Raw genomic sequence first — 264,361 nt, forward strand, 5'->3', positions numbered from 1 at the left:
AGGTGTTGTAGTAGTGGCCTAATTACTACAGTCCCCTTGATTGCTTGGTTGTGTCCCTGACTTGGAGACCCGCAGGGTCACGGAGTCCTGCCAGAGCCTCACCCAGATCAGAGGCCTGCACCTCCTGTTCCTGCAGCACCTTCTCCACCTGTCGTTCATCCAGAGCCCGGCCAAGAATCCACACACTGCCCGGATAAAGAGGGAGTGTGTGCGTGTGTGTGTGTGCATTTGACCCACAAAGTGAACAGGGATGAGAGGAAGGTGCCAGATCAGAGCACTCCAAGAAGGGATAAGCCGTACTTATGCTGCCTTGGGGAGTGCCATGTGTGTGTGTGTGTGTGTGTGTCTGGTGTGTGTGTGTGTGTGTGTTTGTGTGTGTGTGGTTGTTGTGGTGAGCAGTCACAACATGTGTATACGGTTTTAGTTATAATGAGCAAGATGCGTCTTTGACCCCCTGCATGTAGTAGCTGCAGTGAGGTTACTGTGTACTTACAACTCATGGGCCAGTGAACTACTGGGCTGTTTCAAATAAGTATAAGTCTTGAGGCTCTGGCCAGGTTTTATATGAACGGGGTGATGAGAGGCAATGGTGCACACTCTCTTTCTTACCTGGAAGGATTCGGCTGAAGATGTGAGAAGTGACAGAGACAGTTGTGTAAAGAATGAAATGAGGAGGAGAGACAGAAGGGTAAGGGGTTAGTTAAGCTAAGACAAACTGACCAGTTTCAACAAAAGTTTCAAACAACTTCATGGGTACAATGAAGTGCAACACTTTTTTTTTTGTTCAAGATTGGAAAGTGTGTGTACCGTTATCCCAGTTGGTGAAATTTAAGTCAACAAGGACTTGCAGATGACACATTTCTTTTAGAAAGAAAGCTTTAGCAACTTGCCTTGTACGCAAGTGTGGCCATGTGAATCACTTGGTCTTAAGATCCGGCTAGACAACACACGGTACGACTTGGTTGGAGGGTACTAACGCTCCAAACTGACCTGTTTACCATGGCCTTGCTTAGAGGTTGTGGTTTGTCGTGTCTCTTAAAGAGCTTGGGAACAGTGCGAGGTATAAAGGGTTCGCTTGGCCGACCCTAATCTTGCCTAATGCCCTTCTGGTGGTGCCAACGCCAGTATTAGCATAGCTTCAGCTCCACAATGCAGCCGAGCTGGGCTAATCAGCTAAGACACACCCTCTAACCCCTTTAAGTTACAAGATTATCACAGTTGAAGGGATGTGGGCTACTTCGCATGGAAGGACGGATAATGTTTACAGTTCGTTCGGAGGCTGCAACGAGCCCGCAGGTGCCACATGACTCGTTTCTCTATGGATCCAATTGGAAAAATAATGAATTGTAATTGCAAACAGACTCTCCCTGCTTCTCGATGCATTTTGGTATTGACCCGTCTAAAGTGAGCCGGAGCATGAACACCTCACATTCCATATTGATTGGGCTTTTACAAGGAGAACCAGCGGTGTGACGATTTTTTTCTGCACAGTTTTCTGTCATCAAAATATATAATTACACCCAGAGAAGAGTAATTGTACATGAATGAATAAATGCTCAACAACACACACACACACACACACACACACACACACACACACACAGAGCTAATCGCAACAATTCTTTCTGACCCCCGCCACCGGACTCTAACTGCTAGAGACAACAGGTTACTGAGAGGCACAGAGTGCAGAGAAAGATAAAGCGAGTGAGTGCGCGTGTGGGGGGGGAAAGATCAGGAAAAGAGAGATTAAGACTACCTGCTGGAAAGCCTGTCCTCATTTCCACAGGCTCCCGGACACATCTGCTAGCATTGTTTAACATCCTCATTGTAAAAAGAGACGGATTATTGCTCCCCTTGGCCTCTGAGTGGAGGGGGGACTATGTAACAACACGTTATCCCAGATAAATCTGTTATCCAGGGTTTGAACTGGGATATCTCTGCAAGGGGATTAAAGACAGAGAGAGAGTATGGCAATATGGGAGTAATCCCATCCAGTTTCCTGTTTCGACATTTATAAAACCTGCTCTCATTTTAAAACAATGACCCGGTCCTCACGAAATAGTATCCGCGGGGGTGCGTTTGTGAAATTTACACGGTCATCTTAAGGTTCACAGACATTCTCCACACCTTATAGACGTATAAATGGAGCCGACGCTGTTTGTTTTTCTCATTCCACGGTTAACAATAGAGAAAAATGAATCCTACACAGCGCTCATATGGATTTGTTGAAATGATTATGCACTCTCTCTCTCTTCTCTCTCTCTCTCTCTCTCTCTCTCTGTCTCCGGGCTTTCGTTTGATTACAATAAAAACAGACTCGTTATGGGTATGAATTGATTTACCATTTTTGATTGTTTGGATTTATCATATTTAAACAATGGGCCTTTTGTTCAAATTCATTATCATTCATTTATTTGCTTCAAGTGACCCATTAGTTTTCCATCTGACATTGTTTTTTTTTCAGCAAGAGCAAAGCACACAAAGCAAATCAGGCTGAATATTAGCCCATAATAATGTGTCAGATTACGGAAGTAGGGTAAGTTTAATCAAAATTTCTCATGCAAGGCTTCATGACAGTAGGGATTAAGTTTTTCCTCTGTAACTCCCTACACTAGATTAGGAAACCTTTGACCCCAAGTCTCAAACAGGATTACAACCCTAATGTCTTTACCTACCTTTCATCAAATTTAGACACCAGGAGCCCTACGACAACGAGTGAGTCCCCTCACATTACATTCGAGATCCACTAATGCCACAATATTGGATGATTCATTCCATGACAAAGCAGGATTTTGTGCATGCTGCCGAAAACATTGCCTCAAATCTGGACCACGTAGCTTCCTAAACACATTGTTCTACATCTCCGAGATGTGATTCAGTTGACCGTAGTGCCTATTCAATGTCATCCCATGTTCACAGTTCAACCCAATTCTGTCCACAACACCCCCAAACACCAAAGTCTCCATCCCCTCTCTTCATTTCACCCTGACTGGTCCTGATGGCAGCAAGTAGAGACTGATGACCCTTTTCATTAGCTGGTTCCTTGCACCTCCGGCGCATTGGCCCTTAAAAGGAGACACACATATGGTGACATAAAAGTACCCACAAGGGAGCATACAAAGGGAACACCATGTGGATGTGTGTCATTCAGTAGTTAGTGTTTGCATGATATGGCCATCTATTCACTGTGTGTAAAATCCACTTCTACTAAAGTGTACTTTGGTTTATCATCAATAAAGTTTTAAGGTCTGGTCTTAAACCATCCGAATATCTATTGGGCTTTAAAAACTTATCGCCAAAAGCTCTCTTGACATCTTCATCTGTGTCTTCTACAGGTATGGTATCACTTCTGCTTTGTGAGATATTTGAATTCTCTCCCTCTGTATTCTTACATGGGCTCATTTGGACATTCTCCAGAGTTTCTACAAAGGGGTTGACTGGAGAAATTGGATTATGTCAGGAGAATGTCCTTGCTATCTGTTAGCAAGCTTGTTAGCGCAGTTGTAAATGACACTAATTGAAGTCCACTGATTCTGATTGATATTCTAATAGAGCCACACAGCTAATGAGGTATATCTTATTTCTTTCTGGACATGCTGTTCCCCAAAAGGTAAGCACTGTCAATATGGCTTCAATAGGTAATGGCGCTAAATTGCTATTCTTACAATTCAAGTGGATTTGTCAACACAGGTAAATTAGTGTTTTTTATTTGGTCTGCAAAGTAGAATGAGTAGAATGAGTGTAACAAATGTACAATATATTTGACATTGCTGATGTAAGTAATCATTTAGCCTCTCTTTCAATTCCTTGGTTGGTGTGAATATGAAGCCTATAAATGAAGGTTGCAATAATGAGGACAACAAACAATGATCCTTTTAACTATTTTCGTTGTTGTTAAGTGTCCCCAATTCCACACTGCACCACATGACGCCTCATTATAAAGTGAAATATAACATAATCCTATTTTCTAAAAGGGTTAAAAATGAAGGACAGCTTTTTACATAAATCTTTTACTTGTGGTTCCTGTGTGTGTGTGTGTGTGTGTTTGTGTGTGTGTGTGTGTGTGTGTGTGTTCCCCTGTGAATGCCAGCTCTAGGGGGAGTGTATTCCCACTGAGACAGAGGTTGACTGAGCTGTGACATATGCTGCTCCCACCTAATGGACACGGACAGTGAGATGCTGCTCTTGTGTTCACAATAAACAGACTCACAAACACACACACACATACAAAGTGTAATCAGTGGGGGACCATTTAAACACTCTGTCTATAAAGAATCACTTTTAATCAATGACAGAAGGTTTCTGGGGTCAGCTGACTTTATTGCTAGTTAACTGCAGGTAAAATGGGAGAGATTAACTGTACCTAATACAATGACACTCAACTTGTACTATTATCCAGTTTCTCATTGTTGCACTATCCACAAATTGCTTAACATTTGTGGTAGTAAATACAGTACTTCTAAATATAGGAATTCTGATTAAACCAATCATTAACTCTTCATCGACAATTGACTTGTTTTATTGTGTTGCACTTTCGTCTTTTAGTTTTTTGGGGGGTAAAATAATCCTGGCTGGGACCCAAACATTTCTGTTGGTGATTTCAATTCCTATGAGCGGATCCAAAGGCCCCTCAAGCTCCTTTCAGAGTATCACTGCATTATTTTGGAGGGCTTGCAGGATTTTGGGAGAAGTGTGGCTAAATGAAAACTGTGTGTGAACTCAAGCATTAAAAAAAGATTCCTGTCTCCAAAGCAGCTTTGCCTCAGAGAAATGTTTGCATAGCTAAAGTCCCAACCTGCCAATATTTGCTCTCTTCTCCGTTGAGAAAAAGAGTAAACAAAGTCATGAATAAAGTAAATGAAAGATATTTTTCATATACATAAAAACAAAGTTATCTTATTGTAGACACAGTGTTGTCGTACGTTTTCTGTATGATTTTCTATGAAAGTGGTCAAGATCTTAAGGGATATCTTAGCTACTCAAAACCGGCCCTGCCATTATCTACATACTCTAATACTCCCACAGAGACCAGGGCAGTTTGCCATTATTTCAGCTGAGCAGAGGAGATCACAGCCTGCAGTTCCTCCATTGATCCCCGAGTCCCCTGAGTCCAGCACAGCTTCTACCAGCGTCCCTGAGGTGACTGCTATGGCCCTTCCTCCTTCAGGACTGATAACAATCCTGAATACATCAAATGGAAATAGGCTGATGCATCACATTTTAAATATATGCTACCCCATATGAAACCAAAACACAGTAAAATGCTTGTTTGTTAAATTGCTTATTTGTTAAATTGCTTATGTGTTAAATTGCTTATGCCCTATGGCTGTCAGTGGGGGTTGGACAGTGCGCCTTAAGTCTGCGTATCCAGTTAACAATGTTTTATTCTACATCCTTAGATAAGCTTCAGCAGCAATCATCAACAATGGGTTAAAATTGCTGCAAAGTCATTTCAAAGATTACATTTTTTTATTTCAGCAAATCTGAGACATTCAAAGACATTCACGGGAGACGCTGGTGCTGATCTCTGTCGTGGCAACAACATTCATAGACTCACTTCTTCCTTGGTTCATTTGTTTTGTCCCTGCAATGCTTTTATATTGAGCTGAACTACATATCTTTCATTTTGAAAAGTTGTGAACTTGAACCTAGAAAATGTGTGGGTTGAACTCTGAAATAGCTGAAAAATAAGTAAATCATTCAAACTTGCATCAAAGTCACATACATACACACTCATAAGGATTAAGAATTTTCACTTTCATTTTATGAAAAGCATTGACCACAAAATCTTAATTGAAGATAAACCGGGTAGGATGCACACAAAGTTTTCTAACTTCATTCTTCACCATATAGGCCAAAAAAGCTCTGCACACAATGTCCAGAACACAAACAATAATTATTTCTGAAGTTAAGCATAACCAGCAACCATAAGGCAGTAGTGACATTAAGTAACGCTGGAAAAAAATAAACCTCTGTAAACACTAAACAGGGTTAGATGTTTTTTGTAGAGGTCTTTAGAAGCACTGCTCAATGGGAAGTCTGAGAAAATGCCATTTGAAACCTATTTAGAGATTCTCTCAAGCCATGAAGAAACCCGCTGAATACCAGCTTGGTGAATGGGAGCACATGCACACAGCAGAGGCCACGTTCTGTGCTCCATTATACGGTCGGGTCCAAGCAACTCTTAACAAAGATTACCCAACAGCCCACTTGGCCTTCATTCACAAATCCAAACAACCCATCCCGCCTGCAGCACAACTCCAGCCAGCCAATCAAAGGGCAGAGTTCCCTCAGCATAAACACAACGGTTACCAGCCGCTCTTTTCATAACCAGTGATCCAGGACCTGTTAGCGTCCATGTAAAAGACACACACACACACACAAACGCACACACACACAAAGACAACAGACTGGAGCTGTAAGCGTGTAGATAAAGAAACATGCTGTCAGTCCTGTGCAACAGAACAAAAGTCTTCTTAACAGGCAATTAGGATTCCTTCTTCTGTCCTTGTCTATATCCATGCATGCCCTCCTCTTTCTCCCATATCACTCCCTCCGTTCCATCCATAAACTCCTCTGCACCTCCTAAACTCTCTAATCTGTTTACACTGTCAGTTTTCACTGGCTGTGCCCACCTATACTATACTTGCGTCCTTTTCAGTTCGACGGGTGTAGTCTTTCTGTTTGAATGGAGAAAATGAATGAAGTGGTTCATTTTGTTAATTTCCCAACCACAGCAATATCATTATGGTTTTACTACCAGTACAGTAATCTGCAAGCTACAACTTCTTCCACTTCTTTTTCTTCTTCTATTGTTTAATGCTGTCTCAACTTCTCTGCTTTGCATTGGTTGCATTGGTCTGAAAGTCAGAACTATTGAAAACAAAAATGTTTTCGCACTGAAAACAAACCTAAACACGATTCAGTTTGATCTGGATCAGGATCTTTTGAAAAAATGTCTGTTGGTCTGGCACCTTTCACACCTGCTATTTTTGTTGCGACTCAAATCCGAAGGTCCTGCCCAAATGATGTAGCTGTGAAATCACCCTTAATCTTTCCCCTGTGTGTTTTTAAACCTTCACGTTGAGGCCTGAGTGGAGCACCCATTCAGAGAGCCTACAGGGTGACTAGCAGCTAGTTAGCATGGCTAGCCTTGTTAGCATATCCAGACAAATTCCGCTTGGGTGCACTGTTGAACGTTCTGTACATTTTCATAGTTGTGTTTCATCATTTTGTGCTTTGGAAGCACCCTCTTGTTCTAACGATGTTATGATTTTATGCAGCACATTTTAAAATCAATATTTAACAAAAATACATGTACAAATATAAAAACAGTGACTGAGAGTAAAGCAGTTCGAAAATGTGTGACTGCGCATCACATATGTAAATTGAAGTGAGCATGTGTGTGTGCATTAATTTGTCCTGTCTTCAAACACAGCTTAAGGTTATCCAGGCCATCCAGAGGATGTGATCCTTTGGAGGAGATATCCATGCTGGAGGACACATTCAAGCTTCTTCTTTATTGTGAAGCAAAGAACTGAGAGGCACGTTCCTCGTGAGAGAAAAATCCAATCAAATCCTGTGAAAAGCTTCTGGCTCTCCTGAATCCTTGCTGGGTCATGATATGGTGGCCTGAGGAGACCAAGAAGGTGAGGAGCTGAGCCGGGGTCAAGGCTTTGACTGCAGGCTTCAGAAATCCCTGCTCGCTCGGTGCCCCTTCTGTTTCATTAGAAACCCCCTCCTCCCATTATGACCCCCCTCTAATTTAGATGAGGAGCAGAGAGGGGGGGTGGGGGGGGACGTGTGTGTGTGTGTTTGTGTGTGTTTGAGTTTTATTCGCTTGTGTGTGTTTTCCACCTCCCGGCCAAGCAGGATTCTGGTGATGCAACTCCTTTTCTCCTCATCTAAAATAGCGGCAGACCTAGTGACCCCACTCTAATTGCACCGTGTCAATATTGTTGCATTAAGATTCCCATAGCTCTCATATAATATGCACAAAGTGGGATGGCTCGTCAGAACTCAATACACTGGAGCTTAGCAACTTGGTCAGGGCTCATAAACCCTGATATCATGTTGCAGACTGTCACAGTTTGTATTATTCTGCAATTCAGTTGAAAGCTGTGAACATGCAATGTGTCGGAAGTAATTTCTTCCTCCCTTTCTCTGCTTTTTATTTTACTGCTCTTGAGTTTGGTCATTATTTCTATTTAAACATATATTAAATGCAGCCATAAATAATATGAGATAAAGAGCAGTCTGTTGAACAAAATTAAAAGCTTTTAATTTACTCTGTTTATTTTATGATCACATCAAGATATGTGATGAAGTTTGTACAGACAAAATAAACCACGTTGACCGCATGCTCAACCCATGACATTATATATTTTCATACAGGCTATTTCTAATCACATATCCCATATTCACAGGATACTGGATCCTTTATGAAAAAACATAGCATCGGTCCCTGTGAGAAACTGTAAGTTTACATCCCCTCCTTTCCAAAAGGAGGCACAAAGTGATGAAGCGGTAAATACCCTGCTCCTTCTTATAAATGGAGGTCATCAGGAAGCCTTTTTCCTCTTTGTTTCCACATACTGGATTGAGTGTAAATTGGTGTCTGCCATTTGTCTTTTGAATAACCCTATTATAAAAATTGGCTAATTATTATTTGAAATACTTGTGCTATGTGGATGTGCAAATATTTATGGTTTAAAGGCAGAATAGATATTTTAAAGTGTTTCTGTGAGAATCATGGCAATCAACATTTGCAAGTAAACCTTCATTTCCTGGTGGTTCGTGTCTCCAGTCATGATTATAAAGCCGAAATTGTCCCTGGTTCTTTCTTTGTCTTTGTCTATGGATTTAAATAATACTTTCCTTGTGTGCAATCGAAAGCAAGACATGGTTATTTACAAGGGTAGCAATGAAGCCCCACACATCAGCCCAGCGCCTGACATTGAACATTGACTTACCACCCGATACATTGACCGATAATAACAGACAATCCATACGGTGACTCGAACTTTATTAACACCTCCAGTTAGTCCCAGTCCGATCAATAAGGACTGTGACACACTGAAGCTTCAACAAAGAGCTGATACTAATGGTCGGAATCAAACTCCCAAAAAGAACCGATAAACTCTGCCATTATCAGAATAATCCAAATCTAATTCAGTGCAAAGGCTAGGGATTCCCGCTTTTGTTTCATTTGCACAGAAAGGATTTCACCAACTGTATAATGCCTATTCCCTGTAGTTTGCACTGGTTTAAATCTCTCTCCAACATCCGCTCGTAACATAATTATATGTGTGGTCCCTCTTGATTTGAGGGTCATGAGAAACATTATAATGCTTTTCTGTGCGATAGAAAGAAAATTAAGGGATTAAATATTCGAAGTCTCTCATTTGTGACAGCGCAGTCTTATCCGTGCGGTGACTGTTGTGTGCCTGTGAGAAAGTGCAGGGATATGAGAAGCAGTGCACCATGGGATTTATGGGAGATTAAGGCAAACTTTCTCTTTAAGATTAAATATGTATGTAATCTTTAAACCAAACAAGACCGAGGGATTAGGAAGACTTCTACGACTAAAAAAGAATCCCCTCCCAAGATGACATGTGATGCTAAGATTATGCCTTAAAAGCGTAGTTTAATCCTGTACAGTGTTCTGAGGCGGACAGGTCCACATACATTCAGCGTTTGTAGTTCATGCAGTTTCAATTGGCTCTTTGTTCAGCATGCCATATTTGAGTGAATCATTTTGTGTTTTTTGATCAATCTACTAATTCCACAAAAGTCTCTCTGTGTGTCTGTATGTGGAACCCATATCTCACAAGTTATGTGTATTGTGTGTTGTGACCATTACAGAAATAACTAACATATTATGAATGAAAAATAACAGCAGATCAGTGAAGTATTCAAACTTAGATATAAGCCACACGTGCTGTTCCATTTTATGAAAAGCATTTACTAAAAGATCTTCATTTCAGGTAAACCAGGCACAATAGATTGTTTAAAAAAAGCTATATCCAATATTTACAATCTTTTAAATTACATATTACAAAGGGTGAATGACTCAATAAATAACAGTATCACACTGACATTAAATATAAATGAACAAATATGCACAGAGAGCAAATCACCCATTTTCCTGTTTTGTGTGCGACCCCTGACACAGCCTGAACCAGCCATTAATTCTACTTGTGCCTCAGGCCGACCGTGTTTACATGGCCAATGTATTAACTAATCACTGAATAAATAGATTACACACAAAATGTTGAAAGAAGATAGAATTGCGTTTGTTTTTATAGATATTTTTGTTGTTGCTCTTTTCAATTTTATATGTTATTGGATTTAATAAAAGACTGCACCAGGATTGTGCTGAGTCATACGTTTTCTGACAGCTTTCAATAAGAGTCATTTTAGGACACTTATTTTTTCCTACTTTAAAGTTACACAATGGGCCAGTGTATACACTGTATAAGAAGAACACAACCATCCAGGGAAATGACAGATGGACAAAAAGTGCGTACATTACTGTAATACTCATTGGAGCCATGACATAATCCATCAACCTATATATTAAAATAAGAGCCAGTCCCTCTGGTGTTGTGTGTGAAAGCTTAGGGAATCATTACCATGGCCTCTGCATAACCTCCATAAGTCAGGTTAGTGTCAATAACCTGGGCTTTAAAAATTGATAAGGGTGAGCACCTCGCTCATGGAAAGAACTTTCCTGAGCGGCAGGCGTCCCTGTGAGGGGATTCTCATCATGCCTCGCATTCAAGGATGCATCGCTCTGAAAATGGCTTCAGGACAGTCATCTCCCCATCGTCCGGGCCTTATCAACATATTGCTCACCCAGACAGATGATTGAGAGAAACTATTAGGCGTAGATCATTCACAGACATTACTGAACACCTCCACGCATCTCTGCTTGATTTACCTTTAAGCAGAACTACATCTGACAATTTCATGGCTGGTAAGATACAACATGCTGATCGTGGAATCTCGGCGAGATCTCCTTAAACAATTATTCATGTGGAAGTTAACCTCCATCCTACGCGCTGAAACATACATGATCTGGCAGATCTGGGTGACATATGTAAATCTGTCCGATCAAAATGCCAATTTGGAGCGTCCAGCTGAGTGCGCCGAAGAAATCCTTCCAGTTTGACATGTGGAAATGTCACAGAGCTGCATTTATTCATGTGAACATTAGAGGCACATGCATTCCTGTCCAGAGGCCCCGGAGACAAAAGATGTTGAACTCCCCAGAGGAGAGTGACCTGGAGGACAGACTCACGCATACCAGCTGGACTTGACGGCCGTGTTCTCACACACCCACCCACACACACACACACACACACACACACACACACACACACACACACACACACACACAAACACACACACACACACACATACACACATACACAAACAATGCTTGGACCAGCCAATGAATTTATTTCTCGTTTACATAACAGTCGTCACAAAAAGCACTCCTGTCACAGAGCTGGTCTGGATTAGACTTTATTTTTCATACAATGCGCCAAATGTGTTGTTTGATACACGGTTCGTTCACCCACTCGGATACACTGTGCATCATGTTCAGAGCATTGATCCCACCAGAGTAATCCTCACAAGATAATACCAGGCAGGCAGAGGCTCCTGCCCTCCAGCCCTGAAGTGATGAGAGCAATAAATCTATGAGTGACATGGAACTGGATGGATTGCATCTGTGTAAACATCAAAGCTCAGGGAATGGGCAGCATTTGTAGTGGTGAAAGGAACTGTTTCAAGAAAGAATTGCTTAGCTATAGATGAATATATACCAAGTATATGAATATGAATATGTCTATAATTGCTATAAATAAATATAATTGCACATTTTTCAAAGAAAATCAATCTTCATCATCACACATTTATTTTTCACTAATTAGAAGAGTGAAATCATATTTTAACAAATACCGGGACATTTTGCAACACATAAACAGATCAGTGAGAAAAAATTCATCAGCATCATAAACCAGTCATTAATAGCTATATAGTGCTGCCATCTAGAGGGTAAATAGAGAGCTACACTCTGGTCTGCACTGACACGTGAAATTAATCCTATTAGACCCTCTGCTGTGGCTGGTGTTAAAATTCAAAATCAACCTCTATTTTTCCTTTTAACAGTTTCTTTTTCATATCAGTGTGATAAAAAATACTTGAGTAATTCCAAATTTTAGATAAGTCTGAATACTTACATGATGTTTGGCACTTTCATTTATAACAATATATCTTAATTTATGATGTCAGAAATTCACCGGTCTAATTTTATTTTACGTGTACATTCAATGGTGGACTATTTTATGAACCCTGAAACGCGTTTTTCAAAACAATCAACTCAAATTTTAACTATACGTAATATAATGTATCAATATTTAAAAATGTTAATTAAATAATTCAGTGGTGGTTTAACTTATTCAATACCTCCATGAATTAGCACACAATAGAAATCCTCAAGTATAGTACAACACTTACAATCAGATCCTGTTCTCTTCTTTTACAATAAATGAGCTTCATCACAGGCATCATTACAGGTTCCCATTAATTTAATCAGTAACTTTACATTGACTCTCATTAAATACACTAAAGAGCGGCAGAAATAACATCAATCAATTAGGTTGTGTAGTTCCATTACATTTGTTGCTGTTTGAACAAACACTCAAGTGTTTCTGTTTTCATAAGGTACACGGTTGTAATCCAATGGAGCACAAAACAGCAGTCATGAATTCACCCTCTATGGCCTTTATTTTATTTTTGATGAATTTTTGTTAAAGTATACATTTCAGTTAACATTTAAAGACATTAGAGATATACAGTAGGTAGTTTTAGGCCATGCTGTGGGGAATACCAAAACAAGAATATTGTACTTTAATTCATCAGGTGGACAGAAACATCACTCCAAATGAATGCGCAAGCTACACACTCATAGTGAGGTTGTGTGAATTGTTGTGCAGTGTTTAATCATCGAAATTCTACGAACTGCTGTTTTCTTTAACCTTGAATGGGACCTTTAAATCGGGAGCAGGGCCTCTCTATGGAGGCCGCCATGTTTGTTTACAAGACCCAGACGAGACATACTAGACATCTTATGTGTTTTTAGGACAACTGAACAAGGCTGCCACACGTTCGCTGTCACATTTGTAAGGGGAGGGTGAGGTGAGGGGAATTCAGATGCAATACGCAGCTTCACCACTAGATATCACTAAGTTCTACACACTGAGCCTTTAATAGGCAACTGTTTGCTAATATGCTCATCAGTGTTGTGAGTTTTTTTTATACAAAATTACTTAGTAAACAGGTTTAAGGCCCCAGTCATTTGGCTTATCATGCTTTAGTGGCCATTATTTAGTATTGACAAATATATATTCAGCTATTAATTGAATTGCAATAAACAAATTGAATCTGGAGTCTTCAGTCCCAGAGAGAATAGCATCCCAGGGCAGCTGCCTACTTTGCCCTGTTAGTCGTCCAGCTTAGTGTCAACTACATGCTATAACACATCTACAATTTCCAAAAAACAACTCATGCTTCGTTCCACATCTCTGATTCCATTTATCCTTTCAGGCTCTCTCCTGAATCTACCCATCCAACACAGAGTCCTTCACTCCAGACGCCAGCACAGCAAAGAGGAAAGGGGGAAAAAGGGAGCGGAGGTAGAGGGCCACCCTGGGGATGGGGTGGGCCAGCACAACCTCCTTCCTCTTTCTGTTTACCGTTTGCATAACCTCATTGGCCAGGACTGATGGGCGCAAACCATGGGTCATCTGTCTAGCAATAACTGTGGAGGAGCAGATAGATTTAGATGTTATAGATTTCATAATACAAAAAAGGAGCATTCCAAACATTTAAACAAGATTGTGCAGCCATTTCCTTTGCACAACAAGCAATCTGCTCATCATCAGCTAAGAAACTTTCACCTCTATTCATATTTAATCATCAAAAACACAATAGTAACGACTTATATCATGACCTATTCAGTAACGTCAGCTGATTTACTCACATGCTGCCAGGGCGTTTCGCTTGGGGGCCGGTTCCCCCACAGGGTCGGAGGCGTTGATAAAGGTATGACTTATGGTGCTGACAATTATGCCATACTCCTCCACTTCAGCCCGCAGGCAGTCAAAGAAGGCCTGTGCAGCATGCTTAGATGCGGCATCTGACAAAGACACACACATAGTCATTATGTGCGCAAACACAAAAGAGGTGGGACTTGGTTGTAAAGCAGCCACATTCCAAACATTGCAGAGGACATTATACTTTGTCTAATGGTTTTTTTCTCAAAACACTGAAACACAATACTGTCGGTTACATCATACTGTGAGAACACATCACCATATCTGAAACATTGGTGAGTTGGTATATATATATATATATATATATATATATATATATATATATATATATATATCACATCTGGTTTTCACATAAGCCATAACTGGTTTTTACACACCCCACACATATTTCTAACATTTCATTCATGTATTTTGTATTTATTTTGTTGAAATAAACTAAACTAAATAGTTGTTTTGATCACTACTTTTGAAAAATAAATAGAAATAGAATATGGATTGTTACCATGAAGTCACTTCTTCTGCTAAAGCACAGTTTTAGCAGCTATACCTACGTCTACATTGCATTCCATAAGGGAAGAGTTTCAAATATGGATGTTTTCATTATTCAGGAGAATCCACATCCTAAATATGCTAGAGACAAGCTCTAAGAAACTTTTGGTGACGACTCACATGAACTTCTGAATGGGATGGCCAGTCTGCCTTGGATGCTATTCACCAGCAAAATGTGCCCCGATCGTCTGGAGATCATTGTTGGAAGAACACCTGCCACATTATGACATGAGAGAGCAGTCAAAACAGAACAGAAGGTATAGTCGTAGTCTGATCCCGGGAATGCTCAGCTCACCTTTGGCCAGAGTGCTGGGGCCAAAATAATTGATGTCCATGATGTTTCTGTCCATTTCCAGGGAGGTGCTCTGTACGGGGGCCTTCAGCTTCACGCTGCTGTTACAGACCAGCACGTCCAGACAGCCGTAACACTCCAACACCTCGGCCACCACATCCTCAATGCTGTCCATGTCACTAAAGTCCAAGATCACCAGTTTGGGGGCAAACGTCTTGAGCGACACAAGACTGTATTAGTTTAATATGTGTGGTGTGGACAATCTGGGCTGTTCAAAAAACATCAATTCGACTACAGCAGTGTGTCATTACAACTCTAACAAAAACATGTGCACAGTTTTCACAAACTTAATTATTATAAATTCAAGTTCACATTATGATGATATTCAAAATGTGGACACTAAATAAGCCAGCAGGTGATTAGCTTAACTTAACCCAACAATTGACTAAGAACTTCTAATTTGCCTTCTCTCGGAATAACTGTTCTTCTTGGTTTCCTCCGATGTTAAATTTGGGATCTTAAAGCGAAGGAGCGGCAGTCCATGCATCAACAAATCCTTGCAATGTGTGTTCCCTATGGAGACGCCAATCACAATTGGTTTTTGATCCAGCAACTAACCCCCTGAACATGAGCGGAGCAAGGTTTGAGAGAGCCAGGCCGATTATATCTAATGAGTATGTACTGTATGTAGCCGTAATGTTACCTGTAAATGGCAAGTGGTCTGTATTTAAATAGCACTTTCAAGTCTGAACACTTGAAGTGCTTGACAGTACTTTTTGTTTTGATTTTTGGGTGTATGCCAAATGGGGCCTCATCTGCCATTAAACCCAAAGAAGAAGAGCAAGGTTAATGGAATATGACAAAGTTAAATACTAATTTAGTTGCTTATGGTCTTTTTCTCTGTACAACAAATCTCTTTGCTATTAATATCTTGCAGACGAGTTAGATTAATTTTATGTGTTCTTGCCCTGGAACGTGGCTGCAACAATAGAATTATAAACTATGGGTGGAAATGCACATTAATCAGGACTAGTCAAGACTAACGGATTAGATAATAGCATATGTTTTACTTGTTTGATTAGTAATAAGGCAATTGTGTCTTAATCACAAATATGTTTTTTCCAGATGAAAAACTAAATGTAAAACTAGATATGTGTACAATTTTGATAACCTGTAGATTAACATGCCTGAGGTTAATCTTTGCCCTCTTTTTTCCTGTAATCTCTCAAATAAAGTATTTCTAAATAAAAGATATTGAATCAATAAGATTTGTAAGTATAATATATTCAGTATTCAAGAGCAGTATTCAAGTGTAATATTTTTGTAGCGTAAACCAAAACAAAAACCATCTAGCACATGTTTCATATTTTTTTTTATCCTGTTTGTTTTTTTAATTGACCACTAAGATGTCTCTTACATCTGCAACCTGTGCTCACTGCTGGTGGCCTCTGGCGTTCAGCTATATCTGGCACAATAACTGTATTGTGCATTGTCTCTAAATAAATCTGTTAAATGATCACCTGGAAACAGCAAAGGTACGTGACCTCCAGTTAATGATGATCACAGGAAAAACACCCCCGAAGGTAAAGAAAAAATCAATGTGATTTGTGTAAATGATTGCAGAATATAATTAGGAGCGAGTCCACATCCATACAAACTGGATGACATTGTTATCTACTGTAGGAGCGTGTGCTTTTCTCAGATAGTCACATCTGCTGTGTCCTGTATGCAGAAGAGTCAGAGAGGACAGTGTTTTGTCAGCGAGGATATCCTGCTATTGTGCTGCCTAGAGGAGGAAGTGCTGATGTTGGAGGAGGCAACAGAGCATCGGGGGTTATGATGAATACATTCTCTTGCTTAAAGTTTAAACCTACCACATAATGTCTGTATCATGTTTTTGTTCTTAATGGCTATTTGAAAGAGTTTTGGGGATATGGCTATTTCCGCCTTTGTAAAAACAGTTTCTGAACTGTGCAGCTTTCAGTGTGTGTTAGAAGATCTGACATTTACTTATTGAAAGATTTTTTTCCCTGCATGGTGATTTGCCAAAAATATGATTTACCACCATAAGACTAATGGTTTTAGTTGGAAAGGTTTTTCCAGAGTCCGTCGTGTTTATGATGAATCGAATGCTGGCAGTCGCTGTTTTGATTGATTGGATTTTCTCACCTCTCTTGGGTCAGCGTCAGTAGTTAGAGAATCAAACAGAGACTCCAGTTTATCCCAGCTCATCCCACACAGGACAAGTCTGGCGCCGGCTTTATGGAAGAGCTGGGCACACTCTGAACAGACAGAATAAAAACAGAAAGGAAAATATTTATGTGCAACGACAGCTTCTTCGCTATTAACAGAGGGGCTGGTCTGTAGATTTTTCCAAACATAGCGAGTTTAACTACTTCCAAGTTTCCATGGGAAGAACCATTCCCCCAAATATCAAACAGATACTTATAAAATGAAGCTCCCCCCTACAAGAGACAATTCTCTAAGATTAGCATACAGACTAAAAGCTTTTGGAAACATCTGGACTGGCTTTGACCAAAGTCTATGTTCCATACAGCATCTCTGAAACAGCAGTTGATCAATTTGGCCTAGGAAATCCTGACATTTAGAGAGCAGGGCAGCCAATCATTTATACTAATATTACCTGGCTTAGTAAGACAGGATCAAATACCCCAATTTAATCATTACGACAAATGTAACACAAAACTCAAGCACAGAAAAAGATATATTTTTTAGTAATCTGATTTATTTTTATTTGAGTAAGTAAATCTGCACTCTACCTATTCCAAATCATAAATAAATGTCCTTATATAATTTGGGACATGTAAACAAAGTTTGATATTAACTTAATGTGTACAGATTTGGTTCTGTCAATTGTCTGTCAAATGAATTGTCAATCATCTAAAAAAGCTGGATGTGGGACTGATCAATTCGACGAACAATAAATTGATTTATGAATACTCTAATTCTAGTTGAAGACTCAATCAAATAATTTTCGGGGCATATTGTTATTTTTCACATTTCCTGATTTGTTTGTTTACGTTTTCCAGCGATAGAGGGGCCTACCTTTCTTTAGCATAAAGACTAGGGAGGAAACAGCTAGCCTGTCAGTCTCCGCAGCAAAAATGAACGACTACCCTGAAACAGCAGCTCTAAAATATCACAAATATATTTTATATTAATTAGTAACAATTTACATTTGGACTGAGCTAGCCTCTACTGTATGTCTTTATTGCAACAACCTATTTTCCTTGGATTCATATTATGGTATCATCTTCTCTTCTAGCAAAGTTTTTTCAAGTCTAAAACATGTTAAATCAAAATGCTCTTAGAATTCTTAATCTTGTTTGTGGTCTTTTGATTCCGGTCATCACTTTTATACAATAATCACTAAATGGCACAGATTCATATCAGAATCTCCACCTCAGTCAAGTTTGGTGAAATATCATGGAATCTCCTGTACAGATAATTCTGCTGACAGACAGAAAGCCATGTTAGGTATTGTAAACACATGTCGGATCATTTACCGGTCCCCACCCCGGACACAGCATCCGTGATCACCACCACTTTGTTTCGCACTAAGGACTTGGACATGTAGTGCGTGACCTCATTGTAGATGTAGTACACCCCGGCTGCCACGATGATCAGCAAGGGCAACACCATCACAAAGGGCAGGGCCATGTTCTGTAGAGACAACAGAGAGCAAAGAATCAGTATGGGGAACAGCAACATACCTACTGACCTGCATTAGTGGAGCCAGCGGTCTGTGCTGACAGGACAGCTCAGATCAGGTTCTAGGTCTCCCTAAGCTGTGGCTCAGTGGTGTAAACTAATACAGTGACAGCAACAAAAACTATGTGGACTGAAGGCAAATCCAGAACTCATCTCAGGTACTTGAATGTATCTATAAATCCTTTGTACTTACTATTGAATAAATCCAGGACAATCAATGGGTGGTGGTGGACTTTAACAGGATTGACCTAAAACATGTGAGAGTCCTTAATGTTGTGTGGATATCAGCATTATCTGTCAGAAGCAATCATGTGTGTAAGAAAGTACCTTCCTGAGAGGACGCCTCAGGCTATGAAACAACACAGTTACCTGTACAATGTCCCTCTACCTGTTCACACAAGAGACAAATCAGATAAACATTTATGTGGTGAACTTTCAACCTCTGGACTGACCGATTTTGTGTCTTAAAGTCACGGTTTGACATCTTGTGGAATATGCTCATGTAATTTGTCCCCAAGTGTTAGATGAGATGATTGATAACGTGCACTCTTACATTTGCACAGTAAATACAAAGCATAGCTTAAGATAGCTTAGTAAAGGTTGGCCAGCAAAAACAGATAGTCCAGCTGATAGTGTCCAAAGGTGCTTTTTCACACACAATTGTGTTTCTCCAATCAAATGGAATAGGACCTGTTTATTTGTGAGCTTTAACACCTTGGAATAATCTTGGACAGAGCCAAGCGTCTTTAATGCTTACAGTTGTTGTACAATGCTAAGTTACTACTTCCTTTTTCATGCTATATGTTTACTCAAGAAGAGGATTGTTTTCCTCTGGGTGTTTGTGTTTCCAATACGTTGATATATACATAGACAATGTATTTCTGTTTCTGGCTGTTTAACCTTCATGATTGTGTCTAATAGGCTTGTCAGCCTTCACAAGAGTGTCGACCCCAGCAACAATGACCATTGTCCATTATGTATATGTATGTGTGTGTGTGTGTGTGTGTGTGTGTGTGTCGGCTTAAAACAAGGGTAAAGCCAGTAAGTGCATATTAAAAGATACTTGCAGGCCACCATATAGAAAAATACCTGTATGATCATTGACTGTGGCAAACACTAGATTTATGTTGTTAACGTCCAAACGGTATGAATTTGTACCATGTACCACTTTACTTACCATGTAAAGTGAGTTTGAGGAGAGCTAAATATGTTTTGGCCATTCGCCGCCACAGGATGCCTTGCACTGCGTCACCTCCAGGATATTGTCATAGGATACCCCAAGGGGGTCAAATGGGGGAGGCTCATATTTATAAGCAATCGGTGACCCTACTTGTCCTACTTTACTTGAGAATCCCCATTGAGATAGCTCTCTATTCCACATTAAAACTTATATTTGTTATGACACATGGGGCCCAACCCACCAAGCTTAGGCCTGTGTTTGGACTGACATGATCGGATTGCAGCGAGTTAGTCAACTTGTACTTGCGAGATCTATAGCAGCCACACAGACACACACATCGGTAATCTGGGTTATTCTTGGTTCACTTACGGCACCGACAAGGAGCTAATCCTTCAGCAGGACTGGCTTTTGTTCTCTTTGGCTTTAGTGAGGTAACAGGGGCTCTTCACCTCCCTCTATGTCCCTCGTCCATACATGCAGCTCTCTTCCTCTGTCTGTCAGTGTGTCTGACCTGCTGGTGTCCACTGGAACTTGTTGCTTTTAATAGCCTCTGCTTGGGTCAGACATTTATACACTCATATGTGATGAATAGCATCTGAGTGCTAAATTGCCAGCATAAATGGATGGAGGATACATCTATATATAGTTTATTTTTCTTAAAACATATGATTAATCAATAGATTATTGTTGTATAGATGTATAAACATGCCAATATTACTCCAGCAAAACCAACTGCAGCTCTTCACATATTAATACAACAGTATATGATTTATTAATAAGTATGATAAACTTTTATTATTTCCCTTTTACTCTCTGACACTTTACTCCTGCTCGACCAGCCAGAATGCGCAAATGGCATTATCAATTATAGACAATGACGCAGCTTATACCCCAATTTAACAGAATGAAATTCAAAATTCACTTATACCGATGTAGTAGTTTAAATGCAATTTTTTTTTCGTAATGAAAGTTATTGTGGTGTGTTTTACTTTGCCCTCTGTATTTTAGGGAAGTAAAATCAGAATGATTTCTGACTTCTTCAAACATTTAGGTGTTAAATATCTAAACATCTATATCAATATAATATCTAATATAAAATGAGTACTTCTGCAAATTCTTGTTTTTTAATCAGTTATTTTGAGAATTTATTTTAAAGTGAGTTTCATTACACCTTTTATTTTCTGAAACTTGAACAACTCAGTCATACTCATATAATATACTTAATAACTTGTGAACATATTACTCATATCAAGAACACACAATAGATATGGTATCGCATATATTGGAAAAACTAGAAAATGTATTATTAATATCATTTAGATCTTTAAACATATTTTAGTCAAGACATTTAACTCAAAAAGGATCATTTATCGTTCATATACATCAATTCCAACACTTAATAAATGTATTCATTACTTTTGAATCATCATTATCAATCAAACGGATCTCTCCTCTCTCTCTCTCTCTTTATATACAAATGTATACACTCAAACTGATTAATAATGATAATAATAACAGCAAACGATATCAAATTCAGACATGTGTCTTTAACATGTATAAAACAGCTCAGTAACTGTGCTCTGCCTGTGGGTGGCGACAGTGAGCAGTTATCGCGAGAAGCCAGTGGAATTCCAGGATCTGGTGAGATCTGTGTCCGCCTCCCTCGCTCCGATGGGAGAGAAGAAAATAAACCTACCGCTGCTAACCAGGCTAGTTATGGAACCAGACCCTAAACACTGCCTGTGCCGACCTTAAGTGGAGCAGAGTGGCCCTCCCTGCACGCAGCGACTCTCTTTGGGGAGAATAGCCCGGGGACCGCTGGGGATTTTTCGGACGGTTTCTCCTCATTGTGTTGGAGTCAAGTTGTAGACGCCTGCCAGGAGACGCTTTCATTAGCTAGCTAGCCGAGCTAACCGTAGCTTAGCAAAGGAGCAGCGGGTGAACTTCGCATGGACCGAGCGCTGCGGACGGGAGAATAGCCTGCCGTCCCACCGCCAGGTTTCTGTCGGCTCCGGTGCTTCACATGGGAGTCTGTCGCTGCTCCATGGACACTACCGCCCCGGGGCGCGAAGGCGACCACTGTGTGCAAATGTTGTTTTTGGGGCTGACGCCATCACGTTATTGATCTGGAAAGCTAACAGGATATTAGCCAGCTTTCTCGCCTCTCCGCTTTGTGGTCGCAGGCCACGGACTGAGAAGCATTCATCCCTGGCTGAGTGATGAGGAGGCTGGCTTGATGGCAGCTAATCATTTAACGGGAAGCAGCAATTCGATACAACTAAACGGACAAAAGGAGGGTTTGCTTTGAACGTAGTCTCCGAGCACCGCTGCCCCACTTTGGTATTTTTCTGTTAGAACTTGAAATGCACCGCAGGGCTGGAGCTTATTCGAAGTTGGGATAAAAGAGACGCACAGGAACACGTCGGGATTACAGCTCCACCTCCAGAGAAACTGCTGCCGAGAAGGGGAGCCGAAGTTTGTATAATGTCTACCGCAAAAGAAAACCCCTGTAGGAAGTTCCAGGCGAACTTCTTCAACAAGAGTAAATGTCAGAACTGCTTCAAGCCTCGAGAGCTGCATCTGCTGACGGACCAGGATCTGACCCAGGTGAGCAAACAAACCATGACTAACATTACGTCTTTGAATCCTCTCTAGGTTTCTTACGGAGTGTACAAGTGTACACTGGCAACAGGACTGACTGTAACACAAACAAGTCCATAATATATACTTGGACCACTCCTGAAGATTACTAACATTAAGATCAGTGTCTTTAGTAGCTCAGGGTCGTCTTTAAAAATAAATATATTGCTTCAGCAAAACTTATGAACGTGTAAATGCTCACTGGCTGGCAGATCTGTGACCAGCTGCCTGACTGACATTAGCCTCACTTCTATTTTATAGCTACGATATCAGACTTTTACAGCACAGTTACCGCCTCCCTAATCGAAAAGATATCAAAGTTGAGTTGTAAAGACCAGCAGCATATCCCTTAGATAATTACTTTTTAAGCACTTGTTGAGCAACAGTGTAATTACAGCTATGAAGGAGTGAAAGTGGGGTGTGTTTATTTTGGCTGGAACACAACACAACACAACCTGTCTACATCCATGTGAATGTGAAAGCGGATTCCTGTGGATTTCCTCTACCTACAGTGATCACATTCGCTTGCCAGCTTGGTCCCTGTGATGGATTGTGCAACCGTCAGCTGTTGTTTATCTGCAGTTGTTTGTTTTTTTGCTGTGTACTACTGGGAGTTGGGGGGCATATGGGAACCTGACTGGAGAGCAGCATAGATGAGCGGAGATGAGGAATAAAAGTGCGGCTCAGCTGTGGGGATCATGTCAGAGGCATGTCTGTCTGAGTCACTCTTTTCTCTCTCTCAGATCTCTAGTTTAGACTCTGTTGTATCCGGTAATTGATCCCAGACGATGAGGCCCAGATGCGCCCTTGTACATGGCTTAAGAGCCAAACAGCAACGTCAGCATCCTCTTCTCATCTGGGAGTGTGCGGGGGCACACGCTGGGCTTGCTTTTTATTCATGTGCGTATCACTTGCTGCCTTGAGTTTATGGCAGGTTAACCCTTCAGATGCAAGACTCCTGAGTCAGGATAGAGAGCTTATGGTTACATCACTTCCTCTAATCTCCCTGTGACCCGGCGAAAACTCTCTCACACAGCCCGAGTGACGACAGCCAGAACCAGAGAGGCTTACTGTACTGGCCTTTGAGAGCGATTCGCCATCAGTCCTCGCTCATCACTGTTGTTCCAGTCGCCCACAGGCTTTTGAAAACGCCTGCAGTCTGTCAGCTATCCAAACAGTTAGCAGGGAGCTCAGTTGCACAAGCAGGTTTTGTGAGGATTCTGGACAGCCCTTAAACTGGTTCGGACTACTCACCAGTCCATTGCGTGTCTAACTCTGTGTGTAATACCACATAAACGGTGTTAAACTTCTGAGCCCTGACCCACAGTCGAGGTAAAGCTTTGTAAAATGTCCCAAGTGTTCAGAAACTGATGCAGGCCGACTAAGAGGAGATAAACCCCCTAACCCAGTAAAAATAAAGCTCTATAATGCTGTTAAAACACTATGAATAGGTTATTTACCTTAATGAATTTGAGCCTTAAATTCAATGAAGGTTATTCAGAACTTAAAAGGAGTTTGAGAATGCAACTTTGGAACAAATAGCCCACATGGAAAAGTTATGCAAAAGGAACAGAGCTGAATGTCAGACAGACAGTATCCAATATAAACAATCTCTTTGTTCAACGCTGCCAGTATAAAAGGTGGGGGGGCTGCTGCTGGAGCCTGGGGAAAATCTTTTATTTCAGTCAATGTGGTCCAAAAGGAGTTTTCATTTCCCCCACGAGTTCCAGCATCGGCGTCACGGTTTCACCCATGAATTGTTCGTCCCCAGAGAGTTAAGATTTTCGTCTAGGCCCGGCTCTCCCTCCCTGCTGGAGAAGAGCGATCATACTATCTGGTAGAGGTGGTGGGAGGCAGGACATTGATGGAGGACACAGGCAGGCTGAGGTTTACACGTACGTGGGAGGGACTGTGAGAGACAGGCAGGGATGCGATGGGACATGAGGAGTGGGAGCAGGAGTCACAGGGAGAGAAAGGAAGTTTGTGGTTGGGAAATCAAGAGTAGAGGTTCCCAGAGGCTGCGGCTCCACCACACACTGAAAAAGATTCTGACTAAAATGTACAGAGTGGAGTCAAAACTTTCAGAGCCTATAACGGTCACACAGATGTTCCAGTGCATTACCTGATTTGACCGCAGGCTGTTCTCTCAGTTGTTTTTATCATGTCACACCAAATAGAGTACAACTCCCATATCAATGGCTCTGTGCCAGCCTGTCCAATGTTTGTGGGAGGGCCTTGTATTTAGGATCACTGTTGATGGCATTTATTCCTTTTTGAGGACGCTGACTTACTGCCAATGGTTGGGTAGTTTCTGTAGCGGCAGAGTAGAGAAGCCAACTTTCTGTCTTTATGATAACTAATTTCAGATGGCACCCTGTAGTAATTGATATAATTATGCTTATTGCTGTCATTTGCTGACATGATTAGAGAGCTCATTGAAGGTTTGCCCAGGACTTGCTGGCTTTGTTGGACACAGTGCTAATGTGTGCAAATTAGTAATATTTTTGCACAAATGTGGCAACAGGAAGAAATATTAATGACAATACCTATGTTATGTGTCGAAACATCTGTTGGCATTTTAGTTATAGCCAATTGAGTAATTTGTCAAACACCATGCCTACACGGAAGGTTTAGCATGAGCAGCATGTCAGCAGACCGTCTGCAGCAGTTCCGGTGATCTGTACATGTCTTAACAGGCATTATTCAGTCACATTATTGTGACCAGCGTTTAGCAGAACCCAATACACAACACAGGAAAATAGACATGGGGTCACACTTTGGGTAATGTTTACGGGCCTACACTAAGAATATAATGTGAGTTGTTGCATGGCCTGTGACGGCTGGTTTGATTGATATAGGAGCATGCATGTTCGGGCTGACGTTTTGTTAAAAACAAGTGGGTGCAGGTAGGTTAGTGAGGGGATGTTCAGTTTGTGTTCTATTTGTGTTGAAACTGGTTATTAAGGTGGATATCCGTTGACTCCTTAAGCCTGAAACATGCTTCTGCGTTTTCACGGGCCCGTAAGCGCAAGAGCCCTTCCGGGTCCCTTACGTGCTTATGTATCCCTCCTTACGTGCTGACGGGTGTCGACCCCCTTTTCTAAAATTTACGGCAAAGCTCCGCAAGCTCACTCAGCCTGCAAGGCTGTGATTGGTCTGCTCTACATCCCTTCTGGAGCTGCATTTCCGGTTTCATGCCCCATAATACCGGCAGAAATCACGGAAGATTTAGAAGAACGAATATGGACCAAATAGAAGAGCACTTGGCAGAAGATATCCGACAGTATGATCACTTGTATAACCCGTCACTGACTGGCGGATTTGTCCGCCAGAAAAAGGCTACGAGGAGCCGCAGTGGCTATGTAAATAAACAATCGACGAAGAAGAAAGAAGGCGTCTCTAAGGTTGTCTCGACAAAAAGCATTACTCCGCCTAGTGTTCTGGCGCGGAATTGCTTTGTAAGACGCGCAACGGTTGGGGAAGCATGAATGAAAACGAGTCTTGCGCCACAGCGGCGTGAAAAGACGCAGACACAGTCGCAGAAGCATGTTTCAGGCTTTAGTTAAGGCATCTGTTAGTGACATTCCACAACTGTAAAGGAAAACACTTACTTAATTTGCATAAAAGATGTTGATGGTTGAACCCTCTGTTGACCTAATGGTTAATGCATATACCATTTAACTTTACGTCTATGGTTGCTCTACAAACAAAGGCAAAAATGATCCAAAACATCTTAAAAGCATATACATGGTTTGGATGTTGGACAGCCACAATGTTGAGCCAATATTGCGATGCCCCATCCTCATCAATACTGACAGAGGGTTGCTGCCTGCCGCACACAGACTACAATTTCAGTTACTGTCTACTATATCTTTGATAAATACAGTGGAAACTGGATAAAGTGATCAACAATTTATGGATCAAAAAGCTTGGGACATAATCGCTCCTATATAAATGCTGTAATAGTTTGGCTATATGATCAAGTAGTCCACCCACAGTGTTCTTTTATGGTCTTTTAATAATTGTTTAAACCCAAAAAAAAGTTATACCATTTTTTTAAATGCCTCTTATCAGCTCAGTTGACAAATCTGTTTTTTTTACCCAGTCAGAAATTTGTACAATGGCACTGTTTGTCTGTGTGTCAGCTCAAGAGAGAGGAAGTGAGCTAGCGCAGTCGGGATAGGCTGAATTAATTAATTAATGAGCGCAGCTATGAAGAAAGATTTTACTCATTTAAAAAGAGTGTTGAACATCATGTGATGATCAGTGTTGATATTGCGTCCTACCCAGCGACTCTTTGCATTACAGTGAGATAATTTAGTGATTTGCGTGTGTATCAGTCTGAATTAAGGAATAATTCTTTTTTTTTGTTAAATTAATAAAGTAACAAAAGCTCAATAGACACTACAGCACCTGTAGGGTGGCAATGAGTTGGTGTTGGGGTGTCACGGTTACATTGTTTTTATTACGGAAAATCAGTATATCCCCCGGTTGGAGGGGGTAGTGGGGGGGATGTTATTTGCAGGATCAGTGTACAGGAAGTTTGCTCCATTGTGTGTTATTGTAAGCGTGTGAGCAGGGATCTGTTTCTAAAGGTTTCTGAAACAGCTGCTTCTTGTTTTCCTCCTCATGGTTGTCTCTCTAGAGTTTGTACTTTTTTCAGGCTGTCTGTCTCAGTGCAGGACATTAAGTCACCAGTAAGAATCATCTTTGTTCAAATTACTACACCAATTTGAGTTATCTGGGCATAATACCTTTAATAGGCACGTCCATACAGGTTCAAGGAAGGAACATGTAGATTTATGACAGGCATGCAGTGACATGGAGCAGTTACAAGTCTTGTATAAGAGTAGCAGAATAATCATCATATCCTTCTACCTTGCAGCAGAAATTCAAGGGACAGGTTTATGGAAGAGGAGAGGGAATGATTGCTGGTTTGAGAACCGCTCGCTAATGGTTAACACTTGGCTGTCCTTGTTAATGGAGAGCAAAGAGCAGCAGGTTTACAGAGCCTACCGACTCCCCCGTAGGAGCAACCATTCAGACATGACCCTCCGGATAAAGTCCAGAGAATTGGCTACGGAGTTTGCCCAGAGTCTACCTTTCACACATGCACAACACATCGGGAGGTTTTCTGAACAGACGTGTTCACAACAGCATCAAATACCCTGAATTATTCATGCGAGAGGTTGGAGCAGCCGGACGCAGCCGAAAGAGACTGGGAAGTGTCATATTAACTCCGCTGCGTGGTCCACATGATTTTGTTTACCGCATCCCGACGCCTTAGCCTGCTCGTATCTCCAAAGCTCTCTTGACATCTTCATTGGTGTCACCCACGTGTCCAGGGTATGTCTGAAAGCAGCTTGGGTTTAAATGTTTCCATGACTTTAGAACTGTTGTGCCTCTGATGGGCTGCGGTAGCCCAGACGATGAACTCTGATAATGGGTTTAGATACATTTTCTGAGTTTTAAGAATGCAACTAGCCAGTCGTCATCTTTGTCTTTTGGTCTCATCTGCTGTGGGGGAACAAAGAAAAAAAGGTCATCAGAGCTGATGCACCAGAAGGATCACCAAGAGGTTTTGTGTGGCTGCAAAATGTACCTCGAAAGCAGTGGCAACATCTGGACCCCAAAAGGCTTCGCTTCCTCTTATTAACAGCATCTCTCTCTCCCTCCCATCCCCCCTCAGCTAACACTCTCTTCCAGTTTTAATGATTACCTAAATTGCTCTTTTTCCCTCCCCCCTCTCTCTTTTACAGGCTAAACCTATTTATGGTGGATGGCTTTGCTTGGCCCCGGAGGGAACGGACTTTGACAATCCTATGCAAAGATCCAGGGTAAGAACATGTTCTGTATATAGGGCTGCTTTTTTCTGTGGTCGGGGGATGTATACACATTTACAGTGTATATATATATATATATATATATATGCTTTACTCCCCTTAATGTAAATGTACTGGGCTGGAATTCATCATAAGCTATTTTCACTGTAATCTACAACCTTATCCTTGAAAGATAAATTGTGAAGCTTAACAGTCAAACTTTGCATTGTTGTTCTTTTCTGGAAAAATAATAATATAGCATTTTTTTCTTCGGTGCAAAATTTTATGTAAAAGCAGCATCTCAGTGATGTCACCCATAAAAACACCTACAGTGCTTCACAGTCAAGCTTTTCTGATCACAAGTATTTCTTCAAACAGAAATGGCAACGAAGATTCTTTGTGCTGTACGAACATGGCTGTTTACGGTTTGCCCTGGACGAGTCGGTAAGTTGTGCATCTTATCCATTACTCCCTTCTCTCTCTTCTTTTGTGCAATCAGGGTGTGAACTGAACCTAAAGGCTAGAGAAGTGTTGCATTTGAGGATGATAAGCGCTGAATTCAGTCTCCTCGATACAGTTCTTAGAGGTTAAGAAGAAGTTAATTTACAAAAGTCTGAATTACACGTTAGTATTTTAATCTTGGTTGCTGTAGGCAGTAATGTTATGTATACATACATAACTGCTTTAAGACATTCACTGACCTCCGAATAATCTCCTGAAAGTATCAGGAGGGGCTGTATGTCAGCATGCAAATGTCTGAGACAGTTGTTGTGGGCTGAGTTTCTCCTGCCGGCCCCGTAGGGAAAACAGATAATATCTGAATGAGAATAAATAGATATCTCAGAAAAGATGAACCATACACGTAGAAGACAGTGTCTTCAGATGTCAAGAGGGTTTTTTGGTTATGAGGGCAGACAGTGGTCTTGAAATTTCCTACATGAACCATCTTTCGCAGCGCCTTTCCCGCAGTAACCTTTTGTCGTGTGTCATATGTAATATAAAAAGTGTTCTTGTGCTGTTAGAGTGTAGCAATATATATCTATTTAAATATAATAATAATATAAGCAATGCAGTGAAGAGGTTTGGAGAAGCACAGAGTAAAAGGCTGTGAAGTCACCTGTTGCTGCCCACTGTAATCCTGTGTTTGTGGTGGCAGAGTGTCGCCCAGGGAATGTGACACGGGTGACCAAGCCCATACCTGCTAATCAGGCTGGAGATTGGACTGCTTGTGTGTAAACACTGGGGGGGTGCACACACACATACTCTACCCGGCAGCCTGCAGGACAACACACAGACACTGACTTTTAGTTTAACTTGACCCCATGTTTGTCTTTTAAACATAAAAGAGACATTTTCTGCAGGTGTGTCTCTGTTTGTGTGAGGAGCACCAACTGTGAGGGGAAAGGAGATGAGCTGACTTTGGAACAGCTCGACTGGGCCGCTGTGTATAAGCTAGACGTTTGAAGTCACATTTGGTAAATCTCTTTGTGTTGCCAGTGATGACAATGTGAGGAAACGTGGTTGTGCTTGTGCGAGTGCTTGTGCGAGTGCGTGTGCATGTTTCCACTGTGTAATGTGTTTCCAGTGACTACCAGGCGGCTGTGCAGTTGTGTTTTCCTCTCATTGTAACAGCGATTCCAAAACTGTCTGCCTTATTGTCCTGTGGTCTTTTCATCTGCTCAACAAGGCAGGAAAAGTGGGTCAGGGAAATGGCTGCTTTGTACTCAGGACTCTGAGGATCGGCGCTCTTTTAGGGTTAGGGTTAGGAACTGATAATAACACGTTAACTCTCTTGATCGCATCACGCTCATCGTTGTTTACACAGTATCCCGGGCCACTAGTGGAGGTTGGACATGATTTGTTTGAGGTCTGGGTTGAAGGCCATTCCCGTCCTGTGGCTTTATATGAATGCAGAGATTTACACAAGCAACACCCACCCACCCTTTGTCTTATGGCTCCTTTGATCACATTATCTCCACTCTTATTGCTGTTCATCAACAGACCGGCCCTGCTAATCCTCTCATAACAAGGAGGTCCGTGCCTGACAGTACAAAGTATTTTCTGCTTTATCTTGAATTGTAACCACGTCAAGACATCAGGGTTCAGGCGTAAGGTCAAGGACGTCAGGTCTCCTCCTTCGTGCTAATGTTTTGTGCTGAACAAGAGTAAAGCAAATCATTTGAATTTGATTGTGGTCCAAGACATTTTCATGATGTTCCAAGAAAGAAAATGTTATGCTGAAATTTAGATAGTATGTGCTTCGTAATTAATGTTAGTTGATTACTTATGCTTAGTTAAAAAGTACTTGTCATGGCTAGCTTTAGCAAAGGAAGGTCCTACTCTGATGTGTGTGGGCCATATTTCAGCCGTTGTTGATATTCCTACTTCTTGTATCAATACGAAATACTGCTTTTGTCATCCTTTTCCCTCTTTTCTCTTTCTGTTCTGGGCGAGCATTACACTCTTTATATGTCCTTATCATCAACTTTGTGCTTCATTCAAAATAACATTGGTAAAACAAGACTTGGTAAATGGATTTCATCTGCAATTTTCTCAACCTCTCATAACCATCTGACCCAGGGACAACATTTGGCACGCTGACCAATTTCTTTGTCTGACTGGACGTCTGTAGACATCTCACTGTCCCAGTGGCCGCTTGTCAGCTGACTGAGTTACTGTAGTGATTCCTCTCCCTTTCATTCCTCTCACATAATTAATTTGTCGGACCGTTAACATTTTTCAGACTTGAGTCTTTTTGACAGATCTGTAACGTAATTCTTGGCTGTCTGACAGGTTTTCTACCTGGTTCATTTGTACAAGAACTTGTTTTCACTCGCCATTTATTTATTTCCACTGTGGCCATAGAACATTGTGCACCAGCCTTCAGAATCTACCCAAACACTTAAGGCGGATTAACTCTGAAAGACCCAGTATGGGCAAACTCAAAAACACTCACTAATAAAAGAGTGTAGCTACACTGGTACTCACTCCTTTTATTAAGAGTATCTTTTAACTAGAATGGCACTCAAAAGAGCACATACCTCAAACAAGGCCCAACAGCCCCCTTAGAATCAATCAAGCCGCACCAAATTACAAACATTTGTCAGTCCTCTAAATATGCCCTGTTTCATCAAGATCAATGAATAATTTCTTGGGGAAATTGATGACAAAGTAAAAAAAAAAAAGCCCTGTCTCTCAATATTGATGCGTTTTCTGGATCCGTGCGAAAATATAATGGGTTCGTATTTGACTTATGTCCCATCCCTCTACCAAGTTTGGTAGAAATCTGTTTACTATATTTAACATAGTTCTGCTGCAGACAAAAAACACACAGATATGAGTGAAAAGCATAACTCACTTGGTGTAGATAATAAATTAACATTTAACTGTCCTGCAGAATAATATTAAGTATTGCCTCATATTAGGGACAGTATGGTATCTTTTCCTTCAGGAGCAGTATAGAACTCTATTTTTCTACTTATTTGCTATGACCCTCCTAATTTTCATTAGGTCACAGTCCCTTCATCACTAAATTATAAAGGAAAATGTGGTTGAGTGGAGCTGTTTTTCTAACATTGATTTTCCAAACATCTTGATTCCTCTTGGAGAACAAGGTCCAGGCCATGATGACATAGGATTTCTATTTTTCGCTCGGTAGACAGCAGGGTGCTATCTGAAGCAGTGGACTCTTTAAGCTGAACTATTTCCACCGCAAGCAGAGGGAAAGATGCTCTCCCCATCTGAAGCAGCATTCCTCCTCCAATGCCCTTATTTGGTGAACTGCAGTGAGCTTGCCGCCCCGGGGACCACAGAGAGCAGGAGAAAGGGAGCTCTAGCCCCTAAAATTCACAGAGGAAACGTCAGATATGCCCCAGACCCAGACATTCCACACACGGCCTGCCACAGCAAGCACCCAACTTGATAGTTAAACAGCCAGAGGAATAGTTTAGCAGGTACATCACTGCTACATACATGACTGATCAAATTGAGATGAAGATTGGATATGGACATACAGTGAGACAGGCAGTCTGAGAGAAATCTTCTAAAAAAGCAATAATATCATGAGACCACCCTGAAAGCTTCAGGGGCAAAAGGTCAACGACCATGAGAACAAGGCAGCTGAAGGAGGCGCAGAGGACAACTTCACTTCAGATCTGCTTCTGTCCCACATCATGTTGAAAGGGAAGAACAGTTCTGTCAATCTTATGTGACAGTGTAATAAAGTGGGGCATACACTGTACGACTTAAGAAATGTTGTTGAATTCCATATCATGCTGTACAGGTTATTTGTATGAGATGGAATCTCAAAGCTCACCATATATGTGCTCACTCTGTACAGTCTGATTGTCTGACCTGACTGCACACTGTATGTTGCTGTCAGCTCCTTCAGCCCAGCTCCAGCTCAGTATTGTTGTCAAAGAAGAGATCAAAGTTTGTTTGTGGTGTCCACAAACACACAAATGGCTTCCAAAATATGGACACTTGGTGATCTAAATTTCCTACTTAGAGTGTTTTGCCATTTCACAGTGAAGAAAAAAGTTGAATTTGGACTATTGCTTCCTGATAATGCTTTGACTATGCAGGAGCCTGACGACGAAAATTGAAGACATATCAGAAACTAATCCGGCCATCTGCGGTCATGAGTTTTTAATTGCTCCACGTACCCCTCTGTCCACTGCACAAGAAATGATGCTCACGAAAGCTGAAATTTAGTCACTCTAAAATGAGATGTGCTCAGAAATCAGTTTAAATGTGCTCAAATTGCAGTGTATGCTTGGTTTAAACCACTTTACTACATCACTGTTCTCAATTCTGTGCTGTTTGATTTCTGGAAAGATTTGCATCACAGTTGACACAGCATCAACAGTATTTGGAGGAACCATACTGGCGGCTTCTGTCTGTTGAGTGTGTTGATGGAGGGCACTGTGTCGAGTAACATGTACCATAGAAAGCAGCGGTCTCCTCTCCACAGGCTGCTGTGGCGAACTTGCCTTTGGCTCATCCTATAAAAGCCTCCTGGAGGGTTTATCATTTATGGAGTGCGTGTTTTCCACTTAATTCCACAGCTGGCTCCGTTGTTTCTTTTCTCCCTTTCTTACATTTTTTTTGAGAAAGTTTACAGCTGGGCCTGGACTCCAATAAAAAGTAAAAATTTGAGCACAGGGCAATTACCCTATAGACCCATCCCTTTTTGGTTTGAAGCATTTTTACTCATCAATCTCCTGTGGGTTGTTTTGTCTCTGGTTCTGTCTCATAGTGTGTTTTATAGCACCTCATGTCATGTCAGCCAGAGTGGATGAGGTCTCAAGAGGAGTATTTAGCTTTTAATAATATCTCACAGCAAAGCTAAAAATACTCAGTCTCATGGTTGAGATACACAATTGGAGGATATGGAAATTGGCCAAGTTGTGTAGAAATCCAACCCACAGCAATTTGTTTGCCTTTTGAATGGTAGCCCTGGCAGATACATCTCCTTTGTTTTGCTGCTAGTGGCAGTTTCCAAGCAACAAGTGGCTTTTCTAGTCTCAGCACCAAGGATTAGCTGGACTTTAGAAATCCAGGCTCCACATAAGACAACACATAACACACAAAATTCACCTTCAGGCAATGTGGGCGTCTCCTTCGCCTGCGCTTGATGTCATCCACTTACTTTGTGGATGGACAGTGGGAATTTTCCAATGTTAGGTATTAATTGGATCAAACTGAACTACATTTATATAGTATAAGAAATGCAGTTAAAATATGTTTTGATAAAGGTACCCTAGCTGCTAACAATAAAAAGATTTATGCTGTCTAAGTCTTCGATTGTTATAGCCCCTATTCACTGCTGGAACTTTAGCACTTTAGTTCCAGGTGCCTAAAGAATTTGGTGAGGAAAATCCCTGGAGAAGCAACACATGGTCATCTTGCATTAATGACCCTATTCTCACACTGTATTGTAGTGCTTTGTCTGTATGGAACGAAGGGGTCTCTTCAAGGAATGTCTCAGATTGAATGGAAGCTTCCACTGGTGTACTGTTCAGTGATGTTGAGGTTTTCATCATCCACGGTCTCAAACAAAAAAAGGTCGACACTGCTCTTGACCTGCTCATCAAACACACACAGGTCTATAGACCACTGGTCAAAGCAGAATTTGCAGTTATCAAGATAAGTTAAGCTTGCTCACCTCTCACTGACATAAATCACCATCGCAAACCATGGTAAAGTTCTGACCAATCAGGTCACTGGCGAACCAGATTTATTGATCTAAAGATTTCCAGCAGGGAAAAAAGAGTTTAGGAGTAATGAATGTCAATGATGTAAATTACACAAGTGTGTATTTGCATAGATATCCAATCATAAGTTTATAAGTGGTCACTGGAGATGCATTCTACAATCAGGTGTGAACTGATGCACAAAGAGCTGTTGAATTGGGATAAGATCACTCAAGTCGAATGATTATACTAGGGCTACACAGGGCCCAGATTTTGTACATTCACATTACAGTAGAGTGGGTTTTTCCCTCTGTCTGTGAAACTTGTCATGACGGCTGCAGCTAAGGTTGCCTACTTTGTGTTGATGCCATGGTGTCTTTATGTTTCTTTGGTCAAAAGTCTCTGAATCACAATTGCATTAGGAATCACATCCTCTCTCTCTCTCTTTCTCTCTCTCTCTCTCTCTCTCTCAGAGAGAGAGAGAGAGTCTTTTCCACAAGTGTCCACTTGTGAGCGGTGTGATTGTCGGGGAGCTCATATTTTTACCTGGATCAAATATTCAAAGAAACCACTCTTGCTCAATGAGACACTGCAGCATGTAGAATGGACTTCCCAAGTCAGTCTTGTGGGTGCCTTTCGGTGTTTTTTGTTTTTATATCTCTTTTGCACCAAAATGTGTGGGTATGCGCAGGTTTTTTAAACATGGCGATTGACTCCTTCTCTATTCTCGGTAGAGGCATTGACCTTTCTGTGTTTGTGCTGGTGAGTCATTCAACATCATGGATGTGCCAGATATTGTGGAGCTCTCTCACCTCATTGTCTAGCCAGTGTTGAAACTTGCATGTTTGAAATTACATATTGCTGTTGCACAACAAAAACAACAATTTGTACACAAACATTCAGGGCTATTTACACGCCAATACCCACATGCGTGTCATACCATCACACCAGGGTGTGATGGTATGACAAAGGTGCAGGCTCGGTGTCTACACTGTCAAAACATAGAAGAAGAAATAATCATGCTCAATCATATGTCATTTTTTTATCATTTGACCTGAGAGTGAATGCCCATTGAGTCCGATTCATTGCAGGCACAAGCCTGATGTCAGTGTGTTTTTCACCAGTGGAAAAGGGCCTTAGCAGCTGTTTGAGCTGCACCTGAATGTCATGCTTCCCCTGCAGTTTCTGCAAAGTTGTTTAGTGCTACATGCTACTGCTAGATTCGGCAAACTCTTTGAACTCTGTTGTTAATTCTTTGGATGTTTCATCAAATAGCTAGCGTTAGAGGAGCCATTCGTCACCCCTCCTCTTGATAGATTTTATCAATAAAATGTCGATGTGACCTAGGTTGAGCACAGTGCAGGGTTCACCATCACTTTGGCAGTCATTTACCACGGCTACTTAATCTCAAACGTCTTTTTTTTTTCCGTCTTGAGGAAATTCTTCCACAGCGCCCAAAGTGCGACGCAGTTTGCCATATTTGGCAGCCCACAGGGGTTTAAAGGCAGATCTTAATAAAGCTGGATCTGTGTGCAGTGGCCTTAAAAGGAGCTGGAAAAGAGACCAAGCACCTGTTTTACATCTGTAGGAAGGCACAAACCTCAGCAAAGCCGGATAACAGAGCCACAGGATTCAGAGCAGACAAAGAACAGGTTAGAGGAAAGGAAGTTTATGGAATTTTTTTCCCACTCTGATGTTAATGAGACAATACGTTATTGAATTAATTTGACATCTATTCACATAAAACACAAAGAAAAAGTAACATTGGTGATTTGGCTGTGGCCAGAGTTACAAATGTCATTGCTGGTTTATAAAGCAGACAAAGCTCTAAGTTCTTCACTGATCACACACACAAAGCCGCTTTAGTCTGGCATCCCATTGCTGTCATCTCCCCTTTCCACTCACCCTGCGCTGCAACTGAAAGGATTTAACTAGTTACCATGGTGAGCTGGTGATTACACACAAGTGTCTATACAGTACAGGCATGATGTGCCCTGAAGTCTGCCTGTGAAATAGAGAGGCAGGTGGGATTGGATGAGAGATACGGTAAAAACCCACAAAGCCAAGTCTTTGAGACCCTGATGGAACACCCATCATATATGGAATCAAACCAGTGACTCAAGCATCCTGTTTACATTTTCTCCACATTTGTTCATTTTAAGATCCACTCTTGCACTTCCTTTTAAATGTCCCTGGTGTTGTAATACTTTATTTATTTGTGTTTAAGCAAACTTCACCTTTGCTGTTATTTAATTATCTGTATTCAGTTATACATTCAAAGGGTAAAGTAATAGACTATAATGTACAATAAACAGTATTGTCATGTTTCTCCTGTAGCCAAGCACACTGCCTCAGGGAACCGTGAATATGAACCTCTGTGCAGACGTCATCGATGCTGAGCCCAAGACCGGCCAGAAGAACTCCCTGTGCATCATCACGCCAGACCAGGAGTTCTTCATCAGAGGAGAGAATAAAGAGATCATCAATGGGTGAGTTGTCTGGCTGTGGCTGTTACTGGCTTTGGCGGGGTTCAGATGTTCATGCGCAGCTGTCAGAAACACACTGTGTGTCTGTTTCAGGTGGAGTGAGCAGCTGGTGGTTTACCCCCGCACCAACAAACAGAACCAGAAGAAGAAACGCAAGGTGGAGCCTGCGACCTCCCAGGTAATCTCTTTCACATCATACAAAAAGGATGCGTGTCATAGCTTGATAACACACACCCCCATTTATTGTTCCTTTACATTACCTTTTATATTCTTTTTAATTCTATATACTGTACTTGTATATGCTCATCACCAGGAGCCAGGTCCAGCCAAGGTAGCATTGACTGGCTCCGGTATCCCTGAGGCAGAGAAGGTTCCAGACTCCAGCTCCATAATCTGGCAGGAGGAGCTGAACCAGAGGGAGGCTGAGGCAGCTGTAGTCTGGGCCACTGCTGACGTGCCCCCAGGATCACCACTGCCCTCCACAGGTAAGGAGGAAAAACTGCTTTTTACACAGGTATCCTGTATAGTGTGTACAAAGTGTTTGAACTGAACAAACATTGTAAATGTTCTGTAAGTAACAGACACAAATCAGCTAACGTGAAGATATTGACAGACAGAACAGTACAAATTGTTAAGACGCTCTGTGACACCCTCTGTTATTGTCAAGGTGAATGTGCGTCTGTGGGCCATGGCTCAGATGCAGGCTCAGTCAATGGCGACGAGGTGGACCGGGGAAGCTTGCCAATGCTCAGCTCTGTTCCGCAGCCACCCAGCGACGTTCTCTCCCCCTCTGGCTCCTGCTCCAGCCTGGGAGGAGTCCCACGCTGCCTCTCCCCAGCCCCCAGCGACCCGTTTCCCTCTGGCAGCTCCCTGCTCTCCAATGGCTCGCACATCAGCGGCTCGATCAGCTCTTTGGACTCGGATGCCAGCGGCAGCACAGTGACCAGCACAGACAGCCACCCCACCTCCCAGAGGGGCAGCCATCCCTACAGCCACCACGACACGCCGCGGTCCAGACGGCTGGAGGCTGAGGCCAGAAAGGCAGAGAAGAGGAGTCGGTATAGGAGCCCTGACAGGCAGGAGCGGGAGGCCGTCCTCAGCCCCGAGAGGAGGTCAGCATCTGTTTTTGAATTCACCCATAATGGTGTCCCCAAATGTCCCTTTTTTATAGTTTCTCTCATACCTGACTTTAACTCAGTGGTTCCCAGCTTTTCGACTTGTCCCACAACACCTAAGGTGCCAAATACACACACACACTGTAAAAACCCTATTCATTGTTTAGAAACAAACAGCTAATATAATTACCTGAAGCAAATGGCGATGTGAAATACAAAAAAAACATTTGATGGCTTTACCATTTGGCTTCCTTTACATTTCCCCTAAAGTTTATGAACATTAAAAAAAAAAAAAAAACGGCAAACTCAGAAGAAGCCAAGATATCATGATTTTGAATTAAAGACAATTGATATAATATTTAAATACAAATATACCAGATACTGATTTTAGGCAGTAAAACATTTCTGATACTGATGTATATTTAAATATAAAAACAGCCTCACTTTGACTGATGCAGTAATTATTATTTTTTACTGAAAGAGGCCTGTATGACAGAAAAACACACACTTACATGGGGGTGAGACTATAGAGGAAGTGATATAGTTAGTCTGATAACACCTCTCTCTCCTCACTGACAAGTGAACAGTTGAATCCGTCTGTTATTTAACCTGATGAACCGGCTTAGTAGACTGCCTTCTTCGAATCTCAGCTCTGTGCTACAGACACCAGGCTCTGGAAATACTTGTGCCGCAGGCTTATCCTTTTAAAGGCATGTATACACACACGCAGACACACACATGCTCAGAGTCTAGTGACGCGCAACGCTTTTGATGTGCACTCCCACAACTGTGGTTTTAATGGAAGAGAGGGAAATGCTGTATTTGGTGAAATTGGGACGTATGGAGATTCGTCATGTGCTCAGAATAACCCTTATGTTTGAGTCTCTGAGAAAATCTTGTTCTTACAAGTCAATCCTCCCCTGCACTGTTCTTTTATTTATTCCCCCCGCCCTGGTAACATCTGTGGCAGAAGACATTATGAATGATTTCATTCTCATGAACATACATCCCCTTCTTGTGAACACCGTATCTCAGGAACGTCTCAAGGAAAATGTTTCCAGTATGATCTGATAAGATCAGTGGTTTTAAAGGTGACCACAAAATATGTTCTTGGCCATGACTCCCTAATTAATTCACCAAGTTTGACAAATTTGCCTATAATGATTAAGTGATGGTCCAAAAGGCCAAAGGTCAGTCCCACTCTGACATCATGATGTTACCTATCTGGCCATTGTTCAACACTATATGTAAGGAAAAGAAGGGGAAATTGTGACCATATTCCAAGAAACTTGATTAGTTGGTGGGGGCATCAAACCGTGATGTGTCCATGTTAGTATCAGCTCTCACAGTCTTTCCATTCAGTAATCTGCCTCTTGACCCCTGTGCCGTTCATGGAGAGGTCACAGGTCTCACACAAACAGACCAGTCGAGTTGAGGTGGGGGCATCTTTTTCCTCCAGGCCTGCTTCCTTTTCCATTCAGTTGCTCCATCCATACCAGGCATGAAAGGAAAGGGAGGAGTGCCCACATACTCACTCTTGAGCACATTACTCAAGTGGACCACTTGAGCCAGTTTGGGGTTTGAGCAGACGTGCCTCGGACTTAAGCTCCTTCTAAGACACGAACTTTGCCACATACGTGTGATGGCAGTTTCACATCAGCTTCCTGAATAAGTGTCCCTTTTATGTAAATGTCAGTACAATAGACACACTCCTGGAAGGTCATATTTCTACAATCTTGCCTTTTATTTTATTCTGTTTTATTTTAGTCTTACATTTTTATCTATTTTAAATTCTTTCCTTTATTTTAAATTCTTTCCTAAGTCTTTGTTTATTGATAGAACGTTCTTATTGATCTCTTATTTCATGTCTTTTGATTTTATTGTTAAGCATTTTGAGCTGCATTTTATGTATGAAAGGTGCTGTGTAAATAAATGTATTATTATTAATAGCCAGGAATCGTGTTTGACAAATATTATTAAGATCGATTGCAATCAGGACAGTTTAACGCAACCTTCCCACATCAGATTTTTGATTGTAACAAATTTACAAAAGCTTTCCTGGAATCAGGCCTGGAACACATTAAGGTCATATGGTGGATGTTTGGCCTCACACTGTCCTTATCCCTTCTCCCTCATTCCCTTTTAAGGACTGCAGCTTTGGCTGGAGAGTCCCCAAATAAGGGCAGAATTTAGACAAAAGAGTAATATAATTTCCCACTCACTCTCATCCTCTTTCTCTCTCTAATGCAGATTCTTCCCTCATTTAACAAAGATCCTGTGTGGGAGTGTGTCAGAGTTGGTAGCGTACTATGTCACAGTTTGAGGAAGGTTGCAGATGAACACTAATGAGTGTAGGCTGTTACCTCTTTCCCTCAGTTCTTCAGATGCAGTTTTTCACAAATGACCTAATGTAGGATAGCTCTTTAGGACCAGGTGGCTGTACTCCTTAGCCTCCTTAAGTCTCTTCGATCTTCACCTTGACTTGTTAGGCACTTATCTGGCTCAGCTAGCAAAGCCGTGTTAGTCGAAGCTTTGATTCGTCCATGGTGACCTGCCTGAAATGTATTCCTAGATTACACCTAACATTGTCGTGCTGTTTGCTATTTATACAGTAGCATTGACAAGGTCTTAACAATGACTAAATATATATTGTCTTCCAGTGGCATGGGTGTGTTTGCACTGAGCTAGGCTGCAGGCAACCATAGAATGGCTACAAGCTGCTTTAAAATAAAGAATCCGTTTTGGTTTGCCATTTTAAGTCTTTCTTTAAGTAATGTGCAAAAGTTATAAAGCTAGAAAAAAGAGTTATCAGGCCCGGCATGGATGTACAGTAAACAAAAACACGTGATCTCCACAGTGTAATTTAATGTTTCGTCCAGTCTCTGCCTGCTGTGCCAGCCCTGACCTGAACACTCTTTGTTGTTAGCAGAGAATCACCTTCCCTAAAAAAAAAAGATTTTAATCAATGTTACCTAACTCTTTTTGTCTGCATATGTTTTGGTTTGCAGTCGCTCTGGCGTTATTGAGAAGCTGGAGGCCTTGGAGCTGGAGAATCAAGAGAAAATGGAGGTGGAAGAGCTGGGGAGGACCGGAGAAAGACAGGGCCGAAGTGAGCACAGGCGCTTCAACAGAGAGGTAATGTCAGTGTCTGTGTTTGTGTGTTTGTGCACTTGGACAGTGGTTTACAATAGATATGGCAAGACTTGTAAACTGTGTTTTTTAAACAACATCACATGACAGAGCAGATGTGAACTCAGCTCTGGACCCGCCAGCCTGGCTTCTGCCTTTTTTTAATTCTTCTATCAAAGCACCTCCCCCCACTCCTCCTCCATCTTTCCCCTTCACCCTCTTCCCTCAAACTCTCCCTCTCGCTGTCCTGTCTTTGTTTTGTTTGTAGGTCAGAGGTCAGCCGCGTGTGCTGTATTCATTTCCAGTTTCCATTCTGCGGTGGGATTCCCCTGGCGATTATGCTTCCCTTTCCCACCCTGGCCCTCAGTGCACAGATAAAATGACTTTCGAAACACAGAGACCAAACAACACTGATGCGCTCAGTCACAGTCAGACACTGTTAAACATGTGGGCTGTTTTGTCTTGGCCCTATTTCTTTGTCAGTCTTGTGAAAATATCACTTACGTGTACAGTTAAAGATGCCAAGACTGCTTGTGTGCGTCATTCCGCGCACACACACACACACATACACACACACACATAGAAACTGAGATGTTTGGAACTAATGATGAAGACACTTAAAACTGCTTCATTATCAGGTCTTTACGATCATGATGTCACCCTCACTGATTACACTGCCTCGTGTATTCCCAGTGTAAGTGAGTGGTCAATTGATATACGTTTTCCAGCATGTTAGTTTGGACACCGATCAAAACTCATATGGAGCCAATACGCTTGTGTGGGCAGAAAGAGTTTTAATTTGAAAACGCCATTTTTCAGACAAAAATGCAGTATGGCTGTAGCCTATAGGGGAATTGTGATATTTGTTTTTCAAATATTGACTCTTGATTTATTAACATTGTGTTACATGTCCAAGTTGCTTTTTTATCTTCTATATCATCATCTATATTCTCATGTCTTTCATGATTAATTCACATTATGTGTCTGTAAAATAAACAAAAACTTAACGGTGTGTTCCGCAGGAGCAGAGGCATGATGTTGGTCAGGGTCGCAACTTCCCCTCCACCCTGCCCCCTCTGAGGAGAGCCAAGTCCCTGGACCGAAGGACCACTGAGTCAGTCATGACTGTGAGTGTTTCATCTCATCTCTTTTGTAAAACGCCATCCTCTCAAGGTGCAACCCTGGCAAGATGTGATGCATGAAAACATGCGTCATCCAAATATTTTGGTAGAGTAAATGACGCGTTATTGAGACCAGGGGGTTGTGTTTATTAGAAGAGGATGAAATGCATCATGTTTATAAATGAAAGGACTCCTGGAAGCTGCTTTAGGCAAGTTATCTGAGAAGGTGTTATAGAAAACGCAGAATCAGCCATCGATGCTTACAGAAGTGCGTGTTTTTGACATTAGGTTTAGACATTAATGTCAGTAGTACATTTCTTGTCAGGCTCACTAACAGTCAAAAAACCCACAGCAGTCAGTTTGTTTTCATTCAAAACTAAAAGTGTAAATAACCAGACTGTACAGCATGCCATTGATTATATTCTAATTTTCTACTGGAAAAAATTACAGAAAAATCCAAATTTAATTAACTGATCATTTCACTGACAGTGAAAGGAAGCGTCTAAATCTGCACTAGCTGCTTGAATCGTCCCAGAATGCTCCTGAAAATCCTGTCGATTTGCTACTGACAAACTATTGCACTTTTGGAGGGGTTTAGTGATAGAGACTAGTCCTTAGAGCTCAGGCGCGGGGAATTCAGTCAGCAGACGATAAGGTTTAAGTTTGGATTTTGCACTGATTGTGTTTGACATTAACTAACGCACAACCGGCAAATTTTCCCTCAGAAGGCCGGTGTGTTTCAGTGAGTCTGTACTCTTCTAGACAAAGCCTCTCCTGTTCCCGCTAAGCTGTAGGATCCAGGGTCAGCTTCAGTGCCAGATCTTCAGCTGAGCGGAGCGAAGTCGCTGGGTTGTTGTTGAGGCTGGGAAGCTAGAATCGGTTAGGTAACAGCGTTAGGAGAATTAAATATTGAGAAAGGTCTGTGTGGACATTCTCCGACAGTGTGCCACTGGGTTTACTTGGCAGCTTTTAAAAACAGCCTTTCTCAGAGTTTGATGGGGGGGTTGTGATACACACATAATATTAGTATTTTGAGATGCCGTCAGTCACTAAACAAGATTTCCTTTTTCAACCCAACCAGATATTTTTGTGATTTTAAACCTCCAGCCTTGACCTTTGACTTTCTCCAGTAGGTTGAGACAAAGAAAATTAGCATTTATCCAAACTCACAACTGTTATCCTATTTAACATTGTGTGAAAACACCTGACATAAGTGTGTAGTTGAGTTGTTATGTGTAGTAAGCTGCATTTTTCCCTAATAATTCTCTGGCCTTGATGTGGTGGTGCGTAGGTGTGGGTGTTGTAGGCCAAACCTCCCTGCTGCAGGGGGCAGTGCAGCCCCCTCCCCTCCAGGTTATATGCCTTATTCTGCTCCCCTTGTGTGCAGATTGTGCCCACTGCGTGCACCCATTTTTGTGCCATGAGTGCTCTGATACGCGTGTGTGATTGTCACAACTTACCACTGCTTCCTCAGGCCATTTTCACATTTATGAGTGTTGGGTCACGGTCACACATATGCGAATGCAGGTTAATGTCGTGGGTCAATGTTCAACAAAGTCTAGCCCCACGCAAAGCCACGCTGGATTTGCTTTGTCACAGGAAGCGGCTGTTATTCTCGCACCCTCACTGAGATTAGAAGTGAGCAGCAGGCCGTAGGTTTGCTGTTCTCATATGTGTGACTTTACCCTTAGTGTTTCTCCCACTGTGTGGAATAACAGCAGACTACAACAGTGACTGAGCACTGGAGCTGGAGTTGCACAGAACAGCAGCTAAGTCTGGCAGAAGTTGCCCCTGTCCAGTGGATCACATTTAGACCATCTCTCATCCACCGCTTTTAATTAGTCTCATCCATTGGTTGGGTCAACTTCTACCCCCAGCATGTGTTTCTGCTTCTTACAGTCACATCAGTCAGAATCATTTATGAATGGTTGTATGGGCGAATTGTTTTAGTTTGTGTTATGTTGCTGTATTTTAAGGTAAGTGCTGGTCATCCATTGCAGCACTTTTTTAATGAAAAAGTCACATGATGTGCATGTTGACCGTTTGTACACTTTTCAACTCTATTTCACATATTTTCAATATTCTTTCTTACTTCTCTTTTTTTCAGCCGGATTTACTGAACTTCAAGAAAGGTTGGATGGTGAAGCTGGATGAGCAAGGCCAGGTACCATTAAGTACTAATTTCTCAAGTCATAACCTACGATCGTCATTTAACTGGTGAAGTAAAATCAGCTTTAAGGACCAACGTCAGTCTCAAGAGTATATACAATTTATAAAAAAACAACAGAAAGACCGACACAGGGCCGTAAATGACCATATGTCACTGGCATTTATATTAAAAAGAGTGTTGTAGTCAAAAGCGAGTTCAAACAGCATCTGAACTGTCCACCTACTGAATGTCTGTAGCCATCTGTGACATGTGATGCCAGACTTTGAAGCCGTTTCTTCAATCAACCTAAAAGACAAAAAGAAAGACATTAAAAACCTGAAGGCTTTAAAGTAGATATTTGTAAGATGTGATTGACATGCCAACTCTGCTGCCACGAAGAGCAGTTTTTATCGACAAACAGGATGTTTAATATGAGATGTCTTCTCTAACATGCTGTCCAGAACTCTGTCTTCAGCTTTTCTCTTATTTTCCTCTCCACATTGTAGTGGAAGAAATACTGGTTTGTGTTGACGGATCACAGCCTGAGATACTACAAGGATTCAATAGCAGAGGAGGTGAGCTAATAAATTTTAATTTCAGTATCATTTCAAACTTTTCTTAGTTCAGACCTGGTATTTAAATGCATTCTGAGAGATCCGATCACAACTGGTAAGCACTAAGTTCATCTGTTCATACCTGGCATAACATTTTTGAATGTGTCTCCTGTGAACACTTCTAATCAGATGTCACTTCCCAGCTCTTTATGCAAATACACAAATGCATAATATCTGTTTGGGAAGACCAAATTATGTCTTGACCCATTGAGTTTACAGATGTGACTGTTGTCACTGCGTGCGTGCAAGTGAGAGAGTGAGAGATGGTTCAAGTGGAGCTCTGATTTTTAAGAATGAATTTAGGCATTAAAAAAAATTGTTGTTATGTAGTGTGGTTAGTGTGGATGTTGTGAAGGTGGCCACAAACAAATCAACCTGAGGGCACTTAAACTGTAAAATCCTTCTGATCTTGGCTGGTCAGAGATGTTAGCTGAGTGGGTGGTCCTTCACATGTTGCCCAGGATGCATTTGCATTCACACAGCTAAAAGAATGTGGTCACTCGCGTCCTATGGACACATTTGGTTCAGAAACTGAATTTACAACTAACCACTTGTGATCTGATCATTCAGTTCGTAAGTTAATACCAAGCTTGAATCAATGTTTCACGTTGGGCATGTCTTATCTTTCCTCACCTCAGGCCGCTGATCTGGATGGGGAGATTGACCTGTCCACTTGCTACAGTGTAACTGAGTACCAGGCTCAACGCAACTATGGTTTCCAAATACATGTAAGATGCTTTGTACGACTATGAATGTTTGTTTATTCAGGCATTTTTTTTAACTGTATAGGGTTTTTGCCTCTGTTTGCTGTACTTTTTTTGTTGCATTATAGAGGTATGTCTTTTGTTATGGTAATTCAATATATAATTCATGGTGCTTTAAAACGTTTAGACGCGGGAGGGAGTGCACACTCTGTCCGCCATGACGGCAGGTATACGCAGGAACTGGATCCAGGCGGTCATGAAGAACGTCAGGCCCTCCACTGCCCCTGACGTGGCGAGGTCAGCACACTCATGTCAACTGTATCACACATTTCAACCATAATGATGATAAATGATGCATGAAAATGGTATTTGATTTGTAAGATTCTGTATAGTTTTTCTAATACAACATGGTGTCATTCTTTTCATTTAAAACAAGTGACTGTAAGTCTTCTGCATTCTGTGTATAAAGGCATAAAGTAATGAAGGCAAGATGAAATATTACATTTAGATCGCCTGTTAATAAATGTTGGTGTTAATGTACATTGAAATAACTTTCCCACCTCAGAGTAACAAGCTCCCAATAAACACAAATCTCAGCTGATTGCGACACAGTGGAAACTGGGCTTCAGGTTTGGGTCCATCACTTTGTGGCTGAAACTTACCTTTCTTTCACTTCATTCCAGCTCGACTGAGGATCATGGCTCCTTCTCTGCCTTGGAAGGTCTGGTTAGACCAGACGTCACTCAGGACTCCCCTTCATCAGAGGCCTCTGTAGAGAGAGAATCCGCTCCGGGCGTCACAAAGAGCCGGGCGCGTGAGCGACGAAGAGAAGGCCGCTCGAAGACCTTCGACTGGGCAGAATTCAGACCCATCGCTCAGGCTCTGGCTCAGCAGAGGGCACAAGAGGCTGAGTGCCTTCAGGCAGACTTGGGAGAGCTTGAGCGGAGCCGGAGGCGGGAAGAGAGGCGGAAAAGGTATGAGTCTGTGACCAGCTCATCGACAGAACCCACATCCCCTAAAGAGGCAGTGAGGACAGACTATGAGAGTGGAGAGGGAGTTGGACAGTCGGATTCATTAGGTCCCACGACTTTGGAAAGGCAACAGAGGGTGGAGGAGGTGATAGAACAACACTGGCAACAGGTGGAGAAGACACCCATACGGGACGAGAGAAGGGTGGCCCTGCCCACCACAGCACAAACCAGAGAGACGGCAGAATTGGAGAAGCTGTTGGAGAATTACAAGCAAGGGGTACATTTCCTTTTTTAAGTTCTTTCTATTCTATTGCATAAGTTTAAAATTGAGTAAATAAAAGCAAACTGGACTTATTTCATAATGCTGAGATAAACTCAATCGGTGATTTACGTAAACATTGGCCCTGCAAGGTCCAGGGCGGTTTGAAAATCTAGATTACATTATTAGCCATTTCAACACATAAATGCAGAGTTTATATATAGATTTGGTCATAAATGTCATTTTAAAATCACTATTAATGTGTTTTATCAAAGAACGGTTGTATAATTTATTAGTTTCACATGATTTCTTTAACTAATCAATCACCAACTACTTGTTTGAGCTATAATTGTCATGTTTTGCTACATTTCTCTCCTCATGTGGTACAGTGCAGTTGTCCTATTCAATTGATTTGAATAATTGGTCATGTAACTTTCCAATGTGAACTACTGAATCAACGTAATTTAATACCACATCTTTGAAGAACCTGTTAGCTCAAATTGAGACTCCTGCTTCTGCAGATTGAGGACCTAAAGTTACACTTGCAGAGCTGTCACCAGCAGCTCATCGACTCCAACAATCACAAACAGTTACTGGAGCAGCAGCTGAGAACAGCTCTGGAGCGAGAGCAGGACATCCGCACTGGTTACATCTCTCCGGTGAGTGACGACTCTCTGTGTCTTCAGTATGCAGCTGCATTAGACTTTATGTGGCTCTGCTATGAAGGGAAGTCCTGGAGCAGATTTTGTGCGTCATATATTTACAGTCAAGCTGTATTTCTCCCTTCATTTTGTAACATTCTCTGCATGTTGTATTTTACTATAAGAAAACATCAAACTGACATTGAAACAACAAAGTGGCTACAGATATGTGCCTTTGCATGAGTTCATTGCATGTGAAAAAACATTGAGGTCTTAATACAAAATTGGCTTCTACTAGTTAATCTCCTCTCTTTGTAGTTGGTCTGTTACGATGCCTGAACTCAAGACCGCAGTTACTTGGGTATTCCATTGATTATGGACTAGGGATGTCACGAGAACCGATACTTACGATACCTTTCGATACTAAAATAACAAAACACAGACGATACCCATTTAGAACCGTGAGCGCCGATGCCAGCTGTTAGCATCGGTGCTGCGCCTCTTCTGGAGCTGCGGCGCTGATCTCTGAGCAGCTGAGACCAGAGAAACTCTGTGTTTTCACTGTTTCCACTGATAAGAAGCAGCCGGTCAGTCAGTGAGCGACTGCTTCACGTGAACGAGCTGTGATCTCACTGTGTGCTCCGCTCCCCGCCCCGCTCACTCGCTCAGAGACACAGTCTCTATCTCGGAGAGCGTGCACACACACACACATGCACACATCGCCCGCTCCTGGTATTTCATGACGGCCTGATACGATGATGATTTAAAAAATGAACGCAAAGAATGACTTTCACTCACGTTCAACATATGAAAGCTGATTCGTTAAGTTCGCGAAAAATATGCGCAACATGCACAACACTGCACAGGGAGCCACTGCAGAGGGGCTGAAGAGTCGCATACGGCTCCGGAGCTGCAGGTTGCTGACCCCTGCTCTGGAGGATGACATGAAGCGTTTTTTTTACCGTGGCCTCGAGAATTGTGTGATTTTACTGGTATTGGCACCGACTACTGAATTTTTGGTATCGTGACACCCCTATTATGGACCGAAGAACAGCAGTTCTTAGGCTGCAAATTGATGTTGAAAGGACAACGAGAAAAAGAGGAAATGAATTTGAAATAGAGATAGGTGATATCCCAAATATCAATAATTTTCACAATCTTAATAATATATTTGTATTATTCAAGCATTATTATTATTTTAGTTATATCCCCCAGCCTGTATTTAATATGCTGTTTTTGCTTCCTTACTTATATTAAAATGTAGCCTGATTCATCCAAGTAGTTCACTAAAGTAGTTCACTAAAGTAGTTATTTACCTTCACCTTACATTCTTTAGAGTCATTGCTGCTGCATAATAGTTGTTGAAATGTTTGACTCAACATGTATGAATAATAACCTCTCGGCTTGTTTTCTAATTATTTGCATGGACATCAGATTCCCATCTTCTATTAACTGCTATGAAGATCATCCATGTGTTATTCTGTTAACAAGTATTGTTTGTAGCTGTACAATGACACAAAGGTATGATGTTGAATATGTTGCTGTGTTTGTGTGTCGATGTATGGATTTTTTACAGAGTGAGACAGAGTGAATACTTTTTAGATGATTTGATTTGTTTACAACTGAGTTCAAATTAGACTTTTCTGTGATTATTAGGATACAGTGTGTGCATTGTTTTGGGCTGCCTCTTGTAAACATAACATTCAGGTGACTTGCAATGAATTAAAAAGAACATTTGAAAATATATAAGTCTATATTAGACTTATGTTGAATAATACGATTCACTATCTCCATTCAGAAAAGAATTGCTCTGGTACAAAACATGAGCTTGGACCAGAAAACATCAGAAATGTGTGTAGGACCTGGTATTCCTTCCATTCTTGAGTAAACCTTCCAGCTGAAACTAATATTGCATAACTTACAACTTTAAGTAACTTTTAACCATTTAATGTGCATGCTCTGATATGATTAACTAACCCCAGCCATTAAACCTCTTTCCTTTACTTTTTATTTCCACATTCAAACTCAGGGGATTTTGAATTTCCTTTGAATTGCTGTTCATGTATCATAATTTGGGATCATCATGTGGGAATGCTAATTGTAATATCCCTGTCTAATAGAAATTTGAGAGAAATGATTGATAGATAACGCTGAAAATGATTAGCAAGCTTAATGTCTCCCCTGCTTTGTGTTAACCAACTGTCTGGTCCCCTTTTCCAAGCTGGAGCACCCTTTGGGTCTGGAGGCTGATGTGACGCCTCAGACGAAGAGGCCCGAACTGGTTAGTTCTCAAGCACAGAGTTTAACAAAGAAGTATCAGGAGACCAAAGAGCTCCTGAAGCAGCAAGAACTGAAAAAGCGCAATATGCAGGCACAGCTTGGCCTCTCGCTTTCTCACCTCCCCATCAAGGAACCTTACTTTTCTGATCCATCGATTCTGGAAAGCCCTCCCCCTGAAACTGTTCAAAAAACTGTTAGCATCTTGCTCCAGGACAGCTCAGAGGCAATTCAGGACCTAGAAGACTTGATAAGTGGTAATACACTCACTCTAACAGAGCTGGGGAAAGTGATGAAATCCTATACTTATCAAGCCACAACAGAGACGCATCAACTTCAGAAGCTCTTGGAGACATGGAAGTACCAGCAGGAGATAGACAATGAAACAATAAAAAACAGTTTAGCCAAGGCAGGTGAAATCATCCGTGAATATGAAGCCCGTCTTCTTACGACGGAGGATTTGGTGGGGAAAGTTCAGAAGCAAGATTTGGAACGTCTACAAAGCCCCTACGGCCCCCTATCAACAATTGAAAACCATTCAGAGACAAATGAGATGACAGTCGGAAGGCTCTCTCAGAGGGTTGAACTTTTAACAAATGAAAATGGAGCTCTGAAACAACGCTGTCAGGAGATAGTAAACCAACTGACTGAGGCCGACAGAGAAATAGACAGACTGAAAGCTGAGCTGATCAGCCAGCAGGGCGGCAAACAGCATCATCTAGTAATGGAAGAGTTGAAAAGACTAAAAGCCGAACTGGCTGAAAACCAAGCTAACGCCATAGACAGGGAGTATTATGAGAGGGAGCTGAATGAGAAATCCTTGAGGTTCCATGAAGCTCTTGTCACGTTGGAGGAGCTTGGCAACACCCTTAAAGACACAGAGAAGAAGCTGCAGTTGAAAGATGCCACATTGAAAGGTCTGGGCTTCCCGACAGAATATGAGGATGAGGAGTTGCAGCCAGAAAAAGAGCAACTCAACGAGCTGCTGGAAGCCTCACAAACAAAGCTATTTGAAATGGAGGCAAACCTGCAGTCCACAGAGCAGCGCTGTATTGAACTGGATGCTAGGAACATCGAACTAATGGCACTAAACCAGGAATATCAGAAAGTCAGTGGAGAGAAACTAGAAGAAGCAGAAAATGAAATAAGAATGCTTAAAGAGAAGTTAGAAATCGAGAAAAGAAGAGCTGAAATGAACGTTGGTGAGTGTGTTGCAGCAGAAAAAAAGCAGGTCGATGATAAAGAACTTATAAAGCAAGTAGTGGAAAAGGTTGAGATGAGATCCGAGGCAATTAATCAAGTTGTAGAGATGTTAGGAAAAGTAGATGTTAATGTAGAGAGAATGCTTAGCGATTTAAAAAGCACTTTATTTGGTTCTTTGAACGAAGAGTCATTCCATGTGAGTCCAAAAGATGTGAGGTTGGTAGTGGAGGGAGAGTTCTGGAGTCAGCTGTTGGGCACTGAAGTACTTCAAGAGGAAACTCATTGCAGCAGTGGGAGAAGTGTGGCAGAACAGATGATGGCACAGAAGAGGCTGATGATCTTGACGAGAGGGATTTGTTCAGAAGCAAATGTTTACAGTGAAGTAGTGACTAAGCCAGATTTTGAATCCATGTACAGTTGGCTTGACAATGAAAAGAATGCTATGATTCTTAAAGAGTTAACTGAGACATTGGAGGCACAGTCAAATAGTTTGAAGCAGCTTGCGTCGAAGGTAAAGCTTGATAAAGATGACCTGCTCCTGTCCATGGCTCAATCGAGCTTTGGTTGTGAGCAAAAACAGCCCTGTGACTATTTGCTTGAAGCTTTCAAAGAAGCCTGCACGTCTTATGTGATCATTAGGTTGAACGTCCAGCATGAGAAAGAGCTAAAGCATAAACAGACAGAAGGTCAAACTTGTGGCTTGGACTGTCCCAATTGTCCCAAATTAAGAGAAGTTGTCAGAGATCTCCAGTCCAAACTAACCGATCTCCAGGGTCGGCTATCTGAGGGATTTCTAAAAACCACTATGGGGCCCAAAACGATGATTCAGATTGAAGGAGAGCCCATTGATTCATTGGATAAAACCATTGAGTTACAAGACATGATAGCAAGTCATAGAAAGGAGCTTCAAGAAGTCAAAGATGGCTATGAGGAGGAAGCTGAAAAGATGAGGCAGGAAATAGCTACAGCAAGCGAAACACTGCATCTCCGGTCAGAGGAAAACGTGAAAGAGATTGACTCATTGACTAGCTGCATGGAGAACCTCAAGAAGAAGCACGAATTGGAAAGGTCAAACCTAATGGAGAGGTTTGATGGGGAGATGGAAGAGCTGAGGAGCATGATGAGTCCAGTCAACCCAGAGAGGAACTCAACAGATCACGCTTCGGCCCAAACTCCAACCCTGAAGCAGCGTATTCAAGAGCTGGTGACCCAAGTTTCAGTCATGACGGAAGAGATGAAGCGACGCAAAGAGCAGGGCGACGTTTCAACTCAACGGCTGAAATACGAGAAAGACCTGGAAAAACTGAAGGTGGAAGCGCTCGTTGTCCTTGCCGTCCTCCATCTGTGATGCCTTGTGTCCCTTTGTGGCATTCCCAGATCCCTCTTCTTCCCCCGTCCCCTACTGCCTTTTCCTAACCTTCCTAACACTGTCGCTCTTGTTCCTTAAACCACTTTTTCCCTGTCTTGCATGAAAACTAACCTCCTTTAAGTTTATGTGATCATTGATGCAACAGTAGTTGTTTACCGAGGAACCCATTTTGTTCAAGCTTCATCGGCATCACTCACTGAATTTTAAGTAACTGATCAATTATGATATATGAAAACAATCAAACAAACACGTTTGTTTTATTTGATTATTGAAGGCTACCATGTTAGCCTTGTCTGCTCAGAAATGAGTTCCTCAGTAAGTCTGCTTATTAATCGAACCCTTTGATTCAGCTATTCCTTGTTATTGTGTTAAAGGCAAAGAGTTGACCCTCACATTCTTTTTAAATATTTCAAAATCACCAGATATCATTAGGCCTGTAAGATTAATTTGTGAGGGTCTTATCTCTTTTTCTTTGGCTGTTGTTTACTAACAAATTAAATGAAATCCCCCTTTTCTCCCAATAACCTTTGATGACATAACATTTCAATTCTTCGGCGAAGTGATCTTGGCTCAATTTGTTAGCTTTTTCTAGAGCTCCACTGCAACTCACAGTCTTAAGAAGCAAATAAAGTTGTTGGCTCAGGCTAGTCCCATTCGAATACCTTTTTGATTCTCAAACAGCGTATAAAATAAAATAAAAGATTGCTTAGATTTGCATTAGTAATCCCTTTCTATGCTAGCACACCTTAAAGGGGTTATTGTGCGTTCCAGTGTAAATAGAAAGCAGGTTATCATCTCTGCAGTTGCACAAAACATACTAGATACAATGATGAAAATCTCCTTTTTGGGTGTAACGTAGCAGTAGCCATGCCTTTTAAAACCTATTAGTATGGATGTAGTCTCAATTGTGATGATGTCACCCCAGTATGGAACTTTTGTTACACAATGAGAAGTTATACAGTCCTTGAGATCTTATCCAATAACTTAATTTGCTGTTCAAATCAGGAATGTGTGGTTGAAAGCTCTAGAAAAGGCTAGCAAGGATACCTTCACTCCGACTATTTTATCAAACTACTATTCTGATACCACATCTTTTCTCACTTGTCTTTGGCCCTGCAGGTAGTTTTGTTTTGTGTTGGATTGGTTTGGAGATGAAGGGAATACTGCCTTTGTACCATAATAATGGTATTTCATAAAAACTCGACAGGTCCAGTACATAATTTATTTATCAATGCTCAGCAACAATGCTGTAAGCTATGGAGTTTGCATCCTGAACCATACAATTTTTATATATAGTACATGATAAAAGAAAAAGAAGAAAAAACTGTTCTCAGCATCACACCATTCCACAAATGGAAAATTGTAATGGTCTCTGTAAAACAAATTAAACGTTTCCATGGCAGGTTTCTGACATCCTCTGAAAATCTAACTGACACTATCTGCATGGCTGGACACAACAAAGGGTTGCAGTATAGGGGGAAATATTTGATCTTTTAGGATTTGGTCAGATCTTACAATTTAATAGACTGTCTGTTTCCAACTTGTTTGAGTCTTTTCATGGCATTTGATGTAAGAAATACAAAGTATTCTAACTTGCATGGTTTATTCAAACTTTAAAAAAATGATAGGATGCTGTATACAGGGACTGAACAACTTTCTTAGGGAAAGACTGAAGACCTAATGTATCTACCTGTAGTATTTGAGATACCTTAGTATTTTTATGGTTATTCTGTTCTATTCACCTTAACTTCAGTAATGGTGTTGGTAATTCTGGTTCTATATTTCATTCATTGTGGTCTCTATCTAACTTTTTAAACCAGCAGAATCTAACAAATATTGTAAAAACAATAATAATAATAATAATAGTAGATGCAAAGCAACTGAGGCTAACTGTCAGTTTTCAGTTTGCTATGGTGAACCACATGGGTGACGTTCTGACTTATGTTGAAAAGTAAGATTTACTTATGTTGATGCATTTAAAAGTGTGTTGGATGTTGAGATGCTCAGACAGTATATATGCCCCTGCCATGACTTAGGATATACTGTATTTACACACAGGCATAGCCTGACATGGCTCTAATTAAAGCTGCTGCTTGGTCTGATGTTGGGCAGGAAGTTTACATTTGCTCTGTGGGGGAGACGTTTCATCGTCTCACAGTTGTTTCCTGGGTCTGAGCTCTCAGGGGGTTTTATCCCTGTGAAAACACACTGGACCTCCATTTCCTCTGTTTGGCAGAGAGAGGGAAGGGGGCACAGCCCTTGACTGAGTCCTCAGATTAGAGGCAGTGAATAGAGAACGGAAGCAAGGTCAGCTTTTGGGTTGGGCTAGAGCAAAGGCCATTGAAATCCCCTCTTGTGGAAAGTTGCACTATAGTTATATTAGCAGTGTAATGTAATATTTCTCTGTCCTATCCTGCACATCACGTAGAGATGCTAGTTTTACAAGCTGATCTCATAAAGGCCAAATAATTAAGATATGCAGACGGTCTGTTCAACAGTTTGGAAGATGGATGTGATTATTTTATTTAAAGTTTGGCACTCTCCTCTCATTGTCTCTTCATTCCTTACTGTATTGTGTATCATGTCCTTCCTCTTAACCCTTTTGTGCTCACACAGGCTCTACTTGCTCGTGGCTAACAGGCTGTTGCTTGCAAGTTATTTGCTGGAGATAAATGGATGATCTGCTCTGGCTTATACTTTAGGACCCAGGGTTTATTTTCTCCTGCCCAGCTCATATGAGTCAAGGGGAACCTTTCGCTCCGTATCCAAACGAGCCCTGAACTTAACAGTTGCACCCTGTTCTCCTTTGTCACAGGCCACCTGTGAGAGGGGCTTCACTGCCATGGAGGAGTCCCATCAGAAGGTTATAGATGAGCTGCAGAGGAAACACCAGAGAGAGCTGGAGAATCTGCATGAGGAGAAAGAGAGGCTGCTGGCAGAGGAGACGGCAGCCACCATCTCGGGTAAACACTGCAGAAAAAGCTCTTTTGACATTTTCATTGCCAATGCATTTTCCTCCTGAGATATTTGTGTTCTTTTAGTTTTTATTCATCTTTGCCTTTGTTGCCTGTTAGAAACGCTATCAAAGCATATGTTGCGCTCTAGTTATTAAATGTCTTTGTGTCTGTCATAGCAATTGAAGCGATGAAGAACGCCCACCGTTCAGAGCTGGAGAAGGAGCTGGACAGGGCTCGCAAGGCCAACAACAACGCAGAGAACGCAGACATGGACGAGATGGCCAGACAGCATGAGTACGTTCTCTTAACTGCGACATTAACATTTACTTCATACTGTACTTATCAAGGCACTGAAGGACGACGTTTGTCATTCAGCCAACTTTTTTTTTTATTGAAGAGTAAAGTAAAATGACAGAAAATCGGAGTAAAGTGGAGGGTTTGTTTTCTTACTCGCTGATCCTAAAGCTGTGTCCTTAGGGATAGAGAAGACAGAGAACCCCTGGTGGTTTAAGGCTGCAGTAGCAAAGGAGACACAGTTTTACTGACACAGATCATTATGAAACCAAAACAAACTTTAATCTGGCTTCAGGTTTTAATGTATAGTAAAAACCTAGCATCTCACCAAACCAACTGAACACGTTGCTGCATTTGCTGGCTGCTTTCTCGTGGACTCTCACTGGTGGTGTTTTTTAATCCCTGTGTGGTTTTTTAATGTGCTTCAGGGAGGAGCTGTGTTCCTACCATCGAGAGATTGAGGTGCTGTCGGAGCAGTACTCCCAGAAGTGCCTGGAAAACGCCCACTTGGCCCAGGCACTGGAGGCCGAGAGGCAGGCCCTTAGGCAGTGTCAGAGGGAGAACCAGGAGCTCAACGCACACAACCAGGTGCAGACACGCACTGTAACACATGATCATGACGCTCATTAATATACACAACACATTCCTCCATCCATTAGCTATACCTCTTATTCTTATTATCACGGGATGCATTGTGTGATACAGTGAGTATGAAAACACTTCACCTGCTCTAATCTTGTTCTTTGGTGGCTTTTGTAGGAGCTGAACAACCGTCTGGCAGCAGAGATCACAAAGATGCGCTCCATGGCATCTGAGGACGGAGTCGGAGACGCACACACCACGATACAGGGGAAAGAGCTCTATGAGTTAGAAGTAAGGTTCAATAGACAAAACCACTTAACGCAATTAAATGTAAAAATGTGCGTTTTTGTCCCCTCTCTGTTAAATAAAAGGTCATAAAAACGCACCTGTACTAAGTCTGAGGCTTCAAGAAGCAGCTCATTCTCCTCAGGCAAATTCTTTCAAAGAGTCTGTTACTTCTTGTTTTCAACATCATCTTTCATACTTTTGTTTTCCAGGTGATGCTGAGGGTGAAGGAGTCTGAGGTCCAGTACCTGAAGCAGGAAATCAATTCCTTAAGGGACGAACTCCAATCTGCCCAAAGAGTACGTGTTTCTTTTTTTTAATTAGTTCTGTTTTTGGGACATGGGGAATTCCTAGCTGAGAGTCGACTCTAGTGCGCTTTATCTAAACTGCCAAACAATGTGTTTTCAGGACAAGAAATATGCAACCGATAAGTACAAGGACATCTACACAGAGCTGAGCATCGTCAAGGCCAAAGGGGAGCGGGATCTGGGGCGGCTCAGAGACCAGCTGCAGCTGGCCCACGATGCTCTTGGGGAGCCGTCGCTGGAGGAGATGGAGCGAGTGGGATACGGTACAGAGCACAAACTGGTCCTTCACACTGAGCCCTTCATACTATTAACATTTTCAAACGAGAGGCACATTAAGTTCGAACTCTAAAATGCTCATTGAAACTCAGATTTCAACATTACCATCATCCACGGCCCCCCTGTTCTGCTCCATTGGGCTACATCCATACTACTACATTTTCATTTTAATCAATCATCTACTGTTCTGCGGATACACCTGGCATCCACACTACTCCAGAGTTTTAGAGCTGCTAAAGCGGAGAAGTTTGTAAATGCTGCTGGCCATGTTTTAGCCTGGACAGGGAGAAAGTGAGACGTTTGGAAACGATGACGTAGTCACTCACAATCACTTGCTGATTGGGTCTTTTCTGTCATGATGTAGCCTTTGTTGATTCGTCAGGTTCCTTGCACATGACCCGGGTTGTAACCTCAGTCGCCAAGGTTGATTCACACAATTGTCAAAGAAAAAGGGATTTGACTGGAGGCAGGTTCCTGTTGACTGAAGATGTAAACGTGACTAATTCAACTGGGAATCACAATCAAACATGAAAGCAGCATATCACCATGAAAGAAATGAATTGACATGAGGTGACAGACTAACAACAGCCTTCTTGAAGAAACAGTGGTCCATGGCTGTTGCTATGAAGCTGTATAGAGAATATGAGGAGTAAGGAGAGCATAAAGGTGATGATATAAGGCTGCTTCTCCTTTATAAATACCCTAAGAGAATTTCACCAGCAACCACAAACTGTAAATATGAACATACTTAAATTATTCATGCATATAAAATCATAATATCGAAATGAGATTGATTAACTTTCAACATTTTATTTGTATGTTCACCTAAGTTGATTTTGATCTGCAACATATTTAAACTTCAAATGTGTTAAAGTTGAAGTGTGTAGAATATAGGGACATCAAGTGGTGAAGTTGCATGTTGCAGCTGAACACCCCACCTTCTTCCAAAAATGAAAGAGAGCCTCTGGTAATCTTGAGTTTTCATAAAAACTCAAAGGGTGTTTAGTTTGTCCAGTTTGGGCTACTACAAGAAACATGATGTACATATATAGTATTTCAATATAAAGGGCTCTTTCTAAGGTAAATAAAACAATGATTTGTATTATTTAGATGAAACACACTTCACTTCAAAAAATCAAATTTCTGTCAATAAATCCCTTTCACCTAAATCTAACACAATGGACATTTAAGATTATGGTATTGTTAAGCTTTTTATCTCTTTTAATGAAATGTATGGCCTTCCTAGCTTCATAAAGTAAATCGAAAAACACATTTTTGTCCAATCAAAGTGGGACTGTTGACAATGTAACCTGCAAACTGTTTGGCCACCTCCAAACATTCTAATTGATAAGTCAGACACATGGTGAAAGGGATTCTCTAGATGACTCATCGCCTATGGTTACAAACTAAACCGTTCGTACAAGTGGTTGTTGTGTAAGGACCTGTGAGTCAACTAAAATAGCATTCGCTACCCCTCGGGACTAGATCCTGTCTCTATTTCCTTATTTTACTCTGTCATGATTTCCCTTCTAGATATCATGAAATCCAAAAGCAACCCCGACATCCTCAAGATGGCAGCTGCTGCAGCCAAGCGCTCAGAACGCACCCTGAGATCGAAGGTGGGTTTCTGGTCAAGTGTAATATTGATTAATTAATCCAGGATATCCACAGGACTGTATCACCCATTGTGTCATTTCACAGCAGACAGGGCCATCCTGTTGAGACATTCGCACTTTCCCACCAAACAAAGGCAGGGAATCGGCTTTTAGTGACTTGCTGCCATCTTGAGGTCCTGTGCAAAACTGCATGCAGCGTCACAAGCCCACTGTTCCTTCTGGGCTACATTTTATCTATCCACTTTGGGACTCCATCAAAGTACCAGTCTTGGGTTTATGACGCTGAATTAATGTCATGGTAGTCTAACGCTCTCTTCTGTCCTCAGTCTGTGAGTCAAGACACTCCCTAGGACAGACAGGGCTGCTGAGGATGTGTAGGCCTCCCTCCCCTTCTCCCTTAGGTAAACCAAACCAGACGCACCCACTGGTGGTTTGAGAGCCTCCTCCTGTCCTCCTAAATTTCTTAATACACTGCTCAAAAAGGTTAACGGAACACACCATGCTGTAAGATTTGTTGAGAACAAAATGACCTAACAACGGTGAATGGAAACCATAATCACTAACCCTTTGAGGGCTGGATTCGAAACCAAACTGAAAATCAAAGTAAAATATTAAAATCACAGGCTGATCTGTCTTGCCTGAATTTCACCATAGTAACTGAAAACTTGCCAATTCTGGTGTTCTCTAACGAATGCCAGTTGAGCCGCACAGTGCTGGGCTGTGAGCATAGGTCCCACTAGAGGTCGTTGGGCCCTCACCGAGTCTGTTTCTGACAGTTTGGTCAGAAACATGCACGCCTGTAGCCTGCTGGAGGTCATTTTGTTGGGCTCTGTCAGTGCTCCTCCTGATCATCCTTGCACGAAAGAGCAGGTACCGGTCCTGCTGCTGGGTTGATGCCCTTCTACGGGCCTGACCAGCTCTCCTCATGTAGCAGCCGGTCTCGTATCTCTTTTTCCTCTCCATTGTCACTTTCATTTGCACCAAAACAAGGGAAACTGATTCACATTCACTCGTGCTTCCTAAATGGACAGATCGATGTCCCTGATGTCTTACTGACTTGGTGTTATACTGTGACGATTAAGTGTTCCCTTAATTGTTTTGAGCAGCGTAGAACTGAGTCACCACTTCACTACATTGTGATGACCTATCGCTGGGTTTATAGTAATAATATATACTAATGTGTCTGGTGTATTTTGTGAATGAGTCACTATAGTCTTGGTGCTATAATATGGATCAGATGAGTCCAATATGTAACTGAATATGTCAATAAATCTACTTTTAGATAGATAATTCAAACTGATTGAAAATGCAAGTTTTTATACTTTTTTCAATTCATAAAATAAATAACAAACAAAAAAAAATCAGTACATCTGTCATACATCAATCACACACTGTCAGATAGCCATGTCTGAGCAGAGAATCTCCTGCTGCGTTGTTCATATGGGAAAGGCAATCTCAGATGAAAGTGGAAGCTGTGGCAGAGGGGACAGAGCGGCCATTCTATAACCAGAAGGTCTGTGGTTCTATCCTATGCCGAAGTGTCCTCGGGCAAAATACTGAAACCCCAAACCTCTCATAGATAAAATGCTGCATTTACGTGCGTGTGTATGTGAACTGTCATCAAGAACAGAAAAGCTCTATATAAATGCAGACTGTGTATGTTAGTGTGTTGAGTTACATGTTTGACTCATCTAATAATCTTAAAGGGATGATCCACCAAAACTTAATAGTCACACGCGTTTCAGGGGTTAAACATTGTTTAATCACTGGCTGACAACAGGTTTACACGGACACTTCCTGCTCAGAGCGACACGTCTGTCCAGAGAAGAAAGTCCTGGTTGATCCTGATTATCACTGACCTGTGCTTCTCCCCTCTTCCTCCCCGCAGAGTCTAAAGGAAGGGCTAACAGCTGAGCAGAGACTTCACCTGTTTGAAAATAAAGACACAAAGGAGTTCTGACGCATCATGTCCACCCACCCCGGTGCATGTTTAGAAGCCCACTATATTTTAGCTCTGTTATTTCTTATTTAGTAACACTACACACTGGTCACAAACACAGATCATATATTATTAAAAAAACATGGTATGAAGTTTGAATTTCATGTCTAGAGTTTGCATTCCATGCACTTCAGTTAACTGTGACTTTTGTATTGTTTATTATATGTGCTGCCATGTCTTACTGTAAATACTGTTTTTAATTGAGCATTTGTCTTGCGTACACTAAATCTATGACTGTGTAAGCTACTGTTTTAACTCCCTAGACTGTTGCTAGCCAAAGGCTTAACTGTGATGTTTAATGGCTGAAACACAACCACATACTGACGAGTGAGTATTACTTGCATAGCGAAAGCATAGGAATGAGTCTGGCGTTCAGGCCTGCACGTTAACGCTCCATCACTCCGTTATTAGGTTGCTTCATCAAAGCCTGATATTAAAATGACATCAGACACGTCCTCTGTTCTCCTCGGGTCAATCTGAGATGTCTGTTTTAAAGGGGACAGCTGAATGTGTACGACGGGATTCACTAACTATAATTTAAATATATATATGAAATTTATTTAGAGTTTTTGTTTTTTCTCTCTCTCACTGCAATCATCCAGCTGTATAGGAGTTGTTGGAGTTGGTTTCTGTTTGTAGACTTGTTCAGTGGCAGTCCCATTGTATTTATTTAAATGGTTGGGAGTTTTTTTTTCTTTCACATTCCCATTCCTCTGTACTCTATTATTGTAAATATAAAGCAAATATACACCAACTGACTACAGGTTTATTAGCAATAAATATTTTTGCACCCTTTGGTTTGAGCGACTGTTGTGTAGTTTTTACTTTATTTTACACATTAAACAAAAACTTTTATGGACTCAACCTCAGTCTCACTGTTTTTCACACTTGGAGTTTAGTGGGTTGTGTTTTCATTTGTCAAATAAAAAAAACATGTATATCAACATCGATCAATAGTCAAGTCCAAACAAAATTGTTTACAATAAGATTGACTATGAATGAAATGTGTGAGGCAATTAACTAATGCTGATCCAAAGTGGCAGTAAGAACTCATGATAATAGGGAATATTACACATATTTTTCATAATTGATGAAAAAAACTATATGTTTTATACCATTTGTTTTTATTTAAAGAGAAGAAGCTTAGGTTTTTCTTGCCGTGTTAAAGAAAGTGAAGAAAAACAAACCGGATCCGCCCACTGATCTGGACCCTCAACTAAATGTAATGTGTTCTTTCCTTATCTATACAGCATCCTTCCACCAAGTTTCTTGGTAATCAACCCAGAAGGTTTTGTGTAACCTTGCTTACAAACAAACAGACCGGGACGAAGACATGTGAGCAGCAGACTGATCTTAAAAAAAAGTATGATCTCATCAGCGTTTTGGTGACTTCATGTCACATTGAGTCATTGAAAGTGAAAGATTATATTAATATATAGATTTTGTTTCATAACAGTTTTAAGTAGTGGACTTTTTTGTCCACAGAGGTGCTGAAGGGACTTTTTGTTTAACTCAGCCTGCAGGGTAAATCTCTTAATACTTGCAGTCATCTGTAATTGTGTATTTACTGTTATTCAATGATTTTATCAATCAGCAACTACTGATAAATCAATGACCAATATTTACAAATCACTCACATACATGGCATTTTAGAAACCACAGAATAAAGTGGCACCATATATTCTTAGTGTCAATCATTTGGTTCGTCAAAGGTCCTACCGCTAACATAATGCCTTTCTGCTCCAGAGCATCAACTGTTCGGCTACTGCCCAGTTGACTTGTCCAGCCACGTGCAGTGAGATAGCACACAGATTACGGCAATGTCAAGACAACTCATCGTTGCTGCCTGACTTCTGCTTTTGAGATGACTGAGGCTTGACAGCAGGGGTGAGTCTAGGGACAGGAGCAGGGGGGCACTGGCCCCACCGCTGAAATCTGCATTCACAACAACATCAAATCCTCTTCATTATTCAGGCTAGAGGTGGAGCAGCAAGGTGCAGCGCACAGAAAAAGGAAGTGAGGTTCTTTGCATCTGTTGCGCATTAAAAGCATCATCAAACCCCACTCCATCCTAGCTTGTGGTGAATCCAGTGAGGGATCCCCCGCTGTGTTCACACATCTACTTCTCCTGGTTTTCTACGGAAGTTATACTCGGATGCCAGGCGGATAAACTCTGAAGAAACTACAGAGCCTCTCACTCGGACATTTGCGTTCACAAGTGCACTTCCTCTTGAGAAAATACGTAGCGTGTGTGGAGTTCAGTAAACTTCTGAAAGCAGCTTTTGTAAACTGTGGCCCCTTTATGGCCCGTGGTATAGAAAAAATACTGGATCCACCCCTGCTTGAAAGCCCATCGGCAACAGCTGGATCACGGACAAATGATTCACCATTGGGTCTAAACAGCAACAGGTTTGTGTTCAACAGCTTCCACTGTTATATAATGTGTTATTCAATTCTACTTTAATAATAATTTGAAAAATTGTCTGAATGCCAGCGCTGAAACGAGCCAGTAGTCGTTTTATTGTGAAAGGCCTATCCGGAAGCTGGACCTTGTACAGTGAAGTGGACGCGGCTGCTCTCAGAGAAGTGTGCCTCTGAAAGTGTGTGAGGGTCTTCAGTCAATGTGGGGCTTTCTCCCCGTGTGGTCGCCGGTAGTCAGAGTAGGTGGGCCGCTGGAGGAGATGCCGGGGGGTACGGATTGTTAACGGGACGTTTAGTAACGCTGCGGTCTCTCCGGTCCCGGTAAGTTTGGATGAGCGGCGCATTACCTCCTCTTTGTCTCATCCACCGGGCCTTCCCCGGTCAGCTCCGCTCTGGTTACTGCAGAGAACGTGTCGCCAAACCCCATGACAAGTTATCTGCACTTTAATAAAACCTCTCTCCCCGTCGAGTTGTTGCATCAAGTTTCGAACTATGTTTGCTTTTTTTAGCGCCGCCAAGATCCAGTCTTCAAATCGGAATTCACGGAATATTAAAAGAACGCGTATTCTGAAATGAGAGTTAACATTTTAAAATTGGTTCCGCTGCAACAAAGTTACAAAGAGTCGCGGGGAGCAGTAACTAACAATGCGGTCCACTAAACTATAAAAGTTGCCGTTTTATCGAAATGACGTTTTTCTAGTGAATAAAAACCGTGCCGAATTAAAAAGTGCGTTTTACCGACCTGTGGAAGTTTCATAGATCTTTCCATGTGTGTGGCTTTCTGTCGCAACAGAGAAAGAAATAAAAGTTAGGTGATATCTGATGGGAGTTCGCTATTAGGGTAACGTCACCGGAGCTAAGCCTGGCCTAGGAAGCTAACGTTAGCTGCGGCTAAAATAAGCTAACTGCGCTAGCGTGTGTGACCTGTCAATGTTGGAGGTAAAGAGTGAGAGTGAGACAGTGTCCGGAAACACTTTGTTCACTGAATAAAGTGTTTCCGGAAACAACAACTTAATACCAACAACATCCATTAATGCTAAGATAAACTAGGAACAATTTATAACGTGAACTGTCAGTTAATCCCTCAAATGTTAATGAAATACAAGCACACGCCAGTTTTCCAGCTAAAGTCAACGTTATGACTTGAGATGTGAGGGCTTGTTTCTTAAAAACACAGTCAAACAACCACCTACCAGTGTATGAAACGTGTAGCTCAGAACTTTACTGGGACTTTAAGAAAGAAGATGTCAGTAAATCGTATCTAGATAGTCAATGACAACTAGAAGATAAACCGCCAACATCAGAAATGGATTATTCTTGTCTCTGCTACACAATCACGAGTTTCTCTCCCTCTCTCCGTCCATTTCAGTTGTTATGGAGCAGCTACCTGGGAGCATAGATGATCTACAGCCTCAGGACCTCTCCACTGCCAGCGTCCCCTCTGTGATCGACCTGACAGGCGAGGAATGTGTCCTCAACGCCGCGTCCCTCAAGACCCAAGGCTGGTATGCGAATTCTGCAGACAGCAACCAAGGATTGCCCTTCTCAGCGACCGGCTCCCCGGACGTTGCGCTCCAGTCAGGGGAACACATTCAACCAGACGATGCCTTCTCTCGCACTACAGTCACCCTCTCCTACGTGAGCAGGTCTCACGTATTCTCCAGTCAAGACTCTCTGTCTCGTCTGCCCATTGGCAGCTTCTCCCACCACCCGTCATGTGACTCGGATAAAGGGCCCGGGGAGACAGGATTTTCACTGGCCCAGCATTACTTGGAACAGGATGAGGGGCCAGTGGACCTCGGCATTCAGCCAGAACTTTTGCAGTCGTTATCTCAGGCTCCGACAGGACCAGAGAAGGATGGGGGAGCATGTCTGACACAGGAGCCTAGTGAGTTTAACGGTGGAGTGGTTTCCAGTGATGGGAACGTGGATGAGCTGTTGAAAAGGAGGCAAGAAGAAGTGGAACACAGTAGGGGTTTGGACAATGGTCAAGATAATAGTTCAGTAGCCTGTGCAGAATCCTCACCAGAGACTCTCACCCCTGCAACAGTAGATGATCCGGAGAAGGGCACGTCTGAGTTAATCTTACTCATGACTAAAAACCAGGACCCGGTGGTTGTCCTGAAAAGCGTGGCTGCTAGAGACCTGTGTTCCCTGAGCAGGGAGTACATCAGTCCTCTGGAGGACCCTGTCTCCCCCTCCGCTACCTCACTGGACGATGTGGAGGATGTCTTCATCCTTCCTCAGGCCTCCAACTCGCCCAGCGGTGACAACTCCAATCTAGAGGCAGCAGAGGAGGTTGCATGGGATGTCTCTAGAACAGAAAGGGCCATTCAGGAAGGCTCTGATATCACAAGGTTGGATTCAATCGATGAAAATAAGCATCCAGTCCACGGACTAAAGTCAGCGATAGAGCCTATTATTGACTTGACAGATGATGTTTGTGTGGCCAGTGTTTTAGAGGACAAACCCAAGACTGTTATTCCCCACATGAATGGGAATGCAAAGCCCCAAGAGAGAACTTTAACAGAAAAAAAACTGCCGTGGCGTTCCAGCAGAGGGACACGACTGGATGCTATAGTTATGAACATCAATTCAAGCAGGTATAAAGTATCAGGATGCATTCGCACCAATAAGAAAGCCCGTGCTTCCCAACCAACAGCTAGTGTTTCTAACTTAGCAGAGACTAAAAGTAAAAACACCCTGCCAGTAGGAAAAAGGAAAAGCAGAGCGAAGTCATCTTTCTCTGTGAAAACAGTAAAACAAAAAGCCGAAACTCCAGTGAAAAGGCTTCAAACTAATAACATTAAAGCTGACTCTACCTCTGACTCTAAATTGCTCAGCATTTCTAAAAAGTCACATAGCAGCACACCTCAAAAAAGTCCTCAGCTTGCTGTGCACAAGAGGTCAAGGGAAGAGCCAAAGGATGTTTCACTCCCTGTATGTTCTCCACAGACCAGCCCCAAGCAGGCAAGGAGGAGACGTTCATCACAGTCCACTCCTCAGTCTGCTGCTCACAAGAACTCTAAGAAGGAGACAGAGCCTCTGTCTCGCCCCAACCCCTCAGTGGAAATTCAGGTGGCAAGAATTTCCCCACCACCATCGACGTCTCCAAAGAAAAGTCCAGGCAAAGCCAAAGCCAAGGCTGCAGGTAGCAAATCTCCTCCCACTGCCAAGACGAAGGCCAAGAGGAGGCGAAAGAAACTCATGAGCAGTCAGTCTTTGTCCATGTTCTCCCCCAAGGAGCCGGAGATCAAGTTGAAGTACGTCAACTTCAAGGAGGAGAAAAGGGAGCTGAGGTCCGACAGTTTCTCTCCGTTCATCCGCACGGACCGTCGGCAGCCATCGCCTTCACTGTGTTCTGTAATCAACTACCAGGAGGAGGTGAGGGCACAATGCAAGAAGGGTCAGCAGCAGCAGGCTCGGGACCCCGGTGACTTCCTCTCTGCAGTTGTACCCAGTACGTCTTGTCTCCAGCTGGGCCGGGTCGCCACACACAGCCAGCACCAGCGCTCTCTTGTGTGCTGCCTGTGTGGGAAAGCAGCCAACGCCATGGACCTGGGGGACCTCCACGGCCCTTACTACCCCGAGGGGTACCAGCCGAGCACCAAAAGACCAGCCAGCATATCGCAGCTCAAAGAGGAGGAGGACGGTTTCAGCGATTCAGACTCCTCAACCTGCAGTGGCAGAGGCAGGAGGAGGAAGTGTGCTGTTCCGCCCACACAGTGGTCCTTCAGGCCGGGAGGTCAGCCCCAACAGAAGGGCCTCCTGGAGAGCCGCCGGTGGACCAATAACGGCACGGACAGCCCCGCAGCTAAGCGGGCTCGCTCAGACGCCAGCACTGCAGAGGTGGAGGACTGGTACAGCCCCCCTGTGCTGCCCCTGGAGCCCTGTGAGTACTGGCTCCATGAAGACTGCGGCATCTGGTCAGCAGGCGTGTTCCTCGTGAAGGGCAAAATCTACGGACTGGAGGAGGCTGTCAAGACGGCACAAGAGATGGTAAAAGTGCACTTTAAGCCTGTAATTTGAATTCTCTGTTACACAATGCATATCTTTGTTTTCTCTATCTGAAATGATACAATTCATTCTAAAGTTCTAGATTCTCAAACTTTGGGTATATTTTAAAGTTTATTTTAAGTGTGGTGCCAAACTTGCATACAAGTAAATAATATCCATTCTGTGCTTATGAAATGCCAAATTAATTGTGGTTTCTTACGAGGTAGCAGTCTACAGCCCTGCGGTTGCAAAAATGATTTTACAGTCATTTAGGACTAAAAAGACAGTAAGTGTTCAAAAATTATTGGCCAAAGATGAGACAATTATATGAAATTGTTGCAGTTGAACTTTGTTCAGCTATTTGTTTATTCAACTGTTTCAGCTCTAAAGCCACAAGGTTAAGCAACACCCTCAGACTCAAACCTCAGCTTTGCCCACAAAATATTTAATGATCTGGTATCTTAGTAAAAATGCCACGACATGTCATTCATGATACCAAGATAATAATTCCTGTGTGAGTTATGAATACTTCAGCCTCTAATTCATGGTTTCCCTTATTGTAGTCATCAGCATGTCAGAGTTTCTTAAGCTGTTTTTAGACATGAACTCTAGCAAATGTCTGGAAAGTTGGGTCAGGATTTTTTCTGGAGTTTATCCGGACGCAGTAGATTATTATCTGAGATATTTGTATTCTTCTAGTTTCCGTTGTGTTTAAAAAAACATTTGACACACCCACTCACTCACTGTGTGTTTATTCTGCTGTATTGTCATGTGGACTGTCTCAGACGTTTCACCAGGGGCTGTCAGGAAAAGTTCCAGGAAAAAATGTGAAGCAACCGACTCGGACATTGCTCACATACACCCTCTAATCTTTGGACTTGAGTGCATATGTGATAGCAGCTTCAGTCTGCTGACAGAAATGTGATCCAAGCTCAGTTTCAGTATCTTAAGACTTTTCCTGTTGACACCACAGACTTCATCTTTGACCCAGAATCATGTTTGGTGACCCTTCTAACACGAGACGGATACAAAAACAAAAGGAAAACAAATATCTCCAGGTGGAAAAGCGGTGACACACACGTAGAAGACGCTGACGAAGATGTCAAGAGGTTTGTGGTGATAAGAGACAGGTGCTGTAACCATGATCATGAGATCTCGGCAGCGAAGCTTATGCGTCCACATCCTGCTGCACCCAACTGTAATGTAGTCTCTTGAGTCTAGTACTGCGGAGGATTGGATGCTGTTGTGAACGGGTCTGTGCAGCAAACCTCCCGCTCTGCTGTGCATGTGTGAAAGGCAAACTCTGGGTAAACTCTGTAGCCAATTCTCCATATTTCTCCCCATTGGCCACGTTGTCATATTGAAACTTTAGAAGGTCTTGAAGGAGCTGGTTTACACCTTTTGATTATGAGTCAGGGATTCTAAAAGAGACATCTTTTAATTAGTATTGCCAGCAGAATTGTAATGAGACGATAAATGATAATCAAACTAATACTATCTGATGTTCAGTGTTATTGTGATTGAAGGGTTTCCACAGACTCTTAAAGAAGTCTTAAATTCAACCTGATGCTCTGTGTTTTCAGATGTGCTCAGCGTGTGCTGATCAAGGTGCGACTCTGGGCTGCTTCTTCAAAGGTTGTCCCAACAAGTACCACTACAGATGTGCTCTGGAGTCAGGTACGTTCCGCTCTGTGCCACCTGCCTTTTCACAGCAAACAAGAACAAAGTACTGAGATTAAATTACAAACTGTAACTGCTAAAACCTACATTCTACTGATGGTTTCATTACATTTGCAGTGACAAACATTTAGCCAATGCTATGGGAGAGAAACAGAGACAAATGGATACGTCTCAAAAATATTAAAAAAACAATTACACAGTTTAGATAACTTCTGGATTGTTAAGAATGTTTTAATTTAGCTAGATTTGGAGCAAAGGCATTTTTAATTTGAACAAAATACTTTTTCAATGTATTGACTCACAAGCCTCAGTACTGGGTATGTGTTCACATACAAAACAATTCTTGACAAAATTCCCACCAAGTCATAATCTTCCTACTATGGACATTTTGTGATTTGTTTTTACCAAAGTCAGGACTGAATAGGAAAAGAAACCTTTTGGGGTTTAGCACCTACTAATGCACAGAATCAGTTAACTGATTGTCATCTTTAAAAAAAAGTTTGTGTGTGTCTGCAAGTTCTCTTTTTTTTATGTTCAGTTTTTTTTTTTTTTCTTTTTGTTTACTTTTAATGTTGAAATTGTTCTGCTCTGATTATTGAACAGATCTGTGTTGTAAAACAGATTTGATAGCTTTTACAGAGTTTAGTGATATGACCAATTTGTGGATAGTCCAAGAAATAACACATAATAATCGCACGAAGCCAATGTTTACTCTAATTCAAAGGTTGTAAGATAAACTTCAGTTTGTTTCTGAGATCTCTGCTTCCACCACAATCCAATCCAGGTGAACAGATGATCTCAAACCCTGGTCAAATAAAACCAAAACTGACTCTGCATGACTAGTGTTACTGAAGAACATATTTGCTTTTAGGGAACTGGCCCTTTAAATGTAGATAGTTTTGCATTGATATGAATGAGATTATTGAGTTATTTTGGTCTGCTAGAGGACCTTTACTTTTTTCCTGAAAAAAACCTGATGTCTGAAATAAACACTGATCCTGTTAAAACACAAAGTGGAATTAACCCACGGCTGGCGGAGTGTGTGAGTGTGTTTGAGTTCATGTGGGCGTGTCGGTCTGGAAGTAGCTGCTTTGTGAGGTGCCGCTTCCGACAATGCTGAACTTGTATGTGTGGGCAGTTGAACCTTTCGTATGAATCAGTGCAGCATCTCGAGACTCCTGTTCTGTTCTTGTTCCTTGTGCAGAGTGTGTACTCCTTGAAGAAAACTTCTCCATGAAGTGTAAGAAGCACAAGGTGAGCAGAAATAACTTCACTTTAAACTGGACAAGTTGTTCCAGAGACACTTGGCGAGTTTCTATCATTATCACAAGCTGTGTGAGGGATGTTGAGGGGAAATTGTGCAGCTCTCTCATTGACTCAGCTTTTTGTTCCTCGTCTTCTTCAGGACAAGACGTTCAAAGGTCCTGCAGGGAACAGACGCAACAACAGGTGACGACGTTGGTGTGAAACTCATGAGGTTAGTAAAGACTTGCTCTGCTCTCGTGGTATCTGTGGCTCAGGAGCAAGTACTGTCAAGTCTGAGAAAATCACTTCTCAATCTCCAAATTCAAATTGAGTTGTGACCTAGTTTTCTTTTCTTTTTCTTTCACCTCTCTCCAAAGTTCCCCAACATTCTGGCAAGGCTGCTTTGTTAAATCCTCTTAACCTGATAGTCTGAACAAATTGATTTTGTTTAAATTTGAATTGTTTTAGCCGGGTTACATTAGTGCAGGAGGAACTGTGTAGGAGCCACAGCCCATTTTTCACAGTGCCAGAGATGAAGTAATGGTACTCTTAGCTACTAGTTGTCAATGCGAGGAGTTAAAGGAATAGTTCAAAGAAAAATGGAAGCTCACTCATTATCTACTTAACACAATGCCGGTGGAAGGGTGGGTGAAGAATTTGACTCCGCAAAAGTGTCCTCTTCCTCCTATGTAATAAAATAACAGAAAAACAGACTCGGACCAAGGTAATTTGCTTTGTGTTTTTAGCCACCGTATTTTCAACCACCCCCCCATTGGCATAGTGGTGAGCAGATGGAGTGAATTTTCATTTGTCAGTGAACTATCCCTCTCATAGGGGACAATGAAGCGGATAGGATGGTAATGCGGTTCAAAATAAAGATAAAAACGTACTGTACACTGAAAAAAACAAGGACTTGTGGATCAACAGAAAACATTTGCAGGGTGAATTACAAACTTAATAACTGCACAGCAGGTTGAGAATGTGTCCTTGTCAGTGATCAAGACTAAACCTCATGAGCAGAACCTCAGAGGATTCATTACATTACATTACATTTAGCTGACGCTTTTATCTAAAGCGACTTTTGCTTTGTGTATTCAACCCCGAGGGTACAAACCCAGGACGACAAGAATCAAGGAAGTACAATTTCTTCAAAATAAAGCAAAACTACAAAGTGCTATAAATAAGTGCCATTTAAGTGCTACTAAAGTGTTAGTTTCAAAAAGTTGTTAGTATATATATATTTATATATACTATTTTTTTTTTTTTTTTATTCAAGGTATAGTCGGAAGAGGTATGTTTTTAGTTTTCTGCGGAAGATGTGTAAACTTGCTGATGTCCGGATGTCAATGGGGAGCTCAATCCACCATTTAGGAGCCAGGATGGCAAACAGTCGTGATTTTGATGAATGTTTAGTTTGCAGTGAGGGAGCAACGAGCCGATTAGCCGAAGCAGAGCAGAGTGAGCGTGCTGGGGTGTAACGTTTGACCATGTCCTGGATTTAGACTGGACCTGATCCTTTGACAGCATGGTACGCAAGTACTAGTGTTTTGAACCGGATGCGAGCAGCCACTGGTAGCCAGTGAAGGGAGCGAAGGAGCGGAATAGTATGACTGCATTTAGGTTGGTTAAAAACCAGAGCTGCTGCATTCTGGATGAGCTGCAAAGGTCTGATGGCAGCAGCAGGTAGACCTGCCAGGACGGAGTTACAGTAGTCTTGGCGTGAGCTGACCAGAGCCTGGAAAGAACCTGCACCGCCTTTTGAGTGAGAAGGGGGCGTATTCTCCTGATGTTGTACAGCATGAATCTACAGGACCGTGTTGTTGCAGTAATGTTGGCAGTAAGGGAGAGTTGGCTATTGAGTGTTACGCCCAGGTTCCTAGCAGTCTGGGTGGGGGTTAACAGGGAGTTGTCAAAGTTAGGTCGTGGGTGGGAGAGTCTTTCTCTGGAAGGAAAAGTAGTTCAGTCTTGTCAAGGTAAATCTTTAGTTGGTGTGCAGACATCCACTGAGAGATGTTGGTCAGAAAGTGAGAGATTCGTGCTGCTACCTGTGTTTCAGATCGGGAAAAAGACAGGATTAGTTGGGTGTCATCAGCATAGCTATGGTAGAAAAAGCCATGTGAGTGAATGACAGAGCCGAGAGAGTTGGTGTACAAAGAGAAGACGAAAGGACCCAGGACGGAACCTTGTCCTTGAGAGGACAAGGTTCAGACACAGATCCTCTCCAAGTTACCCTATAAGTGCGTTTATTGAGGTAGGAAGAGAGCAGGGAGAGTAAAGAGCCTGAGACACCCAGATCCTAAAGGGAGGAAATAAGGATCTGGTGGTTCACTGTGTCAAATGTAGCAGAGATGTCTAGAAGGATGAGGACAGAGGTGAGAGAGGCTGCCCTAGCAGTGTGAAGCTGCTCAGAGACAGCAAGGAGGGCAGTCTCAGTTGAGGGACCTGCCTTGAAACCTGACTGGTTAAGTTTTTAAGATCCATTTATTCATCGCAAACACATGCACAGACATGAAAAGGCACACTCATGCAGGTAGGGAAATTTAATCTCTGCTTTTTACCCATCTGGTGCAGGGCACACAGAGCAGTGAGCGACCATGTACGGTGCTCGGGGAGCAGATGTTGGGGGAGTAAGGTGCCTTGCTCAGGGGCACTAGACAGGGTAGCGAGACTCTTGGATTTTTGGACGGATCAATCCAGGTTCGTCTTTTGTTGTCTCTCCGTGGAGTCGAACCAGAGACGAACCAGAGACCTTCTCTGCCCATAGTCCAAGTTTCTGCCACTAGACCACTGCCTCTCACGAAGGTGAGGTGAGGGTCAAGAAGATTATTGTGGTTAAAATAGGAGGAGAGTTGATTTAAGATAGCATGCTCAAGAGTTTTGGAAACAAAGGGAAGACGAGAGACAAGTCTGCAGGTATTTACTTCAGACGGGTCGAGGGTGGGTATCTTCTGGAGAGGATTTACTCTTGCCTCCTTGACAGGGAAGTGTTGATAAAATGGGTAAGAAAAGGAAGAAGGTCAGGAGCAATAGACTGGAGAATGTGAGAAGGGATGGGGTCAAGGGGGCAGGTGGTCGGGGTAGAAGTGTGGTTATAGAAGGAAGATCCAAAAATGAAGAGTGTATGCCATCTATCTTTTTTGTAGATGGCATACACTCTTCATTTTTAGTTGAAAATGAAGAGTAGTTGACAAGTGGCTTGGTAGAAGGGAGGAAGGAGGAGGCGGACTGGGGGGGTTGAGGAGGTTGGAAAAGATGAAGAAGAGTTTTTTGGGGTTAGAAAATTAGGATTGAATTGCAGCTTGGTAAAAAGTGCTTTTGGCTGCGGAAATAGAGGCCGAAAAAGAGGAGAGAAGAAACTGATAAGCTAGCAGGTCGTCCAGGTGTTTAGATTTCCGCCATTTCCTTTCTGATGCTCGCATAGTGGCTCTGTCAGCACGCATCGAGTCAGACAACCACGGAGCTGGGGAGGACTTGCGGACCTGTCGTGACGTTAGAGGACAGAGAGAGTCAAGAGAGGAGGACAGAGTAGAAAGGAGAATGTCTGTGGTAGAGTTAAGATGCATGAGTGAGAGAGTCAGTGGAAGGGAACGCTGATGAAACAGTGGAGGCTAGAGAGGCAGGAGAGAGGGAATGAATGTTGCGACAGACAGGTACAGACTCCAGGGATGTGGTAGGGTTGTCAGTTTGAGATAGTGGGAGAGAGTAAGAGATAAAGAAGTGGTCAGAGACATGAAGTGGGGTTACAGTGAGGTTAGATGTTGAGCAGTTTCTGGTGAAAATATAGTCCAGGTGGTTACCGGCTTTGTGATTAGGAGGGGAAGGACTGAGTGAGAGAGCAAAAGAAGACAGTAAAAGTAATAGGTCAGATGACTTCTCTGTCTGGATGTTAAAGTCACCCAGAAGGATAAGTGCAGGGCCATTTTCTGGGAAGTTTGACAGGAGGACGTCTAATTCCTCCAAAAAATGTCCCAAAGAACCTGGTGGACGGTAGAGAACAACAATAGTTAATTGTACCGGATGAGTAACTGTCACAGCTTGAAATTCAAAAGACGTTGGGGTAAAAAGTAAAAGCGAGTAGAGAGAAAAACTCCATTTGTGGTGGATGTGTTGTCCGGTGTAATCCAGGTCCCAGTAAGAACAAGGAAGTCAAGTGATTGCTGTGTAGCAAAGCCAGAGATGAAGTCTGCCTTGCGGGTAGCTGACTGGCAGTTCCATAGGCCCCCTGTGACAAGGTGTTGGGTTTGTGAGGAACAGGTTGGATAGATAAGAGAGGAAAGGTTACGGTATTGGTGTTCCCCACAAGATACAAATGATGAAAACCTAAAAGAACCTATAGAAAGAAAGGAGCAGCTCATGACCCAAATCCTCCACCCCATCTGTCAGAGTGATGGCTCTGTCATGACTCGGCCATATGAGGTTCACAGTGTATACTGATGATGTCACTGCAGACAGGAACAACAAGAGGAGACACTGACCAACATTCCTATGCATTAGGAGAAAGCAGCAAAGCTTCTTAAGGAGACCGAGAGATCGTCTGATGTGAATGTGACTTTGTAGTCACATTTACCACCAGTAAAGTGGTAAAAACGGAGATCTAACAACGAGCTGCCAAGCTGAGAGAGGTTGACAGGGGTTGAAATACTTCAAAATCCGCTTGATGTTACGGTTTCTGCCGTTGCCATTTGCAATTACTACTTACAACATCTTCAAATGGTGCAAACTCAGAATCCATTGTGACCTTTTCAATGGAACGGGGTTTGTCACTGCTGATGTGGCAAAACCCCTGACACACACAGCAAATGACAGAAAAAGCCTGTTTCAAACGTAGCTCAGTGCTTCAAGCTAAAACAACAGCTTGTAACCGACGGGGAAACATTGCAAAACACTAAGTCTTATCGTGTCCCGGGTGTTTTGGTTTATTTACTGGATCACCACTGAGTGTCAAAAGTGATTTATCTCCCACACTGTTCTTTTGTTCTTGACATAAACTTACTCTAATAAAAGCTGAGACATGGCACTTTAATGTATTAACAAGAAAACTTGTGAACACTTGCAGTATGGACTGTTTATTGTGGATTTTTTATTTGATTTCAATTGATTATTCTAAGTCATTTGCAGACATGAACTTGTCCGCAAAAATTATGTCTGGACTTTCTTTGGAGCTGGAGATTCTCCACTCAAGTGTGTGCACAACAGCAGAGAACTCTCCAGCGTTTTTTAGTGAGAGGTGGCTCATAATGCACCAGGTAGCTTATAACTTATACATGCCATTGTAGAGATCATGGGTGTTTGTGTACAAACCATTCTTTATATCTTCATCTGTGTGCTCTACATGTGTGCCATCACTTTTTCACCCTGAGATATTAACATATCATTTTTTATTTTTCTTTGTTTCCTTTTCTTTTCCGGTGTTGCGTCTGTCGTCTGTTAGAAAAGCCACCAACGTGCTAAATCGCTTGCAGTGAATCCTCCGGATAGTTCTGCGCAGTCTTTACTGGGGGGCTCCCAGAGAAATATCCACAGCTACTGACTCGGACATCTGCGTTCTCACATAAATCTCCACATTTGGATAATTTCTCGGAGATAATCCGGAGTTTAGTCTGTGTCTGATAGCAGCCCTAGAGAAAGCAGTGCTTTGAGGGAATGGGCTCCAATGAATAACTGAAGCATGTTTTTTCTCTTCCAGACGTTTCCCTGCAGCGTCGGCTGGTAACCGCGGCAACAGTGGACCAGGCTTCTTCTGAACGACAGCTAGTACCCATAAACCTTAACTTCCCCCTGTGCCCCTCATCCAGCTGTTCAACCTGACATCAGCGACTGGAGGAGCTCAGTCACAGAGCGGCCTCAACACCTGACAACAGAAAAATCCTCCTCGCTTCATTTAAAGTAACAGGCTGAATTTGTGGAGTTATTTATTGAGGGTTTTTTTTTCATTTTTCATGGATTAAATGGAAAATAATCAGATATTTAATTTTTTTAAAGATTTTCTAAGTATTTGACTATATTTGGTTTATTTATTCCTGAAGTTTCTTATTGGCTTCTTTAGCAGTTGTCAAGAATGTTTGACTGTTTCTTTATCTTTTCGTAAGTTATTGATGAAACTGTTCAATATTGAAATGTCAATCTAGTCAAGGAGACACAGGTTTTATGAACCGATGGGACAGAAAAAAGGGCTGGACGGTCCATTCTAAGGACCCTCTCCCAGAACTAAGGTACCTGAACGGACGCTGTTTTTTTGGGACTCACACATGGCATTACTTTTTGTTTCGCAAAGTCCAGTTCGCTCAGATGACACATGGCAATTAACAATGAGCCCAGTTGATGTTGCGGAGGAAAGGGAGCAGTGTATGTTTGAATGTATTCTCTCGGTGTGGGGGCTTTCTGCAGGATGCACTTTGGAAGAGGCACTTGGTCCTCTGCTCCGGCTGCAGGGTTTCTCTCTTGGCCTGACACACAAACACACACACACACACGTTGATAAGCAGAGCAGTAAAATTGGATTAATTAAAAGCAGATTGGATTGAATCAGTATGATATAAACTGCAACGTGTTAAAATTTCCCCCGCTGTGCATTTTTACAAGTCACAATTAATAACCTGATTAATAAATAAAACACAGTTCATACATTTGATCAAATCCATTTTTGTAAACATGTATCACCACCTGTGAATACGTGATGCTCTTGTTATCGTATCTATTTGAATCAAATCTGCTTTAAAATAATCAAATCACTTTATTTGTCAATATTCCTTTCGATTCATGTCAATTTTCTTCTCCATTTTTGGTTCCTCCCCCTCCCAGATGACATGTGATTTTATATAAATATATATGTTTTGGCCTAAAGCACTTTGGCTTCTCATGTCACACTGAGGGCAATGAAATGTTCCCGTGATCAGTTCATCTGGGCCGTCCTGACAACAGTACTTCATTTTGAATCATATAACGGGACAATAAATATGTTTTTCACCTTCCCGTGATGAGACGCCCTTTGCTGTCGTTCATCGGCTGTTTTATTTGGGTTTGTCCTCTGTCGGATCTGCAATCTTTTTTTCAATACGTTTGATTTTCATTACTGTTCTGTTCTCGGCTTCACTAGTGTCCCTGAGGTTTAAAGCAGATGTATGTTCGCAGATGTATCACTGGCATGGAGAATTCTTGGTTTACATCAATGTTAATTTCTGTAGCAGTGGCCATGCTGGTGATTTCAGCTCTGATGTGTGATTTTCTTTTTTTCTGGACCTGCAAGACCTGACTGGTGCGTTTCCTGCAGAACCTATCTGAAAAAAGCCTTATCTGATGTGCAAGAGTTGGTCTTTCCTTCTTCTCGCTCTCTTTTTGTGCAAAGACAAATCAGGGGATGTACGTCCCCTTCCTTAAAACATCCTGATAAAGGCAGCTGTCAATCATTTATGTGCTGCAGACTTTGTTATTGTTGTAAGTGCATGTCAGGCAAATTCCTGATGAACCCACAGGTACGCACGGACTCTCTGGGACGGGTGTGAACATTGGACTGGATCAGTTCCAGGCATATTGTTCAGGTCATGGCTTTGGCTGCTCAGTGTGTATTTAGAGAAAAGTCTGTGTGATCAGTGTTGGTGTAAAGTCTCTGTTGTACTCTTCAATACTGCCACTTGGGGCAGCGTTGTGTATGAGATCACTACAGTGTCCCACCAGCAGTAGCAGGTCACACTCAAACCTTCATCTCTGTCCTGGAACCCCTTCTCTCCCATGTGTGCCATTATCAATTCATTATTATTAATTTATGTTCCTTTTGTTTTGTTTTTTTTGTCGAGAGCCTGACATTTTCTCTGCATTTGTTGATTGTTCCAAATGGTTGTTTGCTTCATACCAAATACAGATTTTGGAATATGTATTGTTGTTATGATCTGTTTGTGATATTTTGTCCATGTTTTAATCTCAGGGCTGATTGTCAGATATTCTATTCTTTCTGTTTCTGTGTCGACTCCACATTGACTGGAGCGGTGATACATGCAGCAGGATGTGGTTCATCTCCTCCAATGCAGGCGTCTCTGTCCTGGCACACACCACCCATCACATTCCAACACCTCCATGTGTCTGTCAGTGCTGCCAAGATTTTAGGCGTTCCCTTGGGACTAGTTTGCCAACTCGTGTCACTTTTGTTTTTTTTATTATTTTACGGTAACTTTTTGTACTGTCTCATTCACCTCTTGGAGTATCAGAGGTCATGTAATTGTCAAAAATAAATATTTTGCTCAATATTGTGTTTTTCTGCAACAAATTTGTCTAGTGACTAGACAAACTAGACCATCCTACAAGAGGGAAGTAGCTGACTGTTCTTATTCAAAGTTGTGTGTCAAAATGTCTTCAAGGCTTTTTATCACCCAATTCTGCAGCTTTACAGATCAATGGATTTGCCTCATTCAAGCTCATTTCCACCAACAGTAAACTCAGTGTTCTCTACTTTACTTCTTGTTACCAGCTAATACAGAGATGGAAATTTCCCTTAGTAGTTGGATGGAACCAAATAGTCAGTCAGATTTTTCTGCCTTTTATTAAAGATTTTACACACGTTTAGGTTGGTTTTAATTAAATGCTGAATTAATGCTATACTGCAAAATTAATGTTAAGAGATTGTTTGGAATGCATAGTTTGTCTCCCGTTTCTGATGTTTCTCAAGCATGCAGATATTAGCAAGCTGTGATAAAACAGCAAACAAGACCAATGAGGAGCTGGAAACCACAAAGCACTCTGGTCAGAATGGATCTCAATACACTCATTTTGCCTATGGGACTGATTTGATACCTTCAGTTTCTATCCGTAGTTTTGAGTTTTAGTTTTAATTCAAATGCCCTGTCTGTCTGTATTAACACTTTCACTCTGGCACATTCAATTTATATTGTTTTTAATGACGGAGCTCTTACGCCTGCCAAGGAGGATATGTTTTCACCTGCAGGTTTTTTTTCCTGTTAGTCAGCAGGATTACGCATTAACGACTTTACATCTTATAGTTGCCATATTGTGTAAAATACATTTTCTGGGCTTTCACTATATGTAATTTCAGGAGTCAGTAGGTACCCTCAAAGTACACTTTGAGGACTTTTTCACTCTGTCCAGTCGAAGTAATGTTATTGAAACGTCTCGCTTCGTACTTCCTCTCCGTATGGTGTCATTCGGGATCGCACTCGTCTCACAGCTCCACCCAGCCGGTTCCAGTCCAGCCCCTCAACCCTCCAGCACCACCAGCACCACTCCTCCCCTCCACACCGAACGTGACGCGAAGCAGATATGTTGCTGAGCTAGCACCTATTTAGCTACCACAGGCTTACCACAACAAACAACACTGAAGAAACACTGCAGCTTGGAGGGATGCAAGGAAGAGAATGTGTCACTCCATTGTGAAACTCTGTACTGTAACTCGGGATGTTACTCCTACATAGGCCGACCGTCATGCTAAAACTTGAGGACGGTTACACCGTTCAGAAACGTCCTTTTGTAACCGACTGTAAGTATGTTGCTGGCTGCAAACACATTCATACTGAGCATACACAATGACCTGTCCATCAACCCTCCTGTTTCACCATTCATAGAGAAAGAGAAAAAAAAAAAGTCACAAAACCATTATACCCAACAAGAAATCTCATTTTATTGACTAAACCTCAGCGTACAGGAAGACATTTGTAATGCAGCGACAGAACTGGGTACGAGTTTGAGTGCTGTGGTCCTCTACTCACTGAAACACCACTGAAGTCGCAATGCTTTGAAACATGCCGCTGGAGAGAGAGACACTGACTCCATTACAACACGTGACATTATGAATGAGCGGAGGAGGCCTCAGGCGTTGGGAGGAAGAGAGATGGAGGAACTTGAGGGAGTCGATCAGTCAATGGAATGTAATATTCCTCGTTTTCATTTGTGTATACAGTGTTTGTGTTACATCGATTTGGATCTTTTAAACTTTAGAGATTATATAAATGTTGCATTACAATGTTAAACTAATTTGGACGAAATTATGCCAAAAATGTTTACTGAAAGTCGATTTGTTTCTCGCGCTTTAAGGATCATCTTGGTTTTGCTCTCAACTTTACCGCGTTCCCGAAAGAACATTTTATTATTACAGACAACTTAGTGGCGACCCTGTGGTCACCGCTGTCCACCCTTGGCTCTGCCACTGCCAGATCTGCAGAGCTTCTCGCTGGACAAAATGTAAAATGAGGCTTGTTAGGATGGATGACTGAGACGCTGTGGAGAGGTAGAATGGTGGTTTGTGGGAGAAGAGTTAACGCAGGGAAAGAACAGGCCTTTACATGATGAGGTCATGTACAGGCCTGTGCACCCTCCGATGGAGAGGCTGCAGCGAACAGCAGTGACTGTATCAGCTCTGTCCGTTGTTCCGAGTCAGAGGGCTGATGCAGACGATGAGGTCAGAGATTATCACAAGATGTAGTCATTTGCATACTCGCTGGCTGATCCGGGAGCAGCTCTGAGGGAAGCGAACGGAGCAGGTTGACGTGAGAGCCGTCGAGCCGATCCTCAGTCGGACAGATCCGAGCCGAGGCCGACGACTCTCACGGGATAAAGAGACATGTTGTTTGCAGCTGCACGACATCTACAGAGAACAACAGCTGGTGACGGGAGCAACACTGAGCAGGTTTTCACAATAGACAAATTCATGCAGATTTATGTCTGGAAAACAACACACGACACGTCCATTCATATACATGACCTGATGTGTTTTTTGTTTTTCTTTCGATTATCCATGTAATATTCATGATGAGTCAAAGAAAGGATTGGATTACTTTTTTGCTGTTAATTTTAAATTAAAAAACATCCAAGCCACACTACCTCACTAAAGGTGGCCGTTTAGAATCTCTTCTAAAAATGCATCAATTAATTCCTAACCTATAATTTTTAATTCAAGCCTCTCGCTCCACGTCCTCATGCTTTGCTTTTTTTTTCTGTTCCTGAATGTGGTGAGATGAGTACACAACATTAATAGCAATACAAATACAACACACTGAATAGAAACTAAATATTGATCCAATTTTTAGCCCTAAGATATTCCCACTTCGACATGATGCGAGGAATTGTGCTACGGCAAAAGCTCTACATCACAATGTTTTACGATTCTTTTTAAACAATTTTTTTCGTAAAGCCGGTTTGAATTTTCTTGAAAGTTAAGTTTTAGCTACTTGTCATGCAAAGTGATAGTTTTTCTTTTCAGACGATACTCAAAAGAAACCCGAAGTCGTACAAACAGAATTTCAAGAGAGAGTAGAAAATAATGTTTCACCGGTGAAGATGATATGTTTGTCATGAAGAACAGAGGCGGCGGCATCCTTCTCTCAATCCAGTCTCACACTCACATTGGTTTATGTCCTGCAGAGGGGAAATATTACATCTGGAAACCACTGGTCACAACTCAAACATAATGTACTGACACCAATATGTACAACAGCCAACCACGTGTTGTAGAGAGAAGTGGGTGTGGCACAGCTGCGCCGATACACCAAATCATGATGTCAAGTCCAGAAAGAAAAGAGAAGAAAGAGAGCTACTTTACAAAAGAAAAACAATAGAAAAAATAGTGTTAAGTCTTTTTAGATTCCAATAAATAAGAAAATCCTCAAAGCAAAAATAAATCCACTTATTTTAGATTCATACAGTGATACACTCACACGTTCACATTACACGTGACACATTTAAAACAAACGTTCACTCGTTTCTTTTTCTTTTTTTATCTTACAGGGTGATTCCTTGAACTCTGCATCTTCAAACGTCTTTAAGATGTCCCACAGTGTTCTGCTGCATTTTCGGGTCCTTATTTCATTTCATTTTTTGCTGGAAGTATTGCTTTAAGAAATACATTTTGGTCTTTTTCTCCGATGTGACAGAATCTCTAATGGAAGCAATTTCTCATTTCTTCCTCTGGGTTTCACAAAAACTGCACTCGGGCTCGTCATTGAACCCAAAGTGGGGTTTTTAAACCTCGGAGCGATGTACGTACTCGACCAAGACTTTCTGTGCTGTGCCGCTCTCAGGGTGTTTGCAACGGGACACGTGTACGTCTGATTGTTTCGTCTTGCTGGCATGCACATCTATGTGATTGGGTGGGAGGTATAAACGTGTGGTGTGGTGAGTCTGTGACGGCAACATCCGGACACACTCACACGCAGATCTCTATGGGCGTGGCCACCAGCATGCGGCTGCCCGGTGAACTGCTCTCTCGCGGCATTCGATCGTAGCTGTTGGTGGACGACACTGAACTGTTGGTAGAGACGGGCACGAAATGGTGGCCGCTGACCTGTTCCATCAACCCGCCCTTGGCCCCGCTGCCACTCCCCCGCTCCACCGACACAGGAGACATGGGAGAGAGAGGGGACAGAGTCTGCTGCTTCATCCGCTCCACCAGCAGCTCCTCGTCCTCCTCCCCAGAAGACGACGATGAGATGGTGCCATTCACATCACCTTGCACGATTCCTCCTCCTCCTCCTCCTCCTCCTCCTCCACCGCCAACCCTCTCTCCACCTCCTCCGCCTCCTGTATTGCTGTTGCCGTTGTTGTTGTTATTCTCCGTATCCAGCATCCAGGAGTGGCTGAAGTAGCCGAACACCTCCTTGACAGAGCAGCGGCGGTCCTGCTCCACGGAGAGCAGCCGGCGGAACATACGGAGCGCCTGCTCAGTGAAGCGCCTCCACTGGGACGGCACCGTGTTCGTCCTCCTCCTCTGCCAGCGGATGAACTCCTGGTAGAAGGAGTCGGAGGGCAGCGCCTTCTCCCAGGGGAAGTTGCCGGTCAGCATGCAGAAGAGCAGCACGCCGAAAGCCCAGACGTCAGTGCTGTAGTCCACGCAGAAGCCCTCGTGGCGGGACACATCGCAGAGTTCCGGGGCCGTGTAGGGGATGGTACCGCTCACCTAGAGGAGAAGGTCAGCAGGTTAAAGCTGCAACAAGATGCTTAATAATAGAATAGTCTCAAAATAAACCTGATACTTACTCTTTTCACGGGCGAGCCAGCTCGGCGGGTCATGCCAAAGTCGGACAGCTTGACCTTGCGGCACTCTCTGTCAAAAATGAGGATGTTTTCGGGCTTGATGTCCCTGTGGACCAGCTTCTTACAGTGCAGGTAGTCCAGAGCGATGGCTACTTGGTGCACGCAGCGCTTTGCCACTGCCTCTGGAAGACCAACCTGAGAGAGGGAACAGGGGAAGATCTGAGTGGAGTCCATCCATTATCTGTACCGTTTGTACAATACTGTGCGGGGGGAACTGGAGCCAATCCCAGCTGACATGGGCCGAGGTAACCAGCGTATCATTGGGCCAACATATAGAGATAAACTACCACTCCCAACTACTGTCAATTTAGAGTCTCCAATTAACCTTACCCCAGGTCAACCCAGAGTAAGCCCCGGCAGATACGAGGATAACCTGCGAACTCCACACAGGAAGACCCCATCCGAACAGGAATCTGTATCAGGAACCATCTTGCTGTGAGCGACAGTGCTAACCACTGCACTGCACCACTTCCCAAGGTGTGTAGAGAATATGCATACACTGAACTGGGCACGTTTTTTGCAAATGAACATTTTTAACATTATGTTCTTCTGCCTTGTACTGCATTGGAACTTCTGTTGTGGCAACGTGTGTCGGGTAACACCTAGCAAAGCAGCAGCAAAAGTTGAGACAGAAGAAGACCCCAAGCCAACATTAGGTGGTTAGGAGTGAGAAAGTGCTGCACATTGTGAACCCATACTGTAAAGCCCTTCGAGTTGCCTCAAGAGTAATGCATGAGGAGTTTATACCTGTGGAGGAATGATATCGAAGAGGTCTCCTGCCAGAGCGTACTCCTGCGCGAACACAAAGTATTCCTCGGTTTCAAAGGCAATGCCGAACATGTTGATGATGAAGGGGCAGGGAGACAGGTAGAGCGAGATGCTGTACTCCCGAAGAAACGACTTCAGCTTGGTGGTTTTCTTCTTCAGGAACTTCAGAGCCATTTTCGTGCCTTTGGGGGAAAACAGAACAGATACAGTTTGGTTCTTCGAAGCCAAGTTCTTTTTTTTTATATTAAAGCAGCATATTCTTTTGTCCATGTGTGTTTGCCCCCTTACCTCTGATCTTGTGGATGACGAGGTCCACCTTGCCATAGGTGCCTTTGCCCAGCTCCCTGATCACCTCATAGTACTTGTTGACCTCGAGCCTCTCCAGGTTCTGGGCTGCGATAAGCTGCAGCTCATCCAGGATGTCCATGTTAGCTCGGGACACCAGTGGAGAAGAGCTCATGCTGGGGACAGTCTCAGGGGATGGAGCCGGACGGAAAAACTGGGGAATAGACGCTCACGCAGAACAAGAGCCGCAGCAGCTAGAGACTGGTGTCACTGTGAAGAAACAAGGCGAGATACATTTTTAATTGGTGTACGATAATATTTGTTCTTTTTTGAAATGCTGTTGTGTTGTGAAATGTCTCTGTGTTGTGTTCCGACCCTCTGTTCCGACACCATGTGGTATTTCTGTTGATTTCAAGGTTGGAGCTCACAGTCTGCTGCTCTGATCTGCAGTGTGATAGTCATTGAAAATGCTAATTATCTGCAGTGAAGGCTAAAGTAATTCTAGATGCTGTTTGCCAGGGGGATGCCTGAGCTGAGTCTCACACACACACACACACACACACACACACACACACACACACACAGAAAACCAATAACAGCTCTTTCTGGCAAATCCATTCCCTGCTGCAGTGTGATTATTCTTAGTGATTGTTTCTATTTGCTTTCCTCCTGAGAAGTGGGACCTGACAAATCCCAACCCTCACTCTATAGATCCTGGAACGTTTCCACATGTTCACACACACACACACACACACACACACACTCACAAACACGTCCACATATAAACACACATCCACACGCTCATTACATAACCTGGAGTGCCGGAGAGCCGCTTGAGCAGACGCTTGTGAATCTGCCGCTCAGTCACTGCTCACAGTGAAACACTTGGACTTCTGTCATGCTCATACCAGCATGTAGCCTCGTCTGTCGGTACACACAGTCCACTCATCTGATATTTACTCCATGAACAGAATCTTTGCAGCGTAGAGTTTGAGGTGCAGAAAATAACACTTTCTGAAGAAGACTGAGCAGCTGCAAGTCAACAGAGCCTGCTTCATCACCTTAGTTAGAATACACACACACACAGCAACGCACGGTTTTAAAGTACCTCGTCAGCCCATCCACAGGCCTCTGTGTCGCTCTGTGGGGGAGTAATCTTTTTTGTATGAGCAGCGGACGGAAAGAGCAGTTGACCCCAGCAGGAGAGGAGGGATGAGTCAGTCCGGCTGATAAACGGCCGCGTGGAGAGGATGTACTGAAGCGCTCTCGCTGCTTTAAATAAAAGGCTCTTGGACACGTGATGAATGCACACGTACGCAGCGAGCTGTGAAAGAGAAGGCCATGCGGTTGTGTGGAGCAGAAGTGCTTACTGTAGCACTGCAGGACACATGCAGCGCCACGCGTGTCGCTCTGTGTTGGGACAACAGAGGGGGTTTGGTTCAAATAACAAAGGCTGGTTTGAGATCATGATCTTGCTGTTACGGCAGGATTAATTGGTGCATGTAGAATCATTTCCCCCGAATTGGTTAATTTTAGCCCATACTATACCATTTCCCATCTGACAATACTAGGCCCCATCCTCAGGAACACAATATCCAGGTCTTTAAATCCATGTGTTTGCAGATGCGTTGAGTCACCTAGTTGCTATGGTATCAAAAAACAACTTTTAAAAAGGAACATCCAATGATGTTAACCTACAGCCTGGTCTCATTTGGTGTGATGAAAGGTATGTGTGTGCCTGATAGACAATGAACTGCAAACAGAGTGGGAGCCAATCAATGATCAGTCAGGGCACATCATGGATCTATCACAGGCCGACATATAGAGATTTACAACTATTCACACCATGTCTTTGGGTGAAGGCACCATGTAGGCACATCCATCCATATATCCCACTTATCCTTTTGAGGGTAGCGGGGGGAGCTGGAGCAAAGGCTGAACCACAGACTGTATAAAAATATGGATGACAGATAATCGTGATTGTGCCCTGGCGGCTGGCTACAGAATAGGTCACAAACCCCGCCTCCTCCAAGTTACTGGATGGGACATGGACCAAACTAAAAAGGGAAATATACATGAGATGAATTTTCTCAAGCTGGTTTCTTTCATTGTAGTAACATGTAGTTCATATCAAACACATGTTTGCTCAAGTGCTCAGGTGACAGGAAAGTCTGGTATTAACTAGTTATTTGATTGTATAAAAGCTTAAAGAAACATCATGAATGACAGCTGAGAATATAGAGTTTGTGGTTCCATTGTTGAGGAAGTTGAAATGCGTCGTCCATCTTTATGTACATCTATGGTGGAAAAGAAAACTCTGCACAGAAAGGCCCTGGTTGGCCAAAAGGTTCAAACCCAGCTGTGAGGCGATGGTGCTAACCCCTGCACCACTATGTCCACTACAGTACCCCAGCAAAATACACTGTCTGGTGAATCACAGTAGCCGGTGTGCAGACACTTATGTCATCGATGAAAATGAATATGATGATAAAGTGTTTCAAATACCATCAACAGGCGGTGATGGTTTAGTCAACTGATTACACTGACCATTTACAGAGTACAAATACCTTTAGTATTAAGTCGACCAGGCGTTTGACATGAAAATCACAATATTTAAGAGATTTTGCATCATTAACTGTCGGGCTCTCATGCGTGTGTGTGTGTTCTGACATCTGTGTGTGTGCACCTGTCTGTGTGTGTTTGTGTTTGCGACTGAGAGAACTGATTCTGTATTTATATAGAAGCAGCATTACAGCCGAATGAGTCATCGGGTTAGGAGAGGAAGTCTGCTGCTATCCCACTGTGTGTGTGTGTGTGTGAGAGTGTGTGAGTGTGTGTGTGTGTGTGTGTGTGTGTGTGCGCGTGTGTGTGTGCATGCCTGTGTGTACGTGTCTGTGTGTGTGTCACATTGACTGATTGTTAACTATAGATGTAACTCAATGCACAACCAGCTGCATTAAGCATTTCACATCTTTGGTTGAAACAACTGCAGAGCCAATGATTGGGCAGCATCATCATGAAATTCAAGAGATATGAGGCTTTCACAGTCATATTTGCTCAGTTATGTTTTACCCATATGTGTAGTGGTACTGGTACATTTACTTTTTTAGTACATTTTTTATCTAGATGATGATGAAGATGATGAAGCACTGGGGAATCAGTTCCACTTAGCAAGTACTTTTGAGTTTAATACTTAAATTCTATCTAAAAGCAGCTTTGGTTGAGTAATTCCTCCACCATTGCAAATGTACCAATATGAAAATGTTACCTTACAAAATAAACAATACAAATATGAATATATCTCATTTTTCTTGATAAGGTTTATGGTTGAAATGTAAAAATATTGACCCTAAATTATATTTCTTTGTCATAAGGGTTTAATAACAACATCTTAGGAATCCAAAAGATATGGATATCAGGGTTAGGGTTACTTCAGCATCATACAATGTGGGAACTTTGAGCAAGCACACCAAGGCTTCAAACAAATCATTTCCCACTTGCTTCTATTTACCAAAATCAGATGTGTTTTATTTTTCATTAAGAGATGATCACGTTTGTATTTAATACTATAATGTAATAATGTTTATTTTGAGTGGTTACAGTGCGCAGTTTGTTCCAATACAGGCAGACTTCCGCAGAGAGGGAAAGAGCTGAGGGAGGCAGCTGAAGGGAGCTGGGTTCACACAAGCAGGTGAAGCTTTAAGACAGACAGCATTTTCTGCACAGTGAATCATGCAGGCTATCAGTGTGCCATCAGAACATATTTAGACTTCGATTTGTTTCTGATTAAAGACTAAAATCATAAATAAAAATGTCCCCCATCAATTTGGACTCTATACCCCACAGCCGATATATTTATGACGGCAAATTTGATTCAGCTTGGTTGGATTTAAGAGGACTGAGTGACATTCTAATCCTCATTTGTCGGTTGGACGTGATTTGCAAAGACACCACAACCTGCCTCTCTAAGATTTCCCAGCAAAAATGAGCATCAAGGTAAACACCGAGCTGCGAGGTTGAAGGGACTCGGATCTCAGACAGGACTGTAAGGCACAGATCCAAAGAAAGTGACCTTCGTGATTTAAGAAGTGTGGAACAAGCAGGACTCCTCCTCGAGCCGGCTGTCCGACTAAGAGGTAACCGAGGAAACTGATGGTCAGTTCGGCAGAGCTCCAGGGATCGTGTGTGGAGACGGGAGCATCGTCCATGAGGCCAGTATTGTTTTTCACATGCGAGACGGGAATGCGTCAGTCTCAGCGGTCATTTGTGCGAAATGCAAACAGCATTTGCATCTCAGGACTGCACCTGTACACTCCCACAGGCCTTAACACCCCCCCCCCCATCACTGACATTCTGTGCCACCAGGTTTCGCACTCCGAGGAGCAACTGACTAAATCCCAGACTGCTTATCTAACCGGCGGGCAGAGCCGATGACACGAGCACATTCAACGAGCCAAGGCGATGATCGCAGCCACGAGCACTCCAGCTGACGCAGCCCCTGGACCAATTACAGAGATGCCTTCTTCATCCTTTTTTCCATTTCAACAACCTTTCTGCTCTCCTGACACTCAATACGAAAATACACACATTCCGGTTTCCCGTGAGAGAAGCCACAGCTAAAAAACACTTAGCCATTCAATTAGGGTTGGTCTTTCGTTTACAAGAAACATTTCTGACCGACTGTTGTGCACACACAAACACACACACGCACACACACAAACGCATTGACAGGGAGTTGTGTATGGTAGCGAAAATGACATGAGCGAGAAGAGAGGGAGACAGTAAACAATGACAGGGGCCGTTGAGTAGCCAAGTACCAGCGTGTGTGTGTGTGTGTGTGTGTGTGTGGACATAGATAAAGCGTGTGGTGACCAGCATCTCTGCACCAACAGCCAACAGCATCTCCCTTTAAATCCCTGGTGCAGCAGCTCAGGGTAAGGTACGGACTCGCTGTGATCCTTCACACCTCTGACGTGTTGTTCTTTCTATAATGGGGGCGTTCCGCAGATTTTACATATAGAGATCAGCTTGTGAAAACAGTTCACTGCAATTTACTGTTGCACTTCCATAAAAATAGATTTAAAATATAATCATCACACTCAAAGCAGCAGAGTCATTTTCACTCTAGTGTGGCATAAGACATCCTACACTTCCCATGATGCACCTTGACTGTGCCCTCTGTTGGACACTCCCTGCCTGGTAAACACTCACATCTTCTAAACGACAACGCTAGATGTTACTCCCTCAGTCAACACGACATTACCCTATCCAAAATCTCAAGCTATGATATGATTTACAGAAGAATTACATTTCTATTATGTGTAACAGCGAGATCTAGTGTTACATCCTAGCTCCATAGATCTAATATGTATGTGACATCTCCATATTCACTTGTGCATTGTCACCAGAGTTAAAATAAAGACATTCACTAAACACAGTTGGACATTTTAGTAAAAAAGTCTCTTTGCTCTCTTGTGGAGAAGAAGATTGATTAAATGTAAAGCTGGAGCTGGCAGCCACTTAGTTGGACTAAAGACTGGACACAGGAGGAAAGCTTTTAGAGTTACACATACATCACAGAGACATCTATCTAACACGAGACTCCCAGGTAACTTGCAGCATGAACTGTTTCAACGCTCCCCGTGAAACCACCAATTTGCGTAGTCCTCATCTTAAGCTTGAATTTCTTGATGTCTATAAAATGTGTACCATCTTAGCAGAGAGGTATATGTAAGTCAATCTACCATAATAAATTATAAAACTCAGAAATATGTGAATGCATTTAAAAAAAAAATGTAATCCCAAATAAAAGCAAACATTAGCAAGAACACTCCCCCCACTCTCTGGCCCATAAGGACTGAGGCCTCGGCTCCCTGCTACAACAACACAATTTAGATTTTGTTTTTTGTTGTTTTTATTTTACCTCGATTTAAACACGATGCTGCAGAAAACCGTCTCTTGTGGACGTTCCCTTTTCAGAGGGTTAATAAGTGAAACTCAGACGAGCTAGTGGAGCTAGTTTTCTTTAGATGGACCAAAGCTAGTTGTTTCATTTTGCTTATAGTCTTTATACTAAGCTAGGCTAAGATCCACTGCACTAAGTTAAGATAAAATAAGCCGAAGTAAGCTAAACTATGATGAACTAAAGTCAGTTAAACTAGGCTAAGCTAACCTATTAGAATTTTAGCTAAGTGTCTCCTGTCTCGTGCTTCATACATTTTCGCATCAGTTGATTTCAATAATTATCAGTGAAGGTCGTGCTTTTCATCTATGAGCAGAGAATGACAAACTCTATTCAACGGCAAAACAACAAAAATCCGTTATACCTCAGCACAATCCATACGCAATATATTCATACATATTGAACCTTTTGCTATCGAGGAAAATGATATCATAATTATTTAAATTGTTTCATATTCTGTGTTCAAACGTTAGTCTGATTATCCTGTCATTTTGCATACATTTGCTTTATTGTCATATACTGCATATAAAAGTGAAAACGGAGCCTGCGCCTGATTCAAATCGGTGTTTATCAATGAACAAGTGCACAAGCAGCATCCAGGACGTCTCCCATGTCCCACCGGCTGCATCCTGATGTGACGAGGAGGAGCCTGCAGCCACAGCCTCCACCGCTGCCAGCGAGACGCCCGGTGCCGAGGGTTTGTTGAGCACCGGACCGTCTATGTGACCTACATTGAGATCTGTGACTCATCATACCGGGTATTTTGTGCGTCCTTGTAATTTTATCTTTGTGAGCAGCATTTTGAGCATTGACGTCACGGAGTGAGGACAATTTGGGGAAATGAGGACATTTAGGCCAGTCCAGAGTTTGACAAGGGCCAGTTTGAAGGTTAAGACTTGCTTTTAGGGTTAGGGTTAGAATTAGGGAGGGTAAGGTGTGTTTGTTTGTGTGTGTGTGTGTGTGTGTGTGTTGTGTCTTGGGCCCAATACACAAACACAGGTTTGTGCAGCATTCCTTAGTAGGACTTTGCATTGTCTTCCATTCATTGTGGATAGTCTCAATGAAACCTAACCGTAACCTAAACCAGGACCAATTCATGACTAGCCTAAATCTTTACCAGACCACAACTGGTCATGTTGGATCCTACCTGCAGTGTGTCCTCAGATTGTACTGACCCTAAGGAAAACAACTGACAGACTAACAGGGACGCACACACACACATACACACACACACACAAACACACATCCACACACACACAAATACTCTACACCCAAATATTGGAAACAATATTAAAAAAAATATGCAAACAGTGATGTTTCCTGGAGGTAACAACAAACACAGCATTGTTTTCAGTGTGTTCTGCTGCTGCTGCTGCTGCTGCACAGAATGGGCCCAATCCATCATGCACCTCAGGCCAAGAGGACACAAATACACACACACACACACACACAGTGGTGGATGCTGCATCACAGTGGGAGTCAGGTGCAGGCTGCTCCGGGTGAGGAGCAGAGGACTACTCACCCCCTCAGTGTGCTCCCGTATGGGGTCCGCGCTGTGAGCCCGGGCTGCAGCTGAACACACGGGCCGGTGGGGGCGCATACTAGGGCCAGGTGAGCCGGGGGGGTCGCCTGCTCTCCGTGTCCGCCGAGAAGCCTCCGAGCAGCGGTGCGTGCGCGGATGTGGCGCCGGGCATCGCTCACAGTCTCCTCCGGGCTCTGCGTCCTATTGTCTCCGCATCGCTCTGTCCTCTAGGATGGGAGAAGAGGAGGGGAGGGGAGGGGGGGGAGGGTAGAAAAGCCCTCCCCCTCCTCACCGCTCTGGCCAATCACAGCGCTGCTCCGCCGGGAGCCGCCGCTGCACGCTGTCTCCGTACAGAATACGCCGCCTTCAAGGGCCGTCGGAAATATCTAAAGAGAAGGGCGTGTAGGGGTGTGTGTTGTTGACCTGCCGGGTGCTGTAACATTCACTGCCTGGGGCTGGGTGTCTGGGCACAGGATCAAAATCCCTACTGAGTTTTAATTTAAAGACAGAGCCTAGGTTTGATTCGATTTGCATTGCGTTCGGCGGCCGAGAGAACTCAACACCTGCAAATACAGAAACACGCTGCAAACAAACAGAAACCCCAAAAAGGGATGAACCTGGTTCTAGTTCAATGCTTGCTACAACTAGGTTCATCACTTTGTTTTGGTGTGGTTTCAGCTATTGGCAGCACGTGTCTGTACTGGCACCTGTTGCAGTGAGTTGGGCTTTCTCGACCTCCGTCATCGCGTCCAATCACAACATTAATTTCATCAAGGTACTTAACATAGTGATGTTGAGACCTTGCCATTTTACAGAGAAACCATACAGTTCCTAAACACGAGCAAAGAAACCAATTTAAAAGGAGGAAACCTCTGGCAGCTACAAAACCTTTTAAAGGTAGGGTTGTGTCGTGGCAATGTCTACAATCCCACCTTAACAACAAGGAATGAGACACAATTCTCTCACAGTATTGCCACACTTTAATGCTCAGAGCATGATGCATACGACAAATGTTAGATTGTAATATGCGCCCCGATGGGAAACACTTATTTGTCTTTATACATTTGGCTCACCCCTCCCATTCTGGTTGGGGTTGTTACAAAATCAAAGGTTGGGCTCTTCTGATGACATGGAAACAACAATGCCTAGTTAAAACAATCAGGCCAAGATTCATTCAGATGCATGATCAAGGTTACATTGTATGAGATTCAATCATGATCAATTAAAGGGGAACTAAACATGATCATGTTACAATTCCCTTACAGTTGGTAATTTATTTTTTTATCAATTTTATAATTATAAATTAATAAAGTTGTCTGCAAATAATAATAAAAAAAAACACACAAAAATAATGCTGACTGTTGCACTCGTAGGACTATGATACATATTTAAAATGGTTCGCTAGCATACCTGCCTGTTACTAACTGACCCACCTGGCTTCAGCCTGAGAGAGATTTACCACTGAGGAGGAGACGAAAGCAAGAAGTTAGCGAGCGAGCCACGGAAAAGTCGTCTTTCAGCAGTTGTCAGTAAGGGCACCTGCATGTGGTTTGGCGGTGTAGTTTTGATGAGTGGGCTGATGGGAGGTGCGCTGATGTATCTGTTGCAAGCGTAGCCTGTTGACTTTTCCAATGTGAAACACAATGGAAGTTGTTGGCCATTTCAATATCCAGTTATCTGCCCTGAGCAACATGTCCGAAACCTTTTGAAGACAGAAATAAAGGCTTTATTTTGAAGTCTTGTTCATCTATTGATGCTGTTCACTCATGTGGCCTACTCTCTCCCTTATCTTATTTTTAGAAGAATACCCTCAGGTCTTTACATTATCAATGACTTGAAGTTGAGATTTACAAGGCAGTTTGAATGCCTCATGAATCCAACAGAGGAGGCATCTATGTCTCACCTCGTATATAAAGAAGAAAAAACAAACATCACCAGCTGCTAATCTCTGCTCTGCCACATGACTGCGGCTCCACATCACTTATCTGTATCTCTACGGAACATCGGCACGATATTAAATCTGTGGTCCTCGACACTGCAGTGACCGGATCTGACATGATGCTGTTTGTTTATCTTCTCTGTGAGGACATTCTAGTTTTCTAGTTCTACGAAATGCCCTGTAAGATACTGCAGTGCATTTTGTTGCAGGTTTCCACTGAAGAGCCGCTGCTCCCATTAGAAACAAGCTGTTATTTGCTCATTCAGTGTTTTCTGTGTCTCCGTGACTGTGTCTCCCCTCATGACCGATCCTTTGCAGAAAGCAGCCCTGTGGTTGCGAAGACGTTGCATCACAGGGTGGAAATAGGGAGGTGCTTTCCCTGGAGGTTGTTTTTAATGTCTCCACCAGCAACCATCACATGGCAGTAATATGGCCTGATTTGCAAAGATAACCATCTTATAAGGTCTACACTGAACTCTCACAGTGAGGCCCAGGGAGCACCAGGGGTCCTTAGTGATGAAAAGAAAAACAAATAATCATTTATGTTTTGGTATATTCCCCTCTTTGGAATATGCTTTGGTTTGTCTTGTAAGTAAAGTTCAAAGAGAAAGTAAAAAGGAAATACAACCTGAATTACCCCACTGTGGTCATATGCCCTTGCCGACCAGTGCAGTTTAAAGGTCACTGTGACCTTTGACCACTGAAATAATAATCAGTTAATGTTTGAGTCCAAGTGACAACTGGTCAAAATATTAAAACATTTTTGAGAATTGAGATGATCTCCTCTAGAGGCCAAAAACAAATTTTCTGAGGCTATCGTGACCTTGACCTTTCACAAGACAATTGAATCAGTTAATCTGTGAGTCTAAGTGAACATTTGTGCCAAATTTGAAAGGATGTATTTGTATACCCCTTTTACAACAACATGTTACAAACAGCAGGTTTTTTAGATGCTGGAAGACCCGAATATAAAAAGAGATTGACTCCTTTCCTATTGCCAGAATAGGCAATTCTGTTTTTGTCCCCCGGTTTGTTATGTTTGACGTCACAACTGTGAACAACTGAGGACCTATCTCACCAGGCCGGCTTGCCAAATTAGTGCACTCAGATGTCATGTTCATTGAAACCCATGTCTACAGCAGCGTCATTTGACCTGGGAGCAATGCAGACAAGAGCCAGATTCTTAAGATAATGCTTACAAAAGGCAAAAAAGGCTTTTGTAAGGTCACAGTGACCTTGACCTTTGAACTTCAAAATCTATTAGATCATATTTTAGTCCAAGTGAACAGTCGACTAAGTTTGAAGAAATACCCTCAAAGTCCTGAGATGCTGCGTTCACAAAAATCTAAAAACATGCTTTGTCAGGTCACGGTCACCTTGACCTTTGAACTCCAAATTCAAATCAGATCCTCCTAAGTGAATTTTTTGGCCGGATTTAATAAAACTTATTACGGGTGTTCCTGATAGGTTCACAAGAACATGCGGTCACAGTGACCCATGACCACCAAATTCTTCTCAAACTGAATATTTCTATCAAATTTGAATAAATTCCTTAAAGGAGTTCTTGCGATATTGTGGTCACAAAATGAAACGTCAGTGGCTGTCTGCGTGACAGCATAACATGTTGAGTAGGTTTGAATTGCATTTCTGTGGTTCACTTCCTTTTCTTTGTAGAGTGATACTTGTATCGCAAGTGGACTAAAGTGTGGCCTGTTCACAGTGACAGTGCAATTACCAGGAATGATGGCAGCCTGTAAGGGACCTTTCCAGTCTACTCTGCTTCTGTTTGACTCAACTGAAGCCACAGTTATAATTGCTTCATCTGTCAGTGGTTCAGGTGACAGAGTCAGAGTCGCACAACACTAAAGATGTGTCTGTAAACTTATTGAAGACCGTGTCTGTTCATATCCAGTGTTCAGAGCCAAATACATTCGGAGTCACTGAGATAACAAGAAATTGTTTATTTCAAAGGAATGCTAGAGTACAAGTGAGGTAATAAAAGACGGTTAAAACACTCAGAATTTCTACTGAACACTGACTAGAAAACACAAACGCGTGTGCAGTTTGCTGGCATAACAACATCATTGTGGACAGAGAGGAAAAAGGAATGTGCAAATTTTGGCTCACGAGCAGCATAATAAAGGAATCCATAGCTTGCATCGTGGCCACACTTAAAAAAAACTAAAGTCAGTGCAGTTATGGTAATGTTTAAAAGGCATATTTAACTTATCACTTACAATTTATGGTGTGTGTTATAGTGCCGAAACTGAAACTTATACAAACAGATAAAGTGCCAGATCTTTGGTGTGAAGATGCTGCGCAAGGTTCCGAATGCGACAGAGTCGAGTGTTGGAGGCATCTCCTGCGCTGTAAACCCGATAGATGTGGTAGCGCTCTTTTTCTTTCAGTGCAAAGTCCAGCTCGTTGGCGGACAGGTGGATGAACGACTTCTCTTTCTTTATCGTGGACTTCACCTCCACGTACACCACCCTCGCCTCTCCTGCGGCTCCGAAGCTCAGTTTGAAGTCGTAGGGCTGGCCGCTCTCTCCGCTCTGATTGCACCACACGATGTCCGTGGGGCAACTGGGGTCGCTGCTGTCCTTCCAGTGGCACAGGAAGGAGTTGACCAGCTGCTCTCCCCACTCACCGATCTCCGCCATGTCGATGGCTTCGTCTGATATAACCACCTGGAGAAGAAGAGCGGTTTAGAAAAAGCTAGCTAACACTCAAAACCCACTGGGAAACCGTCCAGTGGAGTGAGGGTACTGACCGTGGTCGGTTTCTGGCAGGTGAGCGTCATGTCCTCCAGAGGCTGGCCTTTGTTCCACTGGGGGAAGTCCAGGTGCAGAGGAGGACGATGAATGTCTGCCGTCCCCTGGAACACACTCGGAAGCACCACAGCGTCAGGGACGACCCTGACAGACAAAGGATGGATCAGTGTGGAGAGTAGAGGAGTTGGGGGGTAAGCAGGTGGGATTACAAAGTGTATTTAGTAAAAAATCAACATTAGTTTTCTGCATGCATATTTCAGATAGTGTGAGATGAGGAGGAGAGGCCTACAGGCTGTTTGGAGCGTTGTGGTCGCCGGCTGTCTCAGCGGGCTGTGCAGATGGAGGACTCTGCTGTGCTGCGGCGCTGCTCTCGCCATTCTCAGCTCTGTCAGACTCAGTCGTCTCTGTCTGCTGACGATGCTCTGTTCCTAACACACAAGACAAAGTAAGAGAATTAAGCATTTACAGGAGGCGCTGCACATGTAGAATTTGACGATAACGCCACTTGATATAATCATTATGTTTTCATGATAAATGTGAACGGATTAAACGCTGCCACCCCAACTATCAAATAAAAATCGAAAAATGATAACTATTAAGATTAATTTGGTTGTACAAGCATTTGCCCATTAGCTTCCATTGGGTATTTGTTGAACATTCACTCACCATGTTGATAGAATTACAAAATGTCTGCATACAGACATGTCTACAGTAAATCTCTGTAGACATGAAGTTTTTTTTTTATATAAACAGTGTTTAGTTCTTATTTTTATAATTTGAGTGCCACCTGAAAGGTCACGGTGAAAATTTTTTGAGGATTACTTTTGCATACTTTTGTCTGTTTTCGGTAGTTAACCAAGTTACAGATGTTCCTTAAATGCACCGCCAGAAAGGGATAGTTCACCCAAAAATGAAAATGCACTCATTATCTACTTTACCACTCATGAGAGTTCGAGAGTATCGCTAAGACTGATCTACTTTCGTGAGAACTGCTGGAGTAATTAGGAGGATAACAGCAGACATTTAGATTAAAAACTTGGTGTACATGATTCAATTTCTAAAGTCAGGGTTTTACAGACACATCGGACGAGCAGTATAGAGGCATTTTATATTTTTTTACTGTTGTTTTTATTATGTTTGAAGATGTGGTCGCCTGTTACTTCAATTGTAATGGATTTAGCTGCAACGCTGTTTACCCCTTAGACTCTAGAAGTGTTTTGTGGATATCGGCAAAGTGGTGAGTCGATAACAAGTGAATTTTCATTTTCAAGTGAACTATCTCTATAAACCATTGGTAGTTACTCAGCTTCCCTACGTTCCTTAAACGCATCACCTGCAAACTATGGTGATGCTCAGTGGTTACACACACACACACAGCTACACACACTCCATGTGTTCTTCTGAATGAAGAGGATTATCCAGGTGAGTTGGCTGCTCAATTGAGCCCAGCAGCATGAATCATGCATTTTCATTGATTTCAGGAATTGAAGTTGAGATGAGAATATACTCTCAGTAATGTTTGCCCATGAGTTAATCAGTGTGATGCAGACTTGAAGATAAACAAAGCTAAGGTGCTACATGTAGATGCTGCTATTCCTCAGGTAAGGACTCAAGGTGATATGTGTTTGAAGGGATTTGAACCAAGTAAATTAACTCAACCTGGTTAATAAATTGGTTGTAATTTCTTTGATGGTATGTTTAAGTCGTGAATTGGTTTACTTTTAAAAGGAAATTAGCATGAAGCAAATGTGCACTTGGAATATAATATTTCCCAAACATTTATCTTTTTCGTACTCTTCTCGTAGCTCTGTGTTTGGTATGTGTTGTGTCCTGTGTCCAAATATTTTCAAGAACCTCCAGATATCCAGATATTGATCTTTATGACACTAACCCAGGATCAGAGGCACAGATTCAGTCGACCGTGGTAGTGAGTGAAATGTTATTGAAGATTACATTTCAAATTGAATGACATGTTTGCAGATGTTATACTATTCAGTAAAATTACGTTCTCTGCATAAGCACCATCCAAACTCCAAGCTCTGGAATCTTGTCAACTCCGCCCTGCTGCTCAGGAGGCATGGTTATGTAATTAGTGAGAGGAGACTTAGTAATTCTAAGACCAAGAGGTCTCTCCAGAAGAACACAGTACAGTGACCTGCAGGCGGATTCATTCAGAACCTGTACTGTACTCTGGACAACAGCGCGGATGGAGATGACCGCACACTTTGCATGATGGGAACAGAAAAATATTTCAGTATAACTCAAAACATATTGCCAGGGAGCACAAAAGTTATCCTCTAATAGTTCTCATTGTGACCCTTTGGAGGCTCTGTTCATTTAAACATTTAATTTTTTTTATGTTCAATATTTTGGTAATCAAGTGTTTAAACATTATTGTTATTAAATAAATCTAACCTCTGTAATTTTGTGTAGCAATCTGTTGCCTGTTTACATGTCCAGCAGTCATGGAGAAACATGAACATTCATTTAGAGTCATGTCTCTGGAAGTGTATCTCTGGCTTGGTCTTCACTTAGGGAAATTAACTGGCCGCAAGCAGTTCAACTTTCTTTTCCAGCTAGACCCTAACCTAGTCTGTCATTTGTCCTGGGGTTTGTCTGTCATTTGTTATTTCACCCTAAACCATAACAAACAACCAAAGGCAGCAGGAGACAGGAGATGGTTGAATGTGTAACCTGGTGGTCGTGGCCCGGTGCTGATGTTGGTGGTCCCGGCAGCCGGGTAAGGTTGGTCTGGATGGCCGAGGACTCTCTGAAACGCGGGCTGGTCTGGTGGTCTGGAGCTGCTCCTGAGTGGCTGGTGTCCCTCGCTGCTGGGACTCTGGGGGACGACGTGGCCTCCTTCTCTGAGCACTCCTTCTCTCTCCGGGCCTCTGTCTTTAGGGCCAGGAGGAGGGGGCCACATCTTCATGATGGCATCTACTACGCCTCCATCTGTCTGACCTGCTGGCACACAGAAATCATGAGAAAAGGGATTTGGGGTTTTTATGTGTCGGGACATTAAAACGTAAACGTGTTTACTGGAATAGCTGGACAAAGTACCTGTGCGACTGCTTCCACTACTCTGTAAGGATGCTCGAGGAGGCCAGCAGACTAGTGTGTCTTCCCCGTCCTGTTGTGCATGCCGTGGTGGCTCCTCTAGAGAGCTGATGTTGGAGTGACTCCTTGATAGGACTGAAGTTCAACATTTTCAAGAGTTAAAACCAACAAGGAGAAACAGAGGATAATGTAAAAGCTGTGAAACTGCCAACACATGCAGTATAGGCCTGCTTCAGTGCTGTTATGTCATAGAAGCAGATTTTGTAATGGAAAAGTCTTTTGATCATATTATTCCTTGCAGACGTATGAATGTGTGCGCACGCTGCACTGAGATATCTGCTCCTCTCGCTCTTTGAGCCCTGGCAACAGCTGTTCTTTTATGTTGCCACACACAACCGTGAACAAACCCAAATTAGAATATGCGAGAAACCCACTAGTTATCTTTTTGTGTGTGTGTGTGTGGAAGGAGTGTATGTATGCAGGGTTGAGACTGAGAAGAAATACACTTTGAATATTATGAAATGATAATGGAAATCAGGCCGAATGTCACAGAGAATTGGAGAAACTGCAGATGGAATATGTCACTTTGACAGAGACTCAGAAAAAGCCGCACTATCTTGTTAGAATTCATCTCAGGCTCCAGTTAGAGCAGCGAGTTACTGCTGATGTTCTGCATCAAACTGTGACTATTTCACACATTAACACTGGACGTTTTTTTCCTTTCAATCTTTACACTTTTAACTATCGTGTGAACATCTGACTTCTCTCCCTTGCCGGTGGCTCCTTACCCAAGATCTCCGTCTTATAGAACTCAAAAATACAAAGTTTCATTTTAAAAAGGCTAAATGCATACCTAACTACCGATGCAAAGTATGAATGTGTGAATATAATGTGACTTTGAATTTCAAGTACTCTGATTGGTCATTACAACTAGAGTTACTCGTGCTATTATAAATGCAGTCCATTGAATATTTTTAGTACTGTCTAACATGTTTCTAAACATTAAAATGAATCTATTGAGTCCCACACTGATCTGTTGATGGAAATATTCACTACAGTTCCACGTATGGATTAATCCACCACCGGATATAATCCCCATAACATACGCTGTTCCCTCTTCTCTGTCAGTAACGTTAGTTTAAACTATTAGGACCTGCCCCAGTACAAGACTTCTGACTCTCAGGTTTCCATGTTGTCATGTTCTTCTGGTTCTTATGTTTGGCTCCTCTTTTTCATCCAGAGATACTTCTATAGATTTTTAAATTGTCTTTCGTTGCGTTTCAGAAACATCGACACGCCTGATCGAGTCCTTTCCTGTTTTGTTTCCTGTTTTGATCTCACATGTGCTTACTTGGATATTATCTGGACTAAAAACTAAGGTGCTTGCAGGGGAAACTCCAGAAAAACATCCACAGCAACTGACTCTGACATTTTCATCTCACATAGAGCCCCTCCGGATAAAGATCTGGTGTTCTGTGAATGTTTGAGCTTTATTTTCTTTTTAGAAGTCCTATATTCTCTTGAGTCTGTTTATTTAAACATTAACAGACCTCATCAGGTTGTAATTCTGATAACCTCACTTCTTTCTAACTTTACTTTTTTAATTTGCGACATAACTTCAGTCGGTTTATCAGATTTTACATGGCTCTCTTTGGAGTAATTGAAGGCTTGTTATAAAGTTTTGAAATATGCAGTTGTACTCCCCAACACCATAATCATGCTCTGATGTGTACAATCAGTGGTTTGTCTTTAAGTGCAGTGATGCCTAGTTATTTTGGATCGTTGATGATGGATGTGTTAACAGTGTATGTGTCCTGCGCACCTCTCTCCAGTTGAATCTCTGGTTTGGGAGGTTCTGGGACCTCCCACTGCTCCTGGTCACTGGGCAGCTCTCTGATGTCCTCTTTATCCAACAGTCTCTTCAGAGCTCTTGGGTCCTGCAGACACAAACAGAGGTAATGAGTGTGGTACCGATAGTCTGCACAGTTACAGCAATCATATTGTTTTATATGGTTTTCTCAAATGTATTTACATAACAGACACATCACTGATGCATCGCATCCAGTGTCTAAAATGCTTATTTACAAAAAGAGTTGCATAACAACACTTGAGCTGCGTAGGCTTTAGATTTCATCTCTCAGATTCTCTCGCTAACTTTGGCAGACATTCTTATTAAAATGCCTATGACCTAATTAACATGTGCTGCCAGTGAGTGATCAGTTCCCTGGCATCATATAAAAGTCAAAGTATTAAGTTGATGCAATGAGAGAAGAGCCGGATCTGTAAGAAGCTCCCTCAGATCCTCTCGCCTCTGTCTGACTCCAGTGTATTAAGTGGCTGTTATGCTGCAGAATCTCTTCATTAAAACTCTTAATCAAACAATCGCAAATTCCATTTTATTGACTTAAGCAAAACCAGACATAGGACTCAAATCAAACAGTCAGTTGCGTCTTATATCCTAAATTCAGTATTGATTATATAATGCGGCCTAATTCTGCTGCATGTCTCAACACAGCTTCTGCACACAAAAAAAGCAAGATCACATATTCAATAGAGATCAAAGTTGAGGCCTTAGGGAAAATCAGCTTGGTAACCTCTGACTTCAGAATTCGTTGCAGCTGCACTTGCTGGAGAGATGAGAGCGAGTTGCCATGTAATGCAAACGTGACTCCCTCCAGGGAAACAGCCTATTAGTTCAAGCTACAGTCAGCTCCATGGTGGTAGCAGTGTATCCGTGTGTGTTTGAGTGTGTGATGGCAAAGACAAGAGGATGGGATGAAAGCCCACGAGTATGCAATGACCCCTCTCACTTGATATGGATTAGTGATCAATGCTTGAAGGGATCGTATATCACTTACATCGAGTGAGGTTATGAGGGCGCTCAGGAAATGCATCAGCTCTTTCCTGTGGCTGCTCTCTGTGCAGAACAGTTTCACCAGCTCCCTGAAATACACAGACACACACACACACACACACACACACACACACACACACACACACACACACAGGAATACAAGGTGTTGTAAGATAACTTTCAAGACACATGGTAGTAGCCATTTCATAATTTGACACAATTGTCCGTGTGTATACCTGCAGATGTCCAGGTTGGCTGAGAGATGATCCTTCTGGATGTAGAACTCCTTCTCGTCCTTCAGCAGACAGATGACGTCCTGCATCTCCACTTCAGGTTCATCGCTGCCGGCCACATCCAGCTGGTAGCGGATGTACAGCTTACCCACCTGGACACAAACAACAAACGTCACTTTGAATTGTACATACTCTAGGTTCCAGGTGACACTGTGTCCAGACACATTGCTGTTTTCTACTCGTACGAAGGTGTGTGTTACATGGTGTGTACACAATATTTCTTTGTAAAGTTGTATGAATCGGTCAAATATTCCAATCTTCCAAAAAACATCCAAACAAGAAACTTCCAAGTCCCAAACGATGTTAAAGTTGAAGTTGTGATCTGCTGACCTGACAAAAGGTTAGACGTTTGATTTTCCCTCCGATGTTCTTTTCGACCAGGTCTGAATAGAGATCACCTAGGTCCTCGTGGTGGTAGAGGAACCTCTGGATGTAGGGCATGACGGAGTGCACCATGGTCTGCATGGATGGACTTGGCCTCAGGCTCTCAGTCTGAGGCTCAGTCTTGACGCACAGGGACAGGGGACGGACACGGCAGATCTCCATGAACAAAGACCGGTCCTGCTCGTTGAAGGTAGGCACGCTCTTGACTCGCTCTCCTGGGATTTCAAACAGGATTATATCAGCGTAGGTTTGGCAAAAACTCCAATTGGGTATAAAAACACGTATTTATGGAAACAAATATAGCAGTGCTATACCAAAGTTCCCAGTATGGTTCCTGGGAGCAGCCTTCTTCTCTGCTGGTGGCAGGTTGAGCAGGCAGACCTCATTGTGTGTTTTAAAGATCTTCTCCAGCTCTTTGTTGTCAGCAATCATAGGTTTGCGTGCCAGACTCACCCAGGTGTTATCCTTGGTGGGGAAGACCCTCTTATCAGACACCATACCTGGACACAAGGGAGAAATGAAAACCATCAGGTGGTTGTGCACATTCACTTTTTACAGGACATATTGGTTACACATCTTTAAATGACTAAGTAGAACCTTATTGAATTTGAAAATGTTTAATGATCAATACTGGGATTGGCTTGAAAAAATAAATACCAGTCAGATGGTACATCATATTTATTCATGGTGGCCTACAGTTTTAGCCCAATTTTATTTAAGCACATATATACAGTATGAATGTATACATAAGTGTTTCAAATCAGCAGTTCCTGTTTACAAAATACCCAGTAATGTGTAAACATTATTGTCCTTTGGAATAGTGTAAGTCACATTGAATCTAAAAATATGTCTGACTGTAGTATGATCCAAATTGCAGCAACTGGGTGCCTTACTAATTTCTTTCATGATCTCTCTGTCACAGCAAGTGCTGCAGCATCTGCTGACAGTGTGGGGTAATGGGCCGAATCAGTGAGCTAAACCACAACAACAAAGTTCCTATTGCTCTTAGAACATCCGCATGCAACTGTGCCTTTCGCCCCATGCAGAATCTTTGTCTCACAATTCTCCCCAAGCCTTCCCTCCGGCTCGTCCATTAGAATTCATTTCAAAAAGAACTAAACTATCTTTACGAGTACACACATTCAGGATGTGTGTGTTCTAAGATTCCTGATCACATTAGAACTGTAAATAACTGCCCTGCTGCCACAACTCCAAACACGTGCACTGCAGACAGTACAGTAAGCTATGGGACTCTTCTCAGTCTCCAGTGTGGAGCAGCTCCAGTCTGCAACAACACATTTGCCCCTGCTGCTTTCAAAACATGTGTCATCCTGACAGGTGGTGGATGACGCTCATCTGCAATAAATAGATGAGGCGAGCAGAGAGCCTGACACACAGACACAGATTGAAGAGGTAGTGACGAGTGGATTTTGTTCATATCGGTGTGAAAGGTGTGAACTTTACTCACCCTTCAAAGTGGAGCAGTAGCTGGAATTAAGCTCGAACTGAGGGCTGTGCTCCTGTTCGCCAGACACTCGAATTTTGCACTTTTGAGCTGATGAAGATACAGAGATCATCTGACATTATAACTTGTAAAGCTAGTCAAAAGGGAAATAGAACAGTTGTCGAGCAGAGAGATGGAGATCCAGGCAGATGGGACATGAAGAATAAGGAAAATTGTGTGACTGAAAAGTGAGAAACATTTGGCCCGCTTGAGACCAAATGCTTATCTAGATTTTATTTGCAGAATGTCTGTACAGCTTTAAAAAAACATCTGATCTTTACAGATTTGTACAGTATGGATGCTCTGGCTGCTCCAATAGGATAACACACTGTGCTCTGATCCCTTACGGATAACAGTCTGAACAAAGTCTATGAAACAAAAGAATGGCAATCTGATTGTCCTCACCTAGTCTGGCGTAGAGCACTGACACATCCTGTAGCACTTCAGCAGTTGGCATGGGAGCTGAAGAACAGATCAGTTCCAACAAACCGACATACTGCTTCATATTGGGGCTGGATTCCACATTCAGCAGCTGTACATAAGATAGTATAGTAAGTGTAATCAGACATCATGTGTGGTGTCAGCAATGGGGTACTTTGGGCTGAATATGGGCTTCTATCAGTACTCATCTTAATTTCCAAAACTTGTAATTATTGTCTTGATATGTGAATATTATATATGGCCTTTGAGATGGTGTAACATTAAGGCCAAGATGTGAATAGAATGTTAATGTTTTCGTAACTTTAAAGGGTATAAGCAACAGATTCTTTATCATGCCACTGCTGACCGCAACACATGAACAATGCTGTTTCTTTACTTGCATGTCTTTGAAATGGATCATGTGGTGAAGATGCTGACTTTTGGCCTGGGACATGCAGCTTTAGCCTCAGCATGATGCTACTGTACATAACCATCATCTGCATATTTACCCCTTTTCCGGATTGCAAATTCAAATGAAAACTAGAGAAGTGAAGTGTTTCAGGTGAACGGTAACAAAGCAGCATACTCTGGTGAAGAAGTCTTCCATGCCTTCCAGCGGATGGTAGAACGGAGCCAGGACTTTTGGCTCCTGAACACAGCTGTCAGGTTGGCGAGTCAGCAGTTTGTAGCGCAGGAACATTGTTGTTGTGTCACTCCAGCACACCTCCTTCAGGTGGTAGAAGCGTCCTGAACACCAGTCATCATTGTGCCTGGGGAAGCAAATTTTACTTGTGACCTCTGGGGTTTAAATCTTGAAATAAACATGAGAAATTATGCGCACACAGCTATGTACCTTTTGTACTCGATGAACACAGCAGGGGTATGCTGGAACAGCTCCTTCAGGCTGCTCTGGGGACAGTTCGTATGCAGATAGGTGTACACGTTATGGATGTGCTGAACTGTGGATGTGAAACTGGCTCCCTCTGACTCGTCTTCAGGCGGTCTCTGCTCCTGGTCGTCCGCCACTGGTTTGACACACCACTCCTTCAAGTAGTTTATCAGAGCCTCCACTGTGATACTCTGTCTCATTCCTGAAGGAGTGAAAGAAAGTGTGACGACGGACCATTATGTGAAAGACTTAAAACAACCTGGTGTAAATACATGATAACCGGTAGGGCGCTGTGAGAGCTCAAACCTCTGCTAAGGCTAAAAGCAGTGTTGCCCATTAATAATCCAGACTGTGGAGTTCTCGTCCCATCACAGTTTTTTAAAGGAATCAAAAATATTTTCTCATAATAAAATAACAGATCTGTAATTTGTGTTTTGCTCCCTTGATGCATTGAAGAGCTATTTGCAGCACTAATTGAAATTTAGCCATGTCTCTCTATCATCCGTAAAGTTTAAACCATCCACAGAGACAGTCGGACCTCATAGTTTTAGCTGCAGTTGTGGCATCCATTGCAGTTCTCGTTCTCACACCAGAACTTCTCTTTTATTCTTAAGTCTGTAATCTGCACCCCTGCTACATTCCATACATTTAATTAATTCTGTGGGAAACACTGCAAAAAAAAAAAAGGAAAAATGAAATTCTGACCTCCAAAATTTAAATGGTTCTTCCTAGGGCCATATATCGGTCCTACACAACATTTAAGGGATATTGGCTCAGTGGTTTTTGCGTAATTCTTCTAACTAACAAACAAACGCAGTTGAAAACATAACATCCTCGGTAATATCTCAAACTAATAAGAGATCCCCACCATAGAAAGAAGACATATCTTTACCTAGAGCTCTGGTGAACTCGCTGGCGTCTATGTCCAGATAATAGACATGAGTCCCCAGCAGTTTGCTGACCTCAGGTGAGGTCAGGTAGACTGAGCTGGGACAGAGGTACTTTCTCTCTTGCTCTCCTCCTTCCAGCGGGCGATGGGCTGGCACCCATTCAAGACGACACAAGGAGTAATAGAAGGAGGAATTGGTATTTTTGATTGTTCGTCCATCACTGTCAACCAGCTGGGCTGTGAGGTACTGAGAGTACTTGTGTCTGAAAGAATGAAAGGGGTTGAAGTCAGAAATGGTTGAGAGATTTCCAACGGTCCCTACAGTCAAGGAATAGGCAATACCACACTATGACCACTTCTTTGACAAGATACACTCAATATACACTATCATATAACTTCACAGATGATTATTGTGCATCTTCAGTTGGAGCTCAGTGATCTTGATGTCATTCATGACAACTCAACAAACTCGACAGCACTGTGTGACCTACATTCCAACTGCACTCAGCATCACTGCATGCTAAATGTTCAACGTTAAATGCACTGAGAGGTTCTGATCCACGCTCTGAAGAAAAATCTACTCATGTCCAATAAATAACTGTAATAGATGACAGTTATGCTCCACGTTTGACTTAGGACCTCAGAAAAAATACTGCCATCATACTTTCCCTGTGATAGACACACAACCCAATTCAGTCTTTCTCTGGCTTTAATATCTCCTTATGATTTCCTGCCATTTTTAAGGGTACTTGAAGCAATGCACTTGTAGAAGCTAACCGCTACTTGTAGACCATAAAATGTAAAAGTGACCAGGTCATTACAGTTCGATTGTTATCTCTACCCAGATTCAAGTTTAGAAATAAAATTTAGAATAAAAAGTGATATCTTATATTAACCAGTCAGTTTCGTTCTCAGTGGATGCTGGTCTCCGCCAGGGCTGCGCCTTGTCACCAATCCTGTTTGTGATATACATGGACAGGATATCGAGGCGTAGTCGTGGTGGGGAGGGGTTGCAGTTCGGTGGTCTGAGGATCTCGTCACTGCTTTTTGCAGATGACGTGGTCCTCATTGGATCATCGGCCTGTGACCTTCAGCACTCACTGGATCGGCTGGCGGCCCAGTGTGAAGCGGCTGGGATGAGGATCAGCACCGCTAAATCTGAGGCCATGACTCTTAGCAGGAAACCGATGGATTGCTTACTCCGGGTAGGAAATGAGTCCTTAGCCCAAGTGAAGGAGTTCAAGTACCTTGGGGTCTTGTTCGCGAGTGAGGGTACTATGGAGGGTGAGATTGGCCGGAGAATCGGAGCAGCGGGGGCGGTATTGCGTTCGCTTTACCGCACCGTTGTAACGAAAAGAGAGCTGAGCCGCAAGGCAAAGCTCTCGATCTACCGGTCGATCTTCGTTCCTATCCTCACCTATGGTCATGAGGTCTGGGTGATGACCGAAAGGACGAGATCGCGGGTACAAGCGGCCGAGATGAGTTTTCTCAGAAGGGTGGCTGGCGTCTCCCTTAGGGATAGGGTGAGAAGCTCAGCCATCCGTGAGGAACTCGGATTAGAGCCGCTGCTCCTTTACTTAGAAAGGAGTCAGCTGAGGTGGTTCGGGCATCTGGTAAGGATGCCCACTGGGCGCCTTCCTTGGGAGCTGTTCAGGCACGTCCAGTGGGGAGGAGACCTCGGGGAAGACCCAGGACTAGTTGGAGAGATTATATCTCAACACTGGCCTGGGAACGCCTTGGGATCCCCCCGTCAGAGTTGGTCAATGTGGCCCGGGAAAGGGAAGTCTGGGGCCCCCTGCTTGAGCTGCTCCCCCCGCGACCCGACCCCGGATAAGCGGACGAAAATGAGATGAGATGAGATCTTATATTAAATGATATTAATCATATCTGTCAAAGCAAAGTTATAGATCTTGACCTTCTCAAGAGTTTGTCTTCGCATATAACCAATGCAACATGAGAATCCGCAGTCAGACGCCTGCACAACAAAACAGAAATCTCCGGATTGTTCAGGGGAGGGGTGGTGCAGCATACAGGAGCCAGGCCATAACGTATTCATTCAGCTGCAGAGATAACATGTTTTTGTTTACAGCACATCAACGCTGATGTCGGCCCTTATCACTAAAAGCAGTGTCTTCTACGTTTATGGCTCGTTTTTATTATGTTTTTCTATATTGTAAGATCTATATTTATTTATTTTTTCTTTTAGTCTTTTTACAGTTTTACATCTGTCGAGCGTTTCAAACGTCACCCTGCCGTTATCTCATGAGGACATTTTCCAGAGTTTTTACTAGGGGGGCTGGCTGGAAAAACTGGAGAAAGTCCAGATCCTCTCACTTTGACATTTGCATACCCACATACAGCCCCTCTGGATAATTTCCAGATTTTGGAGTTCAGTTCATGTCTGAAAGCAGCTTTCCTTAGCCAGTGGTCAGCACTTACAATGGTAACTTTTCTCTGTTCACCCCAACAGATCGGGGTAGATGGCCGCCCACGTTGAGTCAAGTTCTCTCAACAGTTGCAAGTGCTGCTCGTTGTGGGAACTGTTTCTCTATAAGTTTTAAGGTCCTGACCTATCTAAAGTGCCTTGAGATAATGTATGTTGTGATCTGGCGCTATACAAATAAAATGGAATTGAATAACTCCAAAGGAATATGTAGAAAGACTCCCAAGGTCCTGAGGTTTTCATTGACCGACGCATGAGGTCATCGGAAAAATATGATAATAGCAGAAAACAGTTGGTATGAGTTTGTGAGCTTGACTGACATTCTTAGCTGAGCAGCTGTGCTCTAATTTAAAATAAAGGTAACTCACCAAATGAGGCAGCTCAAAAAGCACCTAAATCCAGATTATTAATCTCCAGACAGATGACTCTGGCAACATCAAACACAAACAGAAGTCTAGTGTGCCACGTCCTTTGATTTAAATGTCGAACAATAATTCCACTTTACTTCCTGTCATCATAGAACAGGAATTAGTACCCGACCCTGACTAACATCAACATCAATCCCATTAACATAACCATTCAATTTCCAAAAATAACAGACACCCAGTGAATGCACCTTGTCCTTGAATGGAACAGTACCCACTGCACAGAGCATGACAGAGGAGGAGAAATATGAAAGTGAATTTGTGACAATGAATGTGCTTGTTACCCGGTGTCCCAGTTGGTCGCCAACAGCTTCAGCAAGGCCACTCTCTGCTGCAGGAGGAGGGAGCCAGGCATCTGGGCTGTGGCCAGGGCATGGAACTCCTTGCAGGGGTAGTCAACGAGCACAAAGTCCTCCCCAGGCCTCTGGTGCCACATTTCACTTTCAGCTGACCAGGGGCTGGAGGCCTGGAGGAGGGCCAAATGACAGAGAAGAGTCAGGATTAAACAAAACGCACACTGTTAATGAAGTGGAGTCTCTCTCTCCGACCAGAACTAAGGGATTTGATCACAACACAATGACCCTGATTCTCTGCCAGGCTCCCCATACACACCAGAGGCAGCTTCAAAGTACTTACTGTGACCTATTTAGCTAGCACCTGGATGCCGATCAGATTCTATTTCACTATTCATACCGGCACATTTCTATATGGTCTAGATTTTGTCTTAGTTTTCCATCCCCTGAATTCAAAAATTCAAAAAAAGAATCTACATTTCATCCTACTTACTGCAACCCCCCTCATAGGTTCAATCACTGCTCTTCAGTGCTTTAATTATGCTTTAACTGTTTCTCTGCAAAGATTATGTTGGATGACTTTTCCTTCTTCAAAACTGCAGCTCTCTTTTGAAAGTTTCCCCAATCTATTTCCAAATGTCACTGTTCCGGTGCATCATTGTTTTCCAGATTTGACACCTTGTAAATGGTGAACTGAAATCCAGTGCACGTACATTGGATTAGACCTTTTGAAGGGGCAATTCTTTATTTTTAATCTTTGTAGACCTAAACCTACACTAGATTCTAGAAGCCCCCTGATCTGGATCCGTCTCAAAATTGAATGGGTTCCTACTTGACACATTCCACACCCTTCGACTCTCTTGTGTTAATCTCCTGTGTTCTTTGTATAATCATACATACAAACCCACAAACAACCAGACTAGGGTGAAAACATGACAATATGAGCAATAATTAACAATGGCTTCAGTAATTTATCTGTTTATTTACATCCCCTGCTTTTCCTGCTGGGCCGAAATGGTGGCTGCGAGAAAGGTCTGTTACATGAGGGCAGCACAAGTTATAAAATGAATCAACAAATCCACATACTGTCCCTCGTAGCTTTAGCTCAGGCTAAAACAGGCATCAGGAATGTCTGACCTGTGCAGCCTCAGCTCTGTCTGTGACATTTTCCACTACTCACCTGCTTTTTCTGCTCATGCTGAAAGCAGCTATTCATCTCTCTAGTCCTTTTTAATCTTTAGTGTCTTCATCCCTTAATCACGACCTGATTCATCATGATGAGGCAGTTACTTTGTAATGCCACGGGTGTCCACGCAACCAGTAAATATTGTGTCCTAACACAACAAACCCGTACCCTTTGAGCATCTGTGCTCACAAGTGGGGTTGTCGCTGCCAAAGATCTAGTCTTTTGTGCCTTTCCTAAAAAGCTGAAGTAACGGTGGAGCGATGTTCTCCTCACCAGTTCTCTGGAAGTGAGTGTTTGTGTCTCTTTACGGATGATGAGACCATCTCTGACTCCCAGTCTGCTGAACAGCTCCCTCCATCCTTCCACATCGTTGTCAGTCTCCACATAGCAGGGACTCAGCAGGACCCAATCATAGCCTAGTGGAGGGAAAAGTAGCACTAGGTTACATTTTTAAGATTAGTGTCACATAAAGAGAAAAGAGTCTTTACAACAATGAAGATATAATATGAGAATAACGTCATATTTTTCTGCTGTGTCAGAAATATTGGGGGATACAATTGCAAGTCCACTTAAGCATAGTTTTCAGGTGATTTGTGATGCATGGAAGTTATTCCAGAAAAGTTAGAGAAGTTGTAACTTGCAAGTCTAATGTTGTTTCTGAGAGTAATTCATAATTTACAGTATATAATATAGAATTTTTAACAAACATCATCATCTCCCAAAAATGTCGCCAATGCCATTTGTTTGAACAATAGTTTGTATAGTTTTAGTGTGCTTTAGTATTATTTTTGTAGTTGTCTTTGTGTTTACAGAAAATCTGTATGTATTGGACAAGAATAGATTGGGCGGTAACTCAACAGCAAGACAAAGACCGTATCAGTCTCTCCTTAAAATAACTAGAGCACAAAGTATCAAAATATCCACAATGATGAAAAAGTACTAGGTTTAAATTTTCTATCTATAAATTATATAAGGGATTTTTTTGAACACATTAAAACTTGTTTGTGAATTGAGCTCCTCTTCAGGCCAAGTGTCCTGATCCACTACCACTTAAATTACAAACACACACACACACACACACACACCTATGTTCAATACTCTTAGGAATGTCATGCTTTCTTTAACCATAACAATGGAGGAAAAAACCCTAACATAATCACAAAGCGTTTTCCCCACAGAGGAAAAACATGTACATACAGCTGAAAAAATGTTTCCATAAGAAAAGGCAAATACAGTAGCAGCAGGGCGTTTGTGTTGGTGTGTTTGTACCAGGCAGTGTCTTTGGCAGATTGATGTTGCCGTACTCCTCAGAGAAGTGCACTTTGTCCTGCCCTGGGCACAGCAGCCCCCCGCTGGTGAGGACAGGAACTGCAACATCCAAGTGCTCGTGGCTGGAGGCGGAGTGCTGCTTGATGAAAACAAGGTAGCTCACCACCACTGCCTCTGGCTTTGACTGATGATGAATCAGTCAAAAGGGTCAGAGAAGGAAAGAAAGACATTTGAGTAAACTACAAGGGGAGAGATACAAAACCTGATATGTACAATTAGCATAATGTCGTTTTTGAATGATATAATGAAGATGCAGATGGTAAAACTAGATTTATCCATTTAGCACACTACCTTCCATTTGTTGTTCCGTATTGTGGGGTAGATGTGCTGCTCCAGTAGCTCTTGGGGCTCCAGATCATGAACTCCGAGTCGTTTCAGCAGCTCTCGAACCTGCTGACTCTCCAGGGGCTCCACACAGCTCAGCAGAGAGGGATGCACCACCTTTACATCCTTGTATAGTGCAGACAGAGGTCCTGTGGAAAGACAGTATGTTAAAAGAAAGCTAGTTCACAACCATGAATCTGTATCTACTGCCCCCCCCCCCAAAATTACCATGTCACTTCCAAGACACAGAGACACAAAACTTTTTGAACTACAATGGCTCTCGATTTAGAGTCAATACATCTGCTAAGACCCAAATGTCCCCTTGTTAAACCAAATTTAAATCAGAAGGACGCTGCGTTTCAGTTGTCTATCGAGTTTAAACGCATGAGACATTAGTTTCACTTGCTCAAACCGAGCCACATTCACTGACACAAAAACCTGCCCGTGTCAAGACCTCCATCAAACTCGTCAACTGTTTAAATCATGCTTTGTTCTTTGTTCACTTTCCACCTAAACAGTCTGTGAATAGTGTTGTCAATCACATGTAACTGCTGTAACATATGTATTTGCACTAAAAGTCAGGCACCTTACGTAAGACAGTCTTCCTGACTATTTGTCTTCAGTACTGGTTTGGTGCCAAAATGCATAAACCTACCTCTGGGTAGACATGCACATAAAAAAAAAAAAATGTGGAGCTACAACTAGCTGAACACATGAATCTTTTTTAGAGGCTACTTTGTGTTTTTAGTTGCAGTGTTAGCTTGATTTTTGATAAGAAGACATGTTAAACCTGGTCCACAGCCTGAAGGCACACTACCCCGCCCCACTGACTGCTACAGAGCGCTGATTACCTGTTTATTATAGTTTCATTAATATTGAACGTATCATGTGTCCAGATTTGATACTGCGACTCCCTGGGACAAGTGGAAGACCTGATCACAAATATGCAATCCACAGACAGACTGACTGAAAATCCTGCATATCATGACAAGTTATCACCTTGAATATTTAATGGCTATGTTTCGACACTACCTAGACCAACCGATTCACTGATTAATACAGTAATAACAACTTTGGCAGAAAACCGAACATGTTGGCTAACATTTAGTTCACGCTTATCACTCCCTCCCATCTGAACTCTAAAAGAAAGTTAATGAAGCTTAACAAGCTTATTTGTCAGATCTGATCTGTCACTTGACCTGAGTTTTAGGAATTTAAGACATGAATGTGCTTGTGTGAAGCACTAATAAACTGGGATAAACAGTGTGTACCTAGAGCAAGGTATGAAGGTGAAGCAGAACCAAATCCGAGTCCTACGTTAGAATTCTGAGTCGCTTACGAAGACACCAGACAGGATTATTAGAGCCAGCAAAGTGCAGTGGCAGGATGCTTACATCAGAGTGTGAAAATCAATTATTCATGTCTGTCATTCTAAACCTCTGCTCTGGGTACTGTCTGCGAATGTGATGACGCACCTAACCAGTGGCGTTCGTCCACTTTTGTGTGTGTGTGTGTTTGTGTGCTGTGATGTGAGGGAGTGTGTCGGCATATCGTTAGAGAGAGATCAAGTTTGTCGTAAACCTACTTCTCTGCTCTCATTGTCTGTGAATGTGCTGAATTCTAACAGAACAGAACCTTGGCACATACTCTGTTTCTGTAACCGCTATAAATAAAGTTTTAGTCTCAGTTACCACGTCTGTTTACCAGAGTATCTTGCTTCAGATGAATCAGAATTCAATGCTGTTTTTATTTAGCACATTCAGTTCCACAATCATTTCCAGTTTCAGTGCCGAGGTTTCTGGGCACACATTGTCAGAGGGGCACCTCTCATCACTGAGTTGATGCATATTTATCTGTTTTTATTTTTTAGCTTGTTCCATCAAAGTAAGATTTTTCTCCTTTAGTAATAGCTCTGTTTAATCAGGAGGCACATGGATCTTGGTAAATTCTACATTTCTATAAAATTATCTCACATGATGAGTGAGATCTCGACAAGTCTTGTTTTAAATGTGTCCACTGAAATTTGTTTTCATTTCAGAAAATCGTCTGGAACCAGGCCGACCAACTAAGAGATACATTTTGACCACAAAATATTTGATTCAGAGCAAAACAAATATTGGAAAACAGACTAAAAGGCAAAGGTATAAGAATGTGTGCATAAATTATTTTAGTGTGAAGGAACTATTCAGCCCATAAATCATTGCGAATGATCCCTGTTTTGATTTTCACCTCCTTTTTCCCCCTTTTACAAATTTCCCAACATTCATGGTGTGTTTAGAGTAGGAAATCATGGTTGTAACACAGGACGATTCAATCTGAGCAGATTTACGCGGTAATGGTAAACATTTCCAGGGTAACCGCAAGCTCCACCATTACAAACTGGAGGACTTTCAGAAGATGATTCTTCTCTGTGAATAAAACGCAGTTGATATCATACAGACCTGTGCCTTCTAGCATTTATCATCGTTTCAAAAACCTCGTAGCTTGGGCTCAGTCTACCTTGGAAGGTTGCAATATTATGACTGAAAATCAAAATCTCTATTCAGAAAACAAATGGGATTTTTACTTCTTTTCCATCAGTGAATAACTAATAATTAATGCGAGAGTGTGATGTAAGTGAGCTGTTGTATATGTTAACATGAAATTACCTGGCTGAGCTGGAGATTTCTTTTTCTTAGTCTTGGTTTCTTCCATTGGAAAGAAAACTCCCGCTCCATTTAATGCCACCACACTTCCATCAGCCAGGGGGATTATGGGTAGATCCCTCAGGTTCTGCAAGATGGCGTCTGCCTCTCCGTAGCCATACTCCAGAGCTCGGAAGTTGCAAACCAGCAGCTTGGCCAGCTGTCGCAGACCGCCGTCTAAGAAAAGGACAAAGGCACAATTTCTAAAACTGACTGAGATAAGCAACAGTTGCTAATAACCTTGAGTGGCTGAGTAAGTTAAGTTAAAATTCTGAGTTGCAACAAAATATTAATAATAATGATAATAAAATAATATATTTAGCTCCATTTCTTCAGGCTTTGTCAAACCCTTGCATGGCCGAAGGCACGCAGAGAGGACCCGTAAAGGGACATACTGGGACAGGAAAAATTCTGTGGATAATTTTACAGTCCATCGGCTCACTGATGAGGCTGGACTTTTGTCAGTCCAACAACGGCAAACCGAACCTTGACAATGTGTTTGTGTGTTTGTAAGATAGACAGAGAGAGATGGAGAAATAGTGGAGTTTTTTTTAGATTTGTATCTATTTATGTGTGGTCAATATTGATAATATGGCAGTCCAACAACAAATATATGGAAAACACTGAGGATGTAAAAAAGGTTTTGGTCATTATAAAATATTAATGGTATAACACTGTGTGGTATATGGACGTTCAGTACTGTGATGCAATTAACTTTGGTTCTCTTAACTTTAGCCGTATTGTGTTGCTGTTTAACCTTGTGACATACCAGCATATATGTAATATCAGCATTCTAGTAATGACTGTAAACTGCACATTACACAGTGCACATGTACTGTGCCAGCAGCTGTAGTTATTTGTGCGATGACATAATCTGCCAAGTCCTTCTCTTTCTCTCTTCACACACACTCTTAAGTGCACACACCTGAATGGATGCCTTCCTCCCTCATCAGCTCCTTGGCCATGGCTGTGGTTACCGTGGTAACATCTGATCCCCGCAGGTTTCGCACTCCCAGGTGAGTGAGCAGGGAAGTGGGTGGGGCTGGGCTCAAACCCATATGGAGATAGGAAAGAGACAGATGTCTCTCAAGCTCGTCTCCGCCAATCACCTCGCGGATCACGGCGTCCCGACAGACGGCCACTTGGGACGGCAGCTTGTACACAACGTTACCCTCTATGACAGAAAGCAAGGAGAGGAACATTCAAAGGCTTAAAAAAAAACAACGATGATCTCTGTATTTATTACTCTTGTCAATGCTGTTTTTGTTTTTTTGTTTCATTTGTAAGTAACACCTGAGCTGAGTGTCGGCAGGAAGGCCTTTCCCTTGAGCAGTTGGATAATCTGCCCAGCAACAGGCTTGAAGAAGTCCATCACTTCATCAGGCAGGGGGATGAACTGTAGGAACTGGCAGAGGCCATTCAGGCCTCTGAACTCTGGGTGTTTCTGGAGAGAGGGATAAACGGGACACTGGTTAAAAGACAAATCATACTCAAAGGTTAATGACTACTAAGTACTAATGGGTATTATCCCTGCATCATGTTTTAGACATCCTGTTATCCTTTTATTTATTTTATTTAAAACAAAATTTCTCAGGTAGTAGAGTTTTCGTGGACCGAAACTGTCGAGAGTCTCAGGTCTGTATATTTGTAACAGTGATTCTAACACTGTCAGGTAACAACCTAGATCCAGATCAGGGGACAGGTCCAGTGTAAATAATGGATCTTGATAAGAATATTCAGACAAATTTAAAGGACTGATATTTATGTGTGTGTCTGAGTGACATTCAAGTTACTTAGGAGAGGTGTATGAAACTGAATTTACAAAGTAACTAATTTTTCACAATGTCTTCGGTTTTATACTAACAGACAAATCTGTTTGTATTATATGATAAAATTTCTTTGAGGGGATTGTCAGAGTAAGATCTTCTCTTATTTTAAATTTCAGTGAATTAATCCCTAGATACAATTCTGTCTTACAGTGAAGACGTCCATGGCCTGTAGGAAAAGTTGAGGTATCTCAGATCGAAGCCACTGGTTCCAGAAGCTGTCTCTGTCCACGTCTTCACGAGAGGAAGGGATGTCAAAGTCACCTGGAGAGCAAAGTCAAGTCAGTGTAAAATTCCTTCTTACATAACTGGATTGTTCTAAAAAATTACTTAAAAAAATTCTTCTCACCTTGGACAATGAAACGGAAGCCGAAACTGCGAAGCGGCAGATAGGCAAACACAGGCTGTTTCTGAGGCTGACACACAATGCCGTCTCCTGTGTTGTCACTTCCAAGCTGGAACGCCAGGGCAAGTTCGGTCGCCTCAACGTCCTCTTTGATCTGAAGGGGAAACAGATCAGTATCAACATAGATGCATAACCTCAAAATAGACAGACTCACAAAAAACAGGTTTAGGTGCCTGTTAAATGAGAGCAAAAGTCTCAACATATGTTTTCTTAGTCAGATTCACATCTTCTCCTACAGAACCTAACTACAGGTAACAGGTAACTGCCACTGGGAAACTGGGGAGGGAAAATATTTTTTGAAGAGTAAAGTCACAGGGATTCCATTGAGAAATTATTATGCCAGTTGTTGTAGCCAAGACCTAATTTGTGAGCTTTCACTGAGGCTGGCAAAAAGAAGAAAGCCGGCTTTTGTGAAGCAGGACAAAGAACATTTATGAGGAATAAACACAGGAGCATGTCAGCGAAACTACGGTGAATTTTACTGCTCAGGACTGATGAGAATGTAAAAACTAAAATCTACATTGACCATGAGGCTTGCGTGTTTATTACCTTCTTGGGCTGCAGCGTAGTTTTGACCACCAGCCAGCGCTCTGTGCCCTCTGTGTGCTCCACCTCTACTACGTCATGACTCAGATCTTTTCGAGTCATGGTCACGATACGGTTCTCGCTCTGAAGAAAGACAGCAGCAGGAGGAAATAGATTAAGACTTCTTTTAGCTTTGAAATAATGGTTTTAGCTTTGAATGTTTGAGTGTGAGTACAAGAGCTACCTGATTGTATATGCTGATAGAGCGCAGGCGGTGCAGGAAGAGCAGCAGGGAGGGGTGCACATCATGAAACAGGTTCCTGGTCTGATGGCTCTCGGAGCGCAGAGGAAGGCAGATCTTGGTGGTCCAACTGAGCAATCAAATTCCATAATGCAGTTAGAAAACTGGTGGATCAAATATGCAGCTTTAATAATGATTAATAAAATGCCTGTTTCCTCTTCCACTCAAAATATCAGGACAAAGCTGTTATATGTTATATGTAATAGGCTGCATAGCATAATAATACTCTATGTAATATGGGGCTCTGTATCTCGCCCGCCAACCCGCTAGTTAGTGGACGACCTGTTCTACATCCTGAGCCACAGACTCAACGTAATAAACTTAGAAAGCTCATCTAGCTATGGATAGAAGTGTAACTTTTTTCAGCTTTTCGTTAAAGATTAATTTACAATTTTGGTTGACTCTCACCACTTGGAATGAGCCACACTGACAACTGTTGTAATACTATTGCTGTAGCTCTGATAAAGCCACAGTTTGTTACCTGCCAAGCACCAAATGACGATGCTTATAACTACAAACAGAGTAAAAAGGTGAGTGAATGTTGATATGTATGGTTAATAGTTTGGTGGCAAAAACATTCTACATATTTTTTGAATGTTGATCTGTTTCTTCAGGACGAGTAAATGGATTTACTGTCACAATCGCCACAGCAAATATAAGGTGGTAACCTGTTGTGCTTAGAGGTTGTTCTGCTTCCCTCAAGGGGCCAAAAATCATTTATACCTTCAGACATCAGGTAAACATACAACTGTTGAACAAATAAGGCTGAATATTATAATTCTGATGTACTGTATGTTTGAGGTAGCACATTTACTGAAAACCAGAGCTGCTTATGATATAGAGCTGAATTATGGTTTGCATCTTTTTGAGTTAATCTGAATGGCCTTCTTTTTTTTTTTTACTTAAGATTTGTCACTGAATTCCATTTTGCTGCTTCAGTTTTGGGGTTGTGTTGTTTCTAAATGCCGGCTCACTGCCAAATTGTCATGGCTTAGTGGGAGACATGAATCGTAAAACATCAAACAATTTATATTTATTTGTAATTCCTGTTTTTTACCTTTTTGTAAAGAAAAAAAACATTCTAATTTATTTTCTTCCAACCTGATCTGGTTTGCGTTCCTCAGCGCTGGATCCAGAGGCCTCTCATCTTCAGTCCAGTGGGGGAGGATGTATCCCATGGATAAGCCGCAAGTCTTGTCGAAGCACAAGTGGAAGCCATTGGAGTGAATCTCCGGGCAGTCTGTGATCTTAAACACTGATTTGAAGCCGATGCCCTTTTGTCCTGTTAGAAGCAGTATCAAGATTATTAATATTGCTGTTATGAGACTAACATCAAGTTTTAAAACACTGTTAGCAAATTCAAGCAGTGTTCAAGACACCGTGGACATGCATACCAATGTATCCGTATTTGTGTTTGCCCTTGGTGCTGCGACCCACATCACAGATGGCCCGGATGTTCTTCTCCTGGAAGCCGATCTCATTGTTGAGGACAGTGATGCAGTTCTTTTCCACCACAAAGGCCACGGATGGAATGAGGCCGGCATCTGATGGGTAACTGTTGTCATCAGCATTCTGAAATAATATTAGAATAAGTTAAAGTTACATTTAAACAAGACATGAAACTCTTAATAATTATCATCCCGGTACATCTGCCTGTCATCCCTCCCTCCCTCCCTCCATTTGTTTATTTTTCTCTCCAGTTGGCATGTCCCTGGACCCACCTAGCTGACTTTTCCCACTGGCTGCTACCATGTATAATACCATATATAAAAGCATTTGTGCGGGTGTAAATGTACTTAAAGCTACCTGAATGAGTTCCAGGACAAAGTGTGTATCTTTGCTGTAGAGTTCCGTGGACAGGCGTTCCAAGCTGCGGCCCAGCCTGTCCTGCTGAATCTGCATGAGCTTCTTGCCTTCAGCGGCCAATTCCACACCAATACCAAACTCGTTCTTCCTGTCAGAGATTGAGAAGAGACACAAGAGGTAAGCAAATATCTGCCTTACTTTAAGGGGCCCCATGTGGTCAAACAAACCATGATACCTATATGGACAGAATGAATATATCTGCAGATGGAAAATAAGAAAAAACCTGATGTCTTCAATGATGGTTCTTTGGGGAGATAACGTGGTCTCTGATAGGCAACCGTCTGCATCGTTTTCATTAGAATCAGTCATTTCTGAGTTTTCCTTATCCTGGACTCCTTCTGCTTCAGCACTGACATCGGATGTCTTCCCATTAGGGACTGAGGCAAACTCAAACAGCTCCTCTTCATCCTCATCCTCCTCGACCTCTACATCTTGCTCGCCATTAACTGTAAAAACAGTTAGCCATTAAACACTAAACAAAAGGGAAAATTGGTTCAGTGCTTCATTCGCAATTCCTGTGCTGATGTTTTAGCCACCTTGATGTAGGCTCTGGTTGAGCTGGGAGGAGGCGAAGCTGCTGTCCACGGGGTTATCCTCAAAATAATCATCTTCACTCGTGTTCAGTGCCGACAGACTGCTGCTCTCAGAGTCTATCAAATTGGACTGAAGTGAAAATGAAAGAGAAGGAAAAGAACATTACAAGCCAAAAATTAGAGACCTGCCAGATGAACATGTAAGTGAATTTACAGCTAGCATACCACATGTGTTGAATGTGTGGTTGTGGCTGTGGTGTTATGGTACAAAGAAATCACCTTTACACTGGGACTAATTCTGAGAAATGTTTCCTTGATTTTTACAGAGAAACTTGCTCCTTGTTTAGTCAAAATGTAACGTGAGCTATCTTTTTTATTCCACTGTTTAGAATGGCACATGATTCACACAATTGAGTAGTGAGAGCGCACTTGTGTAGTTTTTTTGCATTTGAATTATGACTCATCCGAATCAATGAGAACAGTCTTTCCATTTTTCTGACCTTGGCCTGTTCCACAGGTGCTGTGTGCATGTTGTAGCTGTGGCTCAGTGGTGGGTTCAGTTTCTTCTGGTAGTCTTTGGCCCAGTCTGTGATCCCCAGGAGGATGCCCAGACGATGCAGACAGTTCATGTGCCTTGGGTCGGACTGGGCCACGGCGATTAGGACCTGTTTAGACTTGGCCTGGCCCAAGACACGGGAGAAAGGCTCCAAAAAGACCTGGAGGCCACATTTATACAAGAACATACAAGTCACTTCTTAATCATCGTTACAACAGAAGCGTATTGCCCAATCCTTAAGCCTTTTGCTATGGAAGCTATGTTGTAATACCTGCTGCAGAAAACATGAGTGAACATGAGTTGCACAAATTGTACAAGAAATGAAACCAACACTCATACCTTCCCTGCTCTACTGATAGCAAATTATAATATACATATACTGGTCTTGTTCTAAGCCTAAATGTACAGATTATTAAATTTCACGATTAGACTTTGAGGTCCTGGGATTATCTGTACATAATAATTACACTTACATTACACATTACACTCATTCCATTTATCCACCCGCTCAAATGAACCCTGTTATGAATTAAACACCTCCAATGTGGAATACCTGTTGTCACTATTTCTTCTCTCAAATCCAAAAAGAGCTTCCATATAACATCTCACCAGAAATAACAAATGATTGATACTTATTTGATCCTGTGATCTGAATGTGCAACGCAGTGAGACTGACCTGCTGCAGAAGAGCCTGGCAGGTTCTGGTCGGGATTCGCATCAAACACGCCAAAAGGAACTCGGCCACTCTGCTGTAACATGCCACGTTCTCTTCATCCTGAGACATGTCTAACAAATCAAAACTTTATTTTAGAAACTTTAGGCAGCATTTGGAACCTTCTGCTGTGAAGCAGTTTGAAAATGTAAGGAAAGAAAAGCTTCAATCTCAGAGCCCTCCTGCATCACTACCTTCTTTAGCCAATGCTGCTGCAAGGGAGCTCTGCATGTAGTTGGCCAGGAGGGCAGTGGGAGCATTGACAATCCCATCAGCGACCACCATGGACACCAGATGGCCGGCTGTGCCAGTGGGGTCAAGTGTCATGGCGGAACTGGAGAAGTACTTGTCTCCTGTGTGTGTGGTGATCCTGAGAAGCAGACCTGGTCTGACCTCCAACGCTGCCAGGCCTGTGTTAGCTGTGGGCAAGTCAATAAAAAGGATTTTGTAATTGAGATATTAACCACACAAATGATTAATTGGCAATATTAACTACATACCTCACATCTATCATACATTTCATTAACAGCCATGCAAAATGAACCATGTCTGACTTGTACCTGCATTTCTTTCAATGAAATCTTTGAGGGAGCCATGAAGGGGTTTAAAGATCAGCTCCCACTGGCTCCACTCACTTAAATCCTCCAGCAGGGGGCAGGAGAGCAAGCTAGCCATGGCCTGGGTCTTGGACATTTCACCAAGAAGCCCAACTGCCTCACAGCCAACTTCAGCACTATTCCTGAGAGGGAAGAGTAACATAGAGAAAGACAAGGATGAAAAAGGAACTGTAAAGTCTAGTGACAGGTGAGGTTTTGAATTTATCTGATTCAGTAGTTGGCTCCGTTGAAAGATAATTGCACTTATTTCAATCATATTGTAACACATTAGAGTGCGCAGCCAGGACATCAGGGTTAAAGTGACCAGAACGTTCCAGATAGACGATCCGACACATCAATTAATAACTAAGCAAATGTATGAATAGCGACGGAGATATACACACACACGTACGTGCTCCTGCGAACGGGAGAGAAGTTCTGTGAATAACAAGCACCAGCCCAGTGTAGCCAGGGTTTAAGAACTGTTCCTTTTTTGGTTTACCAATTGTGACATTTTCAAAGACGTTTATGTGCTTTCATAGCTTGAGTAATATCTGTGTGGTAAAACAGTGCTCACATTGATTTGCCTTGTTTGGCAAAGAGGGCAGACTCATAGAAGACCTGGCTTACTCCTCCTCCAGCCAGGCCTCTCTGGAGTTTGACCAGTCCAACCAGAGTTTGCAGACTTCCATAGCCGAGGTCACGACTGTCCCGGACACTGTAGTGAGACTTCAGTGCTGATTCAATATGGGAAAGCTGGAAAAAGGAACTCATTAGATTTAATTAACCTTAAACTTTACAACTTCATTTATTATTGCAAACACACAGTTTGAGCACATGCAGGGCAGATCAAAGCAAAAGTAGGAGCTATTTGAATGTGAGTGGTGGATTTTGAGGGCAAAATCTGAGGATGAAATCAAATAAATCCTCCTCTCAAACGGAAAGGCAATGCTTTTGAATAAAGATAGGAAAAAAATATATATAATAAAAATTATAACATGGTGATGAGGAGCTTTCTAAATGCATCAATTTATATTTTTAGGGAACCAAATTTGAATGTGCCTGGAAATAACTTACTTCATCTGGGTCAGTAGAGGTTATGTTGCCACACTGTTGGATGAACTCAAACACATCTTGTTTGGTGGGTCGGAGACCACTGCCCACAAGTTCCACACTGGAACTTCCCACAATCAAAGTGGAGCCAAGTATGTCCTGCAGCAACTGCAAACAGACAGAGGGTCACAGGATGTAGACAGTCTACATGTTTTGTATACACTTAGATTTTTTATTTAAAAACACAAAAAAGACAGTTGGCTACAAAATAAAAAGATGAAAAAACAACTTGTACCTGATTGTTTTTAACCAGAAACTCCAAGAAGTTGCCTTGCTCTAAAGAAAGGAAATCTTTGACCTTGAAGTTTTTGATCAACTTCCTCTCCAGGGAGGCGATGTGAGCCAGAGTTACGGCTGAGTTCTGAGAGGACAGACTGTCTTTTAGAAACTGCTTCACTTTGGCTGAGGGACACAGAACAGAAATGTCAATCATCACAAAAATGCATTATTATACACGATCATGTTAGTTAGTATATGTGGCAAAAACACTGTTGTGGTTTAATACCTTCACTGGGGATGGTTGTGGTGAGTTTGTCCCCTTTTGTATTTTTTTCAGTGGTCTGGGGCGCCTTGTCTTTTGGCACCAGGTCGTGTGGGACAGCAAGCGAGCCACCACAGATGGCCAGCTGAAACAGGGCCGTTGCCAGACGGTCACCTGACACCTGCAGCAGAAAGGTCTGGACGTGCTGGATTGGAATTCAGACAAAGCTCTGTATCAGATATGTGGTCATTTGACTCTCGCATGACACCAAAAATGACCATACTGAAGAGAGATGATTTAGGTAACAAATGATTTTAAATAACAATTAGAACCAACTAATATAAAACATATTTAACATGTATTTCGACTTTTCAGTTTGTCCCACGTCCCATATGCTAACGTGGAGGAGACAGGGGTTATACTGCTGCAAGCCACAAGGGAGTGATCAAGATGATTTGGATTAAATTATAGAGAACTGTCACGACCATCTTAATTTTACTTTATACTTCTAACTTCTTATCTTGAGATATCTTACAAAATGGTTTGGGTAATAAGTGACCGGAGGTGTCTGTGATGAGACGTCATCTAAACACATTGTCATAAATATTTCAAATGGTGATGAAAAATATCTGCGATATCCCAGAATATGATGAGTTGAACTTGAACAAGTTGAGTTTCATTTAAAAAAAACATTAACTTTAAAATCTTCACTGTAAATAAACCAGGTAGGATGTTAACAGTACATCCCAAACAGGCAGGTTTAAAACGGGCTCTGCACTTATAAGATAAATTCAAAGAACACAATCGTCAGTGTCTAGCACCCACCTTGGTCATCTTGGGACTGAAGACCCCCACTGCATTTGAGAATACGGCCAGCACTACCTCGGCTGCTGTCAGGGACGCATACTTTTTCCTGAGGTCAAGGTTGCCTGGGGAAGTGAAGCAACCTGCTCCTTGCAATGGCTCCAACACGCTCCTCTTCTTCTTTCTCAGCTGCTCTTGAGTCTCCTCCTCCAGCTCCTTTTGGATGACCTCCATGGCTTGTGCCAAGTTGGCATGCTCAGAACGACTGACCTTGATCAGGGTCTGGAGAGGAGAGGCAGGATTTGTAAACAAGTGGAAAGTTAAGAAAAATATAAGTAAGTAGGTTAATTTGGGTATCCTTGTACACTTGTGCTCTCATCAGCACACTGCATAGGAGACATATTTACATTGTGGTTGATCATAAGTATGAAATATTCTACTAAAGTAAATAGAAAGATAGGAAATAGCCGTTATAGCCCTTTAAGGGACCCAAAAAACGTGAGTCAGAGAAGTACATTCACATGGCGTGATTTAATAAAGAAAGTAAGACAGCAAAAACCAGAAAGACTTTAAAAAAAAGTGAGGATGGGATATAAGAGGAAAACAAAAGGAAGAGAGAGGCAGGTGTTTACACCGTTCAGTTAAGATGTTTTTTAAAATGTTTAAAAAATAGGTGGAAATTGTTACTTCAAAAAGAGGAAAAACTGAAACTTTTTTTTACCCTTTTTATATTTAAGTTAAGCATTTTGTTAAGATTTACACTTTAAATACATTTTCTTTTAATATCACAGAACTTATTTATAATTCCTCCAGTTCAATGTGGAAACTGACAATAAATATTCTCATCTCATTTCTCTCTCATTTTCATCCGCTTATCCGGGGTCGGGTCGCGGGGGGAGCAGCTCAAGCTGTTGTTGAATATTATTGCAATGTCTTTCTTTGATATGGCAGTCACTAGTAGACCTTTGCAGGAGGAAGATTTTATTTGAATACTCTTGATGTATTGTCTGTTATTGCTTTAGGAAGGTCGAGTCTCTTACCGATATGGGCAGCCCAATGCTGTGTATTCTAATGCCAAGCTCATAGGGAGATTCACAGTTGTAGTGGTCAGCCAAATACTTCATAAACTCAGCCAGGTCTACTCTTATCTTGCTCTGCTGCTTCCGAAATAAGCGAAGTTGCTAAACAAATGAAACAGAGTAAACACATTTAGGGAAAAGTTAATGGCATGTCAAAAAGTAAAACAAAAAGCACATGTATTCAATACACTAAACTCCATCTGTTAAATAGGTCTTTTCATCAGTCACTATTCGGTTTTGGACTGATTCAAAGAATTCGGTGCATGTGACATAAGTCCTTCTCTAAAAGGTTCACGTCTCATACAGTCTGCACGCAACTATTCACATTTTGCGACAATAACCACAGTCACATAGATTTATCATGACTTGCCATGAGGTGATTTACGTCCTGTCCTGATTTCACCTGCATCCAACAGAAACTTCCTCTAGAAACTGAGACGTTAATTTAGTAAATCTGAAATTTTGAGTTTTCCAGGTAGTTATCCACACACTACTGTGTAATATAAAAACGTTCAATCTTACATGCAAATCAACAGTGAACAAAAATAAGAGCCTTTCAGAAATCTGGGTCATACCTTCAAGATGTCTGTTGTCCTAATCTGGTGTATATCATCATCCTTAGTGTTACTGTCAATCTTAAACATGCGGTGGATGAGTGGCTGTTTGCAGAGAGGTCCCAGGTTCAGCTCTTCAAAGCACTTCTTGTCCTTCAGCGCAGCCAGTGACTGACCCAGCTCATACAGGGTACAAATGGATGTCACAGCTTCAGTGGACTGATGAAAAGACGAAAAAAAATAATGTTTAGTTACCAAGCATCCAGATAAACACGGGTCAGAAGGGAATGTAAATGTTTGCAAACCTCTATGAACATGTTGATTTCTCTAATGATGTACAGGAGGTCTTTTAGAGCTGGAACATTCCCGGGTCTGATGTTAACGTTCTTCAAAGAGGAAATCTGCATCAGCACGCATGCCTTGGATATCACCTGGACAGAGGTAATGTCAAACATGATATTAAATGATAATTAGTTCATCTGTTTGAGGTGGTGGAGGCCTTTGACCTTTGGACAGAGCCATGCAGCCTCAATTATTTCCCTTTCCAATAGACTTTATGTTATGCTAAGTTACTTGCCTGCTGGCTTTAGCTTCATAGTTAAAGATGATTTTTATCAGAAGCGAGTAAGTGTATTTCCCAAGATGTTTATGTATTCCTCGAAGCTTCAGTGTGCTCCTCACCTTCTCTTCGGTGACCAGCTCTCCCTCTGCAGCGATGTCTCGGATCACACCCTCCATCAGGCTGTTGACTGTATCCGGATCCATGACCCTGTTCCTACTCCGCCTTGTGAGTGCCTCCCCAGCCCCCTCCATGGTCTCTACTGCCCGCATATTAGCTCCATGGACCTCTCGGAGCTGCGCACGATAAGCTTCTTTGAACACAGGGAAAGTGTCCTCTCTCAGTGTCTCTTCTTTCAATTTGCTCTTCTGGGCTTTGGTCAAGTTCACTTCTGACCCCAGTTTTGGAAATTCAGACCCGGAGAGGAAGTCAAGTGTACCTGCTGGTTGCTGCTGCTTTTTTTCAGGCTCTCTCGGAAGGTTACCTGTTGCAATGGAAGGACATGATGACATTTGTTTGTTTCATAAGCATGAATATGTGACAGTCTTTGTTTTTTACACAAGAAGGGGGATGTTGTAATGGAGTGTTGCCATCCTACCTGCAGTTGTCGGCAATACGGCAGGGTTGGGACTTGCTGTTACTTGCTCTTGTGATAACAGATTCTTAGAGTCCGTGGCTTGCCAGTTGTCGTACAAGGACATGTACTGTGCCCGAGGAAGCCCCTCACCAAACTGCCGAAAATAGCAGGTTTGGAGCTGGTCGATTGTTGGAGCACTCAGCTGGTAGTTCTTCATCACCTGGAACAAATCAATAAACTGTTACTGAAGAGGTGGTTCAAAAGTAAGATAAAAAAATACTATATATATGCTGTATTTGTAACCACTTTTCATACATTGCAATCTATAGGATCCAATAAGCCTGTGTATGATTAACATACATGAAGTCGACTATAGAGGTTGGAAAGTTTATGTTGTATACATTTCACAAGACACAGCAACTTGGTTTAGGCTACTGCAGCAAAGCAAATATGAACTTATGATAGAACAATTGTACTCAAAGACATTAATGCTGTATGCTTAATGAATAAATGCTAGAAATAAACATAACCACAATAATGGAATTGTGGAAATAACTGACCTCTAAGACTCTCTGGTACAGCTGCTGTTGGGTCAGTTGTTCAGCTGGCTTGGATGCAGCAAAGAGTAGGTTATCAGGAAGACAGTGGGTTGTGAATAAAGACGCAGTGGAATGCAAAGGAGGAGCCGCAGGGCTGATTCCTGCTTGAGCGAGGCGCACTTGGTAAGGGTTGACATCTACCTTTGGCATGGTAAAAGTCGGGGTAGCGGCTGCATCTCCACTAAGTGATTCAGTTTCCTGGGGAGTTGCAGGCCTACTGTTCTTCGTAGCATTCGTTGAATTGCCACTTTCCGGTTGACTTTGAGGCTGGTGGATCTTATGAAACACCAGTTGCTCTTTCAAAACTAGCTCTCCTTTCAGAAATACTACCAGGGCGGAAATATTTTTGAAGCCCAAGGGGGCTAAAGCTATACGTCTGCCATATTTCTGACGGTAGACTTTATCCAACGTTTTCAGAGGAATTCCATGTGGATGCTCTTTGATCAGAGCCAATACATTTTCTAGCACAATCTCAATCATCTCACTGTCCTCTGTAGTTTCTGATGATGTCCCAGATCCACGTCCAGCTTCTGCTACCCCCTGACTTCCAAACACATGGTCCTTGTGCAACACCAGCTCCCCTTCCACAACCAGATGCCCATGCAGTGAGGCGACAAGGCTTGCCATGGTGTCAAAGCCCAAAGGTAATAAAACCAGCTTCTTGTGGTATGTGCGGTTGTAAATTACGGCCATTTTTTTAATGAGGATTCCATCTTTTTGCTGCTTCACTAGGGACACTACATTTTCCAACACCATCTTGATATCCGTGTTCTCTGTTGGTGGAGTGTATACCCCAACTGCAAATCCATCCCTCCTCGCATGGTAGTGGGTTTTGTGAAACACCTTTTTCCCCTCAACAATCAGATCCCTATCCAGACAGGCTAATAGACTAGCTGTTGAGTTGAAGCCCAGAGGTGATAGACACAGATTGCTGTGGTAAGCCAGCTGGTAGTATTGGGTCAGTTTTTTCACGGGGATCCCATCTTTGTGCTGTTCCACCATAGCCACTACATTTTTCAGAACCTCCTCCATCTTGAGTGACACTGTCAGAGGAAGAAGACAACACCGTTAATGGGAAAACACAATGTACTGCAATGTATTTTAGCAAAGGTTTTTGCTCTCACTACAATGCTACCTACAATGTTTAAGTAATGTGCTTTAAATCAGCCTGAAGTATCAAATAAAGAAGAACTCTAAATGATGGTGACATAAGGAAAAAACACTAAAACATAAACTGTCAATATTTATAATCAAATGCTTTCTTACTGGTGCTAATAAAGAGTTGCAGGAAAACTTAATTAAACCCACTGGATTCATCAGAATTATAGATTTGTCTTATGATATGTTCATATCTTCATCTGTTACTATTTTGAACAAGCACAATCTATTTTAACTAGAAACAAAGAAATCATTGTTTTGCTCTTGTCCACACCATAACACAAATATTCAAACACAGTGTAGATAGGAACATGTATTTAAACACCTTGGCTACTGACATTAACCAAATCTAACTGGAGTGAAGAGTTGGCAAACCTGGAGTCCAATAAGTGACACAAGATTGGATATTAATCAGCCTACACTTAGATAGACGTCTATAAATGGAAACAATTCAGTTCTTTGGATACTCTGCCTGGAAGTTGACTTACTTATACTTATAAAAAGTAAATTTGTTTGTTCAGGAAATGCATGAATGGAGATATATACAAAAATGTATCCCAAGATTCCTTCAGAATGTTGTTGGAGGTCAGATCTGCAGCTACCGCTTGTTTGAGGTTATTGCTGCCCAATCACATTTGATTATTAAACAAATGAAAGGACGGATTTGCATTTTCCAGTGGCACTGCGAATGTCTCCTGTGTTCAAATGAAAGGTCAAAATAGCTTGTGTCTTATTAGCTAAGGCACTTTGTGCTTTTCTCTACATTTGATTTAGATGAAGATCTCATCAAAATTATGATTGTATTGGAAATGTTATCTGTCTGTGAAACCATGTATTTAATCTCCCTCTACTCCATGAACTTTCCTTCACCCTGTGCATGGTACAGACTCTGTTATGTTCTCTGTATTTCCTGCTTGATTCATGAAGACAGCTTTGTCTTAACAATATTCTATAACAATTTAGAATTAATGCAAAATAATCCCCATAAATTTCTAAATTAATAGAATACTTTAACATATTATTTAACTTTTACGGTCAACATTCTTACTGCTTTGGCCCCCTCATGGACTCAAAAAGCTGGACATGTTACAGTTAAGCTTTGCTGAACGAGCTTTGATATTAGCAGTATGGGGGAGGCAGCCCTCACAAGTTATGCCAAGGGATTGAAGAACATCCACCATGAGATGACTACGAGACAGCCCACCAATCCAGACATTTTCCAACTTGACAAAAAGCACAGCCAAAATGGCATGTGGAGGAATGAGCTGCCTCCGACCAGCGTTTGGTCGACTTCAACTGCTGAAATACTTTTGGCACTTAAGGTGGCGGATAAACGAAATTAATGGCGCTTTTATCAAATATGTTTTGCAGCAAGATTGTTGTTTGTTTACATGTAGGAGCACCAAAACAATAATTGTGTGTTTTCGTCATGCCTCTGCATGCAAAAGTGTGTGTTTATTGCCCTTTGAGAATTCTTATTTAACTGCTCTCATAAATAATTTCCTATATTCAGCTGAATAGGTGCGATTTCACACCACACTGTGGTGCAGAAGTCTGACAAGGAAGAGTTCACATACAGATATTTATGATATTCTAATCAAACAACTATCGTCAGATAGAGGAAACACTTTGAGCTGTGTACTTCCGTTAACGTCCACTGTGTCACCTGTTCAGCAATTTGAGAAAACTCTGGTAACAAATATCCTGCAGGCCATAAAGAAAACGAAGTTAAAACTCTTGTACTTGCCACAACTACTTTTTTTAAAAAATTAAAGAAAGACCCATTATTAATGTCTGTTTGCTACAGAGGTTCAATTTGCAAGTATGTTTTTCACTTCAACAATCAAAGAACTTTGAGTTTTCCAAAGGGAGTCTAAAGCACTGCATGAAACTACATTAAAATGTAACAGCACAAACAGTCAGTATGGTCTATGATCCTGTGTCCTGTGACACTACATCTTCTCAAAACTAAAATCGATATACTATCTTTTACATAAAATAATTAATATTGATTAAATATTTTAAAATCGGTTTAGTCTTTAGTCATAATATCAGCAGCATATATTGAGGCACAAAGATAAACTTAAGTCTGATTTGCATGAAGAATAAGCACAGGCAGGTAGATCTTACCTATTCCTTCGTATGACAAGTTCTGCTGTTCATCTCCCTCTGAGTTTCAACTATCATATGAACCCGTAACAACCTTTCTATCTATTTTATAATCCCACCCCCTCCCTTGCGGTTTCCTTCTCACCATAATGGCAGAGAAACGAAACTGAAAGCCACCAGCAGGCTCATCAAGTCTATTGTGTCAGCCACACATCCTCATTCCTGGAAATGGTTATGCCACCTCACACAGGCATGGCAATAAAAGAAGGCAATCAAGAAAACAGCTGGGTGAAGTCACGCAACATCCACTCAGTCTTTCATAACCTGCGGTGCAATAACCAAACTTCACTGAGGCACTAATTCATCTAAATGTCCGTGCTTTTAATGTTCAAATGATATTTGCTGGGACTTAACGTTACAGCATTCAGCCGACATGTTGATGATAGTAAGCAAAGCTGCAATGTCAGGGGGCATCATGGACGAAGACAGAAGGGAAAACAAAACAGAAGGAGAGTGAGGGTGAAGCTTTGAGTTTCACATTCCTGGCCAGTACCCACCCATTTCCTGCAGCTGAGTAATAAACCATGTGATCTGATTTCAGCCACAGCCAATGCCACGTGTCACTGATAGGGACAAACCTAAAGCTAAGTAAATGAAACAGACTAGAAAATGTACTACATACGAATTGTCTATTCAGACACGTTAGCACATTTCCTGACCCCATACTTTGTTATTCCCTCGCTCCTGCGCATCACTTTGCACCTTTTGCTGTGTCATGTCCTCCTTACATTACCCAGCTAATGATGACTTCACAACCTGATCCTGAACAGGACACTGTACCCTTTGCGGCACAGATCTTTGAGTTACAATGACATGATGGCTGCCACAAGATATTGGGAGGATGCTAATTAAAGGAGCACTCTACGGCTGTGTCTTCAATGCAACTCTGAATTGAACGAGCGGCAGTGTTTTCATGTTTCATGTACCTTTGGCCACAGTTTTCACAATGTATTTCTTTAGGGTTTATGACAAACCAAGCCACAGCAACATACCTTGTATTGGTCAGGAACTATGCTGTCAGTGCTTCATGTCTTCTCTCTCCTCACTGTTAGGGTCATACCTTGCAACATGGGGAGATCAATGTAGATGATGATGAGTAGGAATGCAAGAGGGGATGATGATGGTGACAACAATCAAAGGAATCTGTCATATGTCGAGTCACGACAAGTGGGTCATAACCCTTTTTCCGACCTAGGTGAACCTTGAGGTAGTGCTGGAATCGGTGCTATAGGCCTGGTTCAGTTGGTTTGACTTGACTGCAACTATGGTTTGAGCCACCATAGAGCCACGTAATAACTTCGCTGTACACATCACTCTTTACATCACTCTACAACGCTAGATCTGACTTCAAGCACAGCAACGATGGTGGTGACCTTTTCAGTGGTCAGGATCGTCTCAACAGAGGCCCTGATGTAACTGATTATTTTTTTCCAGACAAGCAAAGTGCTGGTGTATGAGTCAAACCAGGTTTTCTGGCAAAGAGACAGTTCTTTGACTGTCAGAACTCAAAGAACTGGTTAAAGTTTACAGGCACGGGCTCCGAAGCTGCACTTCGAGTGTCTAGGTGGAACAGGGGCTATGGATGTGCTTCAGTGTTTACACATATGGTCGAAAAGGGGTGAAATGACACACTTGGCTTGACAGACTCCTTTACATAGACGACAATATACAAGATAAGATATTCTTTTATTAGTCCCACAATGGGGGAATTTGCAGTATTACAGCAGCAAGAGTCAAAAAGTCATCAGCAAGTAATAAGTATCATGCAATATATACATTTACAGACACACAAACTACAGGCTGACACACAGTAACTGTAACGGTTATTTGTCCCAATTATTTTTTATACCCTTTGTTCACATGGATCTATCTTAGCTCATGTCTATGATTTTCATTGTAAAGCACTTGGCGCTACAGTTAATGCACGAAAGGTGCTGTACAAATAAAATGTATTAATATTACTGTGACAGCCAATCGTAGCAGCCGGTAAAGTACCGCTGAACAGTGTGAGCTGTGTGAGCTCCCTATACCCTGCCACCGAGTTGAACCACTGATTTGAACCCCAGTTAAATGTGGCGGACTCCCTCCATCTACCTGTTACTGAGCCAGACATCCCCCCATGTGTTGCAGTTGTCGCCTGACTTCTCACCGCATTGAAGGGATCACAACACGGAAGCGCGTTAAACGGACGGGCCGTGCTAGCAAGCGTTAGCGACCATTAGCAAACAATACCAGGCGTGTTGCGGTTTAACTTTACGGTAACCGGACTAACGGATCAACAGCGGGATTTTGAATAACCGTTGTCACCGTATCTGAGTTGTATAATCTTAGCACCGCTGAGATTAAGCGCCATATGATACGGAAGAAGCGAAACTCAGTAACCTAACGCTATTGTTTGCTAATGCTAGCCGACTGCCTAGCTAACGGTATGCTGCATTAAAGTCACATGGCGCAAATAGGAAAAACGAACACTCTTCTCCGAATTGTCCTTACAAAGTAATGATTTAATCATTATTATTATTATATCACACAGAATATATAATCTCAGCTTCATGTGGACGCCTGCTGCATGAGGATTTGAGTTTAGTTTTGTCCCTTTGTTTCGTGTGTGTTTAAAAGCTGTTTTCTTCCTGGTAAATTATAAAATATTGATTCATTTTAGCCAACTCTTATCCCCACTTTTATGTTTTTATTATAGTTGTAAAACAGTAGGGGACCGCACACGAACCAATATGTAGAGTTCACAGGTTTCAGAGCTACACAAATTTGAGATGAATGACAGAGACATTTTCTCACAGGTACCCTGAATGCAGCATTGTGTTGAAAACAAAGTGACATAATTTTCTACAGAATCGAAACTGTACCACGCGAGTACTAAAGCTCAGATGGCACAATACAAATTTAACACAGATATCATCTTATTTTGAGTTCCTAAAGCAAACCGCCTTAAATCGTGTTACCCCAAAAAGTAACCTGGCAACAACATGATGCCTTAATGCAACAGAAATTATTAAGTAATAAAGTAGAATAATAATTACCATACATTTCCACATTCTCTTTTTAATTCTTACATGTTATAATTCAATATCAAGAGACGTTGTCAGTAAACATACAATTAAATACAAACAAACCATTGGATCTTAAATCTTAGCCCAACCAGCACCATCCCTTTGTTCCATGATTCAGACAGGGTATTTAAAAGACAGGATGTCATGTGGTTAATGAGGAAGCAAATAAAAACGGAATAGGAATACATTTAGGAACAGAAGGTTGAAGTGTTATATCATAGTTGGCTTTGAGGCATTATCTGGCCTGCCTTGGTCATCTTGGCAGCACATAGGATTAGCAATCAATGCTGAAAGCCTAAATTATATTTCAGAAAGCTTATATATCTCAACACAGAGGATTTGACATAAAGTCCAGAAGATGAGACTGCAGCTTTCTGATTAAGATAAGTAATTAGAAAGTAATACTGGTAAAAGCAGTAATGCTAATGATCTGCCTCTAAGAAAGATGTATATCTTGTGCATTATGATTATTGTATGATGGGGTGATTATCATTTAGTGCTCATTACAGCTATTTTGATCCCATACAAATTTATATTTGAACTCTTTCATTTTGTCTGTGTAAACAGCATCAAAGTACTCTGCCTCTGCCACTGTCAGTTGGTTTTTCCAGTCTCCAGTTATTCCTGAAACACAACATCCAACAATAGGAATCATTTGATGTAACAATTTGTGAAAATACGTCCTTATTTGAATGGACAGTGGACAACATCTGCTAACAGTACTAAATGTACTATTAAATGGAACACACACCTTTCCTGAGAAATTCTGACTTTGTCCTGTCCATTATTTCACAAGGAACATCAGAGTAGTTTGACATGTTGTTCTGCTTCATATTCTTGAACAAACATCGGTCTGTTATCTTCTCTATCACCTCTGTGGTCAGAGGTTTCTCCAAGTACTGAGCAATTCTGGATACAGAGTCATTCAGGTCCTGCACCAAAGAAAAGAAAAACAACTTGGCATTCATTCCTACAATAATTCATAAATTATCATGTATTCTGAGGTCAGAATTGTTAAAAAATTATTTTACAGAGATTTTGGTCGGACGTTTTAAGAGTACTGCTAAATCTCACCATTATCATCTCTTCATAGGAGATGTACATGATGCGCTCTTTATCTTCAGCACTCAGCCAACCCTTTATATGATCAAACCATGAACCATGACAAACTAGAAAGGAGAGAAAAATCTAAGTTATTAACATATATTACGATTATCTATTATCACTAAGTGACAGTGTTTTTGTCACTTAGTGTATTGTATTGCAAATACTGTATTGCAGAGGTGTAACACTGAGCCCGACCTTTTCCATCAAGGAACTTGTGGAGGAACTCTCCCTGTGGGCCTGGGTTAACCAGGAACGAGGCCACTTCAGAATAAGATAAGAAAGATGTAAACACATCTTTTGGATTCCTCATGACATAGATGACCTGTAGTGAGAATGACATTGCTTAATCAATTATGGCACATGGAGCTCTTCAACTAGGCCTGTGGTTAATCAAAATAACACTTCAATCGGCTCTGTTCTAATTTCTCACAAAGAATTGTCTGTAGTTGTGTAGGACTTTTGAGTAAGGTTAGGGTATCGTTTGGTTTTTATCCGATACCGGTGCTTAACTGATACTTTTAAAACGATACCGGTGCCTAAAGGGTGCCTGAGCCGTTACTAAACGATGCTCGACGACATTTAAGAAAGGCTTTTTTATTGCCAAATATATTAACTGTTTAAAGTAGATTATAAATATATATACAAAACACTTTTATAACTGAAAACTATGAATTATATATGAACTGTTAACAAAAGTTTACACTATACTTAAATAAATACAAATAAATACAAAACACACACACTGACTCGTGACTCTGACTTCGGTGCCTGAGCCAATTGACGACTGAAGCCTGAAACATGCTTCTGCGTTTTCACGGGCCCGTAAGCGCAAGAGCCGTGCCGGGTCCCTTACGTGCTTATGTATCCCTCCTTACGTGCTGACGGGTGTCAACCCCCTTTTCTAAAATGAACGGCAAAGCTCCGCAAGCTCACTCAGCCCGCAAGGCTGTGATTGGTCTGCTCTAATAAAGATTCGACGAAGCAGAAGACGTCTCTTCTTTGTGTGTTTTGTTTTCGAAAAAAAAAGTTACTCCGCCTAGTGTTATGGCGGTGAATTGCGTTGCAGCACGCGCAACACGTTTAGGAAGCATAAACCAAAACGGATCCGTCGATACAGCTGCGTGGCCTTCCGCGGTTGCAGTCGCAGGACTATAATTAGGTCTAGAGTTTGTCCACCGGCAGCCGAGCCCAACTCATGCGGGGGCCCGACGGCAGGCGCCCCTCCCCGTAAAGGGAAGGAGTGGAAGTGTGAGGAAGCGGGAGGAACGAAGACCACAGTATTCAATTGGCTCAGGCACCGAAATGAAGCACAGAAATCTGCGTTGCATTACGGTCCGGGTAGGCACCAGTTGTATTGGAACCGGTGCCATATTGGAACCGGTTCTCGGTACCCAACCCCTACTTTTGAGTGGCAGCAAATACAAATGCCTGGGATGTAGTTGAGTTAAGAGGATTTGACATGTTCGCAAAAGTAGAATCCTGAAATCTAGGAGGTTGACCTCCGGACCATGTGGACTTCAGTGGCAGGACCACCTACCCTGTAATTCTTACTGGTGCATACACAGAGTTAGGAAGTATCAAATAGTTTCTAGAATGGCTTGGAGTTTAATCAGGCAAATCAAAGCATTCGTATGATTGAAAAAATACATGGGTAGAAAGTTACTTTGCAGTGTAAGAAATTAGAAACAATTCAATTTCGAACTGCAAACAGTTAAGTCTTCCCCCTTGATTTAATAGAAGTTTGAGTTGCAGCTGACCTGTAGTTTTCTGTTTAAGACAGATTTACCTTTGGCTTTACTTCAAAGAAGCCCGGAGGCATCATGTTGTAGTGGAAGTGAGTCGCAAACATGCGAGGAGACGGCCTTTTTTCAAGGTTAAGGTCCATGGACCGATGCATCTCCAACCAGGGCACTCGGTCCCAGTTGTGGAGAGACTCAACGGAGGCCGGATCGCCTCCACTCATGATCAGTGGGACAATCTCCTGCGACCAAGTTGTGCCTAAATAAAGAAAACAGGTTTCAGAGGGCAGGCTAAGCAAACAGCTCATTCCAAAAGAGTATGTTTAGAACGGGCACTGCATTAGTACGTGCAAATTAATGTTATCCTATGATCCACTGGAAAGAAGATAACACACTCTTTTGGATTTGAGAAAGTTGTTAGCTCTCAATGAAAGGTTCTTCTCTCATTGATTATCTGTGATAAGTACTGACAGCAGCGTTCACAGACACAAACCGCTAAGCAGCTTTGAGAAGTGACAGCTGTTACCATCAATCACCCAAAATTTTTGCTTTATTAACTGGTGAGAATCGGTTAAGTACATTGATTTGCTAAGGATTGCTGGTCTTGTTTGCAAAGAATATTCCACATTCATAAATGGTGCTTACTGCAGGATAGAAACAACACGTGGTCGTAGCCCTGTGGTAAAGTAGTTCTTAGTTGTTTCTCAAGCTGCTTCTGTAAGCATCAACCTTTTTGTTGAGGAAAACAGAAAGAGGCAGTATGGTCTGAGTTTTATTCACACTGAGTTGTGCTCCTATAAAATAATTAGCGAAGAGTCCAAGGTATATAATTCCTCCTGTTTGAACAGGATAAACATATTTTTTGTTCTGGCCTGAATATGATTTAGTTAAACCGCTCAAAGTTACAGCTAGTGTTTTGGAAACAGTAAAACTTAAAATGGGGTTTGATGAAACTGTATTATTTTTAAATTGGAGTAACACCAAATTCATGACTTTTGGTAATTTACATTTTTTTGGGGTGTTGTTATAGACAACAATCAGAACTTGGAAAACACCTATAGTATAAATTATAGAAAGTGGGCAAAAGTATTGTAGTTCTATAAACAAAGCGAAGGGCAGTTATGATATTTTACATTGTTCACTTATTCCTCCATGTTTTTTTTATAGCACCGAGATGTTGGGCCACACATATAAACTAATATTTGACCCATGTGTGTATGACAGAAAAAAGCATTAAGATTTAAAATCAAAGTAAATGTAAGTGAAAATAGCAGTAAACTGTTTTAGAAGTCACAGGGTTAAAGGTAAAGATGTGGTTGACTTAAAAATATTATTGGTTATATATAAAGCTGCTAACTGAAACCTGTAAAAGCTGTTTACATTAATATCAAATTATGAGGATTATAGAAGGAGGTATAATATCAGACATTCATATCCAAGCATTAAATTAAATAGGAAAAAAATTATGAAAACAACCTATTTAAGTAATATTTATGTTGCGATGATTGCTACTGATTTTTGTATAACTGATTTGTTATGTGATTTGGGGAAAGAAAGGAAATCAATAAAAGGTAGGTCCTTTTTGATATATTATTTATATAAAAGGACCATTTGATCGAAGACTTTTCTTCTCTGTGTTCCTTTTCAGAATGCATACAAGTTAAAGAGCTAGTCTCAACTTTGACACAATTTGTCGATAATTTGCGCAACTTTTGCACACAATACAGTGGTGTGAACTTACCTGACTTTGGATATGTTACAATGACAATATCATCGGGGCGAAACGTGAAGTCCTCGTAGTATTGCAGGCTTTGTGGAGGGCACAGCCCTGAAGGCAGATATACCCCTTTGTACAGTGTGTACAAGTCCGCTTCAGTCATACTGTCGTTCAAGGAGAAAAACAACTAGTCGTGTGCAGCAGCTTCAGCAAACAGGTCGCTTCCACTGAGGCTGCACACTTTATTGCTTTATATTGACTAACTTAAGGTCGCGGGGTTGTTGTGCACTGATCTCACCTCATCTAAGCCACGCCCTCTGTAATATCATATCACACTTGATTTTGTTGGAGCACGTCTCTCTCTGTCCCCCCATGTATTACTGCAAATCTCGCATAGTTTGCTCTGTCTCTCTCTCTCTCTCTCTCTCTCTCTCTCTCTGTGTTGAAATCATTTAACAAAAGGTAACCTAAGGCCTGAAGTAAAAAATAATATCTACCTGTTGTCTCAGCTTGTTAGACAAACCTGCACAGTCATGTCTCATTTTATATTGTAATTCTGATGTAAAACATTGGCTTTTGTAAAACATTTTGCACAATATAGTTTGTCTAAGTAACTTGCATGTCTTTGGACTATGTGGGGAAATCGTACCCAGATAGAAAACGCACATAGACACAGGGAAACGCCAGACCATGAAAGAAACATTACTCAGTGGTGGGAAGTAACGAAGTAGAAATATACTTTGGTGCTGTACTGTTGGGGTAGACTCCCCAGTGGGTTGTAAATACTTGGGCCCTACTAGGCCAAGCTGAAACCAGTTTGGCCAGTTTTCAGTCTTAATTCACACCTTCCTCAAACAGCCTTGAGCCGACGGTGAGGACAAAGGATTAAAACTTTTGGAGGGAAAACATTCTCCAGCAGGCCTGAGAATCTCCCCCTGGTGGTTGGAAAATATCCTGAAGAGCCTTCAGGACCCCCGCTGAGTTCCAAGCCCCGCCCACTAAGGTCGGAATCCTGACATTCTCATTGGCTGAGAGCCAACTGAACCCTGTGACCACTTCCGGAGGAAGCAGGACCTCTCAGGTAGAACAAAACCACTGAGACATCAATAATCTCTGCCATTTTCCCTGCTCTGAAGATGTCAACAGACCCCTCCGGGTCTTTCCAGATGATTTAGTTGCTAAAGGGGGCAACCAGAGTTATTTTCTTTCATTTCTTTCATTTTCTTTTATCTTAAGTTTGATCTTACTTTGATAGAGACTATTTTTGTTTTTAACTTGAAAAGGCCGTGCACAGGAACTCGCTAGCTGGCCGAGCTCAGAGACTTTGTTTCCAAATCCACAGCTGCGTCAACCGCTGCTCATCCCTGCAGAAGAGACGAAGCCGAATTCCGTTCCAAGAGCAAGAGAATTCGCTCTATTCGGCCCAGCGCTGACCTCCATTGCAACCACGAGACCCACCAGAGCACCGCTTAAGAGGCCAGGACACTGATTTGTTTTCCAGGAATCCGCCCGTTTGCACGCATCCTGAGGTTTAACGACAGATTCACTGGACTTCCGGGAAATCAGCGCCCCACGCGCAAGCAACACCGCGGAGGTCACAGTAAGAGGCTTTATTGTCTGGGCAGAGACTAGTTTAAATACTTAGCGTGTCATTTGTTTGATTGTATGTTTGTTGGTAGATCGCTGATCTATTTTTAGCCGTGCTACACGGCGGGCCGAGACGTCAAATCCGGTTCCTTTGTTTACTGTGTTTTTGATAAGCGCGCGGTACAGATCCGGCGCTTCCTTTTTGCGTGTTACCGTCAGAGATATTGTGCGGAGATTTACATCTGTTAAAAGATAAATCTCACGTAACTGGACTGCCTGCTTTGCTAGTAGTTGTCTCTGACGATGTTTCCTGATCTCTCTCTATCTCTCCCTCTCTCTCTCTCTTTTCTCCTAAACCTATTTATACACACATCCGATCTGTATTTAGAATACAGTTCAGGTAACATAGTTAAATCTATATTCAGAGAGGCTGGACACATCTGGAAGCCATGCGGCCGAACGCCAAAGCAGAGACAAAGAATTCTCTTTGTCTGAAAATCCCTTGGTGTAATTCATGTGACGACCACCAGTGTGAGCTCCGGCCACATGGTGTCATTAACATAGACTCCATTTTGAATAACGCAAGTTAAACCACCATTTTGAATGTATTATTGCCACGCCTCCTCTCTCACTCTCCTCCCATTCTGGCTCTAAATTCATAACGGCTCCGCCATCTTGTTTTGTAGTCAATTCGCCATTTTGAGAGTTTTTAGGCCTTGATTCCACGAATCATGATCGGCCGCCATCTTAGATGTGACGTGACTGCGTCATCGCCACGCCCCCTTCTTTTTCTATTTCCCCTTTTTAATAAATGCTTTTGTAATGAAAGTATCTGTAGTCTGTGATTATTTGTGCATATGTATGTGATTGCAGCTGGATTATGATTGCCTGTGCTCGAACTTAGAAGCCTTCACTGTTAATTAAATAATTATTAATATTAAATATTGAGATTATTGATTTGACATTTATCATTATGAGACTGATATTTTATAGATTGACTCGTTGGTCCCTGTAACCAGGGTGGTGCCCCGCGACAATTAGCAATGATTACAGATTTGTATTATTCTTTGACAATTTTATTGTTTTCATTAATTATTTTAACTATTATTAATGGATAGCCGTATCATTTCTAATTAAATGTGTTACTGTTCTTAATTAATAGCTTTATCATTTTTGATTATTTTTAATAAATAATTGTTATTTTAATAATCATATTTCATGATTATTAATAATTAGCCAACGCCAATTCTACTCCTACTATTGCACAACAGTACTCAAGTAGATTTTTCACATATCTGTAGTTTACTTGAGTAATTATTTTCCTGACGACTTTTTACTTTTACTCGTTACATTTGAACACAACTTTCTTTACTTTCTACTTCCTACATTCTCAAAACTGGCTCGTTACTTTAGCAGTGGAGGTTACCCTAACCTAACCCTACGCACGGTGCACCTCTCTCTCGCTTAAAACCCTAAAGGCCAAATTATAGTCGGGTTGTACGCATGCACGCAAGACATGCAACACGCCCCTTTCGTGCCCTCTGGCGGCTTGCGTGCGTCCGCCAATTTTTCTAACTATACGACAAAGCGACGCGAGCCTCAAGCAGCCCACAAGGCTTGTGATTGGTCTGCTTACTAAATCCCATCCAGAGTCTAGTTTCCGGTTTCATGTCACATAATACTTGCAGAAATCCCAGAAGATTTAGAAGAACGAATATGGAACAAATAGAAGAGCACTTGGCAGAAGAGATTTGATAGTATGATCACTTGTTTAACCCGTCACTGACTGGCGGATTTGTCCGCCAGAAAAAGGCTACGAGGAGCTGCAGTGGCTATGTAAATAAACAATCGACGAAGAAGAAAGAAAGTGTCTCTAAGGTCGTCTTCGACAAAAAACATTACTCCGCCTAGTTTTCTGGCGGGGAATTGCTTTGTAAGAGGTGCAACACTTGGGGAAGCTTGTGGAAGCATGAATGACAAAGAGTCCTGCATGGTTTAGAAATTACTGAAGAAGGCTTTGTGTTTTTTTTGCAAAAGTGAATTGGAGTCAAAGTGATGTTCCTCAAATCACCAAATCAAGTTAATCTCAGTTGCTGCTGTCTTAACTTCCTGTTGTTGATTGTCGTCCCAATCCCAATGTGTTTCACCTGTGTTTAATTGACCCTGCTTTCCCTTTGTATTTAAGTCTCTGTGTTTCCTTTGTCCTGTTCTTCTGAGCCTCTTCACCTTGAACCACGCGTGTCAGCTTCGTTGTGTTATTTCCCTTTTTCGTGCACACGTTTGTTAGTAAAGGAACTAGTTTAATTAAAATCACCTTTTGTTTTCTTACTCTGCATCTTGGTCCATCTCCTCTCCTCAAACCTTAACAGAACAATCCGACCAAAAATATGGACTAAGCAGAGATTAGTTTTTTTCATGGTCAAGTTTTTTATTTGGATTTTTTGGTTGATGAGCTGCATTTTCCGGGACCCCAGAGCAAGTCAGAGACCCTGGAAGAAATATCAATGGTTGAGGCCTGGCTGAAGGAGCGCCCTTGGGTGAGTCATTTTGTCCCGTACCTCGTGGAGGTGCAGGACAGACTAAAAAGATTCCGCAACACTCCTGCCCCAGCCACAGACCTGGATGCGGGAAGCCGTCTGGCTCTGGGTGGATCCCGGAGCCTGCAAAGAGTGTCTGCTATGGGGGGCAGATGCAGCAAACCCTCACCTCTACAGCCTGCTCAGAGGAACCAGCCTTATCTGCTAACCGGTACCTGGGGGGCTGTTGGGCTCGTGGGGGACCCCGCAGCATCCAAAAAGCTTCTGGTGTGGGTGGTGGACGTTGGAGAGGGGGCATCCACAGCAGAAGCCTCTCCCTCCAGCAGCATGCCCCCAAGCACCAGCCACCTCCAGCCCCTACTGGGCCCCAGCCAGACCCAGTCCCTGCTCCGCGCCGGAGGCTCCCAGCTGATGTCTCTCATCCTCCGACGTTAGAGGTCCTCACACCGGCGTCGGCTCCGGTCCCTGCTCCGCGCCGGAGGTTCCAACCTGACTTCCCCTGTGTTTCGGCGTCAGAGGTCCTCGCTGCTCCTGCTCCGGTCCCTGCTCCGCGCCGGAGGCTCCTGGCTGACGTCCCCTGTGTTCCGGCGTCGGCTGACATCCCCTGTTTTCCGGCGTTGGTGGTCTTTGCCGTGCTTGCTCCAGTCCCTGTCCCACGCCGGAGGGTCCCGGCAAACGCCACACTGTTTCCGGCATCGGAGGTCCTCGCGGTGCCTGCTCAAGTCTCTGCCCCGCGCTGGCAGCTCCTAGCTTACATCCCCTGTGTTCCGGCGTTGGAGGGCTTCGCAGTGCCAGCTCCAGTCCCTGCTCCTGTCCCTGCTCCAGTCCCTGTCCCGCGCCGGAGGGTCCCGGCAGACGCCACTCTGGTTCTGGCGTCGGAGGTCCTCGCCGTGTCAGCTCCAGTCCCTGTCCAGCGCCGGAGGGTCCCGGCAGACTCCACTATGGTTCCAGCGTCGGAGGTCCTTGCAGTGCCAGCTCCTGTCCCGGCCCTATGCCTGAGGGACCCGGCAGATGCCACTCTGGTTCCGGCGTCGGAGGTCCTCACGGTGCCAGCTCCGGCCACTGCCCTGCACCTGAGGTTACTGGATGACGTCTCAACTCCTTCGACGTCCGAGGTCCTGCGTCGCCTGCTCCAGTCCCTGTTCCGCGCCGGAGGCCCCTGGCTGACGTTTCACCTCTTCGGGCTGACGTCCCTCCTGTTCAGGAGTCAGAGATCCCTACGGAGTCTGCTGCAGTCCCTGTCCCGCACCGGAGAGTCCCAGCTTAAGTCCCTCCTGTTCAGGCGTCGGAGGTCCTCGCAGCGCCGATTATGGGTTCTGATCCGGCTGCAACTCCGGATCCTGCTCCACGTCCGAGGCTGAGGTCTGCGCCCTTTTGCGGTGCCCTTGAGCGGCCACAGTGCCGCCCTCCCGGGCCCCAGAACTCTGCCTTTGAGCGGCCACAGCGCCGCCCTCCTGAGCCTCAGAACTCTGTCCCTGAGCGGCCACGGCGCCGCCCTCCCGAGCCTCAGAACTCTGTCCCTGAGTGGCCACGGCACCGCCCTCCCGATCCTCAGAACTCTGCCTTTGAGCGGCCACAGAGCCGTCCACCCGAGTTACAGGGCATTTCCCGGAGTCCCTCCTCCAGTTCCGGGGGGGGGGGGGTACTATAATGTTCTGTCATTTTAGTTTGATTTCAGTCTTTGTTTTTTTCTTGTTTCCTGTTTTATTTTGTAGTCTCTGTTCCTTGTGTGTTGTTGCTGTCTTAACTTCCTGTTGTTGATTGTCGTACCAATCCTAATGTGTTTCACCTGTGTTTAATTGCCCCTGCCTTCCCTGTGTATTTAAGCCTCTGTGTTTCCTTTGTCCTGTGTTGGATTGTTTGTTCCTACTGGTTGTTCTTGTCGCTCCATGGTGGTGTTCTGGCCTGCGTTCGTGTCCTGTTCTTCTGAGCCTCTTCACCTTGAACCCCTCGTGTAAGCTTCGTTGTGTTTTAGTTTTTTCCCTTTTTCGTGCTCACGTTTGTTAGTAAAGGAACTAGTTTAATAAAAATCACCTTTTGTTTTCGAACTCTGCATCTGGGTCCATCTCCTTTCTTCAAACCTTAACAGCTCCCTCTCTGGGTGGTGTTTTCTGCACAGTGAAGCAGGAGGCAGAGTAAATTCATCCGCTCGGCAGAGAGTACATACTGTAATCAGCGGTGCGATTTGAGCAGAGCAGAGGAGTCTCTGCTCCGGCTGGTGGGAAGCTTACCTTTCACTGACACAGCCGTCTTCAACTGCCTCAGGTAGGGAGACGAGCTCATCTGGGTTCTCTCCAGCTTCTCCTGAGAAACGGAGAACAGAGGAATTGAGGAGTATGTTCTCATTGGTTTAGTCAGTTTGTCAGCATGATTCATCAAAAACTACTGAAGTGATTTCCAGGAACGTTTGTGGACCCAGGGAGGATACCATAACATTTTGGAGCACAGGTGGATCTAGGAATTGTATTGATGAGATCTTATTAACAGTCGTGGACCAACATTAGCCTCAAGGTCCGAAATAGAAGTATATTCCGTTACTTTACAACGAGGTGTAACTCAGCCCCACTCCGTCTGCCCTCCAGGATCTTTACCACTAACTCGCAGGGATGGGTTGATGTGACTTTTCGTACCTTCACACAGTTGAATATGTCCTGGTCACTGGCCATGTCTTCAAGCATCAGTCCCATCATCTGTTGGGTCAGCTCCCAGGGAGACCAGCTTTCTTCAGACAGATTTGCCTCGGGTCTGGAGGCGTCCGAATGAAGACACTGGAGCTTCTGTTCAAGTGGAGACAACATTGATATGGTGAGGAAGTATAGAAGAGAAGGACGGCGTGGAAACAATAAAAACATTAGAAAGTAAATTCATTAGAAAACAAAGACGTATGTTCAAGACTTATACTTTGATTCTTCCCACGGGGGCTTCAGGCTGCACAAGCCCAGGTGAGGAAGCGCTCTGACCAACTGCCTGCAGCTTTGGTGCATCATCTGGAAGAAGGAAAAGTACAGATGAAAACATGTCTTCAGAATTCAATCAGCAAAAGTTGATATTTGTATCACAAACTACACTTAACAGTTCTTCACATATAAGTAATTTAATAAAAAAATATAAATCTGTTTACAAGCTGTGACATTTTGTTACTGTGACAGCTTCAAGTTCAACAAGCCTCCTAGTTAATGGAGATATAGGCTTTCCAAGTTTATAATTTAGGGGTACTCTGACTTTGACTGGTCATATCTCCTTTAACATGAGGAATAAACAACCACAGTCACAACAGTGTGATGAATGGCAGAGAGTGAATGTGTCAGTATTATCGTCCTGTCTGTCCGTTGTTGGGCAGTGACGTGCGTCTCACCAGGCTCTGAGCCGCTGCTGCTGAGCTCTGGCTCAGGTTGGTCCTTGTTGACCTCTGATGACGTTGGTGGTGTCTCGGTGATCAGCGGCTTGTTGTTACGCTTCCTGCGCTTCCTGGCCTTCTTGCCGGCACTGCTTCGACCGGTGGGGGACGAATAAACAAAGAGTCAGGACGGATGTCAATGTAAATGAGAAACTCTGAATATCAAGCTTTTCACCCAATTTGGAACTTCTACCAATTATAATCACTGACCTAAACAGAAGTTAAGCAGAACCCTAATAACAAACTAATTTCTTTTTAAGTCAATGGAAACTAGTTAATCAGAGTAATAAATACCCTACTGACAGGAGAGCTACATATCAGAATCACAGAGACAATCTCCTCATGTTTCAGAGAAACCTAACACCAACAGGATCCTGAAAATCAGACAGCGTTGTCATCTCATACCTTTCCAGAGTTATCCTGGCCTCAGAGTCTTGGTTTGCTGGAGGAGTGGGAATCTGAGCAGGACTAGAGGCGTGGGGCTGGAGTGCAGCAGGGGGCATGAGAGAGGGCTCATGGGCCGCTGTCTCCAGCTCAGTCCCCCTCTCTGCAAGGCCGTTCATAGTCTTGGGGGCTGCTTCACACAAGGCAGCCAGAGTTCTTGGGGCGGAGGGTGTCTGCTCCTCGGCTGAGGACAAGTCAGAAGAGGCTGTCTCCCTGTCCGAGGGACGCTCAGTTGAGTTGGCCTGTGGAGGTGGGAGATTGACCGGGGGGCAGAGCAAGGCGGGGAGGGGAAGCTCCGGTTCACTGGCGGGAGGAGTTGGCTGAGCTTCCGGTTTCTCCACGGGGGCTTCAGGCTGTACAAGCCCAGGTGAGGAAGAGCTCTGACCAACTGGCTGAAGCTTTGGCGCATCATCTGGAAGAAGGAAAAATACAGATGAAAACATGTCTTCAGAATTCAATCAGCAAAAGTTGATATTTGTATCACAAACTACACTTAACAGTTTTTCACATATAAGTAATGTAATAAAAAAATATAAATCTGTTTACAAGCTGTGACATTTTGTGACTGTGACAGCTTCAAGTTCAACAAGCCTCCTAATTAATGGAGATGTGGGCTTTCCAAGTTTATTATTTAGGGGTACTCTGACTTTGACTGGTCATATCTCCTTTAACATGAGAAATAAACAACCACAGTCACAACAGTGTGATAAAGGGCAGAGAGTGAATGTGTCAGTATTATCGTCCTGTCTGTCCGTTGTTGGGCAGTGACGTGCGTCTCACCAGGCTCTGAGCCGCTGCTGCTGAGCTCTGGCTCAGATTGGTCCTTGTTGACCTCTGATGACGTTGGTGGTGTCTCGGTGATCAGCGGCTTGTTGTTACGCTTCCTGCGCTTCCTACCCTTCTTGCCGGAACTGCTTCGACCGGTGGGGGACGAATAAACAAAGAGTCAGGAAGGATGTCAATGTAAATGAGAAACTCTGAATATCAAGCTTTTCACCCAATTTGGAACTTCTACCAATTATAATCACTGACCTAAACAGAAGTTAAGCAGAACCCTAATAACAAACTAATTTATTTTTAAGTCAATGGAAACTAGTTAATCAGAGTTATAAATATCCTGCTGACAGGGAAGATACATATCAGAATCACAGAGACAATCTCCTCATGTTTCAGAGAAACCTAACACCAACAGGATCCTGAAAATCAGACAGCGTTGTCATCTCATACCTTTCCAAAGTTATCCTGGCCTCAGAATCTTGGTTCGGTGGAGGAGTGGGAACCTGAGCAGGACTAGAGGCGTGGGGCTGGAGTGCAGCAGGGGGCATGAGAGAGGGCTCATGGGCCGCTGTCTCCAGCTCAGTCCCACTCTCTGCAAGGCCATTCAAAGCCTTGGGGGCTGCTTCACACAAGGCAGCCAGAGTTCTTGGGGCGGAGGGTGTCTGCTCCTCGGCTGAGGACAAGTCAGATGAGGCTGACTCCCTGTCCGAGGGACGCTCAGTTGAGTTGGCCTGTGGAGGTGGGAGATTGACCGGGGGGCAGAGCGAGGCGGGGAGGGGAAGCTCCGGTTCACTGGCGGGAGGAGTTGGCTGAGCTTCCGGTTTCTCCACGGGGGCTTCAGGCTGTACAAGCCCAGGTGAGGAAGAGCTCTGACCAACTGGCTGAAGCTTTGGCGCATCATCTGGAAGAAGGAAAAATACAGATGAAAACATGTCTTCAGAATTCAATCAGCAAAAGTTGATATTTGTATCACAAACTACACTTAACAGTTCTTCACATATAAGTAATGTAATAAAAAAATAATCAATCTGTTTACAAGCTGTGACAATTTTTGACTAATTAATGGAGATGTGGGCTTTCCAAGTTTATAATTTAGGGGTACTCTGACTTTGACTGGTCATATCGCCTAAAAGAGGATTTAGACTGCAGGCCTGACCTGGCTGTGTCTTGGTGTCCTCGGAGAGCAGCTGCTGTTGCACGTTCTTCGGCTCCTCCTGCTCCTCATCCGTTGCCTTCTTGTGGATCTGTTGAAGGGGTTTTTTGAGGCACAGAATTTAGCTGAATAATCTTTTTTTTACAGCACCACGATGACTTCAAAGCTGAATCAGACAGATTCTGTAGTATAAAAAAGATTTCTTTGCTCTTTATCTTTGACAGATCAGAGAATTAAGGAGCATGTGTGGGTTGTATCACACAGTGCTAGATACATTTCAGCATAAACAGAGGGAATCAGTCAATCACAGAGGAACATTTGATGACTGGGGACTGATGAATTCATTAAAGATCAATAGTTATCACGTCTTCCTCAGGCTTCTTCCATTTTTCCCCGTTCAACGTTTCTATGGAATTTTCTTATATTTCTTTGCCATGATCTATGTATCTATCTATATCAGTCCTTCTAAACGGCATTAGAACTCCTTAACAACAGCAGTGTAGATATTCATTAAACAGAATATGACCAGAATATCCGGTATCATGTTCCTGGTCATCAGGCAGATCGGTGAAATAAATCTCTGTGGTCAAATCCATCTTACTTTGAAGAATTTGAATGTTGGACTCTTTAAAACTGTGCAAATGAAAGAAAAATCGAGATCCACTCACCAATATCAGGTCTGTGGTATCCTGCAACATATACCGTATCCGAGGGGACGTCTTCCCCTCTGTGACGATTTCTTCCATTGAGTTACAATAGTGATCCATCTGAGCGTGGTGAGACACAGATGGAGAGAGTCGGTTAATTTGAGACATGAAGGTCATGTTCAGCTTGACTGCATTCAATCTACCAGACAGCAGGCTGCAGATATTATTGTTCTACAGAGTTGACCAATTGTCCAGTTTATCACTTGGAACAGTCCTGACCGCCCGAGATGATCCCAAATTAGTGATGTTTGGAGTTGATTTAAGTTTCCGTGGTCAGAAGGTTTTGTTTGCAGGGTGACTGGTATAAGATGAGGATCAGATCACACATCACCGTGCAGCAGAGAGAGAGAGCAGAAAGGCCACCGGATCATTCATGTCTCTCCAAGTATCTGAGGACTCCGGCTGAGTCCAGCTGGGAGTCACCGGGAGAGGCAGAGCCGAGTGGGGACACTGAGGGGATATTACTGTTTCCTCATTACCTACTTGTAAGCAGCTGCTGCGGGATTGAATCACAGCTGAACTTCTCTATTTTATGTCTTTGAAACTGTGTCCGTGTAAATCAGAATGACCTCTTGAAATCACTTATTTAACCCGTTCAGAAGAAAACATCTTGGTGGGATGAAAGCAGAGACATGAACTGATCTTCGCTGCACTAATGTCAAAAACCCTGCTCACAAAAAGTTCACATGATATCTTCATCCCTGCAAACAACGCATTTCTCTTAATATTTAATTTTGGAAAGGGAAACCAGCCGCATATTATCAAGTCGATTATATTTGAGGATTTCAATCTGTAGCACTTCAGACCTTTTTGCCTTTTTAAGATTTATGTAAAATGTACTACCACCAGCTCACCTTGGTCTCTTCAAATTCAAGCTCCTTGCTGATGGTGGTGAGCAGAATGCATAGACACTCTAAAGCCAATTCGTCTTGGCTCGTCAGCAGCTTGTCCAAGCAGTCATGGATGATGAAATCATTCAGCATCTTGACCTTGTAGAGTTCGCCTATGAACTTGATGTTTCCGATATAACGCCGCCGGGTAATGTCATTGACCACGTCATCCACCTTCTTTTTCTCAAACTCCTTGTGACAGCGGGTTATCAGCAGCTTTCGAAAGTTCACTTTGTTTTGGGGGTTTTCAGTGCAGGGTACTGTGAGCTGCACATGAACAGTAAGTGGAAAGAATTCAGTAGAGAACATAAGCATTCAAATAAAATAAATAGTTTGTTTTTATATATCAACAAATTAACATCTTCTTATTTGGATTATTCTTGATTTAATGACTAATATATGTAAAGTTATGTTATCAAATGATGGCAGAAAGAAAATGTAATAGTTTCTCTAGAACTCTTGTTAATCCATAATTAAGGATATACACGTTTAATAAATTGTATTTTAAAAAAGCATTATTTCTGACTGATTTTCAAACTCCTTAATAAATAGTTGGTGTCGTCTGGTGTAGACTCTAGAGGCATCAAAACAATAAAACCTCATCATCACACTGTACTGAATTGTGTTACTTTTCACAGCATTATTCTGCATCAAGGCAGAAATGAATATGAACCAATTGATCCATTTGCTGCATAAACATTTGGCAAGTTGTTGACTGCATATTGACACACTTCGTGGACACCCCTCCAATTTACAGTTTACGAAAAAGCTATATTTATGTACTTCTCCAAATCCAATTCAAACAATTACATTACAAACACAAGACTCTCTCGTTCCAAAGTCGATGCACTTCTCTGCTCAACTAAGCGACCTGCTTACCGTGGCGAGGCAGTCGCACATCTTCGCGTAGGCCACCAATAAGCTAGTCTCGTTCATGGCTTTTTCAAACAGCAGGTCCACAACTCCTTTGAGCTGCTCCTCCGTGTCGATGGGCGAGTCCTTCACCTGCTTCACCAGCTGGAGGAACTTCTCAGGCGTCTGCGTGTTCAGGATACTGCAGACCTTCTTAAACAGGTCCTGAGGGGAATAGCTCACAAAACGGTACTTAAGCACAAAGACCATTCTCTCGCTCCACATGAAAAACTAGTCTTGTTTTAAAGCTACTAGTTATACATAAAATTAAATACTCACCATGATTTATCTTTATTTACAGATTTAAACCCACTGCTTTTTAGATTTCAGTTTGTGTATATTTGGTCGTACCTGTGTTATAGTTGACTCTGGTTCTGCTGGGAGGCTTTCCCTCTTCGTAACTGGTTTGAAAGCATTACCTGATTTCTTTGGCTGAACATCAGGTGGCTTAAGCCCAGGTGAGGAATACCTCTGTGCAGCTGGCTGCAGTTTTTGGGCATCATCTGGAAAAAGGAAACATACAGATCAGCAAAAGGTAATATTTGTACCACAAACTACACTTAACAGTTCTACATGTGTAAGTAATGTGATATTTTTTTATATTTATTAAAAACTGACATTTTGTGACTGTGACAGGTTCAACAAGCCAGACAGGGACTTTTTTTTTAAGGCAACATTTTTGTGGAGGTTGCGAGTGTAAAACCGCCGCAGGAAGACCGATAACATAACGTTTTACAAAACGTCCCACCTAAGTTCAAGGAGCCCTGCTGACATCTAACTTTGTAGGTGAATCGACAGTGAAAATGTTCAGTGTGCAGCGAGTTCTAGGAAAAACTAGGCTGCTCCAAAGATGACATGGTCTGGCATTGGAGGTAATGACACAGCAGTAAAATAAAATTCACCTTATTCTAGAGGGTCTAATGTTACATTTTTACAATTGGGTCTGTGGTGTGCCAAATTTGACATATCACAGATCATTATTAAGGGAGATATTGTCTTTCTACGTTTATTATTTAGTGGTTCTCTGACTTTGACTGGTCATATCTCCATTAACATGAGAAATGTTTCTCATATCATGTTAAAAGCTCTTCTGGAGTTAAAACTGCCTTGGTTGGATTGTTAAGAGTGGCACTCCTTCCTCTTAGGATCTGTGGAAATAGCTTAAAAGAATGGTGAGAGTGTTTGGTCAGACCTGGCCCTGGTTTGGTGTCGGAGGCCCCTTTTTGGTTCATCACGATTGGCTGATTAGTGGGGTCGACGGCTTTAGGAGTCTGTTTGCCAGGCCGTTTGGAGTTCTTGAGACAAAAGAGACAAAAGAGCCACAGTGCAGGTTTAAAGGAGAGAAGTGAATGGGAATGGCGGACCTGAGTGGAGTCTGTAGAAGCATACATACAGTACATAGGAAATTTACTGTAAGAGACAGCGAGTGATAAGAAATAGTGACGGGATGGAAGAAAGTATCAAATGAAAAACAGTGCATTGAATTTACTGTACAGCTATGAGGAAAATAAAGTGAGAAGTGCTTTTTCACAAGTCATGGCCTCTACCTACACTTTGTCTTTATTTATATAATGTCCTGAGCGACAGCCAACATCTATGTAACAGTAGGGTCATGGTGATCTTCTTATGAGAAAGTGACACGCGTAAATGACACAGGCGCTTTGCCCTGTCCGTCACACACATGGTGGAGAGCAGAAAGGATTAGAGCGGAGCGCTCACACTGCTACCAGGCAACAATATCTCCATCCCTCAGCTAAAGATCCAGGCTGATGAGCTGCCGCTTACTCTACACTATCTCTAACTACTGCAGGTGAGAGATTGGGCAAGCTTGATGGTGTGAGCGTGTGAGCGTGTGAGAGAGAGAGAGAGAGAGAGAGAGAGAGAGAGAGCCTCACCTGTTCTGGGCTGAGGTTAGAGGAGCGGTGACCTCTAGGAGGTGATGCATTCCTGCCCTCTCTACCCTCTGCCCTGGTCTCCTCTGGGATGTCCCTGCCATGCTGATCGGGGTCCCGGTTACGGATCTGGGAGGACAATGACACAATGTGTGTGAGCCGTCAGCTGTGTTACACACTGCTAAGAACTTATACATGATGTATCAAATCCACTAACCATGGACATGAACTATGAATTGAAATAAAACCTAAATACAAGAAAATATAGAGAAATTGTATTATCTTGTTTACATTTTTTCCTCCTGTAAAATAAAACCAATATTGATATGTCTATGAAAGGCTCTTATCAGCTGACATCATAAGCAAATCAATACATGATTCAATAGCTTTCTGTAAGTAAATGTAGTTATTGCTTTGTATTCATAACATTTTGTAGCAATTCAATCTTAAAGTTAAACCAAATCTATTCAACTTAGCATCTGAACTCAACTGAAATGAACCATTGAGCTCAGCCGAACCATTTGACTCAACTGACCTCAATTAGAATCTATTCAACTCGACTCGAGTCAACGACTGAACTGAATTGAACTGAACTCAGGGATGTAGTTCCTGGAGCGCCCAACTGGAACTCCTAAGATACTCACTATTTTCTCCGCACCCGAGTACACAGGTTTTCCTGGGCAGTCAGGGTGTCTCCCCACTGGCCCAGACCGAGTTAAGTAGGTGCGATGGTCATGAGACTGCTGAGGAGGCCTCACATAGGGTTGCCTGTGGCGATACTGGAAGTTAAGAGGAGAAGGAGAAAATTATTATCAACAATAAAAAGGGAGGGAAATACAAACATTGTACAGAAATGGTGAACTTTTACAATCAGTGGTATGATTTTATCTTATTAATTCCAATCAAATTGTATGCATTTAATTTTAGCACATTTCCCACACATTCCACTATTAACAAGTATATATATGTTAACATGATGATAAATTAATTGCAGAGTTCCCAAACATTTTCCGTTTTCCAATTTTCATCCACACCCATTTTACAGCTGATTAGTTCCTCCACAAAGGAGGTTATGTTTTATTGTTACAGTTTCACTTTCAAAGGATCTTGATTTTTAGAGTGGTAATTTCCATAAACAGGGGAAATCTAGTCTGGATCCAGATTTTGTGAATCAGGGATTAAAGCGGAGCGCTCACACTGCTACCAGGCAACAATTTCTCCATCCCTCAGCTAAAGATCGAGGCTGATGAGCTGCCGCTTACTCTACACTATCTCTAACTACTGTTAGTGAGAGATTGGGCAAGCTTGAGCGTGTGAGCATGTGAGAGAGAGAGAGAGAGAGAGAGAGAGAGCGAGAGAGAGAGAGAGAGAGAGCCTCACCTGTTCTGGGCTGAGGTTAGAGGAGCGGTGACCTCCAGGAGGAGATGAATACCTGCTCCTTCGACCCTCTGCCATGGTCTCCTCTGTGACGTCCCTGCCACGCTGATCGGGGTCCCGGTCACGGATCTGGGAGGACAATGACACAATGTGTGTGAGCCGTCATCTGTGTTACACACTGCTAAGAACTTATACATGATGTATCAAATCCACTAACCATGGACATGAACTATAAATTGAAATAAAACATAAAGACAAGAAAATATAGAGAAATTGTATTATTTTTTTACATTTTTCATTCTGTAAAATAAAACAAATACTGAATATGTCTATGAAAGGCTCTTTAACAGCTGACATCATAAGCAAATCAATAAATTATTCAATTGCTTTCTGTAAGAAAATTTAGTTTTTGCTTTGTATTCATAACATATTGTAGCAATTAAATCTTAAAGTTAATCCAAATCTATTCAACTTAACATCTGAACTCAACTGAAATGAACCATTGAGCTCAGCTGAACCATTTGACTCAACTGACCTCAATTAGAGTCTACTCAACTCGACTCGAGTCAACGTCTGAACTGAACTGAACTCAGGGATGTAGTTCCTGGAGCCCCCAACAGGAACTCCTAAGATACTCACTATTCTTTCCGCACCCGAGTACACAGGTTTTCCTGGGCAGTCAGGGTGTCTCCCCACTGGCCCAGGACGAGTTAAGTAGGTGCGATGGTCATGAGACTGCTGAGGAGGCCTCACATAGGGTTGCCTGTGGCGATACTGGAAGTTAAGAGGAGAAGGAGAAACTTATTATCAACAAAAAAAGGGAGGGAAATACAAACATTGTACAGAAATGGTGAACTTTTACAATCAGTGCTATGATTTTATCTTATAACATGCAAATTAATTGTATTAATTTAATTTTGGCACATTTCCTACACATTCCACTGTTAACGAGTATATATATGTTAACATAATGATAAATTAATTGCAGAGTTCCCAAACATTTTCCGTTTCCAATTTTCATCCACACCCAAATTACCAGACAGCTGATTAGTTCATCCACAAAGGAGGTTATGTTTTATTGTTACAGTTTCACTTTTAAAGGATCTTGATTTTTAGAGTGGTAATTTCCATAAACAGGTGAAATCTAGTGTGGATCCAGATTTTGTGAATCAGGGATTAGAGCAGAGCGCTCACACAGCTACCAGGCAACAATTTCTCCATCCCTCAGCTAAAGATCCAGGCTGATGAGCTGCCGCTAACTCTACACTATCTCTAACTACTGCGGGTGAGAGATTGGGCAAGCTTGAGTGTGTGAGGCGTGTGTGAGAGAGAGAGAGAGAGAGAGAGAGAGAGGGAGAGAGAGAGAGAGAGAGAGAGAGAGCCTCACCTGTTCTGGGCTGAGGTTAGAGGAGCGGTGACCTCCAGGAGGAGATGAATACCTGCTCCTTTGACCCTCTGCCATGGTCTCCTCTGGGATGTCCCTGCCAAGCTGATCGGGGTCCCGGTTACGGATCTGGGAGGACAATGACACAATGTGTGTGAGCCGTCAGCTGGGTTACACACTGCTAAGAACTTATACATGATGTATCAAATCGACTAACCATGGACATGAACTATAAATTGAAATAAAACATAAACACAACAAAATATAGAGAAATTGTATTATCTTGTTTATAATTTTTCATCATGTAAAATTAAACCAATACTGATATGTCTATGAAAGGCTCTTATCAGCTGACATCACAAGCAAATCAATAAATGATTCTGTAGCTTTCTGTAAGAAAATTTAGTTTTTGCTTTGTATTCATAACATATTGCAGCAATTCAATCTTAAAGTTAAACCAAATCTATTCAACTTAACATCTGAACTCAACTGAAATGAACCATTGAGCTCAGCTGAACCATTTGACTCAACTGACCTCAATTAGAATCTATTCAACTCGACTCGAGTCAACGACTGAACTGAACTCAGGGATGTAGTTCCTGGAGCACCCAACAGGAACTCCTGAGATACTCACCATTCTCTTCGCACCGGAGTACACAGGCTGTTCTGGGTAGTGAGGGTGCTTCCCCTCTGGCCCAGGACGAGGTTCGTAGGTGCGATAGTCATGAGACTGCTGAGAGGGCCTCACATAGGGTTGCTTGTGGCGAGACTGCAAGTTCAGAGGAGAAGGAGAAACTTATTATCAACAAAAAAAGGGAGTGAAATAAAAACATTGTACAGAAATGGTGAACATTTACAATCAGTGGTATGATTTTATCTTATTAATTCCAATTAAATTGTATGAATTTAATTTTAGGACATTTCCCACACAATCCACTATTAGATAGATAGATAGATAGATTGATGGATACTTTATTAATTCCGTTGGAAATTCATGTTAATACGTTAACATGATGATAAATGACTTGCAGAGTTCCCAAACATTTTCAGCTTCTTAATTGCATTCACACCCATTTAACCAGACAGCTGATTAGCTCCTCCACAAAGGAGGTTATGTTTTATTGTTACAGTTTCACTTTCAAAGGATTTGAGGGGTAATTTCCATAAACAGGTGAAATCTAGTGTGGATCCAGATTTTGTGAATCAGGGATTAGAGCGGAGCACTCACACTGCTACCAGGCAACAATGTCTCCATCCCTCAGCTAAAGATCGAGGCTGATGAGCTGCCGCTTACTATACACTATCTCTAACTACTGCAGGTGAGAGATTGGGCAAGTTTGAGCGTGTGAGCGTGTGAGAGAGAGAGAGAGAGAGAGAGAGAGAGAGAGAGAGAGAGAGAGAGAGAGAGAGCCTCACCTGTTCTGGGCTGAGGTTAGAGGAGCGGTGACCTCCAGGAGGAGATGTATACCTGCTCCTTCGACCCTCTGCCCTGGTCTCCTCTGTGACGTCCCTGCCACGCTGATCGGGGTCCCGGTCACGGATCTGGGAGGACAATGACACAATGTGTGTGAGCCATCAAGCTGGGTTACACACTGCTAAGAACTTATACATGATGTATCAAATCCACTAACTCTGGACATGAACTATAAATTGAAATAAAACCTAAATACAAGAAAATATAGAGAAATTGTATTATCTTTTTTTTACATTTTTTCATCCTGTAAAATAAAACCAATACTGATATGTCTATGAAAGGCTCTTATCAGCTGACATCATAAGCAAATCAATAAATTATTCTATAGCTTTCTGTAAGAAAATGTAGTTTTTGCTTTGTATTCATAACATATTGTAGCAATTCAATCTTAAAGTTAAACCAAATCTATTCAACTTAACATCTGAACTCAACTGAAATGAACCATTGAGCTCGGCTTAACCATTTGACTAAACTGACCTCAATTAGAATCTATTCAACTTGACTCGAGTCAACGACTGAACTGAACTGAACTCAGGGATTTACTTCCTGGAGCGCCCAACAGGAACTTCTAAGATACTCACTATTCTCTTATCACCGGAGTACACAGGCTGTTCTGGGTAGTGAGGGTGTCTCCCCTCTGGCCCAGGACGAGGTTCGTAGGTGCGATGGTCATGAGACTGCTGAGAGGGCCTCACATAGGGTTGCCTGTGGCGATACTGCATGTTCAGAGGAGAAGGAGAAAATTATTATCAACAAAAAAAAGGGAGGGAAATACAAACATTGTACAGAAATGGTGAACATTTATAATCAGTGGTATGATTTTATCTTATTAATTCGAATTAAATTGTATGCATTTAATTTGAGCACATTTCCCACACAATCCATTATTAGATAGATAGATAGATAGATAGAAAGATAGATGGATACTTTATTAATCCCGCGGGAAATTCATGTTAATCCGTTAACATGATGATAAATGAATTGCAGAGTTCCCAAACATTTTCAGTTTCTTAATTGCATTCAGACCCATTTTACCAGACAGCTGATTAGTTCCTCCACAAAGGAGGTTATGTTTTATTGTTACAGTTTCACTTTCAAAGGATCTTGATTTTTAGAGTGGTAATTTCCATAAACTAGTGAAATCTAGTGTGTATCCAGATTTTATGAATCAGGGATTAGAGCGGAGCGCTCACACTGCTACCAGGCAACAATCTCTCCATCCCTCAGCTAAAGATCGAGGCTGATGAGCTGCCGCTTACTCTACACTATCTCTAACTACTGCGGGTGAGAGATTGGGCAAGCTTGAGTGTGTGAGCGTTTGAGAGAGAGAGAGAGAGAGAGAGAGAGCCTCACCTGTTCTGGGCTGAGGTTAGAGGAGCGGTGACCTCCAGGAGGAGATGAATACCTGCTCCTTCGACCCTCTGCCCTGGTCTCCTCTGTGACGTCCCTGCCACGCTGATCGGGGTCCCGGTTACGGATCTGGGAGGACAATGACACAATGTGTGTGAGCCGTCAGCTGGGTTACACACTGCTAAGAACTTAAACATGATGTATCAAATCCACTAACTCTGGACATGACTATAAATTGAAATAAAACCTAAATACAAGAAAATATAGAGACCTTTTATTATCTCATTTAAATGTTTTCATCCTGAAAAATAAAACCAATACTGATATGTCTATGAAAGGCTCTTATCAGATAACATTTGGAGCAATTAAATCATAAAGTTAATCCAAATCTATTCAACTTAACATCTGAACTCAACTGAAATGAACCATTGAGCTCAGCTGAACCATTTGACTCAACCGACCTCAATTAGAATCTACTCAACTCGACTCGAGTCAACAACTGAACTGAACTCAGGGATGTAGTTCCTGGAGCGGCCATCAGGAACTCCTAAGATACTCACCATTCTCTTTGCACCGGAGTACACAGGCTGTTCTGGGTAGTGAGGGTGCTTCCCCTCTGGCCCAGGACGAGGTTCGTAGGTGCGATGTTCATGATACTGCTGAGGAGGCCTCACATAGGGTTGCCTGTGGCGATACTGGAAGTTAAGAGGAGAAGAAGATACTTATTATCAATAAAAAAAGGGAGGGAAATACAAACATTGTACAGAAAGGGTGAACTTTTACAATCAGTGCTATGATTTTATCTTATAACATTCCAATTACAATTGGACCTACAGGAGGCGTTAAATCCCTGCTCCCTCGACCCGCTGCCATGGTCTCCTCTGGGATGTCCCTACGTCCCTGATTGGGGTACCGGTTACGGGTCTGGGAGGACAATGAGACAAGGCTCGTATTAGCTGACATCATCATTCTAATTAAATTGTATGAATTTAATTTTAGCACATTTCCCGCACATTCAACTATTAACAAGTATATATACATTAACATGAGGATAAATTAATTTCAGAGTTCCCAAACATTTTAAGTTTCCAAATTGCATCCAAACCCATTTTACTAGACAGCTGATTAGTTCCTCCACAAAGGAGGTTATGTTTTATTGTAACAGTTTCACTTTCAAAGGATCTTGATGTTGAGAGTGGTCATTTCCATAAACAGGTGAAATCTATTGTGGATCCAGATTTTGTGAATCAAAATAAGTATTTTTGGGAGGTGTCATCATTCAGTTATATTGGAGAATGGGTTTTTTTCCTGTGTTTAATGTGAGCCATCTGCAGAACATATTTGAGTACATGCTACTGATCCTGAGATGCACTATAGTGATAATGTGGACAAAAGGTTCCCTTACCCCTGAATAGGGTTGCAAAATTCCGGGATTTTTCAAGGTTGGAAACTTTCCATGGGAATTAACATGAATATACGGGAATATACGGGAATTAACAGGAAATTTGTGGGTAATTTATACTAACTGTATTTACCTTGTCATTGTATTTGAAATACTGGTTTGATGGAACAGCAATGATTGTATAGAAAACATATGTTGTTATTCAGTTTCAAGCAAAAGCAGCATCAATATAATAATCTACATAGCTAAATTTGTTATATTAAGGTTATGCTGCATTATGCCTAATGTCGCTAATTTACCTCATACCTAAATTTAGGGTTAGGGTTAGGGTTAACTATTGTATATGCTGTATTGAAATTAACAATGACAGGCCCAAAACACCAATAATATTTGTTGTATATAATTGGAAATTAATTCAGGCACTAAGGGGTTAAAAATATTTAATGATTGATGGATAAATGAATAGAAATAGGCTCGATGAACAGATGACCAATCCCCATCAGCATGCTAATATATTTCCCCCAGTAATATCATTGAAACTTACCTGACTAGTCCTGGACACTACAGCTGGCCTCAAAAGCCCTGCTGTAGTGTGCAGGATGCTGGGAATTATCTGTGCATGTGATGGAGAAATGCACAGTGCAGGGTTGAAATTCAAAGTGCAGAGTGTGCTGCATTCCATACATCTTTAAAATAGAGTTCTGAATGATGTTTTTATTGCTCAGCACTTAATTTGCGTATATATTAATAATTCCCGAGCTGAATATTCCAATGGAAAGTTTCCGGAAATTTACCGGAAATTGTTCGCCCCTTTGCAACCCTACCCCTGAATGAGAGCAAACATCAACTGTAAACAGGTCAGTGTGTTTTCTTTCACCTGTGGGATGTCGCACTGTGCAGCCTGTAGGGGAGGGCAAGGCTTGGGTGCCTTGGGCTTTCTGGCTGGCATATTAGTGGGATAGACGGATGTAGGAATCTGTGAGTCAGGCCGTATGAAGGGCGTGTCTGTCACGATGTAGGGCCTAGCAGTCTGTATCTGAGTCCTCTGGAATTACTGTGGGTAAGATGGGAGAGAAACACAGAAGACATTAAGTAGGATCCCAGAGACAGCCGACTCATTTCTGCATGCTGCCATGAGTATAAACAAGTTTAGTTTTTCAGACGACTTCACCATTTGTCCAACACATCTCTCACAGTGAACTGATATGATGGTGATGGTGAAAGAACAGAAGCAGGAGGGAATTTAGATTTGGGTGAATTACCTGAATATGAGTCAGTCGAGGACCTGTACCAAACTGGTTGGATGTGAGGAGAGGTCAAGAGTGACACTGAGATAACTGTATGATAGAGACAGTTCAACAAAGGGAAATGCCTTTAATGACTACATTTAAAGGCAGTTTTAAAATCTGCCTATAAACGTATGGAACAACATAGGAAAAGGGCTCTTATGACATAGATCATCACTCATGAGCAAAAATCTGCCTATAATCGTTAAAAAAAAGCTGATGTGACATTTATCGTGATAATTCTTGATATATCACTCAGCCCTTGGACAATGTTTAGAATTCCAAATTGTCAATAAGTGATAAACATAACAGACCTAAAAAAAGTATAGTGAATACACTGACTCATGTCTGGTTAGTCTTGCTCTCTTGATTGGAAGGAACCAATCAATATTAAGTGTAATTAAACAAAGAATGTTGGAAAATATCACATTTGGATACTTCTTACTATGCTTGTTGCTTTGGGAGATTTTGCACAAAAGGTCTTAATGTGTTACTAGTACTACCAATCTTAGCTTAGACTACACTGATCGAACTATATGAGATTTATATTACAAATCAAATTTATAACTTATTACATATCAAATATCTACAGCCAGCACAGAAACCCTCCATTACGGACAAAGTCCCAACTCTCAACAGTGGTAATCATAACAATCACAACAGCTGGTTGCTCTCAGGGAATAATTTGTGATCTTTTTTTTTGATGCAGGTACCAGCAACTGATATGATGATGATGGTGAAAGAACAGAAGCAGGAGGGAATTTAGATTTGGGTAAATTACCTGAATATGGGTCAGTCGAGGACCTGTACCAAACTGGTTGGATGTGAGGAGAGGTCAAGAGTGACACTGAGATAACTGTATGATAGAGACAGTTCAACAAAGGAAAATGCCTTTAATGACTACATTTAAAGGCAGTTTTAAAATCTGCCTATAAACGTATGGAACAACATAGGAAAAGGACTCTAATGACATAGATCATCACTCATGAGCAAAAATCTGCCTATAAACGTATGGAACAACATAGGAAAAGGACTCTAATGACATAGATCATCACTCATGAGCAAAAATCTGCCTATAATCTTTAAAAATTATTTAATTATTTTCCAACAAAGAATGTTGGAAAATATCACCTTTGGATGCTTCTTACTATGCTTGTTGCTTTGGGAGATTTTGCACAAAAGGTCTTAATGTGTTACTAGTACTACCAATCTTAGCTTAGACTACACTGATCGAACTATATGAGATTTATATTACAAATCAAATTTATAACTTATTACATATCAAATATCTACAGCCAGCACAGAAACCCTCCATTACGGACAAAGTCCCAACTCTCAACAGCGGTAATCATAACAATCACAACAGCTGGTTGCTCTCAGGGAATAATTTGTGATCTTTTTTTTTGATGCAGGTACCAGCAAACTGATATGATGGTGATGGTGAAAGAACAGAAGCAGGAGGGAATTTAGATTTGGGTAAATTACCTGAATATGGGTCAGTCGAGGACCTGTACCAAACTGGTTGGATGTGAGGAGAGGTCAAGAGTGACACTGAGATAACTGTATGATAGAGACAGTTCAACAAAGGAAAATGCCTTTAATGACTACATTTAAAGGCAGTTTTAAAATCTGCCTATAAACGTATGGAACAACATAGGAAAAGGACTCTAATGACATAGATCATCACTCATGAGCAAAAATCTGCCTATAATCGTTAAAAAAAAGCTGATGTGACAATTATCGTGATAATTCTTGATATATCACTCAGCCCTTGGACAATGTTTAGAATTCCAAATTGTCAATAAGTGATAAACATAACAGACCTAAAAAAAGTATAGTGAATACACTGACTCATGTCTGGTTAGTCTTGCTCTCTTGATTGGAAGGAACCAATCAATATTAAGTGTAATTAAACAAAGAATGTTGGAAAATATCATATTTGGATACTTCTTCCTATGCTTGTTGCTTTGGGAGATTTTGCACAAAAGGTCTTAATGTGTTACTAGTACTACCAATCTTAGCTTAGACTACACTGATCGAACTGTATGAGATTTATATTACAAATCAAATTTATAACTTATTACATATAAAATATCTACAGCCAGCACAGAAACCCTCCATTACGGACAAAGTCCCAACTCTCAACAGTGGTAATCATAACAATCACAACAGCTTGTTGCTCTCAGGGAATAATTTGTGATCTTTTTTTTTGCTTGCAGGTACCAGCAACTGATATGATGATGATGGTGAAAGAACAGAAGCAGGAGGGAATTTAGATTTGGGTAAATTACCTGAATATGGGTCAGTCGAGGACCTGTACCAAACTGGTTGGATGTGAGGAGAGGTCAAGAGTGACACTGAGATAACTGTATGATAGAGACAGTTCAACAAAGGAAAATGCCTTTAATGACTACATTTAAAGGCAGTTTTAAAATCTGCCTATAAACGTATGGAACAACATAGGAAAAGGACTCTAATGACATAGATCATCACTCATGAGCAAAAATCTGCCTATAATCTTTAAAAATTATTTAATTATTTTCCAACAAAGAATGTTGGAAAATATCACATTTGGATGCTTCTTACTATGCTTGTTGCTTTGGGAGATTTTGCACAAAAGGTCTTAATGTGTTACTAGTACTACCAATCTTAGCTTAGACTACACTGATCGAACTATATGAGATTTATATTACAAATCAAATTTATAACTTATTACATATCAAATATCTACAGCCAGCACAGAAACCCTCCATTACGGACAAAGTCCCAACTCTCAACAGTGGTAATCATAACAATCACAACAGCTGGTTGCTCTCAGGGAATAATTTGTGATCTTTTTTTTTGATGCAGGTACCAGCAAACTAATATGATGGTGATGGTGAAAGAACAGAAGCAGGAGGGAATTTAGATTTGGGTAAATTACCTGAATATGAGTCAGTCGAGGACCTGTACCAAACTGGTTGGATGTGAGGAGAGGTCAAGAGTGACACTGAGATAACTGTATGATAGAGACAGTTCAACAAAGGAAAATGCCTTTAATGACTACATTTAAAGGCAGTTTTAAAATCTGCCTATAAACGTATGGAACAACATAGGAAAAGGACTCTAATGACATAGATCATCACTCATGAGCAAAAATCTGCCTATAATCTTTAAAAAAAAGCTGATGTGACATTTATCGTGATAATTCTTGATATATCACTCAGCCCTTGGACAATGTTTAGAATTCCAAATTGTCAATAAGTGATAAACATAACAGACCTAAAAAAAGTATTCCTGCATGAGTGAATACACTGACTCAGGTCTGGTTAGTCTTGCTCTCTTGATTGGAAGGAACCAATCAATATTAAGTGTAATTAAACAAAGAATGTTGGAAAATATCACCTTTGGATGCTTCTTACTATGCTTGTTGCTTTGGGAGATTTTGCACAAAAAGTCTTAATGTGTTACTAGTACTACCAATCTTAGCTTAGACTACACTGATCGAACTGTATGAGATTTATATTACAAATCAAATTTATAACTTATTACATATCAAATATCTACAGCCAGCACAGAAACCCTCCATTTCGGACAAAGTCCCAACTCTCAACAGCGGTAATCATAACAATCACAACAGCTGGTTGCTCTCAGGGAATAATTTGTGATCTTTTTTTTTGCTTGCGGGTACCAGCAAACTGATATGATGGTGATGGTGAAAGAACAGAAGCAGGAGGGAATTTAGATTTGGGTAAATTACCTGAATATGGGTCAGTCGAGGACCTGTACCAAACTGGTTGGATGTGAGGAGAGGTCAAGAGTGACACTGAGATAACTGTATGATAGAGACAGTTCAACAAAGGAAAATGCCTTTAATGACTACATTTAAAGGCAGTTTTAAAATCTGCCTATAAACGTATGGAACAACATAGGAAAAGGACTCTAATGACATAGATCATCACTCATGAGCAAAAATCTGCCTATAATCTTTAAAAATTATTTAATTATTTTCCAACAAAGAATGTTGGAAAATATCACCTTTGGATGCTTCTTACTATGCTTGTTGCTTTGGGAGATTTTGCACAAAAGGTCTTAATGTGTTACTAGTACTACCAATCTTAGCTTAGACTACACTGATCGAACTATATGAGATTTATATTACAAATCAAATTTATAACTTATTACATATCAAATATCTACAGCCAGCACAGAAACCCTCCATTACGGACAAAGTCCCAACTCTCAACAGCGGTAATCATAACAATCACAACAGCTGGTTGCTCTCAGGGAATAATTTGTGATCTTTTTTTTTGATGCAGGTACCAGCAAACTGATATGATGGTGATGGTGAAAGAACAGAAGCAGGAGGGAATTTAGATTTGGGTAAATTACCTGAATATGAGTCAGTCGAGGACCTGTACCAAACTGGTTGGATGTGAGGAGAGGTCAAGAGTGACACTGAGATAACTGTATGATAGAGACAGTTCAACAAAGGAAAATGCCTTTAATGACTACATTTAAAGGCAGTTTTAAAATCTGCCTATAAACGTATGGAACAACATAGGAAAAGGACTCTAATGACATAGATCATCACTCATGAGCAAAAATCTGCCTATAATCGTTAAAAAAAAGCTGATGTGACAATTATCGTGATAATTCTTGATATATCACTCAGCCCTTGGACAATGTTTAGAATTCCAAATTGTCAATAAGTGATAAACATAACAGACCTAAAAAAAGTATAGTGAATACACTGACTCATGTCTGGTTAGTCTTGCTCTCTTGATTGGAAGGAACCAATCAATATTAAGTGTAATTAAACAAAGAATGTTGGAAAATATCATATTTGGATACTTCTTCCTATGCTTGTTGCTTTGGGAGATTTTGCACAAAAGGTCTTAATGTGTTACTAGTACTACCAATCTTAGCTTAGACTACACTGATCGAACTGTATGAGATTTATATTACAAATCAAATTTATAACTTATTACATATCAAATATCTACAGCCAGCACAGAAACCCTCCATTACGGACAAAGTCCCAACTCTCAACAGTGGTAATCATAACAATCACAACAGCTTGTTGCTCTCAGGGAATAATTTGTGATCTTTTTTTTTGCTTGCAGGTACCAGCAACTGATATGATGGTGATGGTGAAAGAACAGAAGCAGGAGGGAATTTAGATTTGGGTAAATTACCTGAATATGAGTCAGTCGAGGACCTATACCAAACTGGTTGGATGTGAGGAGAGGTCCAGAGTGACACTGAGATAACTGTATGATAGAGACAGTTCAACAAAGGAAAATGCCTTTAATGACTACATTTAAAGGCAGTTTTAAAATCTGCCTATAAACGTATGGAACAACATAGGAAAAGGACTCTAATGACATAGATCATCACTCATGAGCAAAAATCTGCCTATAATCTTTAAAAATTATTTAATTATTTTCCAACAAAGAATGTTGGAAAATATCTTATTTGGATGCTTCTTACTATGCTTGTTGCTTTGGGAGATTTTGCACAAAAGGTCTTAATGTGTTACTAGTGCTACCAATCTTCGCTTAGACTACACTGATCGAACTATATGAGATTTATATTACAAATCAAATTTATAACTTATTACATATAAAATATCTAAAGCCAGCACAGAAGCCCTCAATTACGGACAAAGTCCCAACTCTCAACAGCGGTAATCATAAGAATCACAACAGCTGGTTGCTCTGAGGCGGGTGAGCTGTTAATGAAACATCGGAGGGACACTCACCGGGCGACTCTGTGGCTTTGCATTTATTGGCTGTGTCTGGGGAGAGTACACTAGAGAGGGGGAGTCAGTATTTTGTCCTGGGTTGTATGAAGACTGTGAAGAAAGGAGATGGAAAGAGGGAGACGGCTTGTTAAAGACAAACCAGGAGCTGTGCTGCAATCTGACACTCATCATTTATTCTACACAAGTCACCCTTTACAAGGAGACATTATGCACCTACTCAATTTCATAATGTTCAACTGTAAACCGTGGTGCGTTGGGCACATTGGATCTATGGAAGCTAAGACTTCTTATGCAAGAAATGACCCATGACAAGGGTTTAAATGTGTCTAAATACGTCTGATGTAAGGGTTTAAAAGGACTAACTCTAACATAGCCTAACAAATAGTTTTTTTCCCAACGAATTGAGGGATGTAAACCTTTCCCTCAATGGCTAGCCTCGATTTACCAGCTGGTTCTCTGTATTTTGTTATTTCCCCATCCAGCCTGCATCATATATTGATGCCATTGTGTTTACAAGCAGAGAAGACAGTTGCCTTTAGTTTAAACTAACAGACCTCTACCCTCTACGGATTTGAGATCTTGTTTAAATTCAACTGAGAGCTTCTGCTCTTATAGTCCGGGCAAAGTAGACTGGGTTATACCCCTGGCAGGTACTACCAAGCCAGGCAGTTTTCAGGTTAGAGGCCAGTCTAAAAGCAGCTTTGCCATCACACATTGGCAGTGGGATGATTGGATTTCAATAAGGAGAGACTTGATTTCCAATTTACCAATATTTATTTATTTACAAACACACGAAAGAATGTGTATGTTTTACGGTCTTTGGCATTTTAGACTCCTGTGAGATGTCATCGGGTTTAGAAGAGGGTGGAGCAGAACATCAAACAGGTATACCCCCGGGGTCTAGACACTGGTGGTGGTTTTATCTGTTGAACGTATGTTTACAAGGCACATCTTATGCTCCTTTGTCTTATTGGACTCACTGAGTGTGACATCCTCTGCCCTCAACCCTCACAAGGGTAAGGAAAAACTACAAAAACCTTGACAGGGAAAAAGTAGAAACCTCAGGAAGAGCTGCATGCGAGGGATCCCTCTTCCAGGATGGACAGAAGTGCAATGGATGCCACGAGCAATGTGTATATTGTCAGGCCGCCTTGTCAATTTAGTCTGCGATCAGCTGCCACCATGATGGGGTGCCGCTATAATCCTCAATCCGTTGACATGATCCATGATCAGTTGAGGTCGGGATCCAGATGAGGTGAATATCCTCGACTGGAGGAGAATGGGGTGGAGGAGGGGTTGCACGAGTCGCTGAATGACGGGTGGCGGAGGAAGAGAGGAGAAGGGATTTTTAAAGTTTGTCAGCTGCTGAATGACTGGCTGACTGAGACCTGATTGATATTGAGGTACACCCACAATCAGCTGATCACTGTGCAGGTAAGGACCTCCATAGGGCGCTCCTGAAATTAGGAACGACATTAAGATTGGGCTGATGCATTTGTCCTTCATATGAATGGTGTTTCTGCCCTTGCAAATTAAGACATATTCAATAAGTGTGGAGCTCATATGCATATTAAAATTCATTTTCGAAGAAACTTGTAATAGAATTTTGTTTTACTTTTCATGGGTACTTTCATTGTGTAAAGTTTCATTTTGATAGAAGTAAAGGAACAATTTTGCCCCATAGGGGTGTATTGTAGCCTGGCTTCACATTGATGAGAATTAAACATTTTTCCTCATCTAGGATTTCTTAGGTCTTTTGATATGTTGTACTGGACACCTCATAGAAATTATCTATGCTGAAATTATTTTTATTACAATTAGTTCGATTTTTGGCTCCAAAATGAGAGACTTTGCCTGGACTATTAACCCTGATGGGATCCAGGATTTCACACCCACATCTTCTTCATTTACAACTTTCTATTTTTAAAGAGCTTCAACACAAAGAGTAAAGGTCTGACCATGAAGCGGCAATGCCTCAAAATGTCAACTTAATAATGTTGACGCTTTTGTTTCTAACCTCTTTCCCTCTGAAGCCTTACAGTGTGTTTAACAGACCAATATGATCTGATCTGAGGTTGAGCTGCATCATGACCTCATGGTGAAGTAGCTGTCGTACAGAGTAGAACAGAATATACAGAAGATGTATGTTGATGCAGCAGTATTCAGAAATTGTTCTAGAATTTGACAAAATTTTTAAGAATGTAATCCTAATTTGATAAAACAAAAGTCATGTACACAGATTATTACCGTTTAGAAATATTAAAAGAGAGAATGACGAACAGAAAATTAAACGCTGATGTAATAAAAGACAGATAGGGGAGAGCGGGTAATGTTGGACAGTTTTTATATTTGCTCCCCTCTAGGCGAGCTAAAATTATATATCAGTAAAATGTACGCATTTCCTTTTTTGATTGTTTTAAAAATAGTGGTCTTGTGTCCCACTTTACGCCAGCTACGGGGTAAAGTGGTCCACTTACATTTTCCACTTTAAAACTACCATAACAACAATAGTTGTAATAGTTAAAATCCCGACAGCTAGATTCACAACCACTTATATCGTACTAGTAACAGAATCATAGGGATTGGTCAATAAAGCACATTTATGATTATTATTTCTTTCATGTGATCTCTTGCACACCCTAGTTTACCTGCACATTGTTTCTCTTTCCAATTGGCAGGGACAGGGATATTGTTTTTCTCTGTATATTCAAATGCAAGTTCACGGCACTCAACTGGAACAAGGCCATGGAACTGGTCAGCTAGTGGTTTGAAATGTTTGGCAGGCTCCTCCTCCATCTTATCTGTGAATATTCTCTTTGACTCAGCTACTGCACCCCAGGCTACTGATTTTACTTCCCCTTTCTCTTTTTTCTTTATGAATCTTTTGATGGTTGTCTTGTCTATATTTCTACCCCTTCCAGCTTTTCTTAAGGACTTCTTTCCTTGCATGACCTCAGCGGCTGCATTCTCCATCTCTGCGAGGGGTGTTTGGCCCCAGGTTGTCTTCCTGGTGCAGTTTCTTGGCATGATGGTTTTTCTACAATGTTTATGACATTAAAAATAAAACATATATAATGTAATATAACACTAAAATATGTTTAAGAAACTTGTGCTTCATGGTGGGGTAAAGTGAGACACTCTCACTTTACCCCACAGCATTTGTCACACTTTACCCCACAGCCACCGTTTTAGAAAAACAACATCTCTTAGCAATTCAGGCTAATCTTCAGCTAGCATCAATCACATGGCTTTATATGTTGGAAGTTCACCAACATGTATGATATAAATGTTTCTACCTTAATCAATTTTTTTTGACAGTTGATTAAGTTAAAAAAGCAAGAACATTTTCTTTTACATGCAAAAAATACATTTTTGTGAAAAAACATACTTTCCACAGCACCAGCACCAACTTCTCCTTCATGTCAAGGGGGGAATAGGAGGGGCTTGAAAACATAATGGTCAAATGACCACAAATGTGTTCCGGTGCCTAGATACAAGGGGTATCTCACATTACCCGATGTCCCTTATTACCCTGCTCTCCCCTACTTGGATCTGAGGGTTTTCACTCAGGGACACTGGGTGTGTTGGCAGAGTCCGTCCAGAGAAAGAGAAACAAACAGCCTGGATTATGGGGAGTACTGTTCCATGGAGGTACATACTCAACAGTGTCATCATCAATATCTGTTCTCTCTGTGCGGAAGATCGAGAGGATCAGATTGAAACTGGATTGGAACAGAGGAGAAGTGTCGTTCTCTGATCCAGATACTAACAAACACATCAGAATCAGAGTCAGAATCAGAATTCTTTTTATTACCATGTATATTTGCACATACAGGAAATTGCCTTGGTGTGGTTGGTGGTTGGTGCCACACCAAGGCAATTTCACTCAAAAGATGTTTCCATTCTTTCACATTATGGATCATTCCCCAGTAAAGCTGTTACCTGTGAGTGTCTCTGTGACAGTTGTTCAGAGCAGTTAGAGATAAAGATTGTATTCATCATGCTGTTCCTTCAAGACCTATCTGCTCAATTTAACTGCACTCGTTGTTCTAAAACTTTGTTACTTCTCCTCTAACATTTTATTGCTACTGTCGACTTTTCATGTATGTAAAAAGACTACGTTATTTTTTTATTACGTTATTCGGCGTGTTCATTTGTATTTTTTTTACCCTTTTGATCTTATGTGGATCCATTAAATTGAGCAAACTGGTGCAGATCCACATAAAAAACACATTCATTAATACAAAAAAATATACTTTATTCTCCTTGTAGGGAAATTTGCTTTGGAGTGTTTGTAATAATATAGGTTGATCATTGTGCACACTCAACAAACTTTATTAAAACTCACAAACATGAGACATGATTCACGTTTAATGACATAAAGTCTATTCACATGTGAAATAATCCAGTTTATATTATCTTGTCTGTTTGATGTGATGAAACCAAAATTATTCTGTCTGCAAAAGTGTTTATTCAACAGCATCCTAGTGAATGATGTGATTTTAATATTGTGATAAGAAATTATGAAAAATAAAAACAGATCAGAGTTTTGACCTTTTTAATATGAAATGTAAATATAACTTGTTCTGGAAACAGGTCACCAGCTCCAATTGGAGTGAATTTATATATGTAATTAATTATCAGTCTGAAATGATGACGATCTTCATTCTCTATGTTAAAAAAACACACAATGCAAAAACCAAATGATATTTATTGACTAATATCTAATAGTAATGGAATATTTACAAGGATGATAATTCAGGGATAAGGCAAGATGGAATAAATGAACAATATAAATTGATAGCAATGAAATTGAAAGTTGAACATTTGGATGAGTTGGATTTGGATAATTTACATTATGCTTTTGACAAGGCTTCTGTAAATGTTCTTCCAGCAAATGATCCACTTTCCTGATAAGATTCAAGCGCTGTATTGCATTTTTTTACAACTGTATTCTGTTTTGTTGTTGTTAAACTTTATCTGCCATCAAATAAGAAGGCTACTAAATTCGTTAGTGTAGTGTAGAGGAGTTCTTGCATTCAGGCTTACTCTATCATAGGTCCTGTATCTCACTCAGTGTTTGATCTGCTATAAACTATATGATCCACTGTATAGCTGTATATATTTAGCCAATTAATCTCAATAAAACCTTCACAATGGTCCTTTAAACATGAATTACTTCTACCCCAGTTTAGCCTACGAGGTCAATGGTTTAACATTTGAGAACTGATAATGTTGAGAACGTAAACCTGTTCCCTATACCCCCTCCTCCTACACTTTTTTATTGTCTGATAAAATGTCGGTTGGGATTTCTTAACTTGTTTCTTTATTAAACTGCTGATTCTCAGTGACATTTTTATTTTATCTATGTGTGTATTTTTTTATTTTGTTATGTAATTTTCTGTAATGTTTAATGTAATGTTGTCTCGCATTGTGAAAATATTTGGAAAAATAAAATATTCCACAAAAAAAAATTCCCATGGACAAGGGCCTCAGTTCCATTTCCCAGTTTACCGTCGCTATTCCCCAGCAATGCAAAACTAACTCCCCATTAGGTGGTGATCAGTTGAGAGCTGTATCAATTAAATACAAAATGATGGGCCAATAAGACAACAAAATAAAGACAACTGCCTCAGCCCAATAGGCACGTCGGCCCACCAGGAAAGTGACCTGGTATACCAGATGGCCAGTCCAGCCTTGTATGTGTAGCATGTATTAAAAGTATTATTTAATTCCGCCAGAAATCCTTCTGTTTTTGTTAATTAATGATTTTGTACTGTGTGTTTCACATGTGTTTGGCGCCCTCTGTTGGTTGCGAGTGGCTATTGTATTTATCCTCCCGGTTTTCCACCAGAATGTTTTAGATCTGGCTGAGACCGGTACGTATAGTTTACAGCGCGACACTAATGTGTAAAGTTTGTAATTTAAGTAATCTGTAAATTGTTTAAAATGTGTCATGTGTTTCATACGATCATATAAGTCGAGTTGCTTCATTCTTTTATGGTTTAGTTTCATTTTTGAGTTAGTTCAGAGTGTTACAGCAAGCTAGCAAACATGTATTAAGTTTGCTAGCTTGCTTGTGTAAGTGCGTAGGTGTCCGTCATTTTGTGTCCTGAAGAATGCCTTCTGAACTGTGTATTTTTTTTGTTAGGCATGTGACCAAATGATGAATGTTTTCTGTTCTTTTGCTGAACCTCTGAACAGAAATAAAAGTCCTGTGTCAACAAAAGAACAAGTCCTGGTCATCCATTTTTAGACACAACGCAGAGAATATCACCACCAGAAAGAGACCGGTTACATATGTATGGATTTTTTTTTGTAGTAGACGTCACTGATTACAGACATTATTAAGACAGTCAAGGAGAATATGTATTTTGAAAAGCTTGGAGCATCTATAATGTAAACCAACGAAGCTATTATAGAGGCTTGTGATGGAAGAACATTTTAACCATCTCAATGCAGATTTTTCTAAAATTTGTCACCTATCTGTAGTTATTAATCTCAGTTGAGCAGCGGAAATCTGGTCAAGCAGGATGAAGGTAATTTCATAGTGCGCTGAAAATTCTACAAGCTCTCCTTGACAGATGTAAGTGTGCTTCAGATGCTTCATCAGTCTCTTGGTAAGAAAAATGCGGTGTGAAAAATCCAGTCAGCATCCGGTCTTAATAGCCTCAGCCATCCAACCACATCTGGTCACCAATAATCTCAGTTTGTCCCCCGATAACTGGATCAGTTCTTTTCCCCTGACAGACACAAAACAAAGACAAATAAGCATATACATATTTAAGAAAGTTATATTTTCATTTCATGTTTAAATATATGTTTGTTCAGATCTGGACTCTATCTTTACCTCTTGTGGTCCAGCCCAAGAAGACTGACTCCATTTACAGCCAGGATCCTGTCTCCTGGTAGCAGCTTCTTACATCGGGCTGCAGGAGAGTCTGGAACCACTGAGCGGATGAAGATTCCTTTCACCCTCAAGGATGTTTCCTGGAGGATCAGGTCAAAAATGTTCATAATGTAAAAATGTTTGTAGTTGACTGCTACACTCCCACAAGTGTCAAATCACTTTGAGTTAAATGCATTAGCCTGCTGTTATGCTCGCAATGACAGAGCTAAAATGCTAATGATGTGCCTTAATCATCTCAACTAAGTGTATAAGCTTGCTAACATTTGTGATAACATTTGTCAATTAGTGGCAACACAAAGATCAAATCATATACAACGATAGTTTTTTTCTTTGAATAAATACGTGTCATGACTTTGGACTCTTTGAAGTTTTGGCTTGACACTTTTCTTAGTGGACATTTTGCTTGTGTTTTGTTTATTGAGTATTATCTGTGTTTCCTTGTATTTAGTTCTGTGTTCAGTCACTTTCCCTTGAGTTCTGTTTACTGTTTTATATAGAAAATTTGCTCCTTGTGTACTCCCTTTGTCCTGTTTCCCGCCCTTGTGATCGTCTGCACCTGTGCCTAATGTGTTTCATCCGTGTTCAATCAGCTGGAAGTAGGCACTATAGGAGTGAAGCATGACGAATGCTCACTTCAGTCAGTAGATACTGTCAATAAATACTACAAGTCCTCAAGACCGCTCACGATCCAAGAAAAGTACCTGTACTCCCACTGCTGTCATATAATGTGGCTGCAGAACTGCTCCACATATTCATCGGCACCATCAACAACTATGGTCAAATGTAACTATGGCAATGTGAACTACATTTCATGGTAATTCACTAATTTACATATCCCTCACTCACCCTTGTGTCAACCAGAGCAAGGCCAAGTCCTATTTCACCTCTTTCCAGTTCCAAGCTGAACACCTCCCCATTATTGTCATTATAATGGATTTCCTCTTCTTCCTCCTCCTGCGGCTCCTCCTCCTCCTTTAGTTCCATAATTATTTTCATATTGGGGCAGTCGGTCTTCAAACGGTCTACCTTCAATGCAGCCAGACATTCAAATACTAATCCACCTAAGCGAGAACAAAATAGGACATATTCAGTTAATATTCCAGCACATGACAGCCTTATAACTTCTTTCTATACCTTACTATACCTTTGTCAGGTGCATCTACATCGTATGTCCAGGGAAGTGTCTCATTGTCTGCCTTTGTCCATTTATCCTGGCCTTCCTTTACCAAACTAACAATGTCTATGAGGGGAGTTTTGGGTGGGGTAAGGAGACAGGAGGGGTCCAGGGCTGACCTCCTCATCTCACTTGTCATCTTTGTCTCTCGGATTTGCTGCTCCAGATTTCTTAGCTTCTGTGACAAAAGGAAGGCGCCACATGAACTGAACTCGTCCAGGTAGTGGTTGCAGAGAGGAGAGGATGGTGATGGGGGTGATTGAGGTGAGGCTTCAGAGGTAGCAGATGGGAATGGGAGGTTCTGAACTATACCTCTCTGGGTGATAAATGGCATCAAAACAAGAGGGATAAATTAGAAAAACACACTTAATAATGGACATATAAGTATGAATTAGTTTGACATTGTGGATAAGGTGGTTTCGAGTTGACTTGCAGATTCCCATCTTGCAATACTTAGCATTATCATAAAATAGCACTTGTTTCTGGGCAGACATCCTTATGTCTACCCCAGGTCTGATGAACTGTGACTTGTTATCCCTCTAGTGTGTGGGAGGACTGATCCACCGTAATGGAATGTGGCACTGCTGCTCCTGATAATGAAACTAAACCACATATAATCACACCAAGCCTGTGACGCCCTACTGCTGCACCTAAATCACCAGCAGGGGTAATATCGTAAAAGCCGTGCTACTCCTTAGTTAAACTAACAACATTTATAGCAGCTGGGTCAATGATGATGCTGCCACATCACATTTATTATGTTTGCTGAAAACAGTACCTATGCGATGATATGATAATGAAGGAGACAGCTCCGCTCCCACAGGCTTCTCGTTTTTGTAGGATGTCAAACACATGAGTCCATGTTTAAAGCTCAACAAATATTTCCATTTCATGTTCTTTAACCTCTTAACAAAACCCCAAAGGAGTTCAGATATCATAACAGGAATTAGTTCCTTGAGAACAGTTGTATTATTATCCTAACTTTCAGGCTGCCAGCTCTCTTTCACCTAACCCTAACCCTAACCCTCTTTTTCTCACAGCGCTATATATGTGGTTTAGTTTGCATACTTCAATATTATTTTTAAATATAAAAGCATGAATTTCATTTTTTTACCTGATGCTCCAGAGTAGTTGTAACTTCAGTAGACTGTGGTTTAGGGAATAAGGAAATAAACCCTTTGAGCCTGTCCAGCTGTTCACTTAGGTCTAAATCTGTTACTGCCCTTCTTAGTTGGAACTGGTAACCTCCTCCAGGCAGCTCCAGAGGATGATGGGTGTCAAAACTTTCCAGGATATCAGCTGAGGAAGGAAAAGACATGTTACTTTCATTCTACTTAAATGACATGATTTTCATATCCATGATTACAATTGGACACTGACGCAGAATTAATAGGCCACCAGTGTGATCATCACTCACCAGTTTGAAGTACTGCTGCTTCATCCTGCACTGATGGAATCCACTTGTGTCTGCAGGAAGACCCTTGGCTATATAGACTCAGTAGATGGCTCAGCTGGGCAGGACTCAGGGCAGGGTAGTGAGACCGCAAGGATATCCAAGATGTCTAAATATCCACACACACACACACACACACACACACACACACACACACACACACACACACACACACACACACACACACACACACACACACATACACACCAGATCATTACAGGGAATACAAAAGAAATTGGTTGGTTGTATTTTTCCACATGGCGCACACACTCCACCCCCGACCCTGATAGCTCTGCTCCAACACGTTGATCTCTGAAGCAGTGTATTTTCCCTGGATCTTTTAATGTTTGCCTTGATTGTTATCTCAAAAGTAACCTGGGATCTTGTAGTGAGAAAAGCTAGAGCAGGGATCAGATAGATCAGACTCACATAAGTGGCAGTTAGAAGGTTGCTTCTTGAAAGCCTTGGACTGCAGGGCTTCTTAAGATCGCATGTCTCTGGTACATCAGGACCGGAACATTTGAAGCAACTCTCTCTTGCAGTAATCCATTTGATCCGACACTTTGTTGGTTGCTTTTAATGACTTGTATTCTAGACATCTAGATCTTAGGTTCTTAGGTTAACCAAGCTGTGTAAACATTAGCAGCAGCTCGGCGGACTGTCCAACAGATACATCATGTGTCTGTTATACACAATGGGGGAAACAATGACTTTTCATTGAGGACAATCACTGTTAATCCCGTTAATGGCCATACTAGCCCCATGCACAGACGTTTACCTTTTACCAATTACATATTCTTATATATTTATATATTTATATATATATACTTAGTTTTTTTACATTTACATATATATATATCTGTTTGTACTATCCACTCCAGCAGCACAAGAACACTTTCATTCTAGACACTGACACAATCACCTCATTGCATTCTGTACCATAGGGTCAGACCCATTCATTTACCTGTATCTGCAATGTTTTACCTATGTATATGTGTTTTATGTATGTATGTCGGTTAAGTGTATAAGCTACTGGATGACCTAAATTTCTAACGGGATTAATAAAGTATCTATCTATCTATCTTTTAATGTAACAGAGCTTGTATGTTTCGGAGAGGAGGAGACCTGTGTGTGTCTGTGTGTGTATGTGTGTACGCACCTGCAGTAAATTCTTTCTCGGTGTGGCCAGAAGATTGATAGCTGACAATAGTGTGTTTGTTTGATCCAAGGCCAGTTCTCCCTGTCCAACTGCATGGGCCCAGTCCAGGAGCAAGTCAAGATTGGCCCGCATTTGCACACCTCTGGACCACTGGTAGAAACCCGGTTCTGAGCCTGTGTACAAATAAGGACAAAGTCATCTTCAAAACTAGTCAAATATTAATTTACTTTATTTCTGACCCTGACAGGATGATGTTTTGTTGTAAATGTTCCAATTTAATGTTGTGTTATGTCATGTTGCTTCTGCATGAAATATTTCTATTATTCCAGGAAACCTTTGCGTCACTAAACGCAGTGAAGTCATTAATGAATTTATTATAAATTGTTATATTTAAGTGAGTCCCACATACAACATTCTGTTGCTGTTAATAATCATATGATCAACTGTGGATAAAACTGCTGCTGAAAATAGTCCCCCATGTCTGCATCGTATAGTGTGTAGAAAATATGCACAGCTCATGTACACACCAGGCCAATGTACACTTATAATTACAAGATTTTATAGCTTTTTTTATTATTTATAATCAATAATGGTTGATTTGGTTTGGTTTTTATTACTATTTTAGTTTAGGTTCTACAGCAGCACTTTTCATGTTTTATTATGCACTCTTCCTCCATATGTTACAAGGGAGCAAGGTGAGTAGGTCTTGCAAGAATTGTCGTGGCTCTTGGTGGCCACTAGAGAGCATAACTGCCCCATTTCTCTCCCTCACTCCTGTTATCTCTGTGCTGGTGGTGTCAGATAAAAGCATTATAATAAACTGACAAAATCTATCTGAATGCTGTATATTTAGTCTAGCATGCACTGGTACCTCTCTCCATTAGTGAGTTGACAAGTGATGCATTGATGAAGTAGAAGAGGTAGCCAATGAGCTGAGAGGAAATCTCTGGATGGAGCTGACAGTCTGCGAGTAGCATCCACGTCTCATTGAGGACTTCCACAACTTTCTGGATCTCACCAGGGACCTGCAGTCCACTTCCGCTACCCAGAACTCGAGCACTCTCAGAAGTCACCTGCCGGACAGGACTTCTTCTGAATGGGTTGCAGTCCAGAAGACCAGGTAGGATGGGGTACAGGACCTGATAAGACAGATATGTTGTCGTCAAGGGAACCGTTCAGATAAGGGTGACTCACTCGTCCATGTAGAACCGCAAAATGTTGACAATTCTTGTGGACCAGTTTGAGGTTGGAAAAGTTAACATTGTGTGGTGGATGCTCTGATCACTGGGATAAAAACGTTACCCTCAAACCCAGATTTCAGACCACCCATATGGCCTCGACATCTGTCTGTCCCCACCTATCACACTGCAACATATGGTGATACAAGATTATTTCATAGGAATAAAGGAGATAACATTTCCTCTCTTTCAGCGAAAGGTCTTCTCTGGGTTTTCCACTCAAGCCCATACAACGATGGCTTTGTTCAGCCTAATTGTACACAGACATCCCCTCTCCTTTCCATTCTCCCTCTTACACCCACCAAACTTCCTAAGCCAGCGCCAGCCTTAGATCCACATTCCTAAAAAGCTGAATATGGCTCATGTGGGCTTGGCATGGCTCTGCAACAGGACTGCTGAGTGAAGAGTTCTGAAGGAATCCACCCTGAGCTGCTCAGTTTACATTTACTGTAAGGGCCCGCAGCCAGGGGCAGGCTGAACATGAACAGTACAACATAACCACCATAGCTCCCGTCACACATTAGACAATGGAAGTGGGTGAACATTGAGCCAAATCATTTTGCAGAGTTTCTGGTTGGAAAATGTCGCTCAGCAGGGCTGTTCAAACATGCAGGATTCTGGGACTACCACATGCATCCCCAACATTTATTATCCCAGAGTCAAAAAGTAAATGGTGTACTCTGCTTTGTCTGCTTATTTGTGCTCTCATTGTGATGGACAAGTAAACACGCAGTCTGACCACAAGTGTGTTTAAGTGCATCTGTATTCATCACAGCATGTCTACGGTTGGAATAGCTGCTCACCAGTGGCGCCTTTTGTTTTCCATCCTCCAGCAATTACACTCACGTTGAACGGACTAACATGAAAACCCCCAAAATAAACAGATATTTTAAAAAATGTTACCACTTCACTTTCAATTTAGATCCAAATTTCATCTGTAAAGGAGCAAGAATTTTTCACTGCCTATTGTTGGATTGTGATAAGTTGGAGAACAAAATATACTTAGCCTCAGTCGTTGTTGTTTCTTTCTCGTTCACACCTTGGAAAATTGAAATGCCCCCTTGCACAAACTGTTGTGGATCAGTCTTGTTAAACTACTGTTAGTAATGATCATTCTCATCTTGTGAAGCGAATGGAGAGATGCATGTTAAAGTCACTAGGTCTACGCTCGGGTCACACTGGCTGCGGAACGGCCGCGGAACAGCTTGCTTTTCATTTCGACCCCCATGATGACAGATAACAGGGGCCACAGTTCAGTGGTGGAATGAACGCTGCTCTTGACGTGACTCAACCTCTCACCTAATTTTTCACGTCATCAAATTGATAAGTGAAAGATCTTTTACCACAATTTCAATATTAATCTGCAAATGAATGCAAAACCGCAGGAGACATGCTGCCAGTGTGAACAACAGACAACCGCGACACACAGTAAGAGTGCGGTGCAGTGTCGCCTGGGCAGTAGCTAGGCTACCCCCTAGCTTGAGACTGGCAATTTGATCACATTCCTTACAAAGCCTGTTCTGTCAGTCCAGGAAAGATGTGAGTCTGAGCTTCCTCTGAAGTGACAGTCATGATCGATGACACAGCAGGTCTGGATTAACTGGCATGACCCAGAGAAACTGAACTATGTCAGCACCATGGTGCACACAATGATTAATGCTACGTGTGAAAAATGCTTATTACATGTTGAAATGTGCACACAGCCAATTGAGTTTGATTTGTTTCGGTAAAATTGTTAGAATCAAAGGATCCAATAACTTTAAACTGTCCTTTTGTTCTGTCCATCCTGCAGTCCATTACCTCAAGTTATTTGAGTGATTCTCAAATAAGAGTGACTTTTTATCTAGCGGCATCATCTGGTGAAAATGTCCATCTTGTAGTAACCTTTTCATATTCAGTTCACTTTTGAATTTGACACAATACAAACTATGTACACGAAGGCTATTCAATTATTATATTAAAATTATTAATTACATTTATCCATACAGCAAACAGATTATGAGAGAGGCTTATCACATAAAATGACATATTTAAATTTCCATCGTACTGACCCTGGTAGTCAGCCGATACCTCCCTGAATTACGGGTGGAGGAGCAAATCTGTGAACTCCTGTGTTGCCCGTACCAGGGAATTCAGATTTTAATGCAACATGTCCAATTGAACATAAATTCAAATTGGAGCCCGCATGTTAAAACCTCATGACCATACTTTTATTATGTTTCTGGATTATTTATGGATTTACAGACCGACCACATCTGGAAGTCATTAGGTTCAACTGGCAGAAATGTTGAGAGAAACGTATGCTGTCTGAGAGCAGGTAGTTAGATAACCACATCCTTCTACGCTGAACAAATAAAAAGGGCTGTCTTAACTATTTGGGAATTCATATAGTTTCCTCTTTGGAGATACAATGTTGTATCGCCGACTTTCTTCCTGCGTGGGGAAAGGCACATCTGAATTCCAGGAGATGTGAGACCTTGGCTTGGCTGCTGCTCCTGTCAAACAAGTGCTGTGTTAATGGTATCTCTGATGCGGCTCAATACTTGACATGGTTTCCCTTTGCTCTGCCCCTCTGCTCATTAATTGGGCCCTGTTGGTTTGGAGCATGCTGGTCAGTAGAGAATCTTAGTGGACACAATACGATACATAAACGGATAAGTCTCCTCTGATTAGTATTTTCTGACGGTTTCTTTACCCACAGCCATTGGAAATTTGTTAGAAACTTTCCGAGCACAATTCCATACAGTGGGTGTGGTGCTTCTGCGAAACTGCACACAACTGGAATCTGTGGTTGCAATGGTGAAATACCATTTTCTCTTCTTTCAAGTATGGTCTGTGAGAAAACATTGTCAAATTTGCACAATCGAATTCCGCCTTTTAAGCTTTGCTATTTGCCTCCACAGATCTTTTATTTACAGTAAACCTCTCCTTAAACCCCTACAAGGAGTTTTTAACTGGTTATGAACTGGTCTATTTTAATATTGCTACCTTTATGACCTACAACAACAAATGAGACAATGAGACAGAATTAAGGCATTTTCTATATAACCTATTCTCAATTGCCGTCCAGGCTAAAGACCAACTCCATCTCTCTTACAAACAAGACGAATAAGATCAGAATGAGAATTACGCCTCATAACTGTTGCACGATGGGAAATGTTGAAGTATCGTAACAGAAGCTTAAAATTCTCCTTTTTGTGTGAACTATCCCTTTAACAAACCACAATATACTATACATAAGTCTATGAGATAAATGGTTCACGAGATATACTTTCCACATGTAGACAGACATTTGTGAAATTAGTAGATAGAGCTGAAACAAACAAAAATACCTGTACTTAGGAGTGCAAAGTAAGTCCTATACTTCCTGTTAGTATTAGTGGAGCTCTGAGATAGTTCCTTGTGCAGCCTTGGACTGGTTGGGAACCGTTTGCTTGAATTTACCCTTCTTATGATCTTTTAGCATCTTGAGTGACAGAGTTATAAAGTAAAACACGTCTTGTACTTCATTCATACAACTAATTTCTCGTCACGGCGGCGCAACCAAACATTTGAGGTTGCTACGCAAGTCTTCCTTGGCAATACTTGTTTCCTTCATCCTCTTTCAAAACAGACACACACACACACACACACACACACACACACAAAGGACCTTAGTGTCCTGTCTCTCCCATGTTATAAAGCCCCCAGTGTGGTCTGGCAGTGTGGCTGGTCCTTCTTTTAGAAAGCTGCCAGAGCAGCTAACTACGCTCTTTATTCTCAGCCTGTCTTTAATTATTTTCCTTTCTTAAACGACATCATAATCAGCGAGTGGACTAGATGGAGCCTGGCTACATGTTTCTCCTTTAGCCAGCAAGTGTTGGAGAACAATCCTGGAAAATCCTCTTACAAATACTTTGTTACTGTACTCACTTTTATACACTACTTTTAATCACGTAAGAAGTTGAATCAGCTGCTCTTCTACATGAGTATGGACTGTGTGTTCCTTTTCCACCTCTAATAAAATATACACAATATTACTTTGAAAACCATGTTATCACCATATATCAGTGGTTTCCCATAAAGGTCTCATGTTGCAAATTACTGTAATTAATGAACACACATACACACACCTCCATAGAGGATGTCATCTTCTCACCTTGGTAATGTAGTAAACACACTGCTGGAAGGCAAGCATGATGACCTCCTCCAGAACAGCCATAGTTTCCTCACTGGCTGAGCGGACACAGGACAGATGAAGCTCCAACAAGGCTGAAAAGCACACACAGATACACACACACGCACACAAATACATACATATGTCTATCAATGTAGGTGTATTTTAAAATATTGGGCATATCTTTATAAACCATGCACTGTATGTATATGTCAAAAGAGTATAGGGAGTAAGATAGCGATCTAAACGTTATTTGTCTTTCTTTAATCCTGAGCAATACAAAAAAACTGCAAATGAAAAATGGGAAAAAAAGCAATTCTTCCACATAGCTATTTTACAGCTGCAACCAAGTATGCTCATTTGCAGCTTATTTGATAATATGGTAACACAATCATTGTTTCACATATAAAGATCAACAGGTGACCAACCTGTGATCTCCCCCTCATGGGTTTGATCTCCTTCCCTCTCCTCGCCCTCCTCCCGTCCCTGATCCTTCCTGGCTCTCCACTCCAGAATAAGAGGCAGCTGATACTGGACGAACTGCAGCAGCTCCAGACTGTTGGACATCCATACCACAAGTGGGCGCAGTCCTGAGATGACTTCCAAAAGGCGGAGAGGGTGAAGGTCCTCTGAGCCGTCACCGTTGACACTGAAAGTTAAGATATGGAATGTAGTGTTGTATTAGAGCTGCAAGTGAGTGTTGAAGAAAAAGAGTAAGGTGTACTTACACTTCAGGTTGATCTGCAGCTAGATCCTTAGTGTGCTCCTGCAGGACAACAAGTCAAGGCACAGTCAGAACAGAGGTGTGTGATAATCCATACAAAATATTATTTTAATAAAGATGATAAGAAGACGAAAGATATAAAGAGTGCTGTAAAGAGTAGGCCACAAAAGGGAGGTCGCCAAGAATTAAAAATGTCACCACTATACTTTAATATGTCCATAACAAAAAAAAGTCATGACAGACTTGACAAGCCACAATTCTGTGTCTGTACCATTGTAGGACTGTAACAAACATGATAGCCTGATGATAGCCAGAAGTTAGAAGTCACAGAAAAGGTTTAGCAGTTGTCAGTCAGGACATATCCATGCATTTTGTGGGCGTAGCTTTGGCAAGAGGATTGATGGGAGGGGGTGGGATGTATTGGTGGCTTTTTTACAAAGTGCAGCCTGCCCATGCTAGTTCATCCAAGATTACCAACCCTATCTTTAAATAACGCTGTGTGTTATTTCTTTTCATCTGTTTTGGGGTATTTCAAAAAGCTTTGAACCCAACAAATCATCACCTCAACAACAACTTGTTGTGGTGAATGTGTTTGCAAACAGTAGCCCAGCTAGTTAACTCACCCACCAGCAGCCACTGGGCGAGCTGAGGTGTACAGTGTGTTCATCAGAGCTTTTATATGAAATGTTAAAAAAGACACTAAAATGATGGATAAATCTGAATGAAATAAAGGATGAGGTGATAATTGTATGGGTTGGGCCCAAGTGACTTACTATTAGCACTGAATCCATTGCTGGTACAAAAACACTACATTGATACTGCACTTATATAGTTTTTTTTAGCTGTGAACTAAATTATATGACTAACCTTTAATGGAATACATTAGTGCTGAAAATCCCACTAATGATCAAATTAATTAAGAAATCTAAATGTATGGGTTCCCAGTGTTTCAACCCTCTATATCATGACATTTATGTATATTTGAAAAAGTGAACACCCCTAATCAAAAGCAGGTGGTCCCCCATGCACCACCGGCTAACGTTAAATATTATTAATATAATAATAATTACTTGTATCATCTCTTTAACCACAACTCACCCACATGGCACTCTGAACTTCACTGGCAATGAGCAGCAGGAGCCTGCGGAGGTCTGAGTTATGAAGACATGATGTTGAGTGTTGAATGCACATGCACAGCAGAAACGCTGCAGTCAGCGGCGGTCGGTCTTCAACGCCAGCCCCGCCCATAGCAACTATCTCCATGACAATGCAATCCTCGTCCTCAGTCTCGTAGGTCAGAGTCAGGCTGTGGCCTTCAGGTGATTTTAAAAATGGAGGACCACTGCTCAGGGCCAGTTTGCTGCTCATGCTGTGGGGGTCGGTACAGGTTGAGTTGCAGATATTGCAGAGGTTCATTTCTGTAGTATGATTTGTAGAGGTGTTGTGGGTCAGCATCCAGGGGACAGCAGACAAGCTGGGCTCCGGTGCAGCCCCGCTCAATTCCTTCATTTTAAACAGAGAAAAGATATTTGAACAACATCACGTTCAAAATACAAACATCAGCAGCTTCAGGAAAGAAACAAATCTGTCAGATATTTGATATAAAGATACAGAGGATACTTTTCATTGTACAACCTACACTCATTGTCGGGTCAGACTGGGGTTTTACCTTGTGCAGCGAAGCTGAAGGATCTTTGAAAAGAAACAGGTAGCATTGTCCTAGCCCGATGACATCACCAGGACTAAGCTGTACTTCCTCTTTGAGCACTTCACCATTCCAGGTGACCACAGCATCCTGACAAGGGCAGAGGACAGTGGGACCCTCATCGCTATGGCGGCATAAATAGCAGTGTCTCCGAAGGATATCGGTGGCAAACAGGAGGATGTCATCCTTTGACCCATCTTCCTGATCACTTTGCCGTCCAATTAAGATGTTTGTCCCCGCAAGTAGGTAGATGACAAAGTCCTGAGTGGGGTAAAAAAATGACAAGTTATCATACCATCTGAAAATATCTGAGTGAAATGGGCAGACAACCATTTTCACGTTCTCTACCAATGTATTGTAAATAAGGTAACATTCACTACTCAGCAGTTATACTTGCACATGTTTTTTTATATGAATTCGCTGCATCAACTTTCTGTCTTTACAGTTTGCCTCCTGTTGCTTATTGTTTGGTAGATTGCAGTGGCGGATCTACAATTTGTGGCGGATCTAAATCAGGCCCCATGGACAGACCATAATTTACACATAGGGGGCCACAAGCAAAGGCTGAACATTGTTACTCAGTTCAATACAGACACTGCAGGTTCATTACTTATTAAATAGATCTTAATTTGAAGTTATTTAAATTTCTATGAAATCACGAGATAATCTCATTACTATTGTATGCTCTACAAGCAAAGTGTAGTTGCGTTATTTTATTTCATTTACAGTTTAATACATATTACATATTTCCTATATTCCCCGCCCATTTAATAGTTATGTTAATTACTATGTAATTTAATTTAAATGTTCGATCGATAGAAAGATAGATAGATAGATAGATAGATAGATAGATAGATAGATAGATAGATAGTGCTTTATTGATCCTAAATTTGGAAATTATTATACTGTTGTTTCAATGGGATTTTGAATTGTTACTTCAACATGAATTTGCTATCTGGGTTGATGTGACTGTGGGAAAAGAACATTTGGTGTGAGTGAGACTGAATCAATATTTTGTTACATAAGACTAAGAGTAAGAAAGAAAAGATTAAATATGGTTGTGACATTTATTACTTCAAAAAGCGGCTACATAACAACAGAACCTCAGTGAAAGCTAAGCGGTCTGATAACATTGAGGTCTGAGAATTATAGTCTTGATCCAAGCCTGATTAGACAAACAATGTTTTATTAATAGCAGTGAGTGGCGAGCCCAATGTGAAGGGATTATCGTGCTTAACCTTCTCCTTGTGACCTCTCTTTTCCAACAGGAAAGATTTAACCTACTGAATTAATTCACCTTTCTTTAGAGAAAATAAATGTCAGGCACGGGACTACATGAGACTTAACTTCTGTGTATTTCCCAGGAAGGAGAGACACATTGTTTTTTTTCTTTTTCTGCTTCCTGATCAGTGTGTCAACACAGTTTCTTTCCACATACAGTTTGTGAACAATTGCACAATTATTCTACCTGCAGTCTCTCTCTAACACGAAAAAAAAAACAACAGGCTTTTAGAGCTGCAGATCTGACACAGGATGCAGAAAAGTGATCTAAGGGAATAACTCACTTAATCTGTTGTGTGAACCTTTTGTATATATTTATGAGGCGGAATGAGGACATTTCTGTTCTCACACACCGCATTCTCTTTAGAGCAACAGTGGTGTAAATTTTACTATAAATTTAAATTATTATTTTCAAACGTATCTTAAACTTGGCTGGTTTACGCGCCATTAAATCCTTTGAGATGTGAAGCCAAAACTCACGATTTATGTGCTCGCACTGTGATATCCGATTGTCTGACACAACCTGAATGCTAACTGTACGTTGCGGCGGCTTCACCGGATCAGCTCGGAAAGTGTTTTTTGTCAAAGAAGAAGATGAAGATTGTTTGCTAACAACGCTTACAAGGGGAAAACATGCGGTCTTGCTCATATAGGCCATTCTGTGATGGCTTGACATTATGGTTTGGCTATTTTGCTATTTGTCTATTTTGCAGAAAGAAAGCAGACTAAGTTTGAAGCGACGGCCTCATGCCATAAAATACATTTCTTTGGGTTTTGCTATTTCGCACAGAGGAAGAAAGTGCAGAATTTAGGTAATCGGCTCTTGCCTCAACACTGCAAGAGCCTGAAAACAGCCGTCCAAAATGTATGATATATCGGAAATTCATCCGACCACTCAACGAGTATCCTACACTAAGATTACCTCTGTGTCTCATAAATCTTCTCCAATATGTCTCCAATCACCCAGCCTTTTTACAGAGGAATAAAAGTGGGCTGATGATTGTCAAATTTCCTGCTGAAACGGTAGCAGAGATTGTTAGCTCTACTAAAGCTACTTAAACTGTAAACTTGCTCACTGTTATTGATCCATATAAAAGACCAAAGATAGCATGACAAGATTAAATGGATGATAATTTTGCATAATTTTGTACCTGCCTGCCTGTATACACCCTACATGTGTTCTCACTGCGCATGACCAGCGATTGCCAGACGTTAGTGAGCGAGTTACAGAGAGGTTGGCTTCGTCGCTGGACTTATAGTGTTTGGCTGGCGTAGCCTTGATGAGAGGGCCGATGGGGGGGCTTGGATGTATCAGTTACATTTTTTGTAGTGTAATGTGGTCTGCTCTTGTTGCCCTTTCCAGGATTAGCAACCCTAGCTTTAAGATACAGTTAGTTAATGATGTGCTACCTGGCTTTGGAAGAAGTGGTAACTATTGCAGACAGAAAGCTTGTTAACTTAAGCTTTCATTACACATATATTGAAATAACATTTAATTTATTCCTATTCATTTTACTGTTGAGTTTGTGGTTTCCGGACAGGCTTTCAAAAAGCACCACCCCCCTATAGACTATTGCTCTCACTACAGCCTTGTGTACAACAATTCAACATATAGAGAAAGTCCGAACTTGAGAGTCGTGATATGTTTTCTAAGTTATGAAAATCAGGGTTTGGGGGGATGGGTTTGGTAAACAGTAGATTGTGGAGTGTGTCTGAATGAGCTACCTGTGCGGGGCTGCAGCCCTGCAGCAACAGCAGGTATGGACAGTCGTGAGGAGGGTGAATGGAGTACTGTGTAGTGTTGTCGTCGCTGCTCTCCGTCTCCTCCCTCTCGGACTCCTCTCCTTCCCGCTTGCCTCTCGGCCTCGACGGACAGAGGGTCTCTGTTGTTGCCTGCGACCCCTCGGAGGGAACTGCGAGGCTGTGAGTGTGATTCTGTTCCGTGCTTGTTTTGGGGCGCTCGTAGCACTGCAGTAAGGCTTGATTCAGGCTTTCGCTTCGATCCTTCACACATTTATCATGATCTGTGTCCTGTTTCGCCCTGGTATCGGAATCTAACAGGTCCATTTCACTTTTGCTCCGCCACAGCGTGTGACTTCGACCCATATTCCTGTCTACGAGGGTGGAGGTCACTCGGGAGCGGCTCTTCTGCAGCTTTCGAGCCTGGGCATTTATACCTAACAGGGAAAGGGATAAACACATGGGATTGGTGTTGGAACTATGTGCTAATTGAACTGCTATATAAATACATTAATCACGAGGGTAATGGATGTGGCGATAGGGTAACACCCGTTTTTTGTTCCTGAAGTAAGGTGAGGTCTGTTTTTGTGAGTCTGTGTGTGTTCGCTCGTTTGTACAGCTTGTGTTTATGCCAGAGTCAACACAGAGAAGCCCCACACAGGAAACAGACCTCAGTGGAAAGAAAGACAGAGCTCGTGGAAAAAGAAGAGAAAATCACCCACACAGCAGGAATTCACAAACTGGCACCGATAGACGACTATCACAAGTTGCGTCATTCATAAAATCAGAGCACAAAACAGGACACACGCTTACACCGTGACCACAGCTGTGTCAACCACAGCCAGGGTCTGCAGCGGAGACGATAGCTGGAATGACAGAAAGTGGTCTCCGCCCTGCACATTTGCATTTGCAGTGCCATGCAGTGTTTGTTTCAAGCGTCTATGGAAAATTGATGGGGTCGCTTTTCTGTTTCATCATGCTAGGTAAACATCAGTGGAGAGGATATTTTCCCATGTAAAGCGTTTAAAGTATTAAAGATAGGGTGTGTAGCTGGAAAAACACTATTTAAATCCTAGGGTGCCTCACGTAAAAGTTTCTTTGACATTGTTATGGCAGTAAGAATGAAATATGAGTCCAACTTTGTAACAGAAATTGAAAAGAGTGAATAAAAAGTAACTGCAGACTTATTAAAATGTAGTTTGGTCTGTGTGGCTTGGCAGATTAAGTGTGTGCCAAAAAAGCACATTTTGACTGTGAGAACTGGATTTAATACTATGTGGGGTTTTTAATGGTACAAGCCCATTTTCAAGGACTACAGACAACCTGAATCAGGATGTGGTGCGCTGTGAAATGATCCGTCATTAGAGCTCCTTAACGCTAAAGTCAGACACTGTACCAGCAGTGATGGTGTCTTTGTCTTTAGATGTCTTTTCCTCTACCAGGCTCCTCCTCTGGATTTCGAACCGTCTTGCCAGGCCTTCTCTTGGTTTCCACAGTGACTGCAGGAGGAGGGGCTTCTCGTGGTCGCCGACGACTCTAAACCCTTCGGTCCTCCACTGGTTCCCTCCGATAGAGCCAATGGTGTCACAGAGAACATAGGACTCGGCCTCCTCCTTGCTCAGGCCATACCTGTGTGACGTAGTTGGGTTGGATATAATCATCAAAATGGAAAAAAAATTGTTGATGTATTTAAGTTAATGAACACCAATTGTCTCAACTTTCAGTTTCTTCCTTTTTAAATCACTGTTAAAAAACCAAGTCAACTCTACCTTGTATTGAAAATTACAGACTCCTGATGGTGACGTCAGCAAAGATAGACAGAGATCTACATATACACCAAAAGCTTCAAACCCAGGGATACTGAGCAGAATCACTTAAAAGTTACTTAAACTTCAGCATTTCTTCAGCATTTCTATATTTCATCACATTCGACTGACAGAGAGAGGAACACATAGCCCGGATGTGGATCTCTGTCCTGACAACTACATTTAAAGAATCACTACCTGTTTGACATATTGTCTTTATTCTGAGTTAGTTCCAGAGCATCCACACAGGACAAAGGAACAGGCAGGTTTAGCATGGCCACTGCTCTCGTGAAACAAAAGTTGCTAAGCTCGCTACATGCAAACCAATACATTGTATATTTTTTTCATTTATTGATTGCACATGTACTATCCCCTCCTGGAAATGAATACAGTGTACATAGTAAAACTATTTGCACATTGAGCAACATTAGCATTCATTTTGGTGTTGTGTTTGGTCCCCATAGACAGAAAGTCCAGTTCTTTATGGTCTAGTTTGGTCACGACCTCCTTACAGAATAAGTCTGTAAATTAGTAATATGTTCAAATATATTTTGGTTTCAACATGCTCCCAAACCTTTTTTGATATAGAGATAATTCAGTTAACAATGAGTTTGGCACAACGCTTGTTTATTCCCTATCAATCGACAAACACTGATTACGCACCTTTAATGTTAAACACTTTAATATGCAAATATAAAATCTGCAGGTTCCTCTACACAACGTTTGTTTCTAGTTAAATCTTATCATGATATTCCATTAAACCCCCACACAAGTGTCACAATGTCACCCTGCGCTTAATGTGTTTGCTTATCCGTGTGTGGTCTAATATTTATACAGCTGAATGCCACTGTTACAGTTCAAAATTTCACTGGGGGGAAAGAAGAAATGATTTTCTCTTTCCTCTACAAGCTGAATACCACTTGTATTTCGGCCATTATGTTGTTGGCCGAAATATCAGCTCAACCTTCCAGAAGGGCCGTCTCCGAGCTGTGCCCGACTGGCTGTCTTTCACACAGATCTGTGGTTTGCTCTCGACCTTTTCGGAGCTACCAAATGAACAATTTGGCAAAGACACACGCTGCGTGCACTGTACTGCCATTACAACAAACGGATCAACACGACCTTGTCCGACTACAATATAATCACAACAACATGAACATGCTTTTACCTTTCATCAACAGCCAAACCTTAGTGCATCCAAGACCTTTCTGATCACATCCTTTTGCACACAAATTGTGTAATACACAAGTTTGTTGCAGCAAAGGAAGCATGTGGACATGCACATAACTCATCCTGAGTACACACACAGAAGGACACGCGTACAAAAAAGACCCGTATGGCAGGCAGATGCACACACACACACGTACACGCAGTCTTACCGTTCAAGGGCCTCTTTGACTAGCTCCTTTGCACTGGAGTGTGTGGTGGCCAGGACGCTCTTATAGTGAGCTCCTTCACAGAGTTCATTCCCAAAGATCTTCAGGATTCCTGGAGCAGTTATCTGATTGGACAGCTCCGACGGGTCTTCCGCAATTAAAGCGTCCTCACAAATCACTGCATCACATGACATGGCCACAAAGGACAGTGTTAATGCAAGGGGTTTAGTTGTGGTTCATGGGCCCAATGACATCCGTACGGTGGCCCTGAGAGCTCAACGAACAGCAACTTAAGAAAACACATGCAAGTTGACAAAACACATGCAAGTTGACAAAACACAAGCAAAGCAAGAAAACATCTTACTTTGGGCCCCGAGACCCGAGACCGGTCTGCCCGCTACACACACACATGCACACACACACACACATACACACACGCACACACACACACGCACACACACACACGCACACACAACACACAAACGCTCGCTCCTGGTATTTCATGAGGGCCTGATACGATGATGACTAAAAAAAGTAACGTGACGTTCAATCACTTTCATCGTTACGTTCACGTTAATAATATGAAAAGTGATTCGTTAAGTTCAGCGATCGCGAAAAATATGCACAACACTGTACAGTACAGCCACTGCAGAGGGACTGAAGAGCCGCGTTCGGCTCCAGAGCCGCGGGTTGCCGACCCCTGTGCGGAACCGAAATTGTATAGTGTATTGGACGTTTTAGTGTCTCCTGTGTCCATCCCTTTTACCTGTCCTCTGGAAACACTTCCGTTGTGTTGTCGCCTCTATTTGGTGCGCGTTCGTCTATTTGCTGCACGTTCGTCTATTTGCAGTGCGTGTGTCTATTTGCAGCGCGTTTATGTAATGTGTTGTGTTGTGAAATTGATGAAGATGTCTTCTTACTTTGCTTGTGTTTTGTCAACTTGCATGTGTTTTGTCAACTTGCATGTGTTTTCTTAAGTTGCTGTTCGTTGAGCTCTCAGGGCCACCGTACATCTGCCATCAATCCACATGAAAATACAATCAGTTTACCAATACAACTAATCCACTAAGCATCGGTTGTCACAGTAGTGTTGCAGATAAACACAAGTCATTCAAATCCCCATTTTAGGATTCACCAATTTGTGACAGTATAGAGTGACAGTTGTATACATACTGCTACACAAATATGTATTTACCACACAGACCATGGAATATATGAGTCTCCCCTTTTACCTTAACAAAGTATGAAATGCAGTATTACAGATATCATATTACCCACATGCAGTCGTGTCTCCATGATTTCAAAGGACCTTACATTGAGTTACTGGAGACTTATTCTAATCTTAACCATAGTTTACTTGCCTGAAGCTTAAACTAACCTTAAGTTTAACCTTAATCTTAACCTTAACCTTTACCTTAACCTTAACCTTAACCTCAACCTCAACCTCAACCTCAACCTCAACCTCAACCTCAACCTCAACCTCAACCTTAACCTTAACCTCAACATTGACCTTGACCTTGACCTTGACCTTGACCTTGACCTTGACCTTAACCTTAACCTTAAACTTAACCTTAACTTTATCCTTAATTTAACCATAAAGCATTTCTTCACCCAAAATGTTGTGACTGTGTAAACAGATTTCGGTCCCCACTACATGAGTACTATCTAGACCACACACACACACCTCCAGTTTGGGGGTCTCATTAAGGAAAGTTTAAAAAAACAAAATAATTATTAAGGCTTTTGGTATCACAATGCAACTCATGAGATCATTTGGTCAGAACCTGTCAAATGCCCACATCTCCCCTGCTCCACTTTGTAATGCAGTACTTCTGTTATAAATTTGTAGTCTCTAAAGTGGAAGTTCAGGGGATAACACCCTGATGACATAATTTACCAGAGTCACAAAGGATGTGTCTGTTTTCTCCTTCGTAATTGGTAAACTGACCTTACAGTGTTAAATTGGTATCTACATTGAAAGTAAATCTTAAAATGAATATGACATTGATGATTTATTGATGTAAGCATGCCACGCATAGCACCAACAACAATACAAGGGGAAAAGTAAAGTCAGGGGGACGTACTGCTGCCTTTCCTGGCCTGGGTGGACAGGGATGACCTGAGACCCGCCGTCAGCAGCATGGAGTCGGAGCTGGAGGTGGGGGCCCGTAGGAAGACGCCTGACAGACGGTTGGTATGGCGACGGATGCGGCTCTTGCTGGGCTGTCTGACGACCACGCCCTCAGCTGACCTGCTGGTGGATGAACTGCCGGTGGACGAAGCAGATCTGATCAAAGGAGGAAGAAGAGACCTCCATCAAGATCCTGGAGCAAGAGACGGATCTCAACCCCAGCTGATGTTATACCTACGACTCTGACATTCTTATGAAGAGGAGAGGATAGAGGGGGAGATAAACGTGATTGGGACAAACAGTTTCTTACAATCAAGTTCACAACAGGAGGGAGGAGGAGCAAATGAATGGTTAAAAAAGGAGAGGAAAATGAATGACATTAAGAGAACAGAATTAAGAGTAAAGCAAAGTGATCAAAATGAGAAGAGTTCCATTCATCCGTTCTGTTTATTTTGGGCCACATGCTTGATTTCCACATGACATTTGATGCAAAACAATAGATCTGCTTTTTTAATGTAATTAAAACAGTTAGACTTCAGCTTTGATGTTATTTTACCTATTTTGAAAAAACATTAACTTGGAAAGTGAGAGACATGTTTGCTACTTACCCCTTTTTTTTTTTTAGATATGCCAGTCTTAGAAATCACAAAGTTCTAAAATCATGCTACAACACAGTTAATACTGAGCATACATACATGTTTGTCCCCAACAAAACAATGTCCAGTCTCCTTCACAATGCATCCACCAGCTTCCCACAGAACATTGAGGAAATAATGAAGTCTTGTTAACTCAAACAAATCTTATAAGCTTCTTAACACTGTGGTTCAAGGGTTCGCTGCAGTTATGCAACCACTCCGGTGTTAAACAAATTGAATAAAAATCTTAAAAATAATGATATAAGTTAAACTATTGTTCTTTAATGACAGACTGATGATGAGTATGATGGAGTGGTGGCACATGAGCAGATCATCAGAGATTTATTAGTTCTAAGTAAAATATGTTGTTGTGTATTTTGAGGTACTTTAGAACTTAGGTACTTTGTTGTATTTTTTATCTGTATAGGGTTGAAAATTAAAATGAAATATGTGGCTTCAGTTGTATGTTTTTGTTTTGTGGTTTTCTTTTTTAGCTTTTAAACTTTGATATAGTATATCTTTATAATTGGCATGATGATTATGATTGAGTTATGGTACATGTACAGACTGTCAGTGGTTTAAAAGCTTTAGTTGAGGCTTAAAAGCACTTAAGTACCTTCTGGTATTTTTATAGTTGTGTAGGGTTGACAATGAAATTCAAACTATGAGGCTTCAGTTTTGTGTTTTTGTTTTTACTTTTAAATATAAAGTATATTAGTGAAACTATTGTTCCTTTATTACTGACATGATAATTATGATGGAACACATTGTCAGTGGTTCAGAAGTTTTAGTTGAGGCTTAAAATAATTACTTTGTGGTATTTTATTATTGTGTGAGATTGAAAATAAAATTTCAAACATGTGGCTTCATTTGTATTTTATGAGAACAGTGGGTTCTTTAATTATTTCCTCTTCACTTTATAAATACATAAATCGTATACTTTCCCCACCTGTCTAACCAATTAAAACACTGGGTTCTCAACAAATGTAGTGGAGTGGCAGAGAATACCTCTTTCTCTGCAGAAGAAAATGAACAAGTGAAAAGGCGTGTATTTATATCACCTAAAATAGTCCTCAGAGAAATACACATGTATACGTGTAAAGTGCTTCATACTCACTGCTCGGACCCATCACTTGTCTTCCTGCCCAGCTTGACGAACCGTCTCTTTGCAGAAGCTGCAGGCAAACTCGTCGGTCTTGGTGGAAGAGAACTCAGCTCCTCCATCTGATTCATCCCTGTCTGATCCACTTGTGTGTTTCAGTTCAAACCGTTGCTGTTCTCTTTAAGTCAAAGATATAGAGTCCCACAAGTCCGTGATATACCCGAGCTGCTGACTCTCATTCCTGGGATGTTCCATCCAGGGCAGGCGGCACCCAGCCATCCAGCTGTCCCTTCATTTTACGCACTCCGAAACAGACGCTGCAGATGTTTCTCGCCCTCATCCAGCTGTTGGAGTTGCTGTAGCCAGGCTTTTCAGTCCGGGTCGAGTTACTACTCACAGCCTCATATGTCACGCTGGCGAATGAAATGGAAGAAACACAGATGAATGACAGGAGTTTGGGAAAAAGAGATCTGATCACGCCCGATGACATGTACTACGTGACCGTCTATGCAGGCAGTCTGTTTTAAATTCACAACGAACCCGCTCTCCAGATGTACGTCCACGGCGCAACTGCTTGTTGGTGCCAAGTGCGCACACGCCCGCCCGCCCACCCATGCGAGAACTTTCAAAATAAAACCCCTCACAGAGACTCACGGTCCGTCTTTTTAACCCAATCACCCGCTCAATGAATGAAGCTCTGATTGAAAAAGACTCTGCAGTCTGTATAAAATGTGCACAAATTCGCATCATCCCCGTGAGAGAGAAACGCTCCTCCTGTGCGCCATGATCCAAACACTGCTGCGTCCGCGCATGACTCCATCTTCTGGCTGCGCACAGATCACAAGTCAGATTACATCTTTCCCTCAGACCGGCTCTTATTCAAACAACAAATGTGTGAGCCCAGATAACCCTAGTTATTTAATCAGGTTTTAATGATCTATTGTGATCTCCTGAGTTTTATTACCCTTCAGTTGTAACACATATATGAATTGAGTTTGTTCAAATAAAATTTAGCAAGTTATAGAAACACAACAATAACTTCAATTAAAAAAAGTAAATCATTCATTCATTAACATATTTTGATATATTTTTTAGCTGGCACACTATCTCAATCAATACTTACACACATGCACATATATTATAATATATAAACAAATGCATGAATAATCCGCTAATGCGACAAAATATATTTATATAACATCATTGGAGGCAATCAATATCAATATTTAACGAAATCCTGATCCAAACGCGAGTAGTGTGTCGCATGTGTCTGCAATTGACCGTTAGAGGGCGTGCTTAGACCCTTTGATGAATTAGACCAACTGAACATTTTTGCATTCATTAAAATGCTGTTCTCTATCCGAAGGAGATTTAATGATGAGCAATGAAGCAATTAACACATGCAATATATATATATATCCCAATGCTGCAGCAATGTGGTATCAGTGCACTATGATTTCCATAATGCCATAATGAAAATTAAGTTGATTTCCCCTCAAATTTTTCTTTAAAGTTTCTACAGTGAACTGACTTGAAATTTGACGGACATATAATGCAGGTTATTTTGAACAAGAGTGAGATGAACATTGTTTGCCACCTGTATTGCTGGAGCGAATGTTGGTTGTGTTTTAGTTCACCTTTTAACTGGTTTTCTGGTGGTACTGCTATTTCACGCCACAAGGGGGCGGTAACATGTTGGTGATGTGTCACGTAACACCACTGGTGTGTGGGCTCTGTGTTTGGATCGAATAAATGGTTCTTAACGCAAATATAGAGTGACAATTAAATCAAATTGTCCCTTTAATTTTTTCGAAATGTCTACAGTAAAATTACTTGAAACTTGACATGCAGACAGTGAAGGTCACCATGAATAAGAGTGAGCTGGAGTTATGAATGCCATAATGAAAAGTGAGCAGATTTTCCCTTTGAGTTTATAACAATTTCAACCTTAATACTCTGTCTGACCAACAGTCAAGTTAACCTCCACAGACCCAGCCACAGCCAGTGAAGGTCACCTTGAACAAGAGTGAGGTGAACAAATCTTTGTCAACTCTTAAGTATATATATATCTTTAAATGTTATAGGAGGAATATATGAACGTTATAATGAAAACTCAAGAGCGAGGTGAATTTCATTTTCATACATATTAAGGATTTCTTAAATATTATTTAATAGGAGCGAGGTATCGATGCCACCATAATCTTTATAAAAACAAGCATGCAACCTCATGTCTTCAGTATAAATCAAATACCGGCCTGTGAGCCAGGGGGAAAATCTGTCCTGGCCCAGCATTTAGAGGTCAATGGGCTTACAAAACCAGGGTGGGCGGAGCTACTCTTTATAGGACCTTATTGGCATCATGTGGCCCTGCTGATTGGTGAGAACTTGATACAGCCCCTGCAGTTTAAATTCAGCACAGGTTTTCCGCCACATGTCACAATAAGTTCAAATGTTAAAAGTCCTCCTCTGAGGTGGTTTCCTTGACCTGGAAAGGATGTCCAGCCAAACATGGCCACAGTGGCATCTGCCCGTGAGTCAAGGTCAGCTCTTCTTGGAAGGCAGGTAGAGAACAGAAGGGCTTAATGTGTGGTAATCAGATCCCCATGCAGCAGGAGGCCTGGAGACTTAACAAAGCCGTACTGCTGAGTGCGTTTAGAGTCTTTACAGCAAGGGGGCCAGGTCACTGCAGTGTGAAGGCAGTTCTACTTTCACCGAAGTGCTCTCTCTCCAATGTTCACTTGTCTTTATAATGAACCCAAAACAATGCAAAGCAACATGAATTTCTTCACACCCTGTCTTCATGAATAATTGTCTGTCAATGCATTACAGTGCGGGGCCTTGGTATCTTCAGCTTTATATGACTAAAAGATTACTGACCTCTACTGAGACTCTTTATCTCTGGCAGATATGACCTTATCATGGTATCAGACTACTGAGACACGGCACATATTAGCCGTTCTATTTTTTAGCTACTGATGCATGAGTCAGTAATTTGTACCTGTAAAACAATTAGAGGACTTTGTGTCGGTATGCTCAAGAATTTTGTACATATGTCGTTTGACCTCATCTGTATGCACATGCATCACAAAAATATCACTCAGCTAAGCAAATGCCTGCACTAATAACCACAGTGTTAAAGAAAGTGAAAGATTTTCTTGGATTCACCACTTGATCTGAATCTGCACCAAAGTGTAATGGGTTCTTCCCTGATCCATAACACATCCTTTCACCAAGTTTCATGAAGATCTGTTCAGGTGCAGTTTTTGTCTAATCTTGCTTACTAGCAAACCAACCAAAAGACGGACCGGGGTGAAAACATAACCTCCTCAGCAGAGTTAAATATGAGGACCGTTGTCCGTCATGAACGAAAAGAGCCAATCAGCAAGCGGATGACAAAAATCACATGTTAATACCAGGTGTGTGTATGAGGCCCTAAACCCATAGCTTACAGTCAATGGGCTACCAGCTATTCTACATTTGCATCTGATAAAGTGCGATATCCCCCGAGGGCCAGTGCTTATGTACTTAAATCCCTCTTCAGAGAATGGTTATCCCTGACCTCATGTGATGGTCCTTGTTAGGGAAGAGTTGAGATAACGATTGGGAAACAAGGTGTAAAAGATATAGAAAGATTCTATTGCGACATCTGCCGTCGGCATTCCATCCATCCGCTTCAGACAGAACCTGCAGCAACAGAGCGCCAAAGTCTTTAAAGGTAATGTGAAATGAGATTAGACTTGCTTCAGGTCCATTTTCCCCGAGCACACTTACACATCTTGGCCATGAATGGTTTGATACCAGATTGAAAATGATTCAATATTCAGGGCTTAATTCCTTCTTTCTTTTTTTTTTAAACAAAATCATTCCTAAGGTCATGGTAAGACATATACTGTATACCTATATATTTATACGTAGTGTTTTTCCCCCCCTTCCATCTTAACGACATGTACACTGGAATCTGGTTCAGATGTCTGGTAAAGTGCACAGTAGCTGAATCCTCTTCTGTCAAATTTGGAGCATACATGAGGGATGTCAAAGTTAAGTAGTTCCTGGTTCTTGTGCTGTTGTTCTCGTACTGGTTTTAAATGAGAAGAGAATTTAGGTAATTTGGAAGTTTTAACAACAGGGCTTTGTAGATGAATAAAAGATAATAGATTTCTGTCACTTCTCACTTGTAAAGAAGTCCAACCGAGTGATACTGAGAACAAGGATGTGTGTGAAATTTGTTGTTTGTGATGAAGTGTGATGCACTGTGATGTACTGGGTTAAACTGCTGGAGTTTTGCAGGGGCTGCGGGAGAGTAGAGACTGTCTCCATAGTCAAGGTTTGACATAAAGGTCGCAATAGTTTTTTTTGGATTGATGGAGACAAAACATGTTTTATCCTGTAGAGCAAACCGAGTTCGATTTTTAGATTTCTGGATTAGTTGGTAAATATGTTTTCTGAATAAGAGTGACCTATCGAGGGAAACTCCCAGAGAAATCTGTTTGAGTGATATGGGTGCAAGAGTGGGATGAGTATCACCGATATTGGAGGTAGAAAATATTATGAATTCTGTTTTATCGGCATTTAAAAACAGTTTATGATTATACAGTGAATATTGGAATGAATCAAAGGCAGACATGAGACAGAGGAACACCTGCAGCATATAAAATAATACTATCAGCAAAGAAAGTTACACTAGAGCTGAGTTGGCGTAACCAGGTATTTGTGTATATCGTAAACAGCAATGGACAGAGGATAGACCCCTGTGGCAACCCAGTTCTAATATTTAGATGGCTTGACTGAATATTATCAGCAAAAAGAAAGAGTCGAACAAATTTAGTGTCGGATTGTCTAAGCCTATGGATTTTGTGATCAACGGTGTCAAGCGGTTCTGACAGGTCAATGAAGAGGGCCGCACAGGATAAGAATCAGACTCAGAATCAGAAGGTATTCATGGTTTGTTATCTAGAGAGGTGGCAATGATATTAAAGCTGCAGCTGTTATTGTGCTGGGACTGGAGTGAAAATCAGGAATGCTCAATGTCTAACCAGCTCTATACAAGATATCACACGGACAGTTATGCACTCTGCACCTTTTAGAGGTTAAAAGTTTGCCAGCTCTACTCGCTCATGCATAAACAAGCAGGCCTGACAGAGAAGTCTTAGATACTGTGAAGTCCCCCGGTGCCTTGCTGGTTGTGTATCAACTGCTAGGCAGTTATTCCGTGTGTCCAGGAAGGAATGCTGCAGCTGTAGGAAGCGATCTCCCTCGCTGAGGGAGTTCATCACCGTCACAGATGGCTGCTCTGGTTTGTGTTTATGTCACACACAGGCCATGACAACCACAACACACCGTAACTCTAATGCTTGAGTACATTCAGTATATTCAGTGTGTTCAGCACATACAGTGTATGCAGTGTATTTATTGAAATCAATACAAACAGTGCATTTAGTTTATACGATATATTCCGTACATGTAGTATATAAAGCAGTGTGTTTTGCACATGCAGTATATAAAGTATATTGAGTATATGCAGTACATTTTGTATATTCAGAGGCCTGTTATAAGTGCATGCAGTATATTCAGCACATTCAGTACATTAAGTATGTTGAGTATATTTAGTAAATGCAGAATACTTATTATATTCAGTAGCCTATATTCAGTACATACAGTATATTTCCATGTTCAGTATATTCAGTACATTTAGTGCGTTCAGTATAGTCGGTTGACCAAAGTGCTTCACAAAGTAAAAGGTTCAACAAGAAGCAGCCAAGCGTATAATAGCGTATAAATAAGATATTACAAAATTGAATAAGATTTAATAAAATCTGCTGAGATAAATACGAATTTGGGCAGCTACCTCAAAGGCTCAATCACATCTGGTTATGAAGTCCAGGAGCAGCTAAGTGGCTGACTGCAGCTATCTAACTGGAGTGTGAACACGAAGGAGTTCAGCCAGGTGAGGCGTTGTTAAAATCGATTCCTGTGACAAACAGGAAGACAGTAGAGGGACTGCAGTACAGCTATTATATGGTCCATCTTTTTCTTTCTAGTCAGGAGGCGAGTGGCAGCATTTTGGACGAGCTGCAGGCGTTGAATGGATGACCTAAGCCCACATACAGAAAATTACAGTAATCAAGTCGAGAAGTAATGAAGTCACTGTAATAATTCAAAGCAATTCAATAGGATTTACTCTAATAAAGAAACATATATATACATTTATATTGTGTTTGCTTAGAATGAAAACACAAATTAGACAACGTATTCTATTCCAAATAAATTGTATACAGGACAAAATAGTGCTTTGTACAACATACTGATACAAAACGATCCAATCTTTCAGTTACAGTTCCTGCATGATTGCATGCAAGGCAGGTATTTGCCCCCTGCAGGTCTGGTTGATATATAATTTTGGCCAAGGTGATGCAGATATAAAAATCGTCTTTCTAATTGTTGATAATCGCTCTTCGTCTGGAGCCAATTTGCCTCAGCAGACCCTACTAATGCCCTAACAACACAACTCCCAGGATTCCTGAAACACACAAACCTTCCACTGTAGGTCTTCCGGGCACGTCCAACTGGTAGGAGGCCCTGGGGTGGACCCAGAACACGGTGGAGAGAATATTTATCTCCGCTGAGGGTACCCTGGGATCACAGTAGAAGGAACTGTAAAGCACTGCTGGGGAGAAGACAGTCGGGAGTACTTGTATTTGTGAATACATAATTTATACATCATCACATTCATTTCAGTGTAATCCAAAAACAAATAATACACATATAAAATTATACATAATCCCTGAAGAAAAAAGGAGCATGGAGAAGAAAATGATTCTTCCTTGTTCGGTTTAGTGGTTGGTGGCAATCAATGTCAAGGTGCCTACATGAAATAAGAATATGAATGCAACAGCCACCTGCCAATAAACCAAACAAAGAAGAATAAGAATCATCATAAAATAAAAATTATTAAACACGTAATTATTCATAATAATATAAATACCTTTGTTTAGGCTGCATCTTTCAAAACATTCGATTCAAAAAGAGGACAAATAGAAAACAATGAAACCCAAACAATCTATATTAGAAGAAAAATCAAGTAAAAGCTATTTGGTAAAAGTTTAATTGTTTTTTTCTTTATAATTTTTTTCTTGAATTGAATGATATTCTTGCACCATTTGAAATAATAGTTGAGAGAATTTCATGTGCGTGCATATGGCTTTAACAATTATCCTTCATTCTATGATAGTTATTATTTGATGTTAATGTAAACAACGTTTTTCAGATAGCATTGTGTGTGTGGACTGTGTGTGTCATGAATCAAACACTCTGTTTCCTTTTGCCTTATTTAGCCATGGGAAGTTACACAATGTTCTTCATGAGCCACACATCCTCCTTGTACACCTTATTATGCATATTTACACTGGGAGTTGCCCAACACAACCACCCACCTGCCACTTGAAAAGTACATTTTTCACGCATAAGTAGATGTATCGACTTTTGATAGATATTTAATTAACCACATGCTGCAATATTTCCTATGGTGCTGTATTGACCCGCTGTCAAAATCACCTCAGGAGGCGTATGAGCCATCTTCAGACATGAACACACAAGTTCACCTTTCGCACGTGAACAATGCAGCAGGAGGTTCTCCGCTCAGATGCTTTCACAACAACACAGAAACCTTTGTTCCGTCGAGGGGTATCACAGCACGCAGGTGGCAGGAGCCAGGAGGCAGAACATAACATAACAATTCTGCTAGGGAGATCACATGGTTTTGTTAACAGCAAGCCAGGCACCTCTCTTTTTCCTCCTGAGATATTTGTTTTCTTTGGGTGTTTATTTCATTTGTGCATCTGTCGTTGTTAGAAGTGTCACCTACGTGCCCACTGGCAGGCAGTGAATCCTGTGGAGGATCCCCTGCTGTGTTCTCACATTGACTCATCCTCTGGGGTTTTTACTAGGGGGCTGGCCAGGGAGAAACTCCGGAGAGAGACCGTAGCCTCGCACTCAGACATTTGTGTTCTCAAGAATGTCCTGAGATTATCTGGACTTTAGTGCATGTCTGACAGCAGGTAGAGAAAATCAGAACGTGTATTATTTGTATGGTTTTATTTTAAATTTACAAGGATTTGTTTTTAGTTTTTTTGGCTGATTTGTGGCTAAAATATGATCAAGGTCAAGAGTTGTTTTTAAATTGTATTTGATTTCTGGAAATCATCTGGACATTTGTATATGGCTGTGTCTTTTCCTATAAACTATTCTTAATATCTGTGGTCAGGTCGCACCACCAGCGAGGTCAGAAGAAACGATTAACAGCAGGGTTAGGGTTGGTGTGGGATTTACAGTTATCAACCATGCAGCAACAAAAAGACACATGACTGCATCGTGAATGCATTCTTTATTCATTAACAAACACGGATATGGCTCAAAAACATTTATCTCAAAATGAGAAGAGATGATTTATGCAAGATTTAGCCATCAGCTAATTTACATCTGCAGGTACACAAGAAATCTAAAACACAACAAATAAACAAATCTAATTCAAGGTCTGATTAATTTTGAAAGAGTGACAGTCTGTGCATGTTTTAAACGAGCTAGACTCATATTCCAATGTTTGTAGGACATAAATCAAAAAGCAGATTGCGCAAACACCTTTTTTTCACCACCTCCAAACAGGAGGAGAACTACCGCCATTGTCCACAGTGATTTTTTTTTTTTAATTGTCTATTTATTTGTATTTGATAAAATCTTATTCCATCACTGAGCCAAAGTTATATATACCTAAAATATTCAATATTGATTCATTTCAGTGACGACGACCCCCCCCCCCCCCCCCCCCCCCAATGTGTTTATCTGGTATGTCCCACTTCTTCTCACCTCTGAGCCCCAGGGACGTGACTCAGCATGATTGGGTTGCTGAATCACGCTGTGGGGTGGGCGGGGGAGGGCGTGGCCTGGTGAGCACACGCCCGGCCTCCTCCTCTGACAGGACTAATTTGTCTCCTGCTCCGGATGCCTCCTCTCTTTCTTTTGTCGGCGGGGCGGAAGGAGCGGAACGATTTGTCCACGCTGTCCGGGGGGAGAACGTAGAAGCCGAGGCGCCTCCGCAGCAGCAGCAGCAGTGGTACATACCTGCCGGGGTGGCATGTGAAAGCCAGCAAGCGTCCGCCCTCTTTCTTTTATCTGTACGCGAAGGAACGAACCGGGAAGCGGTTCGACTTTCATCGGGGATAAGGAGCACTCCGGTTGTTGCCGGTCTCCCGACGAGCCGCCGAGATGGAGCCACTATGCGGACCAGGGAGCCCCTTCTGGGTGAGTACGCCACCATTCGCCGGCTCCGGTGGTTTGTGTCACAAGACACGGTTCCTCCATCTGCCGTGTGTGCACTTCACGTTCCGTCCGACTTTCGGCTCGTTCCGGGGAGAAGCACAGCGACGGACTCGGCTAACTAAAAATAACCCTCTTAATAGCATTGACTGCTCCCGTTTAATGTGGTGGTGATTCGTGGATGTCGGTTTTGAAATGGATAAAAGAGCGATGTTGTTTTGTCTCACCGGTTCGGCTGCATGGTGTGATGTATTCCGACGGGAGATGCGGGAGATAAACTTATCTCAGTCCCAGTAGCTCGGTCCCTCCAGGACTAGCAGAGGTAGCACATTGGGAATAGTAGTTCATGCTAATGGTTAGCCTGTTCGTGTCAAAGTGGCCCCACTGTGAATGTCTCTGAGGGGTGAGGTAACAGTCACCGGAACAAATATCACTCTGCATTGACACCACAGACCCACTATCAATGAGCATTAGATTCACTAGCGCAGCGCCGGTTCTCTTGTCCTGTGTTGATGCTCCGGAACTACTTCAGAATTATTCCTTGTCTTCTTAAACACTTCTACAATATACTGTCACTTTTGAATGTTTGTGTGACGGACATTGCCTGCAGGATCCTTTTCCCTGGTTTATCTGCAGTGTTCTTCTTAAAATGAAACCGAAGCTTATATTTCAGTTTGACTGCTTCACTGAACAGGTGTTATTTTTCATAAATTGCATGTCGGTTATTTCAGGGATCTGTGGAGTAATCCACACAACCTTCAGATCCACGTTCACAACATTTCAAAGTAAAGGCTTCAGCTCGATGCCTTGCAGCAATACAATAAGCGGGTTCCTTTTTTTTTTTACCTCAAAGATAAATTGCCAAGCAGAAAGTGATTACATGTCTGTTGTTGCCGTTGCATATGTCGTCCTCTGTGCCCTGGGTGTGTGCCTCAGTCCGATATAGTGAAATGAAAATAATAAAATTAACAAAACCATCTTGCGGTCACTTCGACCCACAGTTTGACCCAGTTGCAGTTAATCTTGGGATGCAGAAGGAGACAGAATAAGCCAGTCCCCACTCACTGATTCATAGGGCTATTCACCCATATACATTTCATTTATATTGAACTTATAACATTTCCAAATCTTCCAAAGATATCCACAGTAGCATTCCCTTGACCCTGTAAACCGACCCATGGTAATGATTTGCGTTTAATGTTGTAATAAGATGTAATGATACCAACATTGCTAATGCTTGTTGTGCCTGTCTGTTGACAGTGTTTATTCCATAAACCGTAATAGGAGAACCTAATTGTACATATGTACTGATCTGTGTTAGACCTTTATCTAGAACAAGACCATTTAGTTCCTTGAGAGGTCATTGATAATTCCTTGAAGCTGACTTTTGTGTCAACGTGACTATGGGGAGGTCTGTTTATGAAAGAGCTTGTGCGATAAATCAGGGTTCCTCAAAAAAAAGGCTGAGTGAGAAAGATAAATTGTGAAATGATAATGGAAAACGTGACCTGCTGCAGTTTCAAATTGAACATATTTTTTCTCATTGATTTGTTTGTGACCACTGCCAAGATATCAACACTGATAACCACACAATGATCGAACCTTTCCTTAAATTGGTGAAAGCTTCATCACAGCACAAACATGCGTGTCCCTCTATAGTTCTGAAGACACTCAGTGACATAATGCATTCCCTAGACCCTTACCCTAACCATCACAACTAGTTTCAGTTGCCAATTTCACAACAAACAGTAATTTAGATCTATAATTATGAACATTTTGATTAGACCAACTTTCAACGTGTCATAATACAACCTGAGATTATGGGTGTGATGAGCTCACTGAAGGTGCTCAGAGCCACGTCTATGTGACCCCTCTCCACCCAGTAACACCAGCAGTCGACTTTGTTAGGCTTCATCCATACTATTACATTTTTGTTTCCTAAACCAGCAGTTGTTTAATTGTAAGATGCAGAATTTAACAGCTGTTTTCAAAGACAACAGTGTCAGCAATGCTTGTGATAGATTATACATGTTGCGTTCTACTCTGGTAGCCGTGGCTAATGCGAGTTCTGTTCTTCCAGAAGAGTGGGTCATGTGATAGCAGCTTTATGAAACAGCTGAAAGGCCAAATCAGCGAGGCCATTGGAATGAAAAGCTGCACCTGAATTCTCAAAGTAAAATGGGACCAGCTATGTTTTTAAACTTCAAGTTAAAAATGTACTAGTTTGTACCTAGACTTAGGGAACTCAGTGAAAGCCAAAGTTCGGCGGCTGCACTGCTTTGCTTCTATGCCATGCATTTTCATCCGTGTCATTGTGTTTCTATTAGTGGTGGTCTCCGTGTGATGAGAGGTTATTATTTTTAAAAAGGGTAAAGACTGTTCTCCTGATTTCCCTCCCAGGTCATCTGAGGTGACTGAAAGTATTTGCTGCTGTTTACATCCACTTCAAACAAACTGCAGGCAGTTGTAATCCCCCAGCGCATAACAATGCGTGTTCACTACAAGTAAGGTTAAATACCAAGGCCTGGCCAGGGACTTAATTTGCAATCTCATTGTTTGAAAAAAGCTTTTATATGTAACCTGCATATTTATCTCAAGCTGATAGCTCTAACCTTGCTTACATGAACAAGATCAGCAAAGAATTCTAATTGAAAATTTATATTTGACACTTAAACCATAAACTTCAATGACTAAAGCGGACCTTCAAAAATAGATATAAAACATATGCATCCAAACATAAATAACTTCAGTTAGAAACATAAATTTACATAAAATTGTAGACTGCTGTTCGTACAATGTGTTATTTCAATGTGTTTAAATTCGTGTCTCATTAATCCGAGAGCAAATCCAACAGACACAAATTAAACGTCAGTACTGTTCAGGTTCTTAATAACCCCTCGATTAGGGTCGCTGTTGATTGTTAATGTGTAAAGTGAGCACAGTGGGGAGGGAGGACATGCAGCAAAGTAATTCAGCACGGTACAACATGTAATGTGTGTCTGCCCTGCTGACATAAGTGGTGGAAATAGTTTTGCAGGGGCGGGGCATGCAAGCAGTAAGACTAGTCAGTAGTGGTGCTTAACAACATATTAAGTTGTATTTTTCTGCATAAATTCTCAGGGCTGGACAATTATTGAGATTTTTCAACTTTAGTTTTTCTTATTCAGGGATGTATAGACCCAAATTTTGTATAAATGTATTGTATTTTTACAAATGTACTGAGCGGATTTCACATGGAACAGCAGCACAGCATCACTGGTGTGGGAAGAGAAAAAAATGCCGGAGCGTTGTTCTTTTTCATCCTTCTCTTAAATTACTGGTTTATGGTTAACAACCTACGGTTCAGATGGCAGGGATGTTGCGCTGCTGTGTCATGTAAAATCAGCTTTAAACAGGTTTTCTTGAAACATTAATGAAACATTTCACACACCTTTTTTATGAATCAAAAGGAGAGGGCAGCGGTGATTGAGAAAGCTAAATAAAGAGGGCGCGGATAGCAAACACAAAATTTAATTTTCGGATGGTTTCACAGCGGTTATGTATTAATGCACAAAAGCAACCTGCGGGAAGTTGTTACATTGATACGTTTTGTGTAAATACAGATATGAATTCAGCGGAGAGAGAGAGATTTTGACAATTTGTACTTCCAGTGTGACTAGTAAGACTTTTTATATAATATATATTTTACATAGTCAAACCATGGCTTGATTCTGTTTTAACTACTCAATTTTCAACATCTGTAATTACATAGTAAGATTCAAACTACTTTTGCCATTTGTTCGCGGCTTCTCATTATAGATGTCTACAATCTATTTAAATTATTATATAATACATTATATAACCTTTGATTCAGGGTCACTTTAAAGTGTGTGTGCGTTTCTGTGCGATTATTTTTTTTTTTTCCCCCCCTTGTTTCGGTACTGCAAATGTCCGCTACGTAACACTGATTGTGCAGATGAGAGCTGGCCAAAAAAAAACACTTTTATATGATAAATTTAATACTTAAGCCTTGTTATTGAGGAAATTGTTTTCTGTTTAAACAATTATTGAGTTATTAGGAGATCCAAAACTAGGTTCATGAACACTTTGACAGACTTGACATTTGAAAATATCATTAAAATAGGAAACTTCTACAACCCTCTGGAAACTCTGCAAACATACTCTCATTCACTATGCAAACTATTTTAATTGGACTGTGTGGTGAGATTCCCAATTAGTTGATGATAAATTCAATATGGTAAATATTCCTATTACATATAGAAAGCACCGTCAAGCAGGGGAATGGCTCAAATGTTCTTCCTGACCGTAAATCCAATGTTGTGGCAAATGTGACCTTTATTCATTAGAGTCTGGCGAAATAAATCCTAGAATTTAATAGTAGGTATTTGATCTAGATATTCTCAGCCAGGGGTCTAGTTTAAAACCATTTCTCTGAACTACTTGGTTTGGCACTGTGTCTTTTGCCATGTAATGTTGGAAAATGTTTCTGTCCTGTTAAGTGTTGGTTTTGTCATGAGACACTTCGCTCACAGCTTTTCAATGCTAGCCTGTTTTTGACATAGTTTGCACATTGTTAAAACTGCAATTTGATACATATCTAATGCAATGGTGATTCATTGCGCACTCTGATGCGAACGTTAACACTCATGTATTCACCATGTTCTCTAATTACAAAAGCTGAGGTGTAGCAGAGGCAGACAGACTGTGAGAAACATTAGGGCCCACATTAACAGGCTGATCTAAAGCCTGTTTATCATGAGCATTAGATAACAACAATTCAGTCTGTCAACAGCAGCTTGGATTACACTTGTGTGTTGAAAGAAGGCACAGCCAGGCAGGAAGAAGAGTTTTTCACAGATTGAGTCATGGATACACTGTTGCTTGTGTCTGCAATAGTTTTTCTTCCTCAGTTTTGGTTAGGATACTGAAGGGGGGACTTCAAGCTGAAATGAAAGAAGTCAAATAATGGTGACAAGGCACGTTTGGTGGGAAGGTCCAGAATTTCCCACCAGTTTTGGTGCAATGCAGAGATATGCTGCTACAAGGCTTTTCATGCCATAAATGACATTTTACTACTGGTCACTGATAATAACAGTATAATATAGTGTAGTGATACAATGGGTATTTTGATGAATGCTTTTCTATCGATGATAATATATAATATAGTTTTATAATGAGATATGAGTGAATTTTATGAGTTTAATGATACTGATTGAATTTACATTTTTCTGAGAACTCTCCCTTTTAATCGCAATGTCTTACAATCACTGCTACCTGGTGGCTGGGACGGCAAATTAACCAAACTTAAAAGTCAAAGAAGAGGAATAAATGGTTCCCAAAGATAGTTTCTGTTGTTTTATGTAGTTTTCCTCACTCAGCTGTATGCTCAAGTCTTCTTGTTTGGTTTCAATTCGTTTTGTTGATTTTATAAAGACTGAGTGAACCACCTCGATTGACAGCTGAGACTGACTCACCATTTGTCTATTGGGTTTATCCGAGGGACCCAGATACCGCTGCTCCACTCTATGTCACCACTACTTACACTCAGGCTCCAAATGATCTTAAAAGTGCAAAGTGGCAGCTCCCTTATCTGAGATGTCGGGTTAAAACATTCATGCGACAATTTATACTAGGGTATATATTTATATATGGTACTGATATACTAATTTTGTACGTGGTACAAGCTGTGATACATTGAGTGTATTTAATAATCCCCTTTGTGTTATATATTGTTTGTTGCCTTCCTTGGATAGAGTATAGTAGCTAGGGAAGTAATAATGGGTGCATTTTTAACTACAGTCAGCCAATCCTACTTCAGACACTGCTCTACAATGCTACATTACACAGGAAATCCCCATTTTTTTGGTTATATCCTGATCTGAAAGACTGCTGAAGCAGCAAAAAAGCACAAATTGAGTGTCAGGACCTCGGCCTTGTGATCAAACGTTTCTTTAAAAGTTCATTTGGCCAACAAAATGTCAACTCTATTTAAGGAATATGTAAGTTCAAACCCTTTAAATCTGTGTATAGTTACATCATGGGTTGTCTGTGATTTATTATCTTTAAGAAAGGAATATACCCTAAATTATCATTCCTAATTGTCCACTACAAATAGGAATGTCTTCACTCTGCATAAGGAAATCGGTTGTATCAGGTAATCTATGGAGAAAATGGATGCATTAATAGCATAATAAGACACATGGTTTCTATGTCAGAGTGTAGGCAAACATTGCCAGCAGCAATACTTTTCCTTTTGCACTCTTTACTGAGGTTGGCCCTTCATTCATGCCACTCGTCGTCAGCTTCTCAGTCTGACAGAGAACAGATGGACAGCCTGCTGCAATTGATTTTCTTAAACGTCTCAATACACTAAACACCCTAAGTTGAGTCTGTCACCCCTGCACCACCTGTGAGACTTCTGGGAGCATGTTGAGTGATTTGAACTGATTCATGGGTATCATGTTGTTGATTTCAGACGCAGACGCTTGTGAAGATTTATATTCCACTGAGATACTGTATCCTAGCAGTTTCAGTTTTATTTTTTTTATTTTTAATGTCTTATCACATGATATTTAGTGTTCTGATCAACAGTAGTTACGTGCTTATGATTAAAGCATAAAGCCTGATTCACATAGTGTCTATAATATATAATAAAGCTAAGCAGAGAATATGTATTTAAGTGTTCATTGTATTTATCAGACATGACATTAAGAAGTGTAATACCTCTGGCTTAGGTAAAGCACCATGGTACACCGAGATGCAGTACATTTTCACTGCAGCCTTAGTCAGCAAAGGAAATATTAGGTCATCATGACTTGACAATAGACAACAGATGAAAATTGTCATGTTTTTTTATGTTAATCAGTGAGCACTGTTCCTGTCAAATAAATGCATGTCAAAAATGCATGCTTGAATTTGTCTGTCTGGGCATCAAAAGTGAATTTTTGAAGAAGCAATGTGACCTCACCTTTTTAAAGCCTTGCACAAATCCATTCAGTCAGAACATGTTGCATCGTTTAATTGTGTGACATCTTAATGTCTGCTATTTCTCGGATCAGCTCCACCATTGCGGCGGGGGACTATTGGTCTTTTAGACTAGGAAAGCGCAATATAAATAAAGCCCATTTAATACAAATTTTGCACATCCTGCCGTTGCTTCACATTCAAGTCTCCAACAGTGAACCTCAGTATTACTTAAAATGTGAAGCAGATTTACATGATATCACTGAGATGACAGCATAGAAAAGCCCCAAAATATTATCGCCCCCAAAGGCTAATTCGTCGTCAGATGATGGGTTCTGAGATGGCATGTTACCTGACTACATATGTTCAAGTGTCTCCAGGTGATTTCTCTATCCATGTGGCTGGTAAACCTCCCTTTGATAATAAGTAGGTGCTGTGCAAGAGTTATGAGTAGTGTTGCCTACAATTTTAATAAGAGAGCAAACCACTACAACAGGAAATGTATTACTTGTTTGAATATTTATATTCAACATCTGTCTTTGTTAAATAAGTTAGAGCCTTGACTCTCTGGGTGTTGTTGCCCACATCAGGCCATGTTTATCAGGTTGCATAAGTTTGAGATGAGCCTGATTGTGCTAGTTACATGCAAGGCTTACTGCTTATTCAGAGGATTGGAATTTCATAGTAGAGTTTTTCATTTGCTCTGAGTATAAATCACTTAGAGGCTATTTAAAAAAATTGCAAAAGGCCAATATGTGTATTTAACAAGGGTTTATTTTATTTCCTGCGGAGTCATTTTTAGAGCACGAGTGCATCTCTTTTTTTGTCTAACTGCTGATTCGGGAAGTTTAACAGTATTTTTCAACATTTTGGTTGATTTCTTAAAAAAGAACGTCATGGGTTTAAAAATAAAATCAGGGATATTAAAGAGACTTAAATTCATTTATTGTTATTGTTTTCTTTCGTGGGTTCTCAAAGTGAAAACACTAAAGTGTTACAAATGTGTCAAACATTCCATAGTCTTATATGGTCACATAGAAGTGAAAGATGAGCCACCATAGAAGAAAACTCATTTAAACCAGTGCCTTTCTGCTCATGTGAAGAATGAATGTGAAGAGAGCCAGCCTTTGTGCTGTAGGGTAAGTCGTTAGACAATTTATTTACTCACTGACTTTCCCGAGTGTGCAGTGCAGATACCTGAATGCTTTTAAATTTGACATTAACCTTTCTTCAATCTGCTTTATGCGTTAAACGTGTACACAAATAACTTGCTATCACCTGCTGTCCAGAGTGACCTGTGGAACGAGAAGTGTTGAAATGAAGGGCGTGTAAGTTGTGCCTTTACAAATTTGCAATGCAAACAGTGCAGAGGCCATTACTTCTAAAATAAACACAACAACAATGATGGAGAGGGCACAAATAAAAAAAAATTGTGCCGGTATTAACCTGAATGGATATATTTTAGATGTAATGCTTTTCCATTGTGTTAGTGCTTGGATTTTTTCGACTGAGAGGCAGATGTGAAGCGTAGCACCACTTTCATGTCTGGCTGATACACATGAAGCCTTGCTTTACTACTATTTACATGAGTTACTAGAGTCCATATATCCACACACACACACACTCAGCCGTACACACATATTTTAGCAGGTGGGGGTGGTGATGTATGGACACTGGCTGGAGAGCACCAGCTGTATTTATCTTGATTCTATCTGTGGGTGGGCCTTCAACTGTGTTGGTAAACGATAGCACAATAGCCACGGTGTGAGGGCTGCATAATCACAGTCATTCATGTTTACCTTTCTCCTCCGGATGTCCTCCTTAGTGGTCAGTTATTGTTCCTCATCAGCAAAATGAATGAATCCTATTGTTTTCATATAACATTGAGCGTCGTTTGTCGTACAGAAGTTTTTTTTTCTTTTAAATGCTTTGCTGGCTATTTTCCAGAGGAGTGTGAACTGTTTCAAGTACATAAATATTGTCATAGAGTTAGTAATCTCACATAACTCTTAAATTCTGCCGCAGAAACTCCTCGTCCTGTAATAGGCTATCCATTGACTAATCCTTAGCCTTTGGTACCTTACCGAGGAAATCACGTGCGCTAACTGTTTGATTCCTGTAAGTTGGAATATTGTCTGGTAACTGAGGAGAAATTGTTAAAGTGTCCCAATTGAGTTAATGTTTGTCTGGTTTGGGGGCCGCAGCCCATTAAATGTTTCTCTGGGGATCGTATCAACTGTTAAGGAACTGTAGATGATGGCAAATGATTCATGTCCAAACATCCTAAAGAACTGTGAAACACTGTAAAATCCCACACTGGCAGCATCGTGACGCACATTCAATCCAGAACAGTACCATTTTTTCCCCCCATTAGCTCCTCGGGTGCACACGTTGGCTATTGTGCTGTGACTGCTCATTAGTGTTTGTTGTGGCTGATCTGCTGTGTGCTGCAGGTGTAGATAAAAGGAGACAACCACTCAAATACACTTTTTTTGTGTATTTTTTTTTTTTTATCATTTTTGGCCTTCAATTGCAGCCCCTTTAATCTGAATCACTTGGGAAGAGTCCCAACTTGACGCTCTTTATGCAGTTAAAAAAGGAAAGTGGTATTTTGTGTGTATACAGTATTTATCTAAACAGAACCAGCTTCTGAACAGTTCAGTTTATAAAAACCAAAGGAACGTTTTCAGTGAGTTAATGTTATATGGCCAGGAGAGTTTTTGTCGGGCCACAGCTGCTCTGACCCTTTAACTTCCCTCTTTGTGGTTGCCTCTCAGAAAGTTGTGATCCTGGACTGACGTGTAAGCCGAGTAACTAATATGTGAGAAAATGGATTTCCCATCATCCTGTCCCGGTGACTATAGAGACAAGCAACTTACAGATTTCAGTTCAAGGCAAACATCTGCTGTGTTGAAATTGTTTGTGTGTGGGTGGTGGAGAAGGGCTGACACATGTGTGCACTGTCACTGTTTAGACAGTGTTGTCGCTCTCGATCAGTGGGAGAGGTTCAGATAGCATTGTTTGGTGTTGCCTGATAACAAATGTTGGTCTGTAAACTAAAGCGCTGCTCCCCGTATCTTGTGTGTCTGTGCAGGAAGCCAATCAGACGTTCCACACAGAGCGACCCGACCTCACGGAGTGTTTCCAGCTGTCTGTCTTATCATGGCTGCCATGCATCTACCTGTGGTTCGTGTGCCCGTTCTACCTCTTCTATCTCAAGAGGAACAACAGGGGCTACATCATGATGTCCATTATGAACCGGTTCAAAACGGTGAGAGGGAGCTTTATCTTTTCCTTATTTCATTTTTCTTTCCTGCACTTCAGTTTCTAACACCACTGTGAGCACAAAATATTGACTAAACCTTCAGCAACCTTTTAAAGACATTTGCACTCATCAACGCCTGCACAAAGTCAAACAAAGACTGACAGTCACACATTTACTTTACTCATTAAGATCAGAATACAAAATTCATTATTTATGGCTGGGGGGATATTTGGTTCTGTTATAGATATACTGACCAAGACAGTAACAATAAATATAAATACAAAGTAAGTAAGGTAAGAGTTTGGATTTTAATACAAAAAGAAGCAGAATATAAACATGGGGAAAAAAAAGCCCCTCCATATTATCAGGTCATGTTGTGATTGTCTTATCGTAGATAAAAGAAGCTTGAGGTGGTAAACTGCCATGAATCCACCATATAAGTGATATTTATTCATCTTTCAAATAATTTCAACAAACTCGCTTTATAAGCCAACATGTAGTTTACTTTGTTCAGTATTGTTAAATAGAGAGTTTTTGTTGTTTTATGTTGTTAGGATTGAAAAGCTGGAATTGGACAAAACCGCCTTGAACTTTTCACAACAAACTAAAATGGTCATAAATCTAGGAACATTACAAAGACGGAAAATACGGACGAGATGGATCAAAAGAGAGACCCCCTTGTAACAAAGCGCAAAACACCCGAAATGCTTGACTCAAATATAGTAAATGGATATTGTAGGGATTGACTGTCTAGGAATATAACATTTTGATTAGGGGTACCTCACCAATCACCAAAGATTACCATGGAACTTATTTCAAAGGCTGTTGCATAAAGTGCTAAGAGTGCAGTTAAAAAAAGCTTATAATTACAACCAAAACTTTGACATCAGTCAAAGTTGAAACTGCAATATTATACTCCTTTTTATAAATTTCTCAAAAACATAAATATCTCAATTTATATTCATTAATATCACAACTTCTTAAAATTGCACAGTGCCTTTTCCATGTCCTCCAAAAGTATATTCACATATCTCGAGAATATCTACAAACAACTAGTAAACTTCACAATATTTTAAACATATAATATGAGCCTAGTATTGGCTCAGGCACTACACCACATTTACCTTTCATGCATACATCAACGCATTACCAGCAAACTGTCCATACTGTTTTAACTAGCCCTCTTACACCAGATGACTGAAAACATAATATGTCATTATCTATAAAGGTAAGCCTCGACTGATTTATCTGTTGGTTGGAACAGTGCTTTACTTCAGGTGTTCTCATAATTCATCCACTTGGTTGACAATGAAAACAGACTGACCAAAAACACTCTCCCAGTGTTATGTTTAGTGGGTAAGCAGCCTCTGTTTTTACAATATTTAATGTCTGTTTTCTTTTCTCTCTTCACTCTCAGGTGTTTGGCTTGTTGTTATGGATAGTGTGTTGGACAGATCTCTTCTACACATTCCACGAAATGGGGCTGGGGGACGTCCGACCGCCCATCTACTTTGTCACCCCACTGGTTCTTGGCATGACCATGGTGAGGATATAATATGTCCATCTGAGGAACTGTTCCATATAATTCATCTCGTTTTTTTTCAGAGGGCATGTCACTCTGGGGTAATCTAATAATCAATCCTTTTGTTTAAAGAGCTTGTTTAAGTTGCTTAACCTTTCTTACTTGCACCAAATTGCAGTCATTAAAGGTTCTGGGCAATTCATTGAAACTGACATTTATGACCTAACCGACTCAGCTCTCCCCAAAGCTTGTATTCACCCCATTAATTCTTGTCTGCACCTAAAGTTAATGGTTTCTTTCCTGACCCATACCACATCCTAATACCAAGTTTTATGATAATCCATGTGCATGGCTGCCCACTGCTGTGTGTGTCCTGCTGTGATCACCAGATTGGTCAAAAGCAGAGGACAAATTTCCCCCATTTGCATGAGTGTGTCTGTGCATGTATATGGGATTAATTGATAAATGTAATGTAATCTTGAGTCATCCAGCTACCTAACAGACAGAGAGACAAACAAAGGGAAACACAATTTATTTTATGGAGGCATTCAAATATGCAACATTGGCACACTATGTTGATTTTAACAGGAGATAAAGCAGAACATATTTTCATATGCAAATCCAGGCTGTTTCAGAGCACACTGTGGTTATTATCATAGAAAACAGTCTAAAAACGAGTCTCACTAAATCTTTAAAAATATTCCAACACTTTTAGTCGGTCAGGTATCTTTATCTTGGAGAAACTCAGTGACATTTAAAAACAATCTTGAAGACAAAAAATAAGATGAAATACTTCTATAAAGCATGTTTGCTTAAGTTACAGTAACAAAAGATTGTCCATAAGTATTTTTCACCATTAGATTACATTACAGATAATTTGCAATATATAAAAAGTCACTGCTTTTGTGTGTTTTTTTTGGTTAAAAAAATAATGAATTGCTTTTAAGTTTTGGGATTGCACAAAGTTTTCTTAGATATTTTTCTCTGTGTGAGCTCATCAGAGTTGTGCGCATTTTAAACTGGACCGTGACAGCCTCCATACTAGCTCTGGTGTCACAGAGTGGTCTCATACGTTCTCTTGTTGAACTGAGATTCAAGGTCAGCACAGAGAAACTTTCTCCCCTCAGCAGGCGAATAAGAAAACAGTCTTCCTGGGCTAAACTCCACACACGTAACCCTCATCCCACCCCCCAACAGTGAAGCTCGATAACCAACAGAAGTGAAGCGAAGATAAGACGCTCTGTTTAGATTGGGAAGGTTTCCTGAAAGGAACACTTCCTATTTCAGGAAGCCCCACTAACTCTCACACGGTTGCACACAGTCATACCTGAACTACCATAGTCTGCACTCTGGGAGCCAGTGAAGCAGTTGGGAGGTCCAGGTCCTCTGTCTCCAGCTGGTCAAAAGACAGCTTCTCTAATATGAAAGTCGTGGCATTGAACAACATTCACATTTATCCTGCTCACAAACTGCAACCATTTCTGACATTTATTTAGATTTTTAGAGATGAAGATCTAAATACCAAATAAGTCTGCTCAGTCTGTTTAAAAAAACAAAACAAGACGTCTCAGGTCTAGCAGCTTTAGTGCGAAGGACCTCTAGGTCACTCTGAGCTCAGTCAGCAGCCCAGATCACCTGATGAAGATTTTATTTTTCAACTGACGACATTCACTCAACACAATGACAACATTATCGCCACCGTTAACTTAGCAACTTATGCTTTACATGCTTGAACAAAAATCCATGGGATACTTCAAAAACCCGAAAAATAACTGGGATACTGGTGCTCATGTAAATGCATCCGTAAAACAGCGTATTTGAGCACTGTATAGTATAAATAGAGGCTACGTTACGATACAGAAAAGCCAGCAGCACTTGATGGAAGAACAGTCAGCATGAAATACTGACCCAGTCAGAACACGTTTTACCTCGCATGCCCTCAGTGAGCCTCTCTTTGTTAATCTAACACGGAATCTCCCTTAATATCCCCCTCTCTTTCTCTCTCTCAGCTGCTGGCCACGTTTCTGATCCAGTTTGAGAGGTTACGTGGGGTTCAGTCCTCAGGGGTCCTCTTCATCTTCTGGTTCCTGTCTGTGTTATGTGCCATTGTGCCTTTCCGCTCCAAGATCCTACAGGCCTCCAGCCAGGTAAGCACACACACATAATTGCTGTTGCCTTTTACATGTCTCATTCCATCTTGTTTCCCCTTTAATCTCCCCTTCCTCACCCTCTTGCCAAGATTCTTATCCCATTTTTAAGTCTACCCTCCCCCATCTAGCTTGTCTAAGGAGTTTCCTTGGAGCTCAGAGGCTTTGTAAGGGTCAGTCCAGGGCACTCCTAAGCAGAAAGCGAAGAGGGAATAGCAGGCCTGTTCTAAGCAGACTTATATCACCTCTAGTGCTGCGCAGACACCAAACAAACGCTGCAGGCAGCAAGATGTGCCAGTCAGCAGTGTCACACTGGAGAAGAGATACACAAGCAGACAGGAGCACATGGGAAAAAGGAAAAAAAACTAAACGTTTATATCAGAGGCAGACACATAGGGAATCTGATGAGCATATGCATCGGGATTGATATAGTAGAGTTGTTAATATCATATATACTCAAAAAACAGCATTGACACGGGTGATTATGTGGCTAGCTGCTGTGTGAGATCTTGCTGGCAGAACCATAGAGCTATAATCTACTGGAATTAGTAGAATCCCAAATAAATCCACCTTTCTTCTGTGAGTAATGTGATTAGTGACCCATTTCTTAACATTTCTACTACAAAGGTTGGAGCAAAACCTTTTTTCCAATTTGCCTCAAGTAATTTCCAGAGTTGGTTGGTATTATTTTTCTACTTTACTCTGAATCTTTAGAATAGTAGTGCAGGAAACGCTGTCAAATGTGTGAAGCAGAGTCATCACATTATGGCCCCGTTTCTGGTGCCTGGAGCTCATGATTGGTGACTTTATGCAGTGCACTGGAAAACAAGACTCTCTCCAGCATCACCATATGAGGATATTAATATATCATGTTTCTCTTTCACACACACACACACACACACACACTTCATTTATATGTTAAGAGTTGATAAATAATTAAAAGTTTGCTTAAACCTCTACATGGTGATGGTCATGTGTAAAACTATTTTCGAGGTCAGGCCTGTAGGTGTTAGATGCAGCGCTGCACTATGTGTAAGGTGTTAGGGGACGAGTGTTAATATGGTGCATGTGTGCTGTGTGTATGAGATTACCTGCACATGTAGGTGTGGTGTACGTTACACATCCTGTCAGTTCCCTTAAATGCCACATCTCTATCAAACGACCAGTCCCAAACCAACTCCTAGTATATGGGGAATGTCTGTTTATCCATTGAGTTAATGTAAATTTGATGGGGTGTGTAAGAGGTTTGATCAGATTTGAAAAAGTTTTAAGTAGGTGCTTGCAAGGCGTTTGCAGAATCATTTCACACCTCACTGTTACACAAGCAGCCCAGCATTTGGGTCAGCCCAGGCTACTGTAGCCCTTGGCTGCTATAAACAGGTTGATCCAGAAAAAAGGTCCACACGCTAAAGAAAGAGTGAGGCAAATATGCATGCTCCAAGTTCACACGTTTATTTGTAATTGTGTTTGACTGATTTTGAGGTTTGTGTTCACTAGGGGAAGGAAGACAAGTGAGTGATGACAGTGTGTGAACTCAAATGAACACATGGAAGTGGATCTTTAGGACATTTGCATGATTAGAAGCTTTGTGAGGTTCTGACAGAGCGGAAGCCAGAAACTCATTTCTGACATGCAGGCTGCATTGCTACTTAGAATTATTTCTTCTTGTTTGAAGTTTTGTTTTTGACATCCAATTTGGCACAGGTACATTTTGTAAAGAAATTGATCACCTGATTTTTCATCTTAAACCAGCATCACATCAAATTGCTCTGTCCAATTATTTGGATTTATCACCAAATACCTACAAAACTAAAGAGATTGCCATCAGCTTCAGCTCTAGCTTGTTTTTAGAAACACATTGTGACATTTTAGCATACTACAAAACTGGTGATCATAGTCGCATTACTTGTTAAATATCAACAATGTATTTTCGTTGTGAGCATGGAAGTATGCAGACTTATTATTTTGCTTTGCAGAAAGACATCTGGCAAATCCACCATTGTACTGGCAAACTACAAAGGATCATGAAAGGGAAAGGGATGCTTTATTGGATTTTGAGATCAACCCCCCACCCATTATTAATAAACAGACCATGTACAATCGCTTTGAAACATGTTCATGATTGGTACAATAGAGCCCATTTAAAGGGTGTAAGAGATGAGTCCATAGTTTGAATTAGGATATTCACAGCAGTAAAGTTTTACATGATCATTGATTTGATTTTGTGTTTAAAAGATTGTGATATGATTCTTTTTTTGGAAGATTACCAAACTGTTCAACAGAATTTGTGTGTGTCTGTCCTTGTTTTACTTTTCAGAGTGAGGTGAAAGACAAGCTGCGATTCACCACGTTCTACTTTTACTTCAGTCTGGCGCTGTGCGAGTTCATCCTCTGCTGCTTCAATGAGAAACCTCCTCTCTTCTCCACTGTCGTCACAGACCCTGTGAGTTGTACAACCTGCTGCATGCCCTCTCAAAAACCATTAAGTGTCTGTGTCTGTATGCTATATGTTTGTGTTTAATGTTTAAAAGCAGATATGTGTACTCTGGGGCCGTCCCTCGGTGTTACAGTAGATCCCACACTTATTTGAACACAGGGAAAGTCGTTGTACTTGCTGTTCATAGATGCATGTTCTCCTTATCCCTGTATAACCGCTCTGGCTTATTTTCATGCATATTTCTCCATTTCTTCTCAGAACCCCTGCCCTGAAGCCACAGCAGGTTTTCTCTCCTCCATGACATTTTGGTGGTTCACAAGGTGGGTTTGAACGGCTCCAGCACCCAACACCAACTGACCTAGATTTATTGTATCTCTCTATGGAGTCTCAGTCATTTTGATATTAAATAAAAAACACATAATGAAAATGATTGATTATATTCAAATTTCAGTTTCTTCCAAAACATCCTTGTTTAATGTCACTTCATAAAATTGCATTATTTTATGGACGTTCTTTGGTCAGTCATCACCATTTGAGATGCTTCAGTCTCCTTATTAGGGAACCGTCATGTCGTCCCATCTTTATACACACTATATGCTTAAGCCAACAGCAGGTTAGCTAGAGTATTAAGATATGCCAAAGAAATTATAAATTACCCAGGTAGAACCACTGCTACCTACCTAGCGCCTTATTAGTCAGGCAAGGTATTAGGCTTTTATTCTTTTAAAGTATAGAGACGTGTGAAAAACATGGAGGCCTCTGCAGAGAAGACCCGCTCCAGATGTAAATATAAAGTGTTTACATGTAAAGGGCTAATTCTAGGGTAAAGAAAACAACAATTCGAAAAAATATCACACTAATGAAACAGAACTACAATAATTTTAGATTAAGTTTCTGTCAATAGATCCCGTTCACCTAAATTTTTCAAACTGAACCTTTTAAGCTAAATAATCATATATATTAGTCACTGTGTGTGTGTGGTAACTACAACAAGTCTAACTGGTTGATTCATGAACAGGAGAGGAACTGGAAAAACAGCCTTCATTCTGACTTAAGGATGTTATTACATGGTGCTTGGCCTTAGTGCTAACCACCCAGTAACGGCAGAAATACTTTAATAACGGGTTAACAAATGAACAAACAAAACAAACAATTTGACACTGCTTAAGCTAACAGGAGCTAACTGTCTAAATCTGTGTGCAAGTCTGGTAGAAGGCTTGGATCTATGTGATTAGGCTGAAAGGTGAAGGGATGGAGAATAATGATAAAAGCTCTGTCAATGAAAAAGAGGCAACATTAAAAGCGACATTATTAAATATTTAAACAATAATCTGACTGTTTGAAGGGGACGTTGTAAAATGCTGGAATATAATAATTAAATAATTAAATTAAAACACAAATGAATAACAATGCAGTAAATTTCTAACTTCGTCCTTTTTTCTTTTTTTATTATTTCGCAATTTTACTTTGAATTTATTATTGAACAGCAACTCCCTAAAATATGTGCCAGGTTTTATCAGAACATTTTAGTTTCACTGCTTTAGTAAACATTTTCAAAATCAACATAGAGAATGATTGTGGATTTACAGTATTTCTTTTTCAATAAGAGAAAACAAGCCAGAGCATGTTTACAATGACCTGTAGTTTCTGCCTCATACCATCAGTTCTTTTAATATGGATTTTTTAATTATTTTTGACTCCTGTAACAAAGAAGACATTGCTGTTTGTCTGATAAGTAGAGTGGCTTCCTGCAATTTGGTTCTGTAAGCTAATCTCCCCATGTGCTGTAAAATAGATCAAGATCATTTCCGGTAGAATCTGATCCAACAGTACATGATGATGATTAGAAAACCCAGGAAACTCCATTAAGCGTCTTTTGTGGAAAGCAATTCTTATTAAGTTGTCCCCGGGATAAAAGGGTTTCATGAAATATATTAAACGCACATGGAACGGAAAAATATGTTGGAAAATATTTGGAAGGCAAAAGAATGGAGGCTCAAAACCATTGGAATATGGTTTCATTTGTTTACGTCTGTGTGAATTGCCTGATGTACAAGATTGAGTTAAACTGGGGTTTTCTCTCTCTCTCTCTCTCTCTCTCTCTCTCTCTCTCTCTCTCTCTCTCTCTCTCTCTCTCTCGCTCTCTCTCTCTCTCTCTCTCAGTATGGCTGTTAAAGGCTACAAAATGCCCCTAGAGGCCAAAGACCTGTGGTCTCTGAACAAGCGTGACAGCTCCAAGGTGATGGTCCCAAATCTCCTCAGAGAGTGGGAGAAGGAGCTGGCCAAAGCCAAGAGGTATGTTTGCTACGTTTCTGTAAAGCACAGTTCAAGTTAAATGTTTGTTTCATCCACATATAATCAAATATTTACCAGATTTCACAGTTTGCGGAATACTAACAGCAGGTTATTGGGAATATCAGGTTAAAGCTGGAAACTATGGAGCTGTTGTTACCTAGACACACTAAAATGCACAGCTGGTCAGTAAATCAGATTGATCCACAACAATATGTCTCAATCAAGGCTGTCTTCTTCCAAGAATATTACTGACATATGATGAGGCTTAAAAATGTAATTTATTATTAAGTTTTCCTTGTTAGAGCGTCTTTACTGATGATACAGTGTAGCTATTTTCAGACATATACGTCAGGGCCATTGGGTCTGCACCTTTTCTTTCTAGTTCGCCTTGTAAATGTGAAGAAAGTAGAGGGAGATTTTCTGGTCAGGCGCATTCACAACTTCTGAAAGTCTTTGGTGTGTTCAGGTGAGGGGTGGCGCTGAATCCACAGGCAGGACACAAGAGATCACATGTTTTTGTTTACATCACGTTGACATCCATCACCCGTTAGAATTGTCATTCATGCGCCTAACCCCTATCCTGCCATATTCTCACATGGGCTCACTCAGAAGTTATGCAGAGATTTTACCAGGGGGCAGGGAGGAGAAACTCAGGAGACTCTGAAGTTTGGGGCCTGTCTGAAAGAAACTTGAGAAACCAGACTCTTCAGAAACCTGACTCCCTTATTCTGTAAATGTTTCCTGCCACAGAGATACTTTGTCTGTCTGAAGTTTGTCGGCCCCAAACCCATAGGTTCCAACTGAAGATAGACCTCTATAGTCATAATTGTGGAGTTAATTTAGAAAAAAAGAACTCTCCTAAAACTGTAACTGAAAATTAACAAGTGCTGTATCTCAGTTTTTGAACAACAATCTGGCTCTGTATGAAACGGGTACAACGTACTGTAGGCTTTAGATACACATATACTTGTTAAGGATCCATTTTTGACCCCTTAGAAATATATAGAATATCACACGATTTGTCTCTGAAGCAACAGACGTGTTGATCTCTGGATTGTGCGACAGGATTCAAGCTGTGTTCTCTCATTTAACCGACATGGACATATCAGATCAATGCAGAAAGCTTACAATAACCAGTTTACTCAATGAATAAAAACATACCAAACAATCATTTTCAAAGTTTCTTCGGAATGATGGTGACTGGGATCGACTGCTGAGCAAAATGCAGATTTTATTTCCCGGTGACCTTTGAAAGTGCAGATGTAGCTCTCTCCCCATTCGTTTAGATGGGGCATGATCTGATTAGCCTGAAATAACTGCCCAGATGTGCTGCCAGGATGGCTGCAGAGTCCTGAGACTTACTAATCAGGACTATAGGGTTCCAGTTTGTTTGTACTGCAGGGAATTACTCAACAAAAAGGCAATTTCATGCACAAACGCCCCCGACAAGTCTGCTGAAGTGTTTTCAATCAGGCTGTTTCCTATCACTGCGCAGCAGTTTTCCTGTTACAGTTTCATTGAGCTCCCAGAGTGAGAACAACTTGTAAAATGATACGGGGGGGCTTGATTAGGCCTTTTCAGTTGTGGGTTGGAAACCTGTTTGGTGTTAAGCTGAATTCCATCACAGTTGTCCTGTTGTCCTATAGCTGCCGGGTTAGTTAACTGCTGGAATCCGACTCCTGCACTTTAAGCCGGTATTAATAGACTTAAGATAGTTTGCAAGACATTCCTTTCCCAGAATGCTTGGAGCGTTTCTTGCATTTTGTCTTACTACCGGAGAAGCAATAAGCAAATGACCTTGCTTATGAAAAACTTTGATTTAGACCACCACGACAGCAGAGTGGTTGCTTATTCATACACTCAGCAGATCAGCAGCAGCTTTGGTATCCTTCTGCAGTTATATTTCCAACCACCTGATGAATGTAAGTCTAAAGAAATATTGTAGCTGTTTTGGTCTCTGCCAACTTCTGAGGGACATATTTAGATCATAGCTAAATGGCCAAAATGACACTATAGCCGTTTTCCGCTCCGGAGAATGTCAGCACAATTTGGGTTTGTGCTTTCTCTGGAGTTAGCCTTTCATATATGAAGAAAGCAGCTGGAGATTCTCTGCTCAGACACGTTATTAACAACAAAGAGCATTAACATAAGGGCTGAGGCAGCCGGCAGAGGCAGAACGTATGTAGAACCCTGTCTCAGTCCTTTTTATAAAACATGTTGTCTCACTGTTTTCTACAGTCCCATTATTCTGGGATTTTTCTTATCCCAACTAAACTTCTCCAAATCATGCTAGAAAATCATCAGAAATGACTAAATATTAACGGGTACAGTCATAAAACTCCAGCCATAATCCTTCTATAAAACGCCTGGCTTCCAATAAAATACAGGATTGTTTTCAGTATTCTTGTAACTACCTACCAGGGTCACCATGAGGCCTTTCAAACATATCCGCTGCTATATTATTTTCTTCATTAATATTATTGTTGGAGTAAGTAATAGGATCAATTATAGAAGAGTAATCTGGAGCCCTTTGCGGCAATCACTTTTAGAAATATTGAGCTAATTACTCGACCTCCCACAAATCTTTTGTCCACAGCGAACCGCATCTGTCCACCCAGGCTGTGTACTCCAAGCCCCTGTCGTCGAGCACCAACCATATCAAAGAAGGAGGAGGAGGAGGTGGAGGAGGTGAAAGTAGCCCAGAGGAAGTAGAGGTGCTGCTGTCCAATCAGAAAGCTGCTCCCCATAAACCGTCCTTCCTGCGTTCCCTCATCAGAGCCTTCGGACCCTACTTTATGATAGGCTCAGCCTACAAGCTCATGCAGGATATCGTCACTTTCGTCAACCCTCAACTGCTTAGGTAGAACAAAGCTCCCTTCTTTATGCTTTGCTTGCCACAGTGTATTTACAAATTATGGTGATGTGTTATTTTCTATTTTCAGGACGTAGTTTTGCGTGTGTTGTTTGCATGCTGATTTGCTTTATTCAAAGTGTGGTAGTTGTATTTTATTTAAAACTCACACTGTCATTCAGGATGCAAAGTTTTTATGTAAATACTCATATAAATTCAGATATTCTTTTCTCATAGAACCTATTTTAATATTCTACCTATGTAAAGTATCAGTCAATATTGATAATTATCAAGATTAATGTCACATTATTATTTGCGTTTAGTTCAAAGGCTGATCTTTGCTCCTCAGTGAAGCTTGTGTTTTTAAACTCTTCTTTAAGAGCAGAGAATGACAAGAACTTGATAAACAGCATATCTGAGGAGGATCAGTTTGTGTTTTAACTCCTAACTGTGTTTGCACAATGCACAAGGCTTATATCAATTTATATTTGATTTTTGTTTTATTGCTGTTGATTTTAAATTAAAATGCAATATCTATGGATATTGTTTTATTGCCCAGCCCTATAGCCATGCACTATAAACAGACTATGAAGAACCTGAGAAGCCACAGATAATGATATGTCAGAGGAAATTGTGAGCTTTCCAACCGGTAATTCCTCTGTTGACAGAACGGGGTCATACCAGCAGCTTTCTTATGAGAACATGTAGCATGTTACCTTTTGGATACAAACAGCCACAGAATAGAATAGACTTTTGTTTTTTTCGTGAAGTTTGCAGTTTCTGTAGGTTAATACCAGGTTTGCAGTGTCCAGACACGGTGATGTGACTGAGGCCTAATTTATAGAAGCGTGGAAGAATGTCTCCTTTCAAAGTTGCTCTCCACTCAAAAAAGTTCTGCATACGAGAAGACATGTTATCTATTGACGAATTCTTTTTCTCTGTTTACACTTTTATAGGATGTTGATCAAATTCACAAAAGAGAAGGGTGTTCCTGATTGGTGGGGTTACGCACTGGCCTTCCTCATGTTCTTCACAGCTATCCTGCAGACTCTCATTCTTCACCATCACTTTCAGTACTGTTTTGTCACCGGCATGAATGTACGCACAGCTATCATAGGAGCAATCTACAGGAAGGTACGCAAGCAGTTCTCACAGCATAGTCTTCTGCCTGCATTTACCGTGCGCACACACAAATGCAAAAACTCAAAAACATTTCATGTGAACTACTTAAATTAAGAGGAGATGCAATATGCCTTTTTCCCATCATTGTCCTTCAGTCTCTGGTGATAACTAACGCCGCCAAGCGTTCAACTACAGTGGGAGAGGTAGTCAACCTGATGTCTGTGGACGCACAGAGGTTCATGGACCTCACCACCTTCCTCAACATGTTGTGGTCGGCTCCTCTTCAGATTATGCTGGCACTTTATTTTCTGTGGCAGGTATGTTATATTATCATATGAATAAAAGGAAATCTCACAGTCATGAATGATTCCAAACTAACAACCTGCATCTGAAAAACTTTATTGTATGCCACTGTTGGTGCTAATCAACATTTACTGGCGAACTTTAGTCAATTAATACATTAATTGATCACTTGCCACATTACACATCACGTGGGGTTTACTAATCTCCTGCCTGTTACCATCATCATTTTGCTTATGTGCCCATTTTTTTATTCAAATAAAAAAAATGTTTAATGATGTACTTATCGTGCTGTATTTTACAGAACCTCGGTCCATCTGTGCTGGCTGGGGTAGCTGTCATGATCATGCTGATCCCATTAAACGCTGTCATCGCTATGAAGACCCGGGCCTACCAGGTATGAACAGGCATTGTAGGAGTTAAGCCTGAAACATGCTTCTGCGTTTTCACGGGCCCGTAAGCGCAAGAGCCCTTCCGGGTCCCTTACGTGCTTATGTATCCCTCCTTACGTGCTGACGGGTGTCGACCCCCTTTTCTAAAATTTACGGCAAAGCTCCGCAAGCTCACTCAGCCCGCAAGGCTGTGATTGGTCTGCTCTACATCCCTTCTGGAGCTGCATTTCCGGTTTCATGCCCCATAATACCGGCAGAAATCACGGAAGATTTAGAAGAACGAATATGGACCAAATAGAAGAGCACTTGGCAGAAGATATCCGATAGTATGATCACTTGTATAACCTGTCACTGACTGGCGGATTTGTTCGCCAGAAAAAGGCTACGAGGAGCCGCAGTGGCTATGTAAATAAACAATCGACGAAGAAGAAAGAAGGCGTCTCTAAGGTCGTCTCGACAAAAAGCATTACTCCGCCTAGTGTTCTGGCGCGGAATTGCTTTGTAAGACGCGCAACGGTTGGGGAAGCATGAATGAAAACAAGTCTTGCGCCACAGCGGCGTGAAAAGACGCAGACGCAGTCGCAGAAGCATGTTTCAGGCTTTAGCGGTTTTCAATACTATTGCGTGTTGACTTTAAGTGGAACTATATCAGTGATATTATTATTATTATAAAATCCAGAGCTGGTGAGCCCCAACTCTGGGGGTCGGCCGCTCCGATCATCTGATCAGGGCCCTTTATCTGTTCCCCGTAATTATTTTAAACCAGAGGTGACTGAGCATGTGCAGTTGTAGCTTCCAAACTTTGGAACATCCTTCCCCAATCCATCAGATTCACTGAATCTGCTGTAAGCTTTTCGGCAGCTGTTGGAACCTTATTTGTCTTGGTTAGCCTTTTTATTCATTATCGAAAAAGTAGTATTTCTAATACATGCATTAAAATATAATGCATTTCTTTACAGTAATTGTCAGTATGGGCAATTTATATCCAATTATTGATAATCTTTTATACACATATCTAAATAGTTTATGTATTAATGTTAGCTGTAATTGACTACAAAGGTTTAAAATCTATGTTTTATTAATTTGTTTTGAATGCACTGGATTATTTTTCAAATCCTTTGAAATTCAAATAATTGTCAAATATGCTTGGTTTCAGTTCAGCCAATCTGGATACAAAGAACAATTTGTCCTCTGCTTTGTCATCGTCCTCCTCTCTCGCAGGTGGAGCAAATGCAGTACAAGGACTCCCGTATCAAGCTGATGAATGAGATCCTAAACGGCATAAAAGTTCTAAAGCTGTACGCCTGGGAGAACTCCTTCAGAGACAAGGTCCTGGACATTCGGCAGAAGGAGCTCAACACTTTGCGCAAAACAGCCTACCTGGGAGCGCTGTCCACCATGGCCTGGACCAGCGCACCTTTCCTGGTAGGCTCAGTACACATGTGACATCCTTTTAAGGAACTTATCCTAGAAGAATTAATTTTTTTTTGTAAGATAAGTGGGGACTTGACCAGCCTTAAGCCAGTGATTATAAACTAATGTGTTGAACTAAGTCACTGATGAGTCACAGATCGAGTGAAATCCACGTGTGGCTGTGTGTGTAGCCTCAGAGCAGTAACTGCCGTCCATTTCCAAAGTAGAATGATGGACCCTGGTTTGTGAGCTGGCTGTTTTCTCATGTGTTTCCAGGTTGCCTTGACGACGTTTGCTGTTTATGTGAATGTGGATGAGAACAACATCCTGGACGCAGAGAAGGCCTTTGTGTCACTCGCGCTCTTTAACATCCTCAGGTTTCCTCTCAACATGCTTCCCCAGGTCATCAGCAGCATGGTGCAGGTGGGGACTCTTTCTTCTTTTCTGGCACATTTTCTCCTTTTCTTTAGTCTCCTATCTCCTGCCTGTGTTTTTTTTGTTGGAAGCTTTCACAGAGTACCTGTGTGTTTATTCTGTGTCTCAGACCAGTGTCTCACTGAAGCGGATCCAGAATTTCCTGAGTCATGATGAGCTGGACCCAAATTCAGTGGACCGAAAGAACAACTCCACAGGTACAGTTAAACCTAGCCCCTCCTTTAATAAAGGTTAGAGCTAAATGTTCTCCGTGTGTCCCACATCTTCCAGTGTCAGTAATTTTTTTTAAGTTAACAATTGCGTTGAGTCATTCTACCAGATGTCATCGGTTGCTTGTGTAAACTCAACGTCTCTTGAACTCAAGTTAACTCCTTCTACTTGTACCTTTCACCCAGTGATTCAGAGCCTGACGATTGTTTGGATGACTAATGGTTAAGAAATGCCTTTCAGTGTGTTGTGGGATCACCCATTCATGACCATGCTGTTTTCTGCTCAACAGAATTCTCAGTGACAGTTGTAAATGGAAAGTTTACCTGGAGTAAAGAAGATCTTCCTGTTCTGCAGAAGTATGTTCTGAAAATCCACATGCTGGGTGTTTTAATACTTTCAATACCAAAATAAAATGATGGATAAAACATTACAGTACCAAGTGTCAGCTGATGTAAACCTACACAGTTTAAAGCTGATACCTTCAGAGCCTGAGCAGCAAAAATGTATACAATATGTTGCTGTCTGTATGTATGTCATTTCTATGTGTTTCTGTTCTTATAACTCATAAATGCTGACTGTGTGTTTATAGCATCAATGTGATGGTACCCCAGGGCTCCCTGCTGGCAGTGGTGGGCCACGTTGGTTGTGGGAAATCCTCCCTGATCTCTGCGCTGCTGGGAGAAATGGAGAAACTGGAGGGAGAGATTTCTATTCGGGTAGGTACTCACTTCATGTCCTGTACAACACAAAATGAAGTAGACAGTTATTTTGTGTGATGTGTGTGTGTGGATTGAATGCAGATTGTATCCATTCCCAATGTAGACAAAAAGCCTTATGTAAGCCTGGATTGATTTGAAAACTGTACCCATCATGTGAACTGGTTTTTTGAAGAATGATGAGAGAGCACAGGCAATTGTAGGTAGAAGATTGTTTGATCCGGCCTTAAAGGCAATTCATAAAGACAAAACAAAGAAACACACACACACGCGAGTTTAATCTGTAAAGGGACACGCCTGCATTTAGCTGCTGAGTCTGGGCACGGAGGTTACGCTCACTCACACAGCCCCGGGCTCAATAATAGTAATAATAATAATAATTTCTAGGATAATATATCGTCCAACAAAAATTGTTATGATAGACCTACCTACCTTAATGTTTTTATAAAAAAAACATTAAGGTTAGAGGTTTCCTTGCACAGCATGTTTATCCGGGCAAATTTTGGATTTTAGAATGAAATATCCTTGATTGAATCATGACCTTGTGATTCAGAATTTATTAACAATAAACCATAATTAAGGATGGCCATCAAAGAATGTTATGAAAATCGCCCTTGATAGACAAAAGGTTCCCCACCCCTGCTGTAAAGGCACCATGTGTACAAAGTCAGAATCAGACAGTTTGACGTTATTTATGATTCACTGCTTGCTCAGATAAACGCACAAGTAGGGTAGAGAGCAGATGAATGCGAAGTGCACTTCAAAGTGCTTCACAAGTCAAAGCAAATACCAACCACACACTCAAACAGGAATGAAAAATAATGGAAAACTATGCCAAGGGCCTAAAAGTTTAGGATAAAAATAGAGAACGTTGTCTGAGCAGGACTTTTAAACAATTAAGACACAGAGTATTGAGCTTTGAAGATGCTGGTCTGCTTCACTATGTTTTAATGTGAAACAGTTCCTTTATTAGTAGTTGTGTAGTAGACAGAGTAACTTTAATAAGTATCGGTACAATGTTATTCTCGCCAACACGCTCTTTAAGATAACAGCATAACAACCACTATTATTGACAGTCGTTCTAAAACATTTATAGCAGTAGACCACAGCGTGTGATTTATGTGGTCAGATTGACTTTATCTCCAATTTAATTGAATGTCACAATGTATAATTAAGCACTGTCCCAGAGAAAGCCATTCAGGAAATTAGTGGCATGAGAAAGCAACGGAGAAAATGTAATATTTGTAAAAGAATGGACAAGCAGATGTATAAAGGCACCTAACAGCAGTGGGATCTTTCATTGTGTAAAGAAACAACTGTCGGCCTCTGTCCTCAGGGATCAGTGGCGTACGTACCGCAGCAGGCCTGGATACAGAACGCCACCCTGCGTGACAACATCCTGTTTGGTATAGCCTACAATGAGCAGAAGTACCGCTGCGTACTGGAAGCCTGTGCTTTGACCCCTGACCTCGAGGTGTTGCCTGGAGGAGACATGACTGAGATAGGAGAGAAGGTACAAAAAGCAACTATTTCCACTTCCTTTCATCCCTCCTTTTTTCTGCTTCCACAAATCTGCTTTGAATCTAGTTTTCTTTCTTGAATTATTGATGCGTAACCTAACAAAGTCTTAAATTGTCTCATCAATTCTGCGTTTCCTAGAAATATGCACATAAACAACATTTGACCAGTAGCCACAGTGATTAAAATAATTCGGTCTCCTTCCTGCAGGGGATCAACCTCTCCGGTGGCCAGAGGCAGAGGGTGAGCCTGGCCCGAGCCCTGTACAGTGACGCTGATGTCTACCTGCTGGACGACCCGCTGTCCGCTGTGGACGCCCACGTTGCCAAACACATCTTTGACAACCTCATCGGTCCAGAGGGGGCACTGAAGGGCAAGGTGAGGGATTTGAATAGAGGAAGTTTGACTGTGTGTTTTACGAAAGAGGAAGTTGTATCTTTTATCAGCTCATCACTTGTTTGTTTTCCATATTCATAAACCTCTCCTGAGATAAGAGTTGTTAGAATTTCTGTTCGTCCATCTGTGGCTTCACCTTCATATTTACATGTTTGTTTTTGGATAGTAACAGAGGTTTGTATTATTATACTCCAGACACGCATCTTGGTGACCCACGGCATCAGCTTCCTGCCTCAGGTGGACAACATAATGGTGATAGTGGAGGGTCGGGTGTCAGAGATGGGCTCCTACCAGGAGCTGCTCACACAGAACGGGGCCTTCGCAGAGTTTCTGAGGACCTACGCCCTGGAGGATATGGTTGAGGAGGACCAGGCCCTTGGTAGAGCACTGATTCCTCCCCTTTGTAAATTAGTATACAGCATATAGATGTTATATATATATATATATATATATATATATATATATATATATATATATATATTATCCATTTTTTACTAAGGCTTCTTGCTTTTACAGACGAGTTAATTGAAGATGAGGAGTCGTTCCCTGATGATGCCCTTAGCAACCACACAGACATGGTGGACAACGAGCCAGTGGTCAATGAAACGAAGAGAAATTTCATAAGGTACCTTGAATATTTAAAACTTTCCCTCTCTGTCATGTTGCAGCTGAGCAGTGAGTGATAAACACAAAGAAAACTTCCGCCCACACCCTTCTGGTTGAAGCTCTGCTTCTTTCTCTTAACTTGTGCAGTGCCTGTTCTAAACCGGTATTGCAGAGGTCTGTTAATCAGTCACAATCTTAAGACCCAAGATCACAACTTTTCAAAACAAAAGCTCTATAATTCCACTCAATATAAAGTATTGTTTTCGATGGATTATCTAGACTGTGGAGCCCTGCCATCCTATTTGTCCCACCACAGTTTCAACCAAGCCAATGTATTTATTTAATTTGTGTTGATTAGAAACTTAGGGATGTACATTACCGATTTAAGACATGAAACAGATGGTTAACCATAAAGTTGCTTTTGTCAAATAGTAACTTTGCATTAACAGCAGAAAGTAAATAAAGAATTATATTAACCAGCTGCATTAGGATTTCACCAGTACCATACACCATCAGCTGCCAAATTATTCGATTTTCACTGTATACGTATAAGAAGTTTCATCATGCCTCATTGATGTGAGTTTATTCCCTCTCTTTCCCTGTCACAGGCAGATCAGCGTCATTTCATCAGATGGGGAGAACCCCAGGTGTCGCTCAGTGAGGAGACAGGGCTGCAGCCAGAGGAAATCCCCAGAGCCACAAGAGAAGAAGAAACCACTTGAGATGGAGAAACTCATCCAGTCAGAGACTTCAGCAACCGGCAGGGTCAGTTCATCCGATCTCGTCTGAGCCGCTGCAGATTCACTATGACTCAAACACATTTTTTCTCTGTTTAGTTGATTTGTTTGTAACCACCATCAAAAACGCTCACATCGCTATTAATTCCTAGATTGAAACATAATGGTAACTCTTGCACCTTTTGTGTTTACTAGGTGAAGACAAAAGTGTACCTGGAGTATGCCAAGGCCGTGGGACCCCTGCTGTCAGTGTTCATCTGTTTCCTGTACGGCTGTCAGAGTGCATCCGCCATCGGAGCAAACATCTGGCTCAGCCAGTGGACTAATGATGCTTCAAAAAATCAGACTAAGGAGAATGCAGTTATGAGGGTGGGGGTGTATGCAGCATTGGGCACTGCACAAGGTGAGAAACACTGACTTTCATGAGCACTAGCTTGTTTCTAAAAAGTAAACCTATTCATTCTTACATATTTATGGTTGTTCATGTAAACTTTATTCTGGAAGCTGATATTTGACTAGAGGTACCAACGTGTTTAACATGTGCTTCCACATCATGGTGCTAAAATGATTTCAAACCTGAACACTTAGTTTAACTCAAATGCTGCTCCCAGCCACACACTGCTTTTTGCTCCTTGAAGAGATTCTGAAGACCAGTGAATATGAAACAGAACCATCTTATCACACAAACTGAAAGGGCCTCCTGCATATCTAACAATTGGCATGCTTTGGTTTTGATTGTTTTGAAAGAATAGGGGCTGCGGATACGATGCATAATATGACACCGTTTCCTTTTCAGAGAACTGTCTCCTTTACGTTCGGGACAGATGAAGCCTGTGTCTTCTACTAAAATCGAACGCTTCCTCATCCCACATTACACCTTCCTATCTGACTTTTTTTTATTCTACTCCTCCTACTGTTCCACTCCGTCCCAGGTGTCCTGGTCCTGATGTCTTCCTTCACTCTTGCCATGGGGAACATTGGGGCAGCCCGGAAGCTGCACAGTGACCTGCTCACCAACAAACTTCAAACGCCACAGTCTTTCTTTGATACCACGCCTATAGGACGCATCATCAACCGCTTCGCCAAGGACATCTACGTGATAGACGAGGCCCTTCCATCCACTGTGCTCATGTTCCTGGGCACCTTCTTCGTTTCTCTCTCCACAATGATAGTTATCATTTCCAGCACACCCATCTTTGCTATTGTCATAGCGCCCCTGACTTTCATATACGTCTTTGTCCAGGTACACCAGATGATCCTCTCTGTTCCTCTTCTTCTCTGTTCTGTCCTTTGCAAATGTATGACTTTCTGTTGCTTGTATGGCATGACGTATGCACGTTGACGCAGCTCCTTTTATTTTTTATTTTTTAACCATCCGTTTTTGGCTTTTGCTTCTCCATAGCCTGCGATGTTGTCCGTGATGAGCATCTGCCGCTGTGATTATCTCTATTTTCAATCTTAAATTCACTTGGCTCTCTCCGCAGATGAAACACTTCCTGCCTGCAGCCTGATTCCACATCTTTTGTCGCCTGGACACTTACACACTCACTAAGACACACACACTGTCATGTTGAACAAAACAACCCAGCCCCAATACGCACAAAATATATTGAAGTTGACCGTAAAGCCTGATCTGAGAGTACAAATTATTTTAAGGTACACAAAGTAGCTATTCTCAGTTTTAGTGATCCAAAACCCCCTCTAGTGGTCGACCAGGGTTAATACAACTGCGTCTTCCTCTTCTCCGATTTGTTTGACAGATTACAGAAGTGACTGTATGGGCTGGTTATGTCACTTGTGTGACATACGGAGCTGATGCAAGCGAGTTAAATGTTTCTGACTTTGCTGTCAATGAAACATGGAACAGATGTGAACTGAGTTCTAAGACTTCAGTCCGTGTTTTGGATTTGATTCATAAAGGAGCACTGTAATAACACCACTGAGTCATAGATAAAGCAGCAGTTATTTTTTTGTAAGAAGTTGGATTTTAGTTTTCAGTGCCATAAAATTCTGTGTGTCCGGCAGTAGTTAGACTCATTTAGTTTTTATTGCTACAGGATCCCTGGCCTCAGGTTAACGTACAGAAACTTGATTCCAGTGACTTCCCTGATGTGAAGTAGACCGATACTCTGAATTGAGGCTATGGTTGGATTGGTTTATATTTAATTTGAATAGATACACATGAAGGTAAAGCGGAAGCCTGCATTATTCATTCCCAGTCATTTACTGGGAAACTATCTTCCACTTTAAAAACAGTGAAGCCATCCTGACACTTTGACAGCTGTGTAATGTGCAAGAAAAAATTGGTTTCCTATAGTGCGAAGAATGCTCTGGGTGGCCGCGTCCAGCCACATTTGATCAGACATGTGGTTTTCTGATGCTGAAGTTGTGGTTTTCTATTTGATTTGTACTGACATCCCCCTGTACTTTTAGTGACCTGTTCTGGGACATATGAAACTATCCACCTGTTTTTTTCTGTTGGTTTGGAGACCATACCTGGTTGTCAAGTTTATTCGAGGGGTTGGCTTTCAGATTGAGAGCAGAACTTATTGATCTTACCTTAAGATTTGGTAATACAGATTTACCCTACTTGTGCTCAGATGACATGCGCTCGATTAGCCTACACAATTTGCTGTTTTTTTTTTTTTTTCAACTTTCTGTCAACAACAAGTCTGACCATAATATCCCACCAATAGGGTGCCAGGGTTAATGAGGAACACTTAAATAGCCCCGTCTCATTTTGAGGTTAGTCAGATAAAATACAGGGGGGGAAACTAAACAGGGCGGCATCTTTACAGTTTTATAATAACTTGCAACAGTGTTCCGATAACGTAAAAGCAGAGAGCGGGAGCGCATGAACCCGGCTAAAGTCACCATCCGTGTGGGACTTTCAAAGACATAAACCCAACACATTCACAATGAGGTTGGACAATATCACTTGTCAACACTACACCTGGCGTTCCATTGGTTGAGGAATTCGTTAGAGCAGAGGAGGGAAACGGTAGCTGAGGTTTCACATGCACATAGAATCAGAGTAGGAACTTTAAGCGCATGCAAGGTCAATTTGAGTGCGAGTGCAAGATTTCGAGTGAATCAGAATGTGAAATCAACAAGTCCTGCTCTCAAACTGAACTGAACTGAACTCTATAGAAAAAGAAATAGAAAATACACCCATTTAATAACAAGGTGTTAAAATAAGTCGTACTGCCGTAGTAACTGTGACTGTGTGAAACCTATGCTGGCTCCTAAACGCAGGCGTTGTTGTGTTGTCACATCTGACCCCCTCCCCCTCCTCACAGGTGTGCTGTTGTTGGTTAACTGCCTGTTGTGCCGAGCCTACAGTATGCTGCGAGCGGCCAAGCTCACTCACTACAACATGCTCCAGGGGGTCCTGCGAGCTCCGCAGGCCTTCTTCGAGAGCACCCCCACTGGGCGCTTACTAAACCGCTTCAGCAAAGACATCGATGCTATAGACTCCCACATTCCAGAAAATATTGACATATGGATGCGCACTTTCTGGTACACACTGAATGTGCTGCTCATATGCTCTGCCCTCACCCCAATGTTCCTCATAGTCATAGCCCCGTTAATGGTGTTCTATTGGTGGGTTCAGGTAAATTGGAAACGAGTCTGCTAACATCAATTCATCATGCATGTCTGAGAGTGTTGCTGAGTGTGTGCTGTTAGACTGCTGCATGTGGTTGGTGCGATGATCGTTGCTGCTGTAGTGGTGTAGCTGCGGAGTGTCTTTTAGTCCAGTTGTCTTAGCTTAGCTGCTCAGGCTGTTGTTTGACTCAGCCGGAGCTCTGTTCAGCTGGTTACACCAATAATCTCTAAGACATAACAGCCAAATGATGATCTTGCTATAATTAGCACACTGGCATTTTTTATTAATACTCAATGGCATGGCTGCACTGGAGATAGAAATAAACTCGGTAATCAAATCTTTCACATCCAATCACAAGTTTCACCTGCAGTGCTGCAGGAATGAAGATGTTTCACTGCGGACCAAAGAGCATTTTAACATTTTTCAATTAACAATTTGCTTGTTACTAACTAAAAAGACTTTCCACCTGTAGAATACTGACTTATCCCCTGGAAGTCAGCATTTAATCTAGAAGAGACACAATCACTGGGTGTTCCTGCCACAGACGCAGCTCAGTTGAACCTGTCAGGGTCTGTTGTGTCAGGGCCGGGTGTCGTGGAGAGCAGCACGTGTTGATTGCGACCTGTGCTGTTGTTTTATATAGTCACTGGAAATATTTGCCAGTGGTTTGTGTAATTTACAAACATTACCTAGATGAGGAAGGATATTTGATTCAGACTAGTCTGAAAACGAATGGGTTCTGCGTGTTCATATTTAAGTTTGTTTAGGTTGAGAGCTGATGAATGTAGTAAGTTGTAATTTTGATTCAGATTAAGATCTATTGTTAATTTGCTCTCCAGAGCTTGACCTCAATATCTCACAGTTTGGCAGGATTCTGCGGTTGCATCCGGCTAAAGAGGCAATCTGCCAAGTGCACATTTCAGCTTCTTGTGCTATATTTTTTAAGCAATTTTTTTTAACAAAAATCCGTCATTACACTGCTAGTGTAGGATTTGAATAAATCCTGAGTTTATTGGAGCTGGGTTCATCATGGGATGTTAAGGCAAGGATCTTGTTAATCTGCTGCTCAACATTTTTTTTTTAAGTTTTTAATTTTGTGGATCATATTAAATTGCAAGGGTACCCCTTTATCACTGATGCAAAGATAGCATATAGGACCCCTTCAGACCTGGTAGTAATATCTGTCACAAGTGGACCGCGTTTTGTCTGTTCACACCTGGCATTACAATGCGTCCTGAATGTGGCTCCTGTCACCACTTGTGATGGGATCTCAGCTCCCCCACTCTACATGCAAATAATCACAACCCTCATTGTTGTTCAGACCAAATAATGATGTTTTTACCCAGTGTGAGTCAGCAGACCTGTCGGATGACAATGTTTGAGTGAATGTGTGCTTTCACATGAGAGATAGATTAAAAGGGAATAAGCAGAGTGTTAAATGTCATTATGTGGTGGTCAGAAATTGAAATTGTGGTTATGGCTCCAAACAAGTCAACATATGGACGCTGAGAAGAGTAAAAATATGTTGGAACTGTAGAGGTTTGAATAGGATTAGAGTTATCTGGACACATTAGGGTGCGCTCAGACCTGAACGTACCACTGTCCACTTGTGACCGTGTCAAGCCTAGTACCAGGTCTGAACAGGGCTTTAGTGTTGCCTTTCAGTCCAGCCCAAAAACATTAAGTTGAACAATTAAACCAGTCATCAGGCCAATGAAACTTAAATGTTGTTTTAGCCAAAGCATTGGTGAGAAAAGAAAAAAGATGACGTGGAACTGCTTTAAAGCAATTTCCCCTAAACTTACTCATATTCCATTATTTGGCGCAGAGATTAGTGAAACATCTAGAGTCTGTGTGCTCAGCTGCTCACTTCTTTTTAACTTGACTAGACAAAACATTTTTTAGAACTAAAACTAACCACACTAACCGGATCTTATTCCTGTGGCTCTGTCGTGGCATCCATCCTGCATGGCCTGTGTCTTTGCTTCATCACTCGTCTATAATCATTCTGCTGAAGCCTCTGTTTGATTGTCTCTGCAAATGAAAACCAAACGACCACATTACTTTAACAATGTGATCGCTTTGAGGCGTTAATAGAATTGAAACTTTTAACAATTTTACTGAATCTGTTTAAGATTACGTTTGGTGAATATCTGTATTAAAAAAACAAAGCACCTGCAGTTCTAAATCAGCTCTGCTGTATTATAGATTGTTATTATGCAGTGTAATCTCTATTAATGCAGAGTTTAATACATTCGTGAGGTGAATTTAACACTGTAACTTTGGAATATCAAATGAACACTGCAGGTGGTTTGTTCACACTGGCTTCCTAAATAACCGCCTGTGTTAGTTAGTTGAATTGTGTGTGCGTGTGTGTGTGTGTGTGTGCGTGTGTGCACATTATAATTGTTTGCTGAACATCTGTGATGCCTTGTTCTGTCATAATGTTGAGTTTGTTTCTTTCCCCCCTCGACGCCTGTAGAGATTTTACGTTGCCACATCCCGGCAGCTAAAGCGCTTGGAGTCGGTCAGCCGCTCTCCCATATACTCCCATTTCTCTGAGACCATCACTGGCTCTAGTGTAATCCGAGCCTATGGCAGACACTCTGCCTTTGTTCTGATGAGTGATCTGAAAGTGGATGAGAACCAAAAGAGTTACTTCCCTGGTATAGTGTCCAACAGGTAAGTGTCCTGTTTCAGCTCGGCAGAGCAGCTGCTGTCTTCCAGATGTTGTTTCTTTCTTTTAATCTTGGTCATACTCAGCCACGGATGTGATGGATGATAGGTATAATTTGAGATTTGGTGTAGATGCACATAAGCCTCGCCAACGTAAACAGCCAGTCCTTTAGATCAGTGGCTGAGTGGAGAATGCAAGTGAAAACATTTCAACACTGGACCACAGCTGCTGACACATGACGCTTAATATGCATGTACTCAACCTTTAAAGTCGACCTGCGGAAGAAAGACTTCCCTCAGCTTAACACTAAATTGTGTATATACTCTATATACTATACATGCAGGGGCAAACATGATTTCAAATACTGCAGAATTTACAGACGACCTGCAACACCTCCGGCCCTGCTTTACTTAACTCGTTTCATAGCAGACCTTTTTTGGTCATAGCAGAAAGAAGCTCCGGTGTTATGAAACCTAGTAACAGTTTTATTTGTATATCACCAAATCACAACAAACTATATCTCAAGGGACCTAATCTAGTAAGGTTGACACATTATGATATTGTAGAGAATCTAATGGTTTTCACCATGAAACTCATTTTAGTACTTTATCTCTCACGGTCGACTGCAGAGTCAGTTTGTTTGGTCTAACTTCTTGTCATTAAGCTCTTTGTATATAAAAGTGCTAAATAGATCAAGTTTGTTATACATTAGCCAGCTCACACAATATCAGGGCTTTGGAATTGGACCATCTAAATGGAATGCTGACATCATTCACAGTTATTAATAGAATAATATTATTTTCGATGTGTAAGAAAGTCTGCTGAGAAAACAGCCTATAATCCGAATTTGCATGTGAAAGCTGAGCTGTCATTAAACTTTACATATGAGACCCTCATTTGAAAATTAAATATATACAAAACTTGTGACCATTCAGCAGTCATATCACTAGAATTACACTTGCTTAAAAGATCTGAATTCGTCTTACTTTATTATATAGCTTATGATTTAAAGACCTACGCACGTATTTATACCAGAATCTGAGCTCCTAAGTTCTTTTGCATGTAAGACGTCTCATTAACTGTATCTCTGCTCTGACATTGTCCCGCAGGTGGCTCGGGGTGCGTATTGAGTTCATTGGGAACTGCATTGTGTTGTTTGCTGCCGTGTTTGCTGTGACTGGTAAGGAGAACCTGAATCCCGGCCTCGTGGGTCTGTCGGTGTCCTACGCTCTGCAGGTAACTGCTCTTATATGATCCACATAGCAAATGACTTGAGATCAGTTACATAATGCCACTGTTATATTTTAAATAGATTTGCTTAAAGATGAACGAATCAATATTTGTATTCCCAGTTTCAAAAACTCACTGTACGCTAGTGGCTAAGGATTACAAAGGGAACCAGATATTTCCCTCAGGAATTGTTGGATACCAGAGTAATCCATCAGGTATCCAGGAACATGACTCTAAATCAATATGGTCCCTCTGGATGTGTAAATAAGTGTTGTTATATTTTGTAGTTATTTTACGTCAGTATTGTGTCAACAGCTTGCACTGCTCCCTACAAATGGGCCAGAAAAACCACGAGCGTTGTCCATTACTTTTATTAAGCCGGTGTCTTTTCACACTCTCAATTACAATGCATAGTGTTGAGGAGTTGCATCTCTTTCAATATATGGATAAAAACATTTAATTTCAATTGTAATGTCTTTTGTAGTTTTGGAAACAGCATTCTACTGCCCCTGACTTAAAGCCTGTCCTTCTGTTGTAGGTGACCATGTCTCTGAACTGGATGGTGAGAATGACTTCCGATCTGGAAAACAACATAGTAGCGGTTGAGAGAGTGAAGGAGTACTCTGAAACCAAGACAGAGGTATGTTATGGTGTGTGTGTGCGTAAAGAATGGGTAAATCTGTCCCTAATCCTCTGCAGAGCTTAAGTTGTACTCTGAGTGTGTTTGATTTGAAAAGTAAAGCATTGGATTTGCTGTAAAAAAGTAGGAATTTACTCACATTCTAAAAACACTCTTTATTGCTGCCAAGTCATGTAATTACACAACACAGGACCTATAAACTCTTAACTAGATCCAGAAACGTTGGATTACCTGATGCTAACACGGGCCAGGGTTACATAAGACAGACAGGGTGTTTGTACTGTACACACTGTACTCATTCACCTTCAATCACAGAAACTGCCCTCCTGGCTGGTAGAGCTGTTAGAGAACACCTTTATTTGGATCATCCAGTTTGTCTCAGAGGTGAAATACAAAGTTTGGCAGCTGTGAGAGACTGTGCACACTAAGAGGTCCAGCTCAAGTTTTTAAAGGTGATAAACAAATCAACCCGGTAAATTCATGAGTTGTTCAGAATGTTTTTCTGGTCAGAAACCCTGCATCTTTGTTCACAGGCCCCCTGGGAGATAGAGGACAAGAAGCCCCCCCCTGACTGGCCCAGGGAAGGGAACGTGCATTTCCAGGACTACAGCGTTCGGTACAGAGAGGGACTGGACCTCGTCCTGAAGAACCTGACGCTCAGCGTCAAGGGGGGAGAGAAGGTGGGAAGGGTCTGACGAGTTGATCAGTAAATACATAGACTTGTTTACTTGTTGCAGTCACACATACATGACCATGGTTCCATTCACACTATAATGAGGTTCTGCGTTGGTCTTGCTTCCACATTTTTCTACAGATTGGCATTGTGGGTCGTACAGGAGCCGGCAAGTCTTCCATGACGCTCTGCCTCTTCAGAATACTGGAAGCTGCAGGAGGAGAGATTACCATCGACGACGTGAAGATCTCTGAAATAGGTCTGCATGACCTGAGGTCCAAACTCACCATCATTCCACAGGTACACACACACACAAACACAGACACACACACACACACACAATACATTGTATCCATCTTAAAAGAAAGAGCTCAAGACATTTGTGAAATACTTTACTTAAATTCATTTTCCTTCTGAACATCAACATTAAGTATGAGGTTGCAGGGCAGGCCATTGCTCTACTTAGCATTAAAAAGTGAAAACGCCTAATTTGGTTCAGTCTGAACATAAGGAAATCCACCCTTCAGCTTCAAATTGGATAAACAATCAATAATAAACAATCTTGTTTATTCAATTTGCACAAAATGTTCAAACTAGAAGTTGTGGTTTGACTGAAAGTTAACAGTTTTCCAGCCAAATCATGATCACTTTTAATTTGCGACAGATTGCTAATCTAGCTAGCTTTAAAGGTCCTGATAGAAGTGTTTTAGTCTTTATGCTAAGCTAATATAAGCAGTCCAATGAGCAAAAAAAGCTACAATAAAAGCAAAAATACTATCAACAGCTAATCAAACAGATTTATTCATTATGAAAAGAACTGCCCTTTAAAAACCTGAATACTCCTGGTTCCTCTTGCTCATAAACAGTATATCTCTGGTCAGGGTTTTTTTCTGTCTAACCTCTGAGATTCTTTCTGCCACAGGAGCCTGTTCTGTTCTCTGGCAGCCTGAGGATGAACCTTGACCCCTTCGACAAGTGCACTGATGAAGCGGTGTGGAAAGCTCTGGAGCATTCTCACCTTGACAAGTTTGTCAGCAACGCGCCGGCAAAGCTGGAGCTGGAGTGTGCAGAGGGAGGAGAGAATCTCAGGTAGGCTCGGTAGAAGAGAGACACAGTATACGTGTCTGAATGAACTGTTTTAGACACTTAACAAACCTCTGCACTGTGAAAGTCGTTGGTCGTGCTGTGATTCATGTGTTGTGTTGTATGTGCAGTGTGGGCCAGAGGCAGCTGGTGTGTTTGGCTCGGGCTCTCCTGAGGAAGACGAGGATCCTCATCCTGGATGAGGCTACAGCTGCTATCGACCTGGAGACGGATGATCTGATTCAGTCCACCATAAGGACTCAGTTCGAAGACTGCACCGTCTTTACCATCGCACACAGGCTCAACACAATCATGGATTACACAAGGTTAGATATGTACAGTATATTGATACATGCACAGAGTTCAGCTTTCACTGCTGGCCTTGATTTAGTTTGAAAATATGAAAGTGTTCTGGTCTGGATGTGGAAACACTGTAACTCTTACAAACAATGATTCAGTCACAACTTGACAACCAGCGGTGAAAGGTTCCTCCTCATCATCGCCAGACAAACTGCTCCAAAGTTCTACTAGTGGTGAAAGATTTTAACAGGATTTCTTTAATGGAAAGTGGTGTTTACACAGAGAGATTCAATCTGTGTCTTGACCTTGTAATAAAATAATCATGTGATCAACATCTTGCATCACGTCAAACAGCTATATTAGAAAGTTTATGAGATGTTTCACTGTGACAAGTGGGCCCCCATATCAGTGCTGTCACCTCAACCCTGTTTTCAGCAGTATTATAATATATATATTACAATTTATAATAATAATATTATAAACTTATTATTATTATAATTATGATATACTATACATATATGTATAATAATAAGATTGATAAGGTTAACTTTTATTGAACCCATGTTGTGGAAATTCACTCGTTAAAGCAGCAGATTGACAGAGAGAATGAAATAATACATTTGAAATAAAACTAAATAAACTTTGACTTTACTAAAACCTTAACTGCAGACAGAACAGTTATTTTTAGAGTGTGGGTGTGTGTGTGGTATATAAATGTAAGCTGTATGAAAATGCATTTGAAGTGATGATCATCATAAACCCTGTGCAGCCTTATACAAACATGCCAAATTTCATGAAAATTGCATCCACACATAAACAAAATAATCTATGTTCCCTCTTGTTGTGCATGAAGATTAATTATGCCATGTCAGCATTGTTCTTCATCCTCTCCTGTCTCTCCCTGCAGAGTGTTGGTGTTGGACAAGGGACAGGTCGCAGAGTTTGACACTCCCGCAAACCTGCTGTCTCAGAAAGGAATCTTCTACAGCATGGCTAAAGACGCGGGACTGGTGCTGTAGAGGCGCCTTTTCATCCCAATGTTACAAAGCAGGGTCAAGGACCGGCTCAGTTCTCCTCAGTCAGACTCTGAAGTTCGAACCTGGCAGTTGAACTGAACAGTACCTGGTGATGTGTGTTTGGTATGTTTTCAGGGCACTAACTGCTGGTTTTTACGAAGCCTGAAATCCTTTGCAAACGTGGATCAGTTAGCAGTTGCAGTCATTTAGATAGTGTTTGTCTGAACCCACATCAGGACTATTACACATGACTGTCTTCAGTTTCTGGAACTGCATTGTGGGACATACACCAACCATTGGAAAAAACAAAGAAAAAAAAAGCCATAAGTGCAAGTACTAGTTGATCCAGGTCTGCTCTTTAGTGCCTTCTGCCAGAGGGATGAAGAAAGCCAGTGAATGTATATCGTTTTCTAATCAGCTGTCAGCTGCAAAACAAAAGGAGGAACTTTTTTATTTTATTTTTTCTACAAGAAACATGCTGTGCCACTGTATCTTTCCTCATCCTAAAAACATGTTTTTGTGATACACCCACTTATTTTTGTACTTTACCTTTTATTTAAGCCACTTTAAAGAGTTTTCTGATCTAGGGAAGTTTGTTCAGTTAAGTATGTGATTCATCTGTGAACCAAATCTATAAAGACTTGAATTCTATACCACCAAAATATAAAAAATGATGATGCCTTTATTAAAAAAAAAAAGGAAGAACACTGTTTGTGTACTGTCTTGCATTCCTGGGATTTAACAGATGTCTTCATTGAAGGAGCATTCCAAAATTTCACATCTCACTACTACTAAAAATCTATACTAATAATGATAGTTATTCGTATAGAATTTTGCAAAACAAGTTTATTAAGTGCTTCACAAAAAAATACACTGAAGTGAAAATACATACAAATTAATAAATCATAAGTCATGAATTAAAGAATACAAACACTATGGTCTGAAATGTAAGCATGTCCACTCAAGAAAATAATTTAAACTAGAATTGTCTAAAATCAGGAAGTGCGCCATAGTTTAAAGTACATTTCCAGTTGATGAAGTACTCAAACACATTACTTAAGTAAAATAAATACACAAAGATGTACTCAGGTTAACAATACTTTTTCTATAATAGTCAAAGACATTAAGTACTAATAAAATAGTACATGCAAAGTGAAGCCTATTCCCTAATGTAATGGTCAAATTAACCGCCTACTGTATATTTTGTAAAACAGTATTACAGACTGTTTTAAATGGATAGTGTGTATCTGTTACTGTATCTAGAACACAGTTCCTCCCTTGTTATTGTTGGTTGTATAAAAACATTGTGAGCATATAACAATGCTTTGCAAAGTTGCAATGAAATTGCAGATATCTGCTGATTTGTGGTTGAGTAAAGGTGAAAAGTAACAAAGTAAAGTACAGATGCATAAAAATTAGTAAATATTTGACTGTTCTTCAGCTGAAATCCTCAAAGATACACTGCACACACACAGCTCTCTATTCCATTGGAGGCACATTAAGAAGATAAATCATAACAATGATTGTTCTTCTTGCTGAACCTTATGAACTTGCATCTTAGTGCATAAGGTTGTAATATCCACTAGGGTGTGCTCACAGTCAAATCAAGGCTCCAGACTGGATTTTACTGAAGGCCTGTGATATCACTGTTGTCTTAAAACATTTCATTACAAACTTTCTAACGTCTAAACTGACAGACATATCTGAAGTACTTATGACAGATAGATAAATATATACATGGATAGATAAATAGATAGCCATACATTTTGAAGTATTGTCCTAAATATCAAGCATTAGTCAAATCTTCACAGACTTACAGTAAGGTACTTAATAAGACCATATGAGGCCAAACATTTATTTAAATGTCAAACAATTCACTGTGAGACCAGGCACCTTTTGTCCAAAACAGATTTGAAGTTGGGTTTAGGTTATTTACTCTTTTATACTTTTTCATAGAGTGACAACTCAGTTGGTCTTTTGCTTCCAAGGAGTTGAGTTCACCACAGATCTCTCACAGCGAGATGTCTCCTGTCTCTCACACACGCAGACGTACACCATGGACCTCTGCGGTCTGCATTTCTCTGCAGTGTTTTCCTCCAATTACAGAGGCCGTACACTCTCTGTCTCTGTGTCCCTGACATGCCAAAAGTAACAGATGCCGATAGGCCGGTATGAACGAGGGCTCGGCTGCCAGCTTGTTTGGTAATGTCTCTGCCTGTGGGCATAGCGGCATGAAGTGGCAGGGAGGACTGGCTCTGGCTGTCTGTGGACGTGTCCCATCAGTTTGTGCTGCAGGCACAGGAACCTGAAGTGAAAACGAGGTTGAAAACAACTTCAGCGATGTGGTGACAAACCAAGAAGCTCCTTGTGTTTCTATCTGTGAATATCAACCTGACAGGGGCTCTGGTTGTTGTTTTACTGGGTTCGGGCCACTCACAGTTATTGTCTGAGCAAGAGCCCGAGCGATTTATCGATTTGATGATAAATATCAGCAGATAGGAGCCTTTCACAGACTATAAACAATGCAGAAAAGATGAACAGCTATGTAAGCATTTTCCGGAAAAAACAACATTTTCTTAATTCAAATTCGATATATTTGGTTGTATCTTTATTATATTTTTATTTACAGTTATTTAGTTATTTTAAGTATAAAACATCAAGTCTCACTAAAATGTCTTACCTTACATAAAAACATCACAATGATGATTATACATTTATTTATATGTATATATATTTCGGTATTCTCGCACAGGAGGAGGGGAAGAAGATATAGAAGTCGTTTACGTTTATATACAGTCGTTAGTATTTACTTTGTTGCCATAGTGTGTCCAACGGTAACAAAGACTGATTACCTGATTTATTCATATAAAAAGTGAGGAGCTGTGAGTGAGGGGTTGCGTATTGGACTCTCTTTGTGGGGAGCAGTGACTTCCTCACAACGTTAAGTTGCGAGGCCGCCAGTGGAAACTCCACAGATATAATGTTTTGGCAGAGTTTTACAGGTACTTGTACATTGAGTCTAAGTGTAATGTCAGCCAGCTGAGCTTCTGGAGCTATATTTAGTTTGGCAGTGAACTCAGCTGCTGCAGATACCTGCTGTATTTAGACTCATCTTATATCTTATCAGAGTTTACTGGTGTTGGGCCTGTGGTACAAACTGGTTTAGAAACTTCTCTACTAACTGTTGAAGCTGGAATCCTCAAATAACCTCTGCGCTGCCGGCGTGCCATTGGCTAATTTTGTGCTTTTCAGGCTCCCTGTTATTTGATTACGTGGAGTGAGCCTTTCATTTCATATGTGTTTGTAGCCTGGAGACATATCCATCACCACTGCAGGAATTTATTAATTCCACCTCTGAATGAAACATTTCATTGGAACACAGGCGTTCTCAGCCATACACACACACACGCACACACACAGACACACACACACACACATACACACAGATGAACGCAGTCCATAACTTCAGATGACATTACATTGGCTTACATTGATTTCCTGGAGACTTACTCTAACCTTAACCATAGTTACTACTTGTCAGTAATCTAAACCTAACCTTAACCTAAACCAAACCTAACCGTATAAAAACTTGACAACATTTCATCACTGTTATATTCAATGATTTATGTTTTGATAAGTTGATAAGACTGTGTAAACAGAATGAGGTCCCAACAACTTGGGTAATACCTGGAACACACGCACACACACACAAACACACACACACACACACACACACACCTCATCCGTTAGGGATTTTTTTCACATAGGCAAAGTGTTCAGAAATAAGAACTAGAAGGATGCTGCGTTCTCACAAACAACCCAGACACACAGGGAATCACTGTTAAAATAAGCTGGTGTAGTTAGTCATACATGCAGAATACAGTACATTCGGTTGTTTGTCATTGGCAGGGAAATGGAGCAAATATAATCCTTCTTACAGGATCGAGACCTGCAGCTCTGGAAGCTCAGAAAGCGTGAGATAAACAGGCTTTATTTATTTGCTTGTCATGCCCACACACACACACATACACACACACAAACACACAAACACATGTAGACAGAAATCCCCATGTCTGCATCAAGAACAATTCCGCAGAAACACTTTGACACAGCATGAGTCCACTGTTATTGCACTGGAAGGCGGTCTAATAGCTCGCCTGTCCTCAGCTGAACTGTGGAGGAAACCAAACAAAGTAGTTTACACAGCGGAAGAATGAGGGCTGCAAATTATAATGCATTCATTCATTAAACTGTCTGCCAACACACCCGCCCACTGTGGAGCACATCACCTGATCGTTGTGTTTTTTCCCCCCAGACTTGCATTGTCCTCATCTCACCTCTGCTGGTCTATTTGAAAGTTGTGTATTCAAAGCTGGGGTTTTGGCGCTATTTTAGGTCCTAGCTCGTATAACTACTCGAGCGTTGGTTGGAATCATGTGGAGATGTCTAATTAAGGTTTTCTCGTCAGTCTAAAGTCCTACTGCTTTTTTTTTTCCAAGAGCCTGGCTGAGTTTTTCTAGAATGTGTGGGTCAGTAAACTTCCATAAGTCCACACAAAATGCTTGTAGTGATAAAAAACTAATCCTGTGCACAAACACATGCTTTGTGTAATTTGGAGCATGTATACAGTCAAGTGTTCACAGCAGTTCAAACTTTTAAAAGAGTGCAACAGCGGCGTGACAAACTGCAACCGTGTGGTGAGAGTGTGTTTCTCAAATAACTACTGTTTACTGCAGAAACAATTGTCTGCTCCTCCTTGAGTTTGTTCTTCAAAAATCTGCTGCTGGCAGTGAGATTTCATTTCAAACCTTTTAATAATAATAAACTAAAGAGAGGGAACTACATGCAAAGTATATATCTTTTGTATTTTAACATAATTCTATTTATATGTCATATAAAACCTGCCATATATTCACTCCACATGGATCAGAGTTGGTCCCAATTCAATAGGACTAGTTTGAATAAGTTGATTTAATGTGAGATTGATCATAATAATAACACCTATTATTATTATTATTATACTCATTATTATTATACTCATTATTATACTCATAATAATAATAATGATAATTATTGCTGTAGTTATCACTGTGATTTTCGTTGTTATTATACATGAACAAAATATATAGTATTAGGAAATAATAGTCATCCAAACACACTCAATCAGATTTCTCTACTGAAATCAGCACAGACTCCACCATGGATCATCATATTTTCATATCGTTGCAATAAAACCAAATATGAAAGTTTCACAAATTTTGAATTGTGGAAATTTGAAATATTAAGATCATTATTTTATGAGTAGCATTATTTCATATATCAATATATCAGTTATATGCTGAAGCTCCTATGATGTGTCTACTCTCTCAGCTGTCAATCAAAATCATTTACATATTAACACATCGAAATAATAGTTTTTGTCGAAATATCTTAATACAACCACGATATAAAATGTTTAACCACATACACGATTGAATACTGTTTGTTTGTGATCGCCTCGTTTTGATCCGTGCGATCCTTGAACACATGTCAAACAGCTGTGCGTAAAGCAAGCTCCGCGTCTTTACGCACGGAGCGCTCAGAGCGCATTGAGCGCACAGAGCGCACAGAGCCCCCAAAGGGTTAAACGGGGTAACCATCGATGCTTATAACAGGCAGGTGCCCCGCCAGTCCCAGCCCAAAGCTCACCACTAACTTTTTTAAACGCTTCTCCCAACATCTGGGGAGAAGCTCCAGTTGTCATGGTGCGAGCTGCTCAGCGAGTTATGTTCACGGTGATGGAGGCACATCGCTGGTTCGAATAGAGCATCACCGCTGCACAACAGCCCGGATTCCTCAGCAAGCAAACGTGTGATGCACGTTTTTCTTGGTTTCCTGGTTTTGCCTATTCTCGTCTACTGAAACATATTTTTTTAAATCAGTTCTAATCTTTTTTTCCACTTGTTGCACTGCGTTCCGCTCTGGAGATGTGGTGGAGGCTGTTTCCACGGTGGATCTGGTTCATGGTGTGTGTGTGGATGGAGCTCCAGGTCCGAGCTACGCCACAAATCACCTACTCACACGCGGGGATCTGCCCTAACGACATGAACCCCAACCTGTGGGTGGATGCCATGAGCACCTGCACACGAGAGTGTGAAACGGACCAGGTAATGACTTTGTAGAATCATCATGTTATCATCATTCTCTTTACAGTTTGTAAATATAGACCTGCTGTCAATGTAGGTTATGGATCATAAACGTGTTTAAACACCTCAGTAATCTGTCAATTGTAATATTTTTTATGATATATAATATTTATCTTTTGTTTGATATAATAATAATAATATAATAAATAATAATAATCTATCTATCTATCTATCTATCTATCTATCTATCTATCTATCTATCTATCTATCTATCTATCTATCTATCTATCTATCTATCTATCTATCTATCTATCTATCTATCTATCTATCTATGTCAGAAGGTAAAATCCTTAATTTTCACTTTCTCTCCTTTCTTCTCACAGGAGTGTGAGTCCTTCGAGAAGTGTTGCCAGAATGTGTGTGGAAATCGGAGTTGTGTGGCAGCTCGTTACGTGGACGGGAAGAAAGGCCCAATGGGAATGCCCAAGGAGGCCACCTGTGCCAGTTTTATGTGCACCCAGCAGGGCTCCGAGTGTGACATCTGGGACGGACAGCCAGTGTGTAAGTGCCGGGACCGCTGCGAGAGGGAGCCGCACTTCACCTGCGCCTCCGATGGCATGACCTACTACAACAAGTGCTACATGGATGCAGAGGCGTGTTCTAAAGGCACCACCCTGTCCGTCGTCACCTGCCGTTTCCACCTCACCTGGCCCAGCACCAGCCCCTCGTTGCCCCAAGCCACCACTCCCCGTCCAACCACCGCCCCTCTTCAGGCGACCGTTCCACCTCCTCAGCCTCCGGTTCTGGTCAGCGGGCCCGCTCACCAAATCGTAAATGTGGGCGACACGGCCAGTTTCCTGTGTGACGTGATGGGTCGCCCCCGGCCTGAGATAACCTGGGAGAAGCAACTGCCTGCAGGTATGGAGAGGGTCGTCATGAGGCCCAATCATGTGCGTGGTAACATGGTGGTCACTAACATTGGTCAGCTGGTCATCTACAACGCCCAGCCGCGTGATTCAGGTGTCTACACCTGTACGGCTCAGAACCCGTCTGGGTCAGTGCAGGCCAGCCACCCGCTCACTGTCCTGCCCATAGAGATGCCCATGCCGCCTGAGCCAAAAACCGTGACCCGCTGCCCGCCTGAGGAGTGCCTGAAGCCCTCTGATAACCCAGAGGATTGCGGGAGTGAGCTGGAGAATGTCAGCTGGTACTACGAGCCCAAGGCCAACAACTGCATCTCCTTCAGCCACTGCAACAACAACAACAGCGGGCCCCCCAGGAAGGTCTTCGAGACACACGAGGAGTGCATGCAGTGCTGCGGTCCAGAGCTGTCGGGCCCCTGTGGTCTCCCCGGCCTGCAGGGCCCCTGTAAAGCCTACGAGCCGCGTTGGGCCTACAGCAGCACCATGCAACAGTGTCAGTCCTTCATCTACGGGGGCTGCGAGGGCAACGACAACAATTTTGAATCCAAAGAAGCCTGCGAGCAAATGTGCCCCTACCCGAAAAACCACCACTGCAAGTCCTGCAAGCCGAAGGGCAAGATGGTGACGAGCTTCTGCCGGAGCGACTTCGTCATCCTGGGTCAGATGACGGAGCTCACAGAGGAGAAGGACTCGGGCCACGCCCTCGTGACCGTGGAAGAGATCCTGAAGGACGAGAAGATGGGGCTTCGCTTCTTTGGCAGGGAGCCTCTGCAGGTCACATTCCTCAACATGGACTGGAACTGCCCGTGTCCGAACATCACGGGTGCCGCCGCCGAGGGACAGGTCATCATCATGGGCAACGTCAACGACGGCGTGGCGGTCCTGCACCCGGAGAGCTACGTGGGCGCCACCAGCCCCCGTCGAGTACGGAAGCTGAGAGAGGTCATCTCTAAGAACACGTGTGACATCCTGAAAGCGATCACCAACAGCCCTCAGTAGAATGAGGAGGAGAACCGGTACATACAGTTTGAAAACCTGACTCGACTGCAGACGGCCGTTTTTCTCTGAACAATAATTGCAGGAATGTTTTAGAGACAATTCCTGATGCATTTAATGGATTTCTTTCTGTTTTTGAAAGTTTTCAGGCGCTCCTGATCAGGAGCCCTGTCCACATCTTGTTATGTTCAGAAGCGTGTCTTTGTGTGGTCTGCTCTCTGTTACGGTGTTGTTGATTGAGATACCATGTATGCGAGCGCAGGAGACATCCATCATGATCCTCTTGTTACTTTAATCCCCCAGACTCGTGCCCTCTCCTGCAATGGAGGTTGCAGACTTGCATTGAAGCACAAAACAGACACGATTGAGTTTTTATGTGCATAATTTATTCACTCCTCTTTTGATTATTGTATTTCGAGGCCTTATTTCCCCCCCTGACAATAGTACCTTACCTTTTACTCCATACTGTTTTCCATAACATCACCAGTGCAGGGAATTGCGCTTACAGTAAATAGATCGGTTCGTCCAAATAAATGAGTTGTAATATATTTTATTAATCACTACATTTTCTCACAATCTGTTTTTTATAATGAATTTCTCGCTATTTATTATCACGTAAGCTTTTGTTGTGTCTTGTTTTTATACTTCACTTCCCCTCTGAGATTTAGAGGCATTTTTCAAATGTTGTGTAATGTGTGAAGAAAATAAAGATTTGGGGATTTTTCTTCCTTTTTCCTCTTTGATATTTGCAGATACCTGTTTAATAATTAGTTATATTTTAACACAGAGACTTTTTGTGAGGTCAGTGGTTTTGTTTGGTCTCAGTGGTTCTGTACCAGTTGAAGGACAGAGAGCGGTTTGTACCTCTGCGGCTCTTTTGACAGGCTGTGATAAAAGAGACTCGGGAATAGTGTATCCCCTGACCCCGGCCTCATTGCTAAAACCCCCAAAACAAAACCCATGCATTCTCAAGACCCCTGTGGCGTTGTTAAAACTTCACCCTACTTTGCTTTGCCGCCGTCATCCAGTCTAATTGGGTAAAGAGCCCAAGCTGTAAAACCACAGATCCACTCCCATGTGAGAGCTATGCGTTTCATGCTGTGCCAGCAATGCTTCTCTGGGTTACCGGGAACAGGCCTAGGTGGGCTTCGACGAGGGTGTTCTACTTCCCAGATGAGATTCTGTTTCTCCCATCCAGAGCGGCGAGGCAGGCGGGAGGTCAGCCTGTGTTCAGCGTTCCTTTACTGGCAAAACCACCGGGGAGCTGAGACCTGCACTTCAGCAGCTGTTGCGGCTCCGCAGCAGAGATGTATTAGATCTGCAGCACGTTGGATCGGAGCAACATAAATAAAGTTCATATCGACAACACAAACCCACCGACAGCTCCTCTATTTGCCGTCTCGTCAATTTTCAATTATCAGTAACAGTTATTTTTCCACAATTATATTTGTTTGCAGAACTCCATGCACAGACAGCTGCTGTGCACATTTTCAGGTCTACGGCTTTTTCAGGTCTACGACAGGTTTATTCCAAGGTAATCAGGAGGTATAATAATATAAAGCTTTGACAGAATTTGAATCTGAACACTTAGAATAAACAAGTATCACCCTGTGTAAGTATTGTTGAAAATACTTCAGGCCAGTAGTGCAGTTAGAAGTTGACACATTGAATATTAATTTTTGTTACATGAAATGAAAGTGAAAAGCTACATAGTGTTGTTGCCTACACTGTATACAACGAGGACCCCAATAAGGAAATGCCATCTTATTTATAATGACATCCACATGACGTAATTTATATTAAGTTATTAATGAATGGTCAGTATAAATAAACTGTAGATTGTTTCTCCAATGTTATGCGTTGCAAAAGTTAATGAAAAGTTATGACGTCATTGTGTAACTTCAAAATAATGATAGCATTACCATCAGATCATGAATGATTTCTAGATCTTTAAATGCTTTATGTCATGTGTGCAGTCCTAGGATGCAGAGATAAATGTATTTTTAACAGTCATTGTGTGCCTTCTTCATGATGTCACTTCTCATATTGGGACTTCTCATATTGTGACGTCATATGATGGGGAATCATCATATAAGCTTCAGATTGTCTCTATAGTTCTGACTAGCAGAGGTACTGTTAGGTAAGACATCTGAAGATACCCTACCAAGTCAAAATTGTTCGTGTTACACACACACATACTCTGACCTACCACTCTAACCATAACCTCAGTTACCACTTGGCTAACCCTAACAATAACCTTAACCTTAACCTTAACCATGTCCTCACCTTAAAATTCAATGAGAGATATTATGAGGAATTACTTTTTCTCTTCATAAGAAAAACCTAATAATAAGTCCTAATAATCCTGGACCACACGCACTTACACACACACACACACACACACACACACACACACACACACACACACAATATCACTCACTTACACTTGCTTTTGGTTAAACTGGTGTATAAATATGTTATTCAAAGGTTGTGTTCATGAAGACATAACACATAGAGTAATATGTATGTTCCATGTTGGTTTGCGCTATGTGCCATTACCACACATGCATTTAAATTCATGTGCATGTTTAACTGACCACCTCTTTTTACAGTGTGATGTCCAGTAATAAAGTTTCTCATATTGTATATGGTAAATTGAATGTATTATTAAAACATTTTTCCATTCTTACCGACTTCTAAAAACAAGTCCCATTCACCCATTCGTATACACATTGATTCATACTTCTATCAGACACCATTCATACACTCGTCAGGGGTTCAGTATCTTGCCCAAGTACACTTCGGAAGATCGGCGGTGCCAGACTGTAATTAACAGAGCTTCTGGTTATACCTAATAATGTTAACATTCTATAACTATTACCTCCTGAGCCACAGTCCTTTACTCCGTCTGCAACTGTGAATGCGAAAGTACTAAATGCAGAAAGAATAAAGGAACAGGGGTGAGTGAAAGAAAAGAAAAATCACAGTATTTAAATACAGTTCAGTTTTGTTTCTCTAATTGGGACTTTTTATTAGAGTACTCAATAGTACTACCACACAAAATTATGTGGTTTATGATGATTATTATTGTTACTATTAACTTTTAGATATTATATATTCTTGTTAAATAGGAACACCAGGAACACGAGTGAGGGAGAGAAATGCCACAAATCTCTGCAGCCAGAACCCAACCTGATGTATTTCATTCACATCTTTAATATCAACAGATTTAAAACCACTGGATTGAGTGTCTTTGAATCACAGACTGGTTCTTGTGGAGAAACATTCTGGTCTCTAATGTAGCGGAAATTCAGAGGGAACTAGTTCAACTTTCAAACCAAAAACAACCTCAAAGGACATCAGTTATGTTTTCTTCTTTGCTGATTTTCCAGCCGAGCTCCATTAAAAAAACAAAACAAATTCAAAAACCCTCCTTGTACCACTTCAATGCGTTGCCTGGGATCTACAAAAACACAATTTATTATCAATTAAATTTCAGCCTATTCAAAACATGTGTGGTCCGTCTTTAATGCTTTTCTAGTTTGAGCTGGGCCAACACAAAGGGTACAGGAGTTATGCTTTGATACGCAGTGCAGAATGTTTTGACTCGCTAGGTTTTTCCCCCTTCTCCTTCTTCTTTGTTGACTGGATGGGGTCACTGCGTTCACAAGCTGGGTTCACTGGAGGCAGGAGTAGTCGGTGAGGTCCGTGCGAGGCTCAGATGTAGACCTGCGTCAGGTAGAAAGGACAGAGCAGGCCGAGGAGATGGGAACATTCAGAGCAGGTCAGACTCTGGGAGTATTTCTATGTGGTGCCTCTGCGCTGTTACCCAGAGGAGATCGGAACATAGCACCTGTGGAACACATCAGCCAGCCGGGTGGTTCAGGACCTTTGATTCATGACCTGCATCTGTTATGGCCATATCATTTGGAGTGCCTATTGTAAAGATACAGTAGCCACTCACAGGATCAACAGGATCCCCCGGCTGTATATCATCCCGGGGGCAGCCGCCGTTCAAAGGCCGAGGGCTGGTAGGTGGTGAAGCCCAGGAGGTTGACAGTTCAAATCTTCTGCTCTGGAGGGAGAGACATGATTGAGAAATGCTGTCACTTCCCCGAATCCCGGGGAGTGGTGGCCTTGAGCAAGGTACTTTACCCACAAACCCTCCTTTGTCAACAGAGACAGACGCTCTGATGATGCTGTTTTTCTCAAAAGACCACCAGTGTATGATTGAGTCAGAGCAATATGCAATCTTCAAGTCCCCTGTGTTCTTGGGGATTTCTTTTTTTCAGCAAAAAAAGGAAAAAAGAAACATTCTGAAATATTACCTCTACCAACGAAGCTATCTTTTCACCCCTGATCACTGAGTTAAGGTTTGTTAGGAAAAACTACCAGATGGATTTACATGAAACTAGTTGGAATGATGTGGTATAGGTCAAGATCAGTCACTTTCTTTAACTTTGTGAGATAAAACGTCAACATATACAGCGAATCCTCGGAAAATAATGGATGGACCTCAATGAAATAAAATCAGTTTATCTTTAGGGAACATATTTTTATGAGTATATACAATTTGGTGCAGATCCAAATTAAAGTCTGGTTCTATCGGATCTAAATGAGTTTCCACTCAAGTTTATATCATTGTCTCATTGTCACATATATAGTGATGCTTGTGAGCTCGTTCAGGCATCTCACTCCTGCCGCACTGCTCTAAATCCTCTATCTTCCTCCCCCCCAATATTTAAGCTGCAAAATTGTCCCATATCTCCATTTGCTGGTCAATGCCTATGCTGGCTTGTATCCCTGCCTGCTGACTCTGCCCCTTCAACACCCCCACCACCCCAACACCCCCACCACCACCACACCAACATCCACATTCAGAGTCCCACAAGGGAGTTAAAGATATTCTGTCATCATTCCCCAGTCTATCAATGCAATCTTATCTGGGGAAGAGATGAAGTCGGAGCGTAGACGCTCTATCCATGTTCTGTGAATGCAATAAACATTTGAGATGTGAGTTGTCTGACAAAACTGTAATTAGATTTCAAGATTTTATACTTAACTAAACATCTTGGCCTTGATACTGAAGAGGTGGGTCCCTTGTAAACTAATGACAGTTATCAAGTAGATACGATAAGATAAGATGAGACAATCCTGTATTAGTCCCACAATGGGATTACACACCTGTGACCTTTTGTCTGGTTTTAATATGTGCAAAATTTCATATGTATTAATTAAATTAATGAATTTTAGATCTCTAAATTTTTGTAAAGAATATAAAGCTGATTTAATTGGTGCAGAACTGTGTGTCTGCCTATTTCCCCTGCAGTGCAGATGATGTGGGTCTGTAGTTGAAGAGGTTGTGTGAACCACAGCATCCTCTGGTGTTGACTGCAGCTCTTCGACATATTCATCTGCTTCAGGTTTTCACAACCCAAACAAGATTCACTGAGAGGAGACAGCTACACCACAGTTCAATATAACTGTGAGCTGAGATGTGTTATGGCTACATTTTGTAGGAAATATCTCTACTGTAAATGATAATGCAAAAAAAATCTGTTCTCAGTGCAACAACCAATCAGAAATCTCTCATTACTCCACATGTATGTCTCTTATTGGGAATATTTACTAACACAATTATAAACCTGGATACCATTTTACATTCATACTATATTGTATACTATTATGGATTTATTCCTATTGATACACATACATCTTATTTCAATTGTATTATTCAAAACAATACTGCAATTTAGTATACTAGGCTGAATGTATTGTCATTTGTATACATAAATGTACATCATAGCATTTTATACAGTATACTTGTATATCATACCTGCCTATATACAGACTATGCATATATATGCATATATATGGATACAACTATATCAGTATCAGTAAAAATTGACAAGTGCAGTTTAACATCCTCGTGCAATCATCCTGTCCCATTGCACTTTAAGTTAATTTATATACAAACAATATCTCTGCAGTGAAAGATATATTATGTACATATTCTATATTTTATGCTTTAAACCATGAAGGCACATCATGTTTTTGTTTTTTTATATTTGGACCGACTGGTATTAGCTATTATTTCGGATATTCCTCAACAATCCATGTTCAAATGAATTCATAAGGTAACTGACCTTTTTCCATCACTGTTCAAACTGTGGAGGAGTTTATTGTCATATTTCCCCCATTCGAACTCTGTCTACAGACCCACCTCTTTGGTTTCAGGATCATTTAAATATTTATCATTGTTTCATTAACCGCATTTTTCTCGACCACTGATTATTAATTATTATGTATTCTGCAGGGCCAATAAATCATTAGTCTGTAGAAATTTTTTTTTGGGGCTAGCAGCTTGAAATCTACATTTGAAATATGTCTCCATCTTTATGTTTTAAAATTACTTTTGCAATTGTTCATACATTTTTAAAATCATAGTTAAATTAAACTGGAAAAAAGTTAGATTTATTTTCATATTCAGGGTTAATATGGTAAAGAGTTGACAGGGGGTCTTTTTTTGGACATTTCATTGTCAGACATTTTGATACAAAGCACAGCAGATGCTGGTATATCTGCTTCACAATGCATGCTGGGATATGCTCCCGCCTCTTGTGACCCACTCTAGAAACAGGCAGAGAAGTGGACGATTGAGATCTCTATGGATGTGTTTGAATAGTCCGTTTTGCTAAGGAACCATCCTAATTGAGTTAAATGACCCAGACTTTATGTATATATTGTTGTTTTATGTCCGATTGTTGTTTTATGTACAATGCACCAACCACACCAAGGCAATTTACTGTATGTGTAAATATATTTGGCAAATAAAAGAATTCAGATTCTGATTCTGATTCTGGACATATTTCAGAGCTCGCCATAATAAGAGCTGTTCAAATTCTCGAAAAGGTAAGGAAAGGAGCATCAATGCTTCCTAACTTATCTCCTGTAGCATAGGAAACATCTGGCCATCTTTTATGAATATAAAGGAGAATATGTTGTCCCACAATTCTTTGCGGTAACAACAATTAAAGCGACACAACCTCATAGCTTTACCGAGACACACCCAGGTAAATGTAAAAAACAGAACAGCCATTTTATTTTAACCCCCTGTATGAACTGAAAACATCTTGTCTCAGGACGTGTCATTCTGTTTTAAACAGTCAGCTGTTTGTCAACTGTCAGTGCACAGCCTGCAGCACAGAGTACAGTACACTCTGCGTGTACCTTGAAGTTGTTTAAATAAAACCTGCAGAGTATGGAGTAGGTGGACTCAGATTTTCTCTGCACCGTGGTTCTCCTTTCATAACTCCTTTCCTTGACCTTGAGATGTATTCCATTGGGGGTCAAGGAATAGTGTTGAGGAAAAGCGATATTCTGGACTTTCAGAAAGCAGCCTATATGTCTCAACTCTTATCATGGGTCCATTAATCCCTCAGCTCCACTAGAGGGCAGCACAGGCTAACGTAACCACTTACCTCTAATGGGCACCCTGAAGCGGATTGGAACAGGACTGTGCTTTCAACATCGTTTAACATCCTCTGAGTAAATGTACTTTCTCACAGATCCATGAAGCATCAGACAACTTCAGAGCCAAATGGTTTGTTCCCGAGAACACGTTCAGGAAAAGTCGCTCTGGTGCTGCCTATGTTTTGTTGTCCTCTGGTAGAAGAGGGGAGGATTTAAGGCCCAGATAATTGACCATGTAATGAACACACTAAAGGGAGCCGTTCCAATGGACTGCAGGCTTCTGTCTCCCATCCAGCTGTTAGATTATGCTTTTAACAACCTCACACTGTAAACCAGCTACTGAGCCTGCGGCCACTTACGTTCCACTGCTTCCTCTGCCCTTATGTAATGAAATGGCCAGGGCAACGTATAACCACACACCTTGTACACCCACACACACTCACAAGCACAATGCAAACTCAGCAACTTTCACTGCTCGGAGCCAAAACGGTGACTGACTGATGGAAAACGAGGGGAGAAAGTGCATCCTCCGTTCATTTATTTCCACGTCACAGCGGTGAGATAGGAGAGGGACAGTTTGAGAAGCAGTTGTTCTGTCTCAGACTGACTGCTCCTAGATATTTCGTTGTTTTGCTTTATTTGTCATGTGAGGTGCTGGAAATCCTCCCTACAGTAAACCTCAGCTATGATTATACAACAGCTGACTGAATCTCATATTAAACATTTACATCAGAGCCTCTGGTGCTTGATGAGGGAAGGGTACAATAAGCTCTGGTGCTTTATGAGGGAAGGTACAAGAAGATTACTAAACGAGAAACATTTTTCCCCAGTGCTACCTTCAAGTCACACCACATTAAATTTATGTTGTGTTATGTATTTGTGCCAGTATGTTTACAAACACTGTATAGGTTCTATAAAATGAGCTCGAGCAAAGGTAGAAAATTGCAGAAGATATTATGATTATATTTCACCATATCGGCCTGACACAGACGTTCTCAGGAGTCATGAGTACTTATCTCCTTCATGGAAAAATAAATGAATACAAATAAATAAAGTTTTATTTTGTTTTGTTTGGTTAGATTACTTGTTTGTGCATGAAGTACAGAGCTAGTGTCAGGACTTGATTAGCTCAGCTCCCCTCAGGGGAAGCAGGAAGAAAGAGCTAGCTTTACTGTTTAAGTGAATAAGTAGCCGCCAGCCCTTGTAGAGTTTACAGTTATGGCAACAATACATTTCCAACTCTTAACTCGCCCTTGAAATCACATTTCTGCTCATATATGGCTAAATAGACAGGCTATAGTTTCATAGACATTTCTACCTCCATTTTGCCTTGGCAGCCTAAACTTTAATAACAGATTAAAATGAGATTAACCATTTTATCAACACATCTTAAACTCACTTATTATTTATCTAATCTTTTCATACCACAATACAAAAATAATAACTTGATATTAGCCAAACTATAGTTTTCCAGACATAATTGGTACCTGACGCTGGTTTTTGTCTAATGCATATTTTACAAACCAGGTGTTTCTTCAGCTTCAGAGGTCTTGACAGATGAATTTCTGAACAATTTTTTGGAGCATGTGTTGACAACATTATATCAGTTCTCTTAATAAACTGAATAATCATACTTTAAGAATGTTGGACTAAGATTGTAAAAAGTAAAATAATTATACAAATAAGAATTCCCATACGGTATTCTATATGTGTTCTACCCTGAGGGAAAAACAAACCCAAGATTTTGTTTATTGCTTTTTTTTCCAATGACTTTACTATGAGTAGTACATCATCCATCATGCTTTACATGTCCAGGCAAGATTAATTTATGGAGCTTGTTGGTGATCACCCACTGGTGAATTAGTGAAAAAAAGAGTAAATAAAATATCAGTATAGATATTCTTGCTCTGTACCACATCATGGCTGTATGGTACATGCAGAATATACTGGTATTTTGTGTGGTTTAGAGCCTTAATTAGACTGAAACAAATTTCTGTGTTTGTATAATGAGCTATTTTATATCCAAAAACGTATATATAAATATTCTCCTGATAACTGTTTTTAGTTAAAAAATAATGTTGTCACTTAAGTTAACATTTAGGTTTTGCTTTGTGTTTTACATTGTGATTTTTCAATCTCAGTGGGGCCTCCTAAATAGACAGATTTAGAGAGACTGTTCTGCTTGCTCAATGTGCGAGGAGTGTGCATGTGTGTGTGTGTGTGTTATCAGGGGATGAGGGGGAGTGCTGCTGCATAAGCAAGCGCTCGCCCACTCCTCCGCTGTGTTTTATTTTTGGAACAGCACACAGGCTGGTCAGGAATAGAACAGCAATGAAGTGGAATGGCTTGACAGCCTGGAGGGCCAGTCCCTCTCTGTCTCTCCCTCACTTTCCTCCATCCCTCCTCTCCAGACAGGGAGCGAACTGGAGTTGCCTGAGTGTGTCTGGTCTAATCACTCACACTGGCTCCCAGAGCCACCCTGACCCGAATCCATCCCTTCTCCTTCCTTATGCAATCCCTTCATCAGAGAGAGAGAGAGAGAGAGAGAGAGAG

General features: G+C 41.5%; 9 protein-coding genes across 18 annotated transcripts; 4 read left to right on the forward strand and 5 right to left on the reverse strand.

Annotated features, from left to right (window-relative positions):
* Positions 1-11,499: 11,499 nt before the first annotated feature.
* Positions 11,500-20,387, reverse strand: dhrs7cb (dehydrogenase/reductase (SDR family) member 7Cb). Of its 2 annotated transcripts, XM_062414152.1 has the most exons (8): positions 20,246-20,387; positions 18,492-18,648; positions 17,134-17,246; positions 14,968-15,178; positions 14,793-14,885; positions 14,051-14,206; positions 13,764-13,828; positions 11,500-11,680 (listed from the first exon to the last, which is right to left on the reverse strand). In XM_062414152.1, the coding sequence occupies exons 2-8, from the start codon at positions 18,643-18,645 to the stop codon at positions 11,537-11,539; spliced, it is 936 nt and encodes a 311-aa protein (XP_062270136.1). In that variant the 5' UTR covers positions 18,646-18,648; positions 20,246-20,387; the 3' UTR covers positions 11,500-11,536. The 2 variants fall into 2 exon arrangements, with proteins under 2 accessions (XP_062270136.1, XP_062270137.1); XM_062414153.1 differs by having other exon boundaries at positions 11,500-13,828.
* A 1,151-nt stretch (positions 20,388-21,538) lies between these two features.
* Positions 21,539-61,682, forward strand: mprip (myosin phosphatase Rho interacting protein). Of its 5 annotated transcripts, XR_009924804.1 has the most exons (25): positions 21,539-22,483; positions 28,276-28,353; positions 28,717-28,782; positions 36,870-37,021; positions 37,112-37,196; positions 37,332-37,503; positions 37,686-38,130; positions 41,142-41,268; positions 42,285-42,389; positions 44,491-44,547; positions 45,039-45,107; positions 45,785-45,874; positions 46,038-46,147; positions 46,534-47,098; positions 47,602-47,739; positions 49,943-52,510; positions 55,386-55,533; positions 55,704-55,821; positions 56,250-56,409; positions 56,581-56,694; positions 56,901-56,987; positions 57,097-57,259; positions 58,806-58,891; positions 59,215-59,289; positions 60,777-61,682. XR_009924804.1 is itself a non-coding variant. In XM_062414123.1 (24 exons), exons 1-24 carry the CDS (start codon positions 22,361-22,363, stop codon positions 60,846-60,848), a joined length of 5,898 nt encoding a protein of 1,965 aa, XP_062270107.1. In that variant the 5' UTR covers positions 21,539-22,360; the 3' UTR covers positions 60,849-61,682. The 5 variants fall into 5 exon arrangements, 4 of the variants coding, with proteins under 4 accessions (XP_062270107.1, XP_062270108.1, XP_062270109.1 ...); XM_062414123.1 differs by lacking the exon at positions 59,215-59,289; XM_062414124.1 differs by lacking the exon at positions 59,215-59,289 and having other exon boundaries at positions 42,291-42,389.
* Positions 61,683-63,463: 1,781 nt separating this feature from the next.
* On the forward strand, positions 63,464-78,467 carry si:dkey-94l16.4 (transcription factor 20). Its single transcript, XM_062414132.1, has 6 exons — positions 63,464-63,629; positions 64,678-67,307; positions 68,888-68,981; positions 70,189-70,238; positions 70,390-70,461; positions 75,916-78,467. Exons 2-5 carry the CDS (start codon positions 64,683-64,685, stop codon positions 70,435-70,437), a joined length of 2,817 nt encoding a protein of 938 aa, XP_062270116.1. The 5' UTR covers positions 63,464-63,629; positions 64,678-64,682; the 3' UTR covers positions 70,438-70,461; positions 75,916-78,467.
* Positions 78,468-79,840: 1,373 nt separating this feature from the next.
* bsk146 (brain specific kinase 146) lies at positions 79,841-91,984 on the reverse strand. Its single transcript, XM_062414144.1, has 5 exons — positions 91,799-91,984; positions 84,318-84,584; positions 84,009-84,211; positions 83,205-83,396; positions 79,841-83,124 (listed from the first exon to the last, which is right to left on the reverse strand). Exons 2-5 carry the CDS (start codon positions 84,487-84,489, stop codon positions 82,375-82,377), a joined length of 1,317 nt encoding a protein of 438 aa, XP_062270128.1. The 5' UTR covers positions 84,490-84,584; positions 91,799-91,984; the 3' UTR covers positions 79,841-82,374.
* Positions 91,985-95,683: 3,699 nt separating this feature from the next.
* Positions 95,684-132,958, reverse strand: wu:fj29h11 (uncharacterized). Of its 2 annotated transcripts, none has more exons than XM_062414122.1 (47): positions 132,889-132,958; positions 128,531-129,612; positions 127,992-128,190; positions 127,516-127,877; positions 127,140-127,265; positions 126,856-127,053; positions 126,242-126,382; positions 125,223-125,483; positions 124,422-124,602; positions 124,152-124,318; positions 123,881-124,024; positions 123,381-123,559; positions 122,768-122,946; positions 122,402-122,626; positions 122,172-122,281; positions 121,440-121,655; positions 120,943-121,069; positions 120,630-120,852; positions 120,347-120,494; positions 119,935-120,112; positions 119,642-119,822; positions 118,484-118,610; positions 118,264-118,383; positions 117,658-117,808; positions 117,460-117,572; positions 116,776-116,926; positions 116,408-116,656; positions 115,447-115,659; positions 112,766-112,947; positions 112,415-112,598; positions 111,419-111,561; positions 109,951-110,132; positions 106,802-107,061; positions 105,874-106,111; positions 105,607-105,790; positions 105,006-105,132; positions 104,565-104,651; positions 103,411-103,596; positions 103,043-103,311; positions 102,656-102,804; positions 102,424-102,508; positions 101,388-101,502; positions 99,569-99,700; positions 99,203-99,469; positions 96,798-96,936; positions 96,508-96,652; positions 95,684-96,424 (listed from the first exon to the last, which is right to left on the reverse strand). In XM_062414122.1, exons 2-47 carry the CDS (start codon positions 129,599-129,601, stop codon positions 96,011-96,013), a joined length of 9,228 nt encoding a protein of 3,075 aa, XP_062270106.1. In that variant the 5' UTR covers positions 129,602-129,612; positions 132,889-132,958; the 3' UTR covers positions 95,684-96,010. The 2 variants fall into 2 exon arrangements, with proteins under 2 accessions (XP_062270106.1, XP_062270105.1); XM_062414121.1 differs by lacking the exon at positions 132,889-132,958 and adding an exon at positions 131,858-131,898.
* Positions 132,959-134,936: 1,978 nt separating this feature from the next.
* On the reverse strand, positions 134,937-139,791 carry LOC133976066 (sulfotransferase 2B1-like). The gene is made up of 6 exons (XM_062414155.1): positions 139,552-139,791; positions 137,858-138,069; positions 136,267-136,393; positions 136,039-136,133; positions 135,716-135,896; positions 134,937-135,588 (listed from the first exon to the last, which is right to left on the reverse strand). Exons 1-6 carry the CDS (start codon positions 139,688-139,690, stop codon positions 135,458-135,460), a joined length of 885 nt encoding a protein of 294 aa, XP_062270139.1. The 5' UTR covers positions 139,691-139,791; the 3' UTR covers positions 134,937-135,457.
* A 34,508-nt stretch (positions 139,792-174,299) lies between these two features.
* Positions 174,300-196,877, reverse strand: radil2b (Ras association and DIL domains 2b). The gene is made up of 19 exons (XM_062414129.1): positions 196,447-196,877; positions 194,648-194,850; positions 192,567-192,741; positions 190,779-191,011; positions 189,368-189,819; positions 186,326-186,622; positions 185,755-186,159; positions 184,661-184,698; positions 184,361-184,581; positions 183,915-184,027; positions 179,612-179,677; positions 179,410-179,563; positions 178,539-178,711; positions 177,344-177,488; positions 177,041-177,225; positions 175,897-176,242; positions 175,599-175,813; positions 174,693-174,832; positions 174,300-174,585 (listed from the first exon to the last, which is right to left on the reverse strand). Exons 1-19 carry the CDS (start codon positions 196,560-196,562, stop codon positions 174,492-174,494), a joined length of 3,771 nt encoding a protein of 1,256 aa, XP_062270113.1. The 5' UTR covers positions 196,563-196,877; the 3' UTR covers positions 174,300-174,491.
* An 8,536-nt stretch (positions 196,878-205,413) lies between these two features.
* Positions 205,414-247,000, forward strand: abcc3 (ATP-binding cassette, sub-family C (CFTR/MRP), member 3). 4 transcript variants are annotated; one of them, XM_062413803.1, is made up of 31 exons: positions 205,429-205,725; positions 215,798-215,974; positions 217,386-217,511; positions 219,500-219,637; positions 221,955-222,080; positions 222,333-222,394; positions 224,238-224,369; positions 226,966-227,229; positions 228,177-228,354; positions 228,498-228,659; positions 228,947-229,039; positions 230,256-230,459; positions 230,724-230,870; positions 230,992-231,079; positions 231,382-231,448; positions 231,682-231,808; positions 233,145-233,321; positions 233,537-233,704; positions 233,918-234,101; positions 234,239-234,347; positions 234,937-235,093; positions 235,261-235,468; positions 238,365-238,678; positions 241,155-241,354; positions 242,459-242,585; positions 243,118-243,219; positions 243,753-243,899; positions 244,034-244,192; positions 244,815-244,981; positions 245,107-245,301; positions 246,183-247,000. In XM_062413803.1, exons 1-31 carry the CDS (start codon positions 205,690-205,692, stop codon positions 246,292-246,294), a joined length of 4,653 nt encoding a protein of 1,550 aa, XP_062269787.1. In that variant the 5' UTR covers positions 205,429-205,689; the 3' UTR covers positions 246,295-247,000. The 4 variants fall into 4 exon arrangements, with proteins under 4 accessions (XP_062269789.1, XP_062269787.1, XP_062269788.1 ...); XM_062413804.1 differs by lacking the exon at positions 238,365-238,678 and adding an exon at positions 235,998-236,308 and having other exon boundaries at positions 205,430-205,725; XM_062413805.1 differs by lacking the exons at positions 242,459-242,585; positions 243,118-243,219; positions 243,753-243,899; ... (2 more) ...; positions 245,107-245,301; positions 246,183-247,000 and having other exon boundaries at positions 205,414-205,725; positions 238,365-238,584; positions 241,155-241,283.
* A 5,236-nt stretch (positions 247,001-252,236) lies between these two features.
* wfikkn2b (WAP, follistatin/kazal, immunoglobulin, kunitz and netrin domain containing 2b) lies at positions 252,237-254,930 on the forward strand. The gene is made up of 2 exons (XM_062378542.1): positions 252,237-252,437; positions 252,800-254,930. Exons 1-2 carry the CDS (start codon positions 252,258-252,260, stop codon positions 254,336-254,338), a joined length of 1,719 nt encoding a protein of 572 aa, XP_062234526.1. The 5' UTR covers positions 252,237-252,257; the 3' UTR covers positions 254,339-254,930.
* The last annotated feature ends 9,431 nt before the right edge of the window (positions 254,931-264,361 follow it).

Source organism: Platichthys flesus, chromosome 20 (genome assembly GCF_949316205.1).
Source record: "Platichthys flesus chromosome 20, fPlaFle2.1, whole genome shotgun sequence".
NCBI lineage: Eukaryota > Metazoa > Chordata > Actinopteri > Pleuronectiformes > Pleuronectidae > Platichthys > Platichthys flesus.

What these genes read in the sequence shown, in the direction of transcription:
- dhrs7cb (XM_062414152.1), bottom strand. Translation starts at nt 18,645, where the DNA reads ATGGCCCTGCCCTTTGTGATGGTGTTGCCCTTGCTGATCATCGTGGCA. An exon ending in CTGACGCTGACCCAAGAGAG is followed by an intron (nt 15,179 to 17,133) that starts GTGAGAAAATCC and finishes GTGTCGCTCAAG; the next exon opens with ACGTTTGCCCCCAAACTGGT. An exon ending in GCGAAACGCCCTGGCAGCAT is followed by an intron (nt 13,829 to 14,050) that starts GTGAGTAAATCA and finishes GCTCCTCCACAG; the next exon opens with TTATTGCTAGACAGATGACC.
- mprip (XM_062414123.1), top strand. Translation starts at nt 22,361, where the DNA reads ATGTCTACCGCAAAAGAAAACCCCTGTAGGAAGTTCCAGGCGAACTTC. An exon ending in CCACTGAGTCAGTCATGACT is followed by an intron (nt 42,390 to 44,490) that starts GTGAGTGTTTCA and finishes TCTTTTTTTCAG; the next exon opens with CCGGATTTACTGAACTTCAA. An exon ending in AAGACCTGGAAAAACTGAAG is followed by an intron (nt 52,511 to 55,385) that starts GTGGAAGCGCTC and finishes CCTTTGTCACAG; the next exon opens with GCCACCTGTGAGAGGGGCTT.
- si:dkey-94l16.4 (XM_062414132.1), top strand. Translation starts at nt 64,683, where the DNA reads ATGGAGCAGCTACCTGGGAGCATAGATGATCTACAGCCTCAGGACCTC. An exon ending in TCAAGACGGCACAAGAGATG is followed by an intron (nt 67,308 to 68,887) that starts GTAAAAGTGCAC and finishes CTGTGTTTTCAG; the next exon opens with ATGTGCTCAGCGTGTGCTGA. An exon ending in CAGATGTGCTCTGGAGTCAG is followed by an intron (nt 68,982 to 70,188) that starts GTACGTTCCGCT and finishes TTCCTTGTGCAG; the next exon opens with AGTGTGTACTCCTTGAAGAA.
- bsk146 (XM_062414144.1), bottom strand. Translation starts at nt 84,489, where the DNA reads ATGAGCTCTTCTCCACTGGTGTCCCGAGCTAACATGGACATCCTGGAT. An exon ending in TCGATATCATTCCTCCACAG is followed by an intron (nt 83,397 to 84,008) that starts GTATAAACTCCT and finishes TCCCTCTCTCAG; the next exon opens with GTTGGTCTTCCAGAGGCAGT. An exon ending in CTGGCTCGCCCGTGAAAAGA is followed by an intron (nt 83,125 to 83,204) that starts GTAAGTATCAGG and finishes CTTCTCCTCTAG; the next exon opens with GTGAGCGGTACCATCCCCTA.
- wu:fj29h11 (XM_062414122.1), bottom strand. Translation starts at nt 129,601, where the DNA reads ATGGAGGAGGTTCTGAAAAATGTAGTGGCTATGGTGGAACAGCACAAA. An exon ending in GCCAGGCTCTTCTGCAGCAG is followed by an intron (nt 121,656 to 122,171) that starts GTCAGTCTCACT and finishes TGTGGCCTCCAG; the next exon opens with GTCTTTTTGGAGCCTTTCTC. An exon ending in GCGACCAACTGGGACACCGG is followed by an intron (nt 107,062 to 109,950) that starts GTAACAAGCACA and finishes TCATTCTTTCAG; the next exon opens with ACACAAGTACTCTCAGTACC.
- LOC133976066 (XM_062414155.1), bottom strand. Translation starts at nt 139,690, where the DNA reads ATGACTGAAGCGGACTTGTACACACTGTACAAAGGGGTATATCTGCCT. An exon ending in CAAGTTCCTTGATGGAAAAG is followed by an intron (nt 136,134 to 136,266) that starts GTCGGGCTCAGT and finishes TCTCCTTTCTAG; the next exon opens with TTTGTCATGGTTCATGGTTT. An exon ending in CCTATGAAGAGATGATAATG is followed by an intron (nt 135,897 to 136,038) that starts GTGAGATTTAGC and finishes TCTTTGGTGCAG; the next exon opens with GACCTGAATGACTCTGTATC.
- radil2b (XM_062414129.1), bottom strand. Translation starts at nt 196,562, where the DNA reads ATGAATCAGATGGAGGAGCTGAGTTCTCTTCCACCAAGACCGACGAGT. An exon ending in CAAAGACACCATCACTGCTG is followed by an intron (nt 189,820 to 190,778) that starts GTACAGTGTCTG and finishes TTTCCCTGTTAG; the next exon opens with GTATAAATGCCCAGGCTCGA. An exon ending in CAACTCACTAATGGAGAGAG is followed by an intron (nt 178,712 to 179,409) that starts GTACCAGTGCAT and finishes ATTTGTACACAG; the next exon opens with GCTCAGAACCGGGTTTCTAC.
- abcc3 (XM_062413803.1), top strand. Translation starts at nt 205,690, where the DNA reads ATGGAGCCACTATGCGGACCAGGGAGCCCCTTCTGG. An exon ending in ACATTTTGGTGGTTCACAAG is followed by an intron (nt 222,395 to 224,237) that starts GTGGGTTTGAAC and finishes TCTCTCTCTCAG; the next exon opens with TATGGCTGTTAAAGGCTACA. An exon ending in TGAAGACCCGGGCCTACCAG is followed by an intron (nt 229,040 to 230,255) that starts GTATGAACAGGC and finishes CCTCTCTCGCAG; the next exon opens with GTGGAGCAAATGCAGTACAA.
- wfikkn2b (XM_062378542.1), top strand. Translation starts at nt 252,258, where the DNA reads ATGTGGTGGAGGCTGTTTCCACGGTGGATCTGGTTCATGGTGTGTGTG. An exon ending in GAGAGTGTGAAACGGACCAG is followed by an intron (nt 252,438 to 252,799) that starts GTAATGACTTTG and finishes TTCTTCTCACAG; the next exon opens with GAGTGTGAGTCCTTCGAGAA.